This window comes from Anabrus simplex, chromosome 1 (assembly GCF_040414725.1).
Source record: "Anabrus simplex isolate iqAnaSimp1 chromosome 1, ASM4041472v1, whole genome shotgun sequence".
Lineage (NCBI taxonomy): Eukaryota > Metazoa > Arthropoda > Insecta > Orthoptera > Tettigoniidae > Anabrus > Anabrus simplex.
The window spans coordinates 820,388,338-820,676,695 of NC_090265.1; the positions used below are offsets into that span (position 1 = coordinate 820,388,338).

General features: G+C 40.4%; 2 protein-coding genes across 4 annotated transcripts in view; one reads left to right on the forward strand and one right to left on the reverse strand.

Moving 5' to 3' along the window:
* Nucleotides 1–34,124: 34,124 nt before the first annotated feature.
* On the forward strand, nt 34,125–229,625 carry LOC136873834 (toll-like receptor 2). Of its 3 annotated transcripts, none has more exons than XM_068227608.1 (3): nt 34,125–35,100; nt 198,084–198,271; nt 226,202–229,625. In XM_068227608.1, exon 3 carries the CDS (start codon nt 226,222–226,224, stop codon nt 228,778–228,780), a length of 2,559 nt encoding a protein of 852 aa, XP_068083709.1. In that variant the 5' UTR covers nt 34,125–35,100; nt 198,084–198,271; nt 226,202–226,221; the 3' UTR covers nt 228,781–229,625. The 3 variants fall into 3 exon arrangements, with proteins under 3 accessions (XP_068083709.1, XP_067003211.2, XP_067003203.2); XM_067147110.2 differs by having other exon boundaries at nt 198,084–198,226; XM_067147102.2 differs by lacking the exon at nt 198,084–198,271.
* Nucleotides 229,626–277,488: 47,863 nt separating this feature from the next.
* Nucleotides 277,489–288,358, reverse strand: part of LOC136857141 (serine/threonine-protein phosphatase 6 regulatory ankyrin repeat subunit B) — a 140,122-nt gene continuing 129,252 nt past the window's right edge. Inside the window, exons 7-8 of the mRNA XM_068224986.1 lie at nt 286,274–286,438; nt 277,489–280,998 (exon numbers count right to left, since the gene is read on the reverse strand). Of these exons, the coding sequence (XP_068081087.1) occupies nt 279,337–280,998; nt 286,274–286,438 (1,827 nt within the window). The 3' untranslated portion in view covers nt 277,489–279,336. The remainder of the gene's footprint in view (nt 280,999–286,273; nt 286,439–288,358) is intronic.

Below are 288,358 nucleotides of genomic sequence, written 5' to 3' on the forward strand. Positions count from 1 at the left end.
AACTGTATTTTTTAAGAACTCTCCTTTTATCAATATGTGTGAAACATACAATAACTTAATTAATAAGTATCATATAGATCTTGACTTTGCTTATGAATATGACACATATGTAAATATATTAAAAGAATTTTTCTCGTCGAAGTGATTTGTTTATATGTATAATATTTACATGATTTTGTTACAATTTTTTTGTTTGATTTATTAGCAGGCTTCTGTATATGATATATTGTTTCATCCATTTCATACAGAGCATTATCATCTTATTTACATAGCGTTTTCACATTTTCTTCTTTTTGGTATTTCTATGTTATTTGTTCAGATAATTTTGTAAAAGCCACCTATAATTGGAGCGTGTCTCTGTTGGTGGCACATTTATTAAATAAATAAATAAATAAATAAATAAATAAATAAATAAATAAATAAATAAATAAATAAATAAATATTTGCCGCAAACAATGACATCACATCTATATATATAAAGTAGCTTGTCCTGACTGACTGACTGACTGACTGACTGACTGACTGATTCATCATCGCCGAGCCAAAACTACTGGACATAAAGAAATGAAATTTTGGGGATGTATTCATATTAAGATGTAGGTGCTCGCTAAGAGAGGATTTTTGGATATTCCGTCGCTAAGGGGGTGAAAAGGGGGGTGAAATTTTAAAATGAGTGTGTTTATATCTCAAAACCTTTAAAAGTTTACAGATGTGAAAATTGGTATTTAGAATCTTCTTTAAAAATAAGGAAACACGTATTTTTTTATTTTCAGACAATCCCAATAGGAGGGGTGAAAAGGGTGAAAAAGGGGTTGAATGCCTAATCAGGATACCGGAGCTTATATCTCAGAAACTGAAGATATTACAGACCTGAAAATTGGTACTTTTGATCTCTTTTAAAAATAAAGAAACACGTATTTTTTTGTTTTTGAAAAATCCAATTAATGGGAGGGTGAAAAGGGGGTGAATTTTAAAAATGAGTGAATCTATATCTCCAAATTTTTAAAGTTTGCAGATGTAAAAATTGGTATTTAGACTCTTCATTAAAAATAAGGAAACACGTATTTTTTTATTTTCAGACAATCCCAATAGGAGGGGTGAAAAAGGGTAAAAAAGGGGTTGAATGCCTAATCAGGATACCGGAGCTTATATCTCAGAAACTGAAGATATTACAGACCTGAAAATTGGTACTTTTGATCTCTTTTAAAAATAAAGAAACACGTATTTTTTTGTTTTTTGGAAAATCCAATTAATGGGAGTGTGAAAAGGGGGTGAATTTTAAAAATGAGTGAATCTATATCTCCAAACTTTTAAAGTTTGCAGATGTAAAAATTGGTATTTAGAATCTTCATTAAAAATAAACAAGCATTTTTTTGTTTTCGGAAAATCGCAATAGGAATCGTGAAAAGGGGTGAAAAAGGGGTTGAATGCCTTTAATGAGGCTACTTATATCTCAGAACCTGAAGATATTACAGACCTGAAATTTGGTGTTTGGGATCTCTTTTAAAAATAAAGAAACACGTATTTTTTTGTTTTTGGAAAATCCAATTACTGGGGGGGTTAAGAGTGGGTGACTTTTTAAAATGAGTGTATCTATATCTCAAAACTTTTAAAGTGTATGGATATAAAAATTGGTATTTAGAATCTCCTTTAAAAATAAAGAAACACGTATTCTTTTGTTTTCGGAAAATCCCAATCGGAAGGGTGTAAAAGGGTGAATAATGGGTTGAATGCCTTTAATGAGGCTACTTATATTTCAGAACCTGAAGATATTACAGACCTGAAAATTGGTATTTGGGATCTACTTTAAAAGTAAAGAAACACACGTATTTTTTCGTTTTTGAAAAATTCAAATATTGGGGGGTGAAAAGGGGGGTGTGAATTTTTAAAATGAGTGTGTCTACATCTTAAAACTTTAAAATTTACAGATGTAAAAATTGGTAGTTAGAATCTCCTCTAAAAATAAAGGAACACGTATTTTTTGTTTCCTGTAAATCCCAATAGGAGGGGTGTAAAAGGGTGAAAAATGGGTTGAATGCCTTTAATGAGGATACTTATATTTCAGAACCTGAAGATATTACAGAACTGAAAATTTGTATATGGGACCTCCTTTAAAAATAAAGAAACACGTATTTTTTAGTTTTTGGAAAATCCAATTAATGGCGGTCAAACAGGAGTGACAAATTGGGGTGAATTTTTTGAAAGGCTATATCTACAGAATATCTTGGAAACGTAAAATGTTACAGACGTAAAAAGTGGGTGTTTGGAATCTCCTGTAAATGTAAAGAAACATAGGTGATTTGTTTTTTGAAACTCCACTTAAGGGGAACTCAAAAGGGGTGAAATTTTAAAATGAGAATTTTTACAGTATATCTAAAAAAACTTAACATGTTACAGAAGTGAAAAATGGTATTTTTATCTCTATTAAACATAACGAATCGTGTATTTTTAGTTTTCGGAAATACCACTTGGGTGGTGGGGGTGGGTAAAAGTGACTGAAAATGGTGATGAATTCTTTTAATTAGGCTACTGATATCTCAAAAATGAAGATGTTACAGACGTGAAATTTGATATTTGCAATCTGCTTTAAAAGTAAAGAAAGACGTATTCTCGGAAAATCCAATGAAGGGGGGGGGGGGGGTGAAAGAATTAAAAATTTAATTGACTTAATTGTATGAGAATGCATACATCTAATAAAAACTAAAGTTGTTACAGACGTGAAAATTCGTATTTAGATCTCCTTGAAAAACAAAGAAAAACACGTTTTGGTGGGGAAACCATCTTGGAAGGTCGGAGTGTAAAGGAGTTGAATTCCTTTCATGGGGACACATAAATCAAAAACTGAAGAAGTTAGAGTCGTGATAATTGGTATTTAGAAGATCTTTTACTATTAAAGAAACAAGTATTTTTTGCGGGAAAATTCACTTAGGGGGGGGGGGAGAGTAGTGTGAAATGAAGTGAAAAAAGTAAATTATTTTTATGGGGATACTTATATCTCAAAACTGAGGACAATAGACGTGAACATCGGTGTTTGGAATCTCCTTTAAACATAAAGAAACAAGCCTTCTTTTAATTTTTTTTTTGGGGGGGAGGCAGGGGTAGCGGTAAATAAACTTAACGGCGGTGGGGTGTAGAACGAGGTGAGACCAATTGATTTTACTGTTATTAATGTACTTATAAGAATCCTCCGTTGCTCAGGTGGCAGCGCGCCGGCCTCTCACAGCTGGGTTCCGTGGTTCAAATCCCGGTCACTCCATGTTATATTCGTGCTGGAAAAAACGGAGGCGGGACAGGTTTTTCTCCGGATACTCCGGTTTTCCCTGTCATCAGCCATTCCAGCAACACATAATAATAATAATAATAATAATAATGTTCCGGACCGTCGTCAAATGTGCGGACCGCGCTGGAAACGGCTCCTGAACGGGTAATGACTAAGAATGCAGTCCGGCCGCGGGTTCGGTGCCGCCAAGGCACCCAATATGACAGCACGCCGGATCTCCTGAAGGATTTTATCCATATTAAAAATATTATAGGAAAAGATGGCAAAGATTTACGGACCCAACTGACCGGGAGGAATACCTGAGCCTAGCCCGGGAAGTACGAAATCGATTGCTGGAAAGGAAGATTGAAAAATGGGAGGAAACGTGCCGTAAAATAATAGAAAACCAGTCAGATCGGGAGTTTTGGTGGATTCTCGCAGAAAACGAGACAGATCGCGAATTTCTGCGGATTATATATCTAAAACAATAAGCATTCAATTATAAAATTCAGTATAATACCGTAGCGAAGCACGGGTATCTTGCTAGTATGATATAAATGTAGGCCTATGCGCATGTTGGGTATTCAGTCTGAACGGTGGTTTGATCCTCCACAGCTCCGCCAACAGCTGTCATAGTAGCATAGGTGTCACTGAAGAGGCATACTTGGGAAATTAGTGAGGCAGTTTCCCGTTGCTTTCCTCACCGGGCCAGATGTTGCTATTACATATCAGTCTGCCAAGTCCAGTGTAATGCATGCACCTACCGACTCTATGAGCGACGTTTTCACTCCATTCATAACAGGGACTGGCTGTATAAGGGATGGTATTACTATCATCGCTCATACCTCGGTCACTTTCGTATTGTTAAAGCCAAGGATAAGACTGAGACAGATCAATAAAAGTATCAAATTTATTCTAGCCCATACCAGAAGACATAGTGCACTGTAAACACTACATCTTGCCATCAAAGGTATATGTGATGTTGTGTTGATCTCATGTTTGAATTTAACAATGTAAATTCCTTTAGATACATATTTTCATCCCAGAAATAGGACTTTGTAGAACAGTGTAATATTTCATTTATCATTACACAATCTCTTCTTCGTCTCCATTTACCACTCAAGTTAAAAAATTTTCGTTCATACAGATGATCGATGTATTGAGCTGTTTTAGTTAAATATTTCACCACGGGGGTAAACATAAGGATGAAGTGTATCAATCAAAGAATTCACACATGAGCAGAACATTCCAGCACACCACATGAAACTCTTTCTAACATGGAACGTTCAAAATGCCCTCCGTTAGCATTGAAATGCTGACAGTGTAGATGTGATGTTTAAGCACTCGAGATAGGGGAAGAAGCTGCAGTACTGTAGGAGCATGTATGAACTTTTATCAACCCTCCCCTCACCCCCACCCCCACCTAGTGGATTTTTTGAAAACAAAAAAATACGTGTTTCTTTATTTTTAAAGCTGATTCCTAATACCAACTATGTACAGTTGTAGAAAATGAGTTCTGCCATGTCCATATAACATACTAGCTGTTACCCGCGGCTTCTCTCGCGTGGATTTCGTAAATTTGATAAAAGTAATTGTTCCTCGGTACTGCACTACAACTTTATCTAAAAACTACTAAATTATAAAACCCACCAAAAAATTAGTATCATTTACCACAGAAACTCTATGTAAACCACGTTTACAATAAGCTAGAGTCAACTGTTTAGTTACTATCAACATTAACTGTCAACATACAAAACTAAAATTCTCTAATTGGTAACATATCATAATCTTCAACATCCTCCCCACTTTTAGGGCTAAGATGACCATGCGACGTAGTGTAGAACTCTAAACGAGAAACAGTCCTCTTGCGAGTCCTAAACAAAAAAGTATATAGGCCTATTTCTTTATTTTTATAGGAGATTCCAAATATCTATTCCCACGTCTGTAACATCTTCAGTTATTGATATATAAGTATCCCCATAAAAAGAATTCAACACTTCTAGCAGATCCCCCCCCCCCCCCAAATGGATTTTCCGAAAACAAAAAATACGTGTTTATTTTTAAAGCTGATTTCTAATACCAATGTTCACGTCTGTAACATCTTTAGATATCCTCATAAAAGGAATTCAACTCATTTTCACTTCTTATCACCCACGCACGTCAAGTAGCTTTTCCGAAAAAATCCATGTTCCTGCATTTTTACCGAATACCAATTTTCACGCCTGTAATATGTTAATTTACTGTAAATATACTCATTTTCAAACTGCACCATCTTTTTTCAATTCTTTTCACCCCCTTAAGTGGATTTTCCGAAAGCAAAAAGTACGTGTTTCTTTATTTTTAAAGGAGACTCCAAGTACAATTTTCACACCTGTAACATCTTCAGTTTTGACATATAAGTATCCTCATTTTTACCCCTTTTAAGTGGATTTTTGAAAACAAAGAATACGTGTTTCTTTATCATTAAAAGGAGATTCCAAATACCAATTTTCACATCATTAAACTGTTAAGCTTTTGTCATATTGATCTACTCATTTTAAAAATTCCCCCTTTCTCACCCCGTTAACGACAGAATATCTAAAAATAAATGAGCACCTATAGTGTAATATAAATGTATCCCTAAAATGTCATTTCTTTATGTCTGGTAGTTTTGGCTCGGCGATGATGTATCAGTCAGTCAGTCAGTCAGTCAGTCAGTCAGTCAGTCAGTCAGCCAGTCAGGATATGACTTTCTTCTATGTATGAGGAATGTATCATGAAAGTTCGGCTCTACCTTATTGTTTCATGCTGAATACAAGCTAGAGCTAAGTGACAAATGCCATAATTGAATCGATCATTGCTAAACGGCCCTTTGTCCCAGAAAGTTAGTTTTGAAACACACAAAAAAAGAAAACTATTTTTATCAACGTCTAATTGGCAGTGAGCAGTGAATTTTCGTTTAGATATACATATGCATAGTTGCTTTAATGAAGCGATATGTTCACTTAGTTATCAGCATTGCTTTCTGTAATTGTAATCTGTTAATTGAAATTTGGAAAACAAGGGCCTTTTAGCAATGAACTACAAATTGTTCTACATTGTAATGAAAATACAACATGACTTGCAATAATTTATGGAATATTTTGAGCAAATACTGAAAAACTGTATGTAAGAATAAAGTATAGATAATACTAGACTTTAAGAGAAATACACGATATTGTGAGATATGTTAAACAAACCTTGAAAAATTCAAACCTTGAAACGTATTCACACAAAATAATAACACTGGCATTACTTCGGTATATGTGACTTAAAATGCCCAATTTATTCTGTTTTCTTTACTACTGGAGCATTTGCAATCTCGTCATAAAAAAGCAATTGTTCGTTGGGGATATAAAGTAAGACTTTCCGTATATCCTGGAGCTTTCCTGGGTTAATTGAGATTTTTTCATTATATGCTGGGCGTTGAGGAAGTGTCATATATTCAAGCAGAGTTAAATCAAACGTATCTATGAACTCTGATGTGCTGACAACATGAGGACTAGTGGTTTCATATACAAATTCAGAATAGCTTACAGGAGCAAATGTGACCTTTGACGTACGAATAACTTGTCTGCCACGAGATTCTACAGAAAGGCCCACTCTTTTGTAAAACTTGGGCCATCACTGGTTGACTCTATCCTAGAGTAAGGGCGTTTTAGCAAAGAATGAAAACTTCAATACGCTCTTATGGCTGTACATGTATGCTGGAAAAAAGTCCATCTAGCACATAGTGTGTGTGCCTACGTAAGGATGTCGAATCCTTGGTTATAATTTTAGTTTATTTTTACAAAAATGTGGGAAAAGGGCCTTTTAGCAAAGGCCGATTCAATTATTCACGAGGTAACGTAACACTCACACCTGCTATGACGTTATCACAGCGCAACGAGGGAAAACAAAATGGCGCCGATTGCGGCGCTGTTTTGTTTTAGTATCGATTGTAACTTTGTGTGACGGCAAACTGATCAGATGTTCCATGTCAGGAAATGCACTGTTTGGTTGCTGTGGGGCGTCAAAATTTGACAACGTTTTGGATATGGCGATAAGAGTGGGTTACACAATTTATCAAGAAACCTCGAACAATCTAACAAGAGAATCATATCATGCACTAAGTTTGTAAAAGGGGGGTCGAATCGCCGACCTCCAACTTGTCTGATGAATTTGCTGCTTGAAAGAACAAGGCACACAGCAGAAGACCGCGACACATAGCCGAGTATTGTTGGTAGAATCGCGTAAGAGGTCACGACATTCGGAATAAAATTGTGATCAAGAAGAAGAAGAAGATTTCTGAATGTGTATTTAAATTGGGTATTTGGAAGTCTTGTTATTTTCAAGGGACCAAGGTTTGATTAAATCATGTCACCATGATAATGGTCACGGCATCATGATATTATAGTTGCCTTACTCGCTCATTTGGTGGATAGTGTATTGTATAAGTAGCACTGCTGATCTCAGCTTGCATAACACTCAGTATTGTGTAACGCAGTTGCTGAGCTAAGCAGGATTTGTGGCACTGTCGCGAGTGTCGCTAAGTGTGCAGCTCTTGAAAATCTAGAACTGAGGTTACAACCTAGACAAGAATAATATTTCATTATTTTTACGATTCGGACAAATGTTTCTCCCCTTGTGGTTGGGTAACTCGAGCCAGTAGTAAGAGGTGACTAAAAGGTGAATCTCCGAGGGCTCATAACATTGGAGCATGGCTTAGCAACTCCGGGGATCCTAGCTGAGTTTGACATCGATTCCATGTACTTGTGCCAGGCTTCTCAACTTCATCTTTTCTCACTGTCCGCACTGTCGGCAGTCCTAAAGGTGGTTTTCAGTGGTTTCCCATTTTCACACGAGGTAAATGCTGGGGATGTACCTTAATTAAGGTCATGGCCGCTCCCTTCCCAGTCCTAGCCTTTTCCTATCCCATAGTCTCCGTAAGTTCTATCTATATCGGTGTGACGTAAAGCAAATTGTAAAAAATTATAAATCTTCAAGAGGAGTGGACATATTCCCGACAACGTTCCATCACAGAACCTCATTAATCTAACTGCACAATGGCATATTGCAAGCATTCATTTACATAATCGTGATCGTACCTCTTCGTAACCCATAGTGCCAAAAGTCGAATATATTGTCTGCCTTATGTCTTCGTGATATTTTTCTGTGGGACTGTTTGAAAGAAAAGCTCTTCCCTTTAATGGCCGTAACAGTTTTGGAAATGAGTTCCCGAACTGTGCAGTTGTACGATGAGATAAATGTGCTGAAAAATTACCAGGAATATGCCCACTCGCCTTAAAAAGGTTGGAGCCGAAGCGGAGGCTATATTGGACATGTGATATAGTGAACTGTATTTCCAAGCAGCATTGTAATACCTCTCAGGATCAGTTGTACTCAGTTTGCAGATATAATACTTCTGCAATTACAACTTTCCTTAGAAACATCCGTAAATAAAATGGAGTACGGATCATCCAGTCCACAGCGTGTTCAACAAATCTGTAATGAACTCATCCATAGTAATTGGTCCACTGCATCACAAGAGAATTACAGTAGGTAAAACAATATCTGATCCTGAAATCATTAAGAGGAGAGTTCCTCAAGGCATTGTTATTGGAATTTTATGTTTCTTTACATACAGTATATATAAATGATATGAGCAAAGAACTGCAGTGAGAGATAAAGCTTTTTGTGGATGATGTTATACTGTGTACAGTAATGCATAAGTTATACGTGTGCAAGCGACTGCTAAAATACCTCGACAATGTTGCGAGATGGACAGCAGGCAATGGTATGATTATAAACGGGGTTAAAAGTCAGGTTGTGAGTTGCATTAATAGGAAAAGTTCTCCCACTTTTAATTACTGCGTTGGTGAGTTGAACTTTCCTTATGAGGCTCACTGTAAGTACCTTCGCATGGTTATGGGGGTATTTAGGGGTTGTAGTAAGGATGTAAAGGAGATGGTATATAAGTCTCTGGTAAGATCACAATTAGCGTACGGTTTCAGGGTATGAGAGCCTCACCAGGATTACTTGATTATAGAACTGTAAAACATCCAAAGAAACGCAGGTCGTTTTGTTCTGAGTGATTTCCGACAAAAGAGTAGCGTTTAAAAAAAGTTGCAAAGTTTGGGCTAGGAAGACTTGGGAGAAAAGAGACGGGCTGCTCGACTAAACGGTATGTTCCGAGTTGTCAATGGAGAGATTGCGTGGAACGACATTAGTAGACGAATAACTTTGAGTGGTGTTTTTACAAGTAGGAAAGATTTCAATATGAAGATAAAGTTGGAATTCAAGAGGACAAATTGGGGCAAATATTCGTTTATAGAAAGGGAATAACTTACCAAGGGAGATGTTCAATCAGTTTGCAAATTCTTTGCAATTAAGAAAAGACTAGGTAAACAACAGATAGAAAATCTGGCACCTGGGCGACTGCCCATGATGCAGATCAGTGGTGTTTGATTGATTGAATTTATACTGACGGCTCCAAATCTTCTTCTGCTTTTAATGTAGGATGCGCCATTTTCTTCCCATTGGCTGGGGTATCTGCACCGCTCCCTCTTACTTCCGATACTTCCATCTACTCCGCAGAAGCTATCACCATCGCCGAAGTCATGAAATACGCCAAATTAATTCAGACGTAAGAATATGATTTTTTCTGGCTTCCTTAAGTGTCCTATCAACCCTTAAAAATTCATCAAATTACAAAATTCCCACATTTATACGAGTATTATTAACATTTTAAAGCTCACTGGTAATTTAAGGAATTAAGGCCACGGCCGCTTCCTATCAACTCTTAAGCCTTTCCTATCTCATTGTCGCCATAACACCTATCTGTATAGGTGCGGCGTAAAGCTACTAGCTAATTTAAGACGTGGGAAAACCACCTACTTTGTGTAGATCCCTTCTCACCACGGTATCCAGCACAGTTAGTACGTGGATCAATCTGCGAAGAAAGCTGAGAACTTGACGCTACAACTCGCTAATTTAATTCCACGAATAAAGCTATTCACACATGCACAGTGGAATCAAGAATGGACAACATCAAAAATACTGGAGGCTACCATTACTCGACAACACAACTATACCCATGGTTCTCAAAATGGAATAAAAAACAGAAAATACATCACATCAGTTATCAGGATTTGCTTCAATCACGGTAGCTTTCCAGGTCATCACTATCGCATGAATGTACTGAACTATTCGTTCTGTATATATAACAGTAATATTATTGGAGACGTTAACCATCTGTCCTTCAGCTGCAGTAGATTTCGAAAACAACACGAGTCCTTCATAAAATCACCAGACAAACTTCAACGACAGTTCCCATCATTGATATCTACACTCCTAGCTCCGCAATACAGAAATATTTACCTGGCAATAATTCAATATCTCAGAGGCACTCATCTGGAAATCTAATTTACTGTATTATAAATTGTTCCTTTGTGTCTGTGTGATTTAACAATATTCGAAAACTTTGGTGTAATGTTTCTTTCACAGCCAGAAGTTAATCTCCTGTGTTGAGATTTTCTTTCGCAGATTCTTCTAGAAAAACGATTTTATTGTAAATAAAAAATAAATGTAAATGCAGCTGGCGGAATCATATCATCGCCAATTGCCAATAAATAAAGGGGAAAAAGCATCATTGTTCCTGTGGGTGAAGTGAAATGACATTGTTATGAACTAATAATAATAATAATAATAATAATAATAATAATAATAATAATAATAATAATAATAATAATAATAATAATAATAATAATAATAATCTGTTTCTGTTTCTTTCTTCTGATCGTGTTGAGTTTTGAGGGGCAACCATTTTGTTTAACCTTCCTTTATAATCGATCATACACTCGGAAGATAATAATTCCATGCAAGATGTCATAATTTCCAAAGCCGCGCTCCTAAGAGAAGAGAATTGCATAACAAAACAGTATCAACTAGTTGGCATAAACCAACACCTCCTAGATATAAGGCCTCACAACCGTTCTGGGAATATACTGTGACGTCAGCATCGGCAGGCAAGCTTGAACCTTTTCAGTAATAACACAGCAATGAGTTTGGCCATGTAACGCTGAAATTAGAAGAGTTTTAATTCGTTTAATGGTGCCAGTTGCTAATACCGTTGTACATAATGGTACTGATGTGTTGGGTATTCAATTGTAAGGAGAATTGCGACAGTGATAACGAAGTGCATGAATTAAGTTTCCGAAAGACGAGGTTATGCCAGGGGCGGTTTCTCCATAAGGTTGCAGGTTTGCGCTACCCCCATTAATTTTTAATGTTTATTTTAGGTAAAGTTTTATCATTTGGATTACTCAACTACTGTGTTTTCATTCAACAAGACAGACCTTTCAAGAGCTTGAAACAGCAAATATTGACTACAGGAGACAAGCCGGTACTCTTAGATGTTCACTGCAGGAGCCGAAAAGTTTGCAGCAGAGAGTCAACCTCAGATAGGATGAAACCTCGGTTGCCAGAGGGGTGCTTTTAGGCTGTTAGAGGGATGCGCGGGGAGAGGAAAAGATAGGCTTCTTATACATTGCTTAAAGGAGCTAGCGACCGTGCCCCTACGAAACTACCAACTACTAGCAAAGTAGCTAGAGACCGTTGGCGCTCAATATTAGAGTCTGTTATAGAACAGGGATATCACCTAGCGACATTAGATGGAGGTTCATCTGTTGGATATATAACCAATGGCTTTAAATTTGAAAATAAACACCGCCATTTCTTTCAGTATAGTTGTGAGCTTTGTTATGTGCGTACAAGCTAAGTAGCTTATTGATTTCACTGTGTAAACATTCGTGTCAGCGTTTGTGTTTTTATTATTGTGCGTTTTTATCGGTTAGTGGTGTTTGGCCAGATCATGAATTCGATGCAGTCTTTAATGTCCAGGCCGTTTCCGCAACGGACTGCCGAAGAAAAATCCGAGGTGAAACGAATGGGTAGGCCCACGTGACGTTTAATTTCGAAACCAGATACAATAGCGGAATTAGGCTAGCTCAAAGTGTTTCATTTCAATATGGTAAAAGAGTTTTTAAATGTAAAAATGTGACTGGGTTGTAGTAAAATTCCTGAAAATAGAAATGTAAAATGTTTGTTTTATTTTTAATAATAAAAAGTATTGTTGATGTATCTGGATTTGAAAATTAGCCTGTAATCATATTATATCAATGGTAAAAATTGTGCACCACTGAACTTTTAAACCACCAGCCGCCACTGAGTTTTGCGGCAGATTTGTTTACGTGCAATTCCAAGACAAGACTACAGATTTACTAATAACTCAGTGGTGAGTAACTATTATTATTACTACATTCTCACACAATCATAATGAGCATAGGTCTATGACGTGTTTAACTACATGCAACAGCTGGTGATATGTAGGCATATTTACTCTTCAATGATATAAGGTCATGTTAGCTCACAATCATGGAATACATTATTTCAGCGGTAGCCTATTATATTTTTATTATTATTATTATTAGGCTATTATTATACGCATTAAAACATACCACCTACAAGAGCTGCTGGTGTACGCCGATTCACTCCGTAAATGCATGAATTTCGCTCACGGTGATACATTATTTTAAGGTATGCCACAGAAATTTCAAAGTCGGTGATATTTTATGGGAAATAACTGGTACTGATCCTCAGGAAAGCTTTTAACTACTCCTCTTCCAAGACCATGACTGCCCATCTTATTTATCGTCAGATTCTGGCAGATGAAGAGAAGAACCAGGCAAAAAAGTAGAATAGAAAGAGGAGCAATAAACAGAGCCATTGAAGATAGTACATATCTCATACCGTACACAGAATTTCAATCCAGAATCTTACACAGCTGAAAAGTACAATAAACATGTTGTTACCTGGTGGTTGTTGTACTGTGATGAAGGGAACGTAAGTAATTTTTCAGTACGTCGATACATCAAGGCAACCATACTACATAGCATATGTAATCATCTAATAGGACATTGCCTTTATTCTAAACGGGGTTTATTAAACTATAAAATATTTCTAATGTATATGTGAACAAAATTACTAATACAAATGCGGTATATTCTTTAGTTACAAAACATCATAGCTGCATTACAAGGAATGAGTGTAACAATGTGTAGAAAGATTCAAGAAATGAGTTAATTCTAGTCCTAGTTAGTGAACTGAATACCGAGGATGATGTCCCCACAGTTAATTTAATAGTCGCAGTTAAAACCTTTCTTAGTTCATAAAGGAGTAGGTGTATGATTTTCTTGTTATTTGTTCAACCTTCTGCCTGATATCTCCTCATGTTTACAAATTTACGGCCGACCCCGTGGTGAAGGGATATAATGCCTGCCTCTTACCCGGAGGCCCCGAGTTCGATTCCCGGCCAAGTCAGGGATTTTTACATAGATCTGAGGGCTGGTTCGAGGTCGACTCAGCCTACGTGATTACATTTGCGAGCTATCGTACGGTGAGATAGCGGCCCTGGTCTAGAAAGCCAAGAATAACGGCCGAGAGGATTCGTCCTGCCGAACATAAAACACCTCGTAATTTGCAGGCCTTCGGGCTGAGCAGGGCCAAGGCCAAGCCCTTCAGGGCTGTTGCGCCGTGCGATTTTTACAAATTTATGAGACATAGTAGCAATTTAATGTTGCCACATGTCAGTACTTTTAGAAGAGTAGGCTCCGGTCTGAATGGTAGTCCAATATTAGGACATAAACTTACATACTTTCTGGAAAACATAAAACATAAAGTTCAAGGTTTCGAAGAGAATGACAAATTAGTAACATCGATGGTAGGTGAAATTCTCATTAAACCATACATGAACTTCAAGGGAGGAAATATTGTAGGCTCATGTGCAAATACTGCCAGTGATGCTACGTCAGCTTAGATGTTAGGCCTATGCTAATATTATACGTGCTAGTTTTCTTTTAAGATCATGTAATGCCTATTTAAATTGAAATATATTTGTAACATCCTGTTGTGCTGTTAGCAATTCGGCCTAAGTAAGTTAACATTGCAAGATGCTGTCGTGTTTTACAACTGCTTGCTGTTTATCTTTAATGGCAGAGTCACTAAAATTCGGTAATAACGACAGTATAATTCAGTATACCTAAAAATTTAAACGCTATTTGTTAGCAAATAAATTATTCCATTGGCAAAAAATATTAAAATCATGTCTGTGTTTAACCATGTTCCGCGTTTTTCTGCATTGCCATCGCCTCTTTAGCGTGACGTCACCACGCTGTTGTTAGGCCTTATTATCTAGGTGGTGTTGCATAAACTCGTACTAATGAATGTTCTCGGTTTTCATTCATAGCTGCGTCACAATGTTTAACTGCACAATCAACGATACATCATTTTATTTCATCTTTAGCACACAAATAGCGCTGTATCAGAATAATAAGAAACACACACCGTGCTATACTTAAGACCATGAGTATATATATACAGAACTTCATAGGTTAAAAATGGAGGCGAAGTGACCCCAGCCTTCTTTTACATAATTATGCTTAGACACTTTTTTCCTAACTGCTGTACATCTCAAATGCAGTGCTGTTGTTATTCTCATAAGAAAAGTTGATAATCACGAAGAGATAACTGCAAACCTGGTCGTAGGTATAAAAGACAACACCCAAAGTCTCATGACTTTGGTGAATAAAGAATTGAAGAAGTAGACGCTGCCGAAGGAACGTCCGGGCACGACTAGAGCTGGTGCTGGACGTGACAGTTTACAAATTACCAGTGGCAGATTGTTGATACAGCAGACACCTGTCGGGTCACCCGAAAAAGCCACAGCTGTCTATGCTGATACCCAACAACAATATGTCGGCACCATCGAAAGTGCTTTGCAGAATTCTTCTGCAACCACCAAGGCTGGTCGCAGTAGAAAACGCTTGAGATGGAAGAAATGAATACTGACGTAATGCGTTTTTACTTCAAAGCAACGGACATAGAAGGAAACACGACTGGATACCAAACTACTCTCCATCAGCAGCTGTTTACCAATAAATACCATACTTGAATATAACCGAACAACGAGTAAGTGATCAGCGGAGAACTATAATACGAAATAGCCTTCTAACGGACTTTGAAATACAACAAAACAAACAGGAAGTCCTCAATAAACTCCAACTAGTGCTGGAGAACTTCAATGAAAACCATCAAACAATTGATATAAACACAACACAAAATCAGGGAATAACAGATAATAATCAATCCCCACATTTAGAAACAGAAACGAACAAAAACACATCAGCATTTATCAGATGGGAAGACAGTGATCCAAATTAAGTGATCTTTATCCCAGAAGTTGAGATGAAATCACAGTAATAAACCGATTATTGAAGATGTTAACCAATGTCTGCCATCATTTCTTGATACAGCAAACAACCTTACAGACTTCATCTACTCGTCTGTTACTGTGTTAACAATCCACGACCAGATTTCCAATGACCAAACCTTTCACCCCAGTACGAAAAGAATTGCTCAGTGGGAACGACGGATAAATAATAAAATAAAGGGCTTGCGTGAAGTACTAGGCCTGAGTATGATTCTGGTAATAAAACTAGAAAAGTCACTTCCAGAATCATGAGAAAGATACCAAATATTAAAAACAAACGAGACCAAGAAATCCAGGTAACTATAGATGACTACAAGCAAAATCTGGCTGTACAGACGGCAAAATTTAGGGGATATAAGGAAAGCTATCAAAGAAGCACGGACACATTCATTTGGCATTATAAACTAGTCTCAAACAGATCTAAAAAAACATCAGTCGCACAATAAGGGCAAAGCTTACTAAACACAAAATGATGCATCCTAATTCAAGAACGAAGCCGTAGGAATGCTGAGAACCTTAGCACATAAAAAACAATCTACAAAACTTAAGGTTTACAAACATTTTAAAAAGAAAATTCCCTTAAAAATTAAGTGCCCTTAATCCCGTCAGAAGGGCCACATAGGCGATGGTCGAGACATCTAAAGGTACAAGTATCTTGAAATACATTAATTCAGGATCCACAGCACAGATGGCCTTCAAGCTTAGAGAGAGTTACAATGCCGAGAAGAGAGGGGGCAGAGGAATTCTTGTTGTTGTAGCTCTACACAACCAACAAGTAATAAACCTGAGGAAATTGTTTCATTACCGGACAGATTACAACATTCTGCATAAAGCTGTGGTTGAAGCACATCTAAACTACACCCCTCTGAATTTACAACCGAGCTCGAAAGCTGCAGTCGCTTAAGTGCGGCCAGTATCCAGTATTCGGGAGATAGTAGGTTCGAACCCCACTGTCGGCAGCCCTGAAAATGGTTTTCCGTGGTTTCCCATTTTTACACCAGGCAAATGCTGGGGCTGTACCTTAATTAAGGCCACGGCCGCTTCCTTCCCACTCCTAGCCCTTTCCTGACCTATCTGTGTCGGTGCGACGTAAAAAAAAAAATTACATGAACACCACATAAATATCGAAGACACCAACATCCTGCACAGGGAAAAGATGGAGAGATGGGCTAGTAAAGAACTTCATGGAAGGTACTACAAACAGAGCAATGATGAGAACATTGATAAACAACTTTCAAACTCGTGGCTGTCTAGAGGAAAGTTATTTCCAGAAACTGAGGGATTCAACCAGACGATCCAGGATAAAGTGATCTCAACAAAGAGTTATAGGAATCACATCTATAAAGATCCTACTACCAAGAATGACGAGTGCAGGAAATGCAACAGTAGCCTAGAAACCATTGAGCACATCGTCAGCAACTGTAGATTACTAGCGCCAACATCGTATACTGGCAGACATAATGATGTAGCCAAAGTCATACATTAAGAAATTGCTCTAACCCGATATTTGATCCAAAGCAGAGTGCCTTATTACAAATACTCCCAGCTAAGTGTGCTGGAAAATGACAATTTTAAACTATACTAGGATCGAACGATACAAACAGATAAAACAACTCCGCACAATAGACTAGATAAAAGGAATCAACACACATATGTCATTGACATCGCTATCCCGAATGACCACAATTTGAAACAGAAATACAGGGAGAAGGTCGATAAATATACTCCTCTGGCTATGAAAGTAGCAACGATCTGGAAACAAGACAGAGTGACAATGCTTCCTTTTCTCCTATCTCTCACTGTACTCACACCAAAATCATTTCCAGAAAACGTAATGAAACTATAGCTCCCCATCTTCACTCACACTTTAGAACTGTGGAACTGTAGTTCATGGAGACAGAGTAAGAGTGATGTGATGATCGGGTCCTTAACATTGTGTAATATGGTGTGTACTATAGATACATATCCTGTGCAATCAGTGTAAATGTGAAATACTGCAAGTGTGAACGTATAAACGTTAACTAGAACTAGTTAAAATGGCAGTTTCATTTATTATTAATAATTTCTTTGTGGAGCCAACGAAACACAGGAACATGGCAACCTGCGCTGTGTGTGACAAGGAGCTGGGCAAGAAGAAGAAAGTACAGTGTGGACTATGTGAAAAATGGACTCACGGTAAATGTAGTGAAATGAACAATGGCAATTGTTGTGGGGTCCGACTCGTTGGCTGAATGGTCAACGTACTGGCCTTCTGTTCAGAGGGTCCCGGATTCGATCCCCGGCCGGGACGGGGATTTTAACCTTCATTGGTTAATTCCAATGGCCCGGGGGCTGGGTGTTTGTGTTGTCCCCAACATCCCTGCAACTCACACACCACACATAACACTATCCTCCACTACAATAACACGCAGTTACCTGCACATGGCAGATGCCGCCCATCCTCATCGGAGGGTCTGCCTTACAAGGGCTGCACTCGGCTAGAAATAGCCACACGAAATTAAGTGTTGTGGGGCAAGTACGAAACAAAAGCAGTGCTATTCTAATGAGGACGTGATAAAGTTGCTACTAGAGCTGCAAAGTGTAATAAGGGAATTCAAATCCGAGCTAATGAAGAGAGCGTGTGAGCTAGGGAAGTCTATAAATCTCTGCCATGAAAAGACAGACAGCAACACTAAGTCTATTGCTGAGCAAGACGACCTTATAAGGAAAATTAGTGAACAGGTGGAAGCAATCCGTTTCGAGAACTCTAATCTCAGAGCTCAGTTGAAAAGTCTCGGCACTCGATTAACAGAGTCTGAACAATATTCTCGCAGTAACATACTTGAAATATTTAGTGTTCCAGAGAAAGCCAACGAATACTTGTTGGAAACTCTAAAGGGCATAGGGAGAGTTCTGGACCTTCAAGTAGAAGAAAATATGATTGATGCCTGTCACCGGTTACCTGGACTACCCGGGCAGTCTCACAGTGGGATCATGGTGAGGTTTGTTCGACGTTCCGACAAGGGGAACTTCATGCAGAGAAGGCGAGTTAAATACAACTTTTCTACACGGCACGTAGGACTTCCGGACGACAGCATCATTTATGTGGACGAAAGCCTGGTGCCGGAAAAGAGGAAGCTGTTAACACTAGCTCGTAGATTCAAGACGGAGCACAACTACAGGTATCTATGGGTAAGAAATGGAACCATACGACTAAGAAAGAGAGAAGGTTCAAATATCTGTGTAATTAATGAAACTGAAGACTTGAATAAGTTGAATTAGAAATGCCAGCTATGACTTCTGTTATGTTTCATGTCCTTTGTATTGTCTGTAGTATTAGAAAAGCCAGTGTACTCTGAGTCAGGTATGTTCAGAGAGCAGCGAGCCTTATCTTCTTTACAAGGGCTTTCTATTCACTGTTACCGGAATTCCTCCTTGCATTACTTGAAGAGTTCTCTCTAAGTAAGTCATTAAACGTGTATTACCACAAGTGTAGAGGTCTAAGGACCAAGCTTGATTTATTTTATACAAATTTATTAGATAAGAACTTCGATCTGTTGGCTTTGACGGAGAGCTGGCTAAATTCTTCTATTAGTAATTGTGAGCTCTTTGATCAGAGACATAACGTATTTCGATGCGATCGTAATAAAATAGCAACAGGTAAAGAACTTAGCGGAGGTGTTGTATTGGCTGTCAGCAACAAATGTAAGGCCTCACAGGTTGACATAGATGTTTCAGCTGAGCATGTATGTGTTAAACTTCTGAGGGAAAATCTTGATAGTATCTTTATTTGTGTGGCTAGTACTAAACTGGCTTCTTACAATAAATAATTTCTTACAATTCATGGGATTAAGAAATGTTAACGGCGTTGTTAATAACAATGGCAGAATGCTTGACCTAGTATTGTCAAATATCACTCCCATTTCTATTGACAAAAACTTTCATCCTCTCGTACCAGAGGACAAACATCACCCGGCCTTAAACATTACTTTCTGTTACAAAAAAAAAAGGGGGGGGGGGGGAGCGAAATGTAATGATGCGGGAAACAAAGTTGTATACAATTCCAGGTTAAGCTCACATGCTTTAGGTCTAAACCCAATGGACACGCATGTCTATCGCCTTATTAACATAATTTCATCGCTGCTCTTGAAAATACGTGTGAATCATGCTGTAATAGAATTGAATGTAAACAGATATGACCATAAATCGGTCTTAAGAGGATGGCGATTTTTAAGCATTTGTAAATTGATATACCAATTTTTTCTTGTTTAACAGTAAAATAAAGGAGCTAATAGGTCTAATTAATCAGTATGATTATTATTCCGATGTGATTTTAATTATTTTAAGTATCTCCTGTCCAATACTCCCGTTTCGTGTACTGTTTGACATTAATGCATCGGGATAGTGCAGTGACGTAAGATGGCAGCGGCCACACGCTTTCGGCTTCAGAATCCTGCTGCTCATTGCCAGTCTAAATCTATATGTCTGTGATGTGGGCCTACAGATCCTGCCTCCTATGACGTCGCACACGCTCTAGACTGGAGCGATTAAGATGACAATACCGCCCTAAAGCGACCAGCTTTTATGGTATCTCAGAGGGGAAAGATCCAGAACTCTCTTGAGATCGGCAGAATGCCTGTACACATCCCCAATTTTAATTGGCTAGAGAAATGTACACAAAATTTCTGATTGGTTAATAACTAATTAAGAACGAAGCCGTAGGAATGCTGAGAACCTTAGCACATAAAAAACAATCTACAAAACTTAAGGTTTACAAACATTTTAAAAAGAAAATTCCCTTAAAAATTAAGTGCCCTTAATCCCGTCAGAAGGGCCACATAGGCGATGGTCGAGACATCTAAAGGTACAAGTATCTTGAAATACATTAATTCAGGATCCACAGCACAGATGGCCTTCTAAAAGGCGCGCAGTTCAACGGGACGGAGAAGGTGTACCCCTGGTATAATAATAATAATAATAATAATAATAATAATAATAATAATAATAATAATAATAATAATAATAATAATAATAATAATTTGAAAACACCACCACAATGAAAAGGAGGAGATTGACGTTCTACGGACATATTAAACGGATGGGATCGGAGAGACTCGCCAACAGGATCCTCACCTTCCAGGAGAACAGGAAGACACAAGTCCCATGGGTAAAGGAAGTCCACCGAGATTTAGAAAAATGTGGGATCACGGCAGAAGATATAACAAACAGAAAAATCTTTAGGCAGAGAGTTGAGGAGGTGAAGGACCTAGCTGATGAGAAAACGAGGAAGAATATTCTCGGCAGAAGAACGAGGACGAGCAAGCCAACGGATGAAGGAATACTGGCGAAAGAGAAACGAGAAAGAACTTGAGAAAGCAATGGAAGTGGCTTAATCGCAGCTCATAGATGGCTGAAACGAAAATAATAATAATAATAATAATAATAATAATAATAATAATAATAATAATAATAATAATGAATGCAACAGGGGTACACCTTGCCCGGCTATTTACACTGTGCGTCTTCTCCACTACGGCCATCTCTGACAGTGATTAAGAACTCTTAAGACTTCGTAAAACTTGTTTCTTCACTGGTTAGATGGCTCTGGCATCTATTGTCTAGTATCTCTGGTGGGCTAAGCCCCAGTTAATCTACTGAGAAATTTAATTTGCTATAGTTGGTAAACCTTTTCACTTGTTATTGTTTTCTTTATGTGCTGAAGTTGTCAACTCTACACCTGGTTCCTCCTCTAATGTAATCTGCCTATCACATGCCGGTAATGAGGTTTTCTAACCAATCAGAACTTAGGTTAGTGAATATAAATTTGCCTATCAGCGCTCTGAATTCTAATATAGTCTAGAACGCATTAGGGCTGTCTTGTCTGATATTGCTCCGGTGATTGTATGCGCGACATAACGGAGACTAGAGTGGGCACGAGGCATGGGGCTGCCGGCTGAAAGAAGATCTAGAGTAACAGGTAATGGCAGAATAAACCTAAATATGAGTTTGTGCCGGCGTGTGTTCTGAGGGGAAGGTTTCAGCGCTGTTCCTTAAAATATAATATGTAAGCTTTCATTTTTCGCTGCGCAGTCTTCGGACTCAATTTATATTCCCTATTGGTAAAATTAATTAATGTAGGGGAGCACGAGCGGTTACCCTCGGAATCCTCTCCTATTTTTTGAGCTGGGTGACTGAAGTTTTTCAACCTCTAAATTTGGAAATTAGTCTCGTCCTTTAATGTTCCCCTTTTAGTCACAATTTAGCACGGGATTTGCCTCTGTGTCACTTAGCTTCTTGTCGTCTCCAGAATATTCTTTTAAGGAATGCTGGTGTTTCGCCCCCTTGCCTTTTGTTAACGGCGTGTATTTGTTGTAACCTTTTATTTTCCTTCGTAACGTCTAGTAGGATGGGTAATATGCCCCTGTAAATGCATTATGGTTTTGCAGGTAACCTTGTCTACATTTAGGTTCCTTGTGGGACAGTACTCCAACTGTCTGTGAAATTTTGTAAATGATAAGCCCACCATGGGTAAAACTGTTTATGAACACTATGAAATGGTGTCTCCAAATTGGTTACCAGTTCAATTGGAAAGGTAGCAAGCGACATATCGCTTCATTTAGGCCAGCCTATATGTAATAGGAGCTCAGACTTTATAATGCCATCCCTGTTAGGAGCAATTATGCTCTTCCATATATAGGTTAATTACTGAGAGTTTCTTCCCATTAAACTTGTACCTGATTAAGGATTTCTATTTCCACTTTATTGTTGAAGCTGACGAGCTCTTTGTTTTATATTTCCTTTCTCAAGTAATTTTTTAAATCCTGTGCTTTTTCTGGTTCTTCTTCAGTCATTTAACTACTCTATTTGGAATTTAAGAGAGGAAAGAAATAAAATTTCCAATTTTTGTTAGAGTAATTCAACCCACGCGTTTCCTTACCTCTGCGGTCCACGATAAATCCCTGTCACAATAATAATAATAATAATAATAATAATAATAATAATAATAATAATAATAATAATATGGTTCATGTTTGCGAGTTACTGTAGTCACGTCCTAGTTCGTGAACCATGGGCAACGGCTGAGTGGCCTCGTAAGTGGTCCTGAGAGTCGGGATACCAGTTGCTATGGCATGGGAGTGGGCATCTCGGGCATATTCTGAGCCATGGTCCTCCTTGTGCTCAGGCGGCTAGGACTATACAATTCACCGGTGGTCCATAACCCGTTAGAGGAGAGATCCTCACTTGGACTATGTGCAAGTAGGGTAGCATCCTGCTTCATGAATTTACCGAGCTCAGAACATTTTAAGCAAGCCTCGGACCTATGGGAGTAATGGAGTCCCACTCCCATTTGACAGGCGAGGGACTCCTTGGAAAAAACTTGGCGAACGAAATGAAATTCGATGGGGAGCTATCAATATTAAGGGGGCTTATGAAAGAAAGAAGGTACAACTGGCTGAGCCAGCAAAGAGGATGAATCTGGATGTGCTAGGAGTAAGTGATATTCGGGTAAGGGGAGATAATGAGGAAGATATAGGAGATTATAAAGTGTACTTGACGGGTGTTAGAAAGGAAAGGGCAGAGTCTGGGGTAGGGCTCTTTATCATGAATACCATTTCACGCAACATAGTTTCTGTTAGGCACGTAAATGAGCGAATGATGTGGGTAGATTTGTCAGTTGCAGAAATTAGGACAAGAATTGTGTCCGTGTATTCACCATGTGAGGGTGCAGATGAGGATGAAGTTGACAAGTTTTATGAAGCATTGAGTGACATCGTGGTCAGGATCAACAGCAAGGATAGAATAGTGCTAATGGGAGATTCCAATGCGATAGTTGGGAATAGAACTGATGGGTACGAAAGGGTGATTGGTAAATGTGGGGAAGATATGGAAGCTAATGGGAATGGGAAGCGTTTGCTGGACTTCTGTGCTAGTATGGGTTTAGCAGTTACGAATACATTCTTCAAGCATAAGGCTATTCACCGCTACACATGGGAGGCTAGTGGTACCAGATCCATAACAGACTATATCTTAACGAACTTTGAATTCAGGAAATCCGTTAGGAATGTACGAGTTTTTCGCGGATTTTTCGATGATACAGACCACTATCTGATCTGTAGTGAACTAAGTATCTCTAGGCCTAGGGTAGAGAAAGTGAAGTCTGTCTGCAAACGAATAAGGGTAGAAAATCTCCAGGACGAGGAAATTAGACAGACGTACATGGATATGATTAGTGAGAAGTTTCGAACAATAGACAGTAAGCAGGTTCAGGATATAGAAAGTGAATGGGTGGCATATAGGGATGCTGTAGTAAAAACAGCAAGGGAATGCCTAGGAACAACTGTGTGTAAAGATGGGAAAAGACGAACCTCTTGGTGGAATGATGAAGTGAGAGCAGCTTGTAAACGTAAAAAGAAGGCTTATCAGAAATAGCTCCAAACAAGGGCCGAGGCAGACAGAGATTTGCACGTAGATGAAAGAAACAGAGCGAAATAAATAGTTGTTGAATCCAAAAAAGGAGTCATGGGAAGATTTTGGTAATAACGTGGAAAGGCTAGGTCAAGCAGCAAGGAAACATTTCTGGACAGTAATAAAGAATCTTAGGAAGGGAGGGAAAAAGGAAATGAACAGTGTTTTGAGTAATTCAAGTGAACTCATAATAGATCCCAGGGAATCAGTGGAGAGGTGGAAGGAATATTTTGAACATCTTCTCAATGTAAAAGGAAATCATCCTGGTGGTGTTGCAAACAGCCAAGCTCATGGGGAGGAGGAAAATGATTTTGGTGAAATTATGCTTGAGGAAGTGGAAAGGATGGTAAATAAACTCCATTGTCATAAGGCAGCAGGAATAGACGAAATTAGACCTGAAATGGTGAAGTATAGTGGGAAGGCAGGGATGAAATGGCTTCATAGAGTAGTAAAATTAGCGTGGAGTGTTGATAAGGTACCCTCAGATTGGACAAAAACAGTAATTGCACCTATCTATAAGCAAGGGAACAGGAAGGATTGCAACAACTATCGATGTATCTCATTGATTAGTATACCAGGCAAAGTATTCACTGGCATCTTGGAAGAGAGGGTGCGATCAGTCGTTGAGAGGAAGTTGGATGAAAACCAGTGTGGTTTCAGACCACAGAGAGGCTGTCAGGATCACATTTTCAGTATGCGCCAGGTAATTGAAAAATGCTACGAGAGGAATAGGCAGTTGTGTTTATGTTTCGTAGATCTAGAGAAAGCATATGACATGGTACCGAGGGAAAAGATGTTCACTATACTGGGGGACTATGGAATTAAAGGTAGATTATTAAAATCAATCAAAGGCATTTATGTTGACAACTGGGCTTCAGTGAGAATTGATGGTAGAATGAGTTCTTGGTTCAGGGTACGTACAGGGGTTCGACAAGGCTGTAATCTTTCACCTTTGCTGTTCGTAGTTTACATGGATCATCTGCTGAAAGGTATAAAATGGCAGGGTGGGATTCAGTTAGGTGGAAATGTAGTAAGCAGTTTGGCCTATGCTGACGACTTGGTCTTAATGGCAGACTGTGCCGAAAGCTTGCAGTCTAATATCTTGGAACTTGAAAATAGGTGCACTGAGTATGGTATGAAAATAAGCCTCTCGAAGACTAAATTGATGTCAGTAGGTAAGAAATTCAACGGAATTGAATGCCGATTGGTGATACAAAGCTAGAACAGGTCGATAATTTCAAGTATTTAGGTTGTGTGTTCTCCCAAGGTGGTAGTATAGTAAGTGAGATTGAATCAAGGTGTAGCTACTGCAGTGAGCTCGCAGTTGCGATCAGCAGTATTCTGTAAGTCGACGGTTGAGACGCTGTTCTTCTGACCCTAACTTGGCAATTCCGGCATCTTGGCGTCTCCAAAAACCGTAAAAGTAGCTCATGGTATGTAAAATGAATAATCTTTCTTTCTTAACCGGTTTACCCTCCATGGTTGATTTCTCCCTCGGACTTAGTGGGGGATCCCACCTCTACCGCCTCAAGGGCAGTGTCCTTGAGCGTGATACTTTGGGTCGGGTTGATACAACTGAGGAGGAGGACCAGTACCTCGCCCAGTCTGCCTCACCTGCTATGCTGAACAGGGGCCTTGTGGAGGGATGGAAGACAAGGAAGAGGGAAGGAAGTGGCCAGATAGAGGAGGTGACTAATGCTAAAGAAGTATTAAAATTTACCTATTACAAATGATATTAACGTAAGCTACAAAAGTTGAAAACTAGAAAAGCTTTGGGAAAGCATTCCTTCTGATTGTATTAGACATGTTTGCGAAATTAATAACTGGTTTGATAGAAGGCAGTTTGGGTTTAGGAAAGGTTATTCCACTGAAGCTCAGCTTGTAGGAATCCTGGAAGATATAGCAGATATCCTGGATTCAGGAGGTCAAATGGACTGTATCGCAATTGACCTATCCAAGGCATTTGATAGGGTAGATCATTGCAGACTACTGGCACAAATGATTGCAATTGGACTTGACAAAAGAGTGACTGAATGGGTGGCTATATTTCTAGAAAATAGAACTCGGAGAATTAGAGCAGGCGAAGCTTTATCTGTCCCTGTAATAATTAAGAGGAGAATTCCCCAAGGCAGTATTATTGGACTTTTATATTTTCTTATATATACATGTATATCAATGAGATGTGTAAAGAAGTGGAAACAGAGATAATGCTTTTTGCAGATCATGTTTTTCTGTACAGAGTAATAAACAAGTTAAAGATTGTGAGCAACTGCAAAATGACCTCGATAATGTTGTGAGATCGACAGTAGGCAATGGTATGATGACAAACTGGGTTAAAAGTCAGGTTGTGAGTTTCACAAATAGGAAAAGTCCTCTCAGTTTTAATAACTGCGTTGACGGGGTGAAAATTCCCTTTGGGGATCAATGTAAGTACCTAGGTCTTCATATAAGGAAAGATCTTCATTGGGGTAATCAAATAAATATGATTGTAAATAAAGGGGATTTAGGGGATGTAGTAAGGATGTAAAGTAGAGGGCATATAAGTCTCTGGTAAGACCCCAACTAGAGTATGGTTCCAGTGTATGGGACTCTCACCAGGATTAGGCTACTTGATTCAAGAACTGGAAAAAATCCAAATAAAAGCAGCTCGATTTGTTCTGGGTGATTTCCGACAAAAGAGTAGCGTTACAAAAATGTTGCAAAGCTTGGGCTGGAAAGACTTGGGAGAAAGGAGACGAGCTGCTCGACTAAGTGGTATGTTCCGAGCTGTCAGTGGAGAGATGGCGTGGAATGACACCAGTAGACGAATAAGTTTGAGTGGTGTCTTTAAAAGTAGGAAAGATCACAATATGAAGATAAAGTTGGAATTCAAGAGCGCAAATTGGGGCAAATATTCGTTTAATGGAAGGGGAGTTAGTGACTGGAATAACATACCAAGGGAGATGTTCAATAAATTTTCAATTTCTTTGCAATAATTTGAGAAAAGGCTAGGAAAACAACAGATAGGGAATCTGCCACCTGGGCGATTTCCCTAAATGCAGATCAGTAGTGATTGATTGTCGTTAGGTACCATCCCGGCATTTGCCTGGAGGAAAAGTGGGAATCACGGCAAACCACTTCGAGGATGGCTGAGGTGGGAGTTCCAGCCCTCGTGCCCCATTTCAATTTTCATGGTAGAGCCGGGAATCGAACCCGGACCTCTGGCGGTGGCAGGTAATCCCACTAACCACTACATGACAGAGGCGGTAAAATCAATAATTTATCATTATTAGATAATTATATTATTGGTTTTATGTCTCACTAACTACTTCGGTTTTTGGAGATGCTGAGGTGCCGAAACATTGTCCTGCTTAAGTTCCTTCCCGTGCCCGGAAATCTACAAACTTGATCAAATACCACGGGACTGAGCCAGAATCGAGCTTGTCAAAATGAGCTCAGGCGTACACTACTGTTTGAGCCACTCATTCCAGCTATCAAGTATAGAAATCGTTGGTTGGTGAGTGAATCAACGTAATCGTACAAATGTCGTGGTCAACACCAGACTAAGGTTGATATAAACGTTATAACACAAAAGAACTCATGATGTACTTGGCCTTGAGGAAACGAATGACTTAATGTTTTTGGCATTGGGGATTTACCGTATGGTTACTCCCGCCATCACCCGACACACTTACCCGTCTCAAGGTACTTGGCGTCAAACTTAGAATATTAATAACATTCAGAAGAAGTGATTGATTATTTGTGGTGCCGACTGATCAAACAACAGATAGGGAATCTGCCACCTGGGCGATTGGCCTAAATGCAGATCAGTAGTGATTGATTGTCGTTAGGTACTCGTCAGACGTATGTTAAACAACACGAAACCACACGTTTTTTAGTTTCTTTCTCATGTTTCAGCGCTTAAATTTACACACTTACGGAGACAAGAAACATTAACAGAATACTTAATATCAGAAAACTTTATACAAAGTCATTTCTTAGAAACGTAGATAGTTCGCCTCTGTTGTGTACTGGTTAGTATGGTTAGCTGTCACCCGCGTAGGCCCGGCTTCAATTCCCGGCTCAGCCATGAAATTTGAAATCTGGTACGAGGGCTGGAACAGGGTCCACTCAGCTTCAGGTTCGGGAGGCCAAGTGAGAGAGGGCAGTTCGATTCCCCCCTCAGCCATCCTCGAAGTGTATTTCCGTGGTTTCTCACTTCTCCTCCAGACAGATGCTGGGATGGTACCTAACTTAAGGCCACGGGTGCTTTCTTTCCTCTTCCTTGTCTATTCCATCCAATCTTCCCATCCCCCCACAAGGCCCCTGTTCAGCATAACAAGTGAGGCCGCCTGGGCGAGGTGCTGGTCCTCCTCCCCAGCTGTATCATCGTTCGAAAGTCTCACGCTCCAGGACACCGCTTTTGAGGCGGTAGACATTGGATCCCTCGCTGAATCCAAGGGAAAGACCAACCATGAACAGTAAGGGAATTAAGAAAGAAAGAAAGAAAGAAAGAAAGAAAGAAAGAAAGAAAGAAAGAAAGAAAGATGTTAGAAAGAAGTCAGCCGCATAAATAATGTGTCTATACGTTGTTAATTCTGAGAAGAAATAAAGCCAAATAATTATTCGTTCTAGCGGGAATAGTGCGCCGGTAGATCACTGAAAATATTCACATTACCTAATTGGGCATAAGGCCCGATGAAGCAGAGGCTAATCCCTACTACTCGGTGACTAAGTAGAGGAAGGAATTAAAGTCCGAAAGAAAAGGTATTAAATTTAACTGTCAGATTAACTTTGTCACCAGAATTTAAGTTGAGAGGAAGTTTGACGAGGGTACATCACTAGTGCTTCCTATATTTTACTAGTTCCTATTAGGGAAAAATTATAAGTCCACAGACGGGGAACGAGGACAGCACTGAATCAAGTTCACAAGAGAAAACCCTACATTAACATTTAAAGAAACCAGAAACTGAAAATTACTTTATAAAATGGGATGTACTTGTAGAAATCTTCCCTAAGTACACACGCATATGGTTCACATAATGGGTATTCTGCCTACCTCATAAGTAGCGGCCGGATGTTTATGCAGTAATATGTTAGAATGCAAACTTACTAAAGGGAGTAACAAGTTTATGCTACCTGCGCAACGGTTATGCTACGAAGTTTGCATGATGGTTAGGGGTACGGCCCACCAGAACCCCTAGAATTTATCTTTTACTCACAACATAATGCAAGAACGGGATAGTCGACACTTCCTAATAACCAAATTAGTTTGCATTCTAGCCTGTTACTGCATAAAAAACCGGGGTCTACTCATAACTGCCCTCTTACGCCGACCGCTCCCCCACCTCCATCTTTTCCTCCTTCAAAGGAACTCTCTTTACTGTAGCACTACCAAAGTTTCACTGCCGTCAGACCCTTTTTCAGAAAAAAACGAACCCTTTAAATACCTACACAGCAGATTTTTCCAGAAGGAACAAGAAAGACAAACATGATAGCTGGATAGGGTTTTAGGAGAGAATATGATTGAAGGATAACTTTAATAACAGGGATGGCAACAGACAAACAAACAAAACAAACATGAAAACAAAAGTTTCTCCATATTAGTTAAAGTCCTTGAACACTAGGCATCGTTAATAAAATATCCCTGGAGACACCCAGTTCATACAGTTTAAACTTTTTCTATCTGAGAGTTCATGAGTTTTGAATCAGATTACCTTACTGTAGGGCTGGCGGACAATTTGCACAGCCAGAGAGGTCTAACTCATGGTTCAGTAATAATGGCGTGTGACTTTCGGAAAGTCCTGCTTCAGTTTTTGGATTTGACGCCCTATAGAAGACTTGCTTGTCTCTGAGAATGGGGCCCTATCTAAGATAGATTTTAATTATGAAGGCAGCACCAAAACGCAGCCCACGAGCCACAGGAATTAACCAATAAATGTTAAAATCCTCAACCATGCCGGGAATCGAACTCGGTACCCGCTCTTGCACCAAAGACCAACATACTAAACATTTGGCCATGAAGCCGGGTAAGTACGTGGTGAAGTATCCTAACTTAACGAATGATCGTTGCCGCGCATGCAGTTTGGAGGAAATAATCAGCGAGATATATAACATCTGTATATGCTATAGGCCTACTCGTATCCACAGACTAAATGGAAATGTGGCAGGGTCTCCAGCCCCACGGCAAAAAAACAATTAACGTGCTGGTTTTGGTCCAATAGGTCTTAGGTAGATCCCCGCCCGATTTGGAGATTTTAACCTTAATTGTTTAATTCTTCCGCCTCATGAACTGGGTGTTGGTGCCGCCTTCAACATTCTAGATATGGCCCCATCCTCACAGACGTTTACGCCGCCCTTCAGCGTCCGCTGGAAAGACATGCAGGAGAACTCTCTGAAGGCACGCGCCATTCTTCTTCTGTGTTTTCTTTTTCTTTTTCTTACAATTTGCTTTACGTTGCACCGACACAGATATGTCTTATGGTGACGATGGGCTAGGAAAGGTCTAGGAGTGGGAAGGAAACTGTCGTGGCCTTAATTAAGGTACAGCCCCAGCATTTGCCTGGTGTAAAAATGGGAAACGTCGGAAAACCATCTCCAGGGCTGACGACCGTGGAGTTCGAACCCACTATCTACCGAATGCAAGCTCACAGCTGCGTGCCCCTAACCATACGGCCAACTCGCCCGGTTTCTTCTTCTTATTATTTTTTGTCCGTTAGGGTCTTCTAGGGACCACGTAACAATTTTAATGCTTCACTCTTTACTGTTGCTTTTTCATCTTCCAATACTCCTTCATCTGCTCACTATGTCCCCTTTTACTCTCCTCGGACCATTTTGAGCCTGTTTTCTTTTCTCCCGACCTTGGAATCCTTCCATTTTAAAACTTTCTTTCTTTTTCTTTTATATTGTTTCTTTACAAATCTTCCTTGACTTCATGAATTCAGGGTGTTACTGACTTCTTATTCCAAAGAAATGTGAAGATCTGTTTGGCTGGCCTGTTGTCATCCATTCTGTATAAATGTCCAAAAATATCAGTCGTCTCTTCCACTTTACTATTGTTATTATTAATTTTACGCCCCACTAACAAATTTGACGGCTTATAAAAACACTTATGTAATGGAATTTCGTTCCGCACGAGTTCTTTTACATGCCAGTAAATCTACCGACACGAGGCTGTCGTATTTGAACACCTTCATATACCAACGGACTGAGCCGCGATCGAATCTGCCAAGTTGGGGTGAGAAGGCCAGCGCCTCAACAATCTGAGTTAGCTGGTATTATTATTATTATTATTATTATTATTATTATTAAATCTCTCCAAAGATGGATCTGGACTTAAATAATATAACTCTGAACTAAGCTAACAAATCCGACGTATAAACTTAGCATGTGAGAAGATATAGCGACATTGACCTCGAATTTGTCGAGAAGAACAACTGGAAAGGAAAGGTTTGACGTTATTATTGTTGTTCAAGAACCCGAGGCGGTGGAAGTGAGATGACGAAACGACTGAGCATTGACCTGAACACGACACTGGCCTTGGGGAACGTATTGTGTTCAAAGCAATCCTTACACAGGCAGCAGCGACATGATTATTGGAAGCAACTTCTGAGTACTCTACAGAGGTTTTGTGGTGCGAACTTGGGGCAAACATGTACTATTCATCAGTGACCGAAATCATCCGAGAACGAAACTGACACATCTAAATAATAATAATAATAATAATAATAATAATAATAATAATAATAATAATAATAATAATAATAATAATAATCGCCTCTGTGGTGTAGTCGTTAGTGTGATTAGCCAACCCCGGAGGCCCGGGTTCGATACCCGACTCTGCCACGACTTTTTAAAAGTATACAATAGTGTACAATGAAGTTCATCGAAAGGGGAGCAAACCGTGGAAAGGATATGCTAATGCAAGATGATTTTAAATTCCTAAAACGATGTTTTTGCAGACGGAAAGAGCTATAATTGTGGAGATACAGTGAATAAATGTCAAGCCAAAATAATCAAAATTGGCACCAATGACCATGAAAGTCTAAAAATGAACATTATCACAATTTAAATGAAGGCCATTCTCGACGACAAAAGAAAGTTTTCCACGTGTTGCGTGTGCGTGCAAACGGAAGTGTGTCAAAAATATGTTCGAAGCACCATTTAAAATAATAAGACTAGCCACTTGGAAGAACGTTTCTCAAACAGCAATCGCTGTCTGCTACACAGCTTTAATGCTTAGCAGTAGTGCAAAAATGTTGCACTGTAAAGCATTTCTCAGCCGTAATTTTCATCTTACACATTTTATAAAATAAAGTATCTCTATCAATACTAAAATACTTTTTACGGAAATCTTAACGAAACTTCTCACTATCAGAGCACTTTACTTAAGGCATCTTGAAACTACACTTAACTACTCATTAGTAGGGATATTGTGGTTGAAATTCCTTTCCATCACTTCGCATAAGAAGGAAACTGAACGTTGGCTATCGGGAAGGAGGAAGAAAGGGAAGGAAAAGTCGAACCCGCGGGCTTTGACAACACATTCCTGGCAAATACCGCTACCACCAAGGTTGTCAAACACACGTCCTTACGATCAGCTGCGCAAGCATTTTGAAAAGATGTTAAGAACAATATCTGCTGAAGTGTTTAATACTACATAAAATAAATAATAACATCCACAGCCTGTTACCAGTTATTTGACCGGGTCAGGAATGGAATGAATGAAATCCCATCTAGCGGCGAGGATAGGAATTGTGTCGGTTGCCGAAACCTGTCGCACTCCTGTGGGTCAATGATTGACTGACAAATGAAATGAAGTGATGTTGGGGAGTTTTGCTGGAATGAAAGATGACAGGGAAAACCGAAGTACCCGGAGAAAAGCCTGTCCTGCCTCCGCTTCGTCCAGCACAGATCTCACATGGAGTGACCGGGATTTGAACCACGGAACCCAGTGGTGAGAGGCCGGCGCGCTTCAACCTGAACTACAGTCTCGATGTTGTTATTATTATTATTATTTTTATTATTATTATTATTATTACTACAATTTGATATACGTCGCACCTACACAGATAGGTCTTACGGCGACGATGAGGTAGGGAAGGCCTGGGAGGGAGAAGGAAGCGGCTGTGGCCTTAATTAAGGTACAGGTCCAGCATTTGTCTGATGTGAAAGTAGGAAACCACGGAAAACCATCTTCAGGGTTGCCGATATATCTCCCAGATGCAAGCTCACAGCTGCGCGCCCGTAACCGCACGGCCAACTCGCCCAGTGTGTCGATGTTAAAAGCAATATCTGGTGAAATATTCAATACTATATGAGCTCCTGTTCCATTATTTGGCCAAAATATAATCTAACGCTAAAATATGGTCATGTATACGTTTAGATGACCAATGAAAACTGCTTCATCGTGTCCACAAATGTTAGAAACGTGTTTAAATTAACTTACAGAAACAAGCCAAGACAAAAATGTGACGGGTCATAAAAATCCGAGCCCTAGTAATAACGATATATGCCGGTCCACGGTGTAGGGGTAGCGTATCTGCCTCTTACCCGGAGGCTCCGAGTTGGATTCCCGGTCAGGTCAGGGATTTTTCCTTGGTTCTGAGGGCTTTTTCGAGGTCCATCCAAACTACACGATAACAATTGAGGAGCTATCTGACGGTGAGATAGCGGCCTCGGTCTAGAAAGACAAGAACAATGACAGAGAGGATTCGTCATTCTGACCACACGACACCTAGTAATCTGCAGGCTTTCGGGCCGGACAAAGATCGCCTAGTAGGCCAAGGCCCTTCAGGGCTCTTGCACGATGGGGTATGGTTTAGTAATAAATATATGGTAACACTGTAAATATGACATGTATATACAGACATAAGAATACATGAAAACAAAACCTACGCCCTGCAGATGCTTTTTAAATGAAAGCTTCAAGTGTCTTTAATTGAATAAACAGAGGTAAGGATGTCGCTTATAAGGTAATGGGATTGGTATTGTCTTTAGTACGTACGGTAACTCAACCAACCAAGACGCGCACGCGAGTTGGTTGTCACTATCCAGTGTGTGGGGGGACACACCTGGTGGGTTTGCCAGCTAGTCAGTCGCTCGCTAGACCTGCTACTACGCGCACCGCAGTTCTTACACACAACACCTGTGGATTGTCAGGACGGTACGGCTATTTCTTGCACATTTCGCGCGCCGCGCTGTGATGCTTATTTGTCAATTCAACTACCGCTCTCACACACAGTTTTCTTAACGAAGTGAAAAAGTGAATAACGAATCAGTACATTCGAATGCAAGTATAATAGTGGAACTGATGAGAGATAAGCTCAGAATGCGTCGCAATGATCAAACATAACTATTTAATTGGCTGTTATTGAGATGCGGTTAAAATATTCACAGCTGTCAAATGATTAATGCTAAAGAACTACCATATTAAAACCATATTCTACTAGATATTAAAAGAAAAACAAATGCGTGTCGGACGATGTGTTTATTCGTTACTTTCAAAGGGAAATTGACTGTGCAAATAATTCAGAAAGGCCTGAAGACAGAAAAATGGCGTTATAGGACTATGTCACGATAAACTTTATTTGAATACAGAAGAGACTGTTATTAAAGTATATAAGGTGATTCATTGTCGTTCAGCACTAAAAAGGAATATTACATTCAGGTAATTAATCAATTTCAAGACATTCTGTGCTTATGTCTTCACATTACTATAAATTCGCTGTGTCATTTGTGATCTCTTCGAAGACCGTTAAAAACCGTTAGAAGACTCGAAGGAGGAACTAAGTTGTTTTATTCATAATGTGACTTTGACCGTAGTTCATGTTCTGGCGCTATTAAAAATTCGTGTCGTACTTGTGTGTGATCACAGAGCATGTTGTGTATTCCCGCTCCCCTTGGCACACGTGGTGTGGTAGTTGTAGAACAGTTGTTGTGTACCTGCCAAAGGTGACGAACTGTATATCTACCGTGAGAAGAAACGATTGTGGATGCACCTGTGTTTTGTCGGTTACAGGACGTGCTGCGCAGTGTCAGCACTGGAATGCAGTGACGTAAAGGATACGCGGGAGCATTCTTCAATGATGTGGTAAGAATGTTCAACAATATACTTACTTATCTAAAATTCCTTCTAATAATTGACGTCATAATTAGGACTACACTGTTATACTTTTGGCCCTTAAACAGGCCACAAAGATATTGAATTGGGCACTGAAAATTGGACGTAAATATTTTCACGATCTTCTTCTTCTTTCAACCGTTTTCTTATTCTTAATAGGGTCACCACTTAAATGGTTTTCGTAGTAGTAATAATAATAATAATAATAATAATAATAATAATAATAATAATAATAATTACTTTTATGTTATTTGGAAACGTCAAAGTGGTAGAATTTTGTCCCGCAGAAGTTCTTTTACGTGGTGGTAAATCTACCGACATGGGGCCGACGTATTTGAACACTTTCAAATACCACCGGACTGAGTCAGGATCGAACCCGCCAACTTGGGCTCAGGAAGCCAGTACCTTGACTGTCTGAGACATTTAGCCCACCAGTACCTTGACCGTGTGAGCCACTCAGCCCACCAGTACCTTGACCGTCTGAGCCACTTAGTCCTCGAGGGGTTTTGTCAAGTTTTATGGCCGAATGCCCTTCCTGACGCCAACCCTATGTGGGGGGAGGGATGTTTTCACCATAGCGTGTTTTTGTAATGTGGAATGTAGATGAACAGTTTATTGAGATGAAAACAAACTCCCAGTCTCCAAGCCAAAGGAATGAGCCATTTGTTGTTAAAATCCCAAGCCCCACCGGGAATCAAAACCGGGGCTTGTACACTGACCATTCAACCAAGGAGCACGACTAAACTTTCTTCAACTTATACCAAATATTTCTGGGGTCGCTGGAGTTACTCAGGCACAATTCTTTTTGTTTTAATCACATGAGTTAAAGGCCGAATGCTTTTCCTGACGCCACATAATTTTTCAGCTGAAAATTCCAATCCAGGATCGACTGAGATTCGAACCTGGGCTGTCCCGGTGTAAAGTCACCAGCTGAGCTATTGCGTTAATCACACTCTACCCTCCCCCATCTATCTTCCATATACTTGTCCAACATACCTTCTAACAAACAATCCTCAGAGTTTTAGGCTTGAAAAATCTAGTTAACTGTGCTGCAACAATGTTTTAAAATACGTTAAAAAATTAAACATTTCTTATGAAAACATAATGCATCTAATACGTTTTTCATAACTATGAAATGACACGAGGTTGTAAATGAAAAAGTGTATTTATAATATTTTACTACCTGAGCCTCCGTGGCTCAGGTTGCAGCGCGTTAGCCTCTCACCGCTGGGTTCCGTGGTTCAAATCCCGGTCACTCCATGTGAGATTTGTGCTGGACAAAGCGGAGGCGGGACAGGTTTTTCTACCGGTACTCCGGATTTCTCTGTCACCTTTCATTCCAGCAACACTCTCCAATATCATTTCACTTCATCTGTAAGTCATTAATCATTGCCCCAGGGGAGTACGACAGGTTTCGGCAGCCGGCACAATCGTCTCCTCGCCGCTAGATGGGGATTTCATTCATTTCATTCCTGACCCTGTCGAATGACCGGAAAAAAGCTGCGGATTTTCATTTTACTAACCGACCTTACTCGCACCCGTTTAGAGGACCCTCCACGTACCTCATATACCAGCTACCGAGGGATTATGCTCGTATGGTATAGTTGTATTAATATCGTATAAATTCTTACATTGTGTTAATAATAATAATAATAATAATAATAATAATAATAATAATGTTATTAGCTTTACGTCCCACTAACTACTTGTACGGTTTTTGGAGACGCGGAGGTGCCGCAATTTAGTCCCGCAGGGGTTTTTTAACGTGCCAGTAAATTTACCGACACGAGGCTGACGTAATTGAGCACCTTCAAATACCACCGGACTGAGCCAGAATCGAAGGCCAGAAGGTCAGCGCCTCAACCGTCTGAGCCACTCAGCCCGGCACATTGTGTTTACAATAATTATTATTAATAACAATGTACAGTTATCATTTGTCCTAACAGAGTTTAAAATGTATCTTCTTTATATAAAAATGGACGTGTGTATGTGTAAACGGCACATCTCCTTAAACACTGGCGCAATTTCAACCAAACTTGCTACACTTGTGACTTACTATCTGGAGGCGAGCACTGTGGGGGTAAGCCATCCCTATCACCCTCAGGGGTATGGGGTCGGGTGGGTTAGGTACAAATAATGATTGAAAATAGTGGTCGGGTGGGTTAGGTACAAATAATGATTGAAAATAGTGTCGAATCCATAGTTTTCGGAATCGCTGAGATGAATAGTACCACTCCGGATTTTTTAAAAAATTTCAAGTCCATCACCCTTTTTGGGTGGGGAGTGAGGGGGGAGTGAGACATGTAAATAATTGAAAATAGTGTCGAATCCATAGTTTTCGTGGTCGCTGAAATGAATAGTACCACTCCGGATTGTTTTTAAGTCCAAGTTTATTCCCCCTTCGGCATAGGGGGTGAGAAAGGATGAAAAAATAAAATTACCAAAATGACCGAGTTATGGATGTATGTGTGTATTTTCCAGCAGAGCTGTCAAATAAACTTGGTACAAATATTACTTACAATCTGCGAAAAATGCTACTGGAGAAAGACACCCCTAGAACTCCCAGGGGAGGGGGTAAAATATAAATATACCTAAAACGACCGATATTAGTTTCGAATCCATAGTTTTCAGGATTACTAGAGCGATTTCAACGAAATTCGGTGCACATACGACTTACTATCAGGAGACTAACCGCGTTGGGCGTAATATACCCCTAGCACCCTTAGTGGTGGGGGTGAGGGGTGAGATATAAAAATAATCGAAAATAGTATCGAATCCGCAGTTTTCGGGCTCGCTGAGATGAACAGTGACACTCTGGATGTTTTAAAGTCCAAGTTCAGCCCTCTTTGGCATCGTGGGTGAGAAAGGGTGAAAAACTAAAATGACCAAAATGACCAACAATTTGTTACAAATATTACTTACTAACTGTGAAATATGCTGTGGGGGCAAAAACGCCTAAAAGCCATAGGAGAGGGGGTGAAATATAATTAAAAACGCTCAATAATAGTGTTGAATCTATAGTTTTCAGGACTACTGGAGCGATTTCAACCAAACTTGCTAAACTTATGATTTATGACTTACATCAGAAGATAAACGACATGATGTCCGGCTCCATGGCTAAATGGTTATCGTGCTGGCCTTTGGTCACAGGGGTCCCGGGTTTGATTCCCGGCAGGGTCGGGAATTTTAACCATAATTGTTTAATTTCGCTGACACGGGGGCTAGGTGTATCTGTCGTCTTCATCATCATTTCATCCTCATCACGACGCGCAGGTCGCCTACGGGAGTCAAATCAAAAGACCTGCATCAGTCGAGCCGAACTTGTCCTCGGACACTCCCGGCACTAAAAGCCATACGCCATTTCATTTCAACGGCATGATGGTATGACATCCTTAGAACCTCCAGGGGTAGGGGTTGGAGGTTGTGAGATATAAAAATAATTGAAAATAGTGTCGAATGTGTAGTTTACGGAGCACTGAAATGAATAATGACACTCCGGATGTTGTTTAAGTCCCAGTTGAGCCCAAATCGGCAGGTGTATGAGAAGGGGTGAAGAACAGAAAATGTCCAAAGTGACCGAGAGTATGTTCCAGCATAGCTGTCAACTAAACTTTGAACAAAGTTTATCTGTGGGGGCAAGACATCCTTAGAACCCTTAGGGAAGGGGGTGAAATAGAACTAAAACAGCCTACATTAGTGTTGAATCCATAGTTTTCGGGACTACGGGAGTGATTCGAACCGAACTTGGTACACTTAAAACTTACTATCAGGAGACAAACTGCTTGGAGGTATGGCAAGCCAGAACGCGTGGGGGTGGGAGGAGGTGAGATATAAAAATAATCTACAATAGTGTCGAATCCATACCTTTTTGTTCGCTGAGAATTAATTGTGACACTATGGATGCCGTTTAAGACAAAATTGAGTCCCAATCGGCAGGGGGGGTGAGAACGGGTGAAGAAAAGAAAATGCCCTAAGTGACCGAGTTTATAGACGTATGTGTGTATATTATAGCATACCTCTCAACCAAACTTGGTACACATGACTTATTATCTGAAAAAATAATACTATGGGATAAGATACCGCTAGCACCTCTAGGGGGCGGGGTTGAATTATAAAAAAAATGCGTAAAGAGGGGTGCAATAATAATAGACAATAACAAATATTAATGTTCAGTCCATATCTCCGCATGTCATTGAAGTCAGTATTCAGCCCCCATCGGCATGGGGATGAGAAGGGGTGAAAAGGAAAATATCAAAAATTACCGAAAGTACGCATGCATGTGTGTATTTTTCCAGCATAGCCCTCATACAGTATTGGTACACATACGACTTACTATCTGAAAAAAATATTGGAGGAAAACACCCCTAGCACTCCCGGGGGTGGGGGTGAACTATAAAAATAATCGTAAACGACTGATATAAATATTGAATCCATTGTTTACGAGGTCGCCGAGTTGAACTGTGACAGGGTGGTAGTTAAGTCATACTTCAGCCGCAATCTTAGGTATTAAGTCGAAGTCGCAGGGACACTCCATGCACTTTCTAGAATACTTTCTGCCATGTAAGCGTATACACTAAGGGCACAACTTACTCTTTCTCCTCTGTTAATACTGAAGGTAGTGACTTATATGTAGAAGGGGTTAAAAATTAATGTAAAAATGACCGAGATTATAGATGTGGGCATGCTTCAGAATAGCTACCAACGAAACTTGGTACACATGTGACTTACTGTCTGAAAAAAAAAATACTATGGTGATGAAACATCCCAACCCTCGCTAGGTATGGGGAATGGGAGGGGTTGATATGTAAAAATAATGGAAAATAACCTATATTAATGTCGATTCCATTGTTTATGTGTTCCTAAGATGAATTGTGACGCTCTGGATACCGTTGAAGTCCACGTTCAGCCTCCATTGAGACGGGGACTGAGATGGGCTTAAAAGTAAATAGTCTGAAATAACCGAGATTAGAGTTGAATGCGCTGCTTTAGAGGTCGGAAGGCTGATTGGTGACAGTCTCAATGAAGTTGAAATCGTGTACATTGTATCTTTAGTGCCACGGGTAAACACACATAGTCGACACTTATTAGTTTTTTGAATGGATCAATCTAAAACTTGAAATCAAACACAAATAAATAACTCTAAAACTACACAATAGACCGTAAAGTATCAATCAACATGTCGAAAATTCATTCCATTCACACATAACTAACTGGTAATACAAATCTTAAAGGAAACATTAAAAAACTATCCGGGCAACGCCGGGTACTACAGCTAGTACATATATATATATAAACGAAACATGCAATATAGGCTTATTTTCAAAACTATATATAGGTTGATATTTTAGTGGTGGCAAATACTTATTTTCCTAGCATAAGCAAAAGGTTCTAGGTTTTACATTTCTACGATGTAGCATCATGTGGCCTCAGGATGGGCAACCGGCCTTATACACCTGGCGAAAACAAGTGCAATGTGTTCTCAGCGACGCGGAAGCATTTCGATACCTTCGGCACTGCCTAATCTCTGGATGGTGCAAAGAGAGCGATCGATTGCCTGCAGAACGTCTTCGCCTGAACGGAAGCAAATCCCACACAGTGGTTCCTTTATCTTAGGTATTGAGTCGAAGTCGCAGGGACATTTAATGCACTTTCTAGAACACTTTCTGCTATGTAAGCGTATACGCTAAGGGTACAACCTTACTCTCCGGCTCCATGGTTAGCGTGCTGGCCTTTGGTCACAGGGGCCCCGGGTTCGATTCCTGGCAAGGTCAGGAATTTTAACCATCATTGGTTAATTTCGCTGGCACGTGGGCTGGGTGTATGTCTCATCTTCATCATCATTTCATCCTCATCATGATGCGCAGGTTGCCTACGGGAGTCAAATCAAAAGACCTTTACCTGGTGAGCCGAACATGCCTTCGGACACTCGCGACACTAAAAGCCATACGCCATTTTATTTACTGAAGATTGTGATTTATATGTAGTTATTTTCTAAGTCTTGTGCTCGATTCACTTTCGCTAACCATGCATTTATTCATAACAATAATTGTGCTGCTCCTCTGAATTATTCTGAACTTCGCTAGAGTTTGGTCTTTATGGGAAACTAGGGCGGATGGGGCGAGTTTTGCTATGAAACTCAAATGATCGTGTCTATTTAAAATGTATGACCTTTTTTTTTTGTTACCACATGTAGGTTAGCTGTTAGAATCCACAACCACTTCTATCTCATTTTCAGTTTTTAAAACATGGATAAGACTAGTTTTGATACGCAACGCCTCTGGTATTAATTGCATGCTGATTGATAAGTGTACCGAGCTCGATAGCTGCAGTCGCTTAAGTGCGGCCAGTATCCAGTATTCGCGAGATAGTAGGTTCGAACCCACTGTCGGCAGCCCTGAAAATGGTTTTCCATGATTTCCCATTTTCACACCAGGCAAATGCTGGGGCTGTACCTTAATTAAGGCCACAGACGCTTCCTACCCAGTCCTAGCCCTTTCCTGTCCCATCGTCGTGCGACGTAAAGCCAACAGAAAAAAAAAAAAGATTGATAAGTAACAGGTAACAGGACATTCGAACGTGACTGTCCCTTTCCATTCTTTGTTAGGACGCATATTTTGGAATATAGTGGATCACTGTGTGTAAACTATAGGATAGGGAAAAGCATGTTCAGTTCGAAAGTGAAATAGTCCAAGATTACATTATAACAATGATGGTTATAGAAAGCGAATAAGTTCATGGAAAGGCACTGAAAGATACAGGAGAAAGATAAGAAATACCATTCCGTGGTAATTGAAAGTTCGTCGTACGAGGCCAAGAGTGTGCCATTACTCAAGCGTTGTAACTCGATAAGGATTTCTCCACAGACAAAGCGCTGCCAGTACCCGCATCACTACTAGTACACTCTACAATTAACATTACAGATAACGTTTAATTGGACAAAATATGCCATACATAATGCATTTATTAGCAACTTAGTAATATAGGCAAATGCCTATTAACATGGAAACTATGGCAACCGGAGTTCATCTATGTTTACTAAATCAGTAGCGCCATCTTCTCACTGTGCGCTCTTTTCCTGTTACTAAGAGCTGCGGAAAAGTTTTGTATCAAGTGAACCCCGTTCTACTCCTCATTCCAGAATTAAAATCCTTGAACTGGCCGGAAAACGAACCCAGGGCCTTGGAATAAGGGACAGGCACGCTACCTCTATACCACAGGGCTAGATAATAATAATAATAATAATAATAATAATAATAATAATAATAATAATAATAATAATAATAATGTCCACCTTTGTGGTGTAGTGGTTAATGTGATTAGCTGCCACCACCGGAGGCCCAGGTTCGATTCCCTGCTCTGCCACAAAATTGGAAAGGGGTCCACTCAGCCCCGGGAAGTCAACTGAGTAGAGGGGGTTTCGATTACCACCTCAGCCATCCTCGAAATTGTTTTCTGTAGTTTCCCACTTCTCCTTCAGGCAAATGCCGGGGTGGTACCTAACTTAAGGCCACGGCCGCTTCCTTCCCCTTCCTTGTGTATTCCTTTCAATCCCCCCCCCCCCAATATCCTTATAAGGCCCCTTCAGCATAGCAGGTGAGGCCGTCTAAGCAATGTACTGGTCCGTCTCCCCAGATGTATACACGCGATCCAAAGTCTCACGCTCCAGAACTCTGCCCTTGAGGTGGTAGAGGTGGGATCCCTCGCTGAGTCCGAGGGAAAAACCAACCCCGGAGCGTAAACAGATAAATAAATAAATAAATAAATAAATAAATAAATAAATAAATAAATAAATAAATAAATAAATAAATAAATAAATAAATAAGTAATAATAATAATAATAACATGTTCTTTCGTCCCACTGTCAAATTTGACGATTTTCGGAGGCGCAGAGGTGCAAGAATGTTGGTCCGTAGACATTTTTTTACGTGCCGATAAATCTACTGACGAAGCTGGCGTAGCATTGAATGGGACCGAACTTCCGGACTTAAACTCTACTGTCTGAGTCACTTAGTCTGGCTTTAGGTTAAAAAGGGGACAAGGAGAGCTGGCCGTGCGGTTAGGGGGGCGAAGCTGTGAGCTTGCATCCGGGAGATAGTGGGTTCGAACCCCACTGTCGGTAGCCCTGAATATGGTTTTCCGTGGTTTCCCATTTTCACACCAGAAAAATGCTGGGGATGTACCCTAATTAAGGCCACAGCCGCTTCCTTCCCACTCCTAGCCCTTTCCAATTCCATCGTCGCCAGAAGACCTTTCTGTGCCGGTGCGACTTAAAGCCAATTGTAAAAAGTTAAAAAAGTGCTCCACAATAATTTTCTTAAATTCTCGACGATGCGCGCTTTTTCCAATTAAATTAAAGCGAAATGTTTACCTTATTATAATCTACACACAAGATTCTACTCATACCTTACGGGAGGCCTTAAACGTTCTTGCACCCAACTGAGTGTAACGACGAACGACAGACTTATCAACACTCTCCTGCTGCGAAAACTGACTTGCATTGCTGACTACGCCTTATATGAGGATAATGTCGCCTTTGTTCTGGTGAATTTCGCCCCGAATGGCATATGATTGATTGTGTCAACCACAACGTTGTGGTTTCACACCTGTAACTCCCTTTACCCATCGATCATAAATCGACGGCGCCTTCGTGTCAAGATCTGAAGTTCAGTAACAAAAAAAATATAAACGTGATTTAATGTAGTAGAAAAATATGCGGAATATGTTTATAAATGACTAGGTCCTATGTATACTGACCTTAATTTTCACAGATCTTCATAAGCAGACGATTAAATATTTCACGTACTGAGAAAGTATGCCCCTTATAAGATTGTATGTAACGTTTTTAACAAAGACGAGTTTTTTATTAATTCAAACCTGTATATTTTTATTCAATTCCACTGTCCTAATGAGAGGGATGACCCAATTTATCCTTAATTTTTATGCTACGTTGGTGTTTTACACACTGCAATTCTTACTAGTTTTCCAATGTTGAGTTTGGCGCGCAAAATATTACAAACACAAAGCACTACACTAAATGTGGACAAACTTGCGCGCGGTTTCGTCTTATATTATTAGTTAGGGAAATACGTTCACTACGCGCGATCTCGAATATTCACCTGATGAAGCTGCACACCCGCTATACGGCGAGGGCAGGTAAGTGTATCCACAAAAGAATGGTCTCACGAATATCAGAGAATGAAAGACATTATAGACCTCACAAATATATTGTTCGCAGAACGAATCCGCGATAGTTCGATTTATCGTCCATATGCGCATGTTTGGTTGGCAACTAGTTTGAAACGTGACGAGCTAATTTCCACTACGAACGGAAGTGGTTGGAGACGTTAGCTATTTTGAACCAACATGTTGTGTACTCTGTGAGCTTCAGAAATGAATTCGGATTTTATTCGTAACTTCAACGTTAACAATGGATGAACGTGGTAAGATAACAACATGAATGACTAAATAGTATTTATTAGTTGAAAGTCTGTACATATACTGTACTTAGACATAAATACAGAAGTGGGGTTATATATATATATATTTTTTTTTAATATTTGGTCAATTTGACTTATTTTGTAGGTTACTTGAGCAACTAATCACGGCCGTGAAGTAATTCTCAGGTCAGTTGTGAAATGAACATAGATGGCACTGGGTGTGAGCGCGCATATTCTGACTCGCTGATGGAAAGAGTTTTCGTCCACGATTGGAAACTTCCAACGGTTTGCTGATGGTTTCCAACAGTTTGAAGACCTTGTACGAACAAGACATTAGTAGTCAGCAACTCTAATGATCGCTACTACGAACGCGAATTTGAATGTCCGCAAGCGTTTGATAGTTGGCAACAGTTTCTAACTGTTCTACGAACAAAGTTATAATACTACCGAGCGAGTTCGCCGTGAGGTTAGGGGCGCGCAGCTGTGAGCTTACTTTCGGGAGATAGTAGACTGGAAACCAACTGTCAGCAACCCTGAAGATGGTTTTCCGTGGTTTCCCATTTCCACACCAGGAAAATGCTGGTGGTCGTACCTTAATTAAGACCACGGCCGCTACCTTCCCATATTTACGTCACCGAAAAACTTTGATGTGTTAGTGCGACATTAAACCGCTAGCAAAAAAAGTTATAAAGTAAAAAATATATCACCTGCATGAAATACGTAAGCAGCTGGATACGATTAAGTGTAATTTCAAATGAGTCTATTTGCACTCAGCTATCGTATTTGATAGATTAAAATGGCGTTCTGCGGTTAGGGTCGAGCAGCTGTGAGCTTGCATCCGGGAGATAGTGGGCTCGAACCCCACTGTCGGCAGCCCTGAAGATGGTTTCCCGTGGTTTTCCATTTTCACACCAGGAAAATGCTGGGGCTGTACCTTAATTAAGACCACGGACGCTTCCTTCCCACTCCTAGGACTTTCCTGTCCCATTGTCGCCATAAGAGCTGTCTGTGTCGGTGCGACGTAGGCCTAAAGCAAGTAGAAAAAAAGAATGGCGTTCTGCGATCTGATGAACGGAATATGTATCTATTGGAAAATGTTAGGAGCAAAAAGATTGTTATAGAATTATATCATTTAGCAAAGTAACAACGTTGTATTAGAAATATTAAAATTCCGGAAATTGCGTCACGCATTACCTCTTTTCAGAACAGCAATAATACGTAACCAAGAGTAACCGATATCATCGCAGAATTGTAGTGTACATCCGGCATTCGTAACGAGGTCACTATGCGTGTAATGGGTTTATATTGGTCATGAAACCGAATGACACGAGGGATGTGTAAAATAATGGAAAAACATAATATAAATATTGTGTTTAGTCTCTCAGTCCTCAGTCCACAATTTAAATCTCTGAACTGGCCGGGAATCAAACATGGGAACTTCAGATAGGAGGTCTACCACAGTAGTTGAAAGGGCTTTAAAGAGGATTATAGCTACATTTCCTACATTTCGTCTCCTAAGTATTACAACCATTGGCTCGGGTTCGATGCACTAAGTTTCTGGACACTGAGTGCTAAACACTGCTCGTAGAAGATCGAAAATGTCAAAAATGGTTAGCGAAGTCAAGAAGAAGGTAGGAGAGTGTCCGTCTTATGATGTTCGAGAATTCAAAGTCATCTCGTTTGAGATATTTATTGTGCTCTTAATTACATTTGAGACATTTAAACTCGCTTTCTCCGGTAGGGGTAGGCGTGACTTTCAAAACTTTTCGAAATGTTCGATGCCACACAGTCTTTAACCAATCTCCTTGAAATTTTCTGAGTATGCTACAAGATTGATGCGCGACCTCGGTGTAAAAACCGGTGAAGTCTGAAAAGTAAAATTTTATACGAGACAATAAAATCATTCCAGAACGTCCAACTGTGCATGAATATCAAATAAAACTGTTCACACGAAATGTAGGATAATTATTGGGGATGTTATCTGGTTACCAATGTTTTTGTACTTTTCGTTTTTTACATAGACACTTTTTAGGATGACCTCGGTGCTGTTTTTTGTCCCGAAAAGAAGCAGTGCAGTATTAGTCATGCAAAAACGGCATTTATTTGTTAATTACTTGAAAAAGAAACTTAAAACCCGTTTCCCTCTCAGTTTAGTTTCCAAATAAGACAACTGGATCGTCAATCATTGCAAATGTGGAAATCTTATACAGTACATAAGTTTATTTGCATACGCATTTGTATACACAGGCATTTGCATTTTATTTCCATGTTAAGGGTAATACAGAAACATGACTAATAAAACGACACAAAAATGGCAAATGACATGGTTAGGATTCTACATCTTGCAGTTGTTATATGACCTTTTATTCACTTAAATTATTATTTTTTCGTTCTGTCGTACTGCATGACTTAACACTTCGGCACATATTACTGTGAAAGATTTTGCACACCTTTAAATTTAGTTATCTTGATCGGCATTGGACTGTGGTAGCAACTAACATGTCAAAGCACAACACATACAATTTTACACGTGCTGCAGGGACTTGTATTCGTACTGTCCTTCATCACAGTTGACTGTTACTACCATCTAGCAAGAGAGGGTTTCAGAGCAAGATTGAGTCAAGTCCCGGCAATGCAAATTCATGATGCAGTCAAGCCCTTGTCAACGGCAGAGACGTTGCTTAAAGGCGAACGTGTCTGATTCTTTTATCAAACGTGTGGTATCTATTTCTATACTCAACACATATAAAATGTTATTTTTCAGAAACAGTTGGACTTGACCGGTTTGTGCACCGAGGTCCTCAATTTTAAAACTAATAAACACTGATTCAATTGCGGTTCGGACGGAATTTTCTAACGAGTAAGGTAAACCTATCACTTTAGTGGTTTTTGCGTACAATAATTTATTTCACACTATGGTGAAGTTTTTAAATGAATTATTTAATTATAAATAGCCTAATTTGGACACTTCGCGACGCAAATTCTCCATGCTTGACTCATACAGTGAATTTTTATTTTATTGTGTGTGTTGTTATGAAATGTATGAGAGATGTGTACATGGGGTTATGTGGTACCTAATAAATGTTATTCGAAGCAGTGAACAGTCCACTAAGATACCAAAGTCATGAACAAACATGGTTCTCTGGTCTTAAATTAATGAAAGTAATACGAACTTTATGATATATTGCGATATGGGTGATGTTTATCCGTCGGATAGCTGGGAATGCAAAGATAACATTTTTCGTGTAGATGGGTACGGAACTACAGTACTACAATGAGGCGGAGAAACAATGCAACAAGGTTAACTTTGGCATTCGCTGATTCATAATCTCCCTGATTATCCGTGTTTACATTAGTGTGGAGTTCAACCAATCAGAGACAATTTCTAATAAAAGTGTCCTGAAGGTAGTCAGTGTACCGCAAAGTGCCATTATCCGTACACTTATGAATACGCAAAGAAGTCAATTTCATCAATAATGTCTCTCCTTATCGTTCTCTCAATTCTGAGGATCGTGATCTCCGAGGAGGCTGTTGCTCAGTTATCTCCACCTCTTGCAGTCCTCGGCCAGACGTGTTGCACCAAAGATGTTCGACCCGGTTATACTGTTAATAATATTCTACCTTCGAGTGGGAACTCATCCACTTGTCGGCAACATTGTCAAGAATGATCAGTTTTTTATGCTGTCATTCCCACGTCGCATAGTGTGTCCATTGTAAATCTCTTTGTTTACATATTGATGATAATCTGATTCTGAGGTTGAGCTGTTTTATAATGGAATCATGGGTGAGAAATGCTGCCCAAGGTATTTCATCACAATATGAAATAACATTTACATTGGTCTATAATAAAACGACGGACATACTTAATACTTTCAGCGTGTCTTCAACGGTGAAATCTTGTGATCACCGAGCTCGATAGCTGCAGTCGCTTAAGTGCGGTCAGTATCCAGTATTCGGGAGATAGTGGGTTCGAATCCCACTGTCGGCAGCTCTGAAGATGGTTTTCCGTGGTTTTCCATTTTCACACCAGGCAAATGCTGGGGCTGTACCTTAATTAAGGCCACGGCCGCTTCCTTCCCACTTCCAGCCCTCTCCCGTCCCATCGTCGCCATAAGACCTATCTGTGTCGGGGCGACGTAAAACAAATAGAAAAAAAAATCTTGTGATCTTTACTAAGCTAATATTTTGGTGATATGGTTAGAGTTGATAGGATTAAAATTAGGATTTAAGAATGTCCGGAGTGTTTTTAACGGTATCGGTGTGCACTCAGCGTCGCAAGCTCAAATGAGATAAGGGGATTCATATTCTGAGACACCCTGCAAGGATTTTCTCAGTGGTCTTCTACACCAAGATCTGGGGAGTATCGGAGTAGTTCTTAAAATACTGTACTTGACCACTTCTTTTCAAATTCTAGAAACTTATCAATAACCTTACGTACAGGAACCACAGGCTCTCCATCAAATATCACTCACTTGACACTTTGCAGAGCCTTTAACTTCGACGTACACTGACTGTCAGAGCAAATGCAACACCAAGAAGGAGTGGTCAGAACTTTATGCCAATTGCAGGGTAGACTGACGTCACTGAGGTATACTCATGATGTGAAATGCGCCGCTGTGCTGCGCACGTAGCGAACGATAAATGGGACACGGCGTTGGCGAATGGCCCACTTCGTACCGTGATTTCTCAGCCGACAGTCATTGTAGAACGTGTTGTCGTGTGCCACAGGACACGTGTATAGCTAAGAATGCCAGGCCGCCGTCAACGGAGGCATTTCCAGCAGACAGACGACTTTACGAGGGGTATGGTGATCGGGCTGAGAAGGGCAGGTTGGTCGCTTCGTCAAATCGCAGCCGATACCCATAGGGATGTGTCCACGGTGCAGCGCCTGTGGCGAAGATGGTTGGCGCAGGGACATGTGGCACGTGCGAGGGGTCCAGGCGCAGCCCGAGTGACGTCAGCACGCGAGGATCGGCGCATCCGCCGCCAAGCGGTGGCAGCCCCGCACGCCACGTCAACCGCCATTCTTCAGCATGTGCAAGACACCCTGGCTGTTCCAACATCGACCAGAACAATTTCCCGTCGATTGGTTGAAGGAGGCCTGCACTCCCGGCGTCCGCTCAGAAGACTACCATTGACTCCACAGCATAGACGTGCACGCCTGGCATGGTGCCGGGCTAGAGCGACTTGGATGAGGGAATGGCGGAACGTCGTGTTCTCCGATGAGTCACGCTTCTGTTCTGTCAGTGATAGTCACCGCAGACGAGTGTGGCGTCGGCGTGGAGAAAGGTCAAATCCGGCAGTAACTGTGGAGCGCCCTACCGCTAGACAACGCGGCATCATGGTTTGGGGCGCTATTGCGTATGATTCCACGTCACCTCTAGTGCGTATTCAAGGCACGTTAAATGCCCACCGCTACGTGCAGCATGTGCTGCGGCCGGTGGCACTCCCGTACCTTCAGGGGCTGCCCAATGCTCTGTTTCAGCAGGATAATGCCCGCCCACACACTGCTCGCATCTCCCAACAGGCTCTACGAGGTGTACAGATGCTTCCGTGGCCAGCGTACTCTCCGGATCTCTCACCAATCGAACACGTGTGGGATCTCATTGGACGCCGTTTGCAAACTCTGCCCCAGCCTCGTACGGACGACCAACTGTGGCAAATGGTTGACAGAGAATGGAGAACCATCCCTCAGGACACCATCCGCACTCTTATTGACTCTGTACCTCGACGTGTTTCTGCGTGCATCGCTGCTCGCGGTGGTCGTACATCCTACTGAGTCGATGCCGTGCGCATTGTGTAACCTGCATATCGGTTTGAAATAAACATCAATTATTCGTCCGTGCCGTCTCTGTTTTTTCCCCAACTTTCATCCCTTTCGAACCACTCCTTCTTGGTGTTGCATTTGCTCTGTCAGTCAGTGTATATTATTGAAAGTTTATCAGCTTTTTCTCAATAGGCTACCACTGGGCCCAGTTTTGTTCATATCCATAGTGAAGGATCCAAGACCTCAACAGACGAGGGTTGTGCGTTCTTCTGTGTTGTATCTCAGGTATCAAGAAAGTACTCTTTACCTCAAGAGACGTCCATCGTTACTGCAGAAATTTTAGCTATCGATTCAGCCATTAGGTATGGAATTCTTCACTCCCGTAAGATTCTAATACTTTCTGATTCACAATGTGCCCTTGAAAAGCTACATCATTCACGTTGGAACCTGTCAACTCATCAGTCTGCATTAGACAGTTTGAACTTAATCCATACCGCCCAGAAAGCAGCTCAAGAAGTAGGCCTACATCTCCTATGCTCTGCAATTTCTCAATATTTATCAGACTGTAGTTGATTCTTTTTTTTTAACCACGAAGATCTATAAATGTGTGCTTGCTCACAGTATAAATACTGACCGCATGTCTTCGGAGACCGAATGCCATTAGTAGTATACCGATATATTAAACAAGAGGCTTTTTTAAAGAAGGGACAACAAGCACACAAGCAAGTAGAATTTACTCTGTTATTCCAAGGTCATTTATCAACTGCTGTGACATAAACTCTTGTAGTTTAAACAGCAGGAGACTGACTGTCGTTGTCACTGAAGTATATCGCTGGAGATATTTAAGAAGGCCATTTGTTCTAGCAACGTGACATGTGGTTTGCTATGCGGTTCACCTGATGTACAGACGTGGTATATGACATACGTCGTTGTAAATCATTAGCTGCTTTCATAATCACTTACGGTAAGACACGAGAAAGTTAAACATCAAAAGTTGAAGAGTTCAGTCAGGTGACGTCGATTTTCATCAACTACCTCCCCCCCCCCCCCGAAAGTATTTTCGCCAGGTTATTACACGTCCGTTACAGAAAATGTCTGATTTATAATGCAATCGAAAGCGATTATAACGACTCCGAAGATACCTCCAATTAACCTATTTATGCCCGGAACTTATTTTTTGAAATTTTAAAATAAGAATCATTTTATTAAGTTAAAATCGCATGTATTTACTACATATACAGTCATTTTTGCCAATATGATTTGTTTGGGGTACAAAACGGTGGTGGGTATGAAAGTGCCCATTGGTCACGAGTTCTACAAGCATACCATGGAAGGATATTTTGATTACAAAATCTTGTTGATAATGATAAATTACACTTATTTGCAGTTAAATGGCTGTCTTATTTCAATTCAAGCACTATTTTACAAATATTTCGTTAATTCTTTGCTCGATGGTGTGTTTCAAAGTGCACCTACACACAAAGACACTTCATCTATTGCAACTAATGTCTGAATATAGTCTCAAGGCAAACAAATCTAAGATTTTCACCAAGTTTGTATAGAGAATATGACACAAAAGTCTTAGTTCTTGTAATATTCAGCAAGGCAATGCCTGTGAAGTGGAACTTGGCACCTCTCACAAGCCATGACTGTCTTCACCTTGCGACAAAGGGCACATCTTCTTTTTGCTTACCCCGTTATGATGAGATAATAATAATAATAATTTCGTGTGGCTATTTCTAGCCGGGTGCAGCCCTTGTAAGGCAGACCCTTCGATGAGGGTGGGCGGCATCTGCCATGTGTAGGTAACTGCGTATTATTGTGGTGGAGGATAGTGTTATGTGTGGTGTGTGAGTTGCAGGTATGTTGGGGACAGCACAAACACCCAGCCCCGAGCCACTGGAATTAACCAATGAAGGTTAAAATCCCCGACCCGGCCAGGAATCGAACCCGGGACCCTCTGAGCCGAAGGCCAGTACGCTGACCATTCAGCCAACGAGTCGGACGTTATGATGAGATGACCTCCATGAGTCTCTCGAGCAGGTTTGTTTACCCTATCAGAATACCGCATTGGTCCTGGTGTCTTCGGAGGTGTGCCATATTTCCGGAGAAGTGTTTGAACACATACAGTATGCTCCTAGGGATATTCTATGGGATCTCGCAAGCAACCAAGCATTGTTCATGCACACATTAAATAACCAAAATATTATTGGTATGTACCTCTTCTTCCCGCGGATGGAAACCCAGTTTGTTCGCTACGTTATTTCCCATTAGATCTACCCCACCCATATATAAGTTATATTTGTTTATCACCATGGGTTGAGGTACAGTTATTCTACTTTTCCCTGCTATTGAGTATCTTGTGACTTGTTGAAGAGGGTATATGCCCGATTCATTGGATAGAATGAAAACTGTATTGTTGTCCATCCATGCTATAGCGACGATGTTCTGTTTGGAGGCAACATAGGACACCTAATCTCCTCTCTTCCACTTCTTCACAATGTTTTCGTCAGGAAGAGGGCACTTAGCAACTCGGTTTGACCGTACAGTACCCGTTCTTTTCATTCCTTTTTTCCCAAGTTCAGATATCCATTTCGCACTGGTGAAAAAAATATCGAAGTAAAAAGAGAAACACAGTATTTGTATAAGAACCTATCAAAGAATCACAAAAGGTAAGCACAACAGATTCTCCAAATCCCAGTTTTGGATTACTGACCACACTCAGCCCTTTACCCTGATAGAGATAAACTTTCAAGCAATATCCATTCTTTTGTGCCATTACACAAGCTTTGAACCCAAACCTAACTGGTTGCAAGCGTAAGAACTGCTTACAGCCATGTCGCCCGAAATAGGGAATCATGGATTCATCTATGGATATGTTATTTTCACTTGTTGCATTCACCATGAACTGTTCATTGAGTTTTTCCAACAAAGGACGAACTTTAGCGAACATATCATTTGGAATAATATTCACTGTCGAATTTTGAACATCTGCGTTCTCCTAAAACATTCGCCTGCGTGGGAGAGGGACGTATCCGCTAAGGTAGATAATGCCTATAAAGATGTATATATCTTCCATTGATAGTTGAAGAGCTGGATTATTTCGTTGTGTTGCATACTGCACTGTGTCTTTCAATAATGACAGGATTATTTCAGGCGTCAAAAATGTTTCCAAGGACGCTAACCGGTGAGAAGATTCAGTCAAGTGGGACGTAGTAGAAAATTTGATCTGCGGATCTTGTGGTGTTAATGGTGGAAACGGAAGGTCACCCTTCTTCCACTGGAAGGAAGTAAACTCGATGCTGTTTCTTCTGTTGTTGCCGGAGAAGTTGAACTTTCATCAGTGGTGGTGTTCAGTGAATAATTGTCTGGATTTTCTTCATCGCTAAACTCTCCCGCATGTATAATCTCTATTTCAGAAGGGGCCCTAAGTTAATTGCTTGATAGTCTGTCTGGGTCATTACAAATTTCATCACCAGAGACTTCATCTGAGCCACCACCTTCAGGAGGTCCAATAAAAACATCAGGACCAAGAACATCCGGCGAATCCAGATTCTCAATCTCCTCGATTATCTCTGCTAGAGTCAAATTCCGTGTGCTGGAAAAAATATAATGAGATATAATGGCAATATTCTGTGCACAAACACATGGTTCTTCATAAACAGGCTAATTATACTTCAAAACGCAACAGAAAAATTAAACAGCACACTGACATCAAAATAAATATTCTTCATAATTGATAGTTTGTATTATGTGCTAAATAATTGACGAAAATCATATTTTCAAGCATGCTGTGTCGGAAATGTTGGAATTACATTGGTAAATAATGTCTAATAAAGTTCAAACAAAGTTGTAAGACTCATGTCCAATGGGCACTTTCATGCCCACCTTAAGTCATTTGTATCATAGAATCACGCTAAGTGAATATGAAAACAATATAATGACACTGGCATCATTGCACATCCTAGTATGATCTTTCTCAGCTATTAGTTCAGCTACACAGGTGATAAAGAGCTTATGAAACTTACCTCCACTTTGGAGCTTGTGATGGCATTCCAAACGTCCTTCTTTCCCTGTAACTGTCAAGAAGTGATCAAAAACAATTGTTGCTCGGCGCGCACACATAACAGCTCATTGTCATGGCTATTTCTCGCTGACAATGCCCAGTTATATTTAAAACATTGTAGACTTGTCTAATAATTAAATTTCCAAGAGGGCGCGGAAGTGCCCATTGGGTATAATGTTATTTGCTGTACGTCCCACTAACTACTTTTAAAGGTCTTCGGAGACGCCGAGGTGCCGGAATTTAGTCCCGCAGGAGTTCTTTAACGTGCCAGTAAATCTACCGACACGGGGCTGTCGTATTTGAGCACCTTCAAATACCACCGGACTGAGCCAGGATCGAACCTGCCAAGTTGGGGTTAGAAGGCCAGCGCCTGAACCGTCTGAGCCACTCAGCCCGGCCATTGGGTATAAATGGGTTAACGATCGTTATAGTCGCACAAACCGGTCTTTTCTGTTTGTTGCTAAAATGCCATACCGCGGTCTTCGCTAATAAATGAGACGTTCTCTCTGCCCCTCCAAATTGTATAAAATCGCTGTGTGATACAAGCAATTCCTTCGCGATGCTGACGTTCGTTACCCCGTTTTGTAACCGCCATATTAAGTGTGACTTTTCTTCGAAATTAAACACTTTCTCTTGCGTCATCTTCACTGCGAAACTTGCCTTGAATATTTAACAGACAGGATGAATGGAAATCTACAGACTACTGAAAACAGGAGTTTTGAGTTTTGAAAATACGCTGTACATTGTTGTCACCAATCTTCGTACGCATAACAAAACAAAAATCAACATTGGACATTGTAGTGGATACATTTCCCCGAAAAAAAAACTGATAAAAATAAGCTGTTTTATACGATATGTCTTAATGTCGTACTAAGCGATTTCCTTAAGTACAGTATTTACACAGTATATAGAATTCAGACGGGGCCGTTAGATTTCACCGTTATATCTAATACAAGCTATGTCACAATAACGTTTTGGACGGTATTTTTTAATTCCAGGGCTCTGTATTATTATTATTATTATTATTATTATTATTATTATTATTATTATACATATCCACATATCGGTACACTTCCTCGCCACGTATCCTCGCCTGACCGCGCGGCGTGCTGCTTCCACAGGGCAGTCTCACTCAGCCGCTGCTGGAAGTACAACTATTCCTCTTGGTCAACGTTAAAAATATCCTTAACGGAATGTTGCACTATGCTAATCTGAGGCCGCTCTATCGACTGGGTACATAAAATTACACCTTGAACAACATTTCAATAGCAGTGAGAAACAAGCCGGCGTTTTCCGTTGACAATAGAAATATATTTATTTAAAGTTAATTACAAGTAGGACCAGAGGTCCCTTTGGCTGTAACTAACTGCCATTTTAACTTATATGTATCAGTTAATAATATACAAAATCTAATAAAAAGTATACATAAAAATGAGTAAGATACATTTTCCTACTGAGGATAAAAAAAATTAGAGATTTACCACTTCATGAACATAGACTATACTAACAAGAAAGAGAAGACATAAGAGAAATCTAAGAATTTTAATGCCGAGGATGAATTGAAAATAAAACTGAGCATCTAAAATGTATCTAGGAGATCATGATATTTTGTACTATTTAATTAATTTGGTGAAAATTCACTTACATGGCTTTATAAGTGGAAAGGTAGCGGTATTTTAGGCATTTTTTCTGAGTCCTGGCACTACTTCACTGTATTTTATATAGTTTAAGGTCATTTTATAATTGAGAGGCAGTGACAATGAACGACTTACTGCACTTTACCGTACGATGCTGTGAAAGAGTGTTAGCTGTAAACCTATTGTCCCGATCATGCACTTGATTCATCTGAACAAAGGACTTAGTCAAATATGAGGGAGCATTAGATTTTAAAATTCTGAACAGTAAGCAAGCAGCTGAGTATAATCGTCTATCCCCAAGTTTCAACCATTCTGCGGCTTTGTAGTAAGATGTTACATGACAGTCTTTACGAATACTGAAGACGAATCGCACACAGGAATTCTGAACTCGCTGGAGTTTGGTATTATATTTCTCTGAGATATCGCTGTAAATTACAGCGCCGTAATCTAAAATAGGAAATACCGTAGTTTGGATCAATATCTTTCTAACCGAAAAGGGAAGAAACAGCAAGATTCGTCGAAACCGATGCAATATACCAGACACTTTCTTAACCAAATGCTTGGCATGGAAGGTCCAGGAAAGAGTATTATCCATAAGAATACATAAATTCTTAACACATTCCTGATACTTGACTACATAACCGTTTACAAATACTGGAGGAATGTCCCTGTTGAAATGTTTTATTTCTTTCCTATTTGCTTTACGTCGCACCGACACAGATAGGCAACGGTGGGACAAGAAAGGGCTAGGATGGCCTGTTGAAAAGATTTGATACATTTCTTCGATATCCTAGAAAAATAGCTAAGGTTTTGTTTTCATTTAATAGTAAATTATGACTTAATGTATATTGATGTAGTATTTCTATATCTAGATTAATTTTACTAATACTTTCGACGACAATGGACGTCGCATTACGTACTTGATGAGCATTCTTTGTATAGGCTGATTTTACCTACAAATTACAAGCACGAAATTGAAAATATCTTCCGAAACACCAAAGAAAACTGTCTCCTAGGTGAGACACCCGGTATGTTAATATGTTAGGGGGAAACTTTCCAGTTTTTCGTTTGTAAATATCGTATATAGAATTTGTTTAAGCCAATGTCCGTAGTCATTCGAAGTCATTGTGGAGGTTTTGTTTCAGATAAACAACCTTGGTGCAGTTCACACCCGCTTTTTTTTTTTGCTTTACGTCGCACCGACGATGGGACAGGGAAGGGCTAGGAGTGGGAAGGAAGCGACCGTGGCCTTAATTCAGGTACAGCTCCAGCATTTGCCTGGTGTGAAAATGAGAAACCACGGAACATCATTTTCAGGGCTGCCGACAGTGGGGTTCGAACTTACTATCTCCCGAATACTGGATACTGGCCGCACTTAAGCGACTGCAGCTATCGAGCTCGGTCACACCCGCTTAACCGTTTTCGGAGCGTTAGGTAAGGCCCGCAGTGTATGTACTACTGTACTACTACCACCAATCGTTTTCATTCTTCCCCTGAAGGGGTAGGCGGACCTCCTAGACGGTGACGCCGTCTCTCAGGCCAGGAAATATGCGGAGAATGTGAGAGGGTTGACGGCCGTGGCGTACACTAGGAACTGTCCCAGCATTCGCCTTAGTGCAGGAGAATGGAAAAACACGGAGAACCATTCACAGAACAGACGACGGTGGGGACCAGCCCCTCTCCGTCTCCTTAATACAGAGGCGTAGAGCCATGGCAAAGCCGTGACCACTCGTTCTCTGCTCGGTTGGCCGGTCGGAGTGTAGAGCTGTCGGACCACGGATCAACCGTGCCCACTTGTGGGACGAGATCCATTCTGCATGCGCTGACGTAGCGTATGTACCAGTACACAGACTCAAGTAGAGTACACGCCCTGGGAGAGAAGATAAAATTATCATCCCCTATCTAAATTCGAGGGATCAATTTTGGTGAACGCTGTAGCCCAAATTACGGACATTACAGATTATTACAATTATTTTATTTAGTGCAAGTCGAGCAGAAAAGATGAAAATGCACAGCCTGTTTCCAATCATTCGACCGGATCAGGGATGGAATGAATGGAGCCCCAGTCTCGCGGCGAGGATTAATGTCGACGAGACAATGATTAATGACTGACAGATGAAATGATATTGGAGAGTGTTGCTGGAATGAATGATGACTGGGAAAACCGGAGTATCCGGAAAAAACCTGTCCCGCCTCCGTCTTGTCCAGCACAAATCTCACATGGAATCACCACGGAACCCAGTGGTGAGAAGCTGGCACGCTGCCGTCTGAGCCACAGAAGCTCCTCTTAAGTCCAATTATAAAAGGCGACCAAAGGTTTGCAGGTAAATGACGCCCAATGTGCGGCAAATTTTCCTTTTCTTCTTCTATTACCGCTTTTCCAACATCTGCGGGATGGCTATCCATGTGTATTTGGTCCTGTTTTACGGCATGATGCCCTTCCTCACGCCAACACTATTACGTGTTTCTGTGGTTGGATGGTAGTGTGGTGTGTTGTCTCATTATGAACAGGGAAGTGTTGGGACAAACACAAAGAGTCAGTCCCCTTGCCAAACGTGATTAAAATCTCTGACCCGACTGGGAATCGATCCAAGGACCTCTGCACTGAAGGCCTCAACGCTGACAATTCAGCCAGGGAGTCGGACAACGTGGAGCAAATATCATACTGATATTATTAAAGCATAGCAAATTTAGTATTGAAAATAAATACGTCGGTTGGTGTTTTCTGAAGGCACATATCAGCAAGAGAACGCCAACGTGCGTCTTCGGTGCTGCAGAATTGTAAACACCTGTCGTGCGGCCTCCTTGCCACATTTGGACAGGCCGCCATTGTCAGCACAGCGCAACAGCAAGGCCAAGTAGCATACCATGTTGCATACTGAAAACCTGATTATTTTCAGATATTTGTAACTTTACCAAGCATCCGAATAAACAGAGAACAGCTGAGATGTTAGAGAACTGAGCGCGTATTCAACCACCTTTAGGTGACTTCTCAACAAATCATTAAGTCTGAGCGTGTGTAGGCAGCCTCTCATACTTCCGACTTGCTTTCCGGAGACGAATCTGTTCAGGCAAGTACAGTATCACAGAAATCTGCGCGTGTATGTGTGTACACACTTCTTCGTACCCCATATAACGAAGTATCCCGATTCTCGAAACCACCTTCTAGGTCACTGAACCGTCTCCCATGGTTCATGTACTGTGGTATAGCTATAGGAACCCTCACTACAAACCATATTACGCACAAAAGTTTACCGCCACAGATAATGACTTCCTTTTAAAATCCTCGTGTTTGAAATGAGATGAACATACTGTCCAGGTGGTAGGATTCTAGGTAACATCTCTTCGGCCACCGGCCAAAGTATATGCGGTTGAGTGAACATAAATAACCACGTTTCTATGCCTTTCAGAGTTCAGCCTCTGAATAACCGGAGCACCTTCATAACCCTCTACTTGTAACTGTGACCCCTTCTGTTCTACCGAGCGGGTCAACTGTGTGTTTCGGATTATGTACATGTAAGATTACTTTGAAGATATGGTAGGTTCGAACCCCACTGTCGGCAGCTCTCTGTTTTCCGTGGTTTTTCCTATTTTCACACCAAGCAAATGCTGAGGCTGTACTTAAATTACGGTCACCTTCGCTTCCTATCTCATCATCATCATAAGACCTGTCTGAGTCGGTCCGACGTAAAAGCAAGAGCAAAAAAGAAGCATCGTTTCTTGCAATTATTACATCTCAAGTCGACTTCCAGATAACCTTCTTATTCCGCCTTCCACGGCATAGGTCATTATTCCCCTAGATACGCCATATTATTCATTTCATCTCACTTGGCTCTACTCCCGAAGCTCATTCTTTCCGAGGAGTCTTTCACCTGTCAAAAGGATCTGGGACTCCATATTTCCAATCAATCAATCAATCAATCAATCAATCAATCAATCAATCAATCAATCAATCAATCAATCAATCAATCAATCAATCAGAGATTCAGTAAAATCATCGTGACTGTGTTTTTCTTAACTAACGACCTGTCCTTTCTTAACATAAAGAAACCCACAACTGAAATTTAAAAGCAAAGATTTGCATTTAAATTAGTTAAATTGGGAGGGTTATGCTGGCCTGGTCATATCATACGCTCGACTGATGAAGATCAGCAAGGAAATTTTTCTTTACTGAGAAAGGTGGAAAGTATTCGCGGGGTGACCGAAGCTGAGATAGAAGGATGTAATAGAAAAGGATGCAAGTGCAGGATGTGGACAGTTGCCAAGGACAGAGAGGAGGCCAAGGCCCACTCTGGACTGTAACGGCACTGTGAGAAGAGAAGAATAAGAAGATGATAAAGAAGAAGAAGAAAATGAACAATGTTTGTTTACTGAAAATGGAAGAAATTGCGTTGCAAATTTAGTAAACAAAATATAAAAGAAACATTCTAATTCGGCGAGAAAAGAGACTCTCTCCGCTTTTCTTTTCAAACGGTTGTTGTCAAGTGACGGGTGAGGGCAAGGGAACAGGAAACTGTAATTAAAAATGATTAAATTTCCCTTTCTGAAAATCAAATTATAATAAATATGTCTTTCTAATTAAAAACGTGTGACGCGATGTTACTCAGTAGCCATGCAGGCTGTGATGTGAAGTATTGATGGATGGCCATGACATACAGATCCATAATCTGTGCAGATCTCAAGGTACTGTTACTAGGTAACACCGCGTCGCACATTTTGTTACGTGACACTATTTCGTTACATAAATTTTCGGATACCCTCAGGTCTTAAGGACAAAATTATGTCAAAAATCTGGTAAATGTTAACACGGCTTGAATGCTGCTAGGAAGTATCGTCGTTGCGCCTGCGAAAATCACTATGTGATAATATTTTTGGAGAACTACTGACCCGAAGCACATATACAGGGTAGTCGGAAACAACGTCAACCGGCTATAGGAGCGTCAGAGGATTTGCCATACTGTTAAATAATTTTAAAATAATTCAATATCTCGCTCCGTTATCATTTGATTACCTGTTTCCCGGGCGATTTCAAATGAGCTTTGCGCGCCTGAGTTGCCTAAACATGCACGTGGATTAAGACCGACTTGAAAAGCACCAATCCAAGAAACAATTTCGCCAGAGAAGGGATTTGAATACGGACCTTCCAGTTGACATGATCGCGCCACACAAAGTACGCTACGGTGACACTAGCTGAAACCCGCTGTATGTTTGTTTTTGGTGTTGATTTCTCGGCATGGATCTCAAACTGGTTTTAAGTCATTTGTAAGTTTAGCAACACCGCCTCGCAAAGCCCATTTGAAATCGCCTGCGAAGTGATCTGATTGGCTAACTTCAGCAGCTGATAAAATCACAACGGTGCGAGATATTGATTTCTTTTTCAAATTATTTATCAGCATGATCAACCTTCTAGCCCTTACATGCCCGGTTCACGTTGTTTCCGACCACCTCGTATTATGAAGTGTGAGAGTTCCTTAACAATATTCTTACCTTAGATAGCAGAACCTTACCCGTCAAAGTTCTAAGCTAAAATATTTCACATAGTGGTTTTCGCAGGCGCAACGACGGTACGTCAGCATAATGTTACAAGAAGGGATTATAAGTAGGGCCCGGATTTTTAGGTTCTTAAAAACCACGTTTTAGTTTTTTTAATAGATCAAAATAGTTTTTTTTAAGTTTTTATCCTCCTGAAATAGTTTTTAATGATCATTTCAATCATTACTAAAGTTATACTGTTCATTCAAATTTTTTGTACTTTATTGTAACCTTCACGCCTCTCTAGTACAAAACTATACCACTCATTTCAAAATACGGGACAGAATGGCTTAATGAAAGCACTTCAAATACATCATACCAACTGAAATTAAAAATAACAAAGAATATTTATGCGCAAATACAATAAATGGTTCATGTAGGTTAAATTTTTGTCACTTCCAATGCATCAAGAAACATTCTTAATAAACTTAACCATGATAGGTTAATATTGTGTTTGGTCCGTAATGACTAGTCTAAATGCCAGCCGGCAAAGAAATTGTTTAACAGATTTAGAATTTTTACCACTGAGGAAGGGAATGGTTGAGATTTCCCGAAACATGTTTGATTTAATAAATTGTTTTTCTTTCATTTAATGAGTGTATTGATCAAGGCGGATTAAATAAACTATTTTAAATAGTTATATTATACATTCAAGAAACATTTTCAGAAGCATAGAACACAGTTTTCACTTGCTGTTACATTGTACAACTAAATGCATTTCCAGATTATTCAGAGTAAAACTTTTTCTGGTATCTCTCAAAATATTCTCATAGCAGGAAAATGTACGCTCCACACAACAAGAAGTCATTGGAGCAAACGTCATTGAAGCAATAGCTCTCGGTCCCCATGGTACCTCGTCAGTAATTTCTTCTCCCTGAAGTACTGCATTGCAGACACGCTGTTCATTGTTGAAAATCCAGGGTTCCACTGTAGAATTTTGGTGAGCTTGAGTAAATAGGCTTCACCCACCGGTCCTGGTATTTCCTTCTTCGAAATGGAGTCCACAACTTCTATTGAATCTTCTAATGACAACGATGCCGACTCAACACGCTCAATAGCTGCAGGAAGATCAGCAAAGTGTGCCCTAATGAAGGCAAGTGAAACAGCGTTCTTGTTCGTGAGAGCTGTTTTAGCCTTCACTATGCAGAGTGCATCATCGACATCAAAAGAATTTATAACATTTTTAATGTCTTCAAAGTGATTGGCATAGTATAGGGCTGCATTGAGCCATGTCCCCCAACGAGTGATGATGGGTTTGGGAGGAAGAGGAGGTTGAGGCAACATTTCCTTGAATGTGAGAATGCAGCTAGGAGCTTTAAGAAACAACTTTCTCACAGAAGAAACAATACTGTTTACTCACAGCAAATTATTTCTAACCTCTTCAGACAATCTGTGTAAGCCATGGGCTCTGGAAGTTACATGCAGCGTGTTAGGGTAGAAACTCTTCAATACTTCACCAGCTTTGATCATACGTATATGCCGCACTATCACTCAAAAGAAGTAAACACTTGCCATCCTGTTTTTCTCTTGGCCAAAGAATGCGAAGAGTATCTCGGACGGTGCAAGCTATGGTCAGCGTATTCCACGACACGTTTGCGGAAACCAGCGCTTCACATAAACGGATATTACCGAGCTCGATAGCTGCAGTCACTTAAGTGCGGCCAGTATCCAGTAATCGGGGGATAGTGGTTCAAACCCCACTGTCGGCAGCCCTGAAGATAGTTTATCCGTGGTTTCCCATCTTCAGACCAGGCAAATGCCGGGGCTGTACCTTAATTAAGCGTCGGCCGCTTCCTTCCAATTCCTAGGCCTTTCCTATCCCATCGTCGCCGTAAGACATATCTGTGTAGGTGCGACGTAAAGCAAATAGCAAAAAACAAAAAACAAAAAAAAGCCAGACTTGACAAAATATAATTATAATATATTATATTATAATAATTATAATATAAAGTCCGGATCGTTACCAATCAACTGGCGAATCAACCAACTTCGAGATGACTTGCCTATAGGCATCGCTACTTCTGAGATGCGTAAGCTTCTTAAACTGCCTTCAATAATGAATTGGTTTATAGGGAAAATTAATTTTAGTCTGTCGCATAATAATGTGTATAGAACTAAACAGTGAACAGCGCCGTAGCTGGCGGTAGTCGACCGTACACAATGAGAGATGCACTGAAGCTGGCAAGTTAGGCGGGCTTGTGCCTGCTAGATACAGGTCAGTGAATGCCAGGGGGTTGTCCCTTGATTTGTGCTGTACGCTAGTGGAATAGTATCGTATCACGTTGTTTCGCTCGCACTAGTTATACTTACAAACCACTTCCAGTTCCAAAGCATGAAGTCATTTCAAAAACTCGTGTATAATGTTTATTTTTAAAAAAAAATCATTGAATTTCATTAATATTTGGTACTTATATTTCAAAATAAAGTAATACTGTCTTGAATAGCCCATTTAGTTTTTTTAGGTTTTAACGTCTTATTTAGTTATTTTTAGGTTTTATAAGATTCGCGTAATTTACTCCAATGGTAATGAAATGGATAAGTAAGTTAAAATACTGCAGTTAACTAGCAAGGAATAAAATAGTTTAAAACCTAAAAATCCGGGCCCTAATTATAAGCCTAGGTAGGGGCGTATAACGCTAGGGCCTGCAGTGCAGACGGGCCCCGGCTTTTAAGGAGCCCCGCAGATACCTCGCAAATAAATAGAAATGATATACGATAATTGGGGCAAAAGTCATGGCAACTATTTTTTTCTTGTAGATATGTGAACGGATCACAAACGTATATGTGTCGTGTGGAAGTTCTGTAGGCATAGTGTGTGTGGAGAACAACAGATGGCTCTATGATAGCTGGTAGTAGCGCAGCGACGGCTGTGAAATCAGTCAGTTGGTGAGTGTCGTGCGAGATGGAAGTAACCCGTGTTGTGCAGCGCGCTGACATCAAGGAAATAAACGTTCTCCTTGGGAGAAATGCGATGGAATGTCACAGTGAATTAGTGGAAGCCCTTGGGAGTAATACCCCACCATACCGTACAGTAGCACGATGGGTAGGAAAGTTTCAGCAAGGACGCGTGTCAACCAGTGATGACCTATCAGTGTGCGGACCGACGTGGCACGTGCCGTCATCGAGCAGCTCCTGGATGAAGACAGACGATAGACGCTACTGGAGTTAGATAGGGCAAGTGGGATCGAGAAACGCACCGTCCACGGGATATTGCGTAATGAGCTGCAACTGCGCAAAATCACATCGCGGTGAGTACCGCATGCACTGACGGAAATTCAAAGGTGGGTGCGCTATGCAATATGCTCCGACCACCTTGCACGCTGGCAACAGGACGGCCATCAATTCTTGTCACGAATAATCGCCATCAATGAATTTTGGGCCAGGGGATACGAACCAAAACTGAAACGTCAGTCCGCGGAGTGGCGACATGCTGGATCACCAAGGAGGCAGAAGGTCCATCAGAATCCTTTTCCAGTCAAACTGATGGTGATCGTCGCGTATGACGTCAGAGGTGTCATTGTTTGCCACTTTGTTCCACATGGCAGAATAGTGACCGCACAGTACTACGTGGACTTCCTGGTGCGACAGGTACAACGTAGCGTTCGGGAGAAACGGCGGGATCTTGTGGACAGTGCAATAATCCTGCACGAAAATGTAAAACCACATAAAGCAGAGTGTGTAGGGCAGCTACTGCGTCGTTGGGGATGGGAAGAATTGGAGCACCCACCGTACTCTCCCGACATTTCGCCCTTTGACTTTGATCTCATTCGAAAGATTAAGGAACCACTACGTGGTAGGCGGTTTGCAACACGAGAGGACATTGCTAATGCCGTGCGCCAACAGGTGACCCAATTCACACATGGTGCGGCAAATGCTGAGGCAGATGGTATTCAGCGCCTCCCACATCGTTGGCAGCGTGTGGTGTCAGTAGCAGGAGACTACTTTGAGGGTCTTTAGGCCCAGGTTTTTCATGTCAACTTTATGTGTACTGTGTTGTCATTCTTTTGCACCAGGAAGGTCATATTGCCCTGTATACTACCGTAATAAATTAGTGTGTTACGATATTTCAGTGCTATTCATTGTCCACACATGTAGTTAACACTTTGTCCTTTCGTCTGTATATGTTACTTTTTCCAACTGGACTGGTATCTTCAAGAAAAAAATAGTTGCCATGACTTTTGCCCCAACCCTCGTATATCTAGCCTAATGTCACTATACACAGAAATGATCCGGACGGTTTTGTAGAATCAGTCGATTTAATACAAAGGAAAAATTGTACGTTGAGAAATTGCCACTTGGTTGCACCAAGCAGCAGTTTATTGTACAGAGTGTAACACAGCACAGTTGTAAACAGTCCCTCGCAACATCGCGACATGTCCCTCGCCAAAGACCTGCACCAAATTCTTAAAAATAATTACAGCAATGAAAATTGATACCAAAACATCATAGAAAATGTTACTTTTTTGATGTGTAGTGCATCTGAGATCGTATTATGCACAAATTTTACAGAACATTTAACGTTTGTCACACATTTGTTTAATGTTTTAATGTATAATGGAGGCGTATCGTGTATTTAATTGAATAAATTATTACCTTCATGATAGTTGGAACGGATATCTATACGAAATACCGGAAAAGCTTCTGTTAAAAGTCCCCTGTTTCACGAACACATTTTTGACATTTGTTAAGAAACAATTGTTAGACCAGGGTGAGAGACAAATTAACATGTTTCCGGAGATTTCTGAACGTGTTTGAGAGCGGGCGTGTTTTTTATTTTTATTTTTTTTACATAAAGAGCTCAGAGTGGAATATTCAAACAGTATTTTGTCACACTTGGTTTATTTAATATAGGTTATCGTTAATGGAGACCGTGAAGACATTATTATAAAGTAAGAGGAAATAAAACGTTATTATAGTGAATACCAGATAAAAGTTGTTATAGATTTTACTTGAAAGTATGTGAGTGTGTTTGAAAAGTAAACGAACGGATGGTTGTATCACAATAATCAATAGATTCTTATAGGAATGCAATCTAAGGCCCCTATAACACCAGGAAAATGTGATAATAGAATTAAGCCTTGAATTGATTTTCAGGCATTCCTCTTCTGCGGGGAAAACTATGTAACTTCTTGCCTATGCTGCAATGGCAGCAGATACTCTTTACACATGCCTTTGCTGGCAGGACCTAGTGTTTACAGTGCACTATGTCTTCTGGTATGGACTAGAGCAATATTGTTACTTTCATTGATCTGTCTCAGCTTTATCCTTGGTTTTGACAAGGTGAAAGTGATTGAGGTATGAGTGATGCTAGTAATGCCATTCCTTATGCAGCCAGTCCCTGCTATGAATGGTGTGAAAATGTTGCTCATAGGGTCAGTTGGTGCATGCATTTCAGGGGGCTTGGCAGACTGATATGTAATAGCAACTTCTGGCTCGGTGAGGAAAGCAACGGGGAACTACCTCACTCCTCATTTCCCTAGTACACCTCTTCAGTGATGTCTAGGCCATTTATGACAGCTGATGGCGGAGCTGTTGAGGATCCAACCAGCCTTCGGGATGAGGACTAAACATACATACATACATACATACACTCTTTACACAATTCTACACACTTTCCCTTTGCACACATGAACATAGTCGCCTACAATTACATGAAAAGAGTCTGAAGCATATAATGCGAGAACTGTAAAAAACTGCCACAGGCCGTAGCCGTGTTGAAACACCGGATCCCGTGAGATCTCCGAAGTTAAGCAACATTGGGCGTGGTCAAGATTTGGATGGGTGCCCATGCACCGTTGATGAGGGGTAAGGGAACGGAGGAGTGGAAAGGAACTGGCCTCCCTACCGTACGTAAACTCCGGCTCAGGCACACCTCTGCGGAGGTTCTGCCCTGGCTTCGGGCAGAATACACCCTTACCTTACCTTACCTTACCTTATAAGAAACTGATGCACTGAAAAAAAAAAATGTTTTCTACAGTGTGTAGCTAGTATAGTCACAGAAACTCTCGGTCTACGTGGGACCGAGCTCGATAGCTGCAGTCGCTTAAGTGCGGCCAATATCCAGTATTCGGGAGATAGTAGGTTCGAACCCCACTGTCAGCAGCCCTGAAAATGCTGGGGCTGTACCTTAATTAAGGCCACGGTCGCTTCCTTCCCACTCCTAGCCCTTTCCTGTCCCATCGTCGCCGTAAGACCTATCTGTGTCGGTGCGTCGTAAAACAACTAGCAAAAAAAAAAGTCTACGTGGGATCCAAATCACAGGAATGTAACTTTTCTTTTCAAAGTTTCTCATGCAATCACCAGGATTCGAACCCATGCCGCCTTGGTGAGAAACCAGTGACGATGCCACTCGGGTATTTGCAGTATACAAAATATAAAGACTATGCCAATCATATTGTTAATTTCGGACTAAGTTTAAACAGAAGAAATTTTCTAAGAAGAATATAATTTTTATTTTTATTCAAATTTCACATTTTTGTCATACAGAGTTTATTTTTCGTCTTTACCGTGTTTCTTTTTTTTTTACGTCGCACTTACACGGATAGGTCTTTTGGCGACGATGAGGGAGGAAGGGGCTAGGAGTGGGAAGGAATCAGCCGTGGCCTTAATTAAGGTACAGCCCCAGCATTTGCCTGGTATGAAAATGGGAAACCACGGAAAACCATCTTCAGGGCTGCCGGCAGTGGGGTTCGAACCCACGATCTCCCGAATACTGGATACTGGCCGCACTTAAGCGACTGCAGCTATCGAGCTCTTACCGTGTTTCAATAGATAGATAAATGTTTCGAGACGTACAATCCTCAACCTAAATATAAGAATATTCTGGATTAAATCGATAAAGAAAGTTTCGAAGGCCTCGCTGCTGAAAATCGGAACATTCTTCCTAGAACAATCGCATGCGGTGGTGTTACGTCATACTGCAGGGAGTAATTAAGCGCAGTTGGTAACTGAAGGCGGAAAGTTTCAAGTACATGATTGTACAAACCTGCTTATCATCGCGTTGCAAGTGTCGACATAAGGAAAGTCTTTAAAAATGCTGATCCTATTTTTCTAGGCAAGCAAGCAAGCTGAGGAGTGTTTTCCATGGCTATTAATCTTAGGTCTTTAGCCAAGAGACCTCCAATTTGACATGCAGTCTGAACAACAAGAACATAACTTCTCATTTCAATCGCCCGAATTCATCCTGAAAATATGATGTGTTATAGCACAACTTCCCATACAGTGTGAAATGGCCCAAAATGGAAGAAAGTTTGAAACCTATTTCATCATCATCATCTGTTTACCCTCCAGGTTCGGCTTTTCCCTCGGACTCAGCGAGGGATCCCACCTCTACCGCCTCAAGGGCAGTGTCCTGGAGATTCAGACTCTTGGTCGGGGATACAACTGGGGAGAATGACCAGTACCTCGCCCAGGCGGCCTCACCTGCTACGCTGAACAGGGGCCTTGTGGAGGGGTGGGAAGATTGGAAGGGATAGACAAGGAAGAGGGAAGGAAGCAGCCGTGGCCTTAAGTTAGGTACCATCCCGGCATTCGCCTGGAGGAGAAGTGGGAAACCACGGAAAACGACTTCGAGGATGGCTGAGGTGGGAATCGAAGTCACCTCTACTCAGTTGACCTCCCGAGGCTGAGTGGACCCCGTTCCAGCCCTCGTACCACTTTTCAAATTTTCGTGGCAGAGCCGGGAATCGAACCCGGACCTCCGGGGGTGGCAGCTAATCACGCTAACCACTACACCACAGAGGCGGACTGAAACCTATTTTCTAGGTTTTAATAAATATCGTATCACAGTCATGACGGCCATATAGCCTTACTTCACTGTTCATAGTTCAAATAATGGTCAAAATATAACAAAAGGGGTGACACACAATTCTTAGCTCCTCCTCGTCCACGCCCTATATGTTACTGTGGATTAGTTGTTCTTTGCAAGTACAAATTTCTGTCCATTGTTATGAGGTATTGAAGTATTGTGCTTTAACCATGGAATCGTCTTTTTTGATAGGGTCGCTAATATTACTAACCTCTTAGTGAAACAGACTGCAATAGGGTTGGCAAAGAAACTTATCCGTTTGTACAATGGATATCTGATGTATGGTCATATGAGTTTGACAGTAAAAGCTCGCTGGTTGTCAAGGACGGGGAAGGTGTATACAGTGATGGTATTGAGTGTATCCTTCACACTATCACCCTCAGCTTACAATTATTTTTTGAAAGGACTAGAATGCTCCTTTTCCACTCATCGGGCTGATGGTCACGAGGAACCCAGACATTAGAAAATGGTCAAAATTGTTATTTGTTTTGTCAATTTTGTTACCAATGCAGAGAGAAAACCCTTCTGAATAAGAATTCGTACGTATTATCTTCATTGTCCGGTTCCTAGACTGAATGTCAATATAGTGGTCTACCGAGCTCGATAGCTGCAGTTGCTTAAGTGCGGCCAGTATCCAGTATTCGGGAGATAGTGGGTTCGAACCCCACTGTCGGCAGCCCTGAATATGGTTTTCCGTGGTTTCCCATTTTCACATCAGGCAAATGCTGGGGATGTACCTTAATTAACACCAGGGCCGCTTCCTTCCCACTCCTAGCCCTTTCCTGTCCCATCGTCGCCGTGAGACGTATCTCTGTCGGTGTGACGTAAAGCCAATAGCAAAAAAATAGATAGTGGCCTATGGTTCAAAGGGTCCCATATTCGATTCCCGGTTTGGAATTAATACAAATTTCTCTATAAGCGCACAGAACACTAAACTACCAACCACTACAGACACATGCTACAGTGAATAGCCCACATCCCTCCACGTACGATTGGTGTCAGCAAAGGCATCCGGCCGTAAAATTGGGACAAATACATATCAAATGCTGACCTCAGATGATAGGGAAAAGGCCAGGAAAAAGACTACTAGTTTTCCAAGTCTATTCAAATAACTTCCCTTTAAATTAAATCATCTATTGAGGAATGAATAGTGACAAAAATATATATATATTTGTTTTTGCTTTCCTGTGAAATTGATAGTTTTTCTACGGTACAATGATCTCCCAAAGAACTTGTCATAAAGTAATATAATTTTCCGGGCGACAAATTGGCATTTTCCATTTCCTAATGAATTGATTTTGTTGAAAATGCATTATATTGAAAATATTTGCAAAAACGTTTAGGGTATAAATATTAAATGTAATATTAATGATCAATGAAAGTGATAGAGTGACATCATGTGCATATGATAGTATAGATTTTGAAATTTAGTCCTCCGTCAAGAAATACTTTTGAGAGTTCGAACCCCACCGTCGGTAACCCTGAAGATGGTTCTTCATGGATTCCCATTTTCACACCAGGTAAATGCCGGGGCTGTACCTTCATTAAGGATTTAAGCCCACGGTCGAATCCTTCCCACTCCTAATGCTTTCCTATCCCATCGTCGCCATAAGACCTATCATTGTCGGTGCGACGTAAAGCAAATTGTAAAAAAACAAAAACAAAAAACACACCCTTCTGAATAATAAATGTACCTAATAATCCTTCCGTGATCTGAAATTATTAAAACATATTGTATGTTGACATTTCTTGATCTACAAACTGTGCGTTTTTCTGTAGGTCAATTAATCACAACTTTGAAAATAGATTTTATATTAATCGCGACAAATTTCGTGTTAATCAAATGAAACATTTTTTAGAAATTCCCAGTAATGCCAAACATCTATAAATTTATTTATTTATTTATTTATTTATTTATTTATCTGCAGAGTGTACTTGTTATCTATTACGTTCTCGTAAATTATTTAAGTGCTAAAATGTAAATTGAAGTATATTTCTTTGATCTGTTGGGGCATCCTGCAAATATTACGGAACCTTTACCGCACAGTTATTTGAGGACGGTGAGTTAACAAGTTTGGTGATCACATGTTGCCATTCGAAGTCTTTTGAGGTCAAGGTGCTAGCGGAACTGCAGACCACATTCCTCACTAGTCGGCGTGTTGTGGTCATTTGCAAAGCTTCATAGTGGAGAGTAGAGATATCTAGGTGCTATAGAAAACAATTTTCTTCAAAAAAAAAAAAAAAGTTAGCATCCTGCAAATTAGTTGGTATCTAGGTATTTAGTGTAATTGAGATACTAGTCCGACTCGTTGTCTGAATGGCCAGAGTCGCGTCCTTCGCTTCAAAGAGTCCTGAGTTCGTTTTCCGGTCGGGAAGGAGATATTTATCCGTACCTGGTTAATTCCTTTGGCTCGGAAACTGGGTGTTTATGTTCGTCTCAATGCACACCTCTCCATATACTCACGAGACAACACACCACACTACGAAACACTACAGAAACACGGAGTAGTGAATACATCCCTCCACGTAGGGTTGTGTCAAGAAGAGTATCCGACCATAAAACAGGACCAAATCTACATACGCGACAGAGTTCGCACCAGGAACCCACCAGGGTGCGGGAGAAGTGTAAGAAGAAGGAGAAGAAGCAAACTACTACTACTAAAAATGTTTTCATTCCTCCCCTGAAGGGGGAGGCGGGCCTCTTAGATGGTGACGCCGTCTCTCAGGCCAGGAGCTTTGTATCGGTGTAGGAGATGTGTGGAGAAAGAGAGAGGGTTCGTGGCCGTGGCCTACACTAGGAACTGTCCCAGCATTCGCCTTAGTGCTGGCTTCTCAACGCTGAGTTCCGTGGATCAAATTCTGGTCACTCGACGTGAGATCTATGCTAGCCAAAACGAGGGCGGGACAGGTTTTTCTCCGGGTACTCCAGTTTTCTCTGTCTTTAATTCCAGCAGCACTCTCCATTATCATTTCGTTTCATCTGCCAGTCATTAATCATGGCCTTAATTAAGGTACAACCCCAGCATTTGCCTGATATGAAAATGGGAAACCACAGAGAAACATCTTCAGGGCTGCCGCCAGTAGTTCGAACCCACTATCCCGAATGGAAGCTGTTAGCTACGTGACCCAAACCGCGCAAAGATATTTTACACGCCTACATCGCAAGACATGGAATGCTGAAGGAACTACAATACTTTTCGCCCTCCATAAATTCACGACCTCTGCCGGATTTTAACTCGCGATCCTAGGGTTTGGAGGCTAGCGCTCTATCATTGATCCATAGAGGAAGTTATGATGATGAAGATAAAAAAAAAAAATAATAATAATAATAATAATAATAATCGTCATCATCATGATCTACCATGTCAGGTCTCCCTGATGTTGGCTGCTAGTCTGAGAAGTTTACACATATCTTTTGATACACCAAGAAGCTATTCAGTTGCCCGAACGCCTCTCCACTCCTTAATGTTGATGATCAGGCCTAGGAGTTATATGTGGTAAAGAATGATGTAATATTTCTCTTCCGGAAAATCAAATGACAATAAATACAGTCGAAACTCGATATCTTGGAACCTCCATTACTCGAATTTTCAGTATCTCAAAGTAACTTAAATTTTCCATCCGCATGTCCTATTCTTCACGTGTATTTATTTCTCTTTTACTCGAAATTCAGTTACACGAATTTTTCGATTTCTCGAAGCAAACATTTCCTCCCTTGAAGCAAAAAATACTCTGTAACTCGAATTTTGTGCAATATTAACTGTGCAATACGGTATTTGTGGTTTGTGAGGAATAGTTGACAAGTGAAGAAAGGGTTACAGTGAAGCTGTGAACTAATATAACAGGAACTGAAAAACTCCAACTTCTAGTGATCGTAAAATCGGCAAAGCCTTGCTGTTTTTCGGATGTATGAAAGCAAGTCCAGACATCGCTGATGATAAGCTCCATTTACGAAACTCGGCTGCGTGGTATTGACGAGAGGTGTTAACGTGAAAGGAGGAATGTTTAACAGCAAGGAACAGAAGAGACTAACGGATTGTTTTCCAAAGGTGTTAACGGAGCTATGTTTCTTGTTTCACTACTGCATGTACTCTATCCAGTCTTCTAAAAAGTTACTATAATAAGTTGATGTATCCACAAAGACGAACACAAAATGCTATCACTTTTGTACATTGTTTTATTTACAGGTTATATACACAAATTCACACTAATAAGCTGCCATCATAAAACAAAAAACTACTACGAAAGAATAAGAAGAGACTGCAACAGTTGCATGTCAACTACCAACCCAACAAAACCAATTCACATACTTCAAACACTCGCTAATACGACTTCCACACAAGTCTCATCAAAACAACTCCAACTCCACCATCAAGACTGCCACTTTATATATGGTGCCTGGCCAGGCTTCTAGAAGGATATGACACAACTTTTTTTCGTAAATTCCAGAGTCTCCAATAGCCTAGTTATAATGTAAAGAATTTTCTATAACTATCTAGTACCAAAGATACGTTATTGTGGATATTACAGTGTGTTGCACAATATTGTAGTGGATTATACATCATATATACAGGTAATAATAAATTATATACTATTAATTACGTGTTCTTACCTTAACTAAACTCATATTATTTATACAGCACATATTTCATGACATAACCTCACAAATAATAGATCGTCCGTACATAACTATGTAAATAATAATAATACTAATACTAATAAGTGGATGTAAACCCTTCATACCGAGCTCGATAGCTGCAGTCGCTTAAGTGCGGCCAGTATCCAGTATTCGGGAGATAGTAGGTTCGAACCCCACTGTCGGCAGCCCTGAAGATGGTTTTCCGTGATTTCCCATTTTCACACCAGGCAAATGCTGGGGCTGTACCTTAACTAAGGCCACGGCCGCTTCCTTCCCACTCCTAGCCCTTCCCTATCCCATCGTCGCCATAAGACCTATCTGTGTCTTTGCGACGTAAAGCAACTCGCAAGAAGAAACCCTTCATAACCATATCTCACAAGTAATAATAATAATAATAATAATAATAATAATAATAATAATAATAATAATAATAATAATTCGAGCTCGATATTGGCATTATTTACCCATGGGTTAAAGAATATTGTTTTCAAGTTATATTAGTCTATTACACTTGTGTCAAAGTGTGATAATTAAAGTGATGCCGTAAAATAGTGTTTCTTTGCATATTTTTAAGTACTGTTAAAAATAATGTCTGCCTGCTATCATTTCTTGATGGGTACAGTACTTTTGCATCCGTCTCTTGGCACGGGCCAGAGTAAAGTGTAGCTTCCACCCAAGTCCCAGTCAACATCCATGGCTGTGACAATATGGAAGTTGCTGGGGGTGTGGGTAGTGCTGAGTAATGACATTCAGAGCATGACTAGTGCATCTGAGTGTTATGAAAGGTGCTGCTCATAGGGTCAGTCGTGCTGCAATAGTACTTTCTGACCCAGTGAGGAAAGCAATGGCAAACTACCTCACTCCTCATCTTGTCTAGTATGCCTCATTTTGGTGCTGCCATTGGTTTTTGGGGTTTCCTTATAACCGCATAACCTTTGGTGGTGCTATTTGAGGATCCAACCAGCCTCTGGGCTGATGACCTAACAGACAGACAAAAATAATGTATTCAGTCAAAGCCCGTAGATACATATGATTCAATTATGTGCTATACATGCTCAAAAACGGTATTCTCTATATCTTGAAATTTCGATAACTCAAAATAAAATTTATCTCCCGAGGTGATTCGAGATATCGAGGTTCCCCTGTATGTCTTTCAGTAAATGAAACTCAAATTGATAACGATTAATTTATTTACTTCTAACGAATCGTTTTCGAGAGACAACTATATGGAATTTGAAGTCGACAAGTATTGGATTCAGTGTATCGTAAAGGAAGGAAACAAACTCAGGGCCTATGAAACTTCCACGAATGAAATAATCATTTCTGTAGAATATGATGAGATGAGGCCTCTTTGATAAAAGAGCGTTTTATATGTCGCACATTCATGGCCTTTCATCAATTCTTCACATCACAACCGGAAAGATCGCATGATCATCTGTAGACAACCACACGCAGAAAGAAAAGTTCAGCTACGCTAACCTAAGCAATGCCAAACTAAATTTTACAGATCGCTAAGAAGGCGATTTTCATAGCTATAGCTGGCTTCGCACATGCGCGCCTTCACTTTTTTTGTGCGGCATCTAGCAAACAGTCGTTTCATGAGTGTGACTTTCGTGAATTATCTCGATATGTTATTATATTGCTTAATTGTTTCTGTATTTGTGAACTATCATGGAAAGCAGGCGAAAGGAAGAAAGACTGATAGAAGTGATACAAAAATATACTTGTCCATCAAATTATTAAAGATAACCATAAAAGACAACTGTTGGCAAAAAATAAATTAAACTCTGGAAATTGATTTTAGTATCATTTATTACCTTTATATACATTTTTAGCTCACGTTCTATAATTACGGTACTTAATTTTTCTTAATATAATCCTCATTATTAAATGGAAGTTCATGAAACTATTCCTGATTTAGAAGAAAATGATGTTTAATTAATTATTTTCATGCATTGCCTAAATCAAATCATATAATTTACCATGAATTATTCTCCTTCCAATTTCACGTATACAGAATCTTCTCCTCTTTCTGTTTTCTTTCTTCTTCCACGACAGAGGTCGATAAAGAAAGCCTCTTCTTCAATTAATCCGCCATCTTTAAATGGCTGCCTAGCATAGCTTTTTATTCGCACATAGCACAGCGTAGCTTGGCATTACTTAGCATAGCGTAGCTTATCTTAGCTTTCTGTGTGTGGTGGCTTACTGGCTTTAACGCCCCTCTTTGATAATATGTCTCTCAGTCATGGCCTCATGAGTACTTCACATCGTAGGCTGCAAGATGGCATCGACCATCTGTACTCTAACGCTCCTCTTTGATGACCTAGATGTTAGGCCCCTTTAAACAACAAGCATCATCATCATTTGATAGCATGTCTCTCAGTGATGGCCTCTATCAATACCTCACATCACAGCCTGCAAGATCACATCGACCATCTGTACTCTAACGCCCCTCTTAGATATTATGTCTCTCAGTCAAGGGCATCCATCAGCACTTCACATCACAGCCTGCACGACTGCTAGGTAACATCGCGCCACACATTTCGTATAGCTAATTTCATGACGCAAATTTTTTAAATAACCCGCAGTCATAAGACATATTTTTGTCATAAGAACGGTGCAAAATAATGTACAGAATATCTGTACGGTATCAATTTTTCATAGTTATAAAACGAGCACCGTTAAAGATCTGATGTGATGTGGGGTGCAACGTGTTCAAAGCCACTACTTGCGCAATTCCTAATCATACGCTCCATATTTAAAATACAAATTGTCAGTCTTTATTAAGACAACATTAAAATTCGATACATGTTTCGTCCTTTATCAGGACATCTACAGTCGAAAAATAAATGTACAGATCTTAAAATTGTAACAAGGATATTGAACATATTAAGTATAAAAAATTCAACGACGATTGCGTCCAGCTAAAATGCGACGTATGGACGTCATGTCTTAACAATACTAAATTTTAAATTCACTGAACATTTAGTATGTTTATGACATGACGTTCATACGTCGCATTTTAGCTGGACGCAACCGTCATTGCATTTTTTATACTTAATATGTTCAATATTCTTGTTACAATTTTAGGGTCTGTCCTGATAAAGGATGAAACATGTATCGAATTTTAATGTTTTAATAAAGACAGGCAATTTGCATTGTAAAGGTCGAGTGTATGATTAAAAATTACACAAGTAGTTATTTGCGACAATGCGGGGTTTGCGGTGAAGTTTATTTAATGTACTATGCTCAAAGCCAGCAAGAAAGAAGAGAATGTCCATAGAGCAGAACTTGCTTTCCACATTTCAGAATCCAGCTTTGAAATACTGAAGCTAGTAAAATGGAATTTAAATGACTTTCTGGTAAGAACAACTTTGAAACCGTAAAATATGGAACATATTTAATATAAAATTATGTAAATATAAGCGAGTTTCCTTAAAAATATATCCTATATCCGGAGATTATGGAAAATGCATTTTTTTAAATTTCTGCAGATATCCTAATTCGTGAATATAAGACAAAATTATAACTATAATATAAATAAATATGTATTTATGCAGAAATCCATGTCCTGTTTATGATATGTTTCAACATAGGTTTCTGAACATTTCTTTATATCTGGGAAGAGTTTCTTTCATATGCTAGTGTATCTACTGTAGACATGGCATTCCTTCTGCGAAACAGTACTTGACCATGGACTCGTGTCCCAGCTATGTCCCAGCGATGGCGGCTCTGAGTCATCATCAACGAGGATCACCTTGCTCATTAATGACTCATGAAAAACAAACCGGGAATACTAATACACTCGAACGTCGTCACACAAGAACTTGTTTACGAACTCCCCGGCTCAGAAGAGATTCGCTAGACTGAAGAAGAAAGTAAGGTTGCTGTTTAACGTGCGTAATTATATTGTGATCGTAGTCAGAAGACTGTACAGAGCTCCGTTGGTAGTTTCGCGCCAGGTCCAATATGCTATGAGGTCTTTCAATATACGGCGTTACATGCCAGCGGTATTTTTCGACATCGATAAGGCTTTCGACAGCGTTTGGCACGACAGTCGTATAGTCAAATTACTGGAATTATATAAAATTCCACCTTCTTTGGTCAAAGTTGTACAATGCTATTTAAGACATCGACATATTTTTGTCTCTTGCGAAGGCGAACACTCCACCCCTCGGCATCTTCTCACGGGAGTGCCCCAGGGTGAGGCCCTAGCGCCAGTTTTATACGTACTATACGTGAATGATATCCCGCAAGAAGCGGGAATTGAACTTTAACAATGCAGTTTATACCACTCAGCGAAGACATTACGATGCCACTGCAAACTACAAGCCTGGATACAAAAGTTTTTATACTGGTGTACCAAGAATAAAGTCAAAATAAATCCGGACAAGTAGGAGGGTGCCGAGATTTCGTCAGCTTAAAATTCGTTGACGGACTCTACAATGGACGAAAACTTTGTGTTCGTCCAATTCTAACCTACGGCTGTGAGGCATGGTGTTATATCCCGAAGACGCCCATGCAGCACTCCAAGTGTTTCAAAATAAGATGCCGGGCTGATTGGCTTAGATAGTTGAGGTGCTGGCCCTCTGACTCCAACGTGGCATGTTCGATCCTGGCTCAGTTCGGTGGTATTTGAAGGTGCTCAAATACGTCAGTGTCGTTTCGGTAGATTTACTGGCACGTAAAAGAACTCCTGCGGGACTAAATTCCGGCACCTCGGCGTCTCTGAAAACCGTAAATATAGTTAGTGGGACGTAAAGCAAATAACATTAAATTAAAAACAAGGTACTGCAGTGCATGACCAATTCAACATGATACAAGTCCAACATTAGCATTCACCGGGATCTTCGGATTCCTACTGTCAGACAACACATTGTAAAACTTGTTCGTCTGACGAAATCTCGGATCTTTCAAACCCAGTCAACGGATGAGGGCATCGCTCTGCTGAAAAGGGTTCTCACGATCAAGAAGCCAAATACTCGTTTCGAAAATTGTGGGCCTTTGGCTCTTGTACAATATATCATAATTTTCGGCTTTTCCAAAATTTTTCTAACCAGCATTCACTAAAATCAACATTCTGATGTACGAAGACTGACCGTATTACATGTTATCATGACCCAGCGATGAGGGGGTTTCGGATCTGACCTTCACAACAGCAGCAGGAGAGAGTGATCTCCCTCCCCCGCCGCCAGTGGAGTAACCAAGCGATTTCTTAGGCCTTAGGTAAACCACGGAAACCGATTAGTAAAAGGGTATATTTTGATCTGGTGCTTCCATCTACTCGTCACATTGAAATAATTAATTAAATAAATAAATAAAATAAATAAATAAATAAATAAATAAATAAAGATTGCACAGGGGCATGACATTTTATTACAAAAGATCCCATGGGGCTTACACAGAAATGAGCAATAGGGGATAGCTGTCGTAGTGAGAAAATGGAGCTAATGCTTATGTTGTACGGGTACAAGCTTATGGTAAACTCATCAGGAGAGTTCGTACATTTCCACGGTGCCTCAAACGTGTTTATAGGCCAATGTCTGAGGCACACAGTGATGCTAATGCCACATCACGTTCGATATTTGTCTAACAGGAGGCATTTTCCTTGTGCAAAAGACGACGTCGCAAGGTTGACCATAGTGCAGATCTCCACTCCTCGATTTTGAGCAATAGCGCTGCTTCTCTCTTTCCCTACGCATGTCTCACTTGCTCCACCTGTCTCCTCCTTCCTCACCTGCTCTGAAGTGCTCCACCATCCGAGCAGAGTTGAGCCGAGCTTAGCCGAGTCACCCCGAGACAAAACGCTGGTCTGAACGGAGCCGAGTCGGACCGATGCACAGGGCACAGCACTCCTACGCCTCAGTTTGCACGCGTGAGATTTTGGACGTTTGAGAGGCCCTGGATTAAGAACGTCACTTGTAAAGTGGGTGGTGTATAGACAACACGTGCAGGACTGAGGTAAACATGGCAAGAGGAGCATATCATCCAACCTCGGTAGAACAGAGCTGAGTTTTCTATGCCCATTATAAATGATCTGACTCTTTCGAATGATGCCCAGCCGAGAGGAAGAGCTAAAGTGCTAGCTCGACTCATTTCTTCTCCTGTGCCATCCCTCTGACTGTTCGTGTGCAAGGTTAGTGAAATCTTCCCACACAACCACACACAGATATACTTTATACTATTCTGCACAATTTTTTAAAAATAATTAATCATATTTTACTCCACATTTTGGACATGTTTAGCTCCTACACAAGTAAATATTTATACAAGTGTGGAGGAGGTCCAGTGCCTCGCCCAAGCAGCCTCGCCTAATATAATGAACAGAGGCCTTGTGGATAGGGGAGGAAGAGGGAAGGAAGCACCCGTGGCTTTAAGTTAGGTGCCATCCCTTCGATTGCCTGGAGAAGAAGTGGGAAACCAAGGAAAACCACTTCGAGGATGGCTGGAAGGAAATCGAACGTCCTTTACTCATTTGACCGCCCGAGGTTGAGTTGACCCCGTTCCAGTACTCGTACCATTTTTCATATTTCGTGGCAGAGCCGGGAACCGAACCCGGGCCTCCGGGGAAGACAGCTAATCACACTAACCACGACACCACAGTGTAAACTTAAACAATGTTTAAAAAATGTTCAGAAAGTTAATGTACACCCCCATAGACACTAAATCTGGATGTGTTAGCATCTGTTTTAACTGCTAACAGTCTTACCACTTATACGACGGGGCTGCCTTGGCATCGAAATTTTCTTACATAGATTGTATGTCGGGCGACTCCCGCGGTATAGGGGTAGCGTACCTGCCTTTTACCTAGAGGGCCCGGGTTCGATTTCCGGCCAGGTCAGGGAATTTTACCTGGACCTGAGGGCTGGTTCGGGGTCCACACAGCCTACGTGATTACAACTGAAGGGCTATCTGATGGTGAGATAGCGGCCCCGGTCTAGAAAGCCAAGAATAACGGCGATTGGATTCGTCGTGCCGACCACACGACACCTCGTAACCTTCAGGCCTTCGGGCTGAGCAGTGGTCGCTTGGTAACCATGGCCCTTCGGGGCTGTTGCGCCAAATCGGGTGGGGGGTGGGGGAACACCCGACAAATAATCCTTCCTATTGGTCTGTATTCGGGAGATAGTGAGTTCGAACCCCACTGTCGGCAGCCCTGAAGATGGTATTCCGTTGTTTCCCATTTTCACACCAGGCAAATTCTGGGGCTATAGGCTACCTTAATTAAGGCCACGGTCGCTTCCTTCCCACTCCTAGCCCTTTCCTATCCCGTCGTCGCCAATAAGACCTACTGTGTCGGTGCGACGTAAAGCAAATTGAAAAAAAAAAACTAGGACGTAATCATTCCGGCTATAACTCCGTTGTTCTATTACACCAGCCCGAATTGGCACTGCAGTATTCTCTTGCTATCTGTTGATGACTCTTTGGAATGCTTCAAGGGTTGTTTTCTCTTTGGTAACAGGCCCTGTGGAGAGTTATCTCTGGTCATTTAAAGAGTACGAATCTTGGAGAATACCAGTGTCCAAAATGCTTAACATTGTCCTTGAATAATATTTATATACTATACGTAAATTGTTGTGTTTTATTTTGTTGGTAGACTGTAAATACATTTTCTGAGCTATACATACATTTTATGAGCTATATTACCCTGCTAAATGAGGGTATTTAAATGGGCCTAGAGTGGCAGACATGTTCCCAGAGGAATGAGGGCTAGAGATTAAAATATACCGGATATCCTAATGTTATGCCGCAAGATTTCTTTAATGTGCTGGAAGCCAAACCTATGGTAGAGAGTTGTTGCATTTAAACAGCCCTTATCTACCTCAGACCTCAGCTGGAATCAAACCCTATCTCGAGAACAGGACAACAACAACCCGACTATGTCAGTAACGTTGGAAAAGTATAGAGCTGGCATGGCAATAACAAATCACACCTGACAGAGGCACTACCACAGACTCGACATCACTGTCGACGACGGATATGACGTAACTACAGTATGTCACGTTTTAAATGTAAAAGACAAAGGCTCAAAGAGAGTTTCATAAAAACATGTGGGAGCGTTTGTGTTGCATAAACTCCTGAATGTACTGCGGCAGCGAGCGGTTATGAAGCCTGGATTCCATTTATTGTACATGTGTTACGGTAACTGTGTGGGAAGATTTCCCTAACCTTGAACACGGACAGTCAGGGGGATGGTACAGGACAGGAGATGAGTCGCGCTATTCTGATGTAAACAAAGAACATGATGTATCCAGGCCTGATTCAGGTCTTTCCAGTTGACGCCGTATAGGCGACCTGTGCCTCTGTGAAGATGGGGTCCTTCCTATGATGAATTCTAATGCTGAAGCCCTCGAGCCAAAGGAATTGAGCAATGAAAGTTAAAATCCCCGACCCAGCCGGCAATCGAACCCGGGACCTCTTGGACCAACGACCAGCATTTCGCCATGGAACTCGACGGTTTGTTCATAGCCTGTCAGCAAATGCATTCCTTATCCACATGTCAATTTCACGTACCCTGTAGCTGTAAATGCAGTTGCTCCAAACGAGTCGTAATAAAGCTGACTTCTTTAGAACATTTTCCTGCTGATATCCAGAGGAAATTAGCCATAGGAGGGATTTTCTCAAATATTTCTGAGTGTAATTTCTAAATTCACATCTTCAGTTTTATTATTTCCTTTGTTTTATCTCGAGCATAAAAATTGAGAAAATGGCGATAAAATGTATATTTTCCTTAAACAAGTCTGCGGGCTCCAACTTTAAGAACCTCATCACTAGTGGTACTGGGCAAGCATGAGTAGACGTGAAGCAGCTGTCGTCTACATGTATCATTTCTACGAAACGCTCTACTACACAGGAACTATAAACGTCATCTTCCTTGAAGAATGACGGCTGATGGCAAAGACATTGAGCGTGACACAGCAAGGCGCGTGTTGGTAATACGATTAAGACAAATGCATCAAGGAATAAATCCCAAGCTAGTCCACTTGGAATCATGTTCCATAATAAGCCAATCACTGCTCCAGACTGTTAGTTGTTATTTTGTTTCAGAGGTAGTCAAGACCAGTCCAAGGGAATTTCTTACAAAGGACTGCTTATGATATTGGCGCCCCAATTCAGTTTTTCTAGATTTTGCTTCTCTTAAACAGTAGTTCTCAAACTAGTTCGCCTACCGCTAGAGGTACGTTTTTTTTTAAATATTTGTTTTACATCGCACCGACACAGATAAATCTTACGGCGACGATGGGATATGAAAGGCCTAGGAGTGGGAAGGAAGCGGCCGTGGCATCAATTAAGGTACAATCCCAGCATTTGCTTGGTGTGAAAATGGGAAACCACGGAAAATCATCTTCAGGCCTGTCGAGAGTGGGGTTCGAGCCCACTATCTCCCGTATGCAAGTTCACCTCTGCGCGACCCTAACCGCACGGCCAACTCGCCCGGTCCCTTAGGGGTACACCTGAGACTTAGGGTGGGGTACACGAGCAGCCTCTGGGGGAAAAGTGAAAAAATTGAAATACGAAAATAAATAAGAATGTTTTATATACATGCCAACGGCCGTAGCCGTGTTGAAACACCGGATCCCGTGAGATCTCCGAAGTTAAGCAACATTGGGCGTGGTCAGGAGTTGGATGGGTTGCCACGCGCTGTTGGTGGGGGGTAAGGGAATGGAGGAGCGGAAAGGAACTGGCCACACTACCGCATGTAAACTCCGGCTCAGGAAAACCTCTGGGGAGGTTCGGACCTGCCTTCGGGCAGAATAACCCTTACCTTACCTATATACATGTACAGTATATGGAGCCACACTTCGCTTGAAAATTTCACCTGGACTAGGAAACTTTAGAAAACAGTGTCACGCCATGCAGGTGCATACATCAAATTGAAATGTTGATGGCTCGCAATGTCTGAATTCCACAATTTTATTAAGACCAAATACTTCATCCTTATTTATGAATTTGATATTGAGACTAAAATCAGCGTTTTGTAAAACTTTCATACAAGCAAGTTATCTAGTGTTATTTTATTCTTGATAAAGACACAAATTCTTAAATTTCTAGTGATGTGTTATACAAATGCATTTCATGTCACAATCTCGTCTTATTTACGATGTGTATTTAAAATAACGATTTGTAATCAATTATAATGGTGCGTGACCTCCGAAGAGGCCTGGTGCAGGTCTTTCGATTTGACGCCTTATAAGTGACCTGCTCGTCTATTAGGATGGGGCCCTAACTATGATGAATTCTAATGATTCCGAGCCATCGGAATTAACCAATGAAGGGTAAAATCACCGACCCTGCCGGGAGTCGGACCCCCTAGACCAAAGGTCAGCACGCTAACCATTTAGCCACGGAGCCGGACTAAAATCAATTGAAACTGCCTTCATAAATAGGCAGGTACCCATATTTTTAAACATATCATTAAGGATTTTTTCGTAGGGGTACATTGAACGTTTAGCCATGAGTGAGGGGTACAGTCTCATAATAGTCAGAGAACTAGACTGACTTACCATATTTGAGGGTAACAATAATGTTATTTGTTCTACGTCCCGTTAACTATTTTTTTACGTTTTCGGAGATGCCAAGGTGCCGGAATTTAGTCCCTCAGGAGTTATTTTACGTGCCAGTAAATCTACCGACTCGAGATGACGTAATGTATTTGAGCACCTTCAAAATCACCGGACTGAGCCAGGATCGGACCTGCCAAGTTGGGGGTCAAAAGGCCAGCGCCTCAACCGTCTGAGCCACTAGGCCCGGCATATTTGAAGATTCCTTCCCGTGACATCCATTATTGAAGCTTAATAATCTAGTTCTGTATGTCCTATTGTTTCACATATGTTTTAACACATAAATTGCATTAATTTCTGCCGGCCGCGGTCCAAGGGCTGCAATCTTACCTCTTCCCGGGAAGCACCGGGTTCAATTCACGGTCAGGTCAGGGACTTTTTTCTGGATCTGATGGCTGGTTCGAGTACCACTCAACCTACGTGGGAATAATTGATGAGCTAACTGACTTTGAGTTAGTGCCCCTGATCTGGAAAGCCAGGAACAACGGCCGAAAGGACTCATTCCTCTGACAACGTGTCACCTCTTAATCTGCAGGCTAAGCAGCGGTTACTTTCAAAATTTCGCATTAACTTTGAATTCACATTAAAATGGTCAAGTGTTTATTCTTGAACAAACACTTTTATCACATATTTACCAAAATATAGAATACCCTATACGCTCGGACAAATTTTCGCACCTGGCTTTGCTTCTCGAGATTATATTCAGCATTTCAGAGAAATCCAAGTCCATTCTCTGTTGAGATGTTTGCTAAAGCTGGCAAACGGTCTTGGCTCATTGTAGTGTGTAGATATGTTATTTTATTAGTGCTAATTTCCTACCGAGCGAGTTGGCTACGGAGTTTGGGTCACATAGCTATGGCTTTGCATTCAGGAAATCGTGGGATCGAACCCCAATGTCGGCAGCAGAGAAGATGGTTTTTCTTTGTTTCCCATTTTCATACTAAGCAACATAATTAAGGCTACGGTCTCTTCCTTTCTACTCCTATCCCTTCCCATCCCATCGTCACCATAACGCCGATCTATGTCAGTGCGATGTAAATAAACTGAAAAAAAAATCAAATAGCCACAAGAGGTAAAGAAACACATTTTTTTCAGTAATCGTTATTTTGTATCGGATTAGGCAAAGGTAGCGAGGCTATGTACACAGCAGAGAAACGTGCCCGTGAAGAAGAGTTCGTTTGTAAAGTTCTATAAAGAAGAGTTTCAGTCTCACTATAACAAAGGATATGACGAGGTGAATGAAATGCCGATCTTTTTCATTATTAGAAGCACAGTGTTCAAAAATCAACGAATGGTATCGAAGAATGATCAATAACTGAAAACGAGAGAAGAAATAATTTAGAATTAAAAACAAATATCTTGTTACCTGATGGATCCAATTTTTGTTTATTGACGATGGCACCAAAGATGGAATACTCGTTTTTTGTAGTTCTCGTGGAAAACGGATGCTACTTAGTTGGGAGAAATGCTTTATAAATGATACCTCCAAAAGCTGCGGATCACAGGTCTCCCCAACTGTACACTATAAATGCATGATTATATCTATGGCGACTAAAATTATGCAATTTTCACGGGTTATATAAAGTCATATTTTAGCTCTTTTAACTTTTTTGTCATTTTCCGGTAACTTTTCATATTATGGTCATATTTCCCCTGAATGTTCGTGTTTTTGTCATATTTTTATCATTTTTTTTCTATTTTCGCATACCTGCCTTCAGTCGTCTCCAAGACGGATTTTTCACATCTCTTAATTGTTATCTGTAATTCGTTACAATTATATTTCGTGGAAATATATATTTATGTGAATTAGGAGGGTAAGCTGTGTAGCTGATTTGACGCATTTCAAATACGGCCCAATAACAACCTGCAATGTTGAGCGGTCTTTTTCCCGTCACAAGTCAATATTCCGGGAAAATCGAAGACCGTTCCCATTTGAAAATTTTAAAATATATGTAATTTGCTGTTGTAATTCTTTCTGATCACCCATGAAAATGAAATGGCGTATGGCTTTTAGTGCCGGGAGTGTCCGAGGACATGTTCGGCTCGCCAGATGCAGGTCTTTAGATTTGACTCCCGTAGGCGACCTGCGCGTCGTGATGAGGATGAAATGATGATGAAGACGACACATACACCCAGTGCCCGTGCCAGCGAAATTAACCAGTGATGGTTAAAATTCCCGACCATGCCGGGAATCGAACCCGGGACCCCTGTAACCAAAGGCCAGCACGCTAACCATTTAGGCATGGAGCCGGACACCCGTCAAAATGTGTCACTTTTTTGCAGAGTCGAGAGTTGTCTCTGGACTGAGTAATTCATTTCAAAATAAATAATAAAATGAATATTATTACTTATTTATTATTATTAAATGTTGTACATTTTAAAAGTATATTTTCAATATAATGTTAATTTAAATAGCGGCAAAATTTTTCGAAAATGTAGGCAAAAAACTTTTGTCATATTTATTGTCATATTTTATTACATTTTAGGTTCTAAATACTTGCATATTTCTAAAACATTTAGGTCATAAACACCCGGGCCCTAGTTATCATCATCATCATCATCATCATCATCACCATCATCCCATATCTAGACGTGCAGGTTGGCCATTGGCCGACATGTCCTCGGACAATTCCGGCACTAAAAGGCATATGATAAATATAAAAACCGAGCTCGATAGCTTGATGGCATCCCATTCCCGAAAAACCGTAGCCAGAGAACGTGTTCTTGGACGTTGGGGGTCTGGAACGAATTCTCCGCTCTGACTCATCCCACAGACTGGGTTAGGTCAGGATTCTCGGCTGGCCAGTCAAGGTGTATGGGTAGAACATTATTATCCTTAAACAATTGGCTTACATAGCACGCTTTATGACTCGGAGCGTTATCATGTTGGTACGGGTATAAACAATGACCATCAGCGAAATGATTTTCCACGGTAGGCAGTAAGAACGTATTCAGAATATGTCGATATCCTTCTGCGTTTACAGTGCCAGGCAGTCCTACAAGAGGGCCGGGTACATGCCATGAGAAACATCCCTACACCATAATGCCACTTCCTCCAAACTTCACTGTTGGTACTGAACATTCTGCCAGATAGTGTTCTCCGGGCATACTCCATACCCAAATCCTCACATCAGATTGCCACAATTTATAATGTGATTAATTACTCCAGATTACCTGTTTCCACTGTGCGAGTGTCCAGCGTACACCACACCAGGTGGCGCTTTTAATTAAGAGGGGAAGTATTTGGTCTATGGGCATCTCCCCAACCATGAAGCCATATTCTTTAAATTCCCGACGCACAGCCATAGGACTAGCTATACTTTGCCTAGCACTTTGAAATTCCCTGATGATTCTTTCTACAGACAACCGATGTTCTTGCTCCACCCTCTTTAATGTTCGTTGGTTTCTGGGTGTCGGTATAAGTGGCTGACCATTTCGCGGTTGTGCTGTGGTTTTACCCGTCACGTTTCCACTTTACAAATTACATCACTGAATGTCGATGTGAGTACATTCTTAAGATTAGAAATGTCCCTTACAGATTTCTAGGTTGTGTGGCTATCCGCGTTGAAAGTCACCAAGCTCATCTGATCTACCGATGTTCCTGTTCCATAGTCGCACTCAGCAGTACGAGCTGCTACTACTACTGAATTCAAAGTTTCCATTCCTACCCTGAAGTGGGGAGGCGGACCTCTTCCTTCTCTCAGGCTAGGAGATGTGGTACGGTCATTTGTGATTTGGAGAATGATGAGGTAGGTACAGCCATGGCCTATATTAGGCATTAGCCTCAATGCAGCAGAATGGAAAACCACGGAAAAAACATTCTCAAGACAGCTGACGGTGGGAACCAGCCCCTCTCCGTCTCCCGAATGCAGAGCTGTATAGTCACGGACCAGCCTTGCTCACCATTTATCTGCACGCGCCGCAATACAAACTACGGCTAAATGTTTTCATTCCTCCCCTGAAGGTGAAGGAGGGCCCCCTATACTGTGACGCCGTTTTCCAGCCCAGGAGATTTGTATCGGAGAGGGAGATGTGCGTAGAAGGTGAGAGGGTTGACGGCCGTGGCCTATACTAGTAACTGTCCCGGCATTCGCCTTAGTGTAGGAGAATGGAAAACCACGAAAAACCATTCTCAGGACAGCCGACGGTGACGATCAGCCCTTCTCCGTCTCCCGAATACGGAGGCGTAGAACCACGATAGAGTCGTAGCCAACCTTCCTCTGCTCGGTTAACGGGTCGGAGTGCAGAGCTGTCGGACCAGCCGTGGCCACTTGTGGGCCGAGATTCACTCTGCATTCATTTGTTGTTGTTTACTAGTGTACAGGGGTGTCCGGATACTTTAGATCGACGGCGCATATATTATATAACCCAGTATTTTTGCGTAAGCCTTATAAGTTGTTCCTTTGAATGTGTTGATGAGAAAGAAGAGCGAAAACTGAAAACGCAGTTCAAAATCGTGAAGGTGAACGGAAGCTCCTCTCCAGACAAGCGTACAATATTGTTATTCACGGGTATGGCTGGTATCGCGTGATGAACTGCTTCGTGGAATCTTTACTTAATGCAAAAGGAAGAGGATAGCAGTTGCTTAGGAAATGAACAGTATGTTCATTGAAGGCGAACGCTGTAGCTAGTCCTTATTTAGTTCTGGCGAGATGACTAAACTAGGTCATTGGGAACCATCAACATGGTGGCCGCAAGCCATGACCTGATACCTTGTGGCTCGTGACTGGAATATGCAGTGGTTGATCAACTATGTCTCTGGAAGTGATCTGTAACATGCTACTGGCCAACACGTATTTGGATCACACCAGCGTGACGTGTCAACTGCAGTAAGGCCCGGTTTCACAGTATACGCTTAAGCCTTGAATCGGGCTTAAGCGGGAGCGTAAACTCTGGACGAGTTTCACAGTGGGGAGTGCAAGTGGTAAGCCGAGCTTATCTGTGGCTGGCTTATAAGCTGTATGAAACCGACGTTTAAGCTAAGGATTCAGTTCAGATGGTAGAGCGCTGGCCTTCTTATAGCCCAACTTGGCAGGTTCGATCCTGTCTCAGTCCTGTGGTGAAGGTGCTCAAATTCATAGTTAGTGGGACGTAAAACCAATAACATTAACATTAAATAACTTATATTTCTGAATATATTTCGAGGCTCGTGAAATAATACAGTTTCCGTGTTCCGATATACAGTAAAAGAGACAAAAATGGCGGTCGGTCACTTGCTTTCTTGGCTTACGCTGCGTGAACCATCAACGATAGACCCCAAGTGTAAACGTACGAATTGTAGAGCATAGAAACCTCTACCAAAAAGTCCGCGATGGTATACACCTATTTCCAACCGTTTGCCCTCTAGAAGCGATTTTATACTATACTCAGCGGTAAAAAATATAACTCCTTACCATTAAATAAATATTTCGATATTATCCTCGAATTCCTCATCGAAATAAATTGTTTGACCTCCTCCAGTATTTTATAAGGATTACAATAACCTTGTCAGGACATTATTTGCATGAATGGTTCAGAAGTTATGGCCGTTTTAGACTGTAGTGGTAATACGTGTCAGCAGGACGGGCGAGTGACCTTTTTTAAACTTTATTTTTGTTACTATTATTGGAATCACATTTTCCGTTCATTTTTCTAAATTATCTTGGCTGATAAACGATGTATAACCTACAAGTCAACCAATCATAGGCTACGGATGTAAACAAAGATGAGAATTGAATCATTGCGCATGCGCAAGCATTACCAACTTCGGAGATGTTCAGCTTAGTAAAGCTGCACATGGTCCCCCTACTGTGAAACTCGTAGTGTTTAAGCCAAAGAGTAAGCCTTGCTTAAGCGGCGTGCGTGGCTTACTAAAGCTTCAGCTTAAACTCAAACTGTGAAACCGGGCCTAAGTCGTATTCCGGAAACTCTTACCAACTCGAGTTGACGAGTCGACCAAGGAGAGAAAGAGTGAGACCACTGCAATGTCTCGTTAAAGTAAGGGAACTCGAATGTTTTTTATTCGTATTGACAGGTTTTACTTGAATTCAGTTATGACTGAATTTACAATTTGCTCAATGGAGGCATGAAAATGAAATGAAAACCACAGTGAGTCCTGTTCTATACATTAAGTCTTTATCTTCTGAGTTGAACAAAGAAGAGTATATTTTCATAAAATGTTCAATTTTGTCCGCCTCTGTAGTGCAGTGGTTAGTGTGATTAGCTGCCACCCCCGAAGGCCCGGGTTCGATTCCCGGCTCTGCCACGAAATTTGAAAAGTGGTACGAGGGCTGGAACAGGGTCCACTCAGCCTCGGGAGGTCATCTGAGTAGAGGGGGGTCGATTCCCTCCTCAGCCATCCTCGAAGTAGTTTTCCGTGGTTTCCCACTTCTCCTCCAGGCAAATGCCGGGATGGTACCTAACTTAAGGCCACGGCCGCTTCCTTCCCTCTTCCTTGTCTATCCCTTCCAATCTTTCCATCCCCCGACAAGGCCCTTTTCAGCATAGCAGGTGAGGCCGCCTGGGCGAGGTACTGGTCATTCTCCCCAGTTGTATCCCCCGACCTAGAGCCTGAAGCTCTAGAACACTGCCTTGAGGCGGTAGAGGTGGGATCACTCGCTGAGTCCGAGGGAAAAACCGACCATGGAGGGTAAACAGATAAAGAAGAAGTCTCAGGTGATCCGAAACTGGGGGATGGGAGTGTTCTATTCTATTCTGAAGGCTTCCACTATCTGTAACCTCGGCACTTGATGGGGTAGAGTGGTTAGCTCCACGCCCGGCCGCCTTTGCCCCCAGGAATTAACCTGGTACTCACTTTTGGTCTAGGCTGAGTGAACCTCAGGACGATATGAACCTCCGGAAGTGGAAATCTTGTTTCTTAACTGTTTCGACTACCTGACGATTGATGGCCATAATGTTCCAAAAAAGTTTATAAAGGCATGTCGGATATTCTTCAGACATGAAGTGTGCCATCTTCATGACCCCCACCTCTGAGGGTATCCTCTTGTGACTGTCGTAAGAGACGACTAGAGTACTGAACTTGAGAGCTGGGTTAGCGACCACGTGAACATAGCTGACCTAATCTTGCTTCCATTATGGGCCAAGTGGCTCAGACGGTTGAGCGTTGTATTAAGCCCAACTGCCGGATTCGGTCCCAGCTTAGTCCAGTGGTATTTGAGTATGTTCAATTGATCCCATGTACTTTTTCTTTTTTTTTTACAAGTTGCTTTACATCGCACCGATACAGATAGGTCTACCGTCTTCAGGACTGCTGACAGTGGGGTTCGAACCCACCATTTCCCGTATACTGGATACTGGCCGCACTTATGAGACTGTAGCTATCGAGCTCGGTGGTCTCATGTCGGTGGATTTATTAGCACGTAAAGGAACACCGCCGGGTCAAAACTCCGGTAACTCAGTGTCTCCTAAAATCGTTAAAGTAGTTGCTGGGACGTAACGCATTCTTCTTCTTCTTCTTATTATTATTATTATTTCTTTGAAGACCTGGACTTTATAAAGTAGATGACTTTCGATTCCTTCCCGCTGTCAGTTTTTATTACCTCCAGAACAAACACTGTAAATATCATAATTCCCTCCTTACCAGAAGAGACTATCCAGATTTAGGCACGCCAATTCCATCCCATAACACATCTTTCCTCCTATGAGAATTAGAAACAAGTGTAGACACCAACATAAAAATAAATTCCAATCCCGCCGTCGGCAGCCCTGAAGATGGTTTTTCGTAGTTTCCCATTTTCACACTGGCTGTACCTTAAATAAGACCACAACCGGTACCTTCCCATCCCTTTCCTATCCTGTCGTCACCGAAAACCTTTGATGTGTTAGAGCAACTTAAACGCATAAAAGAAAAATCACCCAGGTCCGACTAGAAATGAATGAAAGAAATGAATCATTTAATTAATTAATAAAATTGAAGAAATAGATGCCAGAGAGGTCACTGTTTCACAGTATTGCAATGTCATATCTTACCTGGCCCTTCTCAAGGGTTTTCTGAAGGAAGTAAAAAGGTTACACAAACTTAAAATATTTTTAATTAAGATTTCATTTTAATTAATTGGCGTGATTGACAGGGAAGGGATAAGCCTAGCCAACAAATATATCATTTTCAAACACAGATGGTGGTGGTGATTATTGTTTTTTGGTTGCTATTTGTTTTACGTCGCACCGACATAGATAGGTCTTATGGCGACGATTGGACAGGAAAGGCCTAGGAATGGGAAGGAAGCGGCCATATCCTTAATTAAGGCACAGCCCCAGCATTTACCTGCTGTGAAAATGGGAAACCACGGAAAACAGCTTAAAGGCTACCGACAGTGGGGTTCGAACCCACTATCTCCTGGATGCGAGCTCACGGCTGCGCGCTCCTAACCGCACGGCCAACTCGCCCGGTGATTATTGTTTTAAGAGCAAATAGAACTAGGCAGCCATCCTTTTTTAACACTAATCAAATGGATCCGACACTTCGAAAAATAAAGGTATCGGGCAAAGAAAGGCAAAGCCCACTACGGGCATGTACATGAAAGACTCCCTAGGCCTCGAATGTTCTAATACCTTCGGGGTCGGAAAAGAACAAGAGTTGACCTAGGGAGGTCGGATAGGATAGATGAAACTGAGGAGCCTGGCACAAGAAGGTGGAAGCAGTGCCAGGGCTCAGCTAAGGGCTCCGTGGTTGCCAACCCACGCTCTCAAGGTAAGAGCCCTTGGGACTATTCAAACCCACCCTTGACGGTCTGAAGACTGTGTAAAGAATGACAAAAAATTATGTGTCTGCTTAAGGAATATTTGCGAAGGAGGGAATCAGAGTACACGAAAAATTAATGACGTCGAAGGGAAAGAGCTGTATCCTTTCTTGGAAGGAAATTAGAACCTGACTTTTGGACGAAAGCGGCATTACCCTTATGAACTCAAGAGCTTGTACTTTTTATTTCGATGTCACACGTTCGTAACCATGTTAGAAAAGACTAGTTGCTTATGCAATATGCTGACAGATATCAGTTTCGCGGTCGTTAGCGTAATTACACCTGCATTGCGATTCTTCTTCAAGGTTGAATTCCAACGTCATCGTTTTAGCTATGCCATTGCGTTAGCATTGCCTCCTGTAAAGGAATCAGTTATTGTGTTGATTGACTTCTGCATTTTACCTCATACGGTGAGGTTTTCTTTCAAGATTATTGCTGAGACGCATTAAGTGTCATGCCACACCGAACTCCTGTAGTACCATGGACGGGATGTAGACGCAACACTAACCGCTCCGTTTAACATGGGAAAAACACTGAAACTGGATGAAATAGAGCGAGGAGCGAACATCACCTCTATAATAACAATAACAACAACAACAGTAGTAACTAGAAATAGTATTTGTCCATATTACTGTAGACTTGGCAGACTGAATCTTGCTCCGTAGTTGAATGGTCAGCGTACCAGCCTTCGGTTCAGAGCGGAGAAGATTCGATTCTCGTTTGGCCGATGGTTAATTCGTCTGGCAAGGGACTGGCCTTTGTGTTTGTCCCAGTACACTTCTCTTCATCGACGTACAACACACCACACTACCAACCACCACAGAAACATAGTGTTGGCGTCAGGAAGGGCATCCGGTTGCAAACCTGGGTCAAATCCATATCAATTACCGACCCCAATAAATTGCGGTGAAGGTCGGGAAGAAGCCAAGAAGACGACGAATTTGTTGTTGTTGTTGTAATGAAATGGCGTATGGCTTTTAGTGCCGGGAGTGTCCGAGGACAAGTTCGGCTCGCCAGGTGCAGGTTTTTTGAATTTACGTCTATAGGCGACCTGCGCGTCGTGATGAAGATGAAGACGACACATACACCCAGTCCCCGTGCCAGCGGAATTAACCAATTATGGTTAAAATTCCCGACCCTGCCAGGAATCGAACCCGGGACCCCTGTGACCAAAGGCCAGCACGCTAACCATTTAGCCATGGTGGTGGTGATTTTTATTTTAAGAGGAAGTACAACTAGGCAACCATCCTCTATATAACACTAATCAGAGAGAAAAATTGGAAGGGATCCGACACTTCGAAAAATTTTATCGGCCAAAGGAAGACAAGGGCCACGAAGGGCGTGAAAATGAGACTCCCTAGCCCTCGTAAACCTAATAGTGTCGGGGTCGAATAAGAACAAGAGTGGACCAAGGGAGGTCGGAGAGGATAGATGAAAGTGAGGAGCCTGGCACAAGTAAGTGGAAACAGTGCCAGGACTCAGCTGAGGGCCCCGTGGTCGCCAACCCACGCTCCAAAGTTCAGAGCCCCTGAGGCCATTTAGCCATGGAGCCGGACGTTGTTGTAGTAGTAGTAATAGAGCTCGGGAACTCTAAAAAGTGAAACCCCGCACGAAATGCGAACTTCGAATAACCCCCATCTGCACTTCTGTCCCTAGTCATGCAAAACCAATAGAGTTCTGATCTGTACAGGAGAATGTCTCTCCACGAAGCAATCGAAGTGGAGATGGCTCAATGTTGCCGAATATGCCCACAGGTCAGTTCTCGGCTAGCCCTCACGGGAGACGTTTCCGTTAAGCCAGCATTGAAGTGCTGTACTGTAGCTCTATGCTTTATCTGTCACTCCATACGGCTTGGCAATACCGAGGCCTAAATCTCCAGTGCTGCCGATTCTGGCGCGCTGAGTGTTGCACTGTACTGAGTGTGAGATTTTTTTGCTGACATCTTTATTTGAATATAATATTTTGTCTTATCGGAAATATATTACCTCTGTTTGTTAAGTAACGGCAAGTGCTAAAAACAAAGTTGTTATAGTAAAAGGAGAGGGATAGCAACAGCGCCTTCACTGTCTACTCTCTAATACTCACCCTGCTCTCTCTGTCACACTACAGTATATCGCTGCTGCTGCTGCTTTAATGCTTTCATTCCCCACCCTGAAGGGGTGGGGCGGGCCACCTAGAGGGTGTCGCCCTCTCTCTGGCCAAGAGATGCGGGCGGGTTGGGGAGATGTGATGGAAGAAGGAGGTGGGTAAAGGATGTGAAGAGTTAGGAGATGGGAGAGGATTTGCGTCTTGTCTAAGTGCTGGTATATAAGACTTTATTGATATTTTGGTGAGTTTTACAATGTAGACTGATGGATGGGGTGATACAATTCTTAAAGATGAGTATGATGTGCCTAAGTCGGTCGGACGTAGGGCCCGGGGTAGCTATGGGAGGTTAGGAACTGGAGGGTGGTGGTGATGTTATGGAGAGATAGAATGAGGAGGCGAAGAAGGTCGTATGTTTGGAGAGGTAGAGGGATGGGTCCAGTTGGGAGAGGGAACGGAGTTTGTTGTAGATATGGGGGAACACAGGGGAGGGTTGGCTGGGGGCGGCGGTGTGAATTGATCGATGGTTGGCGGTTTCGTGGGGGTAGGGGTGGGGAGTGGGAGGGCTCTACTCGATGGCGGCGACCATAGACTTGTGCGCCGGTACTGATGAGGTGCTGGGCGTCTTCTTTACTGGGCATCTGGAGGCGCAGCATGAAAGTAGGTCCATGGCTGTTGTAAATTCTGATGGCTCTAAGTACATTGACTCCAGTTTTCCGTAGTTCTTGGATTATGTTTTGCTCGGTAACTTCTGGAGATATCCCACGTAGTACACAGCTGAAGACGGCTGGTGGGGGCGTCTGTTGTTGGTTTGCTGGTGGTGAGACTGCGGCGTCCGGCGGAAATTGCAGTGGTGGGGTGGATGGGGTCTGCTGGGATGATGACATTACTGGGGATGGGTGGGAAGTTGTGACGGTGGTGAATATGTCTGGGGAGGGGGTACAAGTTGACGGAGTTATGGTTGTGAGGGTAGTTGTTGTTGTTGTTGTTGTTGTGGGTAAGGTTGGTAGGGGCGATGGGGGCACCTGGATGATGGGGATGTGATAAGGGTCAGCTTTTATTTGGTTCAGGATGCATGGGGGGGTTGGCACCACTGCGTAGGTTTTATTATGGATGTTTGCTCCGGTGGTGAACAGGCGGCGTTGGGCGGCTTCTCCTTCTAGTTGGACTAAAACGTGAGTAGATGGTGCTGCGGTCTGACCGTCCTGTAGTCTGAAGGCGTTGAGAACTGGAACGTCGTCTGCTTGGAGGTCTTCAAATATGTGATCTTCGGGAATGTGGAGTTCCACGCCAGGGATGAGGCAGTAGGTCATGATGAGGATAGGCGACTGCCAACGAGGCGTCTGCCTGTTTGTGTTTATAGTGGGCCGACTGAGTGAGCTGTTAAAGATGATGGCCACCCAGCCGAAAAATTTCGGGCGTGTGTTATGTGTGTTCCCCTCTCCAACCAGAGCAGGTGTTCGGTGGTATATCGCTTATCTTCCGAGGTCTTACTTCAACGTGTCGTGCTATAGTAATAGTAGTAGTAGTAATAGAAGAAGAAGGCCTGGGAACTAAGGCATAGGTGGCACTGACCACAGTTGTTAGGCAGCGCTCCCTTTGATCGGACAATATAGTGAACAGAGCTTTTCTCATCTGAAGCTTAAAATTAAAAAAAAATATCGAGAAAACTTCACTGACAGCAATATTAAGGAGGACTTTTCTTCATCTTCGTCTTCTTTTTTCTAGTGGTTGAACGTCGCACTAACACATGAAAGGATTTCGGTGACTCAGGGATGAGGAAGGGCTAGGAACGGAAAGGTAGCAGCCGTGGCCGTAATTAACGTGCATCCCCACCATTTGCCTAGAGTGAAATTGGGAAACGACGGAAAATCACCTTCAGAGCTGCCGAAGATGGGACCTGAACCCGCCATCTCCCAAATGCAAGCTAACTTAACTGCTACACTGCCTGAACCTCGCAGCCAACTCACTCGAACAACAATGTTATTTGCTTTACGTCCCACTGACTACGTTTACAGTTTTCGGAGACGCCGAGGTGCTCGAATTTAGTCCCGCGTGAGTTCGTTTAATTGCCTGTAAATATACCGAGCACCTTCAAATACCAATGGACTGAGCCAGGATCGAACCTGCCAAATTGGGATCAGGAGACCAGCGCCTCAATCGTCTGAGCCAGTCAGTCCAGCAACTCACTCGATGAGGTAGAATTGAATCGTCGTCTTTCCAGATGGACCCAGCAAGCCTTTATCACTTGGTAGTTCGCTATGTATAATAATAATAATAATAATAATAATAATAATAATAATAATAATCATCATCATCATCATCAACAACAACATCATAGGTTGTCTGCCATTCGGCAGGTCCAATCATGGCTGTGACCTCCATATCTCTCGATCTTGTGCCCTTTTCTTCACTTCTGCATAATCTTCCTTTATTTTTCTAATGCTGTCTATACTCCGCACGGCCTTACTTCTAAATTGAAGTTTCGCAAAACAAATGAGCTTCGCCTTCCCTCTGTTGCCAGCGCGCTACGCCTGCGAGAACAGCTGATGCAATATGACCGCGGTAAACAGCCTTTTTAAATTGTAATACATACTCAGAAAAACGAATGTATATGGATTGACAACAAATTCACAAGAACTACACTTTCTAACAATATCTGGCACTAAAACAATAAAAGAGAATGAGGAAATAATACATCACTAACGGCTAATGGCTGGCACAGAAAGGAGGTTATGGCCTACAAAGGGAACACTCTACTGATCTCAGAGTCACTGGAACCCTCCAACAATATGAAAAACACACTAAATATTGAAGGAAAATGCAAAAGATCGCGAACCGTACCGAATACCACACACGCTGAGCGAGATAGGTTAACCACGTGGCAAATGTAAATATTAGAGTTGGCAACTGGGTTTCGAGATCGTGTTCTGCCGATATAAATCGATATAATTAGTATTTTTAGTATTTATTTATGAACAAACAGGCTTTCCGCCCCATTACATGTTCACAAAGCAATAAGACACAATATTAATAATTATAATAAAAAAAAATAATAATAAAAATAATAATAAAATAATGATAATAATAATATAATACATAAAAATAAAATAATGATAATAGAGATAATAGGAATAAATAATAACAAAAATGATAACAATTCTGTAGCAGTCCTCGGCTCGAGGATCCAGCAAACTCATCACTTGTCCTTATGCCTACAGCAACTTTCGTCACATTCCTTTTCCCTGACCTACTCCCGATCAATACCAAAACATCGACAGTCAGCACTTACATTCTAACCAGCCATAACACAAACAAAAGTCCTCCACGTTCACAACAATAAATAACACAATCCTAACCCAGCAGAAAATCACACTAACTTACAATCAAATTTCAACACTGGTCTCCCTCCACACTTACCTTAAATACCACTTTTATTTCAATGCATTACTACCTCTCATGTTGCAACTTGACCATTATTTAGCCATGCTTGATCTCATTTTAAAACCCAAGCCATGCTCAGCATTACATTTGCTATCGCAACCACCACTCATTCCGTGTCCTTGTGGATTCAGCACATACGTCATCTTCATTGTCCTCTAACTTACTCTCTGTCCAAACCATAACAACCAACATTCCGCAATTGCCCTTCAATCCATCATACACTACATTTACCAACCCGCACTTAATACAATCATCTCTCCAACTCCAAAAGTTTCAGCAATAAATTAAACCATCTCATTACCAAACCATCTTCGCCTATACCAACACTTCTCCCACACCACATTTTTTTTCTTTTTTTTTTTTCGATAAATCTAAACTAATTCAGCAATAAATAAACCATCTACATACCAACTCCCGGATTCAGATACCACCTCTTATCCACAATTTCCATTCCAGATCCACCTCATATACCTTCCACAATACACCACTAAATCTAAATTTACAACATCTCAGATTTACAAAATAACACCACTTAACACCGCTTCTCACCATATTTCAACCATAGTCCTCAATAACTGCGACCATTTTATACCACCACTTCTCCAACACCTCCTTTCAGCAATATGACACATCTTACCTTAATCTTATCTAGATACCAGGCCATCTTCACCTTAAAATACCAAACACTCATATACCATCTCTTCACCAACACCACATTCCAATCTCTACCATCCAAAACTCTTGTCCCTCTTCACACTCACTTAGTTAGCATTAAATAAACCTCCTACCCAACCAAAAGCTAATACAGCTACCCTTCAATACCAACACATCGCTTCATATACCACCTCTCAATCTCATACCACACTATCATGCTATCCTCTCTCTTATATACATCAACAATAAATATACCACTTCACCATTGCCACATTTCGGCCTTCACAAATAGTTACCATCCTAGCCTAATAAAATTACAATGAATAACAATTACTGACATATCATAAAACAAACAGACCATGCCATCCTGTCCTCTTACCCAACTCCCCTAACTAAATACTCAGTCCCTATATACACTAAACCATTAAAATTTTAACCTACTATCTCCTTCCCTTATACAGATAACTATTCTACCCCCCTATTCCCCTGCCCACCCTCTAACTCACTCTCCTTCATTTTACTCTCGCAGGCCTTTTTTGTCGCACAAAAATACCTGTTCAATTCACCCCCTTTTTCCCATTGTTTAAGAATCCATCTCAGTATTGCGTTCTCATCTCCTCTCCCCAGTACTTCCCGATTCTCGGCACTCAATAATCTATGTCTTAACCCCCTCGTTCCCTCACAGTCTCTTAGCAAGTGAAACTCATCATTCACATCTCCACAAAGTACACACCTTGTCTTATCCCTGCCCTGTAACCAGCCCTTATTCCTTGGCAGACCTAAAAGCCACCACATCATCCCATATCGATTTGACCTATCAACGTATCTAATATTCAACCCTGCTATCTCCTCTATTTTCGTCAAAACAATCAGCGAATTTCTTAGTCTGCTTTCCCCCAATAATTTCTGCCTATGGATATCCCTAATTCTCCTTTCTAGTATTTTTATCCCTCTCACTTCTGTCTTTGACCAAACCTCCCCCCACAGGTGCCCTAATCCTATCCTCTCTAAATATCCTTTTATTTTTTCTAACCATCCACCCTTATACATGCTCTTAAATTGCTGTACATATGCAGCCTGTAAAACTCTCCCACCTTCCTGTCTTTTTAAATTCATCCAATATCTAACTATTCTTTTCACACCCTCTGATTCCAAATCCTCCCCACACATTAATTCCGCCCCTACATTTGCTGTACACCTCGGTAAGCCCATCACTAACTTAGCAAAACTACTAACAATCTTTCTTAGTTCCTCTCTTTTTTCATCCAGCCCCCAAACTTCTGCTCCGTATAATACCCTCCCCACTATTACCGACCTGAACACGAGTCTCAGTGTTTTATAACTGATCCCCGGGAACTTGAGTAGCAAATTTCTGACTGAGGCTAAGGCTGCCAAGCCTCTATATTTCATTCTTTTGATCTGGTCACTCCAAGTTCCTTTATCATTAAAAATAACTCCTAGATATTCCAGCTTCCTTACCTGTTCCAATCTTTCTCCCTGTATTACCCAATTCCCTTCCATCTTTCTTCTTTTGTTCACCTGTACTATCAATATTTTAGACTTATTTCCATTAATTTTCAATCCCCATTTCCTCGCAAATAGCATCACTGACTCTAAGGCCCTATTCATCGCCCCTGAAGTTAACGTCATCAATAACACATCATCCGCAAATATCAGTCCTGGCACTTCCAAACCATTAATTACCGGTACAGCCCAATTTCCTGCCCCAAACCCCTCTAAAATATCGTTTATAAATAAAATAAACAGTATGGGCGATAACTTGCAACCTTGTTTTAAACCCACCATGGACTCCAATGGTCCACTCATTCTCTCTTCTCCCAATTTTACACAAAACCTGACGTCCCTGTATATTCCTTCCACTGCCCTCAACATCTTCTCCGAAATCCCTAGCCTACCTAATTTCTCTCGTAGGGCCTCTCTATTTACCTTATCAAAAGCTTTCTCAAAATCTATTGCTGCTACATAAACCGTACTTCTATTCATATTCTTATACTTTTCTAAAATAGTCTTTACTATCATTATATTATCCACTGTTCTTTTCTTTTTCCTAAATCCCCCTTGGTAATCTGTCAAAATTCCATTTTCTTCCGCCCACCCACTTATTCTGTTCGCTAGCACCCCCGTATATATTTTACTCAGAGAATCCAACAGAGATATACCCCTATAACTGTTCACATCGTTCCTACTACCCTTTCCCTTGTATATAGGGCATATAATTCCTGTTTCCCATTCCCTAGGGTAATTTCCTCCCTCGAATATCCTATTGAATAGTTTCACCATGCCCTCTATCATTATCTCATTTTTACTAATTTCCTTCCAAAACTTATTATTTATACCATTACACCCCCCGGCCGACTTCGCTCTGGCTCTACTTATCACTCCCCGGATTTCCTCTCTTGTGATTTCTTTATCCAAGTCATAAATTGCCACTCCCCTATTACTCCAAATTACTTCTTCTCCCGAACCTCTCCATCTATCACCCCCCTTTTTTCCTAGTAATTCCTCGAAGTGCCTGACCCATTGCACTTCCTCAATACTCGTTCTCTCCATATTCCTTCCACCCTTAATAATTCTATTAATCTTATCCCAGACTCTCTCAAAATTGTTAGTCTTGCAGTCATTATTTATGGCTTCCATTTGTTCCTCTAACCACGTCTTTTTTGTCTCAGAAATTTTCTTTTTATACTCCTTCCTCAATCTACAGAAAAACTCCCTTTCTTGGCTTCCACCTTTCCTTCTATATTCTCCTAAAGCGTCCATCACCCTCCTCCGCAATCCTTCACACTCCCTATTAAACCATTCTTCTCCCTCTTTCTTATTTCCTTTTCTAGCTTTCACCTTCTGCGCTATCATCTTTATTGGATGTAGCAACAATTCCAAGGCTTTATCAGTATCATTCTCTTCTAACGCCCCTTCCCACCCATATTTCAGAAGATGTAACTCCTCCTTTACTACCCTATTCCAATCCCGGCCTACCTTCTCTGTCCATTTGTACTTATTATAACCCCTCCCTCGTTTATCCTTTGTCTCATTTTCCTTCATTGTACGCTTCTCTACCTCTCTTTTCAGCATAACCCTCACCGGGAAATGGTGTGACTCAATCCAATCTCCTATTTCCATACTTACAACTTCCTCAATCATCCCTTCCGAGCTCAGAACCATATCTATCACACTACCCCCTTTCTCCGTAACATATGTCAATTTCCCCGTCCTGTCACCCTCTATCCACCCATTCAGAATATACAAGTTTCCCACAGCACACATCTCTAGGAGCTTCTCTCCATAACTATTTGTAATTTTGTCCTCACTCCTTCTGCTTTCTAACAAACACATTCCATCCTCCCTACTATAAATTGGGCTCTGTTCTCCTATTCTCGCGTTCCAATCCCCAAATAACAACATATCCTCCTCCCCTGGATACATTCCCCTTATCCTACCAATATCCACCAATAACTCTTCAAAAAAATATTTATTTGCATATTCTGAATTACTAGGATGACAGTAAACAAAAGCTAGATTTATTTTCTTCCTCCGTCCCTCTCTCTCTCCCAAATTCAATCTCAGCCATATGGTTTCCATCATATCGGTCTCTATATCCTCTACTCTTTCACTAATTTCTTCCCTAATTAGAACTATCATCCCTCCTGGTGCTCGTCCCTTATTCCTCTCTTTTCTTCTATATTTATATTTTATCTCAAACCCCTTCCATGTAATCTCCCTCCCTGTTTCCAACCACGTCTCTAAGAGTGCCACAACATCGAAACTTTCAATTACTTCCCTAACTTTCTTGTTTCCTAATTTGCTCCTTACTCCTTCAATATTCACACATCCTATCTTCCAAAATTGTTATAACTTTCCCTCCCTCCCTTCTAGGTCTCCCGCTCTATTCTTACTTCTAGTATTTATCGACCTCTCTCCCTCTGTATCCTCCATCCCTTTACGTACTTTTCCCCATATGTCTTTTAAGCTCTTACTCCTGACTTTACTCATAAGTTTTTTACCTTCTTGTCGATCTGTCTCCTCTTGACCTTTCTTTTTCACTACACCACTGCACCCTGCACTCACCTCTTCTTGCTGCTCACCCCCACTCTCCCCCTCACTATTTTGGACTTCTGAATCCATCTCCCTTTGTCCTTTCTTACTCACTGCACCACTACACTCTCCTCTCCCAGTTTCTTGCGGTCCACTCTCACCGTCCACTTCACTATCTTGGTCTTCTGTCTCCCGGCTGCACTGCCCATTCTCTTCCGAGATGCCTTGCTCTCCTGCCACGTCCCTCCTCCTCTTCTTTTCTTCTTTCTTCTTCCCATCTTGCCTTGACCTCTCACCACTCTCAACCCTCTCGTTTTCGTCCATTTCCTTTAGCTTAGAAACTGAATGAACTCTGACCCATCGCCCGTTCGTCACCTCCAACCTCAGACCTCTTATTCGGGCCTTTAGCCCCTGGTTCCTCGCTCTCCAAAGGTGCCTATTCAAGATCTTCGCGTTTTCACTTCCTTCTCTTCCCATGTCTCCTTTCACCCCTATTTTCCGCCCTTGTAAATTCTTGCTGTTTCTTAACACAGAATCTGCCATTAGGGTTGAGAACAATGTAACCCTAATTGGCCTCCGACCTTTGATTCTACCAACTCTCTCTACATCATCAATGTCTACCTCACTAAAGTTTACCTTCATAACATCACGTATAGCTTCCACCACCTTAAATATCAGCTCAATCTTGCTCTCTCTCGCCCCTTCCTCAATTCCATATAAAAATATGGCTTTTTTCAATCTCTCCTGCCTGTACCCCTCCGCTTCTTTCTTCATCTTCATCACCTCGTCTTTCAGATGCTTCACTTCCCCTCTCAATAACTCGATTTCTTTCTCGTTATTGACCACTCTCCTGCTCGATTCCTCTGTCTTCGTTTCAAGCCATTTCTTCATGTTCCCTATCTCCCTTCTCTGCTCCTCCATCATGTCCTTTATTTCCTGCACCTTATCCCATTGACACTTTTCCTGCATCACTTCACTTACAACCACCCTGAGTGCGGCCAAATCCTCTGCGCTAAATTTTCCACTGGTATTTGGGCCTGGGTTCACTTCCACCCCCCCAATAACCAGTAACACTGCTATCACTGTCACCACCAGCACCGCTTCACTCATTTTCAATCCGTCCGTCACCAATCCATTCCTGACCTCCTTCTTCTGCCTTGCCTGCCATTTCCCAATAGCGGCCCGGTACTGTTCAATGCCAACCATGTTTACAGCACGCACTTCGCTACGCAACCTCGATATAAATCGATATGAATGGCAGCTTGGGATTGGTTGGATGTCTATGCTTCAGCGCATAACCACCAGACAGAGCCAAAATCTGCTAAAACGTCAATTTAGAAGTAGAGCCGTACGGAGTATAATAGCTGATATCGTCTCCTTCCTCTTCCTCGTTTTCCTTTTATCATCCCTTCAATTGCTACTCGTAGTAAGGTGTTGTGTCTTAGATTATGCCCTATCCAGTTTTTCTTCCTATTTTGGATTACGGTCAGCATGCTCCTTACTTCTCCCACTCTCTTCAGAACTTCCTCATTTGATATTTTATCTTCCCACTTTACACCTTCAATTCTTCGCCAGATCCACATCTTAAATGCCTCTATTCTTCTCTGTTCTTCCTTCCTTAATGTTTCAGCGCCATATAGAGCTATACTCCATATGTAACACCTTGCAAGCTTCTTCCTCAGATCTTTCTCTAGCGGGCCACAAAACAGTTTTTTCTTCTTGTTGAAGCTTTCCTTGGCTAAGGCAATTCGAGCTTTTATGTCTGTTATTGAGTGAAGGTCTTCAGTCACAATACTTCCAAGATACTTAAACTTATTCACCTGTTCAATAATTTCTCCCCTCTATTTTGATTGTCGCTTTTTCACCTTTACCTCCAAGAATCATGAATTTGGTTTTCTTTTTGTTTATGCTCATTCCATACTCTTCACACTTTTTGTTTAATTCTCTCAGCATTTTGCAGAGGTCCTTAACATTTTCAGCTATCACTGCCATATCATCATCAAATCTTATACATTCAATTCTCTTACCCCCAACATTGACACCTCTTTTACCATCCAAGCATTCACAAATAATTTCCTCCAAGTAAATATTAAACAAAGTTGGTGATAAGCAGCAACCCTGTCTAACACCTCTTCCCAGTCTGATTTCTTCTGTTAATTCTCCTCTTATTCTCACTCTTGCTGTTTGGTTGTAATATAATTCCTTGATCAGTCTTCTCTCTCTCTCTATTCCACTCCATGTGTTTTTATCTCCAAGAGCTTATCCCGCCTCACTTTGTCAAATGCCTTCTCTAAGTCTACGAAGACTGTGTATACTTTCCTATTCTTCTCTATGTACCTTTCTCATATGACTTTCAGTAAACCAATGGCATCCCTTGTGCCTACTCCATGCCTAAATCCATATTGTTCACCAATATAATTCTCCATTCGTCTGTAAATCCTTCTGTTTATTGCTCTTAATAGTATTTTAGCTGCATGAGAAATTAAACTTAGTGTCCTGTGTTCTTCACATTTCTTACTATTTTTCCTTTTTTCTATTGGTATTATTATATTTTCCAGAAAATCTTTTGGCCATTTCCCTTTTAAGTATGTTTCTTGACAAAGTTTTACAAATATATCCTTTCCTTTCCCCTGCAGTACTTTGAGTAGTTCAACTGGTATTTTCCCTAATAGTTGCCTCTATTTCCTTTTCTAATATACTGAAGCCAATCTTATCTTCATTTATTTCATTTTCCTTCTCCAAATTTATACTTCTCTCGTCTGGTCTGCTGTTCCAATCATATAACCATTCTATGTACTCTTTCCATCGTTCCTTAACTCTTTCAGGCTCACTTACTAACTGTCCATACAAAGTTTTAATCTCAGTCATTCCACTTCCATTCCTTTTATCCTTGAATGTTAATTCCATAGCTTCTTTGTACATCATATCATATTTGCCTTCACTTTCCAAACGTTCTATTTTGCTACAGGTTTCTCTGATTCACTTTTCTTTAGCATGTTCAGTCTCCCTTCTTAATTCATTATTTAATTTCCTATACATCTTTCTTCCTTCTTGAGTGTTTACGTTTTTCTATTTTCTCCTTTCTTCCATTTTGTCCAACATTTCTTCAGTTACCCATTCCTTTCTTATTTTTCTCCTCCGTTTTGTTCCCAGAACTTCTTTTGCTGTCTCTTTAAGATTGTTTCTAAATCTCTCCCATTTTTCATTAACACAGTTAGCCTCATTCTCAGTTTGTAATCTTTCAACAAGTCTTTCTTCCAACTCTACTACATTTTTGTTTTCGTTCAAATGTTCCAGGCATATCACTTTGTTGCTCGTACTTATCCCAACCTTTTTTTTAAATTTAATGCACAGTTCTGCAACAACTAGGTTGTGATCAGAACATATGTCTGCTCCTGGATAACATTTTGCATTTTTTAAGCCATTCCTATATCTTTGCTGTATCATACTATAGTCTATTTGATACCTTTCATTATTAATACTAGATATCCAAGTATATAATAATAATAATAATAATAATAATAATAATAATAATAATAATAATAATAATAATAATAATAATAATAATAATGGAATAAAACCCAATACACTTCCATGTCTATTAAGCTAAAATCCTCTTAGTAAACATGGACCTATGCAGCAATTCTTTAAATAAATGTAATTATACGCAACGAGCGAGTTAGCCGTGCAATTAGCGGCGCGTAGTGTCAGCTTGCATTCGGGAGACAGTGGGTTCGAACTCCCCGGTCGACAGCCCTGAATATGGTTTTCGGTGGTTTCCTATTTTCACACCAGGTAAATTTTGGGGCTGTATCTTAATTACGGTCACAGTCGCTTCCTTCCAACTCCTAGCCCTTTCCTATCACATCGTCACCATAAGACCTATCTGTGTCGGTGCGACGTAAAAATTACGTTCTTGACATTCTTCTTCTTCTTGCCACGATTCACTAGATATTTATTTCCGCGTAGGTTCTTAGTTTTCTTTACTTCTACTCTCTCACCTATCTTCTGGTAAATCCATTTTCCTCTTCGGTGTTAAAATCATACTTAAAGACACTAAATTTCCATTGCCGTACAGGTGATACAGCCTATTTAAAAATCATAAATGTAAACGGGGAACTGCACGACGTTCTACGTAAGTAATCATACGGCTAACTGAATGAATAGGTTCACTGCATGACGCAAATGGCAGCATGAAGAAAAACAACAACTAGGGAATTCACCTGGCACGCAGTTCCGCACATAATGAGAACATTCCCATTAACTTATCTACACAAAAACACCGGGCAGTGAATTCGTATTCGCTTTCTGTTACGTTACTTCTGGCCTCATGTTTCGAAGTTCCTTCAGAAAGCATTCCCTACGTTCCTATGTCATCATAAGATTAAGAGCCAAAAGTCCCTATGCTTAAGGACATGTACACAAGATTGGCAACACTGAGTTTGACACGGTGAATCTTAGTTACAACTGGACGGTCGCGTCTACCAAATCGAAAGAGAGCCTTTTACAAGTACACAAACAAACCAAACTCTATGGTGCTACAAACCTGACCGCTACCCAGCCACTCCGCTCAGCCCGGGAAATCTTTTCCCCTTGTTGGGGGGGGGGGGGTAGAACAACACTCGCGGTATCCTTTGCCTGCCGTAAGAGGCGACGAAAAAGGGTCCCAGGGGCTCTCAACTTTGGAGCGTGGGTTGTCGACCGCGGGGCCCTTAGCTGAGCCATGGCATTACTTCCACTTACTTGTCAGGCTCCTCGCTTTCATCTATCCCATCTAACCAACCTTGGTCAACTCTTGTTCTTTTCCGACTCCAACGATATTCATTCAAGGTCGAGGGAGTCTTTCAATTCCACCGCCCTTCGTGGCCCTTGTATTTTTTGGCTGATTTATTCATTTTTCGAAGTGTCGCATCCCTCCCATTTTTCTCTCTGATTAGAGTTGTATAGAGCAGTGGTATTCAAAATGTGGTACGCGAACCACTAGGGGTGCGTGGGGTCATCCCAGTAGTTGCCCAAATTTATCGTAGATTCTATTTTCAGCAAGAAGTTTGTAACCGTCCAGGCTTCTCCAGCCATATTAAATTATCGTACAATCCTTTTACGCGATATCACTCGATATCAAGTTTATCCGCCATCGGAACTTATTCATAATGAGATATTAATTTAACTTCAATCATGTGTAAATAAGGCTTTTGGAATCATATTGTTATATTAGAACATCATTTATTATTTAAATTATTATATTATGTAGGATAGGAATTCATTATGTACTGTATATATGGTCAATGTTGAGGCAGAGTTGGTGTCATTTCATCTCATACTTGTGTACATGGAAAAGTATTCTTGAAGCGGGGAAGTTGGATGACTCACGGGTTTAACTCATGAGCAAAGGTAGTATACAGTGACCCGTGCGCGAGGCTAACAAGCCAGGCATCTACATCATCGCCACGCTTACTGGTGACTTGTGAAGAATGAAGAGAGCGAGATGATAATGCGATCTACGAATCAGATGCTTCGTTGTATTGAGATCTGGTATTGAGCAGCTACCAAGAGTGGGGAGAGCCCGGGGATATATTATCTAGCGCGGAGCGACCCTCGACACGTCACTACCAGAACCACAACTACTTTATTATTTTTGAGACAGTGAGTGGTCGCTTCGAGACATAGTTATTTTCGTACAGTGTGTTGTTGCTTCGACACAGTACTTAGCTGCTGTGATGTTGTCGGATCAGGGTGAGACGAAACAAGCTTACGGCTTGTGAGATATTCAGTAATTATTCTGGACGAAGAACTATGTTTAGTCCAAGTCCACGGAATTTGATACAAGTCTGTATTGTATCAGTAGAATAGCTACGTTGGATTGAGATTTCTGATAACATGGAAAAATTCATATCTCTGAATTTTCTCCTCCTACGATCAACGGTGATCAATTTTCACAAGTATAGGGCCAATGCCTAATTTAAAGACTAGGCAGTTAGGGAGTGCTAGTCCAGATAGCCCAAACCGTATCACAGAAGGAAGGAAGGAAGGAAGGAAGGAAGGAAGGAAGGAAGGAAAGATGCCCATGGAGCCAATTCTACAACGAGAAGAGGGGAACGAGTAACCACTGAATATAGATGACCTCAACGGAAGCTGCAATTGGTAAGACTCAATTAGATAAAGCAAGCAACAGTTAATTTCAGTAACGTAAATTCTAAAATCCCTCCAAGCTTTAAGGAACTTTTCCGATTCATCTCATTTTTATATAATAAATTCATTTTATTTTATATTGGGTTAATTTTCTTTCTCAAGCGATACTTAATGGTTAATTATTTAAAATCCTACCCCTGTGAGTTAAGTATATGTCTCTATGCTAGTAAATATAAATTTTGCTATACACTTTAACGCTGGTGCCCAAACATGGAAACCATGGAATGATTAGTGATTCTATTTGCGTGGCAATTTGTGGGCAAGCCACATACAGTTTATTTTATATCCAAGTGTCCCCAGATATTAACTTTCGTCTCCTGTAATGTGAAGACTAGGAGCGCGAACAGTTAAAAGTTCAAAAAAGAGTTGAGCCTGTTCATTTTCAATAAAATCGTGTTTTGATGTAGTGTTTTTGTGTACTAATACACAGATTCCCCTTTCCGAACTATTCATTCTAAAATAGGCCTGTGTGTCAGTTTGTACCTCCCACTGACTTGGTATGTAGAAATGCTTGCTCATGCTGCATTGCTCTTTTTAAGGGCAGTGGGAAAGCCCTATCTTGCTAATTTGACAGAAAAGCTATTCCAATATCGCAGGAACTCTTAAGGTTAAAGTTTTGAAATTTATACTACCGATAATTACAACCTTCCCCTTGGTACTGAACTAGAATGACGTGGATTGAGTGAACAGCTGTACATTTCTTCACTTTTTAATGTTCCATATGTTACCAACAAGTCATTCAAATTGCTCTAAATTAGAAACCAATTAAAGGAAATGCTTTTTTCTACGTCAGTAGTTGCATTAAGGCATAAAATAACTCTCTGAAAAAATCTCCTTAGCTTGCATACTTTATGAGGTAATGGGTCAGACATAAAAAAAAAAGTCAATTTTCAGAAACCGAGTTCAAAGGAAGACAATATTCACTCACACACTTACCCATGTCAGCACCTAAAAACAATCTTGTTCATAGACAATATTACCTGGGTGTTTGTTATGACAGTGCCGGCAACTTCTTCACACATAATTCTGGAAAAGACTGGTGAAAACCACAGCCATCTAGATCAAACGGTTACAGAAATAGAAAACTTCAAAGAGAAGCATGCCCGAAGTTATAAAAATTCTCACTTGTGCAATAATATTCTAAAACATTTTTTAAAAATAAATTATACATCATTTCATTCAGCACAGTCTAAATATCAAAAAAAGGCTTTCACGGTCGCAAATCTTATAATCACAGCAATAGAACCAGCTTTTGGGTGGTTAGGCCGTGTGCATTATGCAGAGTTTCGTCCAGACGTGCCATTTGGACTCATCAGCTGGAATGGCACGCCCCTCCAGGACTCTGCTTAGCAGTGGCAGACCAAACTGTGTGGTCCCGCCGTGTTAGCAAATCAAGTTTGCTAACCTGCTAAAGGAGAAATGATTTCTCCGTTTAAAAAATGATGTTGTATCTCCAATGGGGGAGCATTTTTTAAATGGAGAAATCATTTCTCCTTTAGCAGGTTAGCAAACTTGATTTGCTAACACGGCGGGACCACACAGTTTGGTCTGCCACTGCTAAGCAGAGTCCTGGAGGGGCGTGCCATTCCAGCTGATGAGTCCAAATGGCACGTCTGGACGAAACTCTGCATAATGCACACGGCCTAACCACCCAAAAGCTGGTTCTATTGCTGTGATTACAGTCTAAATACTTTAACGACACAATATTTGGAAAAAGTCATTAAAAATAGCTTTCCCTCTTCTAATTCTTCTTCTGTTTACCCTCCGGGATCGGTTTTTCCCTCGAACAAGCGAGAGATCCCACCTCTACCGCCTCAAGGGGAGTGTCCTGGAGCTTCAGACTCTGGGTCAAGGGATACTGCTGGGGAGGTTGACCAGTTCCTCGCCCAGGCGTCCTCACCTGCTATATTGAACAGGGGTCTTGCGGGAGGATGAGAAGATTGGAAGGGATAGACAAGGAAGAAGGAAGGAAGCGGCCGTGGCCTTAAGTTAGGTACCATCCCGGCATTTGCCTGGAGGAGAAGTGGGATACCACGGAAAATCACTTCGAGGATGACTGAGGTAGGAATCGAACCCACCTGTACTCAGTTGACCTCCCGAGGCCCTCGTACAACTTTTCAAATTTCGTGGCAGAGCTGGGAATCGAACCCGAGCCTCTGGGAGTGACAGCTAATCACACTAACTACTATACCACTGAGGCGGACAAATAGCTTTCCCACTCTCTTTAATTTCTACTTCTTAATCTGTTTACTCTCCAGGGTTGGTTTTTCCCTCGGACTCAGCGAGGGATCCCACCTCTACTGCCTCAAGGGCAGTATCCTGGAGCGTGAGACATTGGGTCGGAGGATACAGCTGGGGAGAACGACCAGTACCTCGCCCAGGCGGCCGCACCTGCTATGCTGAACAGGGGCCTTATGGGGGGATGGGAAGATTGGAAGGGATAGACAAGGAAGAGGGAAGGAAGCGGTCGTGGCCTTAAGTTAGGTACCATCCCGGCATTTGCCCGGAGGAGAAGTGGGAAACCACGGAAAACCACTTCCAGGATGGCTGAGGTGGGAATTGAACCCACCTCTACTCAGTTGACCTCCCGAGGCAGACTAGGCCTACTACTTTTCAAATTTCGTGGCAGAGCCGGGAATCAAACCCGGGCCTCCAGCGGTGGCAGCTAATCACACTAAGCACTATACCACAGAGGCGGACTCCCTTTAATTTTTGTTTCGAAATCCACTCATTCACTTCAATTTTTTTCAGTAGCAGTGTATATAAGTAAGGTAAGGGTGTATTCTGCCCGAAAGCAGGTCCGAACATCCGCAGAGGTGTGCCTGAGCGGGAGTTTACGTACGGTACGGTAGGGTGGCCAGATCCTTTCCACTCCTCCATTCCCTTACCCCGCCCCCCCCCCACCTAAAAAAAAAAACAGCGCGTGGCAACCCATCCAAATCTTGACCACGCCCAACGTTGCTTAACTGCGGAGATCTTACGTGATCCGGTGTTTCTACATGGCTACGGCCGTCGACGTAGTGCATATAGAACAATAGTAATTGCTGCAGTAATAATTACACTGGTATTATGTATATCGTAATTCCACTCACGAGAAAATCGCGTTTCTCCATCTGTCTTCTGAAGGCTTGCCGCGCTGCCTGAGGAGGGAACAAAAGACTCCAATGATCGAATAATTGCGCTGACCGCTCAGTTTTGGACTTCTTGTGGAAATTTTATTCCGAAGGAGTTACGATATTTCCTTTGCCCAGCGACGATATAGGCACAAAATATTATTGTTATTATTGTGGAACAGGGTGGTGTAGCGGCTTAGCTCCTTGATTGTTATCCCGGCGACGTAGTTTGATTCCTGGTGTTGGTGGGGTGGGATTTTTATTTGATCTCAAAGATGACAGCCATTGAATAATAATAATAATAATAATAATAATAATAATAATAATAATAATAATAATAATAATAATAATAATAATAATAATAATAATAATAATAATAATAATAATAATAATAATAATAATCTATGCCGGAATGTGCCGGTATTTTTTCTCGCAGGAGTTCTTTGACGTACCGGTAAATATACACAAGACCGGCGTATTTGAGCATTCTCAAATACCAGTTGACTGAGGTGGAATCGAACTCGCCAATTTGGCCATTATTATTATTATTATTATTATTATTATTATTATTATTATTATTATTCGACTGCATAGCGTAACCGTTAGTGTTGTTAGATGCCGTCCTCGGGGGCCCGAGTTCGATTCTCGGAACTGCCAGAGATTTAAGAAACGCTGGAGGGCTGGTTAGTGGTTAAAATTTTACATGCAGCTCACCTCGTTTTTGAATTTTTTAAATTACAATTTGCTTTACGTCGCACCGACACAGATAGTTCTTATGGCGACGACTTTAATTAAGGTACAGCCCCAACATTTGCCTCGTGTGAAAATAGGAAACCACGGAAAACAATCTTCCTCATTGGGTCCTGGGGCCGATGACCTAGATGTCAGGTCCTTTTAAACGATTATCGTTATCATTATCATTGGCTCCTTCGATAACTCATATTTTAGATTAATTAACCAATTAATATTTTAATTTCAGGGAATGTGTTCTCAATGCATAGACCTTCGTGTACAGATATTTCTAAAATATACATTTTTGTCTTCAGTCTTTTCTATCAGCTTCCTGCCTTATTTATATTCCAGAAAATCAGCCCCTATGTTCATGAGAAAGTAGATGCAGTAAGCATTGGTGACAGCGCGCCACGTGCTGAAGAGACGTAGCCTATTTCTTAGCCTATGCTTGCAGTTAGGTCAAATTCCGATAGCACCTGAAATAATGCTTCAGCATTACGTCATCTGATGCCATAAATCCACGCCTCTATCCTTGGCAGAGGTGACGTCAGGGAAAGGTACACTCTACAATTGCAGCTCGGAAGTTCGTAACATAATTATGAACGCAGAATTTGAGCTCCTTTGTATGGCAATTATTGATAGCCCTATTCCTTCTTCTTCTTCTTCTTCTTCTTCTTCTTCTTCAGAAAGTGCCATGTCCTCAGTGGATGTTGGTAGTCAATTTGGTCCAGGCCTTGCTACTAAAACTGCTCGAAATAAGCCAGGTGATAATGAATTGCACCACTGGCGGTTATTGGTTTCATGGACTGATATTTTCATTGTTGTTTCAAAGAATATCTTCTTCTACAAGTTCTCCTCGTAAACGGGTTATGTTGCGAAAGTTGATTAGAACTCGTACGAATTCCTCTTCTTTTTCGTGACCTATTTTCTCATTTTTCTCATGTCGGCACTTAGTGTGGATTTCGCAGAGTTGTATGGCCGGATGCCATTCCTGACGCCAACCCTATCAGTACGTTTACATGGGGATTGAGATCGATTTGAGTACACTCACCATATTGAATACGATCCCCGTTTACATGTACGGTAGTAGGCTATTTGAGTATCGTATTGAATCCGCCAGGCAACATCGACGTATACGAACGATGCAGAATTGTAGTAAAATCGATATCACCTCTTAGAATTTAAAAACGCCAAATGCGGCAGAAGCCCAGGAGATAACTTTCAGTTTTGAAAGTATGTGTGGTATTCCAAATGTAGGCCTAATTGGTGCAATAGATAGAACGCACATTCCAATTTTACCCCCAACAGAAGGTTATCGTGATTTTGTTAATCGCAAGGGCTGACCGTCTTATAATATGACTGCAGTTGCTGATCATTTATACAGGTACCTAAATATATTTACCGGCTTATTATATTTGTTATTTCGACAGAACTTTGTTGATGATTTCGTCAGAACAAACATGGAGTGCCTGCGCAGTTGTTTTCAATACGATCTCAGTACGATCCACGTTTACATGGAACTCAATTCGAACCGAGTACGATACGATCCAAGATTTTACCGTATCGACCTTGAGACTCAATCCGAACTGTGTCCCCATTTACATGGCGTTTTCAATACGGGAAGTGTACTCAGATCGATCTGAATCTTGCATGTAAACGTACTATATGTCGAGGGATATATTCACCATTGTGGGTTCTGTGCTGGTTGGTAGTGGTACGTTGTGTTTAGATGAAGTGACGTATATTAAGACAAACGCAAATACGCAGTCCCCGAGCTTGAGGAGTTAACCAGCCCGGCCGGGAATCGAACCCATTGCCCTCAGAACCAAAGGCCATAACGCTTACCTTCAGCCCAAGGAACCAAATGTACGTCTACTTTCATCGTCACCACAAGACCTATCTGTGTCGGTGCGACGTAAAGCGAATCGAAAATAATAATAATAATAATAATAATAATAATAATAATAATAATAATAATAATAATAATAATAATAATAATAATAATAATAATAATTACAACAACAAATAAAGAAATACGGAGATCTTTATATCTAAAATTCACAAATGGCAAGCAGACCAAGAGCACAAAACAAAGAATATGACGGGTTCAACTCGTGCATGGAGCAGCTTCGCTTTATTTGTATAAATAATCTAAATAAAATTGTTTCTCTCTCGTTAGGGGAATTGAAACATCAGTCATCGCCTGGTGGCAGGTACACTGTCACTTGTTTACCAAGTCTTTTCTTACATGATTTCAAATAACTTGGAAATATATCAAATACCTCCCTTGGTAACTTACTCCAGTCCCTAACTTCTCTTCATATTCTGATCTTTCCTAATTTTAAAAACTCAGTTCAAGCTTATTCGTCTACTAAGACATACCAACCCATCTCTGCACTGGCAGTTCGGAAGATACCGCTTAGTCGAGCAGCTCGTGTCCTTGCTCCCAGCCCAAAGTGTGCAACTTTTCATAACACTAGTCTTTTGTCGGAAAGTATAATATGATATAATAAATACGCGTTACGAATGTTAGTTTTCATTATTTTGTTACCCCCAAGCTGGCGCAATGGGCCCTGATCCGTCCCTCCGCCCGGACCTGGTTACATGAAACTGAGTTCTCTAGTTGCAGTCCCTATAAAAGTGTGTCCACACGTTATATATTGATGTTCCGGTAGTCCACTCCAAGATATTTTCGTTAACTTTGTTAATAATCGCTGTTAACCAACACTGTTCATGAATATTTTTGACTGTTAATAAATAAAGTAGCGAGTTCGTTAACTTTTCGAGCGTGTCGAAAATGAAAAATGAAAATAAAACTTTTCATTAACTTTTCATATTTTCGTTAACATTTCGGTTTACACATGCACAAGGACGCAATTAGAGCCCACAAAGTCATAGCGCGGAATACGATGCTTTCTTATTTCTTCTAAAAATTGACTATCAAATCGCAAGCGAAAGTTCTAATATACTGTACAGTATTTTTAATTCTATGTGATATGCTTTTAGCTGTGTACTAATGTAGTTTCATTTCCAACTTCGATTCTCGCTGAGTAATCTAACCTTCCATAATTACTAGTATATCATCAAAATAATACTGTCCTTACAAGATTAAATGAAGATTTTCTTTATTTCGTACCTTTACAAATTCCTTGAGATTGTTGTACAAAGCTTCAAACACCTCAGACACAATAACTGAAATTGCTTGTTTTGCTACTCTTAGACAAATATAGAAGTGAAATGTCCGAGTCACCAGTTGCTGGGAATCTTGGTATCTTACAGTTATACCTATAAAAAATAGCCTAGCATTAGTGGAGACGCCTTTCCAATAATCTGTATCATTTCTTGCAATTTCAGGCCCAATTACTGTCAATAAGAACTGAAAGTCATGTGGGGGTATTCTCAAAAAAAAAAAAAAAAAAAAAAAAAAAAAAAAAAAAAAAAAAAAAATTGAAAGCCTGCTGCATCATGAATTAAAAGTTCTGATATAAGTGTTCTGTCCAAACTTACAGTAATTCCGAACGCCTTTCCAATATTTTTCTTTGCCACACGTTGCGTATATTTTCTTCTTCCTGACCCCATGCACCGTAACTTCTCAAACAGCCTTTCTGGTGTGGACATAATGTTGAAGAAGTTTGTTAACAAAATTTTATTAACAACGTTGAGAAATGTTTTTATTAACATTGTTTGGTTAACATTGTTTATTAATTTTTTTTTTGCTACGGGCTTTACGTCGCACCGACACAGATAGGTCTTATGGCGACAATGGGATAGGAAAGGTATAGAAGTTAGTAGGTTTTATAAGTTTAAAGGTAAATGTTTAAGGTAGAATTGAATTTTTTATAGTGATGAATATATACATGACGATTTAACTATTAATCGATTTATTATTTTCGTATTAATGTTTGTTTTATCAATAATGTTTTTAATTATTAGACCAAATTTAAATAGTTTGATTTTTATCCAAGTCAATCATCCTCTCGCTATAACCCTTATTATCATTGTACAAACATGAATTATTTCCATTGCTCATTCCTTCTTCTGTTATCTCTTGGTGGATTACCTCCTTTTCTAGGATTCTTACCAAAACGGATAATTATTCAAGCCTTAACTGATTTAAACTATCAATTTATTGTAACCATCATAGTAGTTATAACTCTCGTAACATTATTTTATTACCTCCGATTAACCTTTCTCGCATTCCTGTTCTCCTATACTGAGCTAAAGTTAACTTTAATTGGTTCCTCTATTCATACATTTTCCCCAATTGCACTTACACTTACTGGTATTTCAACATTATACCTTTTAGATCCGTCATCTATTTTATGCTTTAAGGCTTTAAGTTAATGAAACTAATAGCCTTCAAAGCTATAAATAAAGACAGAAAATTTTTAAGCCTTAATAGTGATTCCTACTCCTTTAGAATTGCAGTCTAATGTCATGCCTCTACGCGCACGGCCAACTCGCCCCCCGATGTTTATTAATTTTGGTGTGGACTAGCCATAACTAGTCTCGAAGGAGATCCGGGAGTTGAATGAATTCAGACCAAACTCAGACCTTAGCGGAAGACAACTGTTCTAATAAGTGGATGTACGAACCCTATTATGTCCGAAGACAGAATGTGACCCACAACAACTCTAGCAGTACTTTTGTCTGCTAGTCATCTCGTCCAGCCATTAATCATTTCGTCAACCGTCAGCCGTTCAACCAGCTTGCCTCAGTAGGAGAAGCAGACCTACAATTTCAGTCAGGTATGTCACTGTCACGAGCTGACTGACAGGACTGCGTGTACGAGAAACAACTGTTACGAGCGCTAGCCCAGGACGTTACCAGACAGCGCAAGTCAGGAAGGTTATACTTTACAGTACACGTTCATAACCACGCTACTCCTTACAACTAATGCATTTTCTTTTCATATAAGGACATACATAATTAAATGTTTTCAACACGGCGTTTGTATAAAATATGCGAAACATATGCTTTGTAATCACCGTGTACCAGGAAAGTACATAATTACTGTACTTCAAAGGCTGTCCATAAACAACGACGTATAAAATAAAAGGTATTGTTTTTAAGGGCTTAATATGCTCAACTCTCCTACGAACAATTGAGGACCAAGGAAAATGGTGAAAGTGCCAGGAACATGTTTTCGAGTAAACGCCAATAATAGAGTTCCCGAGCACAATGGCATTTTCATCATTCTCTACCAAAGGAGACCAGGAATTAATGATTACCTACGGCCTTTGAAGTGCAAATATGCTACTACATTTTATATAATTACATAACAATATTTAGCTTCTGTAAATTTCATTCCTTTAATTAAGTGGCTCAGCAATTAGGAAATACATGAGTGATGGTACACTGAAACAATGGGCAGGACAGAAGAACAGTAGCGCGAGACGCTGGCACATTCAACCTTCCCCACCAAACTCAGCTGAGCTCTACCTGTTGGACTTCCTACCAACTAAACTAATTATCTCAGGTACTGTACATGCACAAGTTACCACCATATGTTGCATGGCTAATACATCGCCTTATTTAAAAAAAAACACATTTTTTCATATTTCGGCACTTTCACCCTTTTCCGTCTTTGGTCCTCAATTATGAAGCAGAATAATGCCGAGTAATATGCCGCTAACATATCGCTTCTGTATCAAACTTATCATAGGCCTAGTTATAGACTTAAACAAAAGAAAATAGGCTTCAAGTAACCATGTTGGGTTATGTGAACGAATCGTATCCATGACATTTCATTGTGATTTTTGTCCTAAATGGAGAATAATATTGCTTTCGCACAAAGCAACAGTGAAATTAGCGGTAAATGAATAAATACCATTATTACTAGAGAAATATATGTACGTAATTACGGCGACTATTTCGCTGTAGACACGACTCTCTTCTGTGGCATTCCGCTTCATCGTGCCGTCTTTTGTTACCTTCCTGAGGTCCTGCCTAGCACCTATGAATGGAAGTGCTGTGTGTGTGAATTCTCAATATCTTTGTCCATCATGACTAGCGCGGGCAGTTCAGATAGAAAATGGAGGTGAAAAGAATATCGTAAATAACACAAATGACTTCTGTTGAAATAAAAATAGCGTGATCCTGGACCAATAATTATATTAAACGATGAGTTATAACTTCACACACAAAAGTGTTACATGAACAAATGACATACCGTACTGAAGCGCTGTGACGTAGAAGAATTCATAGTCATAATGTAGCTGAGCATGTATATATTTCTCTAGTAATAACCGTATTTATTAATTTACCGCTAATTTTACTCTTAATTTGCTTAAAACCAATTATTATCTTCCATTTGTGACAAAAAATATAATGAAATTTCATGGATACGATTCGCTCACATACCCACTGTGTTGATACAAAAGTACACAAATACAAACACCCACTAATCCTCATGTAGCTGTAAGTTTGAACCATTACTTGTAAATCAAAACAGGTAACAGTGGAGCCTGTGTTTGGTAGGCGTGCATAGCCCGGGGTGAGCAACGTGAGGAAGTAAAAGCTGGCAAAACTGAGTGCAATTGGACTAGACAAAAGAGTGATTGAATGAGTTGCTATATTTAAAAAAAAAATCTCAGAGAATTAGAGTAGGCGAAGCTGTGTCTGACCCTGTAATAATTAAGAGGGGAATTCCTGAAGGCAGTATTATTGGACCATTATGTTTTCTTATATACATAAATAATATGAGTAAAGAAGTGGAATCAGAGATTAGGCTTTTTGCAAATGATATTATTCTGTATAGAGTAATAAATAAGTTACAAGATTGTGAGCAACTGCAAAATGACCTCGATGATGTTGTGAGATCGACAGCAGGCAATGGTATGATGATAAACGGGGTTAAAAGTCAGGTTGTGAGCTTCACAAATAGGATAAATCCTCTCAGTTTTAATTAATGCGTTGATGGGGTGAAAGTACTTTATGGGGATCACTGTAAGTACCGTGCTTAGGTGTTAATATAAGGAAAGATCTTCATTGGGGTAATCACATAAATGGGATTGTAAATAGAGGGTACAGATCTCTGCACATGGTTATGAGGGTGTTTAGGGGTTGTAGTAAGCATGTAAAGGAGAGGGCATATAAGTCACTGGTAAGACCCCAACTAGAGTATGGTTCCAGTGTACGGGACCCTTACCAGGATTACTTGATTCAAGAACTGGTAAAAATCCAAAGAAAAGCAGCTCGATTTGTTCAGGGTGATTTCCGACAAAAGAGTAGCGTTACAAAAATGTTGTAAAGTTTGGGCTGGGAAGAATTGGGAGAAAGAAGACGAGCTGCTCGACTAAGTGGTATGTTCCAAGCTGTCAGCGGAGAGGTGAAATGAAATAGCGTATGGCTTTTAGTGCCGGGAGTGTCCGAGGACAGGTTCAGCTCGCCAGGTGCAGGTCTCTTGATTTGCCGTCCGTAGGCGACCTGAGCGTCAGGATGGATGAAATGATGATGAAGACGACCCATACAACCAGCCCCCGTGCCAGCGAAATTAACCAATGATAGTTAAAATACCCGACCCTGCCGGGAATCGAACCCGTAAGTAACAAAAACATCTCAATTTCTCGGAAAGAACAATTTTCTCCACCAATCCCATTGCGCCATCGTTCCTTAAATAACACGAAGATCATCCTTGATTTTTTGTCACCGGGCGAGTTGGCCGTGCGCGTAGAGGCGCGCGGCTGTGAGCTTGCATCCGGGAGATAGTAGGTTCGAATCCCACTATCGGCAGCCCTGAAGATGGTTTTCCGTGGTTTCCCATTTTCACACCAGGCAAATGCTGGGGCTGTACCTTAATTAAGGCCACGGCCGCTTCCTTCTAACTCCTAGGCCTTTCCTATCCCACCGTCGCCAAAAGACCTATCTGTGTCGGTGCGACGTTAAGCCCCTAGCAAAAAAAAAAAAAAGATTTTTTGTCGGTATGCTGGCGAGATGTAGTGTTTACAGTGCACTATGTCTTCTGGTATGGGCTAGAGTAAATTTCTTACTTAGAGTCTTACTGTTGGCTTTGACGATATGAAAGTGACTGAGGTATGAGCGATGTTAGTAATACCGTTCCTTATGCAGTCAGTCCCTGTTATGAATGGTGTGAAAATATCGCTCCCAGGGTCGGTTGGTGCATGCATTTCAGTGGGCTTGGCAGACTGGTATGTAATAGCAACTTCTGGTCCGGTGAGGAAAGCAACGGGAAACTACATCACTCCTCATTTCCCTAGTATACCACTTCATTGCAGCCTAAGCTATCTATGACAGCTGTTGGTGGAGCTGTGGAGGATCAAACCAGCCTTGGGCTGAATACCCAACATACGTGAACATACCTTCAGAACAGTGAAAAAGCCTGTAATATTCCTTTAAAGGGTGTTTTAAAGGTAACAACTCCATGTCGTTGACTTCCGATACGTTAAGGAACTCCTGCGGGATACAATTCCGACACCCCAGCGTCTGTCAAGAATTAGTATTTAGGACGGACGTAAAACAAATAACATTATTAGTATTATGTTCAGTGCAAAATGGTTACAAAGCTAACTGGTGCAACAAACCGAACGAAATGCAATTACTCCGTAACGAGCCACCGGAGACCATGGGTCTCTTATACCAATATACACAAGAACCTCATTTATCCGGATTAAGTGGGACCGGAACTGATCCAGATTAACGAAATCCGGATAATCCGGAAAACTAAAAAAAAAACCAAATACAGTACATGTTATATAATCTCTTAACATAAGTTGTACAGTAATACCTTTTTCAAATTGTACAAAAAAATGTAAGAACACTTTTCTTACATTTACGACTCTGTTTTATGCACTAAAATACGAGGGCAGATCAGAAAATAAGTTGGACTTCCCAGTTATGGCCATTTATTACACCACCTATACAACAGCAATATGACTATAACGACATACACTGTAACGTCACTGCTCCACATAGTTTCCAAGAGACTCCAAACATTTCTGCGAACGCACAACCAACTTGTCGATGCCGGATGCATAGAAATTTCCTCCAGCGTTCTGCAACCACTCGGAGACAGCGGCCTTCACCTCCTCATCGGTCTAGAAACGTCGACCACCGAGCTCCGTTTTGAGCTTACCGAACAGATGAAAGTCACATGGCACTAGGTCGGGACTGTAGGGTGGATGTTGCCACACCTCCCACTTGAAACGCTGCAGCAGTTCTCTCGTTTGGCGGGCCTTGTGAGATGTTGCGTTATCGTGCAACAAAATCACACCGGCGCTCAATTTCCCCCGGCGCTTCTCTTTAATCGCTTTACGCAGCCGGTGCAACGTTTGACAATACGACGCCGCGTCGATCGTCGTTCCTTTCGGCATGAATTCCACGTGCAGCAAACCCTCCATGTCAAAGAACACTGTCGCCATAACCTTACCGGCTGAAGGTTGAACCTTGGCCTTCTTTCGTTGTGGTGATGAGGGGTGCACCCATTCCATTGATGTTCGCTTCGTTTCGGGGGTGAAGTGGTGGACCCACGTTTCGTCGCCTGTGATGATTCGCCGAAGAAACCCGTTGCCGTCTGCGGCATAGCGTTGCAAAAATACCAGGGATGATTGGAAACGTTGTCCCTTGTGCTCATCGGTGAGAAGACGCAGGACCCATCTTTGACACAGCTTACGATATCCAAGGTCTTCGTGAACAATGGCGAACACACTGCCATACGACATGTTCAGCTGCGTCGCGATTTCTCTCAGTTTAATGCGCCGGTTCTGCCTAATGATCGCATTTACACCGTTGACCTTTGCACGGATCCTGGGCGTTGCGGGCCTGCTTTCGCGATGGTTGTCCGTGGTATCTGTGCATCCGGCTTCGAGTATTGCTGACACCACTTTACGATACCTTGCCGGGAAATGGCCCGCCCCCATACACAGCACTAATTTCACGATGAATATCCGTGCAATTCTTTTCCTTTTGGTCCATAGGAATCGGATTTGGAGTGAACGTCCAGTTGACGCGCCATTGCATTTGGCCGCTATTCACACAATACTAGACGAGACACCACAGCGACCTGCCTAACAGACGTGTGGGCAGTGAGGCAGTGGCAGTGTCTGTCTCTTTCTCCGCTGTGCCCACGTTTGCGACACACAGCGCGCTGCTGCGGCGCGTTAGTGCAACTAACCTTTTGATCCACCTACGTAATGTGTGAGTTTTTTTCTGATTTACAATTGTATAGCGTTTGCGCGCAGCACGATCACGAAGACCTTTTACTAACAACAATTCTGCCGGTGTGGTTTCAGTCAAGGATTCTATATAGGCCATCAGTTTATCCAGCTACATTGTTCCCTCTCCATAAGTCATTGTTTCTTCTTATGGAGCGCCGGTTTCCCGGTTTCATTTTCGAATTCACCATCAGTGAATCAGTAGTGCGTTGCATTCAGAAGAGCGTGTATTCGAATCCCGCCTCAACCGTCTTGAGAATGGTTTTCCATGGTTTCGCATTCTCAATTCCAGGCGAACGCCGGGAGGGTACCTTTGATAGACCGTGGCCGAATTACTTCCAATTCCTGTCCTAACTATCCTTGGCGGAAAAGACATTCAAGAAGAGTCGACGCCGAAAAAGAAATACTGTACAAGCAAAAATATTTTTGATTATTTTCGATTCGGATAAACAGGAGATCCGGATTAATGAGGGCCGGATAAACGAGGTTCTTGTGTACTCAGAAGGTATCCCTGAACAACCTCCAAAAGTTTGTCGGTGGACTTCGGGTTCACTCTGTATATTTCATGCAATTTTGACCATCATCCGGATGGATTATTTTTATAGGTATGTCTATAACTGGTCAGTTGAGTAAATTAACCTGAATGCTTTCAATTTTCTTGAAAAGTATTTGTTTCCAGCCAGTCTATCTATTTAGAATTGAGGACCAAAGATGGAAAAAGGTGAAAGTGCCAGGAATGTGTTTTCGAGTAAACGCCAATAATAGAGTTTCCGAGCACAAAAGTACTCTCACCCTTCTCTACCAAATGAGATCAGGAATTAATGATTACCTACGGCCTTTGAAGTGCAAGTATACTACATACAATATATTTTATATAATTATATAACAATATTTAACTCCTATAACCACCACAATCATCATCATGTGCCTCGCGGGAAGTGAAATCTCATTCCTATACTTTTCGACTTCCTATATCCCTCTGAGTGAAAGCTTTTACAGCCTCGGCTAGGCGGCCCCTTCAACAATACATGCTACAACATTATTAGTTTCCGTCATATTATGTACTGCAAGGGGAAAGCGCCCGGATGAATCGGAGTGTAGCGATGTTGTAAGTAGCTGTGTGCACCTGTATGAGATGAGTGCATTGAACCCTCGAATTGTTATGCTGTGTAGTGCTTGCCATTATGAATAGAGCAGTAAAACAGTAGACGTGACATAACGACTATTATCGTAACAAGTCCCTTCTAGGAGCGCTTTATTATATGTTTTTCCTCTTTATAACGTGGGTGGCGTTCTCAATAAAGGGGAGTTAGTACCGTTATTGGGACTGCATACGTCTAGTGCTCTCAATATCTAGTTCTCATTCCTCTGTGCTAGTCAAGGATGTGCAGGAATTTCATGTTTAGTTACAATTTGCTTTACGTCGCTCCGACACAGATAGATCTTATGACGACGTTGGGTTAGGAAAGGGGTAGGAGTGGGAAGGAAGCGGTCGTGGCGTTAATTAAGGTACAGCTCCAGGATTTGCCGGGTGTGTAAATGGGAAACCATGGGCTGCCGAAATTGGGGTTCGAACCTCACTATCTCCCAAATGCAAGCTGACAGCTACGTGGCCCAAACCACGCAGTCACTTGCTCGATTTTCAGGTTTAGTTCTTTTTATATGCGACTGTCGCACAGGAAATGTCGGAATAAACTTATTTTCATACTAGATGAAATAGAATCCTCTGTGGCTCTGGCGGCAGCGCGCCGGCCTCTCACCTCTGGGTTACGTGATTCAAATCCCGGTCACACCATGCGAGATTTGTGCTGGACAAAGCGGAGGCGGGACAGGTTTTCCTCCGAGTACTCCGATTTTCCCTGTCATCTTTCATTCTAGCAACACTCTCTAATATCATTTCATTTCATTTATCATTGCACCAGGAGTGCGACAGGTTTCGGCAGCCGGCACAATTCCTATCTTCGCCGCTACTACGGTCGTCTGACGAGAATTCGTGTGCATGCAGGCCAGCGAGGTGTGGAGGGTAAACATGACTCCCGCGCATGAGCCATTCTCAAGTATCAATGCCTTACAATGAACATCGGTTCCGTCCGCAGTGATTCTGCTGTGAAGTTTAAAATTGGTAGTGCAATTGCGCTTTAGTTACATATTTTCTGTACTGTAAGTACTGCGTAATGAACAGTTTAATAATAATTATTATTCATCGTGTCAGAAGTACAAAGTAAATGAGACAAATTAAACAGAAGAAATTTTAAACACTGGTTGACAAAAAATTGGCCACGACAAGCGCAGTTGGAGTTGCCCTCATTAGGTCTTTAATGGTACAAATGGCTGGAGAAGAGGGACACAGTAGAAGATGATCGTTAGTCTGCTTAATACCACACTTTGGGGCCGATGACCTTCGATGTTAGGCCCCTTTAAACAACAAGCGTCATCAGCATCAGTACCACACTTGCAGTAAACTGTCTCCACAGAAAGGCCCCATTTCTGTAGGTTGGTCTTGCATCTTGTGGTACTGGAGCGCAATCGATTGAGAGCCTTCCATGTTATCCACTTTTCAGAATGTCCAGGGGGAAGTTCTTCCCTTGGAACCATACATTCTCTCAAATGTTGACATTTTTAAAATAATGGACACGCATCGCTTTTAGAGAGCTTACTCAGCTTATCAGGACTATTGTTTGTAGCTTAGTGTAGAAACATCCACTAAATATGAATCTTTAAACCTACTCAATAGTAAAAAGATAGAAACACGGAATATGCATATAATACGATGACGATGATGATAATGAAATTTGCTGAATAAATAAACTACAGCCCACAGCAGTGGATAAGCATATTATTAGCACTCTCAACAATACAACTCCAAACGTTTTCCGTAGAATGGTGCGCTCCTTTTTCAGCTGGCCTGAGGCCCCATGCGGAAACTGAACTTTTTCCGAGGATGATAATGGTGACTGGTCTGCAGCAGGTATTCCACTATGCATTGTCGGGATGAGTACCAGGTATATGCATAAGTTTTTTCGGTTTCACTAGGAGATGGCGCCAGCGAGCAATACGCAGCGTATGAATTTGACCATGGCCATGTAGTCTGGCCATGATTTGACACATACGTCAGTTTGTTCGTCTGACCACGGCCGACTTGATAAGTCGCTCTAGGAGCGGAGCGAGGGATCTAGTCGGTCGTGACTGGAGAAGTCTGGTATTTTCTCGAATGATGGCGCTAGATCTAGAAGGTGCTTGCATCGTCGATACAGTATACGCATGCAACACCATCTGTGAGACGACCATGTCAACATAAACTTGTTGACATAAATCACGGCCGACTTGATGCGTCGTTCATACATAAAACTACAGTAGGGCCCACGAGAGTTGAAGTCTGACGTTTAGCGCCACCGGCGAGAAAAAGTTGACTAACGCTGTTCGAAAATGGCCTGTTGCTATGGCAACGATAACAGAGTTGCAACATTTTAGGACGCTATCACCACGTGGGTTGGCTTGCTCTCAGTCGCTTTTGTGATAGTATTCCGAATGGTACTGTGTTAGCTGTGCTAGTCGTTGCTGCTTAATGTGTATGTTTTCAGAATATTATGTTAGGTGTTAATTTATTTCTTTAAGTTTATCGGTGGCTAGTTGTTCCTAGATTTGTTCGTCTGTAGATGTTAGCGATCTTGTAGTGTGACTATAGTGTTAGTGTGAAGTACTCCATTATTCGCTAAGAATCCGTTAGTTTTATTTGATCGGTTCTTTTGAGTGTTTAACAATGACTTCCAAGTCAAAAGAAACGCCAAAAAATACAACTGGCCGAGGTGTGACTGTTCGAAGCCAGGGAAGAGAAATGATTGTGTCAGTGACAATGACAACGAGCAGGATAGTACAGGAGATGATATGGATGGGATAGAGCCCCTTCTAGATGACTGATTGCTGTCGGCAGAGCAGTGTGTACTTTTTATTTTTACAAATATCTCGGTTCAGTGCTTTTATGTACATAGCATGTCTGTACATTTTATTGCTATTTCCTGAGCAATTACGGGGGAAAGTCCGAATGTCTCCTTAATTCCATCATTGTCATTCATATTCTGACTGATTTCTTTTCTCGATGAAGTACCGTCTTCCTATTGTGTTTATTATACCGTAGTTTATTCCCGAATTGTACAGATACCGTTAACAATCGGCGTTAAATAATAAAAACTATCAATGTGGGTAGTGTTGTTCTATACTGTAATTAACATGTGCATTTGTTGAGGTTATTGTCAGAAACTGATGTTTTTGTTAGTGATTATGAAATCTCTTATATATATCGACTAGCTGATGTACCCGTGCTTCGCTACGGAATTTACATTGTATACAAAATTCTAGGTTAGGTAGTGTACACGTTGTGAGCAAGACTGTATTAAATTGCATAGCTCTTAACATTACCCTGGAAACACGACGGAGAAATCACCAAACGTCTTTTTTCTCATAAATGAAGACTGCGTTAGGGAATTTTCATTGTAATGGTAGGCCCACTTGCCTACCATCTTTCACAATCAGGTTGGGACATTGCATTATAATGGCAGACAGTCACTCTCAACCTGCCTTTTTACATCCTCAGAAAGACTGTCTTAGTGGTTTTCCCAACTGAAATGAACATAGGTCATTACAATGACGTCAGTAGGAATGGCGCGAGTAAAAGCAATGATTTCACATGAAATAATCAAATGAAAAACCACACAGTTTCTCACTTTTAATGAACAGTACTACGCTGCCGATCTAACAGTCCAAAGTTCCAGAGCTGGAATGACCAGGCTGCAGACAGCCGTGATCCGTGAACACTATTAGTCTTTTTCCGGAAAGGGTGGGGTCGAATAGTGGAGAGTCCCAGGGCAAAAACTATGCCCTTTTGCTAATCAGTTTGCTAGGAGTACCCAATGTGTCGGAAAATCTCAATTCACTACACTGGCGGCGGAAGAATCTATCTGACTTGGAGGCAATTTTTTCCTCCAAGCCAGAGGAGAAACCCCTTCTTCACTGCTAATTTTGAATAATATGAATGTAGAATTTAATAAAAGTGAAGAGGAAGAAGCTCTTTTTAAGAAACGGCTCCTTTCAGGGTTGAATTTTAAGTTATTTAGTGAATTGTGGTGCTATAATTTGGAATATGCTTAAATTGTAATTCTAGACCAGGTCATACTACTACTACTACTACTACTACTACTACTACTGAGTCTCTGCCTTAAGAGTGCACACTGCTCATTCAAAGCAGCGCGTCGGAGTAAGGATCGAATAGCTGGAATACTATGATGAACCAGTGAGTTACGTACCAGCAGTACGGTATCAGAAAATGTATGAACCAGAGGAATTACGTGCTAAAGAAGAAAGTTTTCTAACTCCCCAGCTATTTCCCGCCAATATTCAGTCAGGCTGTTATACTCGATACGCAGCAGTAATCCCATCTATCAGAGTTGAGCAACAGCATAAGAGACAAAGAACATCACCACAAACAATGGTCAATGTAATGTTATTGTTGATCGATGTTAAGCGCTTTCAATATTGTAGGTCTTCATATTTAGTTTTCTTCCGACTCTAAAATACCACTCTTATCATAGTCGGTACGGTAAAATTGAATAAAACATAAATGGTCGGAAATTGTATTCTCTATAACTTTTGTTGTGTAGTACTTTTCGATAGGACCTATAACATAGGTATTTAAAATTAGGCGCCTTCCCCTAAACTACAATTTCATACAGGGCGAATAAAATTGTTTATAACTTAGACTGTAGTTTCTTATTCACCGACTCTATATACTGACTTTCATTAAATACTGTTAACCCATTTTCTCGTGGCTCGGCGTTGATATGGACTTGGCAACAAAAATACAAATTCATGAATATCTGTGTTATCAAAGCCGGTACAGTAACAATGTATGAAGTAAGTGATTGGAAATTTAATTCTCTATAACTTGTTATGTAATATTTTTTTTTTTTTGCTAGGGGCTTTACGTCGCACCGACACAGATAGGTCTTATGGCGACGATGGGATAGGAAAGGCCTAGGAGTTGGAAGGAAGCGGCCGTGGCCTTAATTAAGGTACAGCCCCAGCATTTGCCTGGAGTGAAAATGGGAAACCACGGAAAACCATCTTCAGGGCTGCCGATAGTGGGATTCGAACCTACTATCTCCCGGATGCAAGCTCACAGCCGCGCGCCTCTACGCGCACGGCCAACTCGCCCGGTATGTAATATTTATCGAGAGGACTGCTAATAATATAAATATTTGAGAATTCAATTTTAGGCCTTCCCCTAAACTACCATTTCACTCAGCGTGATTAAAATAATTTATAGCCTAGATTGTAGCGGTTCATCACCCGACTTTACATTCCGATTTTCATTAAATTCTCTTCAGCCGTTTTCTCGTGATGCGTGTACATACATACATACATACATATAGACAGACAGACAGACAGACAGACAGACAGACAGAAATTACGGAAAAGTAAAAAAAAAAATGCATTTTCTTGTTACTGTGGACATGACCGATACAGAAATACCATTCTTTTCAAATTATGAGCAATGTACAGACAAAACTCTTATTTTATATATATAGATTACATTTCAGGCCTTCCCCTAAACTACCATTTCACTCAGTGCGAATAACATTATTGACAGCCTAGATTATAGCGACCTATTCGCCGACTTTGCATACCAGTTTTCGTGAAGATACGACGACTAATAAAATAAATATTTGACAATTAAATTTTAGGCCTTCCCCTAAACTACCATTTTTCTCAGCGTGTATAGCCTATATTGTAGCGAATTATTTCCCATCTTTGTCTAGCGATTTTCATTAAGACACGGCCACTAATAACATAAATATTTGGGAATTAAATTTCAGGCCTTCCCCTAAACTACCATTTCACTCAGCGTGAATAAAATAATTTATAGCCTAGATTGTAGCGGTTCATCACCCGACTTCACATTCCGATTTTCATTAAATTCTCTTCAGCCGTTTTCTCGTGATGCGTGTACATACATACAGACAGATAGACAGACAGACAGAAATTACGGAAAAGTAAAAAATGCATTTTCTAGTAACTGTGGACATGACCGATACAGAAATACCATTCTTTCCAAATTATGATCAATGTACAGACAAAACTCTTATTTTATATATATAGATAATGTCGTGTTCTGTCTTAAATGCTGGAATTATTAACACGAGCTTAGGAACCGGTCAAGGGTAAATGAATTGCATTAGGCCTAGGCCTACATGTTTTATTAAACACTCAGCCTGTCTAAAAGGTGGTAGACCGCGAATTGAGGTAACTATGACAACGCAGCGTACTTCGTAGTTACAGCTTTCGCCGCTCACCTGTCGGACTTCAACTCTCGTGGGCCCTAACAAAGGCTGCATTTAAATCTTGCTGTAACAGATGATGTAATAATAATATTCGACGTTCCGTTTTACTCTAGGCCCACTAGATGGCAGACAGAGTAAACCGGATATCTCTTGGGCGTCTGTGGCTGAGATTCAATGAATTTTGTCGGGTAAATACCAAATGTATTACCAGAGATCTTTTACATGCCGACATCGTACGACATGGAGTGTCGAATGGACTTTTTTCCGCCCTTCAAAAATCCGACTACCTCTGCCGGGTTTTGAACCCCCTATCTTGGGAACCGGAGGCCAACACTCTACCACGGATCCACAGATGATTTATTTATTTATTTATTTATTTATTTATTTATTTATTTATACTGGTTTGATGTCGCACTAACACATCGAAAGTTTCCGGCGACGCAGGAATTGGAAAAGGCTAGATTTAGGAATTCAGCAACCGTCGCCTTAATTGAGGTTGAGCCCCAGCATTAGTGTGAAAATGGGAAAACACAGCAAACCATTTTCAGGGCTGCCGACAGTGGAATTCCTGCCCATCATCTGCCGAATGTTCAGCTCCATGGCTAAACGATTAGCATGGTGGCCTTTGGTACACGGGGTCCCGGATTTAATTCCCAGTCGGATCGGGGATTTTAACTTTCATTAGTTAATTCCTATGGGTCGAGGGCTGGGTATTTGTGACGTCTTCAGCATTAGATTTCATCTTAGATAGGGCGCCATCCTCACAGATGTGCAGGTCACCTATACGGCGTCAACTCGAAAGACCTGCACCTCTTCGGAGGCCACACGTTATTATTATTATTATTATTATTATTCCCCGAATGCAAGCTCATGCGATCCTAACTACACGGCCAACTCGCTCCGTAGCGAATTTATCGTATAGCAGCTATATACAGAAACATATGTCCGACTCGTTGGCTGAACGGTCAGCGTACTGGCCTTTGGTTCAGAGGGTCCCGGGTTCGATTCCCGGCCGGGTCGGGGATTTTAACCTTAATTGGTTAATTCCAATGGCACGGGGGCTGGGTGTATGTGCTGTCTTCATCATCATTTCATCCTCATCACGACGCGCAGGTCACCTACGGGTGTCGAATAGAAAGACCTGCACCTGGCGAGCCGAACTTGTCTTCGGACACTCCCGGCACTAAAAGCCATATGCCATTTCATTTACAGAAACATATAAGATCATAGAGACTAGAAAACTTTATATACAGTTACATTTTAATGTGTGTAGTTTACCTGAAAGCAACATCTGTTGGTGCCGTTCCCGACCAGTGTTAACGTTAGTGTTACAAGAACAAAACTATTCAGTGCTTTGTGTTGTGATGATATTTTTTGTTGACTACTTATGTACTGGTTGGAGGGAAGAGTTTTATGTGCTTTGTGTTGCTAACTCATATTTTTGTATATGTTGTTGCATTTTGTTTATCAAACTGTGCATACAGTGGACGACGATACAATTTTGTTCATACAAAAGTCGATAAATACGTCTAAAAAATAAAAAAAATATTCAAGGCCTATATCCAGCCCAGTGTCTCTGTATTTTCCTCCAGAATGTCAGGCTGGTAACTAGAATAGGCCCTACTATCACACTCTTTCACAATGTAAACGTGATCGAAGTGTAACGCGAATAGTTTTTCGCTATTTGAATGTATTGTGTTGTTACTCCAGATGCGTCACTAGTGATCAAATGCTGAATTTAAATATATTTTAAGTAGTTAGGCGCTATAGAAAATGCTTGACGCAACCCTTTGCTGGCTTTCACGATTGTGACACACAGTATATGGTACTGACACAATCTTCTATCTATATATATAAAATAAGAGTTTTGTCTGTACATTGCTCAGAATTTGAAAATAATGGTATTTCTGTATCGGTCATGTCTATAGTAACAAGAAAATGCACTTTCTGCTTTTCCGTAATTTCTGTCTGTCTGTCTGTCTGTCTGTCTGTATTTACACGCATCACGAGAAAACGGTTGAAGAGAATTTAATGAAAATCGGTATGTGAAGTCGGGGGATGAGCCTCTACAATCTAGGCTGTAAATCATTTTACTCCGCAGAGTGAAATGGTAGTTTAGGGGAAGGCCTAAAATTGAATTCTCAACTATTTATGTTATTAGTGGTCTAATAAAAATCGGTATGTGAAGTCGGGGGATGAGCCTCTACAATCTAGGCTATAAATCATTTTACTCACGCTGAGAAAAATGGTAGTTTAGGGGAAGGCCTAAAATTAAATTCTCAACTATTTATGTTATTAGTGGTCGTATTTTAAAGAAAATGGGTATGCAAAGTTGAGGAATAAGTTGCTACAATATAGGCTATCAATAATATTCACGCTGAGAAAAATGGTAGTTTAGGGGAAGGCCTAAAATTTAATTCTCTAATATTTTTGTTATTAGTAGTCCTATCTTGATGAAAATCGGTATGCAATGTCAGAAAATAAGTCGCTATAGTCAAGGCTGTAAATTATTTTATTCAGGCTGAGTGAAATGGTAGTTTAGGGGAAGTCCTAAAATGTGATTCTCAAATATTTCTTATTAGACGTGTAATAGATGAATGCTACATAACTAAGGTTATATAGTACTAAATTTCCTATTATTCATGTCTTATACATTGTTACCGTACTGGCTATGATCACAAAGATATTCATGAATTTGGATTTTTGTTACTAAGTCCATATCAGCGCCGAGTAACGAGAAAATGGGTAAACAGTATTTAATGAAAATCGGTATGTAAAGTCGGAGAATAAGAAACTACAGTTTACGGTATAAAATATTTTACAAATCACAGAGTCGAAAGAAAACTAAATGTGAAGGCCTACAATATAGAAAGCTCATAACATTGATCAACAATACCATTACATTTACCATTGTTTGTCGTGATGTGCTTTGTATCTTCTGTTGCGCCTCATCTCCGGTAGATAGGATTACTGCTACGTACAGAGTATTTTTATTTGATTTATGTCGCACGGACATAGATAGGTTTTATGGCGACGATGGGATAGGAAAGGGCTAGGAGTGCCTTAGGTCTTATTTAAGGTACAGGCCCAGCATTTGACTGGTGTGAAAGTGGGAAACCACAGAATACCATCTTCAGCACTGCCGACAATGGGGTTCGAATCCACTATCTTTCGGATGCAAGCTCACCGCTAACCACACGGTCAACTCGCCTGGTCGTATAGAGTGCAACAGCCTGCCTGAATATTGATGGGAAGTAGCTGGGGAGTTAGATAACTTTCTTCTTTAGCATGCCATTCCCCTGGTTTATAAATTTTCTTATACTACTGGTACGTAATACACTGGATCATCATAGCATTCGGGCTATTCAATCCCTACTCTGAGGCACTGATTGGAATGAACAGTGTGCATATTTAGCGGAATAATGGCAGATGAGTGTTCATGGCAATCTGCGGCCTGGTCATCCCAGCTCTGGAACTTTGGACTATTAGATTGGCACCGCAATCTAACCGCAGCACTGTTCGTTAAAAGTGATAAAACGTGCGGCTTTCCATTTGATCGAGTATTTTATATGATAGCATTGCTTTTAATCGCTACATTCATACTTACGTTTTTGTAATGACCTATGTTGATTTCAGTTAGGAAAACCACAAAGTCAGATAGTTATGTAATAATGCGGGCCATAATTTATTTTTCAGGACACTATCACCTGCCTTCCTACGATCAGTAAACTTCAGGAGTGTTTCCTGATTTCAGATAGGCGTTTTACAACGAAAACATTGTCAGTAAAATATCACAAGCATGGAAGCCACCTTTGTTCTTTTATACCTTCAATTTGACATTCAATTGAATTTTTGATTGTCTTGAAAGGGAGTTGGTGACACTTATTCCTCGATAATGTAATACTATTTTGCTATCACCTATTTTTGTGTGAATTTTTGTTATACATGCACTCTTATGAAAGTTCTTCCCCTTTCAACAATAAATTAAAACTCGAAAGACAAAAGTGAGTGCGTCTCGCTTTTAATGAGATAAACAAGACTTCGAAAACACAGTGCCACATTTAATATTTAAATGTGTAATTTATGGAGGAACTTCCTATTTGCTTTCTCTGTGTCATCTTGTAATCTTCCTTTTTCTTGTTTTCTGAAGGTTCTCATTGAATTCTTGATCTCGTTCAAACTCATTTTATGCACCGCGTTACTACAGTTCTTTCCGTTAGTTAAAACCTCTTTGTTTTCAGCTATGAATAAGCAACAATGACAGTCAGAATAGATTCAGGACTCCTAACTACCATCCCATTGTTCAAAAGGAGTTCCCCAAGGGGACACAATCTTTCCTAAGTTGCGCACTCTTGCTTTGGAGGATGTATTCAAAACATAGGAAAGGGATAAGAATCGATAGCTTATACCTAAAACATCATCTGTTTCCCGACGAAATCATGTTAATTAATGAATTCCTAGCAGAGCTAAAACTGTAGTGATTGGTTTGGAAATGAACAATGGGGAAAATTAAAGTATTCAGCCCAGATAAAAAAAAAACTAAAAATTGAGTACCAAACGATCAAAGCTGTTGATCTATACATCTACCGTGGCCATAAGATTCAATTAGGAAATAATAATCTGAGTGCAGACATTCCCTAAAGAATAGGACTTAATCGGTCTGGGTGGAGGAAACTCGAATATATTTGTAACTAACAACGATTAATCAGTTAGCCTTGAAAGTTACTATAATAGTTACAACTAAGTTACCACTAGTTACAACTTACGGTCTGGAAGTCATGACACTGATGAAGGGGAATGCTTGCAAATGACAACGCTCGCATAGTGCTGTGTAGAAATTGAGGCTAGGCGTGAGTCTCAAAGACAGGATTCCTTCTGTAGAAATCCAAGGAATAACGCAAATTACTTACGTTCTAGAAAGAACAGAATAGTTGAAGTGCCAGTTAGACACGTAGGCAGACGAGAGCCCAACAAAAGGACACCTAGGATTACCCACCAAAACCCAATTGGAACATCGAAGGAACGTTAAGACTCGTCAAGATATGGCCCCTTCACATCAAGAAAATAACAGGAATACAATGGTGGCAGGTGGCTTAAAACTGGAGTAGGAGAGACCTACATTTGCCAGTGAATGGCTAATGGCTAAAGAAAATAAATGATGTCTGTGTAACGTCCTAACAACTAATATCTATCTTACGAGAAGTCGGAGCGTCGAAGTTTTGCCCTGAAAAGGGATCCTTTAACATACGTGAGTAAATCCACAGATAAAAAATTTCTCTCATTTAAATGAACCAACTGCGCTGGAAAGATAATCCGTAATTTTTTAATTTATTGGTACCATGGCTTCGGGCCTCGTTGACTACAGGTCTACAGCCAACTCCATACTAAATTTTACAGGAACTTCATACTGAGATAGCCGAGGGGTAGCGTGCCTGCCTCTTATCTGGAGGCCCCGGGTTCGGTTCCAGGCCAGATCAGGGATTTTTACCTGGACCTGAGGGCTAGTTCGAGGTCTACTCAGCCTACGTGGTTACAATTGAGAAGCTATCTGACGGTGAGATGACGGCCCCGGTATAGAAAGCCTAGAATAACGGCCGAGAGGATTCGTCGTGCTGACCACATGACATCTCGTAATCTGCAGGCCTTCGGGCTAAGCAGTGGTCGCTTGGTAGACCATGGCCTTTCGGAGCTGTTCTGCCATGGAGTTTGGTTTGTTTTCATACAGAGATGTAAGTAATGAATGAATGAATGGAGGAAAAACTAATGAAGACTGACAAATTTACACACATAAAAAGCATTAAGAATTTGTAATAGAATCTAATTAATCTCACTTGCACCCGCTGTCTTGAAGATATACAGGGTAAAACAATATGGTAGGCCAAACATTCAGGGCACATTCCTCACACGTAGAAGAAGAAAATATGTTATGTGGACATGGGTCCGGAAATGCTTTATTTGCATGTTAGAACTCAATTTCTATAACGCTACATGTAGGTATGTATGATGGGTATTCAGCCCGAAGGCTGGTTTAATCCTTTACAGTTCCACCAACAGCTGTCATAGATAGCCTAGGTGTCACTGAAGAGGCATTCTAGAAAAATGAGGAGTGAGGTAGTTTTCCGTTGCTTTCCTCACTGAGCCAGATGTTGCTATTACCTATCAGTCTGCCAAGCCCATTGAAATGCATGCACCAACCGACCCTATGAGCGATATTTTCACGCCATTCATAGCAGAGACTCGCTGCATAAGGAACGGTTATTACTAGAAGCGCTCATACCTCGGTCACTTTCATATTTTCAAAGCCAAGGATGAGGCTGAGACAGGTCAATGAAAGTAACAAATTTATTCTAGCTCATACCAGAAGACATAGTGCACTGTAAACACTACATCCCGCGAGAAAAGGTATAACTCTACATAGTATATTAATAATGGGAAACACATAGGAACATAACATACCAGCGTACCACAGTAAACTCTTTCTTACATGAAATGTTCAGAATTCCCTCCGTTTAGCGTTGATACATGCATCAAGTCGCCGTCGCATTGTATCCCGGATAAGCTGATGGCGGAGTGAGGAGTGATCAGACGGTGACATAACGGCCCCGGTCTAGCAAGGCAAGAAATAGTCGAGAGGATTCGTTGCACTGACCACGCATCACCTCACAATCTGTAGGCCTCCGGGATGAGCAGCGATCACTTGGTAGGCCAAGACTCATCCGGACTGTTGTGCAATGGGGAATGTTGGCTTTGGTTTGCCACTGCTGTCGTTGGTATTATGTGCAGTCATTGACCAGAGACAAACTTCTGCACCGTGTTGAAGGTAAACTGATGGAAGAATTTCTGAGTCACGTAACTGAAGGACAGCAAGTTATGAATGATGTAACACTACCAAGATTCAGTGTCAAGGTCCAGAGAGCGTTGTGAACTAGAACACACAGAGAGAGAAGTCTCGTGCAAGAGAAGACAGTATCACACGTGAGATTTGTCTCTTGTCTGTCTGTTGCGTCAGAGGTGTAACTAGGTCAGGTAGATGTGACGCGGATATCTCGGGTAAAGCCGATTCCATTCCCAGAAAGGATATAGTCCTTTTCGCAGTGATTTAAGGTGCAGAGAAAGGTGAGAGGGGACGACCGTGGCCTATGAAAGGAACTAATTGGTCTTAGTGTGGAGAATGTAAAACCATTCGCAGGATAGGCCATGGTGGGACTAACCCACCACCTTCCGAATGCAGAGCTCTATTTCGAGCTATAGCTCCTCGGTGTTCTTCCATAGCAAATATTCCTTAATCTGGCCCACAATTTTTCTTCATTCTTCACATAAACTTGACTGTTAAAGGTGTAACATCTTTGAATTCGGAGTAAAGAACTATAAATCACAATTTGGTCAAAGTGAGATACGTCCTCGACAGCTTGCATGGAAGGCTTCCTCATCATTGGAAAAAAACTGTACTAGTAAACACCCAATCATTCATGGTGCTAAGATTTCTGGTCGAAATAATGTAACTCAGGATTTCATGTTAACGTTTAGGAAAAAGTATATATCACATACACCATTTCGACCGTCATCTTAACGTATATTCAGTACCGTATAAGTTGGCTTGTACTGTTTGCTGCATGTGTTTCAAGTTGTGTTAGTTCATTTTTTGTGTGTGAGCAAAGCTTTTCTATTGTATTAGAGTAGAACACAGCCGGGAAGGCGGTTTGAAGAGGGTTGCTCAGTAACATTCGCGCGCTTTGTAGTATGACGTGTTTTCCGCTGAGCCAATAGAATCATTTCAGTAAGAGGTGCCTGTTTGTGCGGGTCACGAGTGAATGTTTCGAGTTTTATTTGTAAATATCATAATCAACGAATTTAGGGAATTATTTGGGTGTGTGATGTCTATGTAACACATTTCATCTTGATATTCTGTTGAGTACGTTCTGTTGTCCTGCTTCAGAGATGTGTCAATAAGAATTACAGAAGTTATAAATATGAGTATGTGTAATATGGCATTGCTGCTTACTTTAATTTTTCAGTGAGTTTTGTAACCCATGACTTTCAAACGTTTAGCTTTCAAACAAACTGAAATATACAACCGCCACAGGTGTGACATCCTTCAAATTAAATTAAAAGTAGAGAATGATGAAAAGAAAGAAAAATAGAATACGAGTTATATGAACTTCACATGGAAACTGAAAAGGCCTATTCATCAAAAATCACGATAAAGAACTTCAAAAAACGAATATAAACAGTTACAGGCGTTATAGGCCTAGTTTTAATTTAAAGCAGTGCCTCCCAACCAACTTGCTGAAATCATCATTTACAAAAGGCAGTTGTGAACGTACAACTTAATTGTTTACAACTGCAGCATTACTACTGTATAATATGCTACACGTGGCTTGAGGGAGAAGGAGGTTTGGGGAAAAATAAAATAACCATATGCATTTATGAAGAAATCACATCACTGCCTCAGTCTGCCACGCACATTCAGATATGTGTGGAGGAAGAAACAGGAACTCCTTAGTACCTGTTATGTTCCTTCCTGGAATGCAAATAAACAGGCAGTTGGAACATATTGATCACAAGTGGTCATAGCAATCTAGAATGCGATGTTGACCAGGCTATTATCGAAAAAAAAAAAAAAACAACTGGAGGTTCCAATTTCAAATCCATGTGATTGGTTTTAATTGGTTCGCACATAGTAGGAAAGGAAAGAAAATTCGGTGTAGCTGAACTAATCCATTCAAATGTGTTCACTTTTTTGCTACTTGTTCATTCATGAAATTATTATTGATTGATTGATCGATTGATTGATTGGAAGGAGAAATATTTGTATTATACATGTTCGGATGTGGAGGATTAAGCATATACCGAGCGAGTTGACCGTGCGGTTAGGAGCGCGCAGCTGTGAGCTTGCATTCGGGAGATAGTGGGGTCGAACCTCACTGTCAGCAGCCCTGAAGATGATTTTCTGTGGTATCCCATTTTCACACCAGGCTGTATCTTAATTAAGGTCTCGGTCGCTTCCTTTCCACTCGCCGCCATAAGACCTTTCTGTGTCGGTGCGACGCAGGCCCTAAAGCAACCTGTATACAAACCAAAAACAAAACAAGGAAATTAAGCACAAAAGTTCGGAAAGCAAGACTGAGGTAGTTTGGGCATGTTAAGAGGAGGACGGAAGATTATGTACGCAGGAGGGTAATGGAGATGACTGTGCCGAGTAACAGGAGAAAGGGAAGACCAGAAGACGGATGGATTGTATAAAGGAGGATATGACAGGGCCGAACCTACAGGAAAACCTGGCCGCTAACAGGACAATTGGAGGAAGTTACTCCGCGCCAGCGACCCCAATCATCATCATCATCATCATCATCATCATCATCATCATCATCATCATCATCATCATCACCATCACCACTGGCACGACAGCCCTTTATGGGCCTTGGCCTTCTGAAAAAGTTTTCCCCATTTTTTCCTGTTAAGTGTACAGCTCCTCCAATTCTTGATTCCACCTCTCTCACCTCTTCGTCCCACCTTATCTTAGGTCTTCCAACTTTCCTGATTCCTTCTGGCACTGCATTCAATTATCTTCTTTATCATTCTGGCATTAGCACGCAGCACATGTCCTGCCCACTCCAACCTTCTGATCTTTATGCAGTTAACAATGTTTGGTTCGTTATATACACTGACTGACAGAGCAAATGCAACACCAAGAAGGAGTGGTCAGAACTTTATGCCAATTGCAGGGTAGACTGACGTCACTGAGGTATGCTCATGATGTGAAATGCGCCGCTGTGCTGCGCACGTAGCGAACGATAAATGGGACACGGCGTTGGCGAATGGCCCACTTCGTACCGTGATTTCTCAGCCGACAGTCATTGAAGAACGTGTTGTCGTGTGCCACAGGACACGTGTATAGCTAAGAATGCCAGGCCGCCGTCAACGGAGGCATTTCCAGCAGACAGACGACTTTACGAGGGGTATGGTGATCGGGCTGAGAAGGGCAGGTTGGTCGCTTCGTCAAATCGCAGCCGATACCCATAGGGATGTGTCCACGGTGCAGCGCCTGTGGCGAAAATGGTTGGCGCAGGGACATGTGGCACGTGCGAGGGGTCCAGGCGCAGCCCGAGTGACGTCAGCACGCGAGGATCGGCGCATCCGCCGCCAAGCGGTGGCAGCCCCGCACGCCACGTCAACCGCCATTCTTCAGCATGTGCAAGACACCCTGGCTGTTCCAATATCGACCAGAACAATTTCCCGTCGATTGGTTGAAGGAGGCCTGCACTCGCGGCGTCCGCTCAGAAGACTACCATTGACTCCACAGCATAGACGTGCACGCCTGGCATGGTGCCGGGCTAGAGCGACTTGGATGAGGGAATGGCGGAACGTCGTGTTCTCCGATGAGTCACGCTTCTGTTCTGTCAGTGATAGTCACCGCAGACGAGTGTGGCGTCGGCGTGGAGAAAGGTCAAATCCGGCAGTAACTGTGGAGCGCCCTACCGCTAGACAACGCGGCATCATGGTTTGGGGCGCTATTGCGTATGATTCCACGTCACCTCTAGTGCGTATTCAAGGCACGTTAAATGCCCACCGCTACGTGCAGCATGTGCTACGGCCGGTGGCACTCCCGTACCTTCAGGGGCTGCCCAATGCTCTGTTTCAGCAGGATAATGCCCGCCCACACACTGCTCGCATCTCCCAACAGGCTCTACGAGGTGTACAGATGCTTCCGTGGCCAGCGTACTCTCCGGATCTCTCACCAATCGAACACGTGTGGGATCTCATTGGACGCCGTTTGCAAACTCTGCCCCAGCCTCGTACGGACGACCAACTGTGGCAAATGGTTGACAGAGAATGGAGAACCATCCCTCAGGACACCATCCGCACTCTTATTGACTCTACCTCGACGTGTTTCTGCGTGCATCGCCGCTCGCGGTGGTCCTACATCCTACTGAGTCGATGCCGTGCGCATTGTGTAACCTGCATATCGGTTTGAAATAAACATCAATTATTGGTCCGTGCCGTCTCTGTTTTTTTCCCAACTTTAATCCCTTTCGAACCACTCCTTCTTGGTGTTGCATTTGCTCTGTCAGTCAGTGTACATTATACAGTTCGTGATTCTTCTCCAGACACAGTTTTCTTCCACTGGCCCAAAAAATTGCCTCAAAATCCTTCTTTCAAATATACCGAGCTGTCTTTCATCATATTTTGAGAGTGTCCAGGTCTCAGCACCATATGTTAATACAGGCTTTACTAAAATTTATAGTGCATCCGGGAGATAGTGGGTTCGAACCCCACTGTCGGCAATCCAGAAGATGGTTTTCCGTGGTTTCCCATTTTCACACTAGGCAAATGCTGGGGCTGTACCTTAATTAATCCTACGACAGCGTCTGTCCCATTTCTAGGCCTTTCCTATCCCATCGTTGCCATAAGACCTATGTGTGTCGGTGCGACGTAAAGCAACTAGCAAAAAAAGAAACTTTACACATTAGGACTTTAGTTTTCCTGAACAGCAGTTTAGACTTCAGATGTTTTCTGAGGCCATGATAGCACTTGTTAGCAGACAGTATGCGGTTTTGGATTTCAGAACTAAAATTGTTCCTGGAATTAACTTCTGATCCAAGGTAGGTAAAGCTACGCACAACAGCGACCCCAACCGGTGTGGGAAAAATAAAACTGAAGAGGAAGAAGAAGAATATATGGTTTCAGTATAATACTTCGTCTGATATTATTATTATTATTATTATTATTATTATCCGACTCCATGGCTGAATGGTCAGCGTTGAGGCCTTCGGTTCAGAGGGTTCCGGGCTCGATTCCCGGCCGGGTCGGGAATTTTAATCGCGTTTGATTAATTCTTCTGGCTCCGGGACTGGTTTGTTGTATTTGCCTCTTCATATTCATACAACACATCACACTACCAAAAACCACAGAAACACGCAATAGTGGTTACATCCCTCCATATAGGGTTGGCGTCAGGAAAGGCATCCGGCCGTAAAACAGGGCCAAATCCATATAGACCTATGCGGCACAGTTTGCACTCGTGACCCCACAGGTGTGGTAAGAGCGGTAGAAAATTATTATTATTATTATTATTATTATTATTATTATTATTATATATTCGTTTACGACCATTAGAAACCACGTTAGGTAACAATTACATGTTTTTGGAAGCCTTCCTCACAGCCCAGAACTTGAGCATCCTTTCTCTGGCAGCCTGTCTTCTTTCTTCCGTCCACCCACGGTTAAGTTTTGGTTCGTCATGGAATCCCTGAAATATGTCGATCACTGACCTAAACTTTGTTCGGTTTGAGATGTCTTCTGAATTTAGTCCCACCTGTTTGAGATCCTTTCTCACCTCCCTGAACCATTTGTCCGACACTTTAGGTCTGCTGTCTAGTATTGTGAAAATCCTTTTCGTTAGTCTCTTCTCATCCATTCTAAATAAATGCCCATAGAAAATTGAAGATTTTGTGGAAAAGGTCTTTCATAAGTCAGTTTTATCGGAACATAATTGAGGCTAGGAATGTTTCAAGAAACGATCATGGCCTATATTTCAAGTACTTTCCTCTGCATTTGTCAACTGAAGTGGATTCTGATGTACTCTTTAAGGTCTTCACACGACGTACTGTAAAGGGTGTGCTGTTCTTCAGTACAGGCTGCTAAAACCATAATGTCACACTGACTCTATAATATACATGTGCCACTTCATGTGAAGTGAGTGTGATATCGAGGGAGATTCAGGTGGTCAATATTCTATGACTCATCCCTTGGTTTCCCCGCTGACGTCGACGGAGACAGGGCGCAGTTCGTGTGTAATAGCCTGGGAGCAGCACAAGTAGAAGTCGTCCATATGTCAAAAATCAATGTCTCTGTATTGTTCTTCAGCTTTTGTACACGAATAAATAAATAAATAAATAAATAAATAAATAAATAAATAAATAAATAAATAAATAAATAAATAAGGGTGTGACTTGAACGTTGGGTTATCTGCTGACTTTCTTCCCAGACGGCCCCTGACCCAAATTCTCACGCTCCAGGACACTGCCCTCGCTGCAGGATCCCTCGCTGAGGACGAGGAAAAAACAACCCTGGAAGGTAAACGGATTAAGTAAGAAAGAAAGAAACAAAGAATGAAAAAAGGAATTTTTCTTATCTCAAAAACTAAATGCATGATTACATAAATGGCAGAAATGTACAATTCCTTGGAATGCTTCTGTTATTCACTTTTACTCTCTGCATAGCACGTCTCAAAGCAAACACCTTGACGGTGGCCTAATTTCAATGAAAATGGTTTGAAAAAGTAGCTTTCTCTCTGTTTTCCTTCATTCTGTCTGTTACTATTATCCTTACAACCCTTTGTTCTCTTCTGATTAAGGTGTGACTTTCTACTTGTCTTGATGCGAAAAATTTATTCCAAAGACGATGAACTACTACTTTATAGACATAGACGTGATATATCCTAAGATTAAATGCTGCCGTTAAGATGTGTTATTCTTAGAATAAACATTCGTTGTAATATGTTGGACATTCGAGCGCAAAAGTCGACCGTCGCATCTATCAGTCTGACTTATTCTAATCGACTACTTTTTTCTACCAAACCCTAATGGAATGATGTTCTAGTCCAAGGTTTTCCAAATTGTAAGAGTTCCAGGGCCACATTGGAAACCCCAGGCATTTTCGCGGGCCGCAGTTTAATAACACGTCAATTTTCATTAAATTCCTCAAATAGAACAGAGGTACTAGTATGAAATAATGTGCATAGTTCAAATGAAATGAAGGTCTAATCATTTTAATTGCTTAAAACACTATTTTACAATTTCATAAAAGAGTGAAATTAAAAATGAACACTGATACACCCAGGACAATTGCATTTGAAAGAAGAGCACCCAACAATGTCAGTTCATTTAAATTAATATTTGAAAAATGACGAAGAGGAAAAAGAATATACCTAAAGACAAACTGAAATAATAATGTAGTCACAACAAAACTTAAAGGTCAATTCATTGATAGTAGTGTGAAGGGGACAATGATATACAATTGCAAGAACTTAAAATCCCAGCAATGTACTTCCAGAGGTACTTCCCTGAAAATGCCTTCGAGTATGCAACATTGTGTACCAGTCAATACTACCAATGAGAGAAGAACGAAGAATTCAAACCGCTTCTTACACCAATGGTAATTAAAGAATTTCTTGGTATTCATTTCATGCTACGTTGCATAAAATGTCCACAGTGAGGTTGGCATGGATCCCATAGCAATTTTTATAATTTCATTTTCAATTCAATTTTTTCAGTACCTCGCCCAGGCGGCCTCACCTGCTAGCAAGACCTAGCATTAGAATTTGTGTGGGCTCATTTTCCGCCGAAGTTTTGATTTTTAGAATAATCTAGTCCGCCTCTGTGATGTGGTGGTTAGCGTGATTAGCTGCCACCCCCGGAGGCCCGGGTTCGATCCCCGGCTCTGCTATGAAATTTGAATTGTGGTACGAGGTCTGGAACGGGGTCCACTCAGCCTAGGGAGGTCAACTGAGTAGAGGGGTGTTCGATTCCCACCTGATTCCGTGATTTCCTACTTCTCCTCCAGGCAAATGCCGGGATGGTACCTAACTTAAGGGCACGACCGCTTCCTCTCTCTTCCTTGCCTATCCCTTCCAATCTTCCCATCCCCCACAAGGCCTAGCAGGTGAGGCCGCCTGGGCGAGGTACTGGCCCTCCTCCCCAGTTTCATCCCCGACCCAAAATCTCACGCTCTAGGACACTGCCCTTGAGGCGGTAGAGGTGAGATCCCTCGCTGAGTCCGAGGGGAAAACCAACCCTGGAGGTTAAACACATAAAGAAAGAAGAAGAAAATGATGAAGAAGAAAAATAATCGATTCAGACCAGGTGAATACTTGAAAACAAGGAATGAATTAGTTCTGACTACTGTCTAAAAAGGGTACGTTAATACATTTTTGAACGAGCTATGAAATATTTTTTTCTAAATTTTCTTCACATTTCGTAAAATATTTTTTAAAAGCCCTAGCGGGCCGCTGTTTGGAGACCTCTGTTCTACTCTATAAGCCTCAAGTACGAAAAGGCAATAATCATTTCTTCGAATATTCTTCAAGGCAGCTAAGGATAGACTCAGTTATCGTATTCTGAGGTTATAAAATCCTGAAGATAGCCTCCATTTAACGTAACTTAGCTTAGGCGTGAAAGTTAATATCACATTCCGAAACCTTTTTGTTCGTCCTACACAATATGCCTATTACATAGGGGATTCTATTCTTCACGTAGGAGATCTGATAAAGATATTCATACTTGTAAGTTTCTCTTTCCACACATACACCTCGCGGCCTGGGACTGGATATCAGATACGCATGGCTGTACACGTTCGGTTTCATTACTTACTCCGCCAGTCAACATGGAACACTGAAAAATTACTCCACTTTAACCTTTAGGAGTAACTAATGTTCCGAGCTGTCAGTGCAGAGATGGCGTGGAATGACATTAGTAAACGAAAGAGCTTCAATGGACTTTTTAAAAGTAGGAAAGATGAAGATAAACTTAAAATTCAAGAGTACAAATTGGGGCGAATATTTATTTAAAGAAGAATTAGGGATTGGAATAATTTATCAAGAGACCTCTAAATGCAGATCAGTAGTAAATGATTGGTAAAAATGAAATGGCGTATGGCTTTTAGTGCTGGGAGTGTACGAGGACAAGTTCGGCTCGCCAGATGCAGGTCTTTCGTCTGCGCGTCATGATGAAGACGACACATACACCCAGCCCCCGTGCCAGCGAACGGATCAGTCGGGCTGAGTGGCTCGAACGGCTAAGGCACTGGCTTTCTGATCCCAACTTGCCAGGTTCGATCCTTGCACAGTCCGGTGGTATTTGAAGGTGCTCAAATACGTCAGCCACGTGTCGATATTTACAGGTACATAAAATAACTCTCATCATATTCTAAAGGCTAAGCCTTGTCGCCGCAGCCATAGATGTTTATCTTGAGCTAGTCTTTTCAACTCAATGTACGGCTTGCAGTTCACCCTCAGAAGCAGGTTCTTGAAATAAGACACTCTGGGTCGTCCTGTTCCTCTTTTCCCTGCAATTCTTCCTTCAGTGATGTTACAAAGGAACTCCTCATGCCGCAGAATGTGACCAATAAATATTATTTTCCGTTTTTCAATTTCAGTTAACAGACTCCGTGTTTCTCCTCCCTCTCTAAGGACTTCGGTATTCCTCTTCATTTCAGTCCAACTTATCCTCTGCATTCTTCTCCAGATCCACATTTAAATTGCGTCTCGTCATTTCTTTTCGTGCTCTTCTAATGTCCAGCTTTCGCAACCATACAAAAGCACGCTCCATACAAAGGTTTTTCGAAAGGCCTTCCGAGTTTGAATATCTATTTATATGTTTGTCGGCCAGCAGATGCTTTTTTCTTTAATCTTGGAAGGCTCTCTTTGCCATTGCTACCCTTTTCGTGACTTCTGACATGCTCCCATCGGGGTCAGAGGAGAACAAGGGTTGACCAAGAGAGGTCAGAGAGGAAAGAAGAAGGTGAGGAGTAAGACATACTCGGCTAAGGGCCCGTTGTCGCCACTACACGTTCTTAGATCGACAGCCTCTGGGATCGTCTCTTACGACAGAGGTTACCGTGTATGTATTCCTTTCCCCTGTCCGACTCCATGGGTAAATGGTTAGCGTGCTGGCCTTTGGTCACAGGGGTCCCAGGTTCGATTCTCGGCAGGGTCGGGGCATTTTAACCATCATTGGTTAATTTTGCTGGCACGGGGACTGAGTGTAGGCCTATGAGTCGTCTTCATCATCATTTCATCCTCATCACGACGCGCTGGTCGTCATCGGGCGTCAAATCAAAAGACCCGCACCTGGCGAGCCGAACATGTCCTCGGACACTCCCGGCACTAAAAGCAATATGCCATTTCATTTCCTTCCCCCTCCCACAGGAAGTCAGCGAGCTTCCTCTAAGGTTCTCTGAGGATCAGTGGCAGAGTGTCGGCTCTGGATCTCAAGATCATGGGTTCAAACCCGGCAGGTGTAGACAATTTTTAAAGGATGGAAATGTTTATATTCCGCATTCCATGTCGTACGAAATCAGCACGTAAAAGATCTCTGATGACACATTAGGTGTTTTCCTGAAAAGCAACTTGTTAAAACTTAGCAATAGGTCGCCCAGTAGAGTTGTGGTCTCTCTGCGATCTCGTAGAGTAAAATAGGACGTCAACGTCAACGAATTTATCGAGTGGGAGGGAGAATCACATGATCGCCTGGTTATTGGCAGTTTCATTCTCAGATTGTCCGACTCGTTAACTGAACGGTCAGCGTTCTGGCCTTCGGTTCACAGGGTCCCGGGTTCGATTCCCGGCCGGGTCGGGGATTTTAACCCTCATTGGTTAATTCCAGTGGCTCGGGGGCTGGGTGTTTGTGCTGTCCCCGACATCCCTGCCACTCACACACCACACATAACACTATCCTCCACCACAACACGTAGTTATCTACACATGGCAGATGCCGCCCACCCTCATCGGAGGGTCTGCCGTACAAGGGCTGCACCCGGCTAGAAATAGCCACACGAAATTATTATTATTCTCAGATTTAGTGCTATTGATATGCTCATCAGAAATATCAACTTCGGCCTCCACCCAGCCGTTGAATTGATAATTACGAGTAGAAAAGTCTTTAACTAAGTTTATACAACCCAATACTTGAGTTTTTAACTTTTATGGTATGGCTGTTACATTCAAAATTTTAACTGACTTGTTCTATCCACTGAAGTGCGGATGAGATAACCATTAAAAAGAAAAGAACCCTCATTCATATCTCCGTGGTCTACGGAATCTCTCGTATACACTTAGACCGAACGCACGGTGTTTGTACTCTGCACTACGGCACCTGCCTCAGCTGAACTTATGTCCTGCACGACCTGCCTGCTTTAAGCGGGTATACAATCTTATATAAAATCTTACCTTGTAAAAGAAGCGGGAAGTGTCTTCCTTAATGGGTTGTACAGGCATTGTATCTGGTAACCACATTCTGGTTGACGCGAGTGAGTTCTGCCACTGTAATGTTTCTGATTTTATTCGTAATGTTTTATTTCACTTCCTCCAATGTGTTGTTCGATGCACTTTTTCTTTCAGTTTACTCCACAAGTAAAGATCACACACATCTGGTGAACTAGGGGCAAACAGACCAGCACTGATCACTCTGTCTGCAAACACTTCAGAGATTGTAAGAAGGGAATCTTCTGCTGTATGAGCAGGGGCTGAATCTTGTTGAAACCACCCCCGCGATTTTTTCTTCCGTTAACTGATGGAAGAACGATGTCAAAATATCATCTTCGTACCTCTCTGCATTTATTGTCGTCTCGAAAGAAAAAAGCCCAATTATTTGTCTTGCAGTAACTGCATACCACCGAGCTCGATAGCTGCAGTCGCCCTTAAGTGCGGCCAGTATCCAGTATTCGGGAGAGAGTAGGTTCGAACCCCACTGTCGGCAGCCCTGAAAATGGTTTTCCGTGGTTTCCCATTTTCACACCAGGCAAATGCTGGGGCTGTACCTTAATTAAGGCAACGGCCACTTCCTTCCCACTCCTAGCCCTTCCCTGTCCCATCATCGCCATTAGACCTATCTGTGTCGGTGCGACGTAAAGAAGAAAAAAAAACACCAAACACCAATCTTCCTATCAAAATAAGAGACTTCATAAACACCATTAGGGTTTTCTGCACACCAAGAGCGAGAGTTATGACTGTTCTCATGACCATTAAGATGAAACCAGAACTTTTACATACGAAAATATGGTGTTGCAATGATAACTGTCTCACCATGTTAACAGCTGAGTTTCGGACTGGCGACTGATGCTTGCCAGGTCGAACACGTGCATTTAATTTATTTATTTTCCGGATCCATGGCAACTGTCGGCAGCCCTGAAGATGGTTTTCCGTGGTTTCCCATTTTCACACCAGGCAAATGCTGGGGATGCACCTTAATGAAGGCTATGGCCACTTCCTTCCCATTCCTAAGCCTTTCCTGTCCCATCCTCCCCATAAGACCTATCTGTGTCTGTGCGACGTAAAGCAAATGGCCAGAAAAATGGATCCATGGCAAAATGGTTAACATGCTGACCTTTGGTCCAAGGGGTCCCAGGTTCGATTCCCGGCCGGTGCGAGGATTTTAATGTTCATTATTTAATGCCTGTGGTTCGGGGGCTGGGTGTTTGTGGCGTCTTTAACATTATAATTCATCTTAGGTAGGAACCCATCCTTACAGATGCGCAGGTCGCCTACACAGTGTCAACTCGAATGACCTTCACCAGGTACTCCGGAGGCCGCACGTCATTATTTATTTATTTTATTTATTTAATAAAACATATTACCCTCCGTGGCTCAGGTGGTAGCGCGCCCGCCTCTCACCTCCGGATACCGTGGTTCAAATCCCGGTCACTGCATGTGCGATTTGTGCTGGACAAAGCAGAGGCAGGACATGTTTTTCTCTGGGTACTCCAGTTTTTCCTGTCATCTGCCATTCCAGTAACACTCTCCATTAACATTTCATTTAATCTGTCAGTCATTTATCATTGCCCCAGAGGAGTGCGACAGGCTTCAGCAGCCGGCACGATTCCCATCCTCGCCGTTAGATGGGGGCTTCATTCATTCCATTCCTGACCCGGTCGAATGACTGGAAACTGGCTGTGAATTTTCATTTTCATAATGAAACAGGATGCTTAGAGGAACAACTTCATTTTTACTGAAGTCCTGGATTTAAGATGTGAAGAATGAGTCATCTCCAAAGGTCGTTGGACGTACAGAACTGCCGAATGTTTTTATTCCTTACAGAATGAATGGATTGATCATCAAAAATACCTTCTTCCAAAAACAAGACAGCCACAAGATAACAAGTTATAGCTGGGATGGAAAACATAAGTCGCTCATCGACTATATCATCACTAACAAAGGAGGAGAGAAATATGTAACTGATGTCAAAGTTATCCCCATTGAGAGTATGGACAGTCATCATAGATTATTGATTGCAGACCTAAATCATGTGACTAACACATCCCCGGAGAAAAGAAAAAGCTGAAGGAAGAATATAAAATAAGGATACAGAGACACTTACCAAAAGGGGAAAGGAATACAGTAGAAGAAGAATGGAAATTTTTTAAGGATACTTTGGTGGGTGAAGTTAAAGACCTGTGTGGAGTAACAGGATCGACCATGAAAGAAAGAGAGACACCTTGGTGGAATAACAGAGTCAGATTGGCTATAAAAGTTAGAAATTGGGCAAAAAAGATGCTAGACAAAGAAAAGCAAAGGGATGCACAAGATCCAGGTGGCCAAGAAATAACTAAACTACAGGAACTCTACAGGGCAAAAAACTTACAGCTAAGAGGATAGTAAGACAAGAGAAAGAGAACAAATGGAATGGGTTTGTGGAAAAGTTGGAAGAGGACAGTAGAGGAAACAAGAAACTTCTTTACAGAGTAATTAAAAACAAACGAAATAATCTAGAAGACATCAAGATAATAGGGCAGGACAGTGGATCAGCAGTACGAGATGAAGATGGAATCAGGAGAGAATTCAAGACCTACTTTGACAAGCTCCTGAATGGAGAGGCATCAAATGTAATTCAAAACAGAGAAGAATCTGGAAAAAGTGAAGATCTCAGTAAAAATATGGAGCCACCAATCATATAGCTGGAGATAGAGAAGAGCCTTAAAAGTATGAAGAAAGGGAAAGCTGCAGGAATAGATGAGATAAGTGTGGACATGTTAAGAGCAGGAGGAACGCCAGCAATACAATAGCTATATAGACTCCTAAATGTAGTATGGCAGAAAAATACCATCCCAGAAGACTGGAAGAAAGGTATAATTGTACCTATATTCATGAAAGGCAGCAGACGGAATTGTACCAACTACCGTAGCATCACTCTACTTTCTCAAGGACTAAACATTCTGGAAAAATTATAGAGAATAGACTACAAGAAATTGTAGAACCACTTTTAGAAGAGGAACAATACGGCTTTAGGTCTGGAAGATCAACAACAGATCTTATATTTGCTGTCAGGATGCTGATGGAAAAATATTGGGAAAAAGAGAAGCCTTTATATCTACTGTTCCTTGACATCGTAAAGGCCTATGACAGCATACCAAAGGAGCTTATTTGGGAGTGCCTGAGAAAGCTCGAAGTTCGAGACAGTCTAATTTCAAAAGTTGAGGTGCTTTACGAGAAAACCAGAAGCTGTGTACAAGTCGGTTCTGGACTGTCAGACTGGTTTGAGACAAAAAGGGGAGTACAACAAGATAGTGCTTTGTCGCCCCTATTATTTATCATTGTAATGGATACCATATTAAAGGCGCTAAGAGAAAAGGGGCAACAAGACTTAAAAGCAGATGATGATGATGTAATTTGGGGTAACTCAGAGAAAGATGTAGAAGAGAGACTGCACGGGTGGAGTCAGGAGTTTGAGAGATATGGATTAAACATCAACAAAGCTAAAACGGTGGTGTTGAAGGTACAGAAGGATGACAATCAGCCAGAAATCATGATTAATGGCACTGATATGGACAGTGTCACAGAATTTAAGTATTTGGGTAGTATAATGTCCAAGTATAACTTAGCTAAATATGAAGTAAACAGTCGAATCAGCAAAGCAATACATTTTTACCTCCAAGTAAGACAGCTACTATGGGATAAACAAGTACCACTCGAAAAAGATGACACTGTATAAATCATACTACACCCCTATCCTCACATACAGCCTGGAAACCGCTACATTAACAAGAAAGGGCAACTCGAAACTCCAAGCAGCAGAAATGAAGTTCCTACGCACAATGATCCAGAAGACCAGGAGGGATAAAATCAGGAACAAAAAAGTCAGAGAAGACGTAGGACTAGAAGACTCCTTACTCCAGAAGATCCAAAAGGCAAGACTGAAGTGGTTTGGTCATGTGAAAAGAGTGAGTGCCAACAGGTCTGCAAAAAAGGAGTATGAAAGAGAAATTAGGGGAAAGAGACCAGTGGGCAGACCTAGAGAAAAATGGACAGACTTAGTGAAGAAGGACGTAGAGGAGAGAGGTCAGGATTGGGAGCGGATTGTGAACGAAGAATGGTTCATGGACAGAACAAAATGGAAGGGGCTCGTATACCACACCTGGGAAACTGGAGTTGGTCAACGATGATGATGATGATGATGATGATGATGACAGAATAATAATTATAAAATTATGCTCCCTATAGGTTCAGCCAATTTCATCTATTCATTTCCCTGATTCAACGTCCGGCTCCATGGCTAAATGGTTAGCGTGCTGGCCTTTGGTCACAGGGGTCCCGGTTTCGATTCACGGCATGGTCGGAAATTTCAACCATAATTGGGTAATTTCGCAGGCACGGGGACTGGGTGTATGTGTCGTCTTCATCATCATTGCATCCTCATCACGACGCTTAGGTCGCCTACGGGCGTCAAATCAAAAGACTGGCGAGCCGAACTTGTCCTCGGACACTCCCGGTACTAAAAGTCATACGCCATTTCATTTTTTCCTTATTCAACGCTCTCATCTTATAGTGCAGTCTCACGAACCTGCAAGATATAACAGACATTGACGAGCAACTCAAGTTATTAGAAATAATGTAATTTTTTTCTATTCAAAACCAGACTCTTTTGTTCTTCATATCTGAGAAGTGTTTACGGTCGTTAGAATGACAGTAGTAAGGTGTTCCTGTGCAGACACGGGCTTTGATAAATGAGTGTACACGTCGTAAAACAGTTCACACGTTTTATACTGTTTGTTCGTGTGTAATATTAAGAGAACAATAGACAACCTTGAGTGTTTTTCTAGTCCTGTATGAGTCTCTGTGTGCTTGAATCGGCTATGAAGCGCTTCTTCTTCTTCTTCTTCTTATTATTATTATTATTATTATTATTCAAGGCCGGGCTGAGTGGCTCAGACGGTTGAGGTGCTGGCCTTCTGACCCAAACTTGGCAGGTTCGAACCTGGCTCAGTCCGGTGGTATTTGAAGGTGCTCAAATACGTCAGCCTCGTGTCGATAGATTTACTGGCACGTAAAAATGCCTGCGGGACTAAATTCCGGTACCTCGGCGTCTCAGAAAACCGTAAAAAGTAGTTAGTGCGACGTAAGGCAGATTGCAATACCGATATTTTCCAATGCAATTTTACTCATTCCTGTTTGGAAGAACTTTCACTTATCCCACGATATTGTTTTATTAGGGGCTGCCTGGCCGAGGCAGTAAAGGTTTGCTCGGTTCACTCGGAGAGATGTGGGTTCGATTCCCCGCCAGGAAGTCGAAAAATTTAAGGAACGAGATTTCCACTTCCGGAGGTGCACATGGTCAAGAGATTCACTCAGCCTACACAGAAAATGAGTACCAGATTAATTCCTGGGGGCAAAGTCGGCTGGGCGGTAGCTCTACCACATCAAGTGCCGAAGTTACGGATAGTGGAGCCTTTACCTTCCACCCCTCCCATGACCTTCATTGCCTGTATGGGAATGACTTTGCCTTTCTTTGTTATTCTTTTATTATATTGGATAACTATGTGCAATGTGCTTATAATTATTATACATGCCGGGCTGAGTGGCTGAGACGGTTGGGGCGCTGGCCTTCTCACCCCAACATGGCAGGTTCGATCGTGGCTCAGTCCGATGGTATTTGAAGATGCTCAAATACGTCAGTCTCGTGTCGGTAGATTTTCTGGCACGTAAAGGAACTTCTACGGGACAAAATTCCGGCACCTCGGCTTCTCTGAAACCCGTCAAAAGTAGTTAGTGGGACGTAAACATTATTACTAACAGACAGAGCCTACATGCATCATCGTTATACACAGAAGAAAAGTAACTGGGCTGAATTAAAGTTACCTGAAAAATATTTTATTCAGTTAATTAAACATTGTCCCCCTCTGTGGTGTAGTGGTTAGTGTGATTAGCTGCCCCCCCCCCCGGAGGCCCGGGTTCGAATTCCGGCTCTGCCACAAAATTTGAAAAGTGGTACGAGGACCGGAACCGGGTCAACTCAGCCTCAGGTGGTCAACTGAGTACAAGGAGGGGGTTCGATTCCCACCTCAGCCATTCTCGAAGTGATTTTCCGTGGTTTCCCACTTCTCCTCCAGGCTAAATGCTGGGGTGCTGCCTGACTTAAGGCCATGTCTATCCGTTTCGATCTTCTCATCCCCCTCCCCCCAAGGCCCCTATTCAGCATAGCAGGTGAGGCCGCCTGGGGGAGGTACTGATTCTCCTTTGCAATTCCATCCCCCGACCAAAGTCTCACGCCTTTGAGGCCGTAGAGTAGAGGTGGGATCCCTCGCTGAGTCCGAGGGAAAAGTCAACCTGGAGGGTAAACGGATTAAGAAAGGAAATTAAAATTACTTTTTCAACAAGTAGGCCTAATCAGTAAAATTACAAATAGAATTGCGATTCCTTCACAGACCGTCAGTTTTAAGGATATCACCGACATTTTTTTAAATGGCGCTGGAATAATACAAAAGTTTGCAAAAGAAAAGTTAATGATTAATTTTGTGTATTTTTTAGCGTAGAGCCCGCACATCAAATTTGGTCTAAAACAGACCGGTGTGGAGATAGTTTTGATTGCAGTTGACTTCTTTCATACAGATTACTGTCGATCGCAAAAGCGAGCTAATTGCATTAGCGTTGCTATACTTTGATTCAATCTCACTTACTATACTTCCATCCTGGGAGAATGCACATCCTAAATACTTGAAATTGTCTTCGTGTTCCATTTTTGTATTTCCAACCAGACATTCAATTCTCCTAGGTTTATACTTATAACTACTAGGCTCTACTGTATTCTTTTTTTCTTTTTTTTCTACTTGCTTTACGTCGCACCGACACAGATAGGTCATATGGCGACGATGGGATAGGAAAGGTCTAGGACTGGGAAGGAAGCGGCCGTGGCCTTAATTAAGGTACAGCCCCAGCATTTGCCTGGTGTGAAAATGGGGAAATCACGAAAAACCATCTTCAGGGCTGCCGACAGTAGGGTTCGAACCCACTCTCTCCCGGATGCAAGCTCATAGCTGCGCGCTCCTAACCGCACGGACTACTATATTCTAATAGACAGTTATTTACTCTAAACGTTTTTTTAAAATGCATACATAAACGAAACATGTAAAATGACTTATTGTTCACACTCTCAAGCTAGGCCTATAGGCTACTTACCACTGGTATAACTATGACCAAGGCAGAATACACGCATATGCTGTAGGACTGTTGATAACATTGTCCGCGTGTCGCTCTTAACCAAGAAGGTCCCCCGGAAAAAACATATACTACGTTAAAAATGTATTCACAACGATAGTACCAATTGAAATAAGGATGGAGTGTTTGGAGATTGTCTTACAGCTGGTTCCAAATATAGTGTTACCCCACTGGCTGTCCTAGAGTACATCCATAATTTAACGGGCTATATGAGGACATCCGTCTTTACTGCGGTCATTTGGTACTTCCTGATGAAAGGCCAAAGTTCAATGTAATGTCCTCGCGGGTACGTGGCCATTGTTTGCAGACGCACGTGTGGATACGTGAGCCGAATACAGGACTTGCTATCAACAAGGTCAGGTACAAAGAGAGACCAGGAGTGGCAGAGACCTCAAAATTATTGTTTACAACGTGTAATTTTAGGAGCTAGGAATAGGCTATCAAGGTCATAAGCAGGGTTTTATTGGTAACAGAAATAGTTTTCAGACTCACTTGTGAAATGACAAATTAAATATTAATGTGCGTATACCGAGTTATTTTGGAAGGGATTTTGGTCAAATAAAACAAGAGAGTAACTGCATTAACCCTTAACTACTGACGTGAGGCCCCTGGGACCGTTCAATCCCAAATTTTCTACCCTTCACTTGCATCAGCGGTCATAAAAATGCCTTTCTCTGTCTAGCTTCCTAATTTCCAGTCTTCTCTGTGTTCCCACTGCGATCAAAGCTGTCAGCGTTTTCTGGAAGTGACTCTTGTAATAGCTCGGACCCTGGGAATTCACATTCGTAGTTATGCAACAAAGTGCGATTCTTTATATTCCTCATTTGTGAAATGCCTGCTTCTGTATTATAATATTTAGCACTATTACCTGCCATCCTCAGAGGCCCGGGTTCAATTCCCTGTACTGCCAAAGATTTAAAAATGGCAGGAGGGCTGGCATATGGTCAAAATGGTACATGCAGCTCACCCCGGAAAGGAGCTGCACCACCTCGGGACGAGGACATGAGTGTACTTTTCTTTGTGAAGTACAGTTATATTCGCATTGAATTGACATATGGATGATAATCTTGCACCGTCAAAAATGAGACTGATGGACCCAAGTTTTCTGAACAAAGAGAGACTTCTATTTAAAAAATCTCGGGAAGGAAGTTTGATTTAGAAGGTGAAAGGAAGAGTTGCACATTTTTTCCGTTGCGTGTGATAATTATTTTAATCACTTTTAAACATGCTCCGATGTGTGAACATTATGTTTAGGATGTAGTTATGGAAATGTGTGTTACACACTGCGAATACTCAGACATTTCCGAAGCCTCTTGTTTTGAACCACAGAAACTGTAACCTTACAAGTAATATTATTTTGGTGCCTTAATATTGATATAGTCCGCCTCTGTGGTGTAGTGGTTAGTGTGATTAGCTGCCACCCCCGGAGGCCCGGGTTCGATTCCCGGCTCTGCCACGGAATTTGAAAAGTGGTACGAGGGCTGGAACGGGGTCCACTCAGCCTCGGGAGGTCAACTGAGTAGAGGTGGATTCGATTCCCTCCTCAGCCATCCTGGAAGTGGTTTTCTGTGGTTTCCCACTTCTCCTCCAGACAAATGCCGGGATGGTACCTAACTTAAGGCCACGGCTTCTTCCTTCCCTCTTGCTTGTCTATCCCTTCCAATCTTCCTATCCCCCGCAAGGCCCCTGTTCAGCATAGCAGGTAAGGCCGCCTGGGCGAGGTACTGGTCCTCCTCCAAAGTTGTATCCCCCAACCCAGAGTCTGAAGCTCCAGGACATTGTCCTTGAGGCGGTAGAGGTGGGATCCCTTGCTAAGTCCGAGGAAAAAACCGAACCTGGAGGGTAAACAGATGAAGAAGAAGAATATTGATATAAACTGCTTATGTTTTATTTATTTAAATTAAGTAATATGTCATTTATTATAATACTCAGTTAATACATAAGAATTAATACTATGGAATTTTCTAACCCATATTTCCAATGACGGTCAGTGGGATCTCACGTCACTAACTACTCACAAAATGTTAACGTCCGTAGTTAAGGGTTAAATTAGTTGTAAATATTTAAATGGATCAATATACCTCTGTATATTTTCAGAAAATAGAAATAGAAAATGCAAAATCAGAAGGGCAAGGAAACTGCCATAACAAAACATTAAAATTATTATGCTGTGTTGGCAGTACTGACTGAATTCGGAAGTTTTTCACTATTGGCTTTGAAATAATGTGGGAGATTTAAAACATTAACAACTTATAAACCGAAGACAGTTCAGTTTACACACGAACTTACAGACTTAGGGTAGATGGCGCATTCGACTCGAGTACATTCGGTATTTAAAATCAGTTTAAATGAAGATCCTATAAAAAATTTGACGAGGCGTTTCAATTCTGTTCGTGAAATAATTATAATTAGAGTTCGGCACTGCGGGTATCAATTTGAGATAAGAATAGCTCAGAGCACGTAAACACTGGCCTACACTCCCGCATTCATAAATCTGGCAAACAAGTAAGTTCACATTTCATCTGTGCGGTACCTGAAACAGTTATTCGGCTTTCCTACAAACACACTGGGATCCCTTAGAATTAGGGGGGTGGGTGGTGGATGTTTTTGAAATTTGATATTTTTTCCCTTTGCATTATAACGCTGCTCAGTAATATAGAAATTCATTCTGCGATATAACGAAGGATAATAACGCGTTTTTTAATTTTGCATTCTTTTACATTTTTTACCGATTAGGGATGATTGGTCCTTGTTTCATCTTTCAATATATAGCAATTTGAAGAAATTTTAGAAAATTTCATTTTTTTTAATTTAAGCATATATTATCTATTGCCAGACTAATACAAATCCACAAGTGACAATATAAAAAGTTATACGTTTTTCTTACGTGTGGTTAAATTTGCCAAACATCTTTCATGGCCAAGGCTTGTGTATTCGAAGTATGTGCAGAAACACAACACAAAACTCGGATAATAAGGAGAAAATATTTCCTAACGTGTCTCGAGCACCGTTCTTCGCACCCGCCCCTACAGCCAGTCATTCACCCCCGCCACCCCCGCGTACCTCAAGGCCAAGAACAAGTGGAAAGGAGACAGGATTAGAGACAACAGTTAACTTTCTGCTTCAGTACAGAGTTATCCTCTGAAGTGTATACTATGGTTCTGTGCAAGAAAATGCCAAAAGTGAAACCACACCAAACTGTATTTTTAAATCAGCTACCGGTAGTGAATGAATTTGAAAAAAAAAAAAAAAAAAAACGTGTTTACGACAGATGGATGTGTTTTACTTTATAAATTGTTCAAATTAAAGGAAGTGCATGAAGTAAGTTTATTGTACAGCAACACATTAAACGAGAAAAATATCCGAAATCTGTCACGAGAACAAAGAACAACAAGCGCTCCCAGGTTCTTCGGGGGAAAATTGCTAACACTACATCCAGCAAATCATAAATCATTAGGCCCATATTATATACACTTCTAAGTAAACTGGGAGATAATTATTTCTGTAAAAACAAGAACTGTGCAGTGAAAAGAACAGGGATATATTACTTGTAAAACCATTTTATACAATATATAAATTGAAAAATTAGTATAATGGTTCCACCTTTAAAAGTTGTAAAAGCATTAAAATTACAGGACATGTTTCGGCCGCGTTAGGCCATCTTCAGCTTCCTAGAATTAACTTAAAATCAATATACTAATAGTTACAAAACATGGATAAAATTCACACTCATATGATACCTGGTGTTTACAAATTAAAAAGTACATGTTATTATTTTAGAAGTAATGTTAATTTTTAAATACCGTGTATCATATGAGTGTGAATTTTATCCATGTTTTGCAACTTTTAGTATATTGATTTTAAGTTAATTCTAGACAGCTGAAGATGGCCTAATACGGCCGAAACATGTCCTGTAATTTTAATAGGATGCTTTTACAACTTTGAAATAGTAAACAAGCTTCTAAGTATTGACTACCCAAAAACCCCCATGGCGCAACAGCCCCGAAGGGCCATGGCCTACCAAGTGACCGCTGCTCAGCCTGAAGGCCTACAGATTACGAGGTGTTCTGTGGTCAGCATGACTGATCCTCTCGGCTGTTTTTCTTGGCTTTCTTGACCGACTCCGCTATCTCACCGTCAGATAGCTCCTCAATTGTAACCACGTAGGCTGAGTGGACCTCGAACCAGCACTGCGATGCAGGTAAAAATCCCTGTCCTGGCGGGGAATCGAACCCGCGGCCTCCGAGTAAGAGGCAGGCACGCTACCCTTACAGTGCGGGGCCGGTCAAATATTGACTAGGTGGAACCATTATACTAATTTTACAATTTATGTAACATAATTGTCAGTACGGATTCAAAATGAAATTTATTTCATACATTGTTATACAGTCACCAGAATTGAGTTTAGTAAAATATTGACCGGGCGAGTTGGCCGTGCGCGTAGAGGCGCGCGGCTGTGAGCTTGCATCCGGGAGATAGTAGGTTCGAATCCCACTATCGGCAGCCCTGAAGATGGTTTTCCGTGGTTTCCCATTTTCACACCAGGCAAATGCTGGGGCTGTACCTTAATTAAGGCCACGGCCGCTTCCTTCCAACTCCTAGGCCTTTCCTATCTCATCGTCGCCATAAGACCTACCTGTGTCGGTGCGACGTAAAGCCCCTAGCAAAAAAAAAAAGTAAAATATTGTAAAGTCTTTTTTACTTATGTTATAACATTTTCCCATAAATTTAAGGGCATTTTATTGATGATTTGCAGTGCCTTTTTAGGTCAACAACATCCGTCCGCTACTTATAATTAACCCGTGGCCTTTACAACTCATAAAGAACCTTAGGCTGGTCAAGATTGTCATGTAGCTTACGCATGCTGGTGTGTCACGTGATTAGAGTAACTATTTTATAGGAATGCTAGCTGTAGTACCCGGCGTTGCCCGGATAGTTTCTGAATATTTACCTTTAAGATTTGCATTACCAGTTAGTTATGTGTGATGTGAATTTTTATAGAATTCCTTTTTGACTTGCCGATTAATATGTTATGATCTGTTATGTAGTTTTAAAATTATTTAGATGTGTTTGATTTCAAGTTTTAGATTATTTAATTTTCGAGTAAAACTTCGTCCTTATGGAAGCTCGAATCGACTGGGAAGTATTTGATTCTGTCAAAAATTAATAAGTGATAACTATATGTATTTAGCCGTCGCACTATAGATACGATGTACAGGATTTCAACTGTCAGTGAGACTGTCCCCCTCCCGCCCTCCACCACTAAGAGATATACAATCTGGATTGTCACCATTCATCTCAGTGTCCCAGAAAACTGTAGATTCGACACTGTTTTCGATTATTTTTATAACTCACTCCCCCTCACCCACACCCCAAAGGGGGCTGAACATGAATTTAAAAAAATTCGGAGTGTCACTAATTATTTCAGCTACTACGAAAACTATGGATTCGATAATATTCTAGATTATTTTTATACCACCCCCCTCGCCCCCTGCCCATAAGGGTGCTAGGGGTGTCTTACCCTCACGCGGTTTGTCTCCTGATACTAATTGATAATTGTACCAAGTTTGGTGAAATTGCTCCAGTGGTTTAGGAGGAGATGTGTCATTTACCCACGCACACTCATACATCAATTTTTATATATAGTAAGAAGACGATAATATTTTATATGTAGTTTTTCGATTAATTTTATATCTCACCCCCTTCGCTCCCCACTTGGACTTGCAAAAAATCCGGAGTAATACTATTCATCTCAGAGACCCTGAAATCTATGGATTCGAAACTGTTTTTAATTATTTCTATATCTCACCCCCCTTTGCTCCCCACCTAAAAGGGGGCTGGACTTTATAAAAAATTCTAGAGTATTACTTTTCAACTCAGCGACCCCGAAAACTATGAATTCGACACTATTCTCGATTATTATTGTAACAACCCCCCCCCTTGACCCACTCCCTTAAAGGCGCTAGGGATGGCTTACCCCCACAGTGATCGTCTCCCGTTAGTAAGTAATACGTGTACCAAGTTTGGTTGAAATTGCTCCAGTGGTTTAGGAGGAGATGTGTCATTTACACACACACTTCCATTTCTATATATAGTAAGATTTTTATACTCGTACTTCACCCCCTTTCCATCCCCGCTCAAAGGAGTCCTATGAGTGCCTTACACAACAGTATATATTTTTTCTAGATATTAAGTCTTATTTGTACCAATTTTGGTTGGCAGCTATGCCCAAACGTACATACATAATCTCACTGCTCTAGAATCCTGGAGCTGACGTTGCCATGGTTACGGCAGTTCATTTCTTTATCCGATTCCTAGAGCAGGGGTAGTGTGGTGCCAATATCTCCGTAACGGTTGGTTTTAGGGCCTTAAAACATGGTTTTCGGGCCCGTAGGGCTTACCGAGTTTTGTTCTTTGCGTCAAGGGGATTAAATTGAGCTTTGTCTCGTCCTTATACGACAAATTCGATATTTTGCCTATAATAGTATAAAACCGTTGTGGTTTTCCTATAAAACCCCCGTCTTTTCAAAGATTTTAAAATGATATGCATATCGAAACCTTCCCCGGGGTGAGTATACTCTAAATATGAAGTTTGGTTGAGATCTATCCAGCCGTTTCGACGTGATGGTGGAACAAACAAACAAACAGACAAACAGACACGAACAACTTTATTTATAAGAAGATTCCTGTTTCGCTTTCTTAACCGAATTTGCTGCTTTCCTATCGTGCAGCTCCATAGATGATCTCATGAAGCTGAGTGCACTCCGTTTTAACTCTCAGACCAGGACTAACATTATTGATTAAATCAATAATCCAGCCTACAGGCTGCCTAGGGAAGCTGGCACATGGGTTCCATTTCCTGTCAGGAAGTCGAAAAATTTAGAAACGAGATTTTCACTTCTGGAGAGGAACACTGCCCCGAAGTTCACTTAGTCTACTCCAAAAATGAGTACCAGGTTGATTCCTTGGAGCAAATGTAGCTGAGTGTAGAGCTAACCACTCTATCCCAGTTAGTGTCAAGCCCACGAGAGTTGGAGTCTAAAATTTGAGCGGTGAAAACAGTAACTACGACGTATGCTGCGTTGTCATAGTTACCTCCATCTGCGGTATATCACCCTTTCATACGGGCTGAATATTTAATCAAATATGTAGGCCTAGTGCAATTCAATTAAACGTTGACCCGTTCCGAAGCTCGAGCTAATAATTCCAGCATTTAAGACGGAACACGTCATTGCCGGTAAATATGAGATGTCATAATCACTAAACTGATAGTAACCTCAACAAATGCACATGTTAAATAGAATAGAACCGTACAAATATCCACTGATTAACTTACAAAACAGTAAACTAACAACGAAAATAATATTCAGGAAACACGTAAATAATTACATAAACCAGCAACAACTAACACAGTACCACTCCGAATAATATCACAAAAGCGACTGAGGGCATAGAGCCACCCCTCCTCTGCTCGGTTGGCCGGTCGGAGTGCAGAGCTGTCGGACCACGGACTAGCGGTGGCCACTTGTGGGCCGAGACCCACTCTGCATCCGCCCTGCATACATGCACATCTTTTATACAGCCTTATTCTTTGCGCCATCTTTGCATATAACACACGTAAAGCAAAGATTCGAATGTTTAGGACCTAAACATTTCCCAAATATGCAGGCAATATGCTCTTAAAAACAACTAAATAAGATCCAAAAAGTGGAAAATATGATCAAACATATGTACTTATAACGAATGATCTTTTGCCACTAGTTATTTTATATTAAATATACAATTCATTAAATATTCTTATTGCATTACCTCAATTAATTTCCCCCAGGCAAATGCTGCGACTGTACCTTAATTAAGGCCACGGCCATTGCTGGATGAAGTAGTTTCTTATCTCTCCAGTACTTCCATAACATCAACTTTCTTTGCTTTACGTCGCACCGATACAGATAGGACTTACGGCGACGATGGGATACGAAGGGTCTAGGAGTGGGAAGGAAGTGGCTGTCTTTATTCTTCGGAGCTGGCTGGCTTCGGTACTATTTAGTGCTGAGAGCCCGAGGTTGCAACGGGGCAACCACGCTGGCTAACCACTCGCGAATGGGCTGCAACACTACGTATACACTCAGCAGTGCGCAATAGAGATTGTCTGACAACGAGGTCAATTAGTAGAGTCGAGTCCTGTGCCCTGGGAATCGATACACTCAAGTCTGGAATCGAGTCTGTGGTAATTTCTGCCGCTATCAGTGAGCGAATCGCAGAACTATGTGAAACAATAGTAGATTATTATTATTATTATTATTATTATTATTATTATTATTATTATTATTATTACATGGTTTTGGTCACATAGCTGTCAGCTTACATTCTAGAGATAGTGGGTTCGAGCCCCACTGTCGGCAGCCCTGAGGATGGTTTTCCGTGGTTTCCCATTTTCCCACAAGGCAAATTCTGTGACTGTACCTTGATTAAGGCCACAGTCACTTCCCACCCTTAGCGCTTTTTTATCTCATCGTCGCCATAAGACCTCTCTGCAACGCTGCGACGTAAACCACATTGTAAAAAAAAGTTTGGTTCAACGAACATATGTAAGAGATCTTCTTTAATGACGAAAATTAACACTTTGAAATACAATTGTTTCACGTGAAAAGGCACAAGGAAATGTGATTATTTATGCACATGTGAAGTTATTAATTTGACAACCAACAACGGTACATTTTAGATTCCTACCTTTTCACTGATGTGTTTCGTCTTTTCTTTTACGGACGATTCTAGGGGAGGAAAATTAGTATTCGAATCTCGAGAACTATGACATTTTAAATTCTTCCACCTGCCAGTGCCGTGATTACTTGATTTTTGCTCTGTTCACTGATACCGTAAGTCGTGTATGGCAGACTATGGTATGGTGGTAAACAGAGTGAAAAATCAGATTGTAAGTTTCACCAAGCGAAAAAGTCCTCTCACTTTTAATTACTGCGTTGATAGACTGAAAGTACCTCATGCACATCACTGTAAGTACCTACGTGTTAATATAAGGAAGGGTCTTCACTGGGATAGTAACATTAATTAGGTTGTAAATTAATAAAGGTTACAGATCTCTTCATATGGTTTTGAAGGTATGTAGAGTTTGTAGTAAGAATGTCAAGTAAAGGCGTATAAGTCACTGGTAAGTCCCGAATTAGAATATGGTTCCAATGTATGGGACCCTCACAAGGATACTTCATTGGAGAAATGAAAACGATCCAAAGAAAAGCAGCGCGATTTGTACTGGGAAATTGCCTACAGAAGAGTAGTGTTACGGAAATGTTGCAAACTTTAGGCTGGGAAGACTTGGGAGTAAGAAGACGAGCTGCTCGACTAAACGCTCTGTTCCGAGCTGTCAAGAGAGAATTCTTAGAAAATCGGTTTGCTGTTTATAAAAACTTGGTAAGTGTTTTGACCCTCTTGCATATCTTACGCATGTTCAACCTGCAAAGGTAAATCTGAATGTGCTACTCGAATTAAAATAAGTGCAAAATGATACGACTTTTAAATATCTGTGTCACGGTAAGATTGGTGTAGTTGTATTCAAGCATTCATTCTTCAGTTGCTAATCACAAGAAATTTTCGTTGTGTTTGCTTCTACTTATTTGTGTGAGCAACTGTTTTCGTAAGTGAACTACATTTTTCAAAATACAGGTCACGTTTGATTGGTAAATATGTTAGCGAAGTTGAAAATATCTTTAACTGAAATAAAACCAATTTAGTGAAATAATTCCAAATGTAAAATAAATGTAATTAAAAGTGGCATCTTGTAGTTTATTATTTGTTTATTCTGTATTCTAAATTGCATATCAACCGTTATCAGTCCTTTTCTAAGAATCGGCTCTTGCCACTGTTCTCAATCTCTGTTTGCGCCCCCATCTACCGATTTATTCCGAACTACTGCTTTTTCCGGCTCTCCGGGTTGTTTATCAAATCGTTCGAGATGTCCTAAGTTTCAGAGTTACTTCTTGTTGTTCTTATGTTTCTTATCGGATAATAAGAGTACTTGCCATTTCAAAATTTGATTGCGAAACTTTACACTCATTTTGGGAAAACTATTCATAATAATGTACGTAGGTAGATAATTTAGGAAACTGATGAGATTCGCTCATAGAAGACGAGAGAAGCAGAGACACACCTAAAAACAAAAATGTTTAGTATGATACTCTTTTCCAACCTTCCTTGTGCGAACCTGCACGTCTCACCATAGCTGTTAAAGCATAAATCTGTACACTGTTGCAGTTACGATTTGACATACGTACATTACCCCATTTATCCTCCTTACTTTCCTCCGAAACTTGACTACTGGATAGAAAATTGCAATACCCTGAGGAGCAGTGATGGCGCTTGGATAAAAAGTCTGGGGAACCACTGCTTTGAAAAATAACGTGTTCACAGTTATTGTTGCACACATAACTGTTTTACACAGATGTAAAATAGTGACATCCCTTGATTTCCTTTTAAGGCACACGGCTGCAGCTCGAAGAAGTTACCAAAATAATGAGGAATGAGAGACAGAAATTATGATATGTAATATTACTTTAAGCTGATCCAGTTTCCTCTGATTTTGACGATATTGAGCGCATAGGAATAACTGCTTAAATAACATGTTTTTCAGACTACTGTTATTTGTCCTGGCGTATTTTGCTGCTTACTCTTCACAATTAATTAACTGATTAATTTTTATTGGCTTCACGTCCCACTAACTACATACTTTTGTGATGGATACTTCAAACTGTTTAATTTTGCAAATTGAAATACCAATTCATGCACGTCCCTTTTTGTCATGCCAGCTGCAATCTTGATATAATCAATCAATTGTAATTCGGACTCTTTAATAAATATTTGTTAAACTGCATTACGGCCTACGGAAAATATAAATTGTTCTGAATCTCCAAGATAATGTAGGTACTTTCACGTGACGGTGGAGTGTGGCAAGTTTGACGAAATAATGGGAACAAGCTTGGCGCATGCTAAGCTCGCTGTTTATCACTTCACTGACTGCATTTTCAATATCTTCTTCTATTATTTCTTGTCTTGTTACTCCTATTTTTCTTCCAGGCATTCTAGAAATATACCATCAAAAAACCAACAAAATATTCTTAAAAAAGAGTTAACAGATATATATATATATATATTCGTTGGCTGAACGGTCAGCGTACTGGCCTTCGGTTCAGAAGGTCCCGGGTTCGATTCCCAGCCGGGTCGGGGATTTTAACCGTAATTGGTTAATTCCTACGGCACGCGGGCTGGGTGTATGTGTTGTCCTCATAATCATTTCATCCTCATCACGACGCGCAGGTCGCCTACGGGTGTCAGATTGAAAGACCTGCACCTGGCGAGCCAAACCCTTCCTGGGATATCCCGGCACTAAAAGCCATATGACATTTAATTTCATTTTAGTTTTATTCTTAAAAAGAAAAAGAAATAACAGGCTAACTTCATGTCTATTACCCAATCAATTTTCAACTACAGTTTAATCAAACCACATTAGCGATTATGAATACCCTATGTTACGTAGACTACTTCAGGTTATTGAGTCTAGTTCTATTAATTCTAAGATGAATTCAGGTCAATACAAAATAAGAATAAGGAAAGGTTTAAATAGGTGTGTGTGTTCCAAGGTAGGTAGTGATTTCATAAAAAAAAGCATGCATTATTGTTTATAGGTTAGATAGAAGAAAAATGTAACCTGTGCGGAAGTGATTCCATTTACGCAGTAGCTTACAGTAAATATTAAGGAATCTTCTTTAAGTCTAAGAACAACTAATATGCCGATATGAAAGCACTTTAAAACTAATTTCGGATACCAAACCTTTTCACACTATAATAATAATAATAATAATAATAATAATAATAATAATAATAATAATAATAATAAAACTCCCAGAAGACTGGAAATGTGCCTTGATTCACCCACTTCACAAAAAAGGAGACAAAACTGATGTGAACAACTATAGGGGAATCTCCCTCCTTGAAGTCGGCTACAAAATTTTCTCTGCATGCCTGTTGAAAAGAATACAAGAACAACTAGAGCATAAAACTGGTGAATATCAAGCTTGGTTCCGCCCTCGCAGATCATGCACTGAACAGTTCTTCAACCTCAAAACCGCTCTAAAATTCAGGGCCCTCAGAAACCTTCCAATTATCTGTACCTTCGTAGATTTCAAGAAGGCTTATGATTCAGTTGATCGTTAATCTCTGCTCAGCATCCTGAAAGAACAGGGACTAGACTCCAAAACGCTAAACTTGACCAAACAGACCCTCACTGACACGAAGTCAAGAGTGAAATTCATGGGAGAAATCTCAGACGAATTCCTGATAAAAACTGGTGTCCGGCAAGGAGATGGACTATCACCCCTCCTCTTCAACCTCGTACTAGATAAGGTGATGAGGGAATGGGAAAACGAACTGAAAGCACAAAATAGCTGGAACCCAGTAAACATCGGGACACGAAAAAACAAGCTTGAAATTCCATGCTTAGCCTTCGCGGATGACCTGGCCCTTTTGTCCAGCGATGAAGTCACAGCATTAAAGCAAGTCGAAATTCTCCAAGAATGTGCCAGAAAGATTGGACTTCATATCTCCTTCCAGAAAACTGAATTTTTCTGTGCAAAACTAGACATCCATAGTCTCAATACAAAATATGGACAAATCAACAGAGTCCCTCACTTCAAATACCTGGGCGAAATCCTCGAACCAACCGGACAAGAGAAAATAGCCCAAAAAAACCGTGTCCAAAAACTCAGAAGAGCTTATGGGAGAACAAGAGAAATCTACAACAAAAAATGTATGTCTCTCCACGTTAAGATTAAACATTACAATACTGTAATCAAACCGGAGGCTTTATATGCAGGGGAAACTCTAACGCTTCATAGAAAGGGCGAACTGGAAAATATCCTAAAAGAAGAGCGAAAAATCATGAGGAAAATTTTAGGACCAAGACACACGGGAGAAGGGTACCGCCTCCAAACCCGGAAATCCACAGAAAAATGATCTAATATTGCGGCAGACCTCAGGAGAAAAAGGCTAAAATTTTATGGACATGTTAAGAGGCTTCCAGAAACTAGACTAACCCACCAAGTTCTTGAAAGAGTTGACAAACTGAAGAATTTTCCTTGGATACAACAAACAAAAGCGGACATGAAGAACGCACAAATTCTCTGTGAAGACATTTTGAATCGAAATATATATAGAAAGAAAATTGACAATTGGGAAGTTACTCCAGAGAATGAAGTACCAAAAAGAGCAGGTACCAAGTGGACGGAAGAAAGGAAAAGAATCTTTAGCCAACAGATGAAAGCATCCTGGATCCTCCGCAAACGAAATCATAAATAAAGCTTCGTGTGTTCCGAAAGGGACCATTCACGCATAATAATAATAATAATAATAATAATAATAATAATAATAATAATAATAATAATAATAATCTTGTGTGGCTATTTCTATCCGGGTATGAAATGGCGTATGGCTTTTAGTGCCGGGATGTGTCCGAAGACTTCGGCTCGCCAGGTGCAGATCTTTTGATTTGACGTCCGTAGGCGACCTGCGCGTCGTGATGAGGATGAAATGGTTATGGGGACAACACATACACCCAGCCCCCGTGCCAGGGGAATTAACCAATTATGGTTAAAATTTCCTACCCTGACGGGAATCGAACCCGGGACCCCTGTGACCAAAGGCCAGCACGCTAACCATTTAGCCATAGAGCCGGACTCTATCCTGGTGCAGCCCTTGTAAGGCAGATCCTCCGATGAGGGTGGGTGGCATCTGCTATGTGTAGGTAACTGTGTACTGTTGTGGTGGACGATAGTGATGTGTGGTGTATGAATTACAGGGATGTTGGGGGCAGCACAAACACCCAGTCCCCGAGCCATTGGAGTTAACCAATGAAGGTTAAAATCTCCGACCCGGCCATACAGCCAACGAGTCGGACACTTTTCACACTTAAGGGGAGTCATGACTGCAATGTTGCGATTTTTGACCCAAAAATCGAATTTACAATTTTAACCTCAAAGATCCCCTAATTCGTCCTCTTTCAAATCCCGTTATCAGTTTTGCCCTAACACCATTTTAAAGTCCTAAGTGCCGGATTTAAAGGGTAGCGGCATGGCATGAATAGAACAAGCATACGCCCCTTTCTCTCATGTTATCAGGCAATATTGACTTCAAAGGTCTTTCGGACTACCATTTCAATAATCCCGCTGGAATATATTTACCTTGTAGTAGGCCTAGGCTGTGCTTAAGATGGCATGTAAGTCCGAGGGAGTAACTTACAGTCCAGAGCAGTTTTAATGCAAGTATGTTCCTTAAAACTTTCAGTTGCATTTTTCTGACTTAAAATATTATCAGCGCATTGCCATGTATAAAATGCTCCTTGCGACAGACTTCTTATCAGATTCAAATGAAATTTACTGATAAAATTGCAATATGTGTACAGGAATTGAAACTAGTTCTGCATTTTATTATCAATTGAATATTACCTTTATGTTCCTAAAATACACCAAACTATAGTTTTGTCTGTTGTGTGAATAATGAAAAGTTCAAAAACATATCTCCGACAGTTTATACCTAACTGCAAAACACAGAGTTATTATTAAGTATATGAGTATTTTTGACAAGTCTGTCAAATTATAACCAAAAAATAATGAAAATTTTGTCGCAAGGAGCATTTTACATGCAGCATATAAACAAATAAATATTATTTGTTAATAACTTTGCAACAAATTAACTAATCAACTTCAAATTTTGTGTGGTGCTCTGTCTTATTAATATGTGTGTGTGTGTTTTAAATTTGGTTGTGATATGTGGTAAATTGTAGAAGTTTCAAATTTCTATGGTGACTCCCCTTAAATAACTTAGAACTGAAAACACAATGGATACCTGCAAACAATCTGTGCTACTCAGGGTGACAAAGTAATGAACTCATCTCAACTAATCCAAAGAATGTATACTAAGATCAAAGATAATGCAACTGTTCCAAGGTACAACACTCTTCCCTACACCCAACATGTTGTCAGTGAGTAAGGAGAAAAAGAAATAAACATTTTGTAATGTCTTAGATTACATTCAATAAGCAGAAGTTTCGTTATTCATTCACGTACATTATCTGATCAAAAGTATCCGGACACTGCTTTTTAGTGTTCCTCAGATATACAGAGTGTTTCAAAAATACACGGCATAATTTCTGGTTTGGATTCCTCACAAATAGAGAAGGAAAGACGTGTATATAAACAAGTGTCCCTAAATGCGTACTTGTCGAGATATCTGACCCTGTCATTGGTTAGAACCGTACGTGCTGAGGGCTAACCTGGGTATACTGATGTACTCCGGTCAGTACCTTACAAGAGGAGTTTAAAATGTTCACCACCTAGCATACTGTAGGCTTGTGCTCGTCGCCACATAGGGTTACGAACACGCCCCAATGTGTCCGGTGTTTACGTATTGTTTGAAAGTATTTTACAATTCTGCCGTGAAGTGTTGCGTCATCCTCCACAACAGTCGCGTACACCAAAGACTTCGCTTAATCCCACACGAGTGAAGTCCAACGGGTTTAGATCAAGTGATCGTGGAGGCCAAGAAAGTACACATTACCGGACCCATGTTTATATACACTTTTTCCTTCTCTATGTGTGAAAAATCCAACCCTAAAATTATGCTGTGTATTCCTGAAACACCCTGTATTGTCCAGTAGTGGACTTGTATGGGGGCTTGGCCTACCGTTAGCCATTATTACAGCTCGAACTCTGTGGGGCAGGCTATTTGTTAGATGTCCGAGCGGCTTTGGGGGAATGGCAGACTATTCTTCCCGCAGCGTCGTAGCAGGGGTGGTTAGTCATGTGCGTCGTTCGGATCTAGTGCAAAATCGGCGTTCTACTTCACCCCAGAGGTGTTTGATAGGACTGAATCGAGACTGTGGGCTGGCCAGCTTTATGGCAGGAATATCACGCTAAAAAGCTCTTCTGCGTGGACACGACGCAGCTGAACAAAATGTCTTTATATGCTCCCACCTTTAACCTGTTCTTCAGAACTACGAGAAGATCAATTCCTTTCCCACCTCCGCATAATTTCACCGTGGCTACTGCACAGGCTGGCATGTTTTGAAAAAAAAAATGGCGTACGGTGCCGGAAGTGTCCGACGACATGCTCGACTCGCCAGGTGCAGGTCTTTTGATTTGACGCCCTTAGGCAGCCTGCGTATCATGATGAGGATGAAATGATGATGAAGACGACACATACACTCAGAGAACTTAACCAATGATGGTTAAAATTCCCTACCCTGCCGGGAATCGAACCCGGGACTACCGGGCGAGTTGGCCATGCGGTTAGGGGCGCGCAGCTGTGAGCTTGCATCCGGGAGATAATGGGTTCGAATCCCACCATCGACAGCCCTGAAAATGGTTTTCCGTGGTTTCCCATTTTCACACCAGGCAAATGCTGGGGCTGTACCTTAATTAAGGCCACCCCGCTTCCTTCCCAGTCCTAGCCCTTCCCTATCCCACCGTCGCCATAAGACCTATCTGTGTCGGTACGACATAAAGAAAAAAACAAAAAAAAAAAAAAACCGCCGGGATCCCTGTGACCAAAGGCCAGCACGCTAACCATTTAGCTATGGAGCTGAACTGGCATATATTGTTTGCCAGGCATCCACCATGTCCAAACCCATCAATTTTACATCACCGAACGCGGCGCTTAGCGTTCACCGGTGGTTCATGAACGGGTGCCTGGGCCCTTAAGCCCACTCCTCTTATCATTCAGAGCACAGTCATGGTGTAAGCTACATAATTAATGGCACCATGGAATTGTTATGCTATTTTCCTGGACTACCTTCTTCAGTGCGTGACGGTCCCTGCCGGTCAACACACGTGTAGGGATGTTGCGATATTATCGATATGAGTAAATACAAGACCATATACCTAGGTACAATAGTATCAGACCTTAATACAAAATCAACATGGCCGACGCATCGGTTGAATTAAACAAACCTGTGATACATAAACATAACCTTGCTAAGTTGTCAATAATAACGTGCAAATTTAAATATATCACGTTAAGTTAAAGAACAAAATATGAAGATCCATCTAAAAATATAGAGCATTTTGAAAAAGGTGTAAATATCAACACTAGACACATGTAACGCAGAGGCCTATTTGTAAGAAACATATTTGTGCACTAATGACATTGATACATCAGCGATACTGAACACTAATTGTATCACTAACATTCTCTCAAGCTCATGTATTACATGTAAAACGTCAATTATGAGGTTATATGGTGTATCAGTTGAAAAACAGAATAACAGGGAAGGTCAATAATATCTTATTTCATGGATAACTTATGACATTGAAGAAATAAAAACAGACACATACTCTATTTTTCTGCCATACGCAATACTTTTCATCCTCTATACGTCAGTACACACACTACATTCCTGATTCTTAAAGCAGTTTACTATTTTCATTCACGAATGCTTTACTTGGGGCATAACGAGTAGAAGAGAAAGTGTGAGCTCTTAAGTTGTTCCCTGTTGGCTAGTATAGGGACTGTGATGAATCGTCCGCTAGGGGCAGCACCATTGCTATCTGAGGGTTGGTATCTGTAGTTGTAATAGACAAAAACTTAATTGTCGTGCATTATTGCTAAATGAAAGTGAAGAGCGTGTAATTTGGTGATGGTATTCTTTTATTTAGTGTAAATATAGTGCTGAGTTTATAAAACTTACAAAAGTACCGACGAGGAAAAAAATGCCTACTTGCTTCGTTCCAGGATGTAAGTCTGGCTACAAAATTACGAAAGATAAACACTTCTTCAAACCACCTAAAAATGAAGCAGCATTTTCAAAATGGGAAAAGGCGATTCCCAGAAAGGACAAAAGACTTTCTGATAAGTGTTATGTATACGATTCACATTTTTCTGATGAATTTATTGTTAAATCAGATTGATTTGTAATACAAGGCGAAGAGGTAGAAATTCCCACAGATAGATCGAAACTGAAAACTGGCGCTGTCCCTCATATATTCCCCAATTTGCCACAATCTCTCACGAAACAATTAAACAAACGAAAATCACCCGGTAAAAGACAGCCTCCGAAGACGGAGGAAGGTTCAAGAAACAAATCACACAGGCCTCACCGCCAATTGAATTTCGATGCTTTTTCTGAGAGTGCTAAAAGAAAAGAAACAGATTCATACACAGCTAAAAAGACAATAAGTTCACTTAGAAACAAACTAAAGAGACAGGGACGTAATATAATGACCATCCGTAATACATTGAAAATAGCTAATGCTAAGATTTTGTTGCTAGAAAAACAACTAAGAGATTCCAAATTACAGCCAAATTATTCAAGTGAGCCGACATTAAGCAGAAAGCACAAAAGGTGATTATTGACACCGTGCTAAAAAAATATATATATATATATATATATATATATATATGTCTAGGAGGATATAACGGTACGCAATGTATCCAAGGTCATAAAATGTCATGAATGTGTCAGCCTGCTTCACGGAAAGCCTACAGAAGAAATACTTGCCGCAGCCCTCACATTTATTAGGGACTATAGCAATAAATACAGCACTGACAGCACTTTCCTCAACCATCCTTCAAGAGCACTTTATAATGTGTTCGTGCAAGTTGAAGGTGTAGTGGAACAAAAACTCTCCTGTGAACATAGTCTATGGAGTGATATATTCTACGAGTGTTTGGACAGTTTGCACAGTATCGCTATTAATTCGAAAGAATTAGGATGCTGCGATGACCATGTTGCGGACATTATCCCTAAACTTGTGTTACATTATATGAAATATCGACTTTATTTTGTAACAAGACAGATGTGAAAGGAACTTAAATCTTCTAAGACCACAAAGCCTACTCGGAAGCTATATAAGCTACCTGACAACTGACTTCTGGAATGGTAAGCAAATACGTAGTATTTTGCATTCAATAATATTGTCTTTTATTCGTATGCTCCCTTGTAAGCTCAAGCTCAAATACTGCTGGGTGAGCGCACTAGCGGAGGAACCGATGAACTAGGGGAGTGATCACACTTCTTCCTTCTACTCGCTATGCTTGGGGTAATAAAAACCAATGCTATCTAGACATATATTTAAATATGCATTGTGTGGAAAATTCAAAATATAAGTCTTTTCTATTAACTAGTATGGTTGAGGAAAGAGGTAAGGTAGGATTGTACTCTACAATAGCAGTCCTGGAGAATATCTGATGCGTTTCAAAGAGTGGCAGTTTCAATTCAATCAGTTATTCACCAATGATCTGAATTTGGGGCTGTCGTCCAAGTGGCAGATTACCTATCAGTTGTTTACGCAGTATTTTCTTAAATGATTTTTAAAAAGTTAGAAATTTATCGAATTGATATAGTAGGAGGCACCATTGGTAAATTATTCCAGTCCGTAATGCTTCTTCCTCTAAATTAATAGTTGTTTCTAATACATTTATTTGAATGAACTTTCTGTTACCATACGCTTTTACAGTAAATCCTCGATCGAGAAATTTATTAGAAACATAACCCTGTTACGAATTTAAATTCTCCCAAAACAATAATTATTCTGATAATGATTCACCTCCATCCGTTACACTTAAAATAATCTTTCTCTTTCTCAATAGGAGAATCGATCTGAAGTTCGCCGGTGGCATACGCAATTTCGTATAAAGCACATTAACACCCAAATAGTTAGCCACGTAAATACTTACCGGTACTGTAAGTGACAGTATATCAGCTGTTACCTTGCCCTCTGATTTAACAAAGAGAATATAATATTCATTCACAGATAAAATAAATTGGTTTATCACTTCTTATAACCTCACTTTTTAAAAACCGCAAAAGGTATGATAATCGGAAATGTACTAGGATTTATCCGGAAAAGATAGCTCATGAAGTGCACGGAAATCATCCCCTCTAACGGCAAATATATCCTCGAATATTTTAATGCACCCTAATGATTTATTTGTAACTACGAAATCATCACGACAGGTACACTTGATCTGAATATGAATGCACATGCTTTAATATGAATTGCATCCAGGCACACAATACGATCGACACGTCCGATGTCGTATTAGTTTTAAAACCAAATTTCAATAAACCATCGCTATACTAACGTTTCCTAATCAAACCACACCAACAGAAATAACTAAACTGATGCTTTGTACATTCTCATGTTTACATTTGAACAAACCTATCGCGGCGCCATTTTAGCTAATATCGATAGCTGCATTAAGGTCAGATATATTGTAGTTGGTCAAGTCCAAGACCAACTACAATCCTCAGACCTCAAGGCAGGTATCGATTAATGGCAATATGGCCGTGGGTGCGGGCCAGGCGTAGGTTAAATGTGATTGTGGATACGAGTTTAAAGCAATAATTGTGAAATAGGTATTTCGAGTGGGCATATGATCGTACTTCGTGATTTTCAATACTGATACGGAAGTATTTGTGTCTCCAGTCGCTTTTACGCGGAAGCTTAAAATCCCTGTAGGTTAATTATTTCGTGTTTCAACGCGGTACCGTACAGGTTATGTGTTTGTTTATCATTGTGTTTGAGAGGTGGTGATATAATTATTGGCGTTTACTTAGAATTAGTGTGCTGTATTGTGTACCTTTCTGCAGGTCAAATTACGGAAATTCTTCGCGTATGTCTGCCCTCTCCATTTCGAGAGAAATGGATTCGGTGCATTGATAGGGAAAATTTTGCTGTAAAAAATGAACTTGTCGTGTGCATCAAATATTTTACTCTAAGTTCATTGTCCGCAAAGATATTATATTTCCCGTTGAGAATAGTGAACCTATTCGCTTCCCTAGGAAATATCTTAAATTGTCCATTGAGACCTGTCTCTCGTATAACATTTATTTACCTCGAGGAAGAAGGTGCCCTAAAAAGCATGAACAGCAACTGCCACTGAGAGACGAAGTAGCATTTAAACATTGGTGTGAAGATGATACAGATATTTTCAGCCTTTTAAGACAAAAATATGAGTCCATTCAACGTGATTGCGAAATATTATAATGTTCTCAAGACCTACAGTAGATATTCCATCAATATGAAAGTGACGAGTGACCTAGAAGTGCAAGTGTATTTTAAAATTATTGCTTTACTAGCAGAAAAATTAAAGTTGATATTAGGATGTTACGGGCAAGGCAACCTCAATTGTGAGAGATAGAGACAATGTGAAATTCTGGTAAGTAACCTTGGTAATTACAGAGAGAGTAGTATTGAAATGAGTGACATAATCTTTATTTTGGGGAACTTTCTGAAAATAGAGCCCTTGTTTTAGCCTTGTATTAACCTTTCAAAGTAACATTAATTGTTCAAGTGATGTGTGGAAGTGTGATGTTTCTTCGTCAAAAATTATAAAGGTCTGTGTAAAAATTCTGGCCAGTAATTTTATCAATAATTATACGATCTCAAATGAAAAATTGCCAGGAAACTTCAAAAGAGGAGTTGTAGGATGTGTGTAGTGCTAGTTTTAGTCAACTTCAATATTTTGGTGAATGATGCATAATAGGATAATGGGTCACAATGTTAATGTTCGGAAAACTACTTATTTGTTTGGTGCTGTGTCGATTTTTTCTTAAGTCCGTATTCGTGTTTTCAACGAAGTGACATTTGTTAGGCGTTGATAACTTGTTGTTTATTGTAATGCTTTTTTCTGTTGCCAGTTATTCAACGTCACACTAACACATCAAAAGTTCTCGGTGACGGAAGGATAGGAAAGAGGTAGGAGTGGGAAGGAAGCGGTCGTGGTCTTAATTAAAGTACAGCCTCAGCATTCGCCTGGTGTGAAAATGCGAAGCCACGGGACACCATCTTCAGGGCTACAACGATGGGATTCGAACCCCTCCCATCTTCCGAATGCAAGATCACGGCTACTCAACCCTGACCGTGCGGCCCTGAAGATGGTTTTCAGTGGTTTCACATTTTCAAACCAGGCAAATGCCGGGGCTGTACCTTAATAAAGGCCGCGGCCGCTACCTTCCCACTCGTAGCCCTTTCCTTCCATCCATCGCCAAAACCTTTCGATGTGATAGTGGACGTTAAACAAGAAAAAATCCTCTAGATAAAGAGCACGTAAAATTACTATTTCTCTTTTATGTATCAAATGCTGTTTTTTTAAAATCCTTCAATAAATATTTTCGTACTGCAATATTCTCACGACCATTATTAGGTTACTCCTCGCCACGTCAGCTTTGGCCTGGTACGGCAGCCATGTTTTTTCTGTATTGTGGTCTGAGTATTGTAGTTGGTCTTGGTCAAGACCAACTACAATTTTCAGACCGTAATCCAGAAAAAACATGGCGGACATCGGTGGGCGACATGAGAGGTCAAGGAGAAGATGAAACGTGTTTATTCTGAGTCACCTAAAGAAAATTCACAAGTCCAAAGTATTCGTCCGCTATGTTCTCTGTGATGTCTTACATCATAACATGAGGACGCTGATGGTGCAATACGTAAACATCGCGTTCAGAGCTAGAATGGGTAAGACAAGGAAAAACACTCGTTGAACGGGAGCGAATTGTTGAACTCCATAAAGAAGGACATTCGCGACTACAACTTGCTGAGGAGACAAGAATATCACGATCAAAAGTAGAAGGTATTATTCGCACGTTCAATTCCATTTCGACTGTAATAAATAAACCACGAAAAGGACGCCGTAGGAAGCTCACACAACGTGAAGAAAGACTCAGCTTACGCACCGTGCTCCAAAATTCGCATGTTTCTGATCCTGTACTGCGAGCAGATGTAGAATCGTAAAGTGGGATGAACATCAGTACTGCTACTGTAAGGCGAGTGTTACACAGAGCTGGTATGAAAGGCCGCATAAGCAAAAACAAACCCTGGATAAGTAAGGTCAACGACGGAAGAGGTCGTAGTTTTCTAAACAATCTGTTAGCAAGCCACCTACATTCTGGAAACGAGTGTTATTTACGGACTAGCTAATGTAGCCGTCCTTTGCTACGGTATTCTACCTTGTATACGATTTCTACGTAAATTATTGTACACGCAATGAGTAAGATTATATTAAATTGCATGTCTCTTAACGCTATACGAGAAACAAAACGGAGAGGATCCCATACGTTGTTTCCGATGTAAGTTGCGCATTGAGAAGTTTTGACGAAAAAAGCAAGCCGCATTTCCTATCGCCATTCATAATCGAGTTCGGGAGTTTCTACTATAACGGCAGGCTCACTTGCCAACTGCCATCACAATAGAGATGAAGAGTTTTCATTACAAATACAGACCCATTTTCCTAATGCTAGTCTCAATCGAGTGGGAGAGGTCTGCGTATAATCGAGAAATGCAGCTCTATCTAACGTATAAGGAATCGAAATACGACAAAATGTCATAGGACCAAACTCGTAGATCTTTCCAAATTGAGTGGCGATTGTGTTATCACTTTTGTGATATGACTTACCATTTAGCAAGCAGTTACCCCGAAACGAAAGTATGCACCGTCATTAAAATTACCTCCATATTTTTATTTTTTCCGGGGCCAAATATTATACATTTCAACATCTTGTAATTTTTTCTCAAAGGAAAGAATGGCCAAGTTTCGGGATTAGCATTTGTGTACAGACGGAGAAATTAAGGAAGAAAGCAGTACATTTAAGAAAGTCGACATCAATACAAAATAGGAATATAACTGAGGACAGTCGGATAGGACAAATATGTAAATACTAAGTGGATGTATTAGAAAATGAAATGTCCCTCACTAAATTGTGATGATATGAGTTACGGATTTAAAAAAGCGGTAACAGAGGAGAAATTCAGACGCAGGGATTCTTAGGAAAACAGATAAGAAGATGACTTATGGCGTTATTACTTAAGCCTAAAGAGGCAAGGCAGAGGCAAATAATTAAATCAAAAAACAGAAGTAGAAGAAAAATACAGTAAAAATTATAGCAGATGCTAGGAAACCCCTTACGGTGTGATACAATGGATTACACTCCGCGGTACTGTTCAAATAATAACAGCCTCCCCTAAGTGTTATTCGAAGACGATTGTAACCTCCCAAGGGTATTCCGCAAATATCCCGCAGAATGGCAGCTTGACGTCACTCTCTCCTTCTACCCACGAGTTTCCAGAAGTGACGACGAAAATGGTGAAAATGCTGACAAGCAGAGATGTTGCCTTGGTAACCGATAGGATCGTTGTCGGTCTGTCGGTCACTCATTGCAGAGCACGAAACCCACAAAAATAATAATATTCTCTATTATTTGAAGAGTACGCGAAATTATGTACATAACAAAAGTTTAAATGAAGGGACGTCTCACATATAGTCCACGTATCTTACTAAAATCAGTAGTATAAAAAATCGAATACAATTCTTAACATTTTCCTATAAACCTTCAGTCTATGCAGTGATTTTTAAATCATACGCATATCACCTTATAACTGTTTATGAATAATAATAAAGTTTCATAAATAAAATTACTCAAAATCTTAATAAAATACTTGAAATAAATTAAATTAATAAAAATAATTGATCGAAATGTCAGTAGTATGGGCGCGAGAGTTCACCAGAATGGATCCCTCGAATTTTGATAGAGCATGATAATAATTCTTTCTCTCCCAGGGCGTGTACATAAGCTGCGTACTGGTACATCTTCTTCAGGCCTTACCTAACCTTCTGAAAACGACTAAATAGGTAGGAACTGCACCTAGGTTCATCAGTAACTCCACTAATTCTAAAATAACTAACTATATTCTCAATGAAATCCGTGCATGAGCACCTCATCAACACACCAATATATACATATACTATTCACAAAAAATATTGCTGGAACACTCCATATTTACAACAACAACAACAACAACAACAATAATGAAAACAGTGGAAAAACGAAAGCGAGGACCAATCTACCATTTGCAGATAGTCCGTTGAACAATGCACATATATTTAGATAAGTACCCGTCACTGTCTCTGTATCAACACGACTTGCCGATTCTCATAATAGGCACTTATAATATCACACAGATACTGTACCTCAGAATACTGTGTTCACTGACTCTAACACTTGTTTTAAAGATATATTCACTTGAGCAACACACGCTTGTCGTTCCTGAACATAAATTATGGAAAGTCTGAGATAGCTTTCACCAACATATAATACCAGGCCGCCACAAGTGAAACAATACCCAGTGCCTAAGTACTCCACAGTTTGTAGGTCAGACACGTTCCACAAACATAAAAAGACTACGTTCCACGAACGTTTGAAGTCCAGTCTTGTCCAGTATAGTGCAGCAGTGTCCCTCCAGTACCATGTCAGAAGTTGTAAGTGTACCAGTGTGTTCCTCGCAGTATCATCACATGCCTAAATAGACATCAGCATCCTGGCCAGCCAATCATGAGTAGATTCTCTAGTCAAGACCACGCCCTGAATCTCTTCCTGGCGAGGGTGCGATATATAAACTATCACAACCTTCACCTGGATGAGTATACTCTAAATATGAAGTTTGGTTGAGGTCTCTCCAACCGTTTCGCTGTGATGGTGGAACAGACAAACAAACGAACAAACAAGCAAACAAACACGAAAGCTAAAAACTACTGATACGATCTTGACTTGACCTAAACCCTATAACTATCTGAAAAATGGCATAACAAACGAAATTACAGACAGCACACCCCTACAACTTTATATATATATAGCTAAATGTAAATTCGGCCGGTTTGATACGTCCTAAAACTGTTGTGTGTGGAGAAAGAAGAACGAGGATATCCACGGTAGAAACCTTCAGTCTACAGTTTAGATATCGTGTAGTGAGGGGATATTCTATTAATTTTACTGAATCGATTCATTTGATTCCGTTCACGTTACTGAATCGATACAGTCTACTAATAAGACAGCAGCAACAACATTCATAGCTTCCTGCTGCCATCTGGTCTTCATTCTACGAACTGCATTCCTACGCGTCATCTAGCTTTCAGAGTCAGGTTTCTCCTAGCAGCCACCTCTTCGCATCAAATTTTGATGTTACAGAGCCTTTCACCCACAGTGACAACTCCCTTAAATAAGTATATAGAATTAGATGAAAAAGTATCTGTACGCACAATCATCAGTGATCTGCATTTAAAGCTGTCGCCCAGGTGGGAGATTCTCTATCAATTGTTTGCCTAATCTTTTCTTAAATGATTTCTCAATACAAAACAAATAAGTTAAAAATGAAATGCAAAAATAAATAGGCACTTGTGCGGTACTATACATGCTCGTTATATTACAGTACAAAACTTACGTAGTTAATAAGATGAAGAATAAGAAGAAGAACTGGCGTAACTCAAATTTTATACACTAACTTATGATTTTCCCTCAGTTCTTTGAAAGTCACACACTATTATATATATATATATATATACAGAACTAGCTGATGTACCCGTTCTTCGCTACGGAATTCTACATTGTATACAGAATTCTAGGTTAGGTAGTGTACACGCTGTGAGCAAGATTGTATTAAATCGCATAGATCTTAACGTTACGCTAGGAACGCGACGGGGAAGTCACCAAACGTCTTTTCTCATACGAAGACTGGGTTAGGGAATTTTCATTGTAATGGTAGACCCACTTGCCTACCATTAGTCACAATCAGGTTGGGGAGTTTTCATTACAATGGCAGACACTCACTGTCCATCTGCCTTTTTACATCCACAGAAATACCGTCTTAGTGGTTTTGACAACTGAAATGAACATAGGTCATTACAATGATGTCTGTAGGAATGGCGCGATTTAAAGCAATGCTTTCTTATGAAATACTCGATAAAATGAAAAACCACACATTTTCTCACTTTAAAGAACAGTACTACGCTGCCCATCTAACAGTCCAAAGGTCCAGAGCCGCAGACAGTTGTGATCCGTGAACACTCTTCGTCTTTTTGCGGCGTGGGTGGGGGTTTAAATAGTGGAGATTCTCAGAGCCAAAACTATGCCCTTTTACTAATCGGTTTCCTAGGAGTATCCGTTGAATCGGAAAATCTCAATTCACTACACTGGCGGTAGAAAAATCTGATTTAGAGGCAAATTTTTCCTCCAAGCTAGAGGAGAAACGCCCTCTTCACTGAAATTTGGAAAGAAATGAATTTAGAATTTAATAAAAGTGAAGAGGAAGAAGCATTTCTTAAGAAACGGCTCTTTTTAGGGTTGAATTTAAGATTTATTTGGTGAATTGTGGTGCTAAAATTTGGAATAGGCCTAAATTGCAATTCTAGATCAAGTCATACTACTACTACTACTACTACTACTACTACTACTACTACTACTACTGCTAAGTGAGCCTCTCTCTTTATCGTTCTACGATGCGATTTTATTTGACGTAAATAAATATCACACGAGAACACGTTCACTTCCTTATATAAATTAATTTATTTACACTGTACGTCACAACACACAACTATACACAGTAGCAAATGACACTATATACAACACTCAGTAGCGGAGTACCCTGAAGTCGATTCTGACAAGTACAGATATCAACAACAGTGACGCGCGCACTATAACAAACTATCTCTTGAATTCCCCGCCTCACTCACTCACTCACTCGAGTCCAATGATCTGACTCCACCTCGGAGCCCAACAATCACTCCTAGTCCATCACTTGCCTGAGTCCAAGAACCAAGATCTGCGAACTTAGAACTGAGAACTGACTTCACTGACTGACAGCTCGATATTTATACCATTCGATCAACCATCTAGAATGATCGACTTCTGGAAGAGTTCTTACAACACTCTAAGGGAACACACTCGAAACATCGATCGACCAGCTAGTCGAATGGGTACTCGAATGTTCTTTCAGTATTTAAAAATGTACATGGAAATATCTACAACATTCGTAATGTCTCTACATGTATCTTGATAATAAAACCTTACAGTAAGTTTCCAGAACCCTTCATAGACACCAAATATAGTTCAATAAGTCTAACATACGAACATTATGGAATTTTCTATCGCTATCGACTCTCTAGATTTTGAGGGTAAACAATACGTATTTGAGGTTATACAATTTTATACTACATATTTACAGATAAACCATATAGTAGTCATGCTTAACACTTAATAAAATATAATTTAGCATTAAATAAACTATAATTAGAATGTATTAAACACAATAATTGAAGGTTTTACGTCAGTTACGATGTCGTACCTACGACAATTATCCCCCCTAAAACCTTCAATATCTACCCTGTACATTCCTTACTCTAGGTCTTAAATAATATCTAGGTGTCCTTATATCTATTTCTACGTCTCTCTTAGTTCTCACTATTCAAATTACACCTAGACTACCTCAATCACACTGTCTTCTCGTTGGTGTTGTTGAAGTCCACATATCGCAGCTAGATAGTTCAATCGATGGCCACCACCTTCCCATGGGATATCCGCTGGGTCTGGCTGACGGTGCCCCTGTTCTCCCTAGCAATGATCCGCAGGTCCTCGCGTGGCCGTCGACACTCCACCGACTCTTCCCTTGGTCGTACCTTTGTGTTTTGCCAGGACGTACGCGTCTTCGTATCCACCGGTGTGACGCACGGGAGAGGCTCGCACGTCGTGGTCTTGGTCCCGTTGAGTCTCCTCTTTTTCCGGGTTGCTGAATTCAACGTTCCTACCGGCATATGATTTTGTGCCGGAACTAGCGTCCTGGTTACGTGGCACCCTCGTTTGTCGGTCGCCGTCGCCACAAGGATCCCGTCGTCCCGTGGAGTTGTCATCTTCACGACGCCGGAGCCGCCATCACTGCTTCCGGGCTTCACCCGTGTCTCCAGAGCTGTCGTGCTTTCACACAGCGCACTCGCTGTTTCCGCTGGGCCTTGAACTACGGACTCCACCATCGCTACAATGATCCCGTCGTCCTATGGAGTTGCCATCTTCACGACGCTGCAGCAGCCATCATTGCTTGCAGGCTTTACCCGTGTCTCCGGAGCTGTCGTACTTTCACACAGCGCACTCGCTGTTTCCGCTGGGCCTTGAACTACGGACTCCACCATTGCGGCAATGATCCCATCGTCCCGTAGAGTTGCCATTTGCACGACGCCGGAGCCGCCATCACTGCTTGCAGGCTTCACCCGTGTCTCCAGAGCTGTCGTGTTTTCACATAGCGCATTCGCTGTTTCCGCTGGGCCTTGAAGTACAGACTCCCACCGCGGCTCGTACTTCGTTGTCCAGCGACTTGTTTGGTCCTTTATTCTTTGAGACTGGGCGTCGATTTTCCACCCGAGTTTTTCAGACTGAGCCGCGATTTTCCGCTCGAGTTTTTTGTATTGGGCATCGATTTTTCTAGACTGGACCTCAATTTTTCAGACTGGGCCTCGATTTTACCCTCGAGTTTTTCGGACTGGGCCTGAATTAAAGCAATTAGTTGTGCGAACATACTGCATACCCGATCGTTGGTTTCTTCCTCTGAGGTGACTTCGAAGTCGAAACTGCCTGGGTCCTCTCCGTTGTCTATCAAATCCTGGCGCAGCATCTCTTGTAAGTTCGCTTTGCTTCCAGCCGTTGGTAAACTTCGGGATGTCAGCGCTTTCCGTAACATCACCAAGCTCATTTGGTCGATCTTCATTGCTGAGTCTTGAAGTGTCCTGTCCACGGTCACCAATTTATCGTTCTACGATGCGATTTTATTTGACGTAAATAAATATCACACGAGAACACGTTCACTTCCTTATATAAATTAATTTATTTACACTGTACGTTACAACACACAACTATACACAGTAGCAAATGACACTCTATATACAAGACTCAATAGCGGAGTATCCTGAAGTCGATTCTGACAAGTACAGATATCAACAACACTGATGCGCGCACTGTAACATACTCTCTCTTGAATTCCCCGCCTCACTCACTCACTCACTCACTCGAGTCCAATGATCAAGGCTCCACCTCGGAGCCCAACAGTCACTCTCAGTCCATCACTTGCCAGAGTCCCAAGAACTAAGATCTGCGAACTTAGAACTAAGAACTGAACTAAGAACTGACTTCACTGACTGACAGCTCGATATTTATACCATTCGATCAACCATCTAGAATGATCGACTTCTGGAAGAGTTCTTACAACACTCTAAGGGTACACACTTGAAACTTCGATCGACCAGCTAGTCGAATGGGTACTCGAATGTTCTTTCAACATTTAAAAATGTACATGGAAATGTCTACTACATTCGTAATGTCTCTACATGTATCTGAAAAACCTTACAGTAAGTTTCCAGAACCCTTCATATACACCAAATATAGTACAACAAGTCTAACATACGAACATTATGGAATTTTCTATCGCTATCGACTCTCTAGATTTTGAGGTTAAACAATACTTATTTGAGGTTATACAATTTTATACTACATATTTACAGAGAAACCATATACTAGTCATGTTTAACACTTAATAAAATATAATTTAGCATTAAATAAACTATAATTAGAATGTATTAAACACAATAATTGAAGGTTTTACGTCAGTTACGATGTCGTACCTACGACATCTTAAGTGTGCACACTGCTCATTCAAAACAGCGCGTCAGAGTAGGGATCGAATTGCTAGAATGCTATGATGAACCAGTGTGTTACGTACCAGCAGTATCAGAAAATGTATGAACTAGAGGAATGGTAAGCTAAAGAAGAAAATTTTCTAACTCCTCAGCTATTTCCCGCCAATATTCAGTCAGGCTGTTATACTCGGTTCGCAACAGTAATCCCATCTATCGAAGTTCAGTGGCAGCATAAGAGACAAAGAACATCACAAAAAATAATGGTCAACGTAACGTTATTGTTGATCAATGTTATGCGCTTTCGATATTTTAGGCCTTCACATTTAGTTTTCTTTCGATTCTGAAATACCAATCTTATCATAGTCGGTACGGTAAAACAGAATAAAATATAAATGATCGGAAACCGTATTCTCTATCACTTTTGTTATGTTGTACTTTTCGATAGAACCAATAACATAGGTACTTAAAAATTAAATTTTAGGCGCCTTCCCCTAAACTATATTTTCATCCAGAGTGAATAAATTTGCTTATAGCTTAGACTGTAGTTTCGTATTCCCCGACTATATACACCAATTTTTATTTAATTCTGTTCACTCATTTTCTCGTGGCTCGCGTTGATATGGACTTACAGTAGCAACAAAAATACAATTTCATGAATATCTGTGTTATCATAGCTGGTACGGTAAAATTGTATAAGACATAAATGATCGGAAATTTAATTCCATATAACTTTAGTTATGTCGTATTTATCGATAGGACCACCAGTAATATAAGAATTCAATTTTAGGCCTTCCTCTAAACTACCATTTCACTCAGCGTGAATAAAATGATTCATAGCCTACATTTTAGTGGCTCATCCCCCGACTTCACATACCGATTTTTATTAAATTCTCTTCAGCCGTTTTCTCGTGATGCGTGTACAGACAGACAGACAGACAGACAGACAGACAGACAGACAGACAGACAGACAGACAGACAGACAGACAGACAGACAGACAGACAGACAGACAGACAGACAGACAGAAATTACGGAAAGTAAAATGTGCATTTCCTTGTTACTGTTGACATGACCGATGCAGAAATACCATTATTGTCAATTTCTGAGCAATGTACAGACAAAACGGTAAAATTCGAACCCAAGCTCATAGCTACGCGACCCTAACCGTATGGCCAATTCGATCGGTCATCTTTGAAAATATGTCTCTATCTATCAGTAGAGGATTTTTTAAAATCGTCATGTTTTGTATAGGGTCCCCGAGATGCAGAGTAGCCTTGTGGGTTTCTTTTTATCAAGACCAACTATAATATACTCAGACCACAATACAGAAAAAACATGGCTGCCGTACCGGGCCAAAGCTGACATGGCGAGGAGGAATGTTCTCCGTTCTCCGCTGAGAATAGTGAACCTATTCGCATCCCTAGGAAATGTGTTAAATTGTCTCCTGAGACCTATCTAACCGCGTTCTACAGTCAGCTTTCGCATAACATTCATTTACCTCGAGTAAGAAAGTGCCCTAAAACAGCAACTGCCACTGAGAGAAGAAAAAATATTGATATGAAGAAGGTAAGACAGATAATTTTCAGTCTTTTACGACAAAAATGTGAGGCTATTCAACGTGATCGCGAAAGTTAGTGTTCTCAAGACATACTCTAGATATTCCATAGACATCAAAGTGACGAGTGGCCTAGAAGTGCAAGAGAATTTTAAAATTACTGCTTTACTAGCAGAAAAAATAAAGTTGACATTAGGATGTTAAGGACAAGATCTGAAGTGTGACAGATGGATAAAATCTGAACCTCGGGTAAGTCATCTTGGTAGTTATGAAGAGAGTAGTATTGAAATGAGTGACAGAGTATTTATTTTGGGAATTTTCTGTAAAATACAGCCTTGTGTTAGCCTTTGAAAGGAACATTAATAAATAAAGTGTTGTGTGGAACTGTTCAACTCACTCGGTCTAATACTTTTAAAATCCGCTCAAAGCATCTTACACTCCTAGATACCGAGCGAGTAAGACTTGCGGTTAGGTTCGCGCAGCTGTAAGCTTGCATTCGGAAGATAGTAGGTTCGAATCCCACCGCGGCAGCTCTGAAGATGGTTTTCTGTGGATTCCCATTTTCACACCAGGTAAATGCCGGGGCCGTACCTTAATAAAGGTCATGGCCGCTACTTTCGCAACCCTAGCCCTTTTCAATTCCGTCGCCAAAAATCTTCGATGTATCAGTGCAACATTAAACAAGGAAAAGAAAACCTATCCTAGATAAAGAGCACGTAAAATTGCTATTTTTTAACGTATCTAAGTTATTGGAAACCTTTATAAACATTTTCGTACTACAACATTTTCACGACCATGTTTTACTCGCTCGGTATTACACCCTTCCGGGCCTCGAATGGAAGACCCGCGCATAAGAATGCCTCCATATAACTGGGTAAACACCCTCGGATGAGACTAAAGTAAGGGGCGGCTCGACATGCCGAGCTTCGAAACGATCCCCTTCCTACTTTCTGTGCTGGCCGCGGCAGCTCGAGCACTTGGGGAGTGGTTACGTTCGAAAAAAATAAAAATAAAAAAAAACAATGTCGTCTTTCCCTCATTAGTTTCGTACCTGTGTCGTCAATTTTATTCTTCTGTCGATCACATCGTGTAATATGAGATGATGTCCACTTACATAATACATTCTATTCTTAGCACGTAATCAACCGGTCCCTACGCTACATAATTGACATATCAAAGAGATATTTTACATAATACACACAAAAAAACACACATATCATCTAGCTAAACCCCGGACTTCCCGTATCTGTCACCAAGACCAGACAACGTTGAACAACGGTTCTGTTTGAACTCAAAATAGATGCACATTACATACCAAACACACACAGATATATACACTTCATGCCGAAAGGAGGCCATTCCTGTAAGAAAAACATGGTTATCAGTATATTCTGCCTCAGCCCATCTGACCTGGGCTCGAACATATGACTCCGACCGAGAGGTGCATTCCTGAAAGAGAAATCCCTAACTAGCTACGGTCTCATATCACCGGACATTGGGGGGAGATCAATATTCATTTATTAATTACCTTTTAAATCACCGTAATATTATCATTATATAAGTATTCTTAGCTAAGCCATTTAAACCAAACAAAAGAGCACGGTGAAAACCCAGAGCCCGAGTCTTACGACGATAGGACAGCAGGTCCCCTTCTGTCACGAATGGAGCAAACAGGCACGCACAAAAAAATAAAGGAAGGGTGGGTCATTCGCCTTACTGCAACCAGCACTCATTCATTAGCTACGTCGGATCCTTGACTCCTCTCAATCACAATGGCCAGTCCTCCTTTTCCTCGGAGACACATATCTCTGGCCCTTTTGTTTATTCATCTTACCGTAGAATTCCCATGAAATACTCATTTATTCTATACCGTCTCATTCTTTTCATGAGCACCATCACTTCCGAATTATCTCATCAGAAACTATCTGGGCATTCGGCCCTCTCACTACGTCTCATATCGCGTATCTTCTTTCCTTGGGTATAGGACTCTCGTGATTCCTCAATTCCTTCGCTCACCGCCCTAAGTTATGCATATATTTATATTTCTACCATACATAAGACTCTGGCTTCCCTATATCTCAGCCGGTTGCATACAAAAGAATTCATAACTTTCTGGTTAAATAATCAAGAATCACGGGAAACTCGCGAACTGTCCCTCACTATTTACCTAAATAACATATTTTTATGCACCTCTCTCTCGGTCAGGATTTCTTCTTTCTTGTTGTACATGCACTTATTATTTGTGTAAATTACGCATGCATCGTCTGATTGACCCATGAGTTTCCCTAGCAAATACGATAGCCATGTTGGGCATTAACTAGCAACCTCTGGACATGATTTTCCCTGCTAATTTATTATTGTTCCAGCTACCCCTAAGTGGAACTCAAATATTCTCCTATCCTTGTCTCCCTTACTTGCTAGGATATACCACATATTACTAAGAATAACCCCTCACGATAAACTAATCATTAAGAAAAAAATGGGTCGTCCGGGGAGTTAGCTCCCTTGAATTTACGTTAACATTTTAAAGAACAATAAATTCCCATATTAGGACATGCATTATTTTACAACATTTAAGTATTTACAAAGGAAAGCTCATCCTATCCCCGGTTATACATTATCGTGCTTAAGAAATTTATATTTTGACATCAACTCATCTGTTTGGTGGCCGTGGTTTTTCCTTCCACGGGAGACCCATGGCGGAGTTTACTCCTGCATGACCTCGGCACTGGCGTCGAGCGTGCTGTCCTGTGACCCTGGTACACACAGGTCCGACATTCTGGCTGGCTCGTTCACTGGTGAAATCTCCACAACTCGTCACAAGGTCCTGCTGTTACCACGACACGAACACAGAGATTACACCACGAACAAGCAGGTCATGCCACTTACAGCGAGCGCGTTCACAGCATGAATCGGGTAGCTCACAACACCTGAGCACCCTGACTTAGAGTAGCAACTTGGGTGATACCAATTTACTAGTATCACGGACTCATTTAGGCCGGCATTGTACACAGACGAAACCGCTACTCGTTTATAAACTCTTCTTGCAGCTTATTTACTGACACGCGGCACAGATACATTCGCCTAGGCTCGCTTGGCTTCCCGTCCGCACTTCACAACGGCTTCGTATTTCACGGCCGCGACGGACACAATAACACTGTCTTAATATGTGGTCAGTAGGGTTCTGACTGTAAAAACTAGAGCACAACGGGACATACCGTCCCCTCTCAACGACCCGCTCGGAACTGTCTTCAGCGAGGGTCAGCTCAGCTTTTATGGTATACGCACCGGAAGATAATGGGCATAAACGATTCACGGTTCATTAAGGACAGCAGCTCCTTTCGTCCCAGGAATTGAAGACATTTAAATAGTGGATACCGTAACCCCCCTTTTCCTCTCCTAATTGATCAAGGTGCGCTTAACTAACGATCGGCAGTTATCACGTAATTCGACTCCCGCCTTTAATTATTTCATTAGCGTCCCTTGGGGGTGGAGTCATCTTTTGAGCGCGACTCTTAGCGTGGGTGACGCTCTTGTATTCACACGTGTTAGCAATATATTAAATCTGGACATCTGGTGACCTCCTTTCGTCCCTTGAGTAAAGTATTCCATATTTTTAGTCTGGGGTATGCAGAAAATTCAGCTCTATTCACTGGTGTACCTCCCATAATTTTCCTATGTCTGGATCAAAATATCATCTCATTTTTACGCGCCAAAATCTGACGTTGGCACCCGTGAAACATGCATAAAAAACTGGAAGTTCCTTCTGTTAGTTTGGAACCCTGGGAAGTTAGGCCACACCTCGGGGCGTATCTGACTACTCCAGCATCGCGTCATCTCTCCAGCTCTCTCTGCAAGTTGAGAGGGTCCTTTCGCGGGGGCTTGGCTCCTGCTCAGTCTTCCCTTTGTTTTCCAGGCGCTCTTTCGCGGGTTCCGTTCTGGCCGGACGCCGCTCGATCCCCATCGCCCATACTACTACCAATGACGCGACCTTTAGAAGTGATTTTAATGAGGTAGAAAGGCACCTACAATTCCAATGAGCTGTACAGGACCCTGTACGCTTTCAGTATCTAGGAGTGTAAGATGCTTTGAGCGGATTTTAAAAGTATTAGACCGAGTGAGTTGACCACACGGTCAGGATTGAGTAACTGTGACCTTGCATTCGAAGATGGGAGGGGTTCTAATCCCACCGTTGGCAGCGCAGAAGATGGTTTTCCGTGGGTTCCCACTTTCACACCAGGCAAATGCTGGGGCTGTACCTTAATTAAGGCTACGGCCACTACCTTTACAGTCGTAGCTCTTTTCAATCCTTACGTCACCGAAATTATTTGATATGTTAGTAAGATGTTAAACCACTAGTAAAAGGTAAAGCTTTACAACATATATCAAGTTACACCTAACAAATTCCACTTCATTTAAAACATGAATACGGACTTAAGAAAAAATCGACACAACACCAAAAAATAATTAGTTGTCCGGCTATTAACACTATGATAGCACGCCCATTATCCTATTATGTATCATTCACCAATATATTGAAGTTGACTAAAACTAGCACTACACACATCCAACAAACAATAGCTCTTGTTTCCCTGCTTTAAGTTTCTTGGCAATTTCTTTTGATATTTTATTTTCATTTGAGATCTTCATATTATAATTGTTGATAAAAATGTTGGCAACAATTTTTACACACTCCTTTATCACTTTTGTCAGAGAATACCGCAGTTGCACACAACACTTGATTTATTAATGTTCCTTTCAAAGGCTAACACAAGGCTGTATTTTACAAAAATTTCCCAAAATAAATACTCTGTCACTCATTTCAATACTACTCTCTTCATAACTATCAAGATGACTTACCCGAGGTTCAGATTTTATCCATCTGTCACACTTCAGATCTTGTCCTTAACATCCTAATGTCAACTTTATTTTTTCTGCTAGTAAAGCAGTAATTTTAAAATTCTCTTGCACTTCTAGGCCACTCGTCACTTTGATATCTATGGAATATCTAGAGTATGTCTTGAGAACACTAACTTTCGCGATCATGTTGAATAGCCTCACATTTTTGTCGTAAAAGACTGAAAATTATCTGTCTTACCTTCTTCATATCAATATTTTTTCTTCTCTCAGTGGCAGTTGCTGTTTTAGGGCACTTTCTTACTCGAGGTAAATGAATGTTATGCGAAAGCTGACTGTAGAACGCGGTTAGATAGGTCTCAGGAGACAATTTAACACATTTCCTAGGGATGCGAATAGGTTCACTATTCTCAACGGAAAATATATCTTTGCGGACAATAAAGTGAATAGTTAAAATGTTTGATGCACACGACAGTTTCGTTATTTACAGCAAAAGTCTCGTTATTAATGCACCAAATTCATTTTTCTCGAACACTTATTCCTTCGGTGAGGTATTAGACATACCCGGAGAATCACCTACAGAGGTACACAACACGATAGATCCATGTTAGCCTAATATATGTACATTACATCCTAAGAAAACACCAATTATTACAACACCAGCACTAAAACACAATGGTAAACAAACATACAACCCTTACGATACCACGTTCAAACACGACATTTATTAAACTGCAGGTATTTTAAGCTTGAACTGGCGATTCAAATACTTCCTTGTCAGTACTGAAAATCACGAATTACGATCACATGCGGTCTCGAAATACCTATCGCACAATTAACTTTAAACTCGTATCTACGATCACATTTAACCTATGCCTGGCCCGCACCCACGGCTATATTGCCATTAATCGAAACCTGCCTTGAGGTCTGATTATTGTAGTTGGTCTTGCTTTTTATTTAATTTATTGCGTCATTCGGCTCACTTACCCACTGTCCACGTACACCGGTGATCTCGTGATTCGATTATTTAAGTCTTGTGCAATGATGTGACATACGAACTGAGAAAATAGTGAACTGTTCTTCCCAATATAAAACAGACAATTTCTAGTGGTCACGAGCATGACTTATAGTCATAAAGTAGGCTAGAGAGTTGAATTAATTGTCGAATGTCAACTAAGTTATAATACTGATTCATTAAACTAATAAATAGAAGAACCTAATAGTCTGCCTATTTACTAGCTAGTTACCGTACTTTGGAATTTTTCGGCTCCATGACTAAATGGTTTGTCACTTTGGAATTATGTTTTGACTACCTTTTTAACACTGCAAATAAATCTGTATATTATTATTTTCAAATGAGCTGAGAGGAGAGCCCGTCTTAGCGTACGATTCAGTGTGCCATGCCTCTATACTGTATGTCTCGCTGCAGCGGAAATTCGGCTCCCCGCCAATGTCCACTGTGCCGATATGAACCGTGTGTGTGTTGTGTCTCACTGAGCCGTGAATGCATACAATTCTCTCAGTGTGCCATGGTACTGTATGTCTCGGCTGCAGCGGAAGTTCGGCTCCCCGCCAGTGTCCAGTGAGCCGATAATGAACCTTGTGTGTGTTGTGTCTCACTGAGCCGTGAGTAAGCCACTCAGCACTGTCTGCTGCGAACCAGCTGAATCGTGTGCCGTGAGCTCGCCGTTCCTGTGAATCGATTCACTCGGACACTTGAATGAATCGATGCACTGCTTCGAATCATACCCTCAGTAGCCAACACTAATATCGTGGTGTATGTCGGAGGCTGGTATTAGCAACTTCTGCATAATACTTCGAACAATGGATAGGATGGCGTATTTGGACATTTTATAGCAGCATCCAAATCCCAGTGACAGAAAATTAGGGACTGCTGCTGAGTACTGCGTCCAACAAGATAATGACCGGAAACATACTAGCTGAGTCGTCAAGCACTGGCTCCTTTACGGTACACCGTATGTGCTGTTAATACCACGCCAGTCCCCAAATTAAAACCCTATAGAGCATTTATTGGCGGAACTAAAACAGAGACGGCAACTAAAGGGGAAAATATAAGGAAAGATAGAAGCCAACATTTCTTGAATATTAGCAGTAGATAGAACCAGAAATCACGGCAAAGCTAGTCCAGTCCATGCCGAAAAGTGTTCAAACTGCCATTGCTGCCAAAGGGAAATCGACTGGATACGGAAGAGTTATTTGTTCTGTGAGTCAAGAGCGAGTGAAGTACAAGTGGACGAATACTTTTGCTACACTCCTTGTCGGAACAGACAGCTACAGAAGCCGGTACTTTTAAACATGTTATGTTATAATTTGATTTGTGTATATTATCACGTTCTCATTCTCAGATAAAAGGTAACTAAGTATTACAACATGGATTTCCTTGCTACGTTTCCACTTCTGACCGTTATTACCTGTCACGCCAGTGACTGGATGGATACTTTTGTGACTGTGAACATAGGAACCATAGGTCTGCGGTGATTAGTAAAAGGGGCTACACGTACCCTCTTTCACCCGACATAACTCCTCTTGACATTTCTTTTTGTCGGGTCACATTAAAATCTGGTGTATGAAACCCCAGTTGAGAGTGAGAAGGACCTCGTGCCGCGGATCGTGAGGCTGTACATCTTGAGCGAGAAGCGCCGGGGATTTTCCAAGGAATGAGCAAAGGACGGTTGCGTCGATGCGAATTGTGCTGCCATGTTGAAGGGAGACATTTCGGACATCTGATCTGAGGTACGAGCATGCACAGAAATGGTGTCCCCCCATAAACAATCAACACTGTCCCACTCCAGTACTGAAAAAGAGTGGAGGGAGTGAAGGAGTAGTGTTGAAGGCCATCTCAGTACCGAAAAGGAAGAGGAAGGTAGTGACCGGGTAGTGGTGAAGGAACAGTGTGAGTATTGCTATACCTCCACCACTGTGCCCATTTCATTCACAACAGTCTTACAGCGGTCTTTCCTCCTGCAGCAATGCGTTAAGCGAGGGGGTGGGGAGATGCCATGCTTCGTTTCTATCGGGACACCATTTGTGTGCATGCGTGTGCCGTCCGTTTCTCTGTTTTTCATTGTCTCCAGATAAAATGCAAACCAAAAACACACAGGGTCACACATTTTTGCTCAATGGCCTAGGAGATTGGTAGCCATCTTTAAGCGCGAATAGTGCTGAAACTAATCACCGCAGACCTATGGTTCCTATGTTTACAATAATTGTATTTATACCTTTAAACACTCCTTTAATTTACGAAACAATGCGTTTCTGCTCACTATATACTTCCTATGATATCACTAGAGCTAGGAATTTTAGGTGCAAAATTTTGGTTAAATAGGTGCAAAAAAGGTGCTTTAATATTGTCGAAAAAGGTGCAAAAAAGATGCAAATTTTAAATTAAGTATTCACAAAAACATCACCAAAACCAATTTTACATTATATAAAAGGACACAAAATCCACTCAAGTTATCATGCATTAAAAACCTACCTAAAACAAGTCACAGAACATGTTATTAACACCACATGTCCAGAAAACTGTCAAATAGATAACATTTCACCGTTATTTTCAGTGAGTTTGCATCTCTGGTCACTATGTAAATAGAAAGGAATGTTGAACGTCAACGCCAAAAGACATAAGTGGTGCATATTTTGTTTGCACTCGATATTAAATGCCTGTTTGTTGCAACATCCTTAACATGACGGTTTTTGGCTAAGTGTCCGACTCCCTGGCTAAATGGTTAGCGTGGTGGCCTTTGGTCAAAGGGGTCCCGGGTTCGATTCCCGGCAGGGTCGGGAATTTTAACCCTCATTAGTAAATTTCGCTGGCACGGGGGCTGGGTGTATATGTCGTCTTCATCAACATTTCATCCTCATCACGACACGCAGGTCACCTATGGGCGTCAAATCAAAAGACCTGCACGTGGCGAGCCGAACATGTCCTCGGACTCTCCTGGCACTAACAACCACATACCATTTCATTTCATTTGGCTAAGTTCTGTTCTAGTATCTGCTTTGCATTACCATCCAGTACTCTTTTCATATCCATCACAACAGCCCATTTAAAAAATTTCATATAGCCTCCTTATTTTTCACATACTGCATAACATTATTACGTTTTTTTTTGTATCGTTCTTGATATATAACAAACATTGCACCTCAGAACTGACCTGTCACTCTGAATGCCATCAGCACTAAACTGTATAGCACTATGACGTATTTTCTCGGCGTTCATTTTTTTTCACTATACTACTTGATACTGATACTACAGTAATAGAAAATAGCGTAATATTAAGTTATTTGTTAATAGGACAAGGGCAGACACCACACACAGCCAAAGCGTATTCTGAACCGTCACCTAAGCAAAAATACAGTAACAAGGCCGACAGATAAGCAGCTGATGAAGGGCGGCAAGCTGATAGTTCAACAATTACCAGGTTCGTGTTTAAGCTCCCGATTAGTGAAGTATAGGCAGCCTACGATTCTAGCGACGAATTGAGGAACTACATAGAACATAGAACGAAGTTTTACAGACGAAATGTTCGGCTTTTCTTGTTCAATTTCTTTACGAATACAATGCGGCAAAGGAGCCAAAAAGTATTAAACAAGTGGGAAAAAAGGTGCTGACGGTAAGAAAAGGTGCAATAAGATGCTATCATTGGGAAAAGGTGCAAAAAGGTGCTACAGAAACATAGTTAGGGGTGTTGATGTTATGTTTTCTTTGCAAGACAAGCACATTTGAGAATTTTAATAGCCAAAAAAATAAATAAATAACGTGCAGCACCTTAAATTCCTAGCTCTAGTTATCACTGTTCCTTCCTACGCAATCCTTTACGTTCCTAATGTATTTATACTTGTTTGTTCCTTAGGTGGCGATGACGAGCACAAAATGGTGAAGCTGTATTTTTGGATACTGCTGTTGCTCTTCGTTCAGGACAGCGTGGTGAGGTCCAGTTATCATCCCGTTCCAACGATGCCGTTCGCTTATACTAGCACTCCGTCTTCCAGAGTCGTAAGCAACAGCTGTACATGTGGTAGACAGACTGAATTATTAATGGTATGTCAGGGGGCGTGTGAACGCTTCCCTAACTACCAGATAAATGAACCCATGCTACATGTTACGAAAACTAATATCAAAACCATGTACATTGGTGATCTGTCCAATCTCCAGAATCTTACCTCTCTCAGAATAGATTATAATCCCCGTCTCACCACAATTGAGCCAGGAGTCTTCGAGGGCATGGATGCTTTGGAATATCTCACTATCTCCTTCAATGCTAACTTAAGTTATTTAGCTACTGGTACTTTCAAAGGTCTCTACAATCTTACTGAACTGGTACTAAGACATAACAAGTTTTGGAGTGTTGAAAGTGTTGTTAATTCTTTGCTTCCGAAATTCCTCCCTCGCCTGATGAAATTGTCCCTCAGTCAAAATACGTTTAGTCATATAGGTGAATACGACTTTTTACCACTAAATGGAACACATCTTGACGAAATCCATTTAGAACTTTGTCAGTTGGAATACATTCACCCCAAAGCCTTCAGACCTTTAAGCACTCTACGTCATTTGCAGTTATGTCAGAATTTACTTAATGAAACTACGTTGACGAATCTCGTTAGACAAATGACACGAGATAACATTACATTGCAATCTCTGAATTTATGTTATATGGAGTTCCAAAATCCCCCCAAAAAGTTACTGACTGCTATAGCAGTATCTGGAGTAACAAGTCTTACGTTGGATAGAAATAAATTCCCTAATCTGACGGCCGGGTCATTTCCTATAATGCCCCAATTAGAATTCCTAGGTCTTAGATATTGTTCCATCATGTATGTACAGCCTGGAACGTTTAATGAGACTTTTTTCCCGCAACTGAAACAGTTAGACCTTTCGCACAACCAGCTTAGTGGTGTTATTCCGGGAATTTTGCCCATTCAAGTGTCTGAGCTTGATATTTCCTGGAACTCATACAGTAATCAGAACTGGAATGACTTCCTTCTAGGAGAAAGAAACTTCATTAACATGAATCTTACCAAACTCAATATTACGTACGTTTCTCTCGATTCAATTTATAGGGAAACCTTTACCGGTCTGGGGAGTCTCACTGACTTGTTAGGGTTGAGGAATGCTTCCATCAGAAGCATTGAGCCTGGATCATTTCACGAACTTGTAAATTTGAGGTTCTTAAATCTTGAAAATAACCCCTTTCCTTCTCAGTCAGGATTAACGGCTGGAATATTCGAAGGTCTCAGCAGTCTCGAAGTTTTACTTCTTAATGGATGTGGAATATCTAACTTCAGTGATGTTAACGTATTTTCTTATTTAAGCAGTCTCCAGTTTCTGATGTTAGATAAGAATCAAATAGTGAAATTGAGTCCAGAAATTTTTCTTCCATTACCTAACTTGCAAGGCTTATCTATTGAAAATAATTTGCTCGAACCGTGGGTTGATGAGCCATTATTTCAGCACAATCCTAACATTTCTCAGATGTTCCTAGCAAGTAATAAACTTACCTACATAAGTTTTGTTATGTTTGAAGATTTCTCTAAATTAGAGACATTGACTATAGATAATAATATGTTTATTTGCGATTGTGTAGCTATATACTACGCAAAGCAATGGAAAATGGGCGCTGAAAATTTAAGTGTGGAATATATATTATCTCTTTCAGTCAGAGGACCATACTGTGAAGCTCCCGAAAATTGGCGGTCCAAAGAATTATCTACCTTCCTCCACACAGAACATGAAGACGTATGTCCACCAGGAATTACTAATGAAATCCTGTGGCTGGCAATATTTTTATCGCTTTTACTTCTTCTAGGAATTATTTGCGGTGTTCTTGGTTACAGATATCGGTCTTACATCCGGTATTGGACATTCTTAGCAAGAATGGACTTAAGAAGACGGGGGATGTCACGATACAGAGGTAGAAGGAAGGTAGTTTGTAAAGGATACACAAACTACCAATATGATGCATTTGTTTCGTACAGTAGTGAAGATAGGAACTTTGTTGTTCGTTTAGTGGCAATGTTGGAAAACTATGAGCCTTTCCTGAAACTGTGTGTGTACGAAAGAGACTTTCAGATTGGGACTATAATATCAGAGGCTGTGTTGGAGAGTGTGGCTATGAGTCGTAGAACTCTGTTAATTGTGAGTGACGCGTTTACCAAATCGCAGTGGTGTATGTGGGAGTTACGGCTTGCTGAACACCACAGATTGTTCATTGATGATGATGGCGCTGGTGATATATTTGGACATCGTGACGATACTCTCATTATAGTGAAACTTGGAGATGTGAGATCGTCGAATATGACACCCACACTTAAGTATCTCATGAGAACGCGAATTTATCTAGAATGGGATCAAGATCCTAAAAAACAACGAATTTTCTGGGAGAAGCTTAGAGCTACACTAGCACCACCAACCGTTGCAATAAAGGATGCACAACCCACCTTTATAGCCGAGTGTCCTAAGTCAGGCTCCACTTTAGGACTAGGAAGCTTAAGTTAACAGGTGACTTTCACCAGTGTGGAATTTCTGCGGATTATTCCTCGTGCATTTAAGGAAAGTGATTAGATATTCCTTATATAAAGTCTCGAATCTCCTGTTTCAGTTCCAGGCAAACGTTTCACTTTAGCCCTGAATTAGAATGTTATGATTTTTATACGAGATGATACAATAAAAAGGATTTAACTCGTAGACGTGCAATTTATTGTCTGGCATTAGTATAAATTATTTTTCTGTATAGCTCCTTATTTGTCTGAGCATTTTTCCTATTCGTCACCAGCGTATGTATCTTACAGATGATGATAATAATAATAATAATAATAATAATAATAATAATAATAATAATAATAATAATAATAATACACTAGAATTAGTTGCTCAGACGGTAGAGTACTGTCTTTCTGGACTCAAGTTAACAAGTTCGATCCTGGACCAGTCTAATCGTATTTGAAGGTGCTGAATGGAGGGATGAGTTTGTCGTGACCACATGTGCCTGTGCCGTAGATGGATGTCCTTCTGCTCAAAAGTTAATAAAAGTACATTATTTCTAATTTTTTGAAAAAAGTCATTCCGAAACCAGAAATTGGTTTTACCGTACACGGATACCCATATAAGGTAATAAAATCAAAATATTTTTAACAGTGATATATTTAAATTATATTCATATAGGCCCTAATTGTACAAGACGCACTTTTGAAGTAATTGACAATTTATTGTTATAGACTAACACACAAAATTAGAAAGAATCACAAAACCACAATCTTACATATCGATTCCACAAGTACCAATAGTTGTATTGAGCCGTAATAGCTGACAAGGAGTATTCAGCATAATGTAAAGTCATTATTCTTTGTTAGACAAAATTAATCTAAACTGTAGACTATCCTTCTTTTTACCGGTGTCGTAAAAATCTTGAAGACACTTGGCTGCCCGTTCTGCACACTGATTTGCTATTTGCTTTACGACGCACCGACACAGATAGGTCTTATGGCGACGATGGGATAGGAAAGGCCTTGGAATGGGAAGGATGCGGCCGTGGCCTTAATTAAGGTACAGCCCCAGCATTTGCCTGGTGTGAAAATGGGAAACCACGGAAAACCACCTTCAGGGCTGCCGACAGTGGGGGTCGAACTGATTTGATCTAGGAATTTCCAGCATTGAAGGTTCTTGATTTCAACATCTTTTCACACTATTTTTCATGACCCTGCAGGGTACGGCATAGTTTCTGATAATAATCTGCATTGTACATTATGTCAGTAAATCAATGCTCGGCCCAACTGAAAGACATAACCTCCTCGGTTGTCAGGAAATATTATCTAGCCTTCCATCCATGCGTTATATCACAGCCTGCACGGTTGCTAGGGTTACACTTACGTCACACTAACCTTCGTCACGCTAACTTTCGTAAGGCAAATTTTCAGATGAACTCTGGATATAGAGCCTAAGACGTATTTATGTCAAGAAACCTTCGAAATTTGTGTGACAAGCATGTCATGGGGAGAATTACAGGATTAAAGTGGTTGAGATCGATATTATACTGTGCTTTTTTCGTAGATTGAAGAAGGGAGGGACGGAGAAGGATTTGGCCAGCCGAGGGCAAGCGGGTGTGTTTAATTGACCTGGAAGGTTGTGTATTCGATTCCTCGAAACGAAATGAGGAATTTAGAAATGAAACTTCCAGTTCTGGAGAAGATTATAGCTCTGGTGCTTACTCAGCCTACATTCGAAATTAGTACCAGGTTAATATCTGGGGCAAAGGTGGCCGGATATAGAGATAACCACCACATCCCACTTACTGCCGAGGTTACGGATAGTGGAATCTCTCCAGGGGTCTATACAGAGTGTAACAATAAGGTACGGCCAAAATTTCAGAACACATCCCTCACAAGTAGAAGCAGAAAATATGTAAATTTACATGGTTCGGAAAGACTCTACTTCCATTATAGAACTCATTTTCTACTACTCTGCATAGTGCATTAATAATGGGAAACACACAGGAACAAAACTACCAGCATATCACACGAAACTCTGTCTTACGCCTTTCGTTAGTATTGATACATGCATCAATCCGCCATCAGTGCATCCGAGGTACAATGCGACGTTGATTTATGAAATAGCTTACATGTAGAACCTAAATCCGTTTGAAATATTTCTTAATCCTTCTCTTTATTTTGCAATGTATTCAGTGGTAAGTGTTACTAAATAAATAAATAAATAAATAAATAAATAAATAAATAATTGTTCAATAAAATTCAGAATACTCAATCGTCAAAAATTAACAGTGTTTCGCCCCTGTGCGGCATGGGCTCATCCGTTGGATGCCGCACCTTCCCAAGACACTGGCCGGCTAGCACGCCGGTAGCTATCGCAATCGTTCAATGGTTATATTTTAAACACAGAGATGAGTGATTTATGTAGGGCAACAATAATCACAAGAAATGACAATTTTCTGTACTTTATTAGGAAATTCATATCGGTCTGCAATAGAGCAACTTGAACAGATAGAAAGGTAAACAAAAGTTTAGGTCTTAATAAGTTTGGAATAACTTGTTTCAATAACACTAATTATTATTATTATTATTATTATTATTATTATTATTATTATTATTATTATTATTATTATTGCACTATTCTAGCAGTTCCTATTAAAGGAATCATTATCTAAATTTCACAACTTCAGGCTTGTCTACGTTGTGAATTATTAGAGTTTGTTCTAAGATATGTTGTGTTAAATCGGTGTAAAATTCAACAAGGAATATGTCCTTAAAATGATGGGTATACGTGAGGTTTTGGATAAATGTAACAACAGGAGCAAATTTTGGCATTATTCAGTGATGCTCTGGGCAATTATATGGCCAAACAGTATCAAATATGAAAATGTGTTCATGTTTTTGTGGGATGCAGCTCCGTATATGGTGCAAGCTGATGAAGCATTGAACCAAAGATGATTCAATTCATTTGCGCATTCCATGCACTTCATCAGTGTGCGGAACTTACTGGAGCTACACGTTAAAGTGTAACTCTTATTATCTTCAATCAGGAAAGTGTTTTGAAGATTAAGATGCATCATTTTCTCGTAACAGTGCAAAACAAGTCCCAATTATTTTAATACCTATATCAAAAAGTTAAATTCTTGTTCTGTCGCTTTAATGTTTTTAAATTGTACCCTTCTCATAAGTATGGAAATTCTATACAATACAGATATTCTTTACATTAGTTTGTATCATTTTAATGAAAATGTTAGTACATTTTTGTCATAGATGTCTTAAGAGCTTCATCATTGTTTCTTTGTGTAACAAAATAGTGTCATGTAACAAAATGTATGGCGTGATCTTACCTAGCAACAGTATCTTGAGATCTGTTTAGGCCATACATCTGTATGCCATGGCCATCCATCAGTACTTCACATCACAGCCTGCACGGTTGCTAGGTAACAGCGCGTCGCACATTTTTTGAAATATATATATAATTTGATTTTCCCAAAAGGGAAACGTACTAAGGGAAGTCCGTGTAATTTGGACCTGCATGTAATTTGGACCGATAATATTTTTGGTATTTGCAAGTGTGGTTACCCTCTGTCTGAGGCAAGGTCAGCAAGACAGCCGAGAGTAGCTTTCTTCCTGGAAGTTGTTTTGCTAATGGGCGTAAGGTTGAAGGAGGAAGAGGAAAACAGTCTTAATACTAACACTCCTTGTAAGCTTACACGGTGACAAGTAGAGCAAACTCCCGATTATCTGGTGCGCATTATCCGGTTTGCGGGTTATCCGTGCACGTCAAAGATTTATTGTATTATAATTTTATTTTATTTCCTTCATTTTGTCATGGCATTTTGAATACGTGTGAACTGAGCGCTTGAAATTCGAGCGCGCTCTCGACGGCAAGCGTGCTTTGTTCGAGAACTAACCAATGTACAATTGTTTGTTGGTGTTCTGTGATAGCAGTCATGGCTACGAAGCGAAAGAAAGAGCTTTCAACTTTAAAACAAAAGCTTGAATTAATTGAAAAGTTCGAAAAAGGAGAATCAGTAAAGAAATTAGCGAATGAATATGGGATTTGTGTTCAGACAGAGACATTAAAAATAGCAAGAGAAACTCGTAGAATTCACTTTTCATACCTCAAGAGTATTTTAGTACCAACAACAGACATGAGTAATTTTTGTAGTGGCCTACTTTATTGATACAAGTGGTTATTGAATGTGGTAATTGTTTGACATTATAGTATTTTCAAACAGAATTGTATGTTCTATATTATTAAAAGTTTCGTTATGCATCAAAATGCACGAATTGTATTATCCGTGTTTTCAGTTATCCGTGCGAATGTGTCCAGTGATTAGCCAGGATAATCGAGAGTTTGCTGTAAGTTTGCTGTGAAGTAGTTATTTCAGCCAAGAGGGTGTTTAGCTTTTACAAGTACTGATGGCACAGTAGGTAAGTTTTAACATAAATTTTAAATACTTTGTAAATTAGTTTTTTATTAGATCTTAGCACGTCGTGCCCGAGAGTGTGTAATTTAGACCGTTGAAACAATTGCAATAATTACGTTTCTTCGTAGTTTTACTGGTGATTCTAAAATAACTTGTTTTATAATTTGAGGCCGGTCCTGCGGTGTAGGGGTAGAGTGCCTGCCTCTTACCCGAAGGCCCCGGATTCGATTCCCAGCCAGGTCAGGGATTTTTACCCGATTCTGAGGGATGGTTTGAGGTTCACTCAGCCGGCGTGATTACAATTGAGGAACCATCTGACGGAATTATATGTGACAAGTATTATGATGACGACTGTATTCAGTGCAATAATTGCAGAAAGTAGGTTCGTGAAAACTGCGCCAAAGTTCAGAATGAATTGTTTTATCGTTGTCCTACATGCCTAAAGTGACTACCACGATTGACAGAGTCGTATTGTATTGCTTAGTATTTCATAATATAGACATTAAATAACTTAGAAGTGTTTATATTTACCAGTCCAAATTACACGAACACCTGGTGCAAGTTACACGCTATCGGTCCAAATTACACGATAACACATTTTAGAATAAATATTACTTTTAAACAAATCCTACAGATAACATTTATTTTCACCAAATCATTTGATACATTGTACTAATCATCGTGTATAAAATTTGAGAATTTTTTATTACGGCCAATAGAGTTATGTACATTTAAAGTTAAGTGGTCCAAATTACACGAACTTCCCCTAACCTTTTATCCCTATGTTTTGGATTACTTTAGCACATATGTCGGCCTAGTACATATTTAGCCATTTTATGACGTATAAATCCTATCCCTGGTGAAGACTGTATGCATTGCCAGATTATAAAAGTAAATTTAAAAGTTGTACAACAATATTTGTTCTTAAGGCCAGTTAGTACACGAATTATTTAATCAATTTTGTAAGCTGTCGGAAGAAGAGTAAATAGTTACAGAATCATTAACTTGGGCGCAGTAGTGCAAACCTAAAATCTTTGAATTCAAAGTATATGACAGAAACCAACTTTTTTTGTATTTTGAGATAAGAGGGAATGCACTGCAAACGAAGTAGTTATGATTTGTAAATGGCATGTATTATTACAGACCCCTATTATTAAAGCATTGTTTTTAGAAACAGATGTGATATTACGAGTACGGTACCAAAGATTCTTTTTATTTTGACGTGTGATAGTTTCAAAATTATTCTACTTCACTTCAGACAGCTTAAAAAATACCGAACATAGGAACTTCGAATACTAGAAATTAACTAATCCATATTTATATTGTTATAAAACATCATCTCTTAATTTGTAATCCAAGACTGTGCCGATGTTCGAGTGGTTAGTGATCTGAGTAAATAAATAAATTGATTCCTTTTTCAGTCAGGTGTAATACTGTTATAATATGTTATCTGTTTCATTCCAAGTCGTTCATACCGGCATCTAAAATAACTCGGCGAAAATTATTTCAGTATTCTAATCCATATACATATTGTACTCGGCTTCGCTCTTAAGAGCGCTGACTGTCATAAACGACAATGGCACAACCTGTTGGCGAAAATGAAAGCTTGAAATTGACGGGCACTTCCCTCAGGTGATGTCAACTGAAATATTTGCACTTCAGGAGCTGAGGTCATGTATTATTATTATTATTATTATTATTATTATTATTATTATTATTATTATTATTATTATTATTATTATTATTTTGCCATTGATGCTTACACGGCCCGTACTCATAGACATGATATAATCATGCCTATTATTATTATTATTATTATTATTATTATTATTATTATTATTATTATTATTATTATTAGGAGTGTGATTAGGACAGTGGCTCAGCTGGTGGTTTTCGACTCAAATGTCCGTAATTCGAATCCCAGTCGATCTCGGGTTGAAATTTTCACCTGAGAATTAACATGGTGTCACTAAGGGCATCCGCCCTTAAACCCGCGACCCAAACATAGCTGAGCCAAGTTGGCCTCAGCAACCTCAGAAACTCCTGTGATATGTTGAGTGGTGGTGGTAGTGATCAATGAGCAACCCATCCTCTCGTAACACTAATCAGAGGGAAGAGGAAAAGGCCTGACACTCCGATAAAAGTATCGGAAAATCAAATGCTCCCCAAGGATTCGCAAACCTAGCACCGTCGGTATCAGAAGAGAACAAGAAGAGACCAAGGGAGGTTGGGTAGCAAAGATGAAAATGAGGAGCCTGGTACAAGTAGATGGAAGAAATACCAGACTCAGTTAGGGATCCCCCGCGGCCAGCGACACACGTTCCAAAATTGAGAAGGCCTGGGGTCCCCTTTCAGTCTCCTCTTAGGACAGGCAGGGGATACCTTGGATGTATTTTACTACCTCACCAACAGAGAGGGGGATGTGCTAACTAAAGGTTTTATTATTCTTTCTTTCTTTCTTAATCTGCTTACCCTCCAGGGTTGGTTTCTCCCTCGAACTCAGCGAGGCATCCCATCTCTACCGCCTTAAGGGCAGTGTCCTGGAGCTTCAGACTCTGGGGCGGGGGACACAACTGGGGAGGATGACCGGTACCTCGCCCAGGCGGCATCACCAGCTATACTGAATATGGGCCTTGCGGGGGGATGGGCAGATTGGAAGGGATAGACAAGGAAGAGGAAAGGAAGCGGCCGTGGCCTTAAGTTAGGTTCCATCCCGGCATTTGCTTGGAGGAGAAGAGGGAAACCACGGAAAACCACTTACAGGATGGCTGAGGTGGGAATCGAGCCCACCTCTACTCAGTTGACCTCCCGAGGCTGAGTGGACCCCGTTCCAGCCCTCGTACCACTTTTCACATTTCGTGGCAGAGCCGGGAATCGAACTCAGACCTCCGGTGGTGGCAGCTAATCACACTAACCACTACACCACAGAGGCGGACTTTATTATTATTATTATTATTATTATTATTATTATTATTATTATTATTATATTCGTTTACGGTCACTTGAGACCACGTTAAGCAACAACCACACATTACTGGAAGCCTTCTTTGCAGCCCAAAATCTTTGTATTCTTTCTCTGGCAGCCTGTCTTCTTTCCTCTGTCCATCACCTATTCATTTTCTGTTCGTCATGGAAGCTTCTGAAGCTGTCGATCACTTATCTATGTCACTGATCTATCTATCTATCTATCTATCTATCTATCTATCTATTATTATTATTATTATTATTATTATTATTATTATTATTATTATTATTATTATTATTATTATTATTCTCTATGTCATACTTAGCTTGTTGAAACGAGTATTATTAGTTATGTAGCCTACATCAATTATTTACTCTAACATACTTGTAGATAAGTGAATGTGTTATTTAATATACCCAGTAAGTTGTGGTGTAATGTACTCTTGTAAATATGTAAACATTTGTAAATAAATTGTTTCCAGTTGAAGAACCATACATTGTTTCTTCCGCTGCTCTGTTACTTGTATTATTTCATTTCCCTGCCCAATCTCCAGTTCAAAATTACCTTTCCTTGGCTAGTAATATCAGTAGACATTATCTGTACCGAGCGATGAGATGGTCGTTGTGTTGTGAGAAAATCTGAGTAGAGTGATTAAATGTTTAGTTTTTCCGTTCCTTTTCTCCTCTGAGAGAAATCAGAAGTAATAGATGCTCGCACTTCTGCTCAAAGATGACACGGCGTCTTCTGCATTTCTTCTGTCGTTGTGTGGTGAGTAAATCTAAGTAGAGATGAAAGGGGTAGAGTGAAGAGTTTAAATGCTTAGTTTTTTTCTCCTGAAACAGTAATAGATGCTCGCACTTCTGCTCAAAAATGTCACGGCGTCTTCCGTCTGCAACTTCGATTATATACCCAGCAGTATTGAGTTCACAGGTGGTAGACTGGCAGGTACAATATTTCACAGAATAAAGTACCGAAAGATTGACCGAGTGGCTAAGTGGCTTAGGTCACACAGCTGTCAGCTTGCATTCGGTTGATAGTGGGTTCGAATCCCACTGTCTGAAGATGGTTTTCCATGGTTCCCCATTTTAACAGTTGGCCTATCCCACCGTCGCCATAAGACCTATCTGTGTCGGTGCGAAGTAAAGCATATTGTTAAAAAACAAAGAAAAACGAAATGAGGTGTAAAATAGAATCAAAAGTTAGTGCACGCTTAAATACAACAATAACAACAACAACAAAATTAGACCGGATACTTCAAATATATATTTGCATTTTTAGAAGTTTAGTGTTTTCCTTCCTCACCACATCCAACACCTTTTTTATTTGTAAACAGTGATGTACGTAAGGGACTGGAAAAATGTCCAGATTCCAGAAGAAAGGAAATGATGGAGAGATACTTTAGATCGGAAACTTGTCATCACAGGGTGCCTAGCGACAAATAGTCTTGCGTTTACAGTCATAAGAAAATTTTGGAAGCGGAAAGTAGTGGTAACTTCGTAGGTCTTGTAAAGTTGTTAGCCAAATTTGACCCTATTATGAGAGTTCACTTACAGAGATTTGAAGAGAATCGCCTCCATATAACTATCTGGGAAAAGAAAACAACTTTCAGAATGAACTAACCGAACTAAAGGCAAACCATGTCATATCAAAAAATCCTGAAGAGGATTCGAAAGGCAAAAGATTACTATCAAGTCCTAGTAATTGAAGTTCTGGCGATAAATATCTAGTTAGCTATTCCCCAATAATTTTTTCATTGAACAGATGTGTTTGGTACGACGGTATGTGCATGTAAAGGGTGTCAGCACTGAGGAGAACTTTGAGGGATTCTTGCTAGTTGAAAAACAAAACAAGGAACAAAATACTGTTGGTGTTAAAACCAGAATACTGGAAGGAATCCCTCAATTTCCTTTGCTCCTTGTGGGTGTCATGACTGAATTCTCCTACTCTGTCATCCAACATCATAGTGCCCAAATATTAAACTTGATTTTCGGAACTTTGCAAAGACTGTATGCCTTATTCTCAGCATACTCACAGGAATCGGTACAATAAAGAAGAGTTATCATCACTGTGAAGTATTTATGCGAAATAAGATGGGAATACTGTGTGGAAAGTGTTAAGGCTGTACGATATCAGCTGAAAGAAATTATTCAAGAGTGCCTTAAGAAATTCTTAGATATAAGCAAAGATTTCAAAATTATAAGAGAGCCTACTTCTTTGATGAATGAAATATTGTCATTTGAGTTAGTTGTTTCTACTATTGTATGGTATGATATGTTGGAAAAGATCAACTTCATAATCCTAAGTAAACTGTGCTGGAGTTACGCTCGGCTATCTGTCTCTTCGAGTAGTTTCTCTCTTGACTATCAGAGTACAGAAAAGGTGGACTTGCCCATGTAGAGATAACAGCAAATGAAGTACTGTAGTTGATAATCCTGACTTTGGCAAAGTAAAGAAAGTTGGTTTTAGGAAGAAAAATATGTTTAGAATATAACCACGATCGCTAACGCCCTTCGTCACAACCATCTTGAAGTACATAAAGAAGTACATTTTGTTGATGGATGCAGCAATCGCAGGATCGATATCATTGCAACCAACAAAGCGAAGGGTGAAGCTGAGATTATCGATCCAACAATACGTTTCGAATCAATTTCCTCTCAGCCTACTGACGTTGATGAGGAAAAAAGGACGGTATATGAACCTCCCATTCCCATTTTCCTTCGATCATACAATCTAAGGCAGAATCTTTGGAGCGAGGGGTACAATTCTGTCAACATTTGTAAATTTGCGGCAGAAATATAGATTAGATAAAAAGCTCTAAGATGAAATCGTGACGTGTAGATAGTGCGTAATTTATAGCATGCTGCTTCTGCAGTCCGCATTAGTGTTGGCTACTGAATGCATGATTCGAAGCAGTGTATCGATTCATTCAAGTGTCCGAGTGAATCGATTCACAGGAAAGGCGAGCTCACGGCACACGATTCAGCTTACTCCCAGCGGACAGTGCTGAGTGGCGCACTCACTGGACGTTGACGGGGAGCCGAGCTTCCGCTGCAGCGAGACAGTGTATCATGGCACATCGAAAGAATCGTGAACGAGCGCGGCTCAGTGAGACACATGATACACACGGCTCCTTATCGGCTCACTGGACACGCGGAGAGCCGAGCTTCCGCTGCAGCGAGGCATACAGTGAATCATGGCACATCGAAAGAATCGTGAACGAGCGCGGCTCAGTGAGACACATGATACACACGGCTTCTTATCGGCTCAATGGACACGCGGAGAGCCGAGCTTCCACTGCAGCGAGACATACAGTGAGCCATGCTAGACTGAAAGAATCGTATGCTATAATGGACTCTCGAGCTCAGCTCATTTGAAAATAATGCCCATTTGCATTCACTGTCCTCTTCTTACAGGGAGGTTTAAATAATAGAAGGATTTATTTGCAGTGTTAAAAAGGTAGTCACAACATAATTCTGAAGTAGCTAGTAAGTAGGTAGGCTATTAGGTTATACTATTTATTAGTTTAATGAATCTTAGTATTATAACTTAGTTGACATTTTGACAGTTAAACTCGACTCGAGCCTGCCCTATGACTATGAGTCATGCTCATGAGTCATGACCACTCAAAAGTACCTGTTTTATATTGGGAAGAACGGCTCAGTATTCTCTCAGTTCATATGTCACATCGTTGCACAAGACTTCAATCATATGTGGACAGACGCAATAACAGTATGTTGAATCAGAAAACCAGCGGGCTACTGTACATCTCGGGTAGCCTATACAAAATATGACGATTTAAAAAAATCCTCAGCTGATAGAAAAATACTTTTTTAAAAAGACTGAGCGAGTTGTCGTGCGGTTAATATCGCGTGGCTATGCGCTTGCATTCGGGGGATGGTGGGTTCGAATCCCACCGTCGGCAGCCGTTAAGATGGTTTTTCCGTAGTTTCCCCATTTTCACACCAGGAAATGCTGGGACTGTACCTTAATTCAGGCCATGGCTGCTACCTTCCTAACCTTTCCCACCCTGCGTCGCCGGAAACCTTCGATGTATTAGAGTAACTAGCATTTTTTCTAAGAAAGGAGTTCAAAGTATGAAGACCAGATGGCAGCTGCGAGCACTGAATGCTGTTGCTGCTGTGTTACCAGCACATACTACACAGATGCAGTAGGAGCGGTGACCAATGAGCCGTGAATCGGATCACTGTATCGATTCAGTAACGTGAACGGAATCAAATGAATCGATTCAGTAAAATGAATCGAATGTCCCATCACTAGTCCGCATGTGTTTGTAGATCGATTCAGTATAGTTGTTCTCTTTAACTGCTCGTGTATTTATTTTTAGAAAAAAATATGTGCGATTGTGTGTCAGTAGGCAAACCCAACCATCATCGGACAGGTACACAAATTAAAATATCAAGATGAAATAAGTCTCACGAGATCAGAAGATGCTTACAGAAGAGAGTGCTATTAAGTAGAACAGAACAAAATTTAATGTAGAATAGAATACTCCCATCCCCCAGTTTCGGATTACCTGAAACTGGGAGGGAGTTAATTGTAATTCAACATTGTGTTTGATACACGAATGCTTTTACTTATTATAAAAATTGTTTATTTATTACTACATTAAACATTACAATAAAACTAATTAACTATTTCCACCCAATTTCTAAATTGTTGTATTTTAAATTTATTTATTTATTTATTTATTTATCTATTTATTATAAATAAATAATTTATGTCCTAGCTGTGAACAGTTTAAATAGTCTAGGACAACATACGTTGCATTAGTGCTTACTTTTGTGTCACAAGTCCTTACAGAGTTACATTATTTCAATCAAAGATTTAATTTGTACGGGAAGCCGAAGTTTTCCCTCATACATTTTCAACATTCTCCCCTCCATCGTTTCGCTAATCATGTCAACCATTCCATAAGAGCAAGGTTTCCGTAGCGGTAGGCTGAGAAAATTCATTCATTAGTGCTTACTTTTGTGTCACAAGTCCTTACAGAGTTACATTATTTCAATCAAAGATTTAATTTGTACGGGAAGCCGAAGTTTTCCCTCATACATTTTCAACATTCTCCCCTCCATCGTTTCGCTAATCATGTCAACCATTCCATAAGAGCAAGGTTTCCGTAGCGGTAGGCTGAGAAAATTCATTCATTCAATCAGTCACTCATTCATTCATTAATGAATGCTTAAGAATCGAACGAATGGCTACATGAATTGATGAATTCATGATTTCATGATTGAATTGTGTTCATGCATGAATGAATCTGAGTTTTGTCTGTACATTGCTCAGAATTTGAAAAGAATGGCATTTCTGCATCGGTCATGTCCACAGTAACAAGGAAATGGACTTTTTACATTTCCGTAATTTCTGTCTGTCTGTCTGTCTGTCTGTCTGTCTGTCTGTCTGTCTGTCTGTCTGTCTGTCTGTCTGTCTGTCTGTCTGTCTGTCTGTCTGTCTGTCTGTATGTATGTACACGCATCACTAGAAAACGGCTACAGAGAATTTAATGAAAATCGGTATGCAAAGTCGGAGAATAAGTCGCTACAATCCAAGCCATAAATAATTTTATTCACGCTGATAGAAATGGTAGTTTAGGGGAAGGCTTTAAATTTAATTTTCAAATATTTATATTAATAACAATTAGTATGCAAAGTCGGGTAATAAGTCGCTGTAATCTAGGCTATACAGTTTTTTATTCACATCGCATGAAATGGTAGTTTAGGGGAAGGCCTAAAATTTAATTCTCAATTATTTATATTATTAGTGGTCGTATCGATTAATACTACATAACCAAAGTTGTATAGAATTACATTTCCGACCATTTATGTCTTATACCTTTTTACCGTGCCGGCTATGAAAACACAGAAATTCATGAATTGGTATTTTTGTTGCTAAGTCCATATCGACGCCGAGCCACTAGAAAATGGGTTAACAGAATTTAATGACAATCGGTATATAGAGTCAGGGAATAAGACACTACAGTTTGAGCTATAAACAATTTTATTCACCCTGGATGAAATTGCAGTTTAGGGCAAGACGCCTACATTTTAATTTTTAAATACCTATGTTTTCGGTCCTATCGAAAAGTACTACATAACAAAAGTTACCGAGAATACAATTTCCATTCACTTATGTTTTATTCAGTTCTACCGTACCGACTATGATGAGTGGTATTTCAGAGTCGGCAGAAAACTAAATGTCAAGGTCTACAATATTGAAAGCTCATACATTGATCAACAATAACATTACATTGACTATTGTCTGTTGTGGTTTTTTTTTGTCTCTTATGCTGCCACTCAACACCGATAGATGGGATTACTGCTGCGTACCGAGTATAATAGCCTGACTGATTATTGGCGGGAAATAGCCTGGGAGTTAGAAAACTTTCTTTAACATGTCATTCCTCTGGTTCATACATTTTCTGATACAGCTGGTACGTAACACACTGGTTCTTCATAGTATTCCAGTTATTCGATCCCTACCCTGACACGCTGTTTTGAATGAGCAGTGTGCATACTTAAGGCAGAGGCTGAGTTATTATTATTATTATTATTATTATTATTATTATTATTATTATTATTATTATTATTATTATTATTATTATTATTATTATTATTACCTGATCTAGAATAAAAATTTAGGCCTATTCCAAATTATAGCACCACAATTCTCTGTACCTTAATTAAGGCCACGATCGCTTCCTTCCCACTCCTAGCACTTTCCTGTCCCACCGTCGCCATAAGACCTCTCTATGTCGATGCGACGTAAAGCAAATTGAAAAAAAAAAACTTTTATTAAATTCTACATTAATTTTATTCCAAATTAGCTGATGGACCCGTGCTTCACTACGGAATTCTACATTGTATACGGAATTGTAATGTACACATTGTGAGCAAGATTGTATTAAATTTCATAGCACTTAACGTTACCCCAGAAACGCGACGAAAAGTCACCAAACACCTTTCCACAAATGAAGACGGAGTTAGGGAATTTTCACTGTAATGGTAGACCCGCTTTCATACCATCCGTCACAATCAGGTTGGGGAGTTTTCATTATAATGGTAGACACTCACTCTCCGCCTGCCTTTTTACACCCTCAGAAAGACTGTCTTAGTGGTTTTTCCAACTGAAATGAACATACATTACAATGACGTCAGTAGGAATGGCGCGATTAAAAGCAATGCCTTCATATGAAATATTCGATCAAATGAAACACCACACATTTTCTCACTTTTAACGAACAGGAATACACTGCCCATCTAACAGTCCAAAGTTCCAGAGCTGGAATGACCAAGCCGTAGATAGCCGTGATTCGTGAACACTCTTCGTCTTTTTTTCGGCGGGGAGATGGTCGAATAGTGGAGATTCCCAGGGAAAAAACGATGTCCTTTTACAAATTTGTTTCCTAGGAGTACCCAATGAGTCGGAAAATATCACTTCGCTACACTGGCGGCGGAAAAATCTATCTGACTTGGAAGCAAATTTTTCCTCCAAACCAGAGGAGAAACCACCTCTTCACTGATAATCTATATATATAAAATAAGAGTTTTGTCTGTACATTGCTCAGAAATTGAAAAGAATGGTATTTCTGTATCGGTCATATCCACAGTAACAAGAAAATGCATTTTTTACTTTTCCGTAATTTCTGTCTGTCTGTCTGTCTGTCTGTCTGTCTGTCTGTCTGTCTGTCTGTCTGTCTGTCTGTCTGTCTGTCTGTCTGTCTGTCTGTCTGTCTGTCTGTCTGTCTGTCTGTCTGTCTGTCTGTATGTACACGCATCACGAGAAAACGGCTGAAGAGAATTTATGAAAATCGGAATGTAAAGTCGGGTGATGAACCGCTACAATCTAGGCTATAAATTATTTTAATCCCGCTGAGTGGAATGGTAGTTTAGGGGAAGGCCTGAAATTTAATTCTCAAATATTTATGTTATTAATGGTCGTGTCTTAATGAAAATCGCTAGACAAAGATGGAAAATAATTCGCTACGATATAGGCTATACACGCTGAGAAAAATGGTAGTTTAGGGGAAGGGCTAAAATTTAATTGTCAAATATTTATTTTATTAGTGGTCGTATCTTCATGAAAATTGGTATGCAAAGTCGGGGAATAGGTCGCTATAATCTAGGCTATCAATAATGTTATTCGCACTGAGTGAAATGGTAGTTTAGGGGAAGGCCTGGAATGTAATCTATATATATATATATATAATAAGAGTTTTGTCTGTACATTGCTCAGAATTTGAAAAGAATGGTATTTCTGTATCGGTCATATCCACAGTAACAAGAAAATACATTTTTTACTTTTCCGTAATGTCTGTCTGTCTGTCTGTCTGTCTGTCTGTCTGTCTGTCTGTCTGTCTGTCTGTCTGTCTGTCTGTCTGTCTGTCTGTCTGTACACGCATCACGAGAAAACGGCTGAAGAGAATTTAATGAAAATCGGAATGTAAAGTCGGGTGATGAACCGCTACAATCTAGGCTATAAATTATTTTAATCACGCTGAGTGAAATGGTAGTTTAAGGAAAGGCCTCACATTTAATTCTCAAATATTTATGTTATAAGTGGTCGTGTCTTAATGAAAATCGCTAGACAAAGATGGGAAATAAGTCTCTACAATATAGGCTATACACTCTGAGAAAAATGGTAGTTTAGGGGAAGGCCTAACATTTAATTGTCAAATATTTATTTTATTAGTGGTCGTATCTTCACGAAAATTGGTATGCAAAGTCGGGGAATAGGTCGCTATAATCTAGGCTATCAATAATGCTATTCACACTGAGTGAAATGGGGAAGGCCTGAAATGTAATCTATATATATAAAGTAGCTTGTCCTGACTGACTGACTGACTGACTGACTGATTCATCATCGCCGAGCCAAAACTACTGGACATAAAGAAATGAAATTTTGGAGATATATTCATATTAAGATGTAGGTGCTCGCTAAGAGAGGATTTTTGGATATACCGTCGCTAAGGGGGTGAAAAGGGGGGTGAAATTTTAAAATGAGTGTGTCTATATCTCAAAACATTAAAACTTTACAGATGTGAAAATTGGTATTTAGAATCTTCTTTAAAAATAAGGAAACACGTATTTTTTTGTTTTGAGACAATCCCAATAGGAGGTGCACAAAAGGGTGAAAAAGGGGTTGAATGCCTTTAATCGGGATACCGGTACTTATATCTCAGAAACTGAAGATATTACAGACATGAAAATTGGTACTTTTGATCTCTTTTAAAAATAAAGAAACACGCATTTTTTTGTTTGGGGGAAATCCAATTAATGGGAGGGTGAAAAGGGGGTGAATTTTTAAAATGGGTGCATCTATATCTCAAAACTCTTAAAGTTTACAGATGTAAAAATTGGTACTTAGAATCTTCATTAAAAACAAAGAAACACGTATTTTTTGTTTTCGGAAAATCCCAATAGGAGGGGTGAAAAGCGGTGAAAACGTGGTTGAATGACTTTCATGAGGATACTTATATCTCAAAAACTGAAGATATTACAGACCTGAAAATTGGTGTTTAGGATCTCCTTTAAAAATAAAGAAATACATATTTTTTGTTTTTGGAAAATCCAATTAATGGGAGGTGTGAAAAGGGGGTGAATTTTTAAAATGAGTCTATCTATATCTCAAAACTTTTAAAGTTTAAAGATGTAAAAATTGGCATTTAGAATCTCCTTAAAAAATAAAGAAATACGTATTTTTTGTTTTCGGAAAATCCCAATTGGAAGGGTGGAAAAGGGTGAAAAAGCGGTTGAATGCCTTTAATGAGGCTACTTATATTTCAGAACCTGAAGATATTACAGACCTGAAAATTGGTATTTGGGATTTACTTTAAAAATAAAGAAACAGTTATTTTTTGATTTTGGAAAATCCAAATAATGGGGGGTGAAAAGGGGGGTGAATTTTTAAAATGAGTGTGTCTACATCTTAAAACTTTAAAAGTTTACAGATGTAAAAAAATGGTATTTAGAATCTTCTTTAAAAATACAAGAACACGTATTTTTTGCTTTCTTTAAATCCCAATAGGAGGGGTGTAAATGGGTGAATAATGGGATGAATGCCTTTAATGAGGATACATATATCTCAGAAACTGAAAATATTACGGAACTGAAAATTTGCATATGGGAGCTCCTTTAAAAATAAGGAAACACGTATTTTTTTGTTTTTGGAAAATCCAATTAATGGGGGTTAAACAGGAGTGACAAACTGGGGTGAATTTTTTGAAAGACTATATCTACAGAATATCTGAGAAACGTAAAATGTTATAGACGTAAAAAGTGGGTATTTGGAATCTCATGTAAATGTAAAGAAAGATAGGTGATTTGTTTTCGGAAACTCTACGTAAGGGGAAATAAAAAGGGGTGAAATTTTAAAAAGCGAATTTCTACAGTATATCTCAAAAACTTAACATGTTACAGAAGTGAAAAATGGTATTTTTATCTCTATTAAAAATAAAGAAACGTGTATTTTCAGCTTTCGGAAATACCACTTGGGTGGAAGGGGGGGTGGGTAAAAGTGACTGAAAATGGTGTTGAATTATTTTAATTAGGCTACTGATATCTTAAAAATGAAGATATTACAGACGTGAAATTAAACATTTGGAATCTGCTTTAAAAGTAAAGAAACACGTATTCTCGGAAAATCCAATGAAGGGGGGGGGGGTGAAAGAATTGAAAAATTAATTGAATTAATTGTATGAGAATACATACATCTAATAGAAACTAAAGTTGTTACGGACGTGAAAATTGGTATTTGAATCTCCTTAAACAAAGAAAAACGCGTTTGGGGGGCGGGAGTGAAAAGGAGTTGAATTCCTTTCATGAAGACACATAAATCAAAAACTGAAGAAGTTAGAGTCGTGATAATTACTATTTAGAAGATCCTTTACTATTAAGGAAACAAGTATATTTTGCCGGAAAATTCACTTACGGGGTGGGGGGGGGAGGGGAGTGTGAAATGAAGTGAAAGAAAGTGAATTATTTTTATGGGGATACTTATATCTCAAAACTGAATGTAACAGATGTGAACATTGGTGTTTGGAATATCTTTTTAACATAAAGAAACACGTCTTCTATTTTTTTGGGGGGGGGGGGTGTAAATAAACTTAACGGCGGTGGGGTGTAAAAGGAGGTGAGATCAATTGATTTTACTGTTCATAATGTACTTAAGGAGCCTCCGTTGCTCAGGCGGCAGCGCGCCGGCCTCTCGCAGCTGGGTTCCGTGGTTCAAATCCCGGTCACTCCATGTGACATTCGTGCTGGACAAAACGGAGGCGGGACAGGTTTTTCTCCGGATACTTCGATTTTCTCTCTCATCATTCATTCCAGCAACACTGTCCAATATTTCATTTCATTTGTCATTCAACGATCATTGCCCCAGAGGTGTGCTTCGGCAGCCGGCACAATTCCTATTGTCGCTGCTAGATGGGGCTTTATTCATTCCATTCCTGACCCTGTCGAATGACTGGAAACAGGCTATATAGTTTCGATGTACTTATTCTGATCATAAACCGATCATTTTTAATCTTTCCTGGGCTGGTTTTCAACAGCCATCTTTTCCTTCGGAGAACGTTCTTAGATTACAGTAGATCCTCCTGGCATGTAAATAAAAATTTAAACACATTTGAAATAAACGATAGGAATGAGAGGGACCGTCAAATAGTTCACCTCTATAATAAGGTCAACAATGCACGGAAGTATGTCATTGGTATCGCCAGAAATCCCGCACACTTGCCTACGCGCGACGATGGTGCTGGTCACATTGTAACAATGACACTGGCAGCAGATGTAATTTACCGCCAAGTAGCGACCTTGCAGCTTGCTGTAGGGTTCAGAACATCTTTTAATAATAATAATAATAATAATAATAATAATAATAATAATAATAATAATAATAATAATAATGTTCTGGACCGTTGTCAAATGTGCGGACCCCCCTGGAAAATGGTCCTGGACGGGTAATGACTAAGAATGCAGTCCGGCCGCGGGTTCAGTACCGCCAAGGCACCTAAGACGACACCACGCCGGATCTCCTGAAGGATTTGATCCATATTAAAAACGCTTATAGGAAAAGATGGCAAAGATTTAGGTACCCAACTGACGGGGTGGAATATCTGGACCTAGCCCGGGAAGTACGAAATCGATTGCTGGAAAGAAAGATTGAAAAATGTGAGGAAACATACCGTAATCTATTAGAAAACGAGTCAGATCGCGAATTTTGGCGGATTCTCGCAGAAAACGAGTCAGATCGCGAATTTCGGCGGATTATATATCTAAAACAATTAGCATTCAATTATAAATTTCAGTATAATACCGTAGCGAAGCACGGGTATCTTGCTAGTCTATATATATATAATAAGAGTTTCGTCTGTACATTGTTCATAATTTGAAAAGAATGGTATTTCTGTATCGGTCATGTCCATAGTGACAAGAAAATGTACTTTTTACTTTTCCGTAATTTCTGTCTGTCTGTATGTATGTATGTATGTATGTTTATATGAATGTACAGGCATCACGAGAAAACGGCTGAAGAGAATTTAATGAAATTCGGTATGTAGAGTTGGGGGAAGAGCCGCTACAATCTAGGCTATAAATCATTTTATTCACGCTGAGGGAAATGGTAGTTTAGGGGAAGGCCTTAAATTTAATTATCGAATATTTATATTATTAGCGGTCCTATCGATAAATACTATATACCTAGTTATATAGAATTCAATTTCCAATCATTTATGTCTTATACATTTTTACCGTACCGGCTCTGATAACACAGATATTAATGAATTTGTGTTTTTGTTGCTAAGTCCATATCATCGCCGAGCTACGAGATAATGGGTTAACAGAATTTAATGAAAACCGCTATATAGTGTCGGGGATAAGAAACTATAGTCTAGGCTGTAAATATTTTTTTCCCCCGAGATGAAATGGTAGTTTAGGGGAAGGCGCCTAAAATTTAATTTTAAATACCGGTCCCTATGTTATTGGTGCTATCGAAAAGTACGGTACTGCATAACAAAAGTTATAGACAATACAATTTCCGATCATTTATGTTTCATTCAGTTTTACTGTACCGACTATGATAACAGTGGTATTTCAGAAGGCCTACAATATCCAAAGCGCTTAACACTGATCAACAATAACTTTACATTGATCATTGTTTGTTGTGATGTTCTTCGTTTCTTATGGTGGCGCTCAACTCTGTTAGATGGGATTACTACTGCGTACCCAGTATAACAGCCTGACTGAACATTGGCGGGAAATAGCTGGAGAGTTGGAAAACTTTCTTCTTTATTATGCCATTCCTCTGGTTCATACATTTTCTGATACTGCTGGTACGTAACACACTGGTTCATCATTGAATTCGAGCTATTCAATCCCTACCTTGAGACACTGATTGGAATGAGTAGTGTGCATATTTAACGGAATAATGACAGAGGAGTGTTAATGGCAGTCTGCGACCTGGTTGTTCCAGCTCTGGAACTTTGGACTGTTAGATCGGCACCGTAGTACTGTTCGTTGAAAGTGAGAAAGTGTGCAGTTTTTCATTTGATCGAGTATACTATATGATAACATTGCCTTCAATCGATACATACCTACTGACGTTTTTGTAGTGACCTATGTTGAATTCAGTTAGAAAAACCACCAAGTCAGTCTTTCTGAGAATCCTGTAGCGAAGCACGGGTACATCAGCTAGTATATATATATATATATATAAGAGTTTTGTCTGTACATTGCTCAGAATTTAAAAAGGATGGTTTTCTGCATCGGTCGTGTCCATAGTAACAAGGAAATGCATTTTTTAATTTTCCGTAATGTCTGTCTGTCTGTCTGTCTGTCTGTCTGTCTGTCTGTCTGTCTGTCTGTCTGTCTGTCTGTCTGTCTGTCTGTCTGTCTGTCTGTCTGTCTGTACACGCATCACGAGAAAACGGCTGAAGTGAATTTCATGAAAATCGGTATGTAAAGTCCGATAGTAAGTCGCTATAATCTAGGCTACAAATAATCTTACTCGCGCCGAGAAAAAGGGTAGTTTAGGGGAAGTCCTAAAATTTAATTCTCAAATATTTATGTTATTAGTTATGTAGTAGTATTTGTCGATAGGACCACCTTAATGAAAATCGGTATGTAAAGTTCGAGAATAAGTCGATATGATATAGGCTATAAATAATCTTATTCACGCTGAGAGAAATGGTAGTTTAGGGGAAGGCCTAAAATTTAATTCTCAAATATGTATGTTACCAGTGGCCCTCTCTTAATTAAAATCGTTATGAAAAGTCGGGGAATAAGTTGCTATAATCTAGGCCATAAATAATTTTACTCACGCTGAGTGAAATGGTAGTTTAGGGGAAGGCCTAAAATTTAATTCTAAAATATTTTTGTTATTAGTGGTCCTATCGACAAATACTACTACATAACTAAAATTATATAGTACTAAATTTCCGATCATTTATGTCTTCATACATTTTACCGTGCCGGCTATGATAACAGAGATATTCATGAATTTTGATTTTTGTTGCTAAGTCCATATCAGCGCCGAGTCACGAGAAAATGGGTAAGCAGAATTTAATGCAAATCGGTATGCAAAGTCGGGGAATAAGGAACTACAGTCAAATACAGTAGAGATAATACGCGGCACTTACGGATTTAGCCTTGTTAAAATGGGAGACAATTCGACGGTGGCGCTCCTAGTGACTTGACCTGAAAAGTCGCGCTAAATTCAAATATCAATGGAAATGTATATACGAAAATGGATAAATAAATTACGTCTAGAAGGAAAGTATTACTGAGATATTAACTTCGAAGTTGCTAAAGCAAGTCTTGGATAAATGAATGAAGAATTATTTAAAAGGTGATTATTTAGAGACTGAAATTAAACATATAAACAAGATGTGAAATGGAATGCTGTGAAATGGGTTGATCTTTCATTTATGCATTACTTTTTTTGCTTTAGCATTCCTGCCTGAACTTTTACGGTTAGATTTGTCTTTTTTCTCATTTAAAAACATTGTATCACCACATTAAGACACTTGTCAATAAAAATATCGGCACATTCCTTACACACATGATGCAATGAATTAACATTTAAAAGTTAGACAATTTTCCTCGTAACATGAAGCCTACTAACAGAAAGAAAATCTATAAAATCCCGGCTTTAATCTGAGAAGAGGGACAAAAGAAAGAAAAGCATGAAAATGTTGTCGATAGTGATGCTTTGAGGAATATTTACGTACAATTAGAGTAAAAATGTAACATACCCTTGGCTGTATAGTCGAGGATTTTAATAAACTTGCTGGCCTGGAAATGTTCTGAACAGATCTTATAATTCTTATATAAGCGTAACGCCCCTTCTTTCTTGCACACCTTATCCAAATCACTTCTGTGACATTTCAAAACCCACAGATCACACCTCCAACAACACATCGGTATTGAAGGTTAACGGCTGCATTATACAATTAAATATGCGTATTATATTTTAAGCCAGTTAAAATATGGGTCGAGCAGGTCAGAAGATTATGAAGTACTATAAAATTATCTTTGTCATTGGAAGAATATATATATGTAAACACAATATTACTTACATAGTTACCGCAGCCAAACACAGCACATATCTTTCCCCCCATGTTGAGAGGAGATATCAAGGAATGACACACGCTACTATTTAATTATCTCAACTCACTCAAAGCGCATAAATAACACCAAAAGCTTCGCACACAAAATATACGTGCTCTTATGACAGAATCAGTAGTTCTCAGGTCTAACCGCTAGAGAGAGCTCTAATAGCTGTCCCTCGATATCTCGCTGAGCGTCGCGTATTGTCTCTACTGTATTTGCTACAGTCTACGTTATAAATAATTTTGTAAGACGCCCTAATACCACAGAATCTAAAGAAAACTGAATGTGAAGGCCTACAATACAGAAAGCTCATAACATTGATCAACAACATCACACTGACCATTGTTTTTTGGGATGTGTTTTGTCTCCCTGTTGCAACTCATCTCCGATAGATGGGATTACTGCTGTATACCGATTTTTTAAAATTTGCTTTACGTCGCACGGACACAGATAGGTCTTATGGCGACGATGGGATAGGAAAATGGCTAGGAGTTGAAACGAAGCGACCCTGGTCTTAATTAGGGTACAGCCCCAGCATTTGCCTGGTGTGAAAATGGGAGACCACGGAAAACCATCTTCAGGGCTGTCGACAGTGGGGTTCGAACCCACTGCCTCCCGGATGCAACCTCATAGCTGCGCTTCCCTAACCGCACGGCCAGCTGGCCTGGTCGTGCCGAGTATAATAGCCTGCCTGAATATTGGCGGCAAGTAGATGAGGAGTTGGGGGCCACCGCAGCGATTACAGCGGGTGCTATTCTTGCAGCTGGCTGCTTGGTGGTCTGGCTGGAGGCAGTTATAGCAGAGAAATGTGAGTGTTGAATGGTGGGGGGAGGGGGAAGTATGTTTTGGTGTAGTGGTGTTGTTGGGCTCCTGAGGCTTGTATTGAGTGTAGTGTTTAGTTTTCTTCTTAGGAGCCTTTGATTTGGCTGTTTGAGTTGTTGCGGGGGTGGTGATTTTCTTGATTTGGGTAGACTTGTGAATTTTGAGAGTAGGGGGGGGGGGGGAGGGTGGTATTGGGATAGTTTGAGAATAGGCTTCTTCGCTGTCTGGGCTGGTCTGATCGTTAAAATCTGAGATTTGTGGGACGGCTTGGGAGTGAAAGTCTGCTGTATTGGGAGTAGCTTGGATGTGAACGTGCTTTGAGGGCTGCGAAGGGGGGGGGGGAAGAGTTTTGGGTCTGTTGATTCGTAACTTTGGGGTTAATCTGGTCCTGAGTCCATTTCACCCCTCCTCCAGGGTACAGTATTTTGGCTGTTAATTATGGGAGAGAGTCTGATGTTATTATCAGCATTCTGTACTTATCAATGTTATAGATCTCACTGGGGTCAATTTCTATTTGTTCTATGTATTTTCTAACTAGTATTGTCCACTTATCGTTAGTTTCTCTTAGAAGACTCTTGAGGTGAGCTTGGTTGTCCATCCTGACTACATAACCGTTGAAGATTAGTCTCTTCTGTCACACAACTGTTGTAATGCTCTCCAGTTGTTGGCAGAGTCCCTTGTTGTGTCTGATTCTGTATTTTTACCTTCCTCGCTGATGGGGTCCATGACTTTTCTCAGAATCTTGCGATCCTTTTTTATTTCATTTATTGTAGCCTAATAAGATTTGTTTTTTAATTTGCTTTACGTTGCATCGACACAGACAGATCTTATGGTGACGATGGGAACGGAAAGGGCTACGACGGGGAAGGAAGTAACCGTGACCTTAATTACGGTGCAGATCCAGCATTTGCATGGTGTGAAAATGGGAAACCACGAAAAAACATTTTCAGGACTGCCGACAGTGGGGTTCGAAGTCACTATCTTCTAAATGCCAGCTGACAGCTACGTGACCCAAACCAAGCAGCCACTCACTCGGTAAGTAGGTAGTAAATTGGGACAAAAGTAATATTGTGATGCTGAAATTATAAAAAACTCCCTATGTGTCGAAGCAAGAACCATCTTCGGAGCTGCCCACAATGGGATTCGAACCCAATATCTCCCGAATGCAAGATCGTAGCTATATGATCCAAATCGCATATCCACTCTCTCGGTTGTTGATAATAATAATAATTAGTGTCTTGGCAACTTCCAGTAATCAGTTCATTATTATTATTATTATTATTATTATTATTATTATTATTATTATTATTATTATTATTATTATTATTATTTCATTATCATTTTACGTCCCAAGTGCTGTACTACCTTTCCGGTTTTCAGAGACATAAAGGTGCCGGAAGTCCTGGAGGAGTTCTTTTACGAGCCGTTAAATGTGCCGACACGCATGGGGCGTATCAGCACTTCTACCATCTGAGCCACTCAGCCAGGCAATGTTGCATTTCTGACTGAAATACGTGATAACAGTTATTTTTGGAAAATGCGTTAACCGTTTCATCCACTGAAGATCACTATACCCTCTTTACTAAGTTCTCGTTTGAGTTTGTAGTGAACTCGGAAACACTGTTTATCTTTCACTTCTTCTTTTCTAGGTGGGGATGACATTCGAAGAATGACGAAGGTGTGGATGTGGCCACTGCTGTTCCTCAACATCCACAGCGTCTTGGCAACTTCCAGTGATCAGTTCATGCCTATGACACCGTTCATTTATCCTGCAACTACAGAATTCAGCGATGCGATGGTCGACGGTTGCACATGTACTGAAAATCGCTTGGGAACCATGGTATGCTACGGCGGGTGTGAACGATTTCCTAACCACAGGATTGGTGGTAATCATCTATCAGTCAGTACAACTGCCATCCGCACTGTATACGTTGGTGATCTAACCAATCTTGGGCATCTGAAATGCCTTATGATTGAGTACAATTCCCATCTTACAACTATTGAGCCGGGAGTTTTTATTGGCATGGATGCTTTGGAATCACTCAGCATCTCTTTCAATAGCAATTTAAGTTATTTAAGTAATGGTACTTTCAAAGGTCTCAATAACCTTACTGAACTGAAACTTATTCAAAATAATTTTTGGAACATCCGAGATATTGCTCTTTCTTTACTTCCTACATACCTACCTCGTCTACTTAACTTATCTCTCAACGCCAATATGTTCAGTCGTATTGATGCTCTTGATTTAACACCAATGAATGGTGCACTTATAGTAGAAATGCATTTGAAACTTTGCCAATTAGAATACATCCATCCCAAAGCCTTCAGGCCTTTAAGACATTTGCGTCATTTGGAACTGTGTCAGAATTCCTTAAACGAGACAACATTAACTAGCCTTGTCAGACAAATGACACGAGATAACATGACTGTTGTCTCTTTGAATTTAGGTAATATGGGATTTCAAAAGCCCCCAAAACATTTGCTGTCTGCCATTGGAGAATCTGGAATTACAAGTCTTAGTTTGGATAATAACCAGTTTTCCCACCTTAGGAGAGGTTCATTTCCTAAAATGCCCCGATTACGATATCTGAACCTCCAGTCTTGTTTAATAGTGAACGTCGACCCTGGAACATTTGACGAGATTTTCCTGCCGCAATTGAGAAATCTCTGTCTAGCAAAAAACTATATAACAAGACTCAGTTCAGGAATTTTGCCGGTTCAAGTTACTGAACTCGATATTTCATACAATTCTTACAATAAATTGCAACCAATTAATTTCATTCTCGGGGAAGGAAACTTTGTACATATGTCAAATCTCAACACACTAAACATTTCTTACGTCTTTCTTGAAACGATTACAACTAAGACATTCCTTGGTTTACAAAACCTTACAGAACAACTAGGTTTGAAAAATGCCTCTATCAGTCGCATTGAACCTGGATCATTCCGGGAGCTTAAAAAACTTACATTCTTAAATCTTCAGAATAATCCTCTTACTTCACGAACCAACTTAACGGCTGAAATATTTGAAGGTCTCAAAAACCTGGAGGTTTTGATTCTTATTAGGTGCGGAATTTCCCATTTCAGTGACGTTAACGTATTCTCTCCACTTGAAAAACTTGAATATTTGATGCTGGATGACAACTTCATAGTGAAGTTATATCCAGAAGTCATATTTCCACTAAAGCACTTGACAGGCCTCTCAATAGAAGGGAATGATCTAGAACCGTGGACTGATAAGCCAATATTTCAACATAATCCGAACATTTCCAAAGTGTTCCTTGCAAACAACAAGCTTACATTTTTAAGCTATGTTATGCTTGAAGATTTCTCTAAACTTAAGTTATTGACACTGTATAATAATATGTTCATTTGCGACTGTTCTGCTGTGCTTCAAGCAAGGAATTGGGTTACAAATGGTAATAATGTTAGCATTGAGAATATTTTATTTCCGACAGATATGGTGCCATACTGTGAAGCTCCGGAACAGTGGAAGTACCGTGAGCTAACGATTTTTCTCGGTTTATCAGAGTACGAAGAATCGTGTCCAGAGAACAGTAAGGGGATTATCTGGGTTGTAATATTGCTATGCATTCTTCTCACATTAGGGATTTTGTGCGGCGTTCTTGGCTATAAATATCGTTCTTATATCCGCTACTGGGCATTCTTAGCAAGAATGGATTTAAGAAGACGAGGCATGTCACGTTACAGGGGCAGAAGAAAGGTGGTCTGTAAAGGATATACAAACTACCAATTCGATGCATTTGTTTCGTACAGTAGTGAAGACAGGAATTTTGTTGTTCGATTAGTGGCAATGCTAGAGAACCAAGAACCTTTCCTTAAGCTCTGCGTGTACGAAAGAGACTTTCAGATTGGGACTATGATATCAGAGGCTGTGTTGGAGAGTGTGGCCAGCAGTCGTAGAACTCTACTGATTGTGAGTGACGCGTTTGCCAAATCGCAGTGGTGCATGTGGGAGTTACGGCTTGCTGAACATCACAGATTATTCCTTGATGATAAGGAACATGGTGATCGTGATGATACCCTTATCATTGTGAAAATTGGAAACGTAAGATCGTCGAATATGACGCCTACTCTGAAATATCTCATGAGAACGCGAATATACCTGGAATGGGATCAAAATCCGAAAAAGCAACGAATCTTCTGGACAAAACTGAGAGCTGCACTAGCGCCACCAACGGCAGCGGTCAAAACATCAAACCAATGACAATGAAATATTAAAAAATAAGGACAGTCAGTTTGAAATCAAAGGGAAGAGAAAGGCGTTTCTGGATTTCTCAAACAGGGTGGAAATCATTATTCTTTTTTTCAGCCCTTCCGTTGCATTGCATTAAGGATAAACAGCACTAAAGAGAGTAACACAATCATTAAGGTATGCATTATATTTAAATCATTGCTATGGCGAATATCTAAAAATATATTTTTTGACACTTGGTCAAATGATGCATAACATCATCCAGTTGAACCTATAGAAATAATGTTTGTCGTGGGCGCCACAGGGCATTTATCTACATGGGAGATAAATTATATTTTGTTAATAATTAAGTCTGATAAAATATTAAATGTTAAGAACGTACAATACCACGCACTATTTTTTTCTTTGAGCGATTACTATATACTATTTTATTTCGTGCTGTGTTGAATTTATTTTTATTTACATAATATTATAATGTGCACATCATGCCCAGTTCAAAGAGTCGACGTCATCCATAGAAGAATCGATAGATACAGTGTACATGTATTGACTCGCCCACATGACGCAGTTTGGCCATCTTGCAAGTCTCTAAGTAACTGCATTGAAAAGGGTAGAAGTTGAGTGCGGTAAGTAACTACAGTGTCATAGCGTTCCATTTTGAAGAACGTTAACGTATGAAATTTGATACGCCGTGAAATGAAAAGTAATTGTACCACAATAATTGTGTAATGAAATAAAACCTTCGCCTATTATAGCACACAAAAAACCATTGTATTTACCATGTAACATATATAGAAACGATTATGTATATAAATGTAAATTAAAGTAAAATAAAGATTCGTTATTGTTTGTTCTAATGTTTCAGTTTCAGTATTATTGTAGGTAGTGGTAATTATTGTGTTAATAAATAGAACAACTGTGTAACCATCCTCTCCTAACACTAATCAGAAGAAACATGGAAGAGGTCCGACACTTCTAAAGGATGAAGATATCGGCAGGCTGTGAAAATCAAAGACGCTCTACGCCTCGCAAACATAATGCCGTCGAGATTGGAAAAGAACAAGAATTGACCAAGGGGAAAAAATCTTACAGGAAGATAAAAGCGAGTAGCGTCACACAAGTGGAAGCAATGTTAGAACTCAGCAAAGGGCCCCGTGGTCGTCAACCTACTGTTTTATGACTCTAATTTATGTCAGGATGACCCAATAAATGCACACACACACACACACACACAGACTTACACATATATGGATGGATGAAATGGCGCCAAGTTACCGGAGTCCTGTGTGATAAAAAAAGGTCCATTTGTCGTATCCCGGCCAACAGGTGAGATGCCGAGCGGTGAGTGGAATCACCTGATGGCTAATGACAGTACTAAAAACGAAAGGGATATAAGATGGTAATTTATAGGCGTTAGGTAGGATGGTTGTTAAGAGTTGAAACTCATATGATTTCCTATATATGTGCATATATTAACAGGTGATGTACAAAGAATATACACATACAATTGAAGTCGGTCACTTAGTGTGACGTACTGGAAATAGTCTTCCTCAGAACGGCTACTCCAAGTAAATGCAAGTGGACTCTAAAACATTAGAGTACCACTGAATCGCTAAAGCGATATAAAACAGAGTATCGTGGAGTCTCACAGAGATTCCTCAAGCTTTAAGTTGCCAACTACGATAAAACCCAGAAGAACTAGGGCTTAAGTCGAGAATCAAAGTATGAATGATGAATACCAAGTGTTAGCACCACCGTTCAACTTTATCTACTAAGAAATATTCTAAGTAGCGAGACCTCTTGGAGAATCGATAGCGATTCCCTGACGTGAGCGGAAGGCAAGGCTTCCAAAGCGAAGACTAATGCAATAAGACGCTTGTTCCTTCAATTACATACGTATTTAAAGGAACTAGCAATTGATATGAGAGGTTCTCCTCCTCTTAGATAAAGCCTTACTGGCTTACCATTGGTTCTACCACCTCCCCCATATATCGCAACTCCCACGCTATGCACGTGGCAATGTTTATTATATGAACTGTGACTTTTCGCCCTTAACCCTATCCTCATAACATAACTCCACCATTTCTAATACTTGTCATCATAAACATGATTTTGCGTCCCGTTTCACTTAATTGGGTAGCCCATTAGTTTTAATTATGGGATCCTTCAAACTACCCCCTTTCTTGCTATCTCCAGACGATAGGACGTGACCATTTAGATTGTGTCCGTATCGACTCCCTCGTAAGACCTCTTGAACTCACAAGACTCTGTTTTAACTTAATTCCTTATCACCCCAACACATGGCTGCTTAGACAGCACGACCAATGGATTGAGTTTTCAAAGTAATCACTATGTACTAATTATTTTATGTAATACTACTTGATGTCGGCATCAATTTTGGGTGCCAACATTCATTAGGGCGTTAACTAAGGGGCTTAAAATTTTCGACATTTCAAATTCCGCGCGATCAGCGATGAATAACTGCTGGCCAATGCTAACCCGGCACACTGCGTGCCTGGAGACACGCCTATGCACGTCCTCCCCTCCCCACTCTAACTGGTTCGCCGGCGCACGTGTCCCTTCTCCCCGCGCTAGCCGGCTGCTTAGCTGTTGAACGGGACCGGCTCTATACTTTTCTACTTTTCGTACTATAATTATTGAAATCCTATAAATAACGTTCCGTTTCACACATAATGATAATAAATAACCTAAACTAATATACCCATATTTTATTCAAATGTTATATTTTCATTCCTGCTAATTCCGGTGAGTTGTAACATTCGTGGGTACAACTCCGAGTTAAGTACCACTGGGCGTGGTCAAACGTGGGATGGGGTACCGCGCCCTACCTACGCTTAAATTATTATTTACTTCTAAATGCCTTAAAGCTGTCGGTAGTGTCCTTAGAGTGGACATGCATATGGAATTAATTAAATAAATCACCCACCACTAAATAAGTCTCCCACCTTTAAACAACGTTAAATACCTTTTTATGTAAAGAAATTACGTGCCCGGGTAGTGGATCTCAAAGAATGTAATGAGATTCGGTACCACGGGGTACGAAACAAGAGAACAAGTCCAAGATGGCATACCTATGCAGAAAACATTATATCCACATAAATATTGTTACCGAACGGCACATCCACCTACGTTGTTTTTCTGTCTTTGTTAAAGAACAAGTCTTAATAAAATGGTTTCTACTACTTTGAAATATGTTTAAACATTTCCTTCTTCGAAATACGTTTAAACTACTCCTTCTTCCTTGAAATGTGTTTAAATTTCTTCTTATTATTATTCTTGTTATTCTTCTTTTCTTTCCTGGCCTTTTCGTAGTTATCTGGGGTCGGCAATAGTGTGAGGTTAAGCCTGATTTTTACAGCCGGATGCATTTGCTACGCCAACACTATGTGAAGCGATGTATTCACAAGTGTGTGTTTCTGTCGTGGTTTGTCATATGATGTATTGTGTGTAAATGAAGAGGATCAACTTTGTTAATATCCCCGACCCGATCGGGAATCGAACCCAGGGCCCTTTGAACGGAAGGCCAGTACGCTGACTATTGATCCAAGGAATCGGATTTTGAAACATGTTTAAACTTCCTTAATAAATTGGGGGAATTGCCCCAATAGTTCACTAGTTGTAAATAAATTTGAAACTACTGACTCCGTAATCAAAAAAAAAAGACATGTGCACACACAAACTGTTTTAACAGAGGAAAAGCTAGATGACATTGGTGATCTTGAACGGTCACCGAATAAATCACTCACAAAATTAGCACAACAAGTAGGGGTTTCGATTTTTTCTGCACACAGAGCTACAAAGCTGTTACACATCAAACCGTACAGGTTTACACGGTCCCATTGTTTAAAACCTGCTGATCCAGCCACAAGAGTGAGATATTGTGAGTGGTATCTTGCATCATTAAATGATCGTTTATTAGACCCACAGCTTGTGTTGTTTACGGACGAGGCCTAGTTTCATATTAATGTTCGTGTGAACAGTTATAGCTCTCGCTATTGGTGTGCAGAAAATCCTAATGGTGTTTATGAAGTCCCTCATTATGACTGACGACACCTTCAGCATCTTTTATAAGGTAAGATTTTATATAACACTGTATACACGCGTAAGGCAGAGCGGCAGTTGGGCTGAGGCAGCTGCTGTAGCGCGCAGTACAAACACCGTGCCCTCGGTCTGGGTTTGTAAGAAAGACCCTGTACATAATTAAACGTGTTCAACTCGGCGTTTGCATAAAATACCCGAAACACCATGCTTTGTAATCACCGTTTACTAGAAACATAATTACTGTAAAGGTTGGTATAAACTATGAGGTACAAAATGAAACGCATTAATTCTTTTAGAGGCTTAAATGCTCAACTCTCCTATCAACTACTATGCTTGCACATCGTTTCTTTAGCAAAACGTCATGCTTTTATAAACTCAACAAAGGAAAATAGGCTATGATAAAAGTAACATCTCTTCAAGCAACCGCGTTGATACAAAAGTACACAAATACAAACACACACTAACAAATTTCTGTATTAATCGTTGTCACAGCCTATGTAGCGGTGAGTTTCAACTATTACGTGTAGAACCACTGCCCTTGAGGCGGTGGAGGTGGGATCCCTCTCTGAGTCCGAGGGAAAAAGCCAACCCTGGCCGGTAAACGGATTACGAAAGAAAGAAAGAAAGAAAGAAAGAAAGAAAGAGAGAAAGAGAGAAAGACTTGTAGAACCAAAACAGGCACAGTAAGTAGAGCTTGTCATAGGTAGGCGTGCACAGCCCTGAGTCATCAACGTGGGGAAATACGATTTGACTGAGAGGAGGAGACTTGCGTCTCCGTCCACGGGTATTTCTAGCAGGAGCACTGTGCTTACGGCATACAAGGTTTGACATCTGTGGTTCAAGGGGTCCCATGTTCAATTCCCATACGGGTCAAGGATTTTAACTTGCATTAGTTACTTCCTCTGGCTCGGGGGCTGGATGTTTGTGCCGTCGTCAGTATTAGAATTATCTTATTATCCTCACAGACGCACAGGTCGTCTATATGGCGTCAACTCGAAAGACATTCAGCAGACCTTTCGGGAGGCCACACATCATCATTATCATCCCCATTCATCATTCCCTTTCCTCGTTTTATTCTTCACGTTTCCCTTTTCATTACGATATTTTTAAAATTATCTTCGTAAGGTTTTATATGTTATTAAAACAATTACGACAACGACAACCATAATCGTCATTTAACACGTTACAATGACGACTGAAAAATATTTCCCTTGTCTGCGATGTTCGGCGCTGATGGACTTTGCTCTAAAAGTCTAAATTCTTTAATATCTCCGCTATAAGCGGTAAACTGTACGAAACCTAAATGATCGGAATTTGTAGTTTCTATAACTTTTGTTATGCATTGGTTTTAGATGGTGCAAATATTTGCGGAGACATTCGAAATTTGCTAAAAAAAAAAAAAAAAAATGCTTTGAAAAGAAGAAAAATGATTTAGGCCTACGTAAAAGTGCATAAAACATAAAAGAACGGAAATTATACTTTAGAGAATTCATAATGTACAGTAGCCTATTTTGATACATCTAATACGAACAGAAAAAAATTGGACATTTTCTGTTTTGGCTCCCCTTAAACTCAAGAAATTCTGCACCAAGAGAGTTGGCCGTGAGGTTAAAGACGCGCAGCTCTGAGTTTGTATTCGGGTGATATGGGGTTCGAAACCTACTGTTGGCAGCCCTGAAGACGGTTTTCCGTGGTTTCCCATTTTCACACCTTAATTAAGGCCACGACCGCTTCCTTCCCACTCCTAGCCCTTTACTATTACATCGTCGCCATAAGCCCTATCTGTGTCGGTGCGACGTAAAGCAACTTGTAAAAAAATAAAAATAGGTTAGAGCCCAACTAATTTTCTGGAGTAAATTGGGAAACGATGGAAATCCGTAATTAGGTAGTTTTCGGAGAGGTTCGAAATTCTCATCATTTACCACTTACAGCCATTTATGATCTGTACTGAGAAGTAAACTTGCTCTTTCTCGGAATGAAGAGAAAATTCTGTGTGTGGCACCTTGAATTTGCCGAGGGAAGTTTTAGAAAAATATTCAACCTTGGGGGTCCCAGGTCACTTCGTCTACGGACAAATTTCTAGCATAGACCAACTTACTAGTACACAATTATAAAGAGTACTATAGACATTTTTACTACGGATATTGATCGGAAAGTACAGTACATACAAACGAGCAAGGGGCTGTGCGGTTTGGGTCACGAAGCTACCAGCTTGCATTCGGGAGATAGTTGGTTCGAACCGCACTGTCGGCAGCCCTGAAGATGATTTTCCGTTGTTTCCTATTTCACGCCAGGCAAACGCTGGGGCTGTACCTTAAGTAAGGCCACGGTCGCTTCCTTCCCATTCCTAACCCTATCTTATCCCATAAGACCTATCTCTGTCGGTGCGACGTAAAGCAGACTGTAAAAAAAAAAAAAAATAAAAAAAAAAAGGAAAAAACGCGAAATGCGTGCTTACTTCAGAGGGTTGCCATACAGACTGAAGCTCTTTTCTGAAAATGTCAGTGTCAGAGAAGGTGGAAGTTGAGGAAAATGCCATGTACAAAATTCCTGAATAAATTCACGAAAAATGTGTAGAGCATACTGTACACTACGTAGACATCATTTTAAGACCAGTTAAAGAGTATACCTTATTTGCATGGACATTTCATTTTAGATAATTTGGTATTCCTCCTTTCTTAATGTCTTTTCCCTCGGACTCAGCGGGGGCTACAACTGGGGAGGAGGACCAGTACCTCCCGCAGGCGGCCTCACCTGCTATGCTGAACAGGGGCCTTGTGGGGTATGGGAGGATTGGAAGAGATAGACACGGAAGAGGGAAGGAAGCGGCCATGACCTTTTAAGTTAGGCATTTGCCTGGAGGAGAAGCAGGAAACCACACGGAAAACCACTTTGAGGATTGCTGAGGTGGGAATCGAACCCACCTTCATTCAGTTGACCTCTCGAGGCTGAGTGGACCCTGGCCCAGCCCTTGTACCACTTTTTAAATTTCGTGGGGGATGGGAAGATTGGAAGGGATAGACATGGAAGAGAGAAAGAAGCGGTCGTGGCCTATTAGGTTAGGCATTTGCCTGGAGGAGAAGCGGGAAACCACAGAAAAAAACATTTTGAGGATGGCTGAGGTGGGACTCGAGTGCGGGCCTACGGGGGCGGCAACTAATCACACTAACCACTACACCATAGAGGCGGACCATTTTGGCATTACACTAAAGCTATAGATATTCTGCCTGTCGACATTACTTTTATAGGCGAAGTGACTGTGATTCATCCTGGACAGGGAAATCCACCGATCGTCCTTTTTTAAAAAACTTAAATACTATTCGAAACAACCGTATTCACATTTATCTGTCTGTATGACATCTTGCCTTATGAAAAGCAAACCGTCATTCACATATCATTTACAGGCCATACTGCTTTTCGGAAGGGCGTGCTTGTAATGTCTTTCACATTCTACTCACCCCCTCCCCCTTCCAACGTACGATCGCCGTAGTGGCCGCAGTCTGTGACAGTTCTGCTGAGCGTCTGTTATCAATGGTGAATGCAGTAGTGAACAAGCTGCAGCAAGCACTTACAGTGCCAAGATGTCTGGTAAGCAATTGTAGTTTTCTACTTAATAAGTCATGCATAATGAATCCATATCTTCACTGTTGTAGAAAATGTACAGGATATATAATACGTAGGCATGTGTGTGTGTGTGTGTGTGTGTGTGTGTGTGTGTGTGTGTGTAAGTAAGCAGAGGGTGTGCGAAGGAAGCTTTTGTTTACTTGCCAGTGTTTATGATAAATAGGCCGACAGGGTTATTCAGCTAAGATATCGGCCTCACCACGTGAACCGTGGAGGATACCGACATTCTGTTTTCACTATCATTAACGATACCGAGGGGCTCATATTGGACTTGCAGTACGTTTTCATCGTATCAATATCTCCCAAGATAATGGTACTAATTTTGTTTTCTTAAATGGAAATACGCTATTTTATGGACCTAACCTTCAACTCACAAATATTACAAATTCAGCACCGTTATTATTTTGAAAATCCGACAAGTACTGTGCTTCTCGATAAAATGCAGTTTCTTCAAACGTGTCCCGTTCGCCAGCTGTGGGCAGTCCTATTCAAATGAATCACTAACAAGGCTGCCAAGGTCAGCGCTACGTTCGAATTCTTTTTAGCCTGTTGACATTCTGTGCTGTAGTGGTTAGTGTGATTAGCTGCCACACCCAGAGGCCCGGGTTCGATTCCCGGCTCTGGCACGAAATTTGAAAAGTGGTACGAGGGCTGGAACGGGATCCACTCAGCCTTGGGAGCTCAAATGAGTAGAGGTGGGTTCGATTCCCACCTCAGCCATTCTGGAAGTGGTTTTCTGTGGTTTCGCACTTCCCCTCCAGGCAAATGCCAGGATGGTACCTACCTTAAGGCCACGGCCGCTTCCTTCCCTCCTCCTTGTCTATCCCTTCCAATCTTTCCATCCCCCACAAGGCCCCTGTTCAGCATACCAGGTGAGGCCGCCCGGGCGAGATACTGGTCATTCTCCCCAGTTGTACCTCCCGACTCAATGTCTCAAGCTCCAGGACACTGTCCTTGAGGCGGTAGAGGTGGGATCCCTCGCTGAGTCCGAGGGAAAAACCAACCCTGGAGGGTAAACAGATTAAGAAGATGTACAGTACAGTACAGTACAGTACAGAGATCTACATTCTTTCTATCGTGTGTGTAAATGGAAACGGTGAATAATTGATCCGCCTCCGTAGCGTAACTGTTAGCACTAGTAGCTGCCATCCTCGGAAGCCCGGGTTCGATTCCCGGTACTGCCAGTATGGTATGTAGTTAAAATGGTACATGCAGCTCACCTCCATTGGGGTGTGCCTGAAAAGACCTGCACCACCTCAGGATGAGGACACGAGTTTACTTTTTACTGAATGATTTCAAATCTTTATTTTCATAGTGGATAACAGATAAAGCAAAACCGGCAAATGCTACGGAAAATCATTACCAGGCTTCGGATAAATATGCACTTAAAATTCCAAAATATGCATGCAAATATGCACTAAAAGTGTCCAAAATATGCACTAAAATGTAGAAATATGTATTAAAAACACACATATATCTTATATAAATCGGCGGTTTATATTAATATAAGAAATGAATGTTACACTTTAAACATCGTAAAAAAAAAAAAAGAAAAGAATTACATATCGTATCACAATAAAATGCTCCAGTTTGTCAATGAAATTCAAACATCTTGATTACACTTAATCACTGCATGATGTAATAGGTTTTAAAACACAAACTTGCGTCTATTTTCGCTTAAAATGACTTTGTAGCCCGAAAACACACTCCATCTTGACGAAATCAGACTTTTAATATCGATGTACTGTCAAATTTGCCTTTGCCTTGAATAACACCAGAAATGTTTTATAGTTGGAGGAGACCGGAGTTTTTTTAGCACTACACTCTGCAATTTTTCCGAGAAAACTTTGATTAGTTAGGTTCATTAGGGATCGTTTGACTTCTTTAACTATTCCAATACCAGTGTGAAGAGGCAGTCCTTTTCCTTGCAATTTCTTGATGGCCGAAGGTATGCAATGCAAATTGGAACGAATAAATATATTCGCGAAACTTTTAGTGATACCTGGGCTCCCTAGTGCTGAATCGGTAGACCTCGGCAATCTTCGAGATTCGTATTGGCAACCTTTGAACACAAACTATGAATCGCCGTGAGACATCTGGCGTACACTTTACCTACTAGTACTGTTGTTGTTTACACAGCAAAGCCAAAATGTAGAATTAATGCTAGGAACAAGATTACCGGGCGAGTTGGCCGTGCGCGTAGAGGCGCGCGGCTGTGAGCTTGCATCCGGGAGATAGTAGGTTTGAATCCCACTATCGGCAGCCCTGAAGATGGTTTTCCGTGGTTTCCCATTTTCACACCAGGCAAATGCTGGGGCTGTACCTTAATTAAGGCCACGGCCGCTTCCTTCCAACTCCTAGGCCTTTCCCATTCCCATCGTCGCCATAAGACCTATCTGTGTCCGTGCGACGTAAAGCCCATAGCAAAAAAAAAAAAAAAAAAGGAACAAGATTCGCGTCGAGAAATGTGATATAATGTGTGTGTGTGAGACACAGTTGTTGGCTTAAGATAATAAAGGTTTATAAAATTCCTATCGCTCGATCATACTATCGATTCAATTCAGATTTCATTTCCCTTCAGTTGGCCGTATTACCGGAACCGGGCCAACTCCCTCCAAACTCCTCAACTCCTTACAAAGAAGTATCACTAGAAGCTTCGCGAGTAATATGTTGCTCACGAACGCCATCTTTGCTCAAGACTTCTTGACCTTCTTTACCTTCTTTACCTTCTTCAAATTCTAGGTCTTCAACTAAGTACCTTTTTTATTAACTCAAAATAATCGGCATAATAAACAACAGCATCGAGCTACGTTCCCCATCTTGTATGAACTGATGGAGGCGGGAGTGGCATATCATCAACTATATCCAAAAATAATTTCTTGCGACTTGGAGCTTTCAGGAACTCTTTTCACGCGTTTACTTCAGGAAAGGAAGCCCGGACTGCTTCAGCGACTCGATGAAGTCCACATGCTACACATGCGACGTGTATCAGCTTGGGATATACATCTCAAGACCTACCATGGCTTTACACATATACGGTGCAGTATCAGTGCAGATCACGAGAACATGATCATAAAGAATGCCTGATGGCCACAAACAAGAAAGTGCAACTGTTGAGTGATTCACCTTAAGTAACACACCCATATTTTGTATATATATCATTTGTGTCTCTCCTTCCTCTCCTAATATTCCAAACACAAAGTTAGCTACATATATTTGATCCACGTCCGTAGTTTCGTCTAGTGAAACCCAAATATATTTTCCATCAGCTTTCGTCCTTAGTTTACCTCACATTACTTTATAAAACTCTACCGAGCTCGATAGCTGCAGTCGCTTAAGTGCGACCCGTATCCAGTATTCGAGATATTGTGGGTTCGAACCCCACTGTCGGCAGCCCTGAAGATGGTTTTCCTTGGTTTTCCATTCTCACACCAGGCAAATGCTGGGGATGTGCCCTAATTAAAGCCACGGCCGTTTCCTTCCCATTCCTAGCCCTTTCCTATTCCATTGTCGCCATAAGATCTATCTGTGTCGGTGTGACGTAAAGCAAATTCTAAAAACAAAACAAAAAAGTATTGTCCCTCTTACGTACATTTTGCTTCTTTTATTCACGTGATATTATTACCGAATAAATACAATTTTGGTTCAATTTCAAACATTCAGTAACATTGGTTAAATGTCACGTAACCTTAAATCACTTTGTCTGCAGTGCCGCCAAAGACAGACATTCTATTTTCATATTCTTGAGTGATATTAAGGCGATCGTAAAATATTATGCTTTCCTTCTCCACGGTATTATAAAAACAGATATCGATACTAACGGTTTCCTTAACGGTAGGCTACTATGTAGGTTTCATCCACCAACACAACAGTCTTCAATAAGGCACATTAAGGCTGAGCGCACATTGGATCCGTATTTGTTTCGTACGGCCAGGTACATGCAAGCTCAGAAATGGTGTCCCGACGTAAACAATCAACACTGCCCCACTCCAGTACAGAAAAGGAGGAGAGGGAGTGAAGGGGACAGTGTCGAAGGCCACTCCAGTACCGAAAAGGAGGAGAGGGAGTGAACGGGTAGTGCTGAAGGCACAGTGTGTGTATTGCTATACATCCACCACTGTGCCCCTTTCAATCACAGCAGTCTTGTAGCGGGCTGTCTACCTGCAGCAATGCGTTAAGCGTGGAGGTGGGGGTATACCATGCTTTGTTTATACCGGGACACCATTTCTGTGCTCGCGTGTACGACCGCAGTCGTACGTATGAGGCTTCGAGCGGCGAGCGGAGCGTTGCTGCTATCGAAGAGTTGAAGAGCTGGGAGGAGAGAGCGTCTGTGTGGACATCTAGCGACAGTCAGTAAGCGACGCGGCGTCTCCCCTGCACGTGGTGATTAGATAACGGCAGTTTCAAATTTTTTAGAATTTAAAAAATCTAAACTGAAGAATTCGACGTAGGACTAGGAGAGAATTTCGTTATCAATAATAATAATAATAATAATAATAATAATAATAATAATAATAATAATAATAATAATAATAATAATAATGCTATTGGTTTTACGTCCCACTAACTACTTTTACGGTCTTCGGAGACGCCGAGGTGCCGGAATTTAGTCTCGCAGGAGTTCTTTTACGTGCCAATAAATCTACCGACACGAGGCTGTCGTATTTGAGCATCTTCAAATACCACCGGACTGAGCCAGGATCGAACCTGCCAAGTTGGGGCTAGAAGGCCAGCACCTCAACCGTCTGAGCCACTCAGCCCGGCAATTTCGTTATCTTCCAGAAATAAATAACTTGAAATGCATAGGGAATTTCATAATTGATATGGAGAACTGAATTGAATTCCTCATAAGATTGTTCACATATACTTGTATGTCAATTCCTCTTTTGAATTCTTACTAAACTTAAGGTGTCCGCCTCTGTGGTGTAGTGGTTAGCGTGATTAGCTGCCACCCCCGGAGGCCCGGGTTCGATTCCCGGCTCTGCCACGAAAATTTGAAAAGTGGTATGAGGGCTGGAACGGGGTCCACTCAGCCTCGGGAGGTCAACTGAGTAGAGGTGGGTTCGATTCCCACCTCAGCTATCCTGGAAGTGGTTTTCCGTGGTTTCCCACTTCTCCTCCAGGCAAATGCCGGGATGGTACCTAACATAAGGCCACGGCCGCTTCCTTCCCTCTTCCTTGCCTATCCCTTCCAATCTTCCCATCCCTCGACAAGGCCCCTGTTCAGCATAGCAGGTGAGGCCGCCTGGGCGAGGTACTGGTCATTCTCCCCAGTTGTATCCCCGACCAAGAGTCTGAGGCTCCAGGACACTGCCCTTGAGGCGGTAGAGGTGGGATCCCTCGCTGTGTCCGCGGGAAAAGATGATAATGATGACTAAACTTAAGGTGCGACTACAGAAGCAAGTCACCAACTTCCAGAGACCCATATAAGTCAGATGTAATACCGAACACAAGTTTTCATCTCGGATATATATTACAAAGGATAATAATATTAATTAAACAAAAGAGCCACCGTGGCTCAGGCGGCAGCGCGTCGGCCTCTCACCGCTGTATGCCGTAGTTCAAATCCCGGTCACTCCGTGTGAGATTTGTGCTGGACAAAGTGGAGGCGGTACAGGTTTTTCTCCGCGTACTCCAGTTTCCCTGTCATCTTTCATTCCAGCAACACCCTCTACCATCATTTCATTACATCTGTCAGTCATTAATCATTGCCCCAGACGAGTGCGACAGGCCTCGGCAGCCGGCATAATTCCTATCCTCGCCGCAAGTTGGGGGCTTCATTCATCCCATCCCTGACCCGGTCATTAACTGGAAAACAGGTTGTAGGCTTTCATTCAATAATAATAGGACGTACAACAATAATAATAATAATAATAATAATAATAATAATAATAATAATAATATACATTAAAGACAATATTGTTGCTATTGATGCTTTCACGGCCCGTACTTATAGACATGATAGTGTATAGGCTTTTGAGCTTATGCCGTGTCAAGAAAATAAGGCATAAGCCCAAATGCCTATACACTATCATGTCTATAAAGACAATATTACCGAGCTCGATAGCTGCAGTCGCTTAAGTGCGGCCAGTATCCAGTATTCGGGAGATAGTAGGTTCGAACCCCACTATCGGCAGCCCTGAAGATGGTTTTCCGTGGTTTCCCATTTTCATACCAGGCAAATGCTGGGGCTGTACCTCAATTAAGGCCACGGCCGCTTCCTTCCCACTCCTAGCCCTTTCCTGTCCCATAGTCGCCATAAGACCTATCTGTGTCGGTGCGACGTAAAGCAACTAGCAAAAAAAAAAAAAAAAAAAAAAAAAAAGACAAATTTGTTTATGTCCATAACCGTAATTAATTTTAAACTGAATGTATCTGGTATATTTAAAATCGTTCCAATCTCTTTCCAGGCTTCCCTTGTCACTATTATGTTTTCGAAGTTCTCTCTGTCGTTCCATAGGAAAGTTCGGGTTTGAACTTCAGAAATTAGCATTCATCTCTTCTCTTGTTAATTCATTAAGTCATTGCGAGCGGCGCAGCTCAAATCTCAAACAGGAGTGAGAGGCTAGCGCCGGGTAGTGTTGTCTTTGAACCAACTTCTCTTCCAAAATGACGCTCCGCTGGCACTATGGCAACATGCATTTGCTAACGCAGCTTTGAGTTTCATCTATGCCTACCACTGATCTCTATACATGGATGGCTGGTGGCTTGGGTAGCAGTAAGCCGAATAGAAGATGACTGGCGTAGTAAGATGGCAGCGAGCGCACGGTGCAGTAGACCCATTGGATAGACCACGAGGAGCGCGCTTGCTTTGTTTATGCTTAGTTCAGTGACGCCAACCCCCTTGATTGTAGTTCCACGGGTATTCTGTGCTGTGTTATTTCAAAAGAAATAGTAGTGTATTTTATGAATTTAGGTTTGTTGCCTTGTAGTATGCTTGTAAATTCGTTCGTTCGTAATCTGTTTATCCTCCAGGGTTGGTTTTTCCCTCGGACTCAGCGAGGGATCCCACCTCTACCGCCTCAAGGGCAGTGTCCTGGAGATTCAGACTTTCGGGCGGGGATACAACTGGGGAGTATGGCCAGTACCTCGCAAGGCGGCTTCACCTGCTATGCTGAACAGGGGCTTTGTTGGGGGATGGGAAGTTTGGAAGGGATAGAGACAAGAAAGAGGGAAGGAAGCGGCCTTGGCCTTAAGTTAGGTACCATCTCGTCATTTGCCTGGAGGAGAAGTGGGAAACCACGGAAAACCACTTCCACGATGGCTGAGGAGGGAATCGAACCCACCCTCTACTCAGTTGACCTTCCGGGGCTGAGTGGACCCCGTTCCAGCCCTCATACCACTTTTCAAATTTCTTGGCAGAGCCGGGAATCGAACCCGGGCCTCTGGGGATGGCAGCTAATCACACTAACCACTACACCACAGAGGCGGACACTGCTTGTAAATTACAAAATTAAATTTAAATGTGCATGTATTTATGTGAAGTCCGAATGAAGAAACATCCTAACGGGTATTAACATACCGCAGGGTTCAGCTTATGGATGTACAAACAGAAACGATCAGCAGAAGGAGAAATCATTTCATCGGTGAGTTTTATACTGTACATAATAATCTTCCTAGGGTAGTGTTTTGAGTTTTAGGTTATTGTATCTTATTTCGCATATTCTGGGAGCAAAATGGCTATTTTTCTAGGTTTCCTTTCTCGAAACCCGAACATCTAAGATCATGGATTAGGAGTATCAGGCGGGAGACTTGGGAGCCTTCTAAAACAGCTGCTCTCTGCTCCCATCAGTTTGAGGAAGACTGTTTAGATAAAAATGGACAAACTGCACGCCTTGGAAGTGATGTATAGCCAACTGTTTTCAATTTTACTGAACATTAACTGCAAGTAAAGATTTACTTATATTTTTATTTATTTGTCATAATTAAACGGACGGTTTTGATGAAATAATTGACGTGACCTTATAACAATCTTAGAAAATGAAGTATGGAGGAATTCTAGACCTTATTTACATCAGTAATAATTATGGGTTTCAGACATTGGAGTGGTGGGAGAAGGCAAAGTGTGGTGGGTGTTTTAGGCTATCCCATTATACTAGTTGTGGTATTTGGGGCTCATTTAACGGGTGTTACATATTTCTGATGATGACCATCAATATTGCTTTGGTAGCTGAATTTAATTAAAGAGGTCTGTAATAGTAAGTTAAGCTGCAGGTAATGCGATATATTGACAAGTTTTGAATATTTGCTGGTTTTATGAATGTGTACATTTGCTTCAATTATATTTTAATTTGATAAACTGCGTGTTATTTCATAGAAACAGGAAACAGGAATTCATTATCAAGCACCGATTATGGTATGTCGAATCTAGGCCTGTATAGTGAGCTACGTTTATAGGTACATCATTTTAAGAATGCATAATTTCGTGACATACATGTATACAATTTACAGCAATGATTCCAGAAACTGATTTTCACTCGTATTGTGTTACCGATCGCTAATTGCATGTATTCAGCACCTAAGTTAATAAGAGTCGGCCGTTATTATACACTCATTTTTATTGCTATCCCGGAGATTTACTGACCTCGGAACGACGCGTCAGTGATCCCAATGTCCTTATATTTTTAATTATTCCAACGCGCCATCAATTGCGATTTAAAATTTACTATATTATCATTGCTTCCCCATAAGGAGAGCTATAGGATGGGTACGCCAACATGGCGAACCGCGCGCTCAACTTGGCGTACTTTCTCCTGCTGCGGAGAGCTGCCATCAGCGATCCATGTATAGAGATCAGTGATGCCTACACACAAGGCTACGCTCCGCTCCGCTCGCCGCTTGCACTGTGGCCGAAGCCTGAGCCGCCGCGCACGTTGACTGCGAGCTTGTCCGATGCGATCGTTCATTATTCGCATTCCCCCTGTTTATTAGTGATGTATGGAAGATCCTTCATGGAATCTGTTTCTGCCTAAAAGTACTTATACATACCCTTCCATTTTTCATTGAAACGCATGTGACTGCTAATAATGCTTGCTATCATGTTGTCCTTAGCTAACTGCTTTTACTAACTTCATTTTCTAGTAAGTTTATCCTTACTTCCACTGCTATTCCTAACTTCATTTCTTCCTAACCTGCACCTCCTTCTTAATCCCTTTATTTCTCGGTTAAAAATAGTGGGTCTTTACCATACTCGTAAAGTTCAGAGCCCTCGTTGATTACTCCTTTTAGTCACCTCATTGCAGGTGATGATGCGGATGTACGCTACTGCTCCCACCCCCAGGTCGTATGTACATGGAGTTTCTCTCATCGGTTGGCCGGCAGGCGCGCCCAGCTTATCTGCCTCCCATTGACTCATCACTTCCGGTTACACAGCGCAGCGATAGCACGGGAATGCTCACACTTTGCAGTTCTGGTCCGTGCTTAGAACGTTTATTAAGTTTTGATTTGTTGCTCCAACTGTTCTTAAGTAGTGATGTGTTACTGGTTCTTTACTCGATAAGAAGTGAAGTGTTAACGAGGAAAAGTAAATTAAATCGCAGAAAGATTAGAACATACGCCTACAGAATCCCTACGACGACTTGGACAAGAAGCCGGGGTTTCGAAGAGCTCAGCATGGTGGGCTACGAAAATGTTACAATTGAAAGCATACAAGGTAAATTTCTTTTCTTAATTTTAATTGTTATCTCGTGTCATGCACGGATAAAGCGAGGGAAGTGCTGTTCTTGCTGCTATGCCATGGAGCGGGCAGTGATGAGTCAACGGGAGGCAGATAAGCTGGGCGCGCCTGCCGGCCAACAGATGAGAGAAACTCGCTGTGTATGTATGTATGTATGTATGTATGTATGTATGTATGTATGTATGTATGTATGTATGTATGTATGTATGTATGTATGGCTTTCTCCACTTTTATCTTTGTAACTCCTAGTTCCAAACTACTACTGTACATGTCATACAAAAATTAATAAACATTCAGCACACACTGAAATGTTGTTTTCTATTGCATTTAGATGATTGTTGGAAGTTCATTGGATGTACAGCAGTTAGTAGAATGTGCAGAAAGAGACAGAGAAAATGTAGAATACAGATAACATACAGTACGACAGTAATTTAAATTGTCCTTAATACATTTCTTTTCAATGAATATTATTAGTAAAGTATTCAACTCTAGAACACATATTTTTAAAGGTTCAAAAGCTTAGGTAAAAATAATATAATTTCCCTCTTTTTCTCTTTAGCTTACTCATCTGCACGCAGCTCAATAGTTAGACTAGAAAGGACTTTAACATGGGTAAATGAGGCTCCATTTGAAGAAGTACAAGTAGAGACTGAGATAAAGCAGCTAAAACTACAGAAGAAACTATTGAAGACATTTCCTATTCATGTTAAAGCTGTTAGTGACAACAAACTTGTAGTGCGACTTTATCCTAGGATAGGTGGAAAGCGTGTGCCCTTTAGTGATTTTACCATCACCCTTGCTCGACAAGATGAAAGCAAGCCATATACTATACGGAAATACCGTCTTCCAGTTGGATTTCATCCAGTTATTAAAGAGCCATTGATCACTGAAGATCAAATAGCAGAGTTCCTCCAGGATCTAACACAAGTCACGAAATGTTCTGTAGAACGCATTGATCAATTTGAAGAAGTAAAAAATTGGCATGTGCTAAATGATGAAAATGTCTATTATGATGATAGCTTAAATATTAAAATATTATACACATTCACGTACAATGGCTCACTGACATCTTTGAAGTTAGAATTTAGCTATGCATGGAGGAGTATATTTCCTCAAACCTTCAGAATGTATATTAATTCAGAGAGAATGGACCGTGAACTACTTGAATACTTTAAAGAATTTCGTAAGTTTAGACTGAAGAAGATTGTTCAAGAATTGCTGCCTCTTGATTATGTGAACTCCTAAACTGCTGGTGTCTTTAGTAGCTGTAACTTGAAATGCCAGCACCTCAATCAAACTCCTTATTCTCAATTAGTCCCCATTTCAGAATGCAAAAGTCAGTGTTCTTGGTTATTTATGATACTGTACTAATTAAAAGTAAAATAAGTTCCATAGTGGTTGAATTTAAATAGAAATTGATTACATGTCCTGAGGAAGATATACAGTGAGTTTCTCTCATCTGTTGGCCGGCAGCCGTGCCCAACTTATCTGTCTCCCATTGACTCATCACTCCCCGTTCTGCGGCTTAGCAACAAGGACAGCATTTCGCTCACTTTATCCGTGTATGACATGAAATCACAATTAAAATTAAGAAAATAAGAATTGAGAAAATTAGAAATTAAGAAAAGAAACTCGTTCCTTATGACAGGAGATGTTGGAAATGTTCTCCTCCTGCATCCACACATTTCTGGCATCGTCTTAGGAAACTCCGATTCACACGCATACGTTTGTCTTCCGTTAGCCTGTATGGTTTCAATTTTAACATTTTCATAGCCTGCCATGCTGCGCTCTTCGAAACCGCAGCTTCTTGTCCAAGACATCTTAGGGGTTTTGTAAGCGTATGTTCTGATCTTTCTGCAATTTCATTTACTTTTTCGCTGTTAAGTTCTTGTTTTATAACACTTCGCTTCCCTTCAAGTAAACAGCCAATTCCTCCCAATTTGTTTGAGTTTCCGCATGGTCTGTGTATATGGACGGCGTATACCTGGAAATTGTGTTACAAATCGCCTAACGACTTCCCGCAAGACTCTGTTTTCACATAATTATATTATATTATTATTGTACATAAATACCCTTTCCTCTACCGTGTACACATGCGGAGGCATTATGAGAATTATATCCCGAAGTAACACCTCACAACTCGAGAACAGTTGGAGTGACAGATCAACACTTAATACGCGTTCTAAGCACGGATCTGTGCGAACATAGCCGATTGGATCCCTCGCGAGCTGGAGCGACGCATCAAGTCGGCCATGATTGCGAAGTGCGGGCTTTCCCGTGCTGCCGTTGTGCTGTGTAAAGGTAAGTGATGACTAGACAGCGGATTTTAGCCAAATGTCTATTTTTTGCTTAACATATACATGCGTCACCTTTTAAATTTACATGTTTCATGAACGTTTAGATCTATATAAAGCAGTTTTATAATGCCTAAAAATGTTTATTTTGATGTTAGTGCCTATTTTCCATTCCAAGTCTATTTTTAGTGCCAATTTTCCAATTTGACTAGTTTCTCCTTTGTTAGATTTGAATTTCTGTTTTAATTATGATCTTTTACACTATTCATAAAAATGGTCTACTGTGCCATTATTTTTAACGAGCCTGTATAAAACACTGCAAGGAGCGTTAGCAACCCCTTTCCTCCTTCCCAGCGTTGGAAAGCTCAGCAACTAGTGGCACAATGCAAACGTCCCAATCTCTTTACCTTTATAAATATAGGCCTAACCATCTCAAGGTACGTGTGTACTGTTGGTCTTCAGAGCTCGACGTGTTCACTTGAAGAAAACGTAATGCCAAAAATAAAATCATCTAAAGTATCATTAATTCGACATTGGCTCCCTGAATTCCCCGATTACTCGACAGAGTTTTAATGTTTTCTTGATATCTGCTTCCAAAACCCCATGGCACTACAGCCCTTGAAGGGCCTTGGCCTACCAAGCGACCGCTGCTCAGCCCAAAGGCCTGCAGATTGCGAAGGGTCGTGTGGTCAGCACGACGAATCCTCTCGGCCGTTATTCTTAGCTTTCTAGACCGGGGCCGCTATCTCACCGTCAGATAGCTCCTCAATTCTAATCACGTAGGCTGAATGGACCTCGAACCAGCCCTCAGGTCCAGGTAAAAATCCTGGCCGGGAATCGAACCCGGAGCCTCCGGGTAAGAGGAAGGCACGCTACCCTTACACCACGGGGCCGGCTGATATCTGCTTAGTTATATATATTATTAATTTTATGCCTAAATATAGCAGTTAAGGAGCCTCTCTTAGGCGCCTAAAACATTACCGTTTAGAGCCTAAACTTCCGCTGTCTAGTGATGAGACAACGGGAGACAGATAAGCTGTGCGAGCCTGCCATCCAACTGACAAGAGAAACTCTCTGTAAGTTCCATAGTGGTTTAGTTTTCAAAGAAATTGATTACACTTCTTGAGGAAGATATACAGTGGGAGCATTTGAAATAAGAACCAGCTGCACAGTGTTTATCCTTTTGGTGAGAGTGTCATTGCCGTATGTCGGCAGAGTTCAGTGACGGTGCTGCAACAGTACAACAATGTCGTCCAGTGAGCTCATTTCTGCTTCCCAGCTTCATCAAGAAGACGGCCATCAACAATAATTGAGGGACCACCTTGATAGTTCTTCAATCTTAATGTGAGAAGTGTAGGATAAGAAGAATGCTGGCTTAACATGGAAAAGGGGAAGAGACGTAAGGTACCCCAAGGTGAATACAGGTAGGAAAAGACAAGGACAAACAGAGAAAGAGAAAAGGATTGCAATAATCATGAGATTTTAGGCCTTCCTCCTCTGTGAACACCCTGAGGATTCCAATCAAGTACTTGTTACTCAGTACTGGTGTCTGTTTTCTGAGTATAGGCCTATGTTATGTATGTTATATCCAATTCCACTTTCTTCTTTATATTTTTGATTTGGTCTCACAATGTTCATGCTCTTAATTCTAATTGTCTTTGGCCATGTGTAATTGCCGCTGGTCAGTATGTACAGAGACATTCTTTTATCTATTCAGGGGATTGTCACTAGCCCAATTGCCAGTACTGCAAGCTCGTCTCCTGCCAAGCACTTTGCCGTAATGAACTTCTCGGTACTACAAGTTCCCCTCCGTTGCAGACTGCTGAGAGCTTTATCAGCGTAAGGTTCGGTTTAATGCCAACATGAAGGGCCCATTATTGGACAAAGTGTCTCATAGTGCATTGACACTGCTGATAGCTTCAAATAGCTTATGCAGTGGTCTCCACGGTACATACTAACTAGCCATGCATCTTGGTAGGTGTGCTGGTTACCAACTGATGAGCCCATATTAGTGCACTGGGGCAAAATGCCAGAAACAGGAATGAGTTAGCCTAAAAATTTATAATGTCCAATAACGGAACCACTATATAGATATTATAAATTTACTCATTTTGCACAAATAATTAAGGTTCCCTAAGGGAATCTATATGCCGGCCCAGTGGTGTAGGGGTAGCGTGCCTGCCTCTTACCTGGAGACCCCGGGTTCGATTCCCGGCCAGGTCAGGGATTTTTTCCTGGACCTGAGGGCTGGTTCGAGGTCCACTCAGCCTAGAATTAGAATTGAGGAGCTATCTGACGGTGAGATAGCGGCCCCGGTCTAGAAAGCCAAGAATAACGGCCGAGAGGATTCGTCGTGCTGACCACACGACACCTCGTAATCTGCAGGCCTTCGAGCTGAGCAGCGGTCGCTTGGTAGGCCAAGGCCCTTCAAGGGCAGTAGTGCCATGGGGTTTGGTTTGGTTTGGGTTTAAGGGAATCTATATCCATATCAAGTTCAGTTCAGTCGAGTGTTTAGTGCTCAGTGTGTTGTTTCCATTTTCATTTTATGAGCATGTGTATATACCGTATATAATACCTTCATAAAGTACAGGAAATCTTGTGTAAAAACACTTTATGACTCTGTGCTGGGCAAGCGCTGGCCACATTATGGCAAAGTGCTTGGCGAGAGACAGGCTCACAGTGCAGGCAACAGGGTGAACGACAATCCTCTGCATAGATAAAAGAATGTCCCTGTATTTGAGTCACAGCTGGCATTCGGGAGATAGTGGGTTAGAACCCCACTGTTGGCAGCCCTGAATAGGGTTTCGTATTTTCACACAGGCAAATACGGGGGCTGTGCTCTAAGGCCATGGCCATTTCCTTCCCACTCCTAGTGCTTTCCTTCTCCATTGTTGCCATAAGACCTATCTGTGTGACATAAAGCAAATTGTAAATTAAAAAAAAAAGTAAGTATTTAACATTCTTCTAAGACACCTATTTGTAAAATCTCATGAAATACAGGAGGAAAGGAACCCAATGGGTCAATATGAGTGAAGGAACAGTATATATACATAGAAGGATATGAATGTGAATAGGAAACACGTAATGGAATAAAGAAAATGACAGGACAGCAGCAGAAGAATGAAAGTAGAATATCCAATAAAAAAGTAGATAAGGGTAAACATGAAAATACAATCTCCACATGTTCCTTTTCTCCTTTTGTGTGTGTCCTATGTTCCTAAACTTTTACCACCTACATCTTTTAGTTTCTCTTCATTTCCTGTTTTTAACTGATGTTTTTCTTATTCCACACTTTCTACATCAAGGCTGAAGCTGTCAAAAGTGTTGGAAGCATGTCCTTTTTTAGAAGCTGGTGAGCAGAAATGAGCTTGTTGGGGCTGGGAAGAAATGAACGTATACGAATGTTCATAAAAAAACAGAACACCTTGAAAGACTAGAGATAAGAAGTTCATATTCACAGAACATGCTCATTAGTATGTTCTGCAGAAACGATTAGCATTTCGGTCACCTAGGTTCAGCATGTGTTGTGTTGCCTAGTAGACACTGGGTCCTCCATGGGCATTGATAACTTGTTCCGTGCATGATGGCATCGACGTGTATAAGGCGCAAATGGTCTCCTGGGGTATAGCCATCCATGCTGCATTCACCTGGTTCCACAGTTCATCTTTGGTGGTTGGCATTGGGTCACAGCGGTGCACCCGTCGTTTCATCATATTCCACACATTTTCGATTGGCAACAAGTCCGGTGATTGAACGGGCCAGAGCAACATTCTGACATCCTGTGACAAGAAGAAGGCATGTGTTCATGCAGCAACAAGTGGTTGCACATTGTCCTGCTGAAATACGGCGTCTGGGGTGTCGTGCAGAAAGGGTATGGTTACGGGTTGCAAGACGTCATTCACATAGGTCAAACTGGTTACAGTGCCCTGGGCATGCACCATCTGTGATATATGATTGTACACAATAACACCCCACACCATAAGGCCTTGAGTTGGCGCTGTATGTCTTGTGCGAATGCAGTCAGTGTGATGCCTCTCCCCCTGTCTGCGGCGAACCAAAATACGGCTATCACTTTCAAACAAACAGAACCTGGATTCATAAAAAAACACTATCTGCTGCCATTCCTGTCCCCAGTGATGTTGTTCCATGCACCATTGCAATCTAGCATGTTTATGCACATTAGTCAAAAGAAGGCGGAGAAATAGACGACGTGCCAGTAACCAGACCGTAATAAACGGCGATGGATTGTCACTCCTGATAGTGTATGATGTGTTACATTGTTCCACTGTTGCACCAGAGCCAAGGAGGACGCAGATCTGTCCTGCAATGCCATTCGGATGAGGTGTCGATTTTCTCGGGGGGGGAGGGGGTGGTGGTGGTGGTGGTGGTCTGGGTGGTGCTACCAGACCCATCTCGTCATGTTCTACGGCCTTCTGTGAACCATTCTGTACATACTCGTTGCACTGCCGACACACTTCGTTTCACATGAGCAACAATTTCCCAGATGAATGCATCACGTTCTCTCATGCCAAAAATGCGCTCTCTTTCAAACTCGCTCATTTGACAATATGATTCTCACATACATCTGCGAGGCATCCTGCACATTTGCTCAAGTCAACACCGATCCATTACCTTTGGTTTATAGCAACAATGAGAGCCGCAGACACATGTTACCAGTTGGTGTTGGTGCGCCGAGATATCGATATGGACCTTGAACCTGAGGGCTGACATGGTTCAAATGCTAATTATTTCTTCAGAACATACTAGTGCACATGTTCTGTGAATATGAACTTCCTATCTCTAGTCTTTAAAGGTGTTCTGGTTTTTATGAACATGAGTATAGAATATCTAATTGGAATTGATGAGGAGAGTGCCTGTCTGTCCGGAGATGGCAGTGTATGAAGACATGTATATTGTACCTTTATTTTCATGTTTGTCCTTGTATCTTTTCTTATGGCTCCCCCTTCCAGTGCTTACCTATCATTTTGTTCAGGCTATCCCATTATATGTTCCCTACTCATGTTCTTATATACAGGTGTATCTGTGATGATGTTGCAAACTTTCAGACGATGGAGGACCTCAAATGGATCAATTTGAGATAAGGAACCATATTACAGAAACAACTGAGTCAAAAGTTAAGCAAAATTCTATTCATTTAAATCCATTTACCTGCACAAGTTTCATAAGCTGCTTCATGTACAACGAATGTTCGAAATGGCGGCCCCTGAATCAATGCAGGCATGGCATCATTGCACAAAGTTCTGTCGTACCCATTTGAATATCTCCGGTGTCATTTAAACTCTTGAGATTGGATGGACGTTAAACGACTTGGATTATTAATAACTTTTGACTCAAACGTTTCTGGACTGTGGCTCCTTATCTAAAATTGATCCATTTGCCGTCCTCCATCATCCCCGAAAGTTTGTAACATCATGGATACACCCTGTCTATAAAGAAATAACTTCATCATCATCATCATTTTCATTTCCCCTTACCCATCTCCTGCCCAGGGTGGGGTGTTGATGGTATATCATCACTCATTTTTAGGCTATTGTTATGATGGAGTTGCCACTCCCAAAGGCATTTTAGAGCTAGTGTGGGCAATTATTCAGGCCGCCCCTTACATGGGAAACAGATGCCTTTCAAGCTGCCCCTAACATGGGAAACAAATGCTGCTGACAAGTAGTGTATTCATATTATTTCTTGAGTACTGGGCTGCCTCTTTTGCAATCTCCACCTTTTCAAAGTCTATCTTCTCCACTTTGGATTCCACTGTGGTCTTCACTCGTAAACCTGAGCTGGGACCCTTATCAGGTGATACACACCAGATCTGTGTGTTCTAGGACTCACATAGGCAGGGGCGCCACACCCTGGGCAGGGCTGCTTCTGAAGAGGGTTCCTACCTGCTATCATTAATATGATACTGATATGACAAGTTAATTGACACATTTATTTTTGTTTGTTTGTCCTTATATTGTTATTTAGCTGCAAGAGGCTTACATCATCTATGATGTTCAGTAATATTCACATAGAAAAAGAAGTGTAGTAATAGCATTTAGAACCAATTGATTATTTATTTACTGTATGGCTTGTTGGGGCTGTCCGAGGACATGTTCTATTTTGGTACATGCCTGGGTGAGAGATGATAATGACAGTGAGGTAGGGAGAGGGTGAAAGCCGATGTCGGCTTGCTCCTGACAGTTAACAAGGGGTCTGCTCAAGGCTTAATGTCTCCATCCGATATACAAATCGCCATAAACTGCATCATATGCCCTCACTCCATATGAACACTCTGGAGAGGTTTGGAATTGAATCCAGGCTTATGGCACACAATCTAGTGATTAGAAATGCTGGCAGCCAGCATTCTGATAGTGCAAAATGTTTTGCACCAACAGGACTTGAACCGGTTAACGATAGTGTCACACCATATAGACTTGACACCTTAATGATCTTGGCTACCAGATGGGCTTGTAGAACCAAGATCTTGCATGGTAAGTTAAAACATGCTTAATTATATGGTTTTGAAGTGTTGTGTCTCCATGTGACATAATATCCCTACAATACATCAGGAAAGGAAAGAAAAGAATAAACTTTCATGCTTCACTGGTCTATTAACAGACCTTTATGGGTTCATTTTAACATTAATGAATTTGCCATGTTTCCTGGACTCAAGTACGTTGCATCTCAAATATGGAACCTTGGTAATGTTATACAAGAGGAAGTAAACATTTCATACAAGACATTTTCAACATCATTAGTAATGATGAAAGTGTGTACTGTGTTAGATCTGTGATCTACCTGCTTATTTCACGACTATCACTAGTATTATTACGTGATGACAGGAAGGGAAACTATTCTTAAAATCCTCAGCCTGAGTGCTCTTCTGACCCCCTTGTAAACAAGAAAAGGTGGCACTTAATTAAGAAAGTTTAGTAATGATGTTATTGTTATCAGAATGACTGGATTTTTTGTATTTTATATCAATTATGATGTTTCATAATCTTATAAGAATAAGCATTATATGCATATTACAAATGCAAATACGAATTTAAAGCCTACCAAAACTTAAGGAACGCCTGTTTGAAAGTTAAGCTGAAAAATGAAATATTTGGCAGAATTATTTCTTAACTTTGCAAGGACATGAAAGGCATACACATTCTAGAGCAGCATGACAAATTAATGCAAAGGAACAGCCAAGTGAGAAATGAGGCCATTTAAAGAAAGATAAGGAACATGAAAAGAAATACCTGTAGAGAGCTGAGACTGATGGAGGAAAACTCCAATCTGTTTAAAGATGGCAGTATATGAAGATGTGGAGGTTGTTCTTTAGTCTTACCATGTTTGTCCTTGTCTTTCTGTTACTCTCTTTTGCCAAACTGACCTTTCATTGCACGTTCCTTTTAACATTCTATTCTTTATATATATAGTAGACCTATGACAAAATTAAATGGTTTTGACTTTTGAACATCATTCTGAGAGTAAGTAGTAGTTCTCTTGTATCTCTTCCTCTTCTGCCTTGACAATGCCTGTCTGTATTCTCTGTATTCTCTGTCTGTATTTTTAGATTCTACTTATCCTGATATTCGGATGTTGTTCAGAAAATAGCTGTTAGTTCATATTAAGAGGGATTTATAGTTTTGTAACTTTCAGTTAAAATTGTTTCAGTTCAGTGTTCACCACTGCAGTGCGGAATGCAATACCATTTATAATGTTTTTTGTAATGATATTTACTTATTTTGATGTTTTTGACAATTTAATGGTAATCTCATTCTTTTCTTATTGCTCAATGAATTTTTGGAGATATTTATTTTGAAGTATTTTGAATAAAATATCCTTTGAATAAGAAAACCTAAAAATTATGCATATATTATATTCTTTTGTTAATGTGTTAACTTTATTTTTTATATATGATGTGGCCCAGGAAACCATGCTACATGTTGCCAAAATAATTTTTCTGTTTTGGACTGGGAAGACATGGGAGTAAGAAGTTGAGCTGCTCGACTAAGCAGGATGTTCAAAGCTGTTAGTAGAGCGATAGCATGGAGTGATATTAGCAGACGAATAAGTATGAACAGTGTTTTTAAAAGTGGGAAAGATCACAATATGAAGATAAAGTTGGAATTCAAGACGACAAATTGGGGCAAATATTCATTTATAGAAAAAGGATTTAGAGATTGAAATAGTTTACCAAATTATCAATAAATTTCCAACTTCTTTGAAATCATTTAAAAAAGGACTAGGTAAATAACTGATAGGGAATCTGCCACTTACACAACAGCCTTTAATTCAGATCAGTAGTTAAATAAAAATTCCTTCCAGTAAGGGAATTTGTTTTTGAAATATTTTTTTTTAAGAGTTCACCTCTAGCTGTAAAATTACTTATTGGTTCTTTTATAGTATATCAAACTTTTAACATATTCATCTCCAGAAAATGGCAGTCTGACTCATTGGCTGAATGGTCAGAGTTGAGGCCTTCAGTTCAGAGGGTTCCGGGTTCGATTCCCGGCCGGGTTGGAGATTTTAATCGCCTCTGATTAATTCTTCCGGCCCGGGGACTGGATGTTTGTGTTTTTCCCAACACTTTCCTCTTCATATTCACACAATACACTATACTACCAACCACTACAGAAACATGCAATAGTGATTACATCCCTCTGTATAGGGTTGGCGCCAGGAAGGGCATCCACCCGTAAAACAGGACCAAATCCACATGTGCGACACAGTTTGCATCCACAACCCCACAGGTGTGGGAAAAGCGGCAGTAAAAGAAGAAGAATAAGAAGATTTCCAGAAAATGGCAATCAAAGTACAAGAGAAGGATTGTTTTTAATGTGAGATGTTTAATAAGCTATGTTTTAACTAACAGATGACACTAAAAACCAGAAACCCTTGACTGACCAGACTTCCATTTTCCTCTGTGCTGAGAAATTTTTCTAAGCAATATTTGGCATGGTTTCCTATGCCAGACCACATATTTAGACAGTAATTTCTACTGGAATGATTCATTAGAGATTATCTGAACATTTTATGTAGATTAAAAATGCTGTTCTTTTCTTATTGCTCAATGAATCTTTGGAGATATGTGTTTTAAAGAATTTTGAATAAAATGTCCTTTGAATAAGAGAACCTAAAAATTGTGCATATAATTCTTTTGTTTGTGTTAATCTTGACACAGCTAGAGATAATGTTGGACAAGTAAGTTGGATAACAAGTTTGCAGTCAGGAGACGGTAAGTTTGTGCATCTCTGTCACCAGTCCTGAAGATAATTCTGCGATTTCCCATTTTTACACCAGGTAAATCCCAGGGCTGTACATTAAGAATTAGGCAGCTATCTCTCCAGTCTTAACCTTTCTCCTGAAACCTTATGAATTTGTGCAACATTTAACGCCTGGCAAAAGAAACATTAAACGCTGGTAGAAAAATGTCTGACATTAAGGCATGGGTTTCATTAATGAAGATGAGTAAACTCCCTCAATTTAGGCCAGGATTCCTGATTTATCATCTTCCTCCCACTCTCTTAATCACAGAGACCAATTTTGAGAGCAGAGTTGGTACCAGTAGCAGTGATTGGGAATTAAAAGTGAGGGGGGCAAAAAATAAAATAAAAATACAGACAGCAAACAGTACCCAGGTTTGTGGGATATAGAGGAGGATGGGGGGAGGAAGTATATACATCAAAACAGAAAAACAAAAAAGGTCACATAATGGTAAGTTTTATATGTTCTCTCAGCAAATTTTGACAGAGAGGTAAAGATTGACAGTTTACCAACTTAAATATGGTAATAATAGTTTTTTGGGGGGATTTTGATTCAGTACTGCACAACTTTGGCCAAAGGAACAATATTACACGTTTATTCCCATTAAATGGAATATGACTTGATTATACAATTGAAATCATTTAGTATTTGACTATACACTAAAAAACTAACAGACACTAAAGAGACCGCAAGACTGATGAATGCACACGGTAAGGTGGTGAATCATACCTTATAGCCCTGGTACCCTTCTTCATAGTACAGGCAAAGTCTCCACTATTTGCTGTGGCACTATAAAATCAGTTAGCTGGGACGAAGGACAGGCGTTTTTTAATAATTCCTAGTTTCAGCCAACTAAAATGGAATAAAAATATAATATTTTCTCCAAAAAGTTGATGATGATGCTTGTTGTTTAAAGGGACCTAACATCAAAGGTCATGAGCCCTTTCCAAAAAGTGTGGGGGGGGGGTGGGTGACTGTCCCCTCCTCGCCCTGCCTAATCACTGCTACTAGTTGGTACTCTCATATTGTTTAAAAATCCAGCACTTTTCTTTGGTTCTATAGACAGCTGGAGAGAAATGTTGTTCAATGGACAACAAATGGTTGTGTTCTTAAACATGACTATGAGGCGATATCATTTTATCAATTCAATAAAGCAATGCTAAGTGTGAGACAATTTTTAACTGTTTAAACATTTCTTTCTTGCACATATTTAAGTGCAGTTAAAATATACATTCTTGGAATTATCTGTACACGTTAATGATATGATAAAAAAAAAAAAAAGTTGTAACCTTGTGTGTCTTAGAATATGTTCTACTACAATGTTATCAGCTGTACAAACAGCAAATAATGCTACACAGCTTGTGATTCGTCAGTTTGCTTATCGACTGGCTGCGTGGCGTAGTTGATTAAGTGTTCACATTCTGCTTCCAAGATAGTAGTATCTAGTCCTGACACAGTCGGTTGACACTGAGCAGTACTTAAATGTGGTGTGTAAGAAACTTTTTTTTAGGACAACCTTTCAGCACTTCGATTTCTTGTAATGCCGATATTACCTGAAGGGGAATTAATGCATTACATTATTAATTTCATTCTTGTGATATAAGGAATTTGATAAAGACATTCTGTATCTGGAATTTAATCCTGTCATTATATTGCCATTTTGGGAGAATACACCCAAAAAGTGCTCCTATTGCTCCACTTTGGTGTATTTTACAAGTTCCTAGTCTTTCTTCGACCTCTTCACTTCTGACTTCATTCTTGTTTTTGAAGTCTCATACTCCCAACATTTATGCCAACTTTGAAGCATAGTAGGCAAGAGGTTAATGAAATCACTATCTTAATTATCAGAAGTATTCTATTTAACTGAATGTAACTGTCAGTTGATGTTCTCATATCCCTCCTGTGGGTGTGGGCAGTACATTACATCCACATTATCCCCTGACTATCACAAGAGGTGACTAAAAGAGAACCCCAGGGGATCTCAACTTGGAAGGAAGAGGTAGTGACCACAAGTTCCACAATTTTTAACACATTTAAAAATGAAAGAATATAGTTCAAATGAAGACTTAAAAAAATTTGTTCAGCAAGTTTTTAACATGGTAGTGAGGAACAGTCGGCACCAGTCGCACAGTGGTTAGTAAATATATGTTCTAAAGCTTAGATATGTGCAGTATTTTAGTATTTATTAAAAACAAAGAAGTAGTATATTGTGTTAAATGTTTTTGAATCCTTGAATTGATGTAAGGTATGACTAGGGGTTGGACGTTGTTGACCTAAAAATAACTGAAAATGATCAATAAATGCTGTTAATTTTATGGAAAATGCTATAAAATATGTAAAATAAGATGATCTAAAAATATTTGACCAAACTGAATTCTGGTGACTGAATAACAATGGTTTCACAAGATATATATATATGTACCTGTAACAGGGATATATTCACTGCACAGCTCTTGTTATTATAGAAATAATTATCTCTTAATTTACTTAGAACTGTATATATTTGCTGGATGTTGTGCTAGCACTTTATCATCGAAGAACCTGGAATAACTTGTTATTCCTTGCACTCATTACAGATTTCAGATGTTTTCCTCATTTAATGTGCTGCTGTACGACTCCCTTCAACACTGCTCTATTTACAAAATAAATCTGTTATAAACACATCTTTTCCAAGTTCATCCACTAGCTGATTTCACAGTACTCTTTGTTGTGGTTTCACTTTTGGCATTTCTTGCACAGAACTACTTGGGAGGATAATTCTGTACTGAAGCAGAAAGTTAAATAACTGTTTTATCCAATCCCTTCTTGTTCCCATTTGTTTGACTTTGAGGTACGTGGGGATGTGCAACTGGCTGTAGAGGCGGGTGCGAAGGCTGCTGCATTCCTTGAGTTCGAGACATATTAGGGAATTCACAATTAAGTATTTATTTTCCACCTAGTCGATACAATGATTGCTTAAGGCAATTTTTAATGGTCAAAAGTGGTACATGTTTCGTATATTATCAACATCTTCAGCCACATAACACTGTTTAGATGAAAAATGTATAAAATTGACAAAGTAATGCTTTAGAGGAAGTGTCCTTAAAATTAACATAAATTAACATTAATACTTAATTGTGAATCTATTGAAGTGCGATACAGACCATGAAGCTGATTTTATGTAACATGTTAGGGAATACTTTGTCCTAATCATCATAGTTCTGTATTGTGTTCTTGCAATTATCTTGGAAACACAAGACTCACAGGTATAAATCCTTTCCTTACTCTTTCTTAATCAGTTTGCTTGGTCATGAAAGTTATTTAGCAAATTTAACCATATCAGTCTGACAATAAAGAATACATGCATACATTTTGATGCTTGTTGTTTAAAGGGGACTAACATCGAACGATATCGGCCCTGCATAAATTTTAAAATGTGAAATGGTCTAATAAGTCTTAAAAATGCTATAGGTTATATTGACCTAAAAGTTGAAAGTTTAAAATAATGACTGATCTTCTGAAATCGGCAGAAAATGCAAAAGAATGCAAAATAAATTCTAATCCAAAGAAAAAAAAAGATGACATTTCAACAACATCCGCCCCCTAGTTATGACTAATGCATTGTAACACATCGTGATAAATCATAAATAAAACCCCTGGGTTTTTAATTTTAAAAGCTGGTACTGTTAACGGATTAAAGGTAAGTTTTCTGGCTCTTAAATATGGAAGTCCTTCTTTTTGAGTGTCAGCTGTGTGTCCGCACCAACTGATCCATTTCAGTATCCTTGCTGACTGTGGTGAAAACTTTCACCGATTGAAATTGCAAGGCCCACCCAGTTTCTATAAAATGGAAAATAAGTACTACGAGAGTGCTTCACAAGATGAGCATGGGACACATTCCTACTGCAAAAGTACGCACAACAAGCAAGCCGTCCACTTTGCAAGCTTCTGAGTCATGGATTGAATCTCACCTCCATTGCGTTTTTATTTGTTACATCTCCGAAACTGTGTAAGTAATTAGTGGGACAAAAAATCACTAACATTATTATTTGTTCCAGTTGGTTACAGGCCTGTGGTATTCCCCATTCTTGCAACGAGGTATACCACGCTATAAATGATGGACAACAAATACATCAACAAAGACGTGAAAAATAATTTGGGAATGCTGTTTGATCCATTTCTTTTCCCAAACATGAAACAAAAACAGTACAAATGCTCAGTATTCTGTTGTGATACCAGATATTCGTACCCATCCAGGGATATGCTGGTGTTGCCACTGACAACATACAGAAAAATAGAAATTAGGTAGGCTATATTTATTATTATATAATTTGTGTTCTCAATCAATAATCTAAATCACCCAATTCCCGCAACACATGTAAGAAAAGATACGGCTGCCTTAAAGTACCAAAGAATTTAATTGATACGTGATCTTCAGTGCCATGGTGAAATTGTGTAATGTTTGGTGTCATGGTGCTGCTGGTGGTGATTGTTGTTTTAAGAGGAAGTACAACTAGGCAACCATCCTCTACATAACACTAATCAGAGAGAAAAATGGAAGGGACCCGACACTTCGAGAAATGAAGGTATCAGCCAAAGATAGACAAGGGCCACAAAGAGCGTGAAAATGAAAGATTCCCTAGGCCTTGAGTGCTCTAATACTGCTGGGGTCAGAAAAGAATAAGAGTTGACCAAGGGAGGTTGGACAGGTTAGATGAAAGTGATGAGCCCGGCACAAGTTAGTGGAAGCAATGCTAGGACTCATCGAAGGGCCCCATGGTTGCCAACCCACGCTCCAAAGTTCAGAGCCCCTGGAGTCCCTTTTAGTCGCCTCTTATGACAGGCAGGGGCTACCGTGGGTGTTATTCTACCATCACCACCCATATGGTGTCGTGCATTATTTGCCTATTTGCCAGTTAGAACCAAAGGCAGATGGTTTTTATCATCCATCCTCTACACTCTAGTGATAGGCAATTCTCTTGCTTGAGAGAGATTCTCCTGTGCTGTGATCTGTGCGACATCCCAGTGACTACTAACGCAAGCTTGCTAGTATTTCATCAGCCATTATTGCATGAAATAATGTTCTCATACGGAAACGTGTGCCTGATAAATTTTGTCAAAAGTGTGCAAAAGTACTGCATATTCAACTATGAGCCCCTTAATACCACTAATGAAAATGGAACCAGAATGTCGGTATCTTAAACAGTTCACGAGTTATTTGAGGTGGACATCTTGGCTGATTAACCCTGTATAATTTGTTAATAACTATAGATATGACAAACTCTTTCCTGGATACCTCGCAATTGTTGTCGAGACAGGGTAGCTTATTGTGATGCTGACCGAGCCGGAGGTGTTCTCTATGGTGATTCCCCTTCAGTAATATTATGTGGCGAATCATCCCAGAAGTATTTCTGCTGACATATTTTACTCCATTGAATAAACAATACAGTGGGATGTGCTTTATGTGGCATCTCTTCAAAATAATCCCATGTCCACATTGCGTTTCGGGCATCGTCTTAAAGTTGTCCCACACAATATTACACATTGCATCATCATATGCCGAAGTACCTAATTTTGATGTGTATACTCTATAACATTGTAAGGAATAATTTCCTTCGTCATCATGCCAGTAAACACAAGCATCGGCGAAATGGATATCGAATGTGGGGTCTCATAAATTATGAGTATAATGATGTACACCCACAGTAACTGACAATTTCTGTACTTAGCCTACTCATTCATAGACCTCTGTAGAAGTGAAAGAAATGAATGGCCTAGTTGCTTGTTGACACATATTTATAGAATGGAGAAGGCTCTTTGCTTACTTGGCACAAACAGCATTCATCTCCGTCTACCTGTATGCCTATGACATGCTGCTTACCATACAATGCAGTGATAACGCTCTTGAGATCTCTGGAAATTTCTTGAGAGAAAGAGGTGCTTGCATTGGTGTCGAGAAATCTTGAGACCTAGCTCAGACTGCCCATCACTAGGCAACACCATTCACTGTACGCTGTGTATAGCAAGGAAATTACTGACCACTCTGGCTTGATGGGCATGAGCATTATCAGCCCTCACCCACAGTGACAGTAAATCCTCTAACTACAATTGGGAGGATGTTGTCCCTGTACAACAGATTAGTAATTTTACCTTAGGTGGGAATTAGAGGTATAAGTTGATCAAACATGATTTGTGCCTCAGAACATGACAGAATTTCCATGCTGCTGACGGCACTCCAAGGTGAAGGGCTCATTCGGTCTCTCACTGGATCATCTCCAGACTAATGCTCCTGTTGTATGAGTACACGCTTGTGGTGACCTTATCATGAAAGAAAATTTTTCTCTGTTGTCAATGCCATGGGCTTAGAGTAGTTGTCTAACTCACAGGAGCTGTCCAGACACATTCACTGTGGTTGCCATCCAATGATTCTGGCAGAATGAGTTGGTAGTAGCAGTGGACCTACAGCATATTTCAGGCAACAAATAATATTAATCCTTCCTGTAAAATGTTTGATGAGCAACTGTTTGTTTCTCCCTGAACTTTTTCCAAACTCTGGAGATATTGCTCTGACTCCAACATGAGTGGTGACTTACCCTTACAGACATCCTTCTTGCAGCAATGTCACAACTCAAATGTGGTAACACAAATACTTTTGCTATATTTACCTTAGCTCTAGACATGCCGTCTGTATACCACCAACCTTACAAGGAATGTTGTTCAACTGACTGATAGGACAAACATTTGTGCTATCAAAGTGAATGGTGGATGATAAATCATACAAAAAATTGAGATGGTAGTAAAAACTTTTAATATGTAGTTTAATTGGGGGCAGGAGATGCTGTGAGACATTTTCCTCCCAGAAATTTTAATTTTTAAATCTGCTTTATTTTAAATATGAAATTTGTTTCCAAATCAAGTTAGACTGAAGTAATTTTATTCTGAATTATACACAAAGTGTAGTTTGTGAGCAGGAAGGAGGGTGACAGATAAAACCGATTGTTGGAAGGAAGAAGCTACAGAAAACATCCTTGTTACTGTTTGATTCCTTTTTTCATCTTAAACGATGGTGTTACAGAGGAATGTTTCAAAGCAGACCTGAATAAAGAAATTTCGAACCCTGTGCAAAAACCTTAAAAGACTTCTTTCAAAAATTAAAAATATGTTTAATTCAAATTATGGAACTTGATGGAATTTGGAATGGGATTAAAAACTCTTTAAGATCACTAACAACTTCATTTACAGCTACTCTAAACAAAAGAATATGTTATAAAATTGATATCAACAAGTCTCAAGGTTTGAAACCTTGTAGGAATACAGGGTCTGTCTTATAAACCCAGACCATCCAGCAGCGTTTCTACTCTCTGAGACCTAAGCAGCTGTATGGGAGGCGCGCGTATATTTCTTGACCTTGCAAGTGAGCATGTGTTTGACCTCGCAAGTATCAGTGACCAGTCTGAATCTCAGCTGTTAACATGGTGAGATAGGTATCATTGCAACAATGTATTTTCATATGTGAAAGTTATTTTAAGTACGAGTCGGCTTGACAGATACGCGACACATTTGTTCAGCAATTTCCTGGTGAAGTACCACCTTCATGAAATTTGAAACTACTGGCTCAGTGCCCAGTAAAAGAACATACATACACACAAACAGTTTTAACAGAGCAAAATCTAGATGACATTTGCAAATCTTGAATGGTCACCAAATAAATCACTCACAAAATTAGGACAAGTAGTAGGGGTTTTGGTTTCTTCTGCACACAGAGTTACAAAGTTGTTACACATCAAACTGTACAGGTTTATACGGGCCCATTGTTTGAAACCTGCTGGTCCAACCACAAGAGTGAGATATTGTGAGTGGTATCTTGCATCATTGAATGATCATTTATTCGACCCACATCTTGTGTTCTTTACGGATGAGGCCTGGTTTCATCTTAATGGTCGTGTGAACAGTCATAACTCTCACTATTGGTGTGCAGAAGATCCTAATGGTGTTTATGAAGTCCCTCATTATGAACAGAGATGGGAATATGCCTATTTACCTATTTTATTCCTGTGTTTAGAAACGTACGCTTTTGAGATATAAATCTGTTTTAGGGTCCTGTAAGCTAGATTTTGTTGGTTTTATTGCACCTATAAATGCCTGTTTCAGGGGTTTGTGTCTATTTGGAGTATAATTGCCTATTTGATGCCTTTTGAATCTATTTTAAAGAAGCCGATTTTCTTCCAGTGCATTACATTGTAACTGATTTGCTCAACAGTATTATCTTCTCATTTCTCCAGATTTGTTTACCCCACGGACAAAAATGGGAATTCTCGGAAGTCACCAGAAATAGTTCTTGGGAAATTTCCGTCAGGAGAAACAAGAAACAATTTGACCTTGAACCCTTCAACCCCTCCAACATTCTAAGACATATGCGAGAACCAACCAACATCGACCTACTTTGCACAATCCATATCCCTTATACCTCCTTCTCGATGTGAACTGTTGTACGCGTAAGTTTCATCTTCAGAACATGTTGTGATTTATTGTGAAGAAGAAGCGTGTCTATGGCAATGCCTAAAGAAAAATCACCAGACGAGTTGGCTGTGCGCTTAGGGGTGCGCAGCTGTGAGCTTGCATCTGGGAGATAGTGGATTTGAGCCCCAATGTCTGCAGCCCTGAAGATGGTTTTCCGTGGTTTCCCATTTTACACCAAGCAAATGCCGGGGCTGTACCTTAATTAAGGCCACGGTCACTTCCTTTTCACTCCTAGGCCTTTCCCATCCCACTGTCACCATAAGACCTATCTGTGTCGGCGTGATGTAAAAAAAAATTGTAATTGCAAAGAAATATCGTCATCCTACTGACTGAAGCAGCGGATCACAGGGGATCCCAATTTCACTACGGATGGAAGGGTAGTCTTCTGCCAAGCTTGCTGTAAGGAGGTAAGTTCGTTAGTTCTTTTATCTTTTTTGTGACTGAACTACAATCGCGTTTCATTGTAGCATTTATAGGTCTAATAATTTACGTATTGTGGAAAGTTATTTTGTTGCAATGCTGTATTAGTCGTGCACTTTCAATAATTTATATTGCTAAAATGTAAATAATCATTTAATTACCGAACAAGGGGTTAGAACACTGGTGGTCTCTTGTCACAGAGTGGATTAAAATAAAAAATTTGTATTTTGAACTCTGATTCATTTCCTGTGAAAATAGAGATTTACAACTGAAATATTTTTTTCTTTCTTTCTTGATCTGTTTACCCTCCAGGGTAGGTTTTTCCCTCAGAGTGAAGGATCCCACTTCTACTGTCTCAAGGGCAGTGTCCTGGAGTGTGAGACATTGGGCAGGGGATACAACTGTGGAGGAGGACTAGTACTTCTCCCAGACAGCCTCACCTTCTATGCTGAACAGGGGCCTTGTGAAGGCTTGGGAAGATTAGAAGGGACAGGCAAAGAAGAAGGCAGGAAGTGGCTGCGACCTTAAGTTAGTTATCATCCCGGAATTTTCCTGGAGGAGAAGTGGGAAACCACAGAAAACCACTTCGAGGATGGCTGAGGTGGGAATTGAACCCATCCCCACCCAGTTGACCTCCCAAGGCTGAGTGGACCTCGTTCCAGCCCTCGTGCCGCTTTTCAAATTTTGTGGCAGAGCCGGGAATAGAAACCAGGCCTGTGGGTGGCGGCTAATCACACTAACTACTACACCACAGAAGCGGACTACAACTGAAATCTAGTTTAAAAAAATCGTCAGTAACTTTCACCAGCGCTATGTGTAGGCTCTAGTGAACTCTATTACGCTTCTGCTAAGCCTTTGCGAAACATAGGTTGAAGATCAAATGTGGTACAGCTCAGACGATGTCGTAGAGGCTAGACATACAAGATGGCACAGCTTGGACGATGTCGCAGCGTGTTTTACAAGGCTGCAAAGACTATCTTTACAAGACCAGGCCAGTGAAAAGACCATTGGTCTGGATTGGTGAGGTCCGATTAATAACTGTTGTGCTGGGGGCCCAAGCAAAGAGGGTCTGGGGTGCGTAAGCTCTAGCATCCCATCTACAGTCTTGCTAATTTGTGACAAAAAGTAATGTTATGGGCACATTCCCTGACGATTTTAAATCTCGCGGTTTTCTAATTTTCTCCGAGGGTGGCAGCCTTGTGGGCACACGATGCAGGATGTGCTGCAGGCAACAGAAAATAGTCTTCATGACAGCTGACCAATGCCAGTGAATAGCAACATATAAAATGTTCACAAATCTGAGATTTACAGTGCCTCTGTTTTAATTCTTCTATATAAGTAAGAATACTGCTAGGGGCAGATTGTCGAGTCCCTAGCAAGCATATAGGAAGGATCTCTCCTCTACGCTACTCAGGTATCGTTTCACATAATTTTTATTATTTTTTCACCTGGTGAACTCGACAGGAAATTGCCAGATTATAACTGAACATTTTGGAGGACATATTTCCATGTAAATTACGAATTCTCTTGTTCCTACTTTAAAGTTCTGTACTTCTAGAAACATCATCTCTAATAGCCTTTCTCTTTATGAAATGAATGCATGTTTTTACTAAGCATTATTGCCAATTAGCCCAGCTGTAGAAATTTATGATATAGGAACATTGTAATTGAAGTCATTTTTATTATTTTTCAGATCAAATGTGAAAAGATACCATATAGATCATCACAGAAATAATGTGATGCATTTGGCACGAGTACAGAAAGCGGTGTCATCACAGCTTTTCTACCAGTCCACTGTGAACAGGAACCAACAACAACTTTCTATAGACCTATGCACTGCAATAGTGGGAGCTAATATCCCCCTGGATAAACTGGAGCATCTTCAAACTTCAACAAGCTGCTGGGAGCAATCACAGAATTGGAGAAGAGTGCCTTTCTCCTGGTGGAGTCATTTAGGGTTGTGGAAGAAGTCGGGAGAAGTTTTGACCGAACCTCTGGGAAGGTAGTCGCTGTCACAAAAGGTTCCATCAGAGTCCTGCAGCAGAATCCATGACAGAAAGCGATGGTAAAAGTAGCCACACCAAGCTCGATAGCTGCAGTCGCTTAAGTGCGGCCAGTATCCAGTATTCGGGAGATCGTGGGTTCGTACCCCACTGTCGGCAGCCCTGAAGATGGTTTTCCGTGGTTTGCATTTTCACACCAGGCAAATGCTGGGGCTGTACCTTAATTAAGGCCACGGCCACTTCCTTCCCACTCCTAGCCCCTTCCTCCCTCATCGTCGCCATAAGACCTATCCGTGTCGGTGCGACGTAAAGCAGAAAAAAAAAAAGTAGCCAGGGTGCTACGAGGTGAGGTAGATGAAACAGTTGAACTAAAACCAGATCTTTCCCTCAGTACAAAACATTCTGCCCGACAGGAGAACAAGATTGTTACCGGAAAACATTGAAAAGTTGCTTATTGTAAATTCTGTTTATAGTAATTGAGTGTGTTATTAAATTATAAGTACTTTCTTCATGCCTAGTTGTTGCCTTAGTGCCTATTTTGGCTAATTTAAGAGCCTATATACCTGCCTATTTTAACTGTTTTTAGTGCCTATATTTCTCATCTGTAATAAATTATGAAGGCTAACACTTCCAGAATCTTTTATAAAGTAAGATTTCATATAAGTGTGCAGCTGCCCTGCTTTAAGCGTGTATACAATGTAAGTTGGGCTGAGGCACCTGCTGTTTCACAGAGTACAAACATCATGTGCTTGGTCTGGGTTTGTTTTAATCAGTTCATTTACTGTAGTAGTCATTTAACTGTATGGAGAGTCTGGATCATTCAGTGTAAATTAGAGGTGCTCACACTGGGCATTTCATCCCACAGGAGCACTGTACTGTAAGCAGGAGGGCAGGCAAGCGATGAGCGTGATCTATTCAACCACCGTGATGTCATGTCACAGGCCGTGAAGGTTGGGCAAAATTCTCCCAGACTTTCACGATCACTGCAGCGATACCAGATTTTGAAATGGAGGAAGCAAATAATGAGAGATAGAGGGCAGAAATCCATGTCATTTAAAATTTACATTGTAAGTAATAAGTTATTCATGCTCATTGCAACTTATGTATGTGTTTTAACTGGATACAATAAAGAATTAATTCTACAACCTCAAATATTTTGTAATGTACGTAATGAATTACAATTTTCACTATTAAATTTTAAGAGGTGGCTTTGGAAATATTTCTAGTACAATATGGAGTTAATGAGGATAAGATGTGGCTTGTGGTTGCTTGGGTTTCAATTATCTGATAAACTCACCAACAATCCAAACATGCTTATCAGGAATAATATCAGTTAGGTTATTTATTTGAAGGCATGCTATACACCTGTTTGGAAGATACATTTACATTGTTGTACTTTAATCTTGGATAGTAAATATTTATACCCCTATACATGATGAATATCCCTCACAATTTAAAGACTAGCTGTTATCATTGGATGCCTGATAAATTTTAAATACTATAATCAGATATTCAGTGAACAGGGAGCATCACACAACACTATAACACTGTGCAAAATCAAGCAGTGAACTTGTTGAATTATGTAAATATATTACTTTTTGCAGAATGAATAACAGGAATTTGACTAGAAATACTGTCATTTCCATCCAAGGAATTGTAGCTTGTACACTTAAACACTGTACCTTTGTAAACTGTAGCACAAAAATGATAATGTGTTAGTTTTCTTTGAATGTATAAATATAAGAAAATTAAACTATTTCTATTGAGTGCAGTATAAATCAAACTAGGGTATCTTGGAAAGGCGATTATAGCATTTAAAGAAGTATTGTACCCCAATCAGCATTTTGCTGAGTGGCGGAGGAGAGCTTCACAATCACAATCAAAGGTCACTGTGATGTATGCTTGCTACATAAGCTGCCCACATTTATGTTAGGCCAGCCTGGCTGTTTCACTGTTTCACTGAGCTCTATTAGCAATTGTTTTATAGAAAGCAACTACAAAACAGTTGCCAAGTTATAAATACCAGTACATTTTTTTTTTTGTCCTGAAAAATTAAAATATAAGGAGACATAATCACCTACCTATTATTAGCAGACAAACAAAGATTTGGATAACTGAGCATGTAAATACATGTCAAAGTTATCTATACTTACAAAAGCAAATAACTGTCATTTGTTGCAATATAAAACGAATCTAGTTTCACAGAACAATGCACAAAACTTAGAGAATCTTCTATATTATGCAGGCCTGGTCATCGTAATGGTTGTGTGAACAGTCATAACTCTCACTATCGGTGTGCAGAAAATTCTAATGGTGTTTATGAAGTCCCTCATTATGAAGGATGACATTTCCAGCATAGTTTATAAGATCGTATACACGCTCAAAGCAGGGTGGCCGCACGCGGCGTAAGTTGGGCTGAGGCAGCTGCCATAGCACAGAGAACAAATGCCGTGTGCTCGGTCTGGGTTTATAAGAGAGGCCCTGTCCATAAAAAGACTAACTGAATGAAGATCTGACAAGATGGTCCCTTGGTGAGTGTTGCTGCCTGCCCTCCTGATGAAGCTGGAAAGCAGAAATGAGATGATGAGAAGAGAGCGCACCTATGCAAAGATTGGAATGTATGAAGATGTGGAGTTTTTCCTTGTCTCCTCTTTGTTTATCCCTCTTCCCACAATTAACTGTCATTGTCTTGCACAGGGGCATAACAAATGCAATATGGGGCCACCTGGCAAAATGAAAATTCGGGCCTCACAAATAAAATGAAAACTGCTATGAATAATTGATATCAATTTAATTACAGCAGCTAGAAGTAATGCAATATATTGTCAAACTATATAAACAAAAGGTTTATTTGTTACTGTAAGACTATTAAAATTGTTTTTATAGATTTTATTTGACTTCCTCCCTGGTTTAACGGCTGAACTAGGGAACTGCCAACCATGCATCTCTTAGATGTTCGTTCATAACTGATTAGTTTAATTTTTCAGTTACTATAGAAATATACTCTGTAATCAATGCCGAAGTCTCGGTTATAAAAATTTATTCAATTACAACACAGAAAAACATACAAACAAAATTAAATAAAAACTGTTCAAATAAAGTTTGAAATATATCAAACTGCACAACTGATAAGTCTGATATTAACTTTGGGAAGAGAGCTCATTCAAAACTAAGTTGATTGATTGCTACTACACCATCATTGTATTGACATTATTCATTGTTGTCAAATAAATATGTGACAAAAATGTTCAGCAAAATTTGTGTGTAATACTATCTCATGTGCAGTACACATCAACAAAGTATCATTTTATAACTAAAATATGATATTTTGGTATCAATTTTCATTGCTATAATTATTTTCCAATAATTTGGTGCAGGTCTTTTGCGAGGAGTGTGCTGCAGTGTTGCGAGAGATGCCAAGGGCAAGCATTGTTTACAACTGTGCTGTGTTACACTCGGTACAATAACCAGCTGCTAGGTGCAACCAAGTGGCATTTCCTCTCTGTACAAATTGTAAAAAGAAAAGAAACTCTTCTGAATTATTCTACAAAACCGCCCTGATCGTATCCGTGCAGAGCAACACATAACATTTTAATGTTTTTGTGAAGAGTCTGTGGGGTCCCTCAAAGGTCCGGGCCCGCCAGCTTTGCAGGCCCTAACATTACGCCCCTGGTTTTGCACTATTATGTCCAGCTACACAGCTATTACAATTTTTGTAAATTTTTAATTTTTTTTACAATGTGCTTTACGTCACACTGACACAGATAGGTCTTATGGCAATGATGGGTTAGAAAAGGGCTAGGAGTAGAAAGGAAACATCCATGGCCTTGATTAACATACTGCCCCAGCATTTGTCTGGTGTAAAACTGGGAAACCATGGAAAGCATTCTTCAGGGGTGTTAACAGTGGAGTTCGAACCCACTATCTCCTGAATGCAAACTGACAGGTATGTGACCCAAGTAAAAAATTTACATACGTTGCTAGAGTAAGTCATACTTACATGTTGAGTTTCAGTAGGTGAACAGACTAATGAGAGCATGGGTGATTTTCAAAGCCACGTCTACTTCACAAATGATTAGCAGATGTACATCTAGCCAGAAAAGCAATAATGATGACAGAGTGGGAGTAGGAGGAATGTGCTTATTCAAGACAGACCCATCATTTTTACGTACCCTACCAATCTAGGGTTAAGGAAGATTCACACATGCACGCACGCACACAAGAAGTCACAACTGATGAAATATCAATGTAAACCAGAATCATTGTTGTCACTTGTCAAATTTTTAGCAGAATTCCTTTTGTCATCTCCTAGGATCAATTTTAAAAAATCCTTGTTTAAAATATGGTATTTGTTTTTACCAATTTATATTTATAATTTTATAACTTTTCCTGTGTGAGCCAGTGGTATACTGTAGTGTTGTCATCTGGAACACAAGATCATGGGCTGAAACCTGTTAGAATACAGTACGCGAAACTTTTAGCCCTGAATCGGTAGACCTTGGTTATCTTAGAGATTCTTATTGGCAACCTCTGACACAAAAGTATGAAATCATTATGCATCGCCGTGAGACATCTGGCGGTATAATTGCAACACTTTAAATACTGTTGTTATTTACACAGCAAAGTCAAAATATAGGTTAAGCTTGAACATTAGTGATGAAAATCAAGGTACATCACAGGAACAACCTAGAACTCCTACGCAGGAACAACAGTTTAGAAAATTCATATCGATCAATCATAGTATCGATACAATTCAGATTTAATTTCCATTCAGTTGGCAGTATTCCCGGAGCTGGGGTAGCTCCCTCCTTACTTCTCATCCTCCATAAAATGAAGTATCATTAAACGTTTCGCAGATTGTACTTGGATTTTTGAAAGTGGGGAGAAAAGTTCATTCGTCAATCCATGTCATGCAGGTTGGCATATGAAAGATCTTTGGTGACGGATTTAGTGCTTACCTGACAAAATTAATTACAGGATTGTCCAACAGAGATCAGTTTCTCTTCCATCTGGTAGAGTAAAATAGAACATTGAAATTGGCATGCAGGCAGCCTAAATGGCATTGTATAAAAATGCCTGCACATGCTAAAAATAGCCACAGAAACCTGTTTTTCTTTTTTTTTTTTTTTTTAAACAATTTGCTGTAAGTCACATCGACACAGATAGGTCTTGTGGTGATGGTGGGATAGGAAAGGACTAGGAATGGGCAGGGAGTAGCCATGACCTTAGTTAAGACACAGCCTGATGTGAATATGGGAATCAATGGAAAACCATCTTCAGGGCTGCCAACAGTGAGGTTCGAACCCACTATCTCCCCAATGAAAGTTCATAGCTATGCAACCCTAACCGCATGACCAACTCGTTCAGTATAATAATAATAATAATGGAATGTAATTGGAATGTAAAAGGCCAAGTGGTAAAGAGAGTTGACGGCTTCCGGTACCTAGGTGAAAACATCACGGGTAAAGTACAAAGCAACGAAAGTACCACAGACAGAGCTCAACTGCTGCTGAAACTACGACATGCATTCATGACTACATATGGAAAGAAGAACCTCTCGAGGAACGCCAAACTGCGACACTACATGATAACCATCAGGAATGCTGCATTATTTGCAACTGAAACGCTGACATTGGGCAAAAGAGCATGCATACAATTGGAGAAGGAGGAAAAAAGAATCTTGAGACATATATGGGGTACCAAAAAGCAAGGTGAAATCTGGGTACACAGATCAAGGCAGGAACTATATGAGAGTATAGAACCAATCTCGAGTGTGCTAAGAAGAGAAGTTAGGGTTTGTTGGACATCTCATGAGGATGGATGACCGTACAGGATAGGTCCAAATACAGAAAGCTCGTAGAAGGTCACAGATGGATGGACACCAGGGTCCAGATTCAGATCACGGAAGCAGAGAGAAAGAGGAGGAGTGAGAGAATGAAGAGATATTGGAAAGTAAGAAGATGTGCCAAACAAGTCACTCGTGATCCTCAGGGGTCGTAACGAACCAAATGTGATAATAATAATAATAATAATAATAATAATAATAATGATGATACAATTCTATTTTCATCTGTCAGGGCCGATGTCACTGAAAAGGCATATTAGAGGAATGAAATGCGAGGGTGTTGCTTTCCCACTGAGCCAGAAGGTGCTGTTGCATTTCAATTAGCCAAGCTCACTGAAATGTTTCACCGAGCCACCCTTCCATGCTGTTAATTTCAGGGACTGCCTGTGTAAAGAATAGTAGTACAAGCATCACTCGTGCCTCAGCTACTGGCATATTGTTAAAGTGAAAGATCAGACTAAGGTATAGTGATAAAGTAATGAAGTAATTCTTGCCCACACCAGGAGGCATAATATACTATAAAGACTATATATTCCCAGAAATGGATCTGGTCTCTAGACCCTGCAGTAAAGAATATTAGCCCTGTTACTAGAAACTGCTAAATGGTGCATCTAGCAATAAGTCAAAATATTTTCTTAATCCACAAGGATGCGCATATGGGTAAAAATTACCCAGGCGAAATTGAAATGTATACTTCAGTTATTTCTAATGTGTTCTTCAGGCCTCCTTTCTCAGTACCTTTCAAGTGAACCCTTCCAAATGTCATGACCTTGAATCAGCTGCGCAGATTTGCATGAGAGAAACATCAACTTGATAAATTTCATCCGTGCACGTGCTCATACGTTTCAGAAAGCCATTCTTGTTTATTGTTAGCTACTTTGTTTTAACAGACAAACAGTGCAGTAATTATTACTAGACTAGTGAACTTTATAGTGTGTGTGTGATTGACAATTGCATCCTATTTCAAATGCTCAAGTCATCTATGAAGCAAACAATCTCAATTCAACTCTGAACCTACATTCCACTGCTTGAAAATGCTGTCCTTGGATCTCACAAAGGAACATTTGGCATCAAGAAGTGAAATACTGACTCCACCAATAAATCTCCGAAGTCATGTTCACTGGTTTCCTGGAAAATCTGAAAAGGAGAAGTACTTCCCTCATAAAGAGTCAATCAGGAAGATACGAAGGCTGTGGACGTAAAAAAAAAGGACAGAAAAACCACAATGTGTTGTGTAATGTGCAAAAAACTAATTTGCTGGGGGCATGTGAAGTCAGTGTGAGGAGAATGTGTGGAACAAATGAATGAGCAAAAGGTAATGTACCAGGAGTGAAATGTAATCAAGTCTGATCTTTGAACATCCTCTACAGTGGTTACTCTCTAGTCTTCCCCCTATACCCAACGGGCGTGTATCATATGTGACTCTTTTGATACAGAAAATGTGTGTCTAATATAAACAATGTTATATAAACTAGTGAGTGATAAGAGTGTATGTGTAAGCAATATGAGAACATGAATATTTCAATATCCATTCTTATCATCACAAGTTCCACATTGCCATAATTACTCTGAAACTATTACAATTAATTTACTACATAAATATATCATCATTTACATGGTTTCCAATAATTGAAATTTAGAATTAAGGAGGATTTTTGCTTGTGGGTAATTTTCACCCATCGCACATCCTTGCATCTCGCCAGAGAGCGCATATCCTGCCAGATTAAAAGAACATGCATTGTGACTGCAATGCGAGCTGTGCTGGGTTTAAACCAGGATGGTATCTGTTGTTGGTGTTGCCATGGCGAGATCAAAACCCTATCTCACGTCCTAGGTTTCTGCCCACGTGGTGAAGCACTACAGAATATTTGTCATCACACCATCCACCACATGCTAGCTGTCTCTCTTTTCAGAATGCCAGATACATCACCTATGAGCAGCATCAGGAATCACTACATAAGAAAGGACAAGGTGGATTGACGTAATAGCCTTTAAAGCTGGGTCCGCATAAGGGTACCTTCTGAATCCAATGGTGCATTCTGAAGTTGGCTCAGAACACCTAAAAAGGTCAATGAAGAGAAGAGAGCCATTTATGTGCCTACTGTGCCATATTACAAACAGAAATGTAACCGGTGGCATGCACTGAACCCCATCTACACCAGCGCTGCTAGGGTAAAGAACTTTGTATTATTATTCCTTAGAACACTTTTTAAAATTTTTAAAAAGCTGCGAAGATCTAAGCCAAGCCAAGTTCAGCTGTCTCGACAATCCACTCACACTACCGCAGTTCAACTTCTCCAGTGAGCTGGGTTTCCTTGCTGGCACGAAAGTGGGCTACCCCAGCGAAATTTAAGTCGCTTGGATGACGCATGCACTTGAAGCTTCTCTGTCCTGGGATCATGGTGGGGCTGTGGGCCCACCCTGACAGCAATTTGCGGCGACAGGCCAGCTAACTTAGGTAAAGCATGTTAGTTTTAATACTTGACACTCGAAGAGTTCAGCGCCACACGCTGGAGGCTACAAGAAAAATATCAACATGTTAACCGTATAGCCACTTGCACATCATCTTGCTAATAAAAATAGAGCCAGTTTATGAAATCAATTGTAATACAGAAGAATTTATTTTATTTTTGGATTTCGGAATGTATAAAGTTTTTTCGAGCAATTCACTGATGGCACGTGTAGCATGTTTTCCGATAACCACAGAAAAATATTTAGGTTGCCCAGTATGAACACAAAATTAAGTGCAAAGTAAAATAATTATGTACAGTATTTGGTTGTCTGCAATGGTATATAGTGAACTTTTGTAGTGTTCCTCTTGGATTATAGGTGAAGGTTTCACAAGTTATATGGCATTCTTCATTAATATAACATGTGTTATACGTCGTGGTGAATATTTCCCCTCGTTTGTCGTTGATGTGCCTACACTCAGTAAGCAAGTGAAACTATAAAAGTTTGGCAACGGTAAAATACCAGTTAAACTTTGCTGATTCAGTTTAGGTTAGGCTTTTAAAGTTAAAAACAAATAGTCCCAGTGTATTTTTGTGAAAACCATGACTGTACTATCACGAAAAGTCACCGGGCGACACTGTTAGTACATTGTTTAAAATCTGCTATAGATTAAGTTATGATGGTGTCGTCACTGCTGTGAATATCAATTTGGAAATATGTGCGAGTGTGTGGTTGAAAATATTCTTTAAGACCTTTATCAGGTAGACCTTTCCACAAAAAATGCAGCCTTATAAAATGGTACTGTAATGCTGACTTGATGGACTGTAGCGAGGACTAAGATTGCTTACATTTAAAATACACTTTTGCAGCTGGGGTAATGAATGTGTTCACTGCACGCCACTGAATATAACCTGAATTGGGCTGGTCATTGGTGCTCGTGGGACCATTCCAAATTTTTGTTGTGAGTGTCTGCATAAAGCTGGTAATGCCATCCAGTACTTTGAGACATAGGAAGGTCAGTGGTAAAGGTGTCCATTGCCATTCTACACCATCACTTGTATAGTTATCAGGATTGATATCTAATATCTCACCTCTTTTGTTGCCCTTTTCCATTTTTTAAATTAATTTTTTATTCAAATACCCATTATATCTAAAGTGATCAATGTCATTTCCATGTTAAAATTTATGTAAAACTTGAAAATGATTTTTTGATATGCTTTGTATATTAGGCAGCCTTTAAGTTAAGGAAGCAGTTAAAAAAAAATAGTAGTATAGTGTTCTGTTTTGGAATGCTGGATGTCCAGAATTAACCAGTGATGCTTTGCTGATGAAAGTACTTTTACTTCTTCATTTGCACATTTTCACTACTACATTATCCCAATCAGCAGCAGAGTGGAGAACCAAGGATTATATTAAATTTTTTTCCACATACTTGTCCTCCATAAACAGCATGCTCGTCTTTAAAAAAAGAAAAAAAAAAAAAGCAATTTTTAAGAATATTTTTGTGTAATATAAAGTTAGAAGATGTAGATACTCTATCTATAGAAGATATTTTTCTCAAAATAACAAAGTAGCAATTTCCTTTCCCTTTGACTTCATGCATAGATGCTGGCAAATCATTTTTGTATATACACAAACTTTCCAGAACATACTTTTATGTCACTATTGAGCCTAAACACTTTGTGTAAAGTATAAATTACAAACAATAAAAAAACATTTTTCTCTGTTTATAATGTACATGACAAGAGATCATGTTACTAAAACAAAGAAGTTACATAGGAATCAATTCACATCCGTACATTTCAAAGTGAGGTTTGGTAATATGTATACTAAAATTGTGTTCTTGGATTGGATATGTAACATTTATACACATACTTCATGTCAAGGCTTCTTCCCAGGTACTGTAATGTTTTCATGTTGTATGTTCCCTCCGTCTGGATCTGCTCCTGGTCCCAATCCCCTTGAATTTGATTCAGAATGCAAGAACAGATGCAGCAACTTTTAGTGGACATTGGATAAGTGTTAAGATAAAGATTTTTAGCAATTAATGTTTTAATTGTAATCTTGCTGATTGATGCTTGTTGTTTAAAGGGGCCGAACATGTAATCAATGATAAATGGTCTTAGATAGTAAGTAGATTTTGCTTACGATTTATTATTGTTGAAGAAGAGTGTGGCCATTTATCGAAACATGTACGATCAGTGATTAATTAACGAGATTATAATAAATATTGACAGGGCTGACCCATCAACAACCCAATGTAGTTATTTCCATGAGCTTAGTCAATACGGACCAATATAAGGCCAAAAATGGTCATATTTTAAAATTCAGAAATGCTCAGCAGAAGTGATTACAAAAATATACTTTCTGTAATTGGAAGAACACTAACTTTTCAATGGTGGGTATAACAGGGAGTGATTTTTATAAAATATTACTTCAGTCTATGTATTCTGAAAGAATATTAATGCACTCAGAGTGACCTGCCATTAAGGCCACTTCATATGCTGTACGACCTCCTTCCCCAGCTATGGTTACATCTGCTCCAGCTATTATGAGATACTTCACACATTCTGATGCTCCTACCTCTGAAGCTACATGAAGTGGAGTGTTCCCCTTACCACTTGAACCATTCACATCTGCTCCTGCCATAATGAGGAACTCTACTAAATCCTTGGATCCCTTCCCTGCTGCCACGTACAGTGGGGTTAGTCCATAATTTGTCCTCACATGGATGTTTGCTCCTTTTGTTATCAGGAACTTTGCAATATCAACAAAGCCATACACTATTGCCATGTGCAATGCAGTAGCCCCTTCTGAACTAGGAGCATCAATACTCGCTCCATGAGCTACAAGAGCCTCAGCACAGTCTTTGTAGCCTTTCTGACATGCACGATGGAGTGCCGTATAACCACCCATATTTCTGGCATTTACATCAGCACCTTTGTCAATAAGTAGCTGAGTACAGTCTACAAACCCATTCTGTGCAGCTATGTGAAGGGGGCTTGAGCCATTTATTGTCCTTAACAAGATATTAGCATCATGTTCCAGAAGAGTTAGGGCACATTCTCTGTTACCAGTCTCAGCAGCTATGTGAAGGGGAGTCCACATTTTCTTGCACTGGGTATTGACATTACCATGATGTTTCAGCAGAAGTTGCACACAGTCTTTATGATTGGTTTGAACTGCAATATGGAGAGGTGTGTACCCTTCAGAACTCCTTGTGTTCACATCAGCTCCAGAGTGTAATAACATCTCAATACAGTCTGTGTGACCATTCTGTGAAGCCAAGGAAAGAGGAGTAAATCCTCCACCACATTTTGAATCCACCTCTGCTCCATTCTGTAGTAAGAGTTCTACACATTTTGTATGTCCACTGAGGGAAGCTACATGCAGGGGTGTAAGCCCTTCTGATGTTTGTGAATTAATTTCTGCTCCATGGTCAATCATCAATTTCAGACTTTCAGCGTCTCCATTCTTAGCTGCTAAGTAGACAGGTGTAATATCTTTATCGTATTTCACATTTACTTCAGCATTGCAAGCAAGAAGCAGTCTGATGCAGTCTCTATAACCATTCTCTGTTGCAATGTGCAGAGCTGAGCATCCCTGATTGTTTCTTATATTAACATCCACTGATGACTGAAGGAGAAGTTGAACACAATCTGTATGATGGTTATTGATGGCAACGTGAAGAGCCGTGCAGTCTCCAGTACATTTCATATTCACATCTGCCTTTTGTTCTGTAAGCACCTTCACACAATCTGAATGACCACCTTCTGATGACATGTAGAGGGCGGTGAAGCCATCGTCAGATTTGATGTCGACATCTGCACCATTGTCTAGTAACACGCTTACACAGTCTGGAAACCCATCCATAGCTGCTATGTGTAGAGCTGTAAAGCCATCGGCACTTAACACATTAACCTCAGCACCATTTTGCAGAAGGCTCAACAGACATTCAGCCTGTCCTTTCAGTGATGCCATGTGCAGAGGTGTATACCCATATGTTGTTTTACTGTGAACATCCACCCCTCGTTCAAGGAGTAACGAAACGATTTCCAGATTTCCATTATGAGCAGCGACGTGTAATGGTCCTGGAACCTGCAACAAAGTTTGCTTTAATACAATCTCAAGTTCTCTTTATAATACAAGGTCTATTCAGAATATTAAGCTGCCATTCATAAACATACAAACATGTTTAAGGAATGATATTACCTCAACAGAAGAATAGTCATATTAAATTGTATTGACCAACTGAATACCTTCCCAGAATAACATTGCATAATCCTCTTAAGCTAATTTATAGGAAAGAGTATCAGTGATATAATTTATGTACAGGATGTCCCAGGAGGAATGGTCAATATTCAGGGATATGACAGGAACAATCATTTGAAGCTAAAAACTTCATATGGACCTATGCCCTATTCTGAATGGTTTCTGAGATATAAATTTAATATACATTTGTTTTTGGATTAGTGGGGTGCATGTATGTCCAGACTGGAAAGAAATAGAGTTAGAAATGATTATGGAAGTAAGGAGAAATTGAAGGAACTTACTAGGAAATTGAATCTAGCAAAGAAGTCAGCTAAGGATAACATGATGACAAGCATAATTGGTGGTCATACAAATTTTAGTGAAAAATGGAAGAGTATGTATAGGTACTTTAAGGCATAAACAGGTTCAAAGAAGGACATTCCAGGAATCATTAATGAACAAGGGGAGTGTGTATGCGAGGATCTTCAGAAGGCAGAAGTATTCAGTCAACAGTATGTAAAGATTGTTGGTTACAAGGCTAATGTCCAGATAGGGGATATGAGTAACACTAATGAAGTATTAAAATTTACCTATGATAACAATGACATTTACAGTAAGATACAAGAGTTGAAAACTAGAAAAGCAGCTGGAATTGATAAGATTTCTGGGGATATACTAAAGGCAATGGGTTGGGATATGGCACCATATCTGAAATACTTATTTGATTATTGTTTGGTTGAAGGAGCTATGCCAAATGAATGGAGAGTTGCTATAGTAGCCCCTGTGTATAAAGGAAAGGGTGATAGACATAAAGCTGAAAATTACAGGCCAGTCAGTTTGACATGCATTGTATGTAAGCTTTGGGAAAGCATTCTTTCTGATTATATTAGACATGTTTACAAAATTAATAATTGGTTTGACAGAAGGCAGTTTGGGTTTAGGAAAGGTTATTCGACTGAAGCTCAGCTTGTAGGATTTCAGCAAGATATAGCAGATATCCTGGATTCAGGAGGCCAAATGGACTGTATTGCAATTGACCTATCTAAGGCATTTGATAGGGTAGGTCATGGAAGACTACTGGCAAAAATGAGTGCAATTGGACTAGAAAAAAGAGTGACTAAATGGGTGGCTATATTACTAGAAAATAGAACTCAGAGAATTAGAGTAGGCGAAGCTTTATCTGACCTTGTAATAATTAAGAGGGGAATTCCTCAAGGCAGTATTATTGGACCTTTATGTTTTTTTATATATATCAATGATATGTGTAAAGAAGTGGAATCAGAGATAAGGCTGTTTGCAGATGATGTTATTCTGTACAGAGTAATATATAAGTTACAAGATTGTGAGCGGCTGCAGGGTGACCTCAATAGTGTTGTGAGATGGACGGTGGTTAAAACGGGGTTAAAAGTCAGGTTGTGAGTTTCACAAATAGGAAGAGTCCTCTCAGTTTTAATTACTGCATTGATGGGGTGAAAGTTCCTTTTGGGGATCATTGTAAGTACCTAGATGTTAATATAAGAAAAGACCTTCATTGGGGTAATCACATAAATATGATTGTTAATAAAGGGTACAGATCTCTGCACATAGTCATGAGGGTATTTAGGGGTTGTAGTAAGGATGTAAAGTAGAGGGCATATAAGTCTCTGGTAAGACCCCATCTAGAGTATGGTTCCAGTGTATGGGACCCTCACCAGGATTACTTGATTCAAGAACTGGAAAAAATCCTAAGAAAAGCAGCTCAATTTGTTCTGGGTGATTTCTGACAAAAGAGTAGCATTACAAAAATGTTGCAGAGTTTGGGCTGGGAAGATTTGGGAAAAAGGAGACGAGCTGCTCGATTAAATGGTATGTTCTGAACTGTCAGAGGAGAGATGGCGTGTGAGGACAGCAGTAGACGAATAAGTTTGAGTGGTGTCTTTAAAAGTAGGAAAGATCACAATATGAAGATAAAGTTGGAATTCAAGAAGACCAACTGGGGCAAATATTTGTTTACAGAAAGGGGAGTTAGGGATTGGAATAACTTGCCAAGGGAAATGTTCAATAATTTTCCAATTTCTTTGTGATCATTTAAGAAAATGCTAGGAAAACAAGAGATAGGGTATCTGCCACCTGGGCGACTGCCCTAAATGCAGATCAGTAGTGATTGATTGACTGATTACCTACCCAACCTGTTTGATGTTTTGAAATGGGTACAAGTTTCTGCCTATAATGTTCACCATGCACATGTTACTTTACAATGGTGAAAAAATGAGTGTATCCTCCTTATTCAATACATTATATATTCCATCATTAGACAGAGTAATCAAATTCAAACATGTTTTGGCTCGTTTGAGCCATCTTCAGTGAAAAGGGGCGGGGGGTGAACTAATTTACATTATAAAAGCTCAAAAATGCCCCAAAACATAATGAAAGAACATACGAAAAAACAAAAGAGAGCCTAGACAGAAACTAAATTAGCACAATATACAATATTTACATCATCATGTGGAGCAAAAGAAAAAAAAAAAAAGAAAACTCACTGCGACAGAATTCAGTGAAATAGGGGTTAATACAAAAACATTAATGCAAAAACATAATTGAAACTAAAAACTGTGTTAACCTAAGAAGAAAAGAAATGTAAACAAATGATACAGATGGAAATGAACAATAAGTGCACATAGTGAGGTTGTGGACCTCTTAGTTTACAAAATATTGGTTTTGTAACAATACAAAATAGGATGAAATCACTGTTGAAAATTCAGGCAGAAAATCTGTCTTTGTAGAAACCCATAACATTGAATTGGCTAGGAGGGGAGTGGAAACGAAAAAGTTTGAGAAAACCAAGCCTGACATAACATGCAGGCGAAAAGCCTGTGACAAGGAGAAACACCGATGAAATTTAAAGTTTCAGCAGCATTGAGATGATATTGAGAATGCTGCTGTTCTGAAACATTAAATTTCATCAATGTTTCTCCTTGTCACAGGCTTTTCGCCTGCACGTTATGTCAGGCTTGGTTTTCTCAAACTTGTTCACTCCCGCTCCCCTCCTAGCCAATTCGATGTTATGGGTTTCTACAAAGATAGATTTTCTGCCTGAATTTTCAACAGTGATTTCATCCTATTTTGTATTGTTACAAAACCAATATTTTACAAAACCAATATTTTGTAAACTAAGAGGTCCACAACCTCACTATGGCACTTATTGTTCATTTCCATCTGTATCATTTGTTTTCATTTCTTTTCTTCTTATGTTAACACAGTTTTTAGTTTTAATTATGTTTTTGTATTAACCCCTTTTCACTGAATTCTGTCGCAGTGAGTTGTTTTTTGCTCCACATGATGATGTAAATATTGTATATTGTGCTAATTTAATTTCTGTCTAGGCTCTCTTTTGTGTTTTCATATGTTCTTTCATTATGTTTTTTGGCATTTTAAAGCTTACATTATGTAAATTATTTCACCCACCCCTTTTTGCACTGAAGATGGATCAAACAAGGTGAAACATGTTTGAATTTGATTACTCCATCTAATGATGGAATATATAATGTATTGAATAAAGAGGATACACTCATTTTTTCACCACTGTAAAGTGAAAACCATCAATACGGAATTATTATAATATCTTGTAATGCACATGTTCGCGTGACATTGATGCGTGCAGAAAGTTGCTATGTGCTGGTAGTAGGACTACTCTGCACCATTTCAACAATGTGTTGCTGTTCCTGCACAGGTTGATGAACTATATGTTCAGAAGAAAAATGTGAACTTTGAAGAATACCTGTTTCGCGCATTGTGCTGAAAACTCTGGTAAACACCCTACCATCAGAAATTCAGTGTGTCGGAAAGCGCTGGTGGTATTCCTCAACAGCAGCAGGAACACTACCATTGCAGAAGCCATAAACATACACCATATCTGCATATTCTTCATTAGTGCATATGTGTGGCATGTTAGCCAGTGTGTGTACAAACACGGTTAACCAATGCTTCTCTCTGATACACTCTAAATCCTTTGCACTACTTCACTCGCAACATACCAAGACAACTGCACGTTCCATGGGCTAGATTAATGACAGAAAGATATCCCAAGGTAAGAGGTTGTAAGCACTGAGGTAGGTTGGGCTAGAACAGAACGTCAAAGAGGTTGGGTGGGTAAGACACGCACGTGCGTGCTACTAGCCCAAAAACAAATGTGCATTAAATGTGTTCTATCTCGGAAACCATTCGGAATAGGGCATATGTCCACATGAAGTATTTTTGCTTCAAACAATCGTTCCTGTCATATCCCTGAATATTGACCATTCCTCCTGGGACACCCTGTGTACACAAACATGCACAGAAAAATAATTTCATGTTGTTTAATTACTCTTCTTTTATTGATATAACAAGTTCATTGAGATAGCAGATACAAAGAACAAATAAAATGAACACCCTTCTTAAGACACAAATTTTCACCTGAAATGACACACAGGACTATAGTGATTTCAGACAAATTGAGAAAATTACAATCGGAATAAATGAAAAAATCTGGGCAGATCACAAGAACTAAATGACTCAAGTGGTCCAGTGTGGCCAGTAAAGCTGTTAATAATAATAATAATAATAATAATAATAATAATAATAATAATAATAATAATATTATACATTAACATTACAGACCATTATGCCTTTCAGCATTCAGTCTCTTGTTTTATTAATATAACAAGTTTATTGAGATAGCAGATGCAAACAACAATAATAATAATGTTCAACAGCTCAAATTATAAATCATTAGGCCTATGTACCTTTATAACACTTCAAAATGATAAAAATATTACATATCTAATTCAGTTTTTCAAGTGTAGTAGAATATCAGTACTGTGACACTGTATACCTAAACCCTATAAACATTATATTATTATCCTGTATTAATACAAAATAACATTGTTGACTTTCTCTTTGCCTAAATTAGGTACATTGAAAAATTTATTCTTCCCTGAACAGAGAATAATTACCGGTACACACTTCTTTTCTAGCAGTCACAATAGAAAGACTGTGTTCTTACACCTTTAAGTTCTGGTAGAACTATCTGTACTGAGGTTCCAAAAAGTCACACATGGCCAACAGATCAGTTTTCATCTCTCTTGCTGGACTGAGTGGCTCAGACGGTTGAGGCACTGGCTTTCTGACCCCAATTTGGCAGGTTCGATTCTGGCTCATTCCGGCAGTACTTGAAGGCGCTCAAATACGTCAGCCTTGTAATGGTAGAATTATTGAGATGTAAAAGTACTCCTGCAGGACTAAATTCCGGCACCTTTGTGTCTCTCGGAAACTGTAAAAGTAGTTACGGGGACGTAAAGCAAATAACATTAATTAGCTTTCTTCTCCTTACTCTTTGGAAGAATATATTCATATGCTGGATGGAGTTGCTCTGGTGGAATGATTTGGATGGTTCATACATATTACTTTTGCCACTTTTATGTTTAGTGGTACCAAACACCCTCAAGTGCTCTAGTATGTTGTCCCTTTTTGATAATCAAAGAAAGGTAGAGTTGTCTGAAGATAACCAATGTTATTTTGCAATCAGTATTTTTCTTCAGATTTTGTTCCAGAACTGAAACATCTAGAAAATGTGCTCTAATTTTTTTAATAATGAGCTATATTACATTTCAAAATTATAAGAATGTTGTATATCCAAATCAGTTTCCAAGTGTAGTTGAGCTGACTCAATAACATTGTTCAGGAACATATACAGGACATACTTTCTTCCTTCTTCCTTTTTCCTATCAGTGTGAAATTCCTGTCACATGGCCACTACACAGGAAATTCTGATTGACTTCACTGAAATATTTCAGTCTCACTAAATACTAAAGAAATGCTACCATTTGCCAGTTGTTGTTTTGTCCATCTCAACAGCTGGACCAGATTATAAGTTTCCTGTCCTTACCAGCAACTAAAGGTTGGTAATGTTCTTGCATATAGTGGGACAAACATGAAACTATTTCCCTTGAACCTCTTTTGACAATGCTCTCAAGCCAGAGATTCACTGTGTAGGCTCCTGAGGCATTACTGATCGCAAAGTTGTATATAGCATATTGACGCTGGTAGGATATGTGGGAGTGAGTGATTGTCAGACAGAACAAAACCTGCTGTAAATCTACACCAAGGAGTTTCTTCACCAATAGGCATATCTTGGAGTAATGCTTCATATCCTTTTTTCAGCTTGTCAGTGATGCAACTTGCTATCCACACTTATGCACCTGTCTTCTGCTTCATTTTCTGCAGATATTGTCTGTATCTAAAATTTGTTACATATGAAACAAGAATCTGAACTAGGCATATCAAATCCTAATTTAAAATCATTAATGAAGATGTTACAGAAAGAATTAAGCTTTATTGGTGACTCTGGATACTACCAATATTCAAGGTACGTTGAATGCATTCTAGCAATATTCAAGTCAGGATGTAAACATTCTTTTGAATTTGAGTGATGATTATAATAACTTGGTTGCTTTGGAAAATTTTGTGTAACTTATGTTCATGGATACTGCTTTTAATGTCATCACTCATTTTTCAAGGTCTGTTGTCATGAGTACCAAGCCTCCGTGGCTCAGGCGGCAGCACATCGGCCTCTCACCACTGGGTTCTGTGATTCAAATCCCGGTCACTCCATGTGAGATTTGTGCTGGACTAAGCAGAGGCAGGACAGGTTTTTCTCCGGGTACTCTTGTTTCCCCTGTCATATTTCATTCCAGCAACACACTCCATTATCATTTCATTTCATCTGTCAGTCATTAATCATTGTCCCAGAGGAGTGCGACAGGCCTAGGCAGTTATGAAATTAGGATGATAACTACTCCTATGAACGAAATTCAAAGAGACCAAAATGATAGAAAATTTCATCACAATTTACTGAGTGCTCTGGTCTGATCTGATGTGTTAACATTCATCGCCTTTCGTTATATGACTCGATCGGAATGACCGTGGGAACCAAGCTCTTATCTACACAGAGGAATAGAGTGTGTGGGGGTTACCCTTGTGTGGTGTCTTTGTCTAAACTGATAGAAAGGGAGCGCTTAGTGGAAAGTGGGGTTGTTTATTCTTCCTCGCTGTGGAAGTTGGACGCGAAGGAGGCTGTGCCGTGAACTCGCATAAAGCATACAAAGAATCTGTTTCAGAATATGTAGTATCGAACAATATTAATAGTTGTAGCCTGGAGAAATAGCCAGTACCCGAAATAGGAAGTGCATAA

Bases quoted from the DNA above. Each gene is read 5' to 3' on its own strand.
- LOC136873834 (XM_068227608.1), top strand. From the start codon at position 226,222: ATGACGAAGGTGTGGATGTGGCCACTGCTGTTCCTCAACATCCACAGC.